Consider the following 288,358-nt stretch of genomic DNA (forward strand, 5'->3'; position numbering starts at 1 on the left):
GCACAATCCTTGGACTGCTGCATTGCTCCTACCATGTTGTTCCTGACATAAGCCTAGCACCACATGGACCCTCACCCTCTCAGGGAATCAACCTTACTGTGCTCCTTTGGAAACATTTGTAGAACAGAGCGTCCCACCAGGAAACACCGAACACAATATCTGAAGTCATTATGTATGTGGCAGCTGGTCAGCATTCCCCATCCCCATCAACAACCAATTATGTTGCTGTTAGCTGTTCAGGTGGACGGTGGATAACATACATCTGGAGGATGCAGCTCCCCAAACACTTTGCACAAACAACCCTTGAAGCCATCCCACATGGTTATCCTGCTAGGTGTCTTGATATGAGCTCCAGCCTTCACTATTGGTTAGTTAACATGCCACCTATTATTCTTCTGCTCCACATGATAGGCACACACATCTTCCCTGGTTGTGATGTCAAGCATCTCTGCCTCTGATTGAATTTGGACCACCTTAGGCATTCAGAGCTTTATCCCTCTATGCTGTTAGTGTGGGCTGACACCATTGTTTATTTTTTTTAGTTATCCTGTCGATGCATTGCCTGAGATCAAAAGAGATGTATCATCTGCAAATTGAGCCTCTGTGTTACTCAGAAGAGAAAATACTAGAGATTGAATGGAAATACTTAAAAGGTAAACAATGAAGGAGCTTTATAGTTCTCTAGACTTTACTGGTTATAAACAGATAAGGCAGCAAACAGTCTATTAATCAGGGACACTAATTTTTCATTTTCAAAGAAAAATATTGAGAATGACCAGCGTTTGAGTTGAATAAGGCAAAACTGAAACTGCATTTAATTTGGCATTTAGGTTAGATCACTTATTTACCATTACTCATTTTTCTTATGTTTATGACTTACATAGCTGTCAATTTGTTTTACTAAATATTCTGTAATTAGAATCTTCTTTAATTTTGCATATATGACTATGTATCTATGTATCTATCTATCTATATGAAGATGGATTAACAATTATAGTGGAGTTATAGTAATGACAGAAATTATACCTGGTCACTTATTTCTTAGAATGTTATCTCATTAAAATTATATTATATTCAAAATAAGACAAAAATCAGTGCCCTTGCTAATAGGAAACTACATCTTTCTTGAGTGGGTGCTAACCAACTAGCATGATAGAATTAACAAACATCTTGTAGTCCGCTTAATACCCCCAATAACTACTATAATTTTCTTAACACTATTAACTTAAGTTATCCCCAAAGTCAAGGAACTGTTATAAAATTCTAATCCATAATTAGAAAGTGGAGACTTCCCTTTAGATGGCGTTTCTTAACTGAGACACTTCTTTAAACAAACTAATATTCCTCTGCGGTTTAAATTTTGCACATTTTCCTTCCTGTGATGGACAAATATTCCATACTATGCAACACACATCAAAGGACCTTCTTTGTCTTGTCATAAACCAGCAAAAAATGTTTCATATTTAGGACAAAAGTGCTCTAAATGCAATTATCATATGTATTCTTTGGGTTCCTTTTACAAGAGCAAAGATTCCTTTAGGCGAATACGAAGATGTCAACCCATATTGTGCGAAGTAAGTAAACCGTGAAAGTTCAAAACTGCGAAGTTCGAAATGTCGATTTGTTTTGGTTGGCCCATCTGCGGTATAGCTCCATAAGGTAAGTGTGCAATAGACAGGAATTTAGTGTTAGGATTTGGGTTAAGGTAAGTGCATAGATAGGTAATGTATGTAAGAGTTAGTGTAGTGTTAGAAGTAAGTGTTTTTTAAATGTATGTATGTGTTTTATTTATTTTGTTTGGGTGTATGAGTGTAGGGGAAGTGTGCAGTAGTTACGGACCTTAGGGTTAGGGAGGGGTTAAGGATAGTGCATAGTTAGGTAGGTAGTATGTAGAGGGTGGTGGGGTTGGCCGACTATTACAGGTCGATATTTTTTTTCATGATTTATTGCATTCGGGATTTTCGCAGTTCGTGGTAAAGGGGTCAACGTTTAGGTATTCGTGTTTAGGGATTTTCGCTTTCATAATATAGACCCGCATTCTTTATGACATTTTCAACAAAGTTAGAAATAACTGCAAACACAAAGTAAAAGGAGCTAATAAAGACTACAACAGAGTGCAGGACATGAAGGTCCAAAAACTTAACTTCTCATGCACATTGGAAAATAGAAAGCATCTTGCATTCTAGTGTACACAACTGACTGTATAAATAGTAGCTATGTTGAATGTGATATTCATTTATGTGTTTTCCAACAGCACATCCACCTTTAGTCAGGTGCCATAGTTTACTATCTACTTTCCCACTTTAGGAAGTTGGATTGTTGATGCTACAGTACAGCATAAAGGGAGGTGCTTAACTCCTGAGTGTGTCTTCCTTTGGCTGAGATATTAAAATGAGGCCCCATCTGCTGCAGTTGGTGGTAGCTCAGGTGGATGTAAAAGATCCCTTGACACCTATTAAAAAGAGTTGGAGCTCTTTATTTTACCCAACATAAACACATAAGTTACATATTTACAAAATGCACATATTTACAGGCCCATGTATGCACATTTCTATGTTTGTACTGTTTATCATATTTCTTACATCTTCATTGTTACTCCTCCATAACTCACCCTCACTAGTTCTTCCACAACCATAATTTAATCTTTCACAATATATCTGCCAAAATCCATTTCCTAAATAAACAAAATTTCATTCACTCTTTCAAACTAAATAACCCATATTACATAAAATAAATTCTTGTCTACCATTTTTATATACATAATCATGCTCATATCTATATTGTTTATATCATTAATATTCTCAAAAAATTTCTTCATACATTTTTTTCCAAAGTTTCACTACTCTTTTACATTTCAGACCATGGTAGTGGTGCTGTGGTAGCATTGTCGCCTCATAGTTAGACGTTGTCCGTTCGATTCTCAGTTAGAGCGTCTTCTGTGTGGTGACATGCGTGAATGGGTGTTCCTTCGTTGAAGGTTGTGCGTTAGGCCTGGCAAGCCAGTACGTAAAAATCTACTGCCAATCATTAGCGGACTGGAGTTCTGCTGTGGTGACCCCTAACCAGGAAAAAGCCGAAAGACACAAACTACTCTTTTACATTTCAAAAAAGCATGCTTGGTTATCTCTTTCTTCCTGCAAAATAAACACATTCTTTCAGCTTTCATTTTATATGACATAATTTCCCTTTACTATTTATTACCAGTCTCTATAGGAAATTCTGTAACTCTACTATCTTGATATACCACTGTTTCATGATTTTAATGGTTTTAAGCACTTTTCCTCAGATTTACGAAGCCCTTTATAGTGTGCAGGATTAGTTTAAGAGCTATTTTCAGCAATATGGTCAACATGCAATCCAGGAACGAGCTCCCGGGACGTACACGTGAGCTCTTAGGTTAGTCCTGCATGGACCAAGCTCCTGTAAGCAAATCATCCTCATTTGCAGGTGAAAACCATACAAATGAGGGTAATATGCGATCCAGGAAGCTGGCAGCTGTCCGTGCAGGACGAGTGCAGTGTGCAGAAATGTACTCGGTTAGTAACCGAGTACAGTTCTGCAATCTACAAAATGGAGCTATGACAGCTCCAAATAAAGGCTGCATATCATTGAGGAACCATGTCAGTGACCAAGTAGAAGGCAATTGGCATTGCAAACTGTAAAAAAAATAAATAAATAACTTTTAATTATCTTTTCGCCGAGCTCGCCTGGTTAAGCATAGGGCAGTGACGCGCAAACGGGATCGGGGGGAAAATAATAAAATAAACCTCAAATAAGAATGCTAACTAAAATCACTATTCTGCCATGCAAGTTAATGGCAGGCAGAAGACAACCTGGGCAGTGAGTAATGGTTGCTATGGGGGGGGGGGCTCAGTGTGGGATATGTAACTATGCATTAGCAGGCAATCCTATGCAAATGAGGGAAAGGTTAGTGAATCCCAGATTTTCCCAGGTTGTGAGGCAGATCCCAAGAGTGTAAGAGTATAAATAGTTGGGTGCAAGACTAGGATATAGGTGACATCATGGGTGTGTGTGTCAAGCATATTGTAAGTGGATTGGAGACCTGTGGCTCTGGATTGCTCCTAGTTTAGCACAGCTAAGCTAGGGGTGCGTCTAAACCTGCCTAGCACTCTTTACAAAATGTAAGTGGGTGTGCGCTCCGTGCACCGGATTTTACAGGAAGAAAAAGTAAGTTAAACCAGGAAAAAGCAGCTCTGTGCACATCTGAGCACTCCGTTTGTGCGGCGCGCACACAGGCCTAAACAGGGAGGCAATGGGAAGAGAAAACAGCAGTAGGAAAGTAATCAAGGAGAACTTGCTGAGCTGCCAGGTGAAATGTATCAGAATCAGCTAATCACAGAGGAAGCAGACCAGCCTAGCCCAGAACACCACTATAAACCAAGCAAACACCTACCCCCCTGGTTTTTCCACACTCTACACCACCGGTGTATACAAGCGGGGAAATTTTAAAACCAAGCCTACAAAATGAGAAGGGCTGCAGCAGGCACCATAGAACAACATGTGCAAAAGGCTGAGGGTAGTGAGGATGTCAATGCTGCCGAACAACCCAAAGTGAGGAGACAGAGAAGAGTGTACAGACCCAGGGTAACCCACCAGGGGCTACATGAGCTGCAGATAGTGGAGCGCTATAGGGTGGACAGAGACATCCTACAGCAAATTGCTGAGCTGTGCAGGTCACACCTGACACACCACACTGGCCGAGGGGAACCTATCCCAGCGGATACCAAGGTATGTGTAGGCCTAGGTATACTAGCCACAGGTACCTCGCAAACTGCAACTGGGGATAACATGGGCATCTCACAGGCATCACCATCCAGAGTATTCAACCAGTTCCTGGATGCCATGTCAGCACATGCCAGTGAGAACATATATTTCCTCAATGCACATGAGGTGTTGACCCGCAATATACATCTCTTCCACCAAATAGCTAACTACCCTGGGGTAGTGGGTGCTATAGACTGCATGCACTTACACATCAAACCACCAGCCGGTGAGCAGGGTAGGGCCTACATCAACCGCAGGGGCATCCCCTCCATCAACTGCCAGGTTGTATGTGATGCCCAGGGCATTATACTGAATGTGTGCGCTGGCTGCCCTGGAAGCTATGACGATTCACACATATGGCAACTGACACAGCTGTACCACAGATTTGCCGATGTGGATGTCCCCTGCGGTCACCTAGTGGAGGATGCTGGGTAGCCACTGGAGCCGTAGCTGATGACACCCATTAGAAATGCGCACACACCTAAACAACAATGTCATAATGATGCACACGCACAGGCCAGACATATAATAGAGTGTGTATTTGGGATGCTCAGGTCAGGGTTCTGGTGTCTGGACACATCCGGTGGAGCCCTGCAGTATTCACCAGCTACATGTACCCAAATAGTAATGGTATATGCTATGCTACACAATATGATCCTACAGAAACAGCTGCAGCAGGAACAGCACGGGGCAGGGCCACACAACCCCCCCCCCCCCACCAATGCCAAGGCCTGTATAGGTACAGAGTGACTCAGAGAAGGAACAACCTGAGCCTGCCCCAGTAGGCAGAAGGGGGTGTTCCCAGTATGCCCTGTCCTTGGCAAAGAGGCAATGCATAGCATATGCATTGACACAGTAGGGCCCCAGGGAATGACACCTCTCTCTGACTCGCACAGACAGTAAAAGGGGTGAGAAACATGACACTACCTGTGCCAAACCATGCATAGGGAGTGTACTATGTGCATCTGACATAGACAGCCCTCCAGCACCATCCTCAAGTCCGGCACACCCTCAAGGTAAGTGAATCAACCTACCAATTGCCAAATGGAGTAGAATGTGTTTTTACCTGTAGCTATGGTATGGATGTGAACATGCAAGGGAATTGGGTGACCAGATGTCAAGGCAGCAGACAGTAGACACCCATAGTGGCAGCATGAGATCTGTATCACATACTGGATTCACCACAGTAGCCAGTACTACACAGAGTGACAAAACCCACTGCAGGAAATGGCCTGAGTGACAGAGGTGTCCATAAGAGCCACGCATACCAGTCAGGAAGGATCATATACCAAACAACAGTCTCAGCCAGCAGGACAGGTGAAGACAAACACAAACAAATGCTGTACTATGGCCTCCAAATGTGCTCTATGGTTAAGCCCTCCCCCAGGCCTACACAGACAGACTGCAGCAGACCAGGCAGTGGGATGTAAGTTGTGAAGGCTAGGAAGACAGAAACTAATATGTAGGTAAACAAAGCTAGGATCTGTACTACACTGGTAAGCCCTAGCCAGCAGGATATGTAAGACTACAGACTGAAATGGAGTACCTGACATACCAGTACAGTCCTAGCAAATGTGTACAAATGTCAGGTGTGCCCACCCCATCCAATGTACACATACAGTAACAGTCAGGTGTGCCCTCCCACTCCTGTGCAGAACAGTAGAAACAGTCAGGTGTCCCCCTGGCTATGCAGAAATGTAGCAGCAGTCAATGGCAAATGACCGATGGATACCCTGCAGACACAGCATGCTACCTGTCGGTGTACAACAAAAGGTCAGCACCGCAGTACAAACAACCTGGACATGATCCACACATGCAACACAGATGGCCATACTGGGCATGCTCACACACTTAGAGGAATGAAGGCAATGTCAGTCAACAACATACTGAGAGGTCATATTGGGCATGCTCACACACTTAAACAGATGAAGGCCATGTCTGCAAACACCAGTGGACCAGACATATCTGGAAGTTGCAGTTCTCAGTGTGGACACATGTCAGTATGCACCACTCCTGCCTTGCACACACAGTGGATAGGAATACAGACAGATATGTAAGCACAACACACTATAATAAGCCACAGGTACACGGGCATAGATGTGTGGAAGAGGGTGACCATGACAAGGAGCCATGCGGGCCTGTCTCAACTGGCACACAGTCAACAGTCAAAGGGCCCCCAACACATGAGGTGCGGATGTAACCCACTGCGGATACTAGTCACCAGTACCAGTCAGCATGACAGACTATGTGGTGTACGTGCCAGCTGTGCAACAAGACTGTACAAGGAAGCAGCCATCTAGCAGCTGTATACATGCACCTGTGACATATGACCCCATGTGTACCCGCATGTGGCATGTCAACCCCTACATGAATGGGGTATGGCCCATGCACACACTGCCCTCCCCATAGCAGTAGCATGACCAGCCTGCTGATGTCATCCAATGTGAAGTACACCTTTGGGAGAGCTATAGCTCAGTAATATGCATGGCACATCCCATAACTGCATACTGCTGTAGTGACAGAGTAGTTAGGTAGTAGTACTAACCCCAGACCTGTCAATTGTGTGAGTGTGTGTTTGTATGTGTGCATGTCTGCCTCTGACTGTGTAGAGTGAAATGCTTGTTAGGCTACACACACTCCGTGCAATACATATATTCAACTTTGCCAAGGCTGCTGATGTCACTCACATAGAAGTACACCTCTGGGAACATGATAGCCCAGTAATCACCGTAGTGCATCCTGTAACTGCGTACTGCTGTAGTGTGATAAACTAACTAGTTAGGTGTTCAAACCCCAGCCCTGGCAAGTCTGTGTGTGTGTCTGACTGGGTAGAGAGCAATGCCTTTTTAGATTACTCACACTCCATACAATACAAATAGTCTACTTTGCCAAGGCTGCTGATGTCACTCTCCTAGAAGTACACCTCTGGAAAATTGATAGCCCTGTAATTGCCGTAGCACATTCTGTAACTGCGTACTGCTGTAGTGTGATTTAGAATGGTGGTAGTGTTCCATCTCCATCCATGCCAGTTCCGGATGTGATGTGTGTGTGTCTCAGTGTCTGTGTATGGAGCAATGCATTATAGGCTACTCACTCGCAGTACATTACAAATGCCCTACTTTGGTAGTCGTGCTGATGTAATTAATTGTGAAATACACCTGTACTTCAGTAATGTCCGTGGTGAGTAATATAACTGTGTAGTGCTGTAGTGTCGTAAACTAGTTAGGTAGGGTTTCTACTCCCAGACATGACAGGTGTGTGTATGTGTGTGTGTGTGTGTGTGTGTGTGTGTGTGTGTGTGTGTGTGTGTGTGTGTGTGTATGTGTGTGTGTGTGTGTTTGTAACTTGTATCCTGTGTAGAGGTGGCTGTGAGTCTGTGACACCTGTGGGCAATGTGGAGGGGTTTTGTTAATTTCATTTATGGTGACCCTATGATATATCACAATGTCAACCATACAGGGATAACAGATGTAAATGGCTGAGAGGCTGGGGTGCAAAGCCATACCCATGCATGTGACATCAAGGCCTGCCAATCACAGTTAGCCACCCCACTGTGCCTTCACATGTGACTCACAATGGACATACCTTGTCTGACAACATGGCCTGTATGGACAGATGATACTGACATCAGGAAATGCTGTTAGCATGCTATCAATGTAGGTGTAGGGTAAATCTGCTGACGTACCCCTCCCTGCTACATGTGGGCAAGACTGGTACATCTGATGATAAGCTGTGTTCACAGCATGGGCCAGACACCCCAGGTACAGTTCCACATGTCACTGTACATGCATGTGGGAGGTGTGCACATTCTAGACACCATCCAAGTCATGGACTAGGGAACACATACATGGCAAGTGATGCGTAGCATTGGCCACACACAATATTCACCCAGGTGACTGGAAAATGGATGCAATACCCAAATGCAGAAGCTACAGTCCTGTGCCACAATGCAGACCATTGTCATATGGGCTGATGCCAAGGTATACCCATCGCCTACCCTTGTATAGCCTGCTGGCACTGTTGGCCACCACACACCCGTACAGACATGCACCCATGCATGTTCAAACTGGACCCTGTGTGTTTGTGTGTGTGTTGTATGGTGCGTATGTCCACATCCATATGCACTACTCCCCACAGGGCACAGTGAAGCAAGCTGCCTTATGTCTGACACCCCCTCATACTCACTGCCCATACAACCGCCATATCACCTGTGTGGTGCATGTGTTCCCTTCACTTTGATGTATTGTGGCAATTCCACTAGTGATGGGTTGCACTCCTGGCCCTGCCAAGTGTGGTAATGACGCTGGCACCTGTTCATGCAGACAGGCACGTGTACGTCACCTACTGTATATCTACTGTATCCCTGTTGCAGATGTCACTCACCATCACATACATGTTCTGAGTGCTCCCCACCAGATAACCCATGTGGCATATCCAGTAACAGCATCGAATGGTGATAGCACTACATAGCTGTCGGGTGTTTGTTAACCTGTGCTGGTAGGTGTGTGACACAAACATGCGTCAGTTTTACCCTGCCACCCTCCCTGACATATATTTGCCTCTGTCTGCCTCCCCCACTCCCTCTCTGGCAGATGTGGAGGGCTATACCTGCATTGCTTAGGCAGCAGCATGTGTATTTAACGTGATGCTCATGATCAGCTGATGGCCTCTGCATGAATTGCAGCCCTTCCCTAGTGGATTGCATGTGGAACAGGTGTATTAACATTCCCATAGCCAATTGCATGGAAACGCACTTCATGTGGAACAGGTGTGGTAACATTCTTATAGCCAATTGCATGGAAATGCACTCCAATACCTGGGAACATCCTGGTGGTGTTGGCCCTTGTCTGTCACTGTGAGCAGGAGCTAGAACTGTCGTTTGACAAACAGCATTTCAGATGGGTTTGGGGATTTACCTCTAACAACATACACAGTGGGAAGAGGGCAACAAACAGGAGGGGGATGTGCCTGACCTGACTATGAACTGTAAGTGCTGCTTTACTGCATATGGAGTAATTTTGGATTAACGATGTTTGTCTGGATATGCCTGTCTTACATGTCGCAATACCTGCCATGTCAGTTCCATGTATATCAGGAATCCCCATCTGCAGGCTTATCTGTAGACTGAGCAATGTTGTGCCTTTGGTATCATGTGTTAGCCATGATGCATCTCTCCGTGGAATGCAGAAGGTAGTGTGAGGATTGCAGTCTGTGGATGGTGAAGGCCATGACAATTACTGACTACATATCCCTCATTGGACATATGTTGCAACAAACACTGTTACAATGGTAGATTAATGAGGGTATCACAGCAACATGTCTATACTGGCCCTGTATATGTGCTGTCAGCCACACCTCTGTCAACTTTTGTATATATGTCATGCATGAAGTGGTGCATATGTGATGTACACCGTTAATAGTGTCACCATATCTGATAACATGCCAGTGATATATCAGAGTGCTACACGTCATGAAAAGTAGGGGTTACACTTAATGCCATACCCTGGAAATTCTGTGGATGGTTGTACAGTATTGAGGTCTGTGTAGTGATGGTGAATGTCGGCAGTATGTGTATTGTTAATATGTACTATGGCCTGTGTACAGACTGTGGTAGATGTCATTGTTCTAGCTCCCCTTCTATCTGTTGTTACATGCTGCCCCACTTGGTACCATTTTACCTTACATGTGTGTAGGACCATACACATACATGTCCCATACCACAGACAGCCATCAGACCAGACTTTGTAGCAGCCCAGTATATGTAGGGTCATTCTGTGAGTGGCACATATGAGGATGGTGTAGGACAGATAGTCCATATACTGTACTATTATGCTAGCGTACCATATGTGGCTGTGGCTGTGTTCACATTGGTTGTGGTTATGCACTGTCACACAGGTGTATCCTACCCTGTGCTGTGACATGGCTGTTGAGCCTGCTATAAATGCAGGTACTGTACCATGATAACCTTCGGATGTCTGTCAGTAGCCAATGGCACACATGTTATGAGCAGATGTCAACTTCCACACACATCGTGTCTGTGACAACAATCCCAATGACAGTAGCAAATGTCTATTAATATACCAGCTATACATATTTTATTTTATTTATTTTATTTTACATTTGTTGACCGGGTTAGTCCAACTGGATACATATCCGTTTTCAGTGGAGGCCCGGGGAGAAAAGCTCCTAAGAACAGAGGTACAAAAACACATGTGATAACAAAACAAAAGTAAGTTAAGAAGCTAACATGAGTAGACAAGTTAAAACAATAAGTAATAGAAAAATATAATCCAAAAGAGAATACAAGTTAGTAAGATGGATTGTCATGGCTACAGAGTGGACCCTTAAGGATTTGGGTTGTGTGGAGGCTTGGGTAGGCCATGTAGAGCCAGGGGTGTGCGCTATTAGTCGGGATTAGAGCATGGGCATAGCCACTGGGATTTTAGTAGAGCTCGGAGGTGAATTTTAAATTGGTGCAGAGTGGTCATTAGTCTTAGGTTGCTTGGGAGGGCATTCCAGGCTTTGCCAATGGAATTGGCATAAAGAGCTTCACCACCCGAGTTGTAAGATTTAATGGTCAATACTTGTATACATTTGGATGACCTAAGGGACGAAAGATTGGAGTAGGGGGTAAGTATGCTGTTAAGTGAGGGAGTTTTATCGGGATGTTTAATAATTTTGAATGCCTCAGTGAGTTGGTTGAGTTTAAGAATGTTGGGCAGTTCTAGCCATCCCAGTGTCCTTAAATTTAGGCAGTTATGGGTGCGGTAGGGCATTCCTGTAATGAATCTGGCTATGTGGTTATAGGTAGTGGATAGTTTATTAAGCTCTTTCTTGTGAAGGAAGGAGAGTATCGGGGAGGCATAGAGGAGAGTGGAGAGGAGGTGAGTACGGGCGATGGTTAGTTTGGTGTGCGGGGTTAAGAATTTCTTAATTCTATACATGGACCCAAGTTTCTTGTTGAGTGATTTAATGGACTGGTTGACATGTATATCAAATCTAAGTTTGTGGTCTATTGTCACCCCGAGTAGTTTGGTGTAGGTCACAGGGAAGATTTTGGTACCATTATTAGAGGACACAGCGAAGGTTGGGATGTGGGTGTGAGGGGATTCTAATCCGTGTGTAGTAGCTGGAGTGGGGAAGAATAGAAGCAATTTAGTTTTGGTTGGATTAAGTAGGAGTTTTAAATCTGAGAACCATTTTTCGACTAAAGAAAAGCAGTTTTGGGTAGTAGCTTGGAGTTTGGTGAGAGAGTCATCGGAGCAGATTAGGGTGGAGTCATCCGCATATTGAATGCAGGTGGCTTTGTATACCAGACATCCCCTTGCACTACTAAATTGGGACTATAATGGCTGGGGTAGGGCTACACTCTATGTCCAGGACATATGGTGGGACGATATGGACATGTACTTATTCAGATAGCCATATATATATCTGAGTACACGTGTAGCACTTCCAATTACCACTGTCATGGCAACCACCCACTATGAATCCCTACTTCATGTGGGCATATTCCTTGTACATTCCCTGTGTGATGGACATTCTTCCTGTGTCTGGACATCAATGTTACAGACAGCAGGTAACAATACCTCTTACAGGAGAAGCTGCACACTCAGGGCAGCCACATATATGTAGGAGGATCGGGACATACAGACAGACATTGAGTAGAGTGGTGTAATGCTTTGCATAGTACTGGTGTTACAGGGTGTGTGTGTTTGTGTGCATACTAGTTTACCTTGGACTGCTGCCTGCCTGCATAGTCCACTACTGTGGGCCTATCCTCTAGCTGGACAGATGTGTGCCTATCATGTGTTGTCTGTCCACCACACAGATCCTGTGTCGGATATTACACTGGCAGTGCATGTGTAGCGTGCTAGCAGTACATGGCTATATCCATTTGTGTACCTGATGTCATATTCCTGCATAAGGGTATGTTGCAACACATCCTGTAACACCAGCATGTTCCGGGGTGTGTAACTCCAATATTGCGAGTATGGCCCTGTTTTCCTGCCTTTGTCCTCCACATACATGGCAACCTTTGTCCTGCTGTGATATGGGTAGGGGTTGTTAGGTAATGACCTATCATTAACTACTTCTAGCATTCCTACTATCATCTCAGTCACAGCGTGGACAACCACAACATTTGTTGACCAGGGACCATACATGTGACAGATACATTGACATTACCACAAGTAATGCATAACCCCCTAGGGCTTGACTACAGGGTGTAATTGGAGGTTGCTGAACTACATCTGATATTGTTGACTGTTACATATTGTGCAGGCAAATCCATTGTCAACTGTTGTATGAATTGAAGGGCTAAGCCTGGACACCATAGTATGTTATATATCCACATTGTCTGCATCTACTGTTTTGTGTGGGCCTTGCATCCATCACTGGTTATATACATCAACATCCATGTGCTGTCAGTAATGGCATACATTATTGTATGGTACACAAATAAAGGTTGTCAGTGTATACATACCTGTGTGTCGCGTCATGTCCTTTGAATTGTGAGTGGGTATATGTGCAATGTAAGTATCCCCTTTGTGAGGCTGGTTGCCACACCACACATGTCATAGGTACCGGTTACAGGGCTTGTGGCTGGGAATATACATTGCAACCAGTACGTCCACACTACTGCTACACATGTATGACTACTAATACCCTTTGTCTGTGTAAATGTGTATGTATCCCATATATCTTATCTATCTATCTATATATATATATATATATATATATATATATATATATATATATATATATGTATAGATATGTATATACCTGCACATGATTGTCAATGTATGGATGTGTGTGCATATCTGTACCACTGTAATGTGTAGCCCTTTAACATAGTACATTCCCTGTGGTACAATGGCGTATCTGCATGATATGTTACAGATAATGGCCTGACATGTACAGGTGACATGGAAAACTGTTGGTGCATTGTAGTTGTGTTGTGGTGGGTCCTGCTGTCAAGTACCGCATGTGCTGGATATTGGATTGCACAGCATATCTGTTAGTGCTGGGGGGGGGTTACATAGCAGTAATTACCATGTGTCCCTCATTTGTGCCCCCATCCCCATTAACTGTGCTCATGGTCTGTTATGTAGTATGGAGTGGGCAAGGAGTCCATTCCCATGTGGAAATCATATACACATGTCTATCTGTATATATATATATATATATATATATATATATATATATATATTATGTATATCTGCATAAGTACATATATTACACCCCCATATATACAGGGATAGAACTGGACATTGATATAGCTTTAGCTATGTATATGTATTCATATATGTATATATATATATATATATATATATATATATATATATATATATATATATATATATATATATATATATATATATATATATATGTGTGTGTATATATATATATATATATATATATATATATATATATATATATATATATATATATATATATATATGGATATATACACTGAACAAATTAATCTATGTACGATTGCTGTTATATGGTTATTTGTGAGTCATGCATACACACACACACACACACACACACACACACACACACACACACACACACACACACACACACATATATATATATATATATATATATATATATATACCTATAGCTGTCTATCTCTCTACATTTACAGATGTATAGCTGTCCATATGTCCATGCATGTTCGGCCTATATGTGTGGCCTGTACCTCATTCTCTTGGCAATTGACATGGATGACGTTAGGACTGAGGTAAGTCATTCATGTCGACACGTACGTGTTTCAGACTTATTATCTCCAGCAATATATGTGTTCTACCACATATAACTGTGTAACTGGCAACGTTTGAAGTGTATTAGAGCAGGATATGACAGATATCCCTATATGTGCCCACATTATGGTGCACTATGTCCGGGATTCATGCATTAAGAGGTTGTGTGGTGTGTTATTACTACATTCCCTGTGCTGTTGACTGATTGTGCTGGATGATATGTATGTGGAATGAGTGGTTATGTACATCTGTCATGGTTTAATGGTAAATCACGTAGTGTATGATGTGCAGCATCCCAGGTGTGGGCCTTCCAGAGGCTGTATATTGTGCTTCAGGGCAGAACACCGGATGTCGGATGCAGAGTGAGTTAGGGACATTTGAGCGGTCGTATGTGGGTGTGCACTGGTTTGCACAGAGCTAAGCAATGGTAACCTTGCAGTGTGTTTCCTTATACTCAGCTAGCATCTAATCAGTTCAATCTATGTAGTAAATGCTTACCCCCACGTGAATACATGTACACACAATTACAACTGCTTATCCATGCGTACTACTCCTGTTATGTGCTTACACATGCTTAATAGTGCCTTAGTCATTATGACACTTCACATGCGCATTTAAGTCATTACTCCTGTGCAAATATAAATGTTACTCAGTAGGTTATACAGCACAATGAAGATAACATATGGATATCACATAGAAAATACGTTGTGCTGCAGTGGGACTCGATCCGGGAATGCGTGTGCCTTAGGCGGATGCTCTGGCCAATACACTATTGCTGTTTTGCTTTGTTTGCAGGTCTACCATAATGACATACCTATGTTCCCTTCCCCCTGCCCCAGAGCTCCACATACACAACATCCATCCATTCCCCAGTTGCTAGCCCTGTCATACCACACCTCCACACATTTCCTTCTCTGCACGTCTTGGTACACCTCCAGTATACTGTCCCAACCCAAGCGTCTGCAGGCTCTTCATCCATTTAGTTCACTTACATACCAGCCTTCCCTTGATCCTCCTCTGATACTGGTGGTGACATCAATGTGACCCACAACTGTTGGCTCATCCCGCCAGGGACAGACCTGTTGTTGTGTCAAGAGTAGACCTAGCTGGTCTACAGTGTTTCTCCCACTGGTAGCATCCTGCCAGGGTATTGTGTAGCAGCGGTTTGCTCACACACCTGCTCACCCTCATCTCCCGGTTCCATGGAACCAACACCCCAGGTGTGAAATACTATGCATGAAGCACGCTCACACCCCCCCACTGTGTGCACCATATATCATTATTCCCTTTAGTATTAATCAGGACTACTGTTCTCACAGTGTGATTGGACAGGCACTGTTCTGTGCTGCACATAGACTGCTTATAATACTGTGGCTGAGCAATGAACATGTGTTCTGGTATTAATCTACACACTTATAAACATTTTCTATACTGTTGGATGCCTGTGCTGGATGATGTGTTTGTGATCACAGTAGCTGAATGTGTATCCGCCATTGCTTAGTGGAACTCATGTGTACTATAGTGTGCAGGGTTGGGAGTTTGCAACCTGGCAGTGCAGATTATTTTGCTAATGGCCACAACAACAGCTGTTGGCTACAGAGTGACTACGGCACTGTAGAATATTTGTAGGCAGGTATGCACTTGTTTGCACGAACCACAGCATTACTGACCTCTGGTTGCAGTGTCTTGCACTCAGTTAGCCTCTACATTGCTTTGCCAGTGTGGTACTCGCATACTGGCAGCCAAATAGGCTTACACCCACTTGCTCCCGCATACACACATGCAATATCGTGCATTTTGTTCACATCGGTCAACCGGGACACTCGTACTGTATGCTTGTCCATTGTTAGTGGTGGCCCGGGGTGTAGAGCTCCACATTGTCCCCAGCTATGTATCCCAATTAATACTGGGGTGTTCACATTCATAGAGGGTAACAGACATAACATAGCTACATCAGCCATTAATCATGCTTAGTTTACGTTAAACTGTCGGTATTATCCATGCTTAGGTCAGGTTTACATGTCAGGTATGACTGTTGACAAAGGTCAGTTTAAGGTGAGGTTGGATTCCTGTTTCACAGGTCTGGATAGGTTGTATGCAGATATTCGGGGTAGGTGCAGTTATTCCATACCTGTGTGGTACAGTAGAGGTGAATAGCTAAGGAGTAGGTAGGTAGGTAGTGGGTGTGACATTGTAACTATATAGCAGCCCCTAGGTTTAATTGGATGGGGAGCAATAGGGAAGGTATGTCAGATGTTGGGATTTGTATGAGAGGCAGGACAAGATGTGTGAGTATCACTAGTTGATGTAGTGGTATAGAGTGTGAGGTGGGGGGGTGCACAAGGTGGTGAGCCTGTGCTGCTCCAGGTGTGCTTGGGGTGTTCCTTCATGTGTTAGTTACATGTGTCCTGTGGGACAGCTGTGATACTACATGTGGGTTGGGGTTCCAGATACTGGCAATATAGTGGGGGAAGAGGGTGTCACCTACATGTACCCATAGACATTAATAAAAATGGAACAGGGGCTGATAGGGACATGGTGTGCATGGGGCACAAAGGGGGGAATTAGTAGGGGGATTATCCAGGGATGTGCAGGATGGCTGCAGGGAAGGTCCACAGTTGGTCATGTTGTCTATGACAACAGCTGTGCATATGCACTGCATTTGGTGTTTGCGTTGGACACTCACACCCCTGGATGGGGGTGAGGACTACAATAATACCTTGTGATGCCTATTGCATCAGCTTACATGCCTACAGTGGGGTGTTGCAACCATGTGTTGTGTAGTGGGTTATGCAACAACACATATGGTTATACCGTACATAGCCATGTAAAATGGACTGTGCTGCAGTGGGACTCATATTGGGAATGGCTGCCCATTAGGTGAAGGCATGCCTGTCAACTGTACAGAATCTGTGACCTGTCCAGAGTTTGCTTCATAATATTGGTGTGTTCCTCTTACAATCTGCACCTGTCTGCAGATACCTGGAAATTGACGCCATTAAATACAGACAAGTAATTGGATTTAAGATTCCACATCCTTCAAATGAGTCATGCTAACGCATAACCTATTATTCTATCAGCTTTCTAAGGTTGTAAGTGGAATATGTGCTTTCTATCCCTATTTGTCCCCCCAACGGTTTAGGTTCTCTCCAGTGGTTTTGCTCTTAGAGGTTGAGAGGTATGGGCGTAAGCTCTGCCCAATTCGCAATATTACTTACATCCCCGGGGCGGTCCGAATAAAACTGTGCCAGCTAACACCTGCACGCCAAGGCCCATAATTGCATACCCATAGTTCCCCCACCTACCCCTCCTCTACAACACTCATCCTTACTGAGGGTGCAGGTGGGGTCTAACCACACCACTACACACTGCCCACTCGCCACATGTCGGGACCCATGTCGTACTTTGTCTCGACCCATGGGTCTTCAGGCTTGCACAACCTACTGGTCCATGTATGTATACAGCCTGGTTAGATAAGTCATTACAGGGATTGACTCTGATAATCATTAATATTTGGGGTGTCCCACAAGGGACATTGATGTCTTTGTTTCAAGAGTAGACGTGGCAGGTCTCTCCCACTGGTAGTATTCTGCCTGTGGTCTGGGAAGCAGTGGTGTGTTTACTTGTATCATGTGTTTGTCTGTTTCACCTGACTAGGTGGGGGGGTTGATGCTACGTGTTACACGTTTGTTGATTGGACCCCTCACACCCATTGGCACGGACTGTGAACATATCTATTCCTTAACTGGTGTAACATATCTATATACATATCTGTATATATATATATATATATATATATATATATATATATATATATATATATATATATATATCTGCTGTATACTACTATTTAATACATTGTTTTCTAGTCCTGTGGAGCTTTTCTCCCTGGGTCTCTGCTGTAAATAAGACAAAAGCTCTGCCAGACTTACCCGGTTAAAAGATGTAATCTAAATACATAATTCTATTAATATCCTAGCTATATATATATATATATATATATATATATATATATATATATATATATATATATATATATATATATATATATATATATATATATATATATATATTGATATATATCTGTATTTGTATATATATATATATATATATATATATATATATATATATATATATATATATATATATATATATATATATATATATATATATATATATATATATATATATATATATATATATATATTGCTGTATATACATGTCTAATGACATATGGATGTATGGGTGTCTACATATGTATATATCTATTTGTGGGAATTTAATATATATATATATATATATATATATATATATATATATATATATACATATTATATATATATATATATATATATATATATATATATATATATATATTGCTGTATATACATGTCTAATGACATATGGATGTATGGGTGTCTGCATATGTATATATCTATTTGTGGGTATTTAATTATATTCTGTCTCTGTATGTACACATTTGTACTACGGAGAGGGGGAGGTTTCACTCCATGTAGGCATGGGAATATATATACACACACCTCTACAGTCATACATCTACATCTGGTTATTCCGTTCTTTGCCATGTACAATAGACTGTGCTGCAGTGGAACTCATAGTGGGAGTGGCTGTCCGTTGGGCTCAGCTAGGCCCATAATTTCATATCTATAGTTCCCAAACCGCACATCTTCTTCGGCACTCTTACTTACTCTGGGTGCAGGTCGTGTCTGGCCACAACAGTACACTGTACCCACTCCCAACATCTCGGAACACATCACGTGTCTTGCCCCATGCATCATCAGGCTTCCCCTACCTTGTAGACTGGGAACATGCATGCCCTGCCATTCGACATCGGTGTAATGGCAGAAAACTCAAAAATGTTTTAATTTTTGAGTGTCCCACAAGGCACATACATGTCTTTGTTTCAAGATTAGATTTGACAGGTCTCTCCCACTGGTAGTATCCTGCCTGTAGTCCGGGAAGCAGTGGTGTGTTTACTTTTATTGTGTGTCTGTATGTTTCATCGGTCTAGCAGGGGAGAGGGTTGATGCTACATGTTACACGTTTGTTGATTGGACCCCTCACCCCCATTTGCACGGCCTGTGAACATATGTAATTCGTAACTGCTGTATCATAGCCTAGCTATATAGATGTGTATATTTGCTCATATATATATATATATATATATATATATATATATATATATATATATATATATATATATATATATCTACATTACTATATACAGATATATCTGTATATGTATGCATATATGTATATATTTATATATTGCTGTATATATATATCTAACGACATATGGGTATATGAGTGTCTGCATATGTATATATCTATATGTGGGTATTTATATGTACTCTGTCTCTGTATGTATACATTTGTACTATGGAGAAGGAGAGGGAGAGGTATATCTCCATGTAGCTATAGGTAGGTATACATACACATACCTCTACATATATACATCTACATCTGGTTATTCTGTTCTTTGCCATGTATATTAGAGTTTACTGCAGTGGGACTCGTAGCGGGTGTGGCTGCTTGTTAGGTGGATGCTCTAACCGCTCCACTACTGCTGTGCTGCTTCAACTGCATATATGTTCCTTGTTATCCTCTTCAGCCTTTTCAGCTGCTTTAACCATAGGTAAGCAATGGGCAAACCTGTGCACCTATGGTTAGTTGTACTCAGGGTTTTAAAAAAATAAATACAAGGGTTTCTTCATTTTATTTCAATGTACTGTTGCTGTTGAACACATGGGGACTGGTGGAGATATGTGGACACCTATGAGTGGTTTCGCTCATTTATTTACACTTTCTTCTGTTCTACTTTGCAGGGGTGTGTTTAATCTGAGAACTCTGCTCTCAGACACTCGTCCATGCTCAGTGTAGGATTTGGAGCTTCGGCGGCGTGCCTTCATCATTATGCATGGTGCGCTGCCATCCTCCTCTTCAACTGCTGCTTACGTGCAGGACTAGTTTAGTCCTGCACTGCAGATTAGTGAATCCTGGGGCTTGTCTGGTAAATTTTTCCAAGGATTTACAAATTAATATTGTTTCATCACTTCATTATACCACATCCTTCTTTCTTTCTCTATATCATCAATTTTTCTTTTCCATATTAGTAATTTTCTTAATAAATTTAAGTTTATTCATTTTCATAATGCTTTTCTCTTTTTCTTATTCTCATTTCCCAAAACTTTTTGTACTTGTATTTAAACATTCTCGCTATTAATTTCTCGTTCCCTTCCTTTACCCGTTTTAATAATCTATACAAGTTTAAAGAAGCAGAAAAATCAAATGGATTTAGTAATCTCAATCCCCCTTCATCTTCACTCATACGCAATGTATCTCTTTTCACCCAGTTTAATCTTGAACCCCCATGGGAAAGAAAATACCAACTGCACAATTCCCTTTACATATTTTGATGAAATCATATAAACATTTGACATATATGCAACTTTCCCATTAATACAGAATTCACCAGATAAACATTTTTCCTGAATGCTAATCTATATGCCCTCCATAGAAGACATATTTATTTCATTTCTTTTATCAAGCCCTTCTACTGCAATATAACTACATCATTTTCATAAATGTTATCCATTGCAAAGTGACTTAATTGAAAAATATTAGTGCCAGTTTTCACAACATCAACCAAACCATTACTTTTATCTTTATTCAAGGTCATTCCCATTTACTTTAAATATTCACTCAGACCAACCACCACTTCCCTCATCCATAGTTTGTTCTTAGCAACTATAACTGTATTGTCTGCCTATAACATAACTAATGGAATCGCAAATCTGGCATCTTTCATTTTATAAATAATTTCATGTACTGTCACATTCATTACTTGTGCAAACAATGTTCCACTTATGGGACATCTTTGTCTTATACCACACTTTAGGCATACTTCTTTATTCAGTCATTCATTTACTAACACTCTGATATCCTGACATACACTCTCTTAATTCTATTGCCTATTCCATACTTAACATCCGACAAAGCATCATGTCCTGCTGTATGAAATGCCTTGCTAAAATCACATACCATAAGTTTCACATCCTCCCTTTTAATTATAATATCATCCACAATTTCTTTCGCAACCAATAATAATTCTTGACATCCCTTCCCTTTTACACCAGATATACTTTTTTTCTATAGCACCACTCATCCTTCATTCCACTGTTCTCTGTATTATTCTTGTAAGGCATCTATGATCTGTGTTATTTAGTGTGATGGGTCTCCATTTTTTATTTCATTCTTGTAATCTTTTTTACATATAAATTTCAATACCCCACTGTATAACTCTTCATAAAAAAATTCTCCCTTCAGCCATTCATTCAATACATTTACAAAATACACTCTTTGCCAATCGACTAATCTCTTGTACAATCCATACACTATACCATCTGGGCCTAATACTTAATTATTTAATTTCCTAAGTACTTCATCCAATTCACTAATAGTAATTTATTTTTAATAAATTTCTCTAACTTGTACTGGATTTATTATTATTATTATTATTATTGTTATTATTATTATGCTTTCCATTCTCTATCTCTCATTTTCCATCTTTTTATTCTTATACATATTTTCCACATGTTGTACTACAATACGCTTAATTTGTTATTGAGTTTTTTTTACCTCCCATTTTAGAGTTTTTAATTTCCCTCATTATACTAATATCCTACTTTACTGATTTACCCAAATATGCAGATATCTCCTCCTTGTAAATAATATTTCTGCCTAAAGAGTAATGTTTTCATTTTTTTCTTAATTTCTTTTATATAGTTCTTTTTCCATGGCATAATAATGTCTTAAATTATTCTCTAACGTCTGTAATACATTTTTATACATTTTCCTATTTTTCACTTTCTCTTCCTTTCTTACATCAGAATGCTATTAGAAAACACTTCTATCCACCATTTAGACAGTTTTCATAGAAGTATTGTGTAGTTATATGATCCTCCTATAACTGTAATACTTCCCACTCTCCAGTTTCATTCCATAATCGCTCACTTATTCTTTTTATTTACTTTCCAGTTTTAATATATTTTCTTTCTTCTATTACCTCCATCCATATTGCTAAATGTTCTAAAACAAACCACACCCGTATCGCCATCTTCTACCACAAAACATTCTGATAATGCAAACTAATAAATTTCAGATCCCAGTGCTCCCTTCTATAAGTCCATTGACACAGTTAATATACTCCATTTTATCACTACCTGTATTTTTTTACATTGTTCCCTTTTTTTTACATTTACCCCTTAAATCACAATTAATGTCCCCTGCAATTATAATTTTCATCTTTACCTCCACGTAGTCTAATTTAAGCAAATTCTTTTCTTGCTGGTCATATACGTAGATAATGCTATAATTCTATAAACATGTTCTCTCTTCCTCATATCTACAACAGTTAACTACTACATCTTTACCAACATTACATCTAGTGTTTTCACTGTTTTTTACACCACACAGCTATTTTGACCCCTCAGTTATTCAGTTTGCAGTCTTTCTTCACTTGACAGGAATCTGATATCCTCTAACATAATAACATCAACATCAAATTTAGCTCACCATTCCAGGATATCTATCTATCTTACGGTGTTTAAATACTGTTCACATTTACTGAAAGTGCTCTAAAGTTGTTGCTTTTCCTTTTTTTTTAAGTTTAGGGGAAATATTTTTAAATTTTCATTTTATTTCTTATGTCATCCTCCTGGATCATCCTGCTCAATTATTTTTTAACAGAACATCATCAGCAAGCCCTCCTGACACCAGTTCTGTTATCTGCACCACTTCAATGGACTTGTTTACTTCCTTCAGTATGGAGACAACTAAACACTACTCATTTGTAAAATCTATGCCCTTTATAAACACACTATCAAATGCCAAAGGGCAAACCTTAGGTTTTGGGTACTTGAAAGGGTGAAACAACAAGAAAGGGGTGGGGACTGGGAGTCCAGGTTAGAATTTAGAGAATTAATTTAGCAATCGCGTTTAGTCGCATGAATCTTCCCTGGACTGAATGATCACATTTCATTAGCCCCAACCTTAAGGTTGAGAGCGAGTAGATTGTAAAAGTTTCCTATATATGTTATACAAAAATTAAACAGATTTACATATACACATACATATTACAAGGGTGGTATGTGTTTCTGTTTTATGACTTTGCATACAGTTGCTTTAGTTTATTCGCTTATTATATGTATATTTTTTACATACATATCTTATTACACTTTTGCACTTTTTATGTTTATATGATTACATTAATGTTTATAATGGATTAATTGGTTTGTTTTGGAATGTTGTGAGTAAATTGACCAATGAGATTTGGAAAGTGCCTATTTAAATGTGAATGAGAAAGAACATGTCAGATTCTGATGAAGTTTCCAGTCAAAGGAAATTAAAACACTTAATCTGGTGTATCTGTTATCTTGAAGGAATAAACAGAATTTTATTATTATTTTCAAGTGGTTTATTTTGTTCTGTCTTTAAGTGGTTCACTTATTCACTGTTCAGGGATCCTTAACTGGCAGCGGTGCAGTCAACGGAATGTTTTTTGGTTATTTTGTTATTTGCCTTTAGTTCATCCGTAGGTTTACAGGTTATTAATCTATAATTAACCATCTGTCCATTGGTTTAGATGCCAGTTTGGCAGAATTATCTAGCGCCAAATTAACCTTTATAACTCAATGATGACTGCACATCAATGGTGGCAAAACTTGAGTTAAAATAAAAGTAATTTCTTTAGGAACACAAACAATGTCTAGTAGTTTTTTACAATCTGAAGCAATTGTTGTTTCTAAGTATATGTTGTGAATAATTTCCTTACTAACATCATTGAATCAATATTATTCCAGTCTGTTTCTGGTAAATTTAAGTCCCTAGGTAATATTATTTTTCCCTCCTGTGTTTCATGTAAGAAATGTATGAATTCCTCTAGGTCATCTGCACTTGACTTTGGTGGTCTATACACTCTAACAATTGTTATATGCTCCAGGGTTGTCTTTATTTTCACAGTTACACTGTCTATAGTATTGGTGTTATCACTGAACATGTAATAGCAGAAGGTCTTATAATTATCTTTAATCCCTATCATAACACCTCCACCTGATTTTTTGTTAGAATGTCTGTTACAGTATCAACATTTATACCCTGACAGAACTGGTTTCCAGTCATTGTTCTTTAACCATGTTTCACAAACAATAACAGCATCAATCTTGTGTGAACGTAACAAATTTTCCAGTAAAAAAAACTTTATTATTAATGCTCCTAGCATTAACAACTATGAGAGAGTCATCAAATGTTGCTATCTGTGAACTGTTACATTTTCGACCTGGCAAAAATCCTGTCTAGTGTTTGTCAAATATTGCAAAATATGTGCTGCAAAAATTCTCTTCCTTGATTTTAACAACTGCATGCCATCCTCTCTGAACACGTGTGCTCAAAACTAGGCTTAGATGCTCTATACATTTCCAGTTTTTAAAACGGGACATTTTTCCATGTAGGTATTTACCCCAAAAATCTTTTCATTCACACAGTGACCTGACTATCCTTTCTATAGGTGATTTGTGGAAAATACGTCTTACAAACTATAATATCTAAGAGGGCTGTCAGTTCCCCACTGACAGTTAGAGAATCCTTGCGGGTGACATCATTTGTGCCAACATGAATAAAACAGATCCATACTTCCTTACAAGAAGACATTGCAAGGCTTGTCTCACATCTTCTATTTTGGCTCCTGGCAAGCATAACACTATTCGATGTTCATTATCTTCTCTGCAGATATAAGTATCAGTTCCTCTAATAACTGAATCTCCAATTACAAGAATATCTTTGCAGGCCAGCTCTGAAGAATCTTCAGCTTCTAATACAATAATATCTGCTCTATCAATTGTTGCAAAGGATAGATCTTCATCTCCATTAGTCTTATTAATCCCACTGTTTTCATTGTGTATTAAATTATTATCCAGTTGGTGTTGTAAATCCACAGCTTGAGTCATGCAGTCAGCATTTGTCTTTCTCTTCTTTTTTCTTACAGTAATGTTCTTCAATCCTTCCACATTCAATTCTGATTTCTTCCTTTTCACCTGCCCCTTGTCTCTTTTTCTACCTTATCTGTTGGAAAAATGATGCCTTTTTCTGTAGACTGAAGGCTTTCTGATAGAAAAATATCATCATTCCCTGCAACCTGTGTGTTACATAACAAAGCAGCGTCCTTTTTAGTACGTATTCTCTTTACTTTAGTCATTAATCAGTTTCTTTTTCTTCCTTGTTTTTTGTTGTGAACTTCTTCCTTTCTTTCTTTTTTGTTTCCTTCTAAACAAACTGCATCCACAGATTGCTGAATACTTGCATCTAGAATTCCAAAGTTGTCAGGGGCCTCATCTTGTTTCATAGGGGTTGAATGATCTTTGCAGAAGATAGATGCATCATTTCCTAAATGTGTTCCATTTGTTCTTTGCCTAACATTATTTCACCAGTTCAGTCATTAATATATGAAACCACAGTTCTCCAAGCCATGCCAATTGCACAAGTGCAGTCATCATCATTAAGTCCAGATTTACTTCTAACAACGGTAAGCAAATCATCCAATTTTTGACACAAGGAACACAGATCACCAGTGTTATCAGCTGTTACCTTTAAATATGCATAGCATTTTTTATACCGTACAAGATATTTATGCATTACCAAATCATTAATTGCATACTCATTTAAGGAATCCATACTCAGCTTCAAATGAATAAAATATTGTAACAGAAAAGAATAATCAAAAACAGTAACCACAGAATTAAAAGATAATTTAAATCAACTTCTATGACAAAAAAGTCACACCAGCAATATGCAACTAAATAAAAAATTAAGTACAGTAAAGTTGTTCTGACCATACAAGTTCTGCAAACCAGACAAAAGTTGCAATTCCTTTATGTCGCTCGCAGTCACACTTCTTTTTAACAGTAAAGATCAATAAATCAAAAACCAGTGTAAGATTGTTTACATATGCCCAGGATTTTCCTCGCTGCAGTCTGTGTGAATTTATAGCTGTCTAGGCCTCTTGGGGTGTCTGGAGCTCGCTTGTCTAAAACCTATCCCTTTCCTCACAAAATTAATGGTAAAACAACAAAATATGAATCAAAGTAAATGCTGTTAACAAGCTATCCCTCCCTACCTACAAACAGTTAAAACAGTGATAACAAATACAATATAAATTCAAATAAAACTTATCTCACCAGTCAACTCCACAGTAAATCACAAACTAAGGTAAGATTGTTTAGATATGCTCAGCTAAGGGATGTTATCTGGACAAATCCTTTATATTCTGTATCTTGTTAGTCCTGTACCATCTGGGTCACAGGTGGGATACCAGACTTGGCTCAAGCCTTCCGGATTACCTCTGTTTCCTTTTTTAACGAGAGAGACCTACAATAGATTAACAGAGCAGACGCAGATATTTATTTGTAAGTGGAGTATAAATCTTCTGCCTCTTGCTACTCTTTAGAAAAAACAACATTTTGAGGAGTTGCTATACAATAAAGAAAGATGATATTCTGTTACAATCTGTTGTGATAGGAAAGTACAGAAATACTGTTGGCAGTCATGGGGTAACTCACAGAACACCTCATTATGTTATGTATATCTTCACCAGAGGCCGAATCAATTACAGCCATATTTTAATACCATTAAGTAGTTAGCCTTGCCACAGAACACCGTCTGTGATCTTTGTTCTCCTGTCTTGAGGATACTGTGCACCACAGTAGATGCCCAAAGTGGCTGACCCATACAACTCTTCTCCCCAATAAGGCACCATGTAGTCTGTGCTGCTGTCAACAGCTCCATTAGGTTCATAGGTTGGTACTAGGCTATCAGCCCTTGGGCCTATGCAAGCCTAGCCATAACAATTCCCTGGATATTTCTTCCCACAATATTTACTTCCCTGGACCCCTGTCTAACAGGGTGACTGAAGTGAATAAGTTTCAGATGGCAACACTCAGCATGTTTTACAGGATGGGAGGAAACCCCACAGAGACACTGAGAAGACATGCAAACTCCACACAGGTATTGGCTGGAGGGCAGAATTGAACCTTGTACTGTGTGCATGGAATGCAAGACCATAACCATTATGCCAACTAATAAAAAAGGAGAGGCTTTTCTAGACTTCTGTCTGGAAAATTGCTTTGATAGTAGCCAACACATGGTTCTGAAAGGCAGAGAGTCAGAAAGTGACATTCAAGAGTGGCCAACATGCAACTGTGAAAAATTTCCTCCTAGTAATCAAAGGGCACTGGGATAGAATCAGTGATTGCAAATCCATCCCCAGTGAAACAGTCAGCCCACAGCATAAATCATAAGTTGCCACATTCAGCGGCATGCAGTGGACTGAAAAGACACTGAGGTCAGCAGAGACCAGGCTGAAGACCTGGAAGTTGACTGAAGACAAAGCACAACAGTTGAAGGAACTACCAGAACTGTAGCACCTCAAGAAGAAGAGGAAATAGGTGGAGTTGAAGAAGAAGGGCAACACTTCAAAACAGCATATGTGAGGACTACAGAACACATATGTGAGGACTACAGAACACATATGTGAGGACTACAGAACACATATGTGGCTGAGCCAAGTATGAAGCTAAGAAACATATGAAAAGCTGGTGGCAGAATGCAAATGTGTATGTCATTGGTTGCTGGCTAACTGTTTGATTTTTTTAGTTTATTAACCTAATTGCTAATAAGGCTTTTTAAACTGAGTATTTTTTTGTGGATTGTAAGTTCTGAAGAAGTCCCAGAGCATTATCAGGATGAAAGTGCTTAATTTGTTTGTCTTATACTGAATACTTTTGGTTCCTGGCACCTTGCAGTTTCTTGTGAATTTACTGGTTTGTTTCATCTGGGTTACAATGTCATGCAGAATGTAAATGTCCAAGAAGTCATCAAAAGAAAGAAGGAGTGCAGGAAAAAGTGGAAGATAGAAAAGACAGACCAGGCTAGGAAGGAGTACTGTCTGGCTAGTTATGAGGCTAAGAAAGAAGTTACAATAACAAAAAACAAGGTATCGTATGCATTCTACTAGGTTCTGAAAGGGACATAGTAGATGGCAAATAGAAACTATACTAGGTTGTAAGGCAAAGACATGCCAGTGACAACCTGCTCACCAGTTCACAGGACATCACTGACAGATGTAAGGAGTATTTCTAGCATCATCTGAATAAAGATAACCCCACAGAAGCTGTACAGCCCCAGACGCATCCAACAATGAGAAGAGGAGGAGCCCATCATAGAATAAGTGTGAACATGCTAAGGAACATGAAGTCAGTGAAAGCAGCAGGCTCAGATGATGTCACAGCAGATATGTTAAAGATGTTGGGTGAGACAGGAGAGAAATGGTTCCTGAGGGTACTCATAGCAGTATGGAGAGAGAAAGGCTTAACCTGGATGACTGCAGTTAAGCATACTCGTGCCAGTGTTCATAAACAAAGGGGACATTCACAACTGTGGACAGTACAGAAGTATCAAACTTCTGTTACATTGTATTAAAGTTCTGGAAAGGGTGTTGATAAACAAATCTGCAGAATAATAGAAAGTATGATAGGAGATGAGCAGTTCAGATTCAGATCAGGAAGCAGCACAGCTAACCCAATGTTTTCAGTGAGGCAGATGATGGAGAAGAAGCTAGAAATGAGGAAACAGTCCAACTGGGCTTTCCTAGACTTGATGAAAGCATATGAAAAGGTCCCAAGAAAGCTGATTTGAAGAGTCTTGGGATGATTTGAAGTCACAGAAACATTGGTAGAGTTAGAGAAAGCTTTGTAAAAGAACCCAATGAATGAAGTACAAACAGTGCTCAGTCTCAGATTAGGGTTCATACACATGATAGACTACATTAGCAAACAGGTAAGACAGGACAGATCAACAAAGTTACTGTATGCAGTTGATGTGGCATTATAGGCAGACTCTGAGCAAGAACTTCAGCAATGGACATGGGAATGGAATGCAAAAATGAAGACACATGAAATTAAACCGAGTATAGATTAGTCAATGTAACGGCAGCAAATAGGGAAATCAGAAGAAGTTGAGAATGGAGGTAGAAGGAAAAATTGTGGAATGGGTTAACAACTTCAAGTATCTGGAAGAGTTGGTTGAAGAGCAGGGAAATCTGAATGAGGAGGTCATAGCTAGAATCAGAGGGGCTGCAGCCAAATGGCACAGTGTAGTTCATGGCAGAGGAATGCCAAATAAGTGAAAATGAAGGTATACAAACCAGTGGTGTGACCAGTACTACTGTATGGTACAGAAACCTGGGAAGTAATGGCAGAGCAGTTGAAGAAGCTAGAGGTGATGGAAATGAAGTGCCTGAGAAAGGTGGTAGGATGCACACTGTGAGACAGACAAAGAAATAAGGACATAAGAGCAGAAGCAAAAGTAGCTCCAACTACAGAAAACATCAAAGAGAACAGATTACGGTGGTTTTAAGCATGCATGCAGGAAAGCAGAAGACATTCTGGTGAAGAGGATTTGGGGCAGACAAGAAGAAGGCCAGAGGAAACAAAGGTCCACAACAAAGAGGTAGATGGATTGTGTTAGAGAAGACTTGTGACAGTCAGGCATAAATGTTGAAGAAGGTAGGAGAGTGGTATTGAATAGAGAGAGATGGTGACAGTTGACATGACACCCCAAGCTCATGTCGAAAATGGAAAAAGGGGGTTTATTTTGATGATGATGATAATGAGACCTTCAACATGTTCAAAATCTCTCAGAAGATTAAAGATTTCTTAACAAATTAATGGATTTTGTGGTAAGAAAACTGATGCTGTTTAATTGCATGATATGATTTTTTAGGCATAATTTCTCTGTCAACATTTCTCTACAGAGTTTGAACCATTGAGAGGGGCCTTTAGCAATTTCACTTCTAAACTGAAACTAATGCTTATAGGTCGAGACATACTAAATCAAGCAAGGAATCCTAGAGGCACTGATCATGCAACTACCACACAATTAGTAGAATCAACAGAAATTATATTTTCATTGCTTTATATCTCCTACAATGAAAGGTAGTTGAACCTAACACTCCTCTTTGGTCATTAGTTATTTAATATAGTTTCTTCACTTCTACATTTTGCTCCACACTTTTCCTTGATATTTCTATCTTTGCTGATCACAAACACTGACTTTATGTCAATATTCCACAATATGGTAGAGAAATGTATCTGTAATAGTGAGCCATTCATATTAAAGATAATAATAGCCTGTGGGTACAAGAAAAACTGCGTGTATAGTCATCTAAAGATTAGCACACACTACCTTTGAGGGGGTGTGGATTAAGGAAGCAAATCATTAACAAGACATGTTGTATGCAATTATTAAAATGCATTTAGGTAAAAGGGACCCACTTTATATATATGGATATGATTTTAATTTTAGATTCCATATACAGAATCTGCACTGAAACAAAAACAGGGTACAGCAAACTGAATGGAAGAGCCTTTTATATAGTTTCACAGATACAAGTCCATTCACGCTGTTGATGTATTTTAATGTTGTGTCGAAGCAATGTACTTTATTGGGAATATACTACAAGTAATGAAGGATTCTATTTCAAAACTTGCCTACATCAACACTGTAATTAGAGTCGACAAATGTGTTTCTGGATTTTGAAAAAAACAACCAGCTTCATGACTGACTACTCAAGTTCTTGAGGATACTTTGCCAGATGTAGCTCCAAAAACAAAGAACCAATATGAGGAAGATAAAAACTTATATGTCAAACATAGTTTTATTTACTTATTTATTTATTATTTTATGTATTTGTTTTGTTTACCAGGAAAGTCCATCTGGGACCTGAAATGCCTATTTTCAGTGGAGATCCGGGGAAGAAAACTCCAAAACAAAGATAGAAATACATTTTTGGTAATTCAAAAGAAAAATGGGCAGCAAAGATTATTTACAGATTATTTCAAAGCAATCTGTCAACAAACATTATTTACAAAGCATATCAGATTAAGGAAATACACGTTTTTAAGATATTGTGAGTAGAATCAAAAATATTATATTAGTACACTTAGTGGACAGAGTTAGGATTTCAAAATTTAGACTGTAGGTGTGGTACATTTGCATAATGTATTCTTTGCCAGGTGATAATTTAGAGCAGATTTGAATTGTTGCAGATTATCTAAAAGCCTGATGTGGTTTGAAGTTTGTTCCATGCCTTGGAGATAGTGACAAGAGAATAGCGAGTCACCATAATAATTATTTGATTTATTAGCAAAATTTAGTTTAAATACTGAACATATTAGGACTCATTTTGATACATGTCACTAAATGATATTGACAATAGGGGTGTTTTACATGAATGGTGAAGTATTTTGTTTGCTGGGAGAATACAAAAGGATGAAGTGTTGAGGAAGTTCAATCCAGTTGAGGGTACTGAGAACCATGCAATGATGGGAATGGTTTGGGTGGCTGCAGGAGAATTTTCTAATTTTGTTGTAGGTGCTTTCTAGTTTGTGTTTGTGATTTGTGAATATCGTTGAGGCATGTAAGAGGAGTAGGAAGGAGAAGTGAGGTGGCGGCTATGTTTTACTATGAGCACTTAGCGGCTGCTTCTGTAAAAAGACCCTGGTTCGCAGTGCGCATTTTTGACTGCAGTGTCAATGTGCAGATCGAATTTTAGCTTTTCATCAATTATAACTCCTAATAATCTTTGTAGAGGTCATTTTGTATTGTTTGAGGAGATAATATCAAGATCAATGTTCTGTGATTTATGTTTTAAGAAGAAATTGAATTACTTTGGTTTTGATGGGGTTTAAAAGCAGTTGGGATTTATTTAACCAGTTTTCTATAGAGGTGAAAGCTCTGTATGTGATGGTTTCAAAGGAGGGAAGTTTTGAAAGTGACCAAGCTAAAGCTGCGTCATCAGCATATTGTAGTATGGTGGCACGTTTTGATTCCTTCTGCATGTCATTAATGAAGACATTGAAAAGTACTGGCTCAAGTATGGAGCCTTGGGGGACTCCTGTAGTGATTGGAAGGAATATGAAGTATGAATCAGTTACAGACTGGGTGCAAATGTTTAGGTAGCGGGTGAATCAACTAGCTGAAGGAGTTGTGAGGCCTATGAGATTTAGGCTCTGGAAGACTATTTGATGTGACACCAGGTTGAAAGCTTTTGATGAGTCCTAGAAAAGGGTGACAACAAAATTACCTGAGGTTTTACTTTGATTAATGGTATCTAGGAAATGTAGGAAAGAGAATTGTTAGGAAAACTCTAACTATTGCAGGCTGTGCACAGACAGGCAATGATATGATCTTCCATGATAGTCCATGGAAAATCTGAATATCTTGATGTACTCTTGCTCTAAATTATGCTGGAGAACTAGAGACAGTAAACAAACAGATGTTTAGGGTACAAAAGAAGTGAGAGTAAATATAACATTGTTATAGTCTTTCTAGTTTATATTTAAGAAAACATTTGGGTTTGTATAACCTATCAAATTTTGGATTTGTCTTATTAGCAACATTCTTCAAATGAAAATCTTAGTTGATTATCAAGAACAAAACCAAATGTTTAGTTGAGTTGCCTGCCTCGATATGTGAAGAATCTGATACAGTGATATTAAGCCTTTGATCTATTGGGGCAAGAAAGGCTTAATAAGGGAAGCATTAAGGATTGTGGCTTTGTCATCCATTGCAATTCTTGGGGAAAACGTCAGATTTAGTTTTGATTCCACTAAGAGGAAACCCAAAAATTTAACCTGTCACTTACTATGGAGAGAGAAAGCAAATTTGACTTTTGGTATAAATGAACTCAAGCAAATGGTCACCTGGGACATTTATGGAGCCACCAAAGTACTGTACATTTTTGGAACTACTATGATGATTATCCATTTCATTTACATATATTGTGCAAAAAGGGGTCACAGAACAGAATTCCCTGTGACCTCCAACATCCACAAGCAGGGTGAGAAAGATGAACCCCTTCTAATTTACAACTTGCTGTCTATTTTTGAAGTAATCAGTGAATCCCATGTTACTCTGAGGGTTAGGACAAACTGGCCAGTATCTTTATAAACCTAGACAAACAGTGCAATTACCTTTTGAGATATCAAGGAGAATGGCAGAAACAAATGTGTCAAGGTATAATTGATGCATCTATAATATCGGCAGCTAAAATTGTCGAACGGCCTATTCAACCAAGGGAAACATTTCCCTTGGCCGAATTAAAAAAAAATCTTTGCATCCGAAATCAAGTGGGGTGTTTCATCCCCCACAACCCCCTACTTAAATATACCAACTCTGAGATTGCTCCAAATTGGAGAAATGGGCATACTCCACAGAATGGCCAAAGGAAGTGTTTTCCTGAGTTAACTGAGCCATTTGACAATTTACGGTTTCGATATTACAAGTTTGAGCTTTACTTATTCAATTAAGTAAAGCTTTGATTATGTAATAGGGAACCTAATTGATCAAATATATGCCACAACATCTATAAAGGCAGCTTCAATAGCTTGGCAGGACTTGAAACCAAGCTTGTTATAAGGAAGTAAGTTGGAATTTATTACAAATGTCAGTAGCTGGTGTAACATCTATTTGTCAAGGATTTATTAAAATAGTGAAAGACGGACAAGTAATCAGTAGTTGTTTTGCAAGACTAAATGTCCTTCTTTATGTAATGGGACTATAAATTATTTTTAGATATGGAAGAGATGCCCCCTTTCTTGATAGACTTTTAAAAAACTTATCAAAATGGGATAAGAGATAATTGTGGATGAGATTTTTAGAAACACAGATGGTGGATTTTCCAAAGTTACCAACCTGTGTTTAATCTTGTTCTAAGAATTTATGCATCATGTAAACAAGGAATATAAGGGTAGTGAAGAATGAGCAACTAGGATGAGCTGTGTTTTGGGTGATAAAGTGTTGTGTATGGAGTCATGAAATTGATTTCAGGTGAGGATAATATCTGGCGTAGACAAGGGTGAAGCAGTTAGTCAACATATTTCCGGAATTTTTAGGACCATAGACACACAATTAACATTTTCAAGAAAATTTCTTCTTACTAGCCTGAATATCATTTTCCCTTGTTTCTTCTTAAAATTTGATGTGGTCAGTCTCATGTCCAGATTTATTGTAGACTGACCATACGTGATTGCGTTTAGATATCATTGTTTTGATTCTAGTACATTTCAAAGTACATTCAAATATTTTGACATGTCTCTTCATGAACTGATCATCTTATTTAAAGTGCTGAGGAAAAATTTTTTCAAAAAGAATACTGAATCCTCCATAGGGATAAAAGGCCAAATAGTCTTGATAAGCTCTGTCATATTTCTAGAAAAGCAGTAACTCTGAATCTTAATGAATTTGGTCTGATTCTGTATCATAAAAGTTGTTAAGTCATCTCTGACATTGTCAGCCATGAAACCAGCCAAATGCAATATGTTTTTGAGGATATAGCAATTTCATCAAATATAATCTCCTAACCTGAGATGTCAGTCCAAATTGTGGGTGAAATGTCTGGGTTGAAACCACACAGGTTGGAATATTAGATGATTTAATTTATCAATGGATTAGATCCCATCAACATTAAGATAATCCATGGCAATGAGTTTTAATTTAACATGAGTACAGAGACAGAAAGAGTACCATATCTGCCACAGCTTTATTTTTTAATGAAAGATGTAAAGACTTACCACTGATAACAGTTTGGTTTACACATTTCTTTACATTTATTAGTATTGATTCCATCTGTGATTACTGTGGAATATGTTTATTTCAAAATAAGCAGGCAATGTATCCTTACTGGGAACTGATGCTTCACCAACACCTTTGAGGCTTTTTCCACTCTAAGGATGCTTGTAACCATGCTGAAATATCGTTTTGCAGAGGAAATTTGTCATTTCAAGTTTTTCACACTGTCAGCATGTCTTGCTGTCTGGTTTATAAGTCTGAATCCACATTTGGATGATTTTTTCCCACACATATAAGGCATTAATGAGACATTTATCTTTGTTACAGTTATCCTTAATAGGCTTAGTTATGCTGCCAGGTAGTGGTCCTGACTTAGAATGAAGGCCAGAAAAGATTAAAACAGATACAGTACAGGGAAAGTAATTTGTGGAAACATGAAACTTAATTTTAGTTTTAATTTTAATGGCATAATATTTAAATTCCATTCTGTTTTATATTGAAAACAAGATCAGTGATAATGATAGGCTGCATATATACCTTTTGGAAGAATTATCTGAGAAAAGTACATATAAATGTATATTAGACAGCTCGGTATTGTGCCGGTAGAATAAAGGCACTGCCAACAGGGCAACTTCAGAAAGAACAAACTGAAAGGACTTTACTACAGTAACGACACAAAATGCGGGTAATCATGTAAAGGGTCATGAGAAGGTATTTTCTTACTGAACAACAAGGTCCTGTGTCAGATTGGAAGAAATCAGACTGGGAATGCATTAAATTGTTAGAAAAGGTCACCTAGGCTAGAAAAGGCAGGCCGGTAAAGTGCAATAGCTTCCAGCCTTTTGAATATCAGTTTTGTAGCCCTCTTCAAAATGTTTTTGTTCTCAGAAGGACCAGTGGACACATTTCTGTGCAAGACATCAGGCCAGTGGTAATCAGTATTCTATATGGTGGCTGATGTGTGACAAAGAAAGAGGTAAGGAAGGAGGTGCTCTATGAAATACAATAAGTCAGGAGTTTGCAGTGAACAATGCTGATTTGCAAGTAAGTACTGATAAAGTAATAAGTTATGGATCCTAGAAGATGAAGAGAGTATTGCTGCTGAAATCTATGCAAGAAACATACAGAAGAAAATTTGTATTTTTGCACTCAACTATGATCTCAATCTTGAAGTATTATGAATTTTTGATGGGGCTAGTCTCCAAACTCCTCTTTTAAGGTTCCTTATCAGAAGTTCATGACTCAACAGTAAGATTTCCAAAACTCAGAAAAAAATAAGCACCGTCCCGCAGATAAACCACTGAAGTACAAAATTTGCTGTTACAAGATGTCAGGGCTACTGATCGCAGGAGCATAACCGGGACTTTTTGGAATTGCACACCAGCTTCAAAAATGTCACCCCTTCACCTCAAAGTGTAGCAAACTCACTCTAGAAATTGCATGTTTCTGAACAGCATAGGCGTTGATACTGAAAATAAAGTTCTCAAATGCCACTTCTAAGCACAAATCATTTACCAAGCCTGAAATTCTGAAAAAAAAAACAAACCAAAAAAAAAAAAAAAACCACAATAAAATAGAATAAAAACATGGCAACCATGTCAGTTTTTTTTTTTATGTCTTACAATATTTCCTTTCCCAAAGTAAATACTTTTTTTGTATTTGCTTGTTTGTTTATTTGTTAAGCGGGATTAAGCTCTGATCCACATTGACCATTTTCTGGTTCACCCCGAGGTTACAAAAGTATAAAGAAACCACCAGCAACATGGTAATAACACACACACTGCAAATAGAAAATAATGATTACATAACAATGCAAAAACAGTTTGTTTACAGAAAATTAAAATAAAAAAACATTTACAGAGTTATATATGGCATTTATTGAAGAGGTAGCAAAATAAAAATAATGAAGTGAGTAAGGAAGAAGTGGATGACATAAATGAGTTATCAGAGAGATGGGAGATGAGTTCAGGTGGATGCATAGTAGTAATTAATAATAAAAAAGTGTGCGCTACACTATGGATAGGACATAGGAGAATGCATAGTAGTAATTAATAATAAAAAAGTGCACGCTATACTATAGTAATTAATAATAAAAAAGTGCATGCTACACTATGGATAGGATATAGGAGATTGCATAGTAGTAATAATAATAAAGTGCAGCTCCACACTATGGATAGGATATAGGAGAATGCATAGTAGTAATTAATAATAAAAAAGTGTGCGCTACACTATGGATAGGATATAGGAGGATGCATAGTAGTAATTAATAATAAAAAAGTGCACGCTATACTATAGTAATTAATAATAAAAAAGTGTGCGCTACACTATGGATAGGATATAGGAGGATGCATAGTAGTAATTAATAATAAAAAAGTGCACGCTATACTATAGTAATTAATAATAAAAAAGTGTGCGCTACACTATGGATAGGATATAGGAGAATGCATAGTAGTAATTAATAATAAAAAAGTGCACGCTATACTATAGTAATTAATAATAAAAAAGTTCATACTACACTATGGATAGGATATAGGAGAATGCATAGTAGTAATTAATAATAATAAAGTGCAGCTCCACACTATGGATAGGATAGAGGAGAATGCATAGTAGTAATTAATAATAAAAAAGTGTGCGCTACACTATGGATAGGATATAGGAGGATGCATAGTAGTAATTAATAATAAAAAAGTGCACGCTATACTATAGTAATTAATAATAAAAAAGTGCATACTACACTATGGATAGGATATAGGAGGATGCATAGTAGTAATTAATAATAAAAAAGTGCATGCTATACTATAGTAATTAATAATAAAAAAGTGCATACTACACTATGGATAGGATATAGGAGAATGCATAGTAGTAATTAATAATAAAAAAGTGCACGCTATACTATAGTAATTAATAATAAAAAAGTGTGTGCTACACTATGGATAGGATATAGGAGAATGCATAGTAGTAATTAATAATAAAAAAGTGCACGCTATACTATAGTAATTAATAATAAAAAAGTGTGCACTACACTATGGATAGGATATAGAAGGATGCATAGTAGTAATTAATAATAAAAAAGTGCAAGCTATACTATAGTAATTAATAATAAAAAAGTGCATACTACACTATGGATAGGATATAGGAGGATGCATAGTAGTAATTAATAATAAAAAAGTGCATACTACACTATGGATAGGATATAGGAGAATGCATAGTAGTAATTAATAATAAAAAAGTGCACGCTATACTATAGTAATTAATAATAAAAAAGTGTGTGCTACACTATGGATAGGATATAGGAGGATGCATAGTAGTAATTAATAATAAAAAAGTGCACGCTATACTATAGTAATTAATAATAAAAAAGTGCATACTACACTATGGATAGGATATAGGAGGATGCATAGTAGTAATTAATAATAAAAAAGTGCATGCTATACTATAGTAATTAATAATAAAAAAGTGCATACTACACTATGGATAGGATATAGGAGGATGCATAGTAGTAATTAATAATAAAAAAGTGCATACTACACTATGGATAGGATATAGGAGAATGCATAGTAGTAATTAATAATAATAAAGTGCAGCTCCACACTATGGATAGGATATAGGAGAATGCATAGTAGTAATTAATAATAAAAAAGTGTGCACTACACTATGGATAGGATGTAGGAGGATGCATAGTAGTAATTAATAATAAAAAAGTGCACGCTATACTATAGTAATTAATAATAAAAAAGTGCATACTACACTATGGATAGGATATAGGAGGATGCATAGTAGTAATTAATAATAAAAAAGTGCACGCTATACTATAATAATTAATAATAAAAAAGTGCATACTACACTATGGATAGGATATAGGAGGATGCATAGTAGTAATTAATAATAAAAAAGTGCATACTACACTATGGATAGGATATAGGAGAATGCATAGTAGTAATTAATAATAATAAAGTGCAGCTCCACACTATGGATAGGATATAGGAGAATGTATAGTAGTAATTAATAATAAAAAAGTACACGCTACACTATAAATAGGATATAGGAGGATGCATAGTAGTAATTAATAATAAAAAAGTGCACGTTACACTATGGATAGAATATAGGAGGATTCATAGTAGTAATTAATAATAAAAAAGTGCACGCTACACTATGGATAGAATATAGGAGGATTCATAGTAGTAATTAATAATAAAAAAGTGCACACTACGCTATGGATAGGATATAGGAGGATTCATAGTAGTAATTAATAATAAAAAAGTGCACGCTACACTATGGATAGGATATAGGAGGATGCATAGTAGTAATTAATCATAAAAAAGTGCACGCTGCACTATGGGTAGGATATCGGAGGATGCATAGTAGTAATTAATAATAAAAAAAGTGTGCGCTACACTATGGATAGGATATTCTTAGCTACCACAGGTTTATTGCAAACTTATTGGCATTTTATTGGTATTTTGCTTGGGATATTGAAGTGATGTGAAAGTCATCAGAGAAACAGATGAGAAGCAGCACTGTGAAGGGGAGACTGTGAAAAACTTGCACAATTTTATAATCAATAAAATGACTATCAACTAAGTGTAGGGTAAATATTTACATCTAGTAGAAGAGTTTATAGAGCAGACATGGCATACAAAGTTTTAGCAGGAGGAAACTCCACACAGAAATGAAGAGATAGGACTTAGAGTTCCCAGTTGCTAGCAGAATAAACTCAACACTCGGAACTCAGATCTGCAAAACATCCTGATATAAACTGATTTTTGTGCAGATCCTCTGAATGAACTTTATTAAAACCATAAAATGATTATTGAAATATGAAAAGTGCAATTAATACAGATGTGATGAGTAACTACTGACAGGGCATCCTTAAATGCATGTGCATTAAACATAGGAATATATATGCAACCCACTTTACTGCTTCTAGGAACAGAGAGAAACATTCTTCAGTTCAGATACTCAAACTTTATGACTACTTTGCTCAGGCAAGACAACAGCTAACAATGTTTTAAAAGAATCTGCCTCACTTTAGTTGTAAGAACCCAAAATAAAACAAGTAGGCTACTTACTTTTGAATTTTCCCCAGCTAGCAAGCTGGGTGATATTTCAAATTGACTTTGTTAATGGGGCTACCTCTTTCACTAATTTGGAATTGTTGTTATATTTCCATAGCATCTGAGACAATATGTAAAAATAGCAGAGTTATAGATTTATGGCCTGGCTTCACACTTTTAAAGAAATCAAATGAAATGATAAAAGCAAATTTCCTGATATTACAGTGGTAATTTCATGTATGAACATTTATTAACATTACTGACATATCACATGAAAAGGCATTTTTTATTTGAAACTGTATGCTGTTTTCATGTGGAAAAAATACATCAAAGGTTAATAGTTAGTGATATAGGGATGCATAACATAAATAGTACGCAAACAATTGCAATTCTGAAAGCGTTATACACCAGCTTCCTTCAGTGTAGTATTGTACTGTTCCATAAGGTCATTTTAGAAACATATATCAACAACTTATATACTTTGGAAAGGTTGAGGAGAGGGATTTGAGCTGACAGCAGTCTATCAACAGCACTTCTAAAAGCAGCAGTAATATGGAAAGGATAAACATTTTTTTAGGGACAGATGCATAAGCTAATGGGAACCTTCTGGTAATGTGAAAAAGCTCACATTTTGGTAATGTGAAAAAGCTCAGTCTAAAGCAAATGTAATAAAGCTGTATTTATAAATTTATTTATACCTTTCCATTTTGTAGAGGCAGAGAATGGTATTTTATGGTTTAACTTTTAGTAAGACATGATATCCTATCAATATCAGATTATGAAACCACACACGGTGCAGTTATTACATTTGAAAAGAACCCAGTCATAAATTGAATTTCCAATATGAAAATTGAGGACTATTTCTTCTTACTGCAATGACCTTAGTGCATAACCTTTTACACTGGTAGAATCATCCAAGTGTATCTGCAGATTCACCATTCTTGCCCACTGGCATGAACACCACTGCATACTCTTAGCTAAAGATACATGGCGCCCTATCCAGCAAAAGACAAGTCTGCTACCGGGTTGCCAGATTTTCAGACGTTCACATTTTTTTTCATATGGGTGACCATTATTAAAGATTATCTTGGATAAATCCCCACCATGATATTACATGTAAAGAGTATAACTTCTTTTATTGCTCAAGCTTTCATAATCCTCTCAGTTTTCTATAAAATTTAATGCATTCAACAGACTTTTATGAAATAACCTTCTAAATATCTATTTAATGCTGCTAGTCATAAACATGTTCACAACTATATCCTCCCCAAATTAATCCTCAACTCCATCTACCAACATACTCTGTTTGCTTTACTAATTACAGCATGAGACATACTCTGGTAGACTCTGCTATCAAAGAATTTTTATTTATTTATTTTGTCTCTTCATTGTTCAGATCATATATAATTGTACTGTTTATTATTATGCATTTTACTGCTTTATTGTATATAGTTTTACATCCAATATTTGTCTGCATTTGTTCAACATTGTATTTCCATTGTATATGTTTTGTACTATGCTACAGTACCAAAAGGAAACACCTGGAGTTGATTTTCATTTATAAGTAGATATAAGTTTTATTTGAGATCAGCCATGATGGTGGACCTTGAAATTAAAGGGCTGGAGGGTCAAAGCCTATTAAGATAGTTTGGTGTTACAATCTTTTTTCACTGTTAAGCTAGTGCAAATGGTCACCTTCAGTTGCTAATGCAAATGCTGCAGATAATATTTTAGAGCAATAAATAGCCATTTTATGGCAGTTCACTCTAGTTTTAGCACATAATAGTATTTCTCAGCATTATATACTATCGGCTGGAGTGCGGGGAGTGCCTTCTGTGTGGAGTCTGCATGTCCTCCCCGCGGTTGGATGGGCATTCGAAAGACATGCGTAAATGGGTGTGCCTTCGTTGAAGGTTGGACGTCGAGCTGGCACCTCGGCATTCGTTAAAATCTACTGCCAATCATTAGCGGACCAGAGTTCCACTGTGGCGACCCCTAACCGAGAAAAGCCAAAAGACAAACAACGACAAGTATTTCTCAGCATTGTTTAGTTTTCTGGTGATGTAATGAATGGGATGTCTGACCTCTTCAATAACCTTTAGACAAGACAGCAGCAATACCTTTTTTTGAGGCATTAGTGTGCACCAAGAACTGTTTGGAAAAACCTGAAGCTATTACTATTGTTGGTTCTGTACATAGTACAATGTTCAGATTCTTGAAGGCTTGCTCTGCTTCAGCTTGTCCACTTAAGTTTCGATGAAGCCTTATTCTTGGTCAGGTCAGTCAGGAGATAAACATTAATTAGAAGATTAATAATGCACTGATTACATGAACAAGTGAGTCCTAAGAGAAGCATTAACCTGTTTTTAGTGGGCGATATGGATCAGTTTTGTTCTGCTACATCTTTTTGTCAGTCTATGGCTTCATTATATCTCAGCCTTTTACACATTCTAAACAGCAGGCTTTTGCCATATTTAATTGATTACCCCCAATGGAGCTCTGGAAGGTTGCACTGTAACTTCCAATGGACAGAGCTTAAGCTTTTTTAATAGAATCAAACTATGTCCTTACATTTCAAACAAATATTTGTTTCTCTGGAAACATAAATGTGATTAAAGAAGTGTAAAAGGCACTCTTCAGCACAAACTGTTTTTATAGTGGTAGTATCCTTTAGGTTTTAGGTTTTAAACTGTTTTTTATAAGTCACAATAAACACAGTAACCGTTAAGTTTGAAATAATTTGTAAATGACTAACAATATTTCAGAAACCACTCAAGTTACACATGTACTGTTAGTGCATTTTATTCATCCAGCTGAGAGCTTTCATATGAAGCTAAGCAGTTCTGTCTGTGTTACTTGGTAGTTGAGATATTTAAAAAAGAATAACATTTATGACAAAGGTCAGATATCAGTACAGTTATGTTTGCCATTGTGTAAGTTTTAAGATAAAATCATTTAATACTTTGCATGTGGCACAGTTTTGAAATTATTAATGCAATTATGAACCAGCAATATTTGACACCTAGAGGCTTCAGTAGGATGTAACTGCAGAAACACCCACAGGCATCACCTGGCTGTAATGAGTTAACTTGCTTTTAGCAGAGTCATCTTGATGCAGGTAATTTAAAATTACTTGGAAATTTAGGGAGATGGCTTTAACAAACTTCAGAAAATATTGCTGCAGCAGCCCAGTAAACTGGCGCATAGCTGATATGAGGTTATGAGTTTTGACAATCAACCTCTGAAATGTTGCAGGAACTCAATTGTGATTAAAAAAAATTGAATTTATAATGAAGTAGTCTACCTGATGTTGAAAATGCCACTTTGTCCATACAGGACATGAAAGGTTGCTAAAACATAGATATGCTATTTCATTTTCTGAAATCATTACAAACCCTAATATACTAATCAGGCTTGTGGACTAATAGAATGGAACAGTCCCACTCACTTTATGATTCTCTCATGACTCATGTATGGCCCAATGTTTAGGTATGTTCTGTATCTCTTCCCTAACTGTTTGACACTGTCTCTGGTATTTGAAGTGGTTTACCTTCTTATTATGCATGGATTCTATTTTGTTCTAGACTGAAGAGTTTCTAAAGACAATTTTGAAAATATGGCTTTATTCCTAAGTATAAACTCTGATATTTTCAGTAGGATTAACCCAGAAGTTAGCAGATCAAGGATATGTTGGAATATTAATTTTTTGCCCCATCCATGACAGACATTGGTGCTAAACTGGAGTGAATTTGTGGTTTGCCATAAATTCATCCAAACTATATTTTAATAGAAGTAATTTGCTTTATATGGAGTGGAAGACAGCTCCATAAAAACACTTTCAGTAATAAATAAGTACCTATCCCTTAATCATATCTTATTTATATTACAAAAGAGACTAAGATCCCTTGAGTGGGTGCTCAAGCTGCCATTGGACATGTGAATGTGATAGGTCTGAGAAGACAGGGTCTTTTGAGGCTCTATGCATAAAGGAGAGGTCATTTCTTAGTATATATTATGGAACTAATAAGAGGGGAAGCTTTCGGGATAGTCAGCATTTTTTTTATGATTTAGACCCTTGATTTTTTTTAGTGAGAAAGAATTATGGTCATCCCAGTTGTGTCAAGTGTTATGAAAGGTACATACCAAGGGAAGCATTATATTCAATAATTAGCCTAATGCGAGCCAAGTGCAGTGAATTGATCACATCCCTGGACCTGGACACCCAACCTTTATGTATAAGCTTTGCAATGAAAAGGGACTTATTTTACAATAGCTGACACATGGTAATCAAAGGACAGTTCATTGCTGATATATGTTTGCAGATCCTTGACACCAAACATATTTGTCATAGGTGACTCCATAGTCAGACACACTGACGCCCCGCCACCAGACTGAGTAAGGAGAAGGTCACAGTAGCTGCCTGTCGGGCGCTAGAATCCGCCACATAACACAAGCACTCAGGTCTCTCAACAGCAGGTACAAGTACGACTCAGTCATTGTCCACGCTGGTGTCAACGACCTGAGATACCTCCTTGGACTACATGAAAAGAGACATTGAGGAGCTCTCTGATTATGTAGCCCAGGCAGGTATGACCCTGACCTTGAGCAGTATCCTACCTTCACCTAGAATGATGCCACAATACAGTGATAAGATGATCAGCTTTAATAATTGGCTTAAATTCTGGTGTCATTCAAAGGGGATCCAATGTCTGTCTGCCTGGGATGACATGCTGACAAGCCATGCTGCTTCAGTAAGGGACGGCTTGCACCTGTCACCCCTAGGCTTCCGGATATTGGCAAAGGCTCTTGCCACCCCCATAGTGCCTTTTTTAGGCAAGGCTCAAATTCTAAACCTACCACCCTAGAACACAAAAAAGTAAAAAACTAAGGGTAATGCTGCTCAATGCCAGAAGTCTCAATCTCAAGATGCACGCACTCGAGGCCCTTCTTAGTATGGAGAACATCGATGTCTGTGCTGTGACAGAAACCTGGTTCAAGGCTCCTGAGAGCACCCCAGCACTAGCAGGTTTCACCTCATATCATGCTCCGCTCCAAAATCCGGACAACACCAAGAAAGGAGGGGTGTCCATATTCATAAAGGACACCCACACCTCAAGGTTGGTGGCAACGCACGCATGCATCGGAGACCATCCAGGTGCAATTAACCATAGGCAAGACTGCTCTGCAATTTGTAGCATGTTACAGGCCACCCTCTCAAACTCAGGAACCTCACATGGCCTTCCTGAAAACAATGGAGGGGATAAATGTATCTCCAAACACCATCATACTAGGTGACTTCAACTACCCTAATATAGACTGGGAACACTACTCAAGCCCAAACACTCTAGCCCAAAGGTTCCTGGAGTTCATAAACTCAAATGCCATGGAACAACTAGTCACCATCCCCACAAGAGGAGAAAACATACTTGATCTCATCATCACGAACATGGGATCACAATGTTCAACACCGAAGTATACCCTCACTTGTGAGATCAGATCATAAACTAATCTCGCTGGAGGTCCTCATCCCGCCCCACCTGAAACAAAAGACCACAGTGAAAACTTCTCAAAAGCCGACTTCACACTTCTAAAAACTAGTGTGGTCTCCTTTAAGGCCCTGAGCCAGTGGTAAACATTACTCAAACTGCTGAATCACTTACAAATGCCTTCTACCAGCACCTACAGGACTGCATGGATCAGGCAATCCCAAACAAAACTAAGACTCTTTGTACCAAAGGCAAGCGCCCAGTGTGGTGGACCCCAGCCATAAACAAGCTCTACAACAAAAGGAGGAAGCTACTACAAGATAGAGCAAAATCCTTGAAAGGTAAGACACCTTTGATCATTATAAGTAAAAAACTAAGAGCTTCATAAAATCATCCAAGGCAAATTTTGAGAGAAAATCGCCAAGGATTCAAAAGACAATCATAAGGCCTTCTTTAGCTATGTTAGAAACCTAGGAGGAAACTCCCAGATATGCTCAGAATTAGTTCAAAATGATGTGAAGATTACTGAACCTACACACATTGCCAACATACTGGCTGACAGGTTCAGTGCAAACTCTCCCCCCAAAAGGAGAGATATCTATACCAGAGGATTGTAGCCCCCAAACATCTCCAACGCCCAGGTGAGAACTGCTCTCTCCAAAGCAAAAACACAGCATCCATGGGACCAGATGGTGTCCCCGGCTGTGTGCTCCATGAACTCAATGAGGAATTAAACCCGCAGTTAGGACAGCTGTTTAATCTTAGCCTCACCTCAGGATATGTACCCAAGGAGTGGCGACGCGACTGTGGTCCCACTTCAAAAGGGCTGTGCCTCCACCGACCCTGGAAATTACCGTCCCATTAGCTTGACAAGCCTTATCTGCAAAGCCATGGAGAGGATCATAATGGAACTCATAAATAAAGACATAGGGAACTTGCAGACTTTGGATCCAACCCAGTTTGGCTTTGTCAAAGTCAGATCATGCCTTTTAAACTTGGTTGACTTTTTCGAGACAGTCACCAAGGCCATTGATGAGGGAAAGGCAGTCCATACAGCCTACCTTGACCTGGCAAAGGCATTCGACACAATACCCCACTCAGGTATCATCAAAAAACTCATCAGCTTGAATGTAAACCCATACATCACAAGATGGGTTGCAAACTGGCTAAGTGACAGAACCCACAGGGTCAGAGTTGCTGAGCCATGTCAGACTCAAAGCCTGTCACAAGTAGTGTCCCACAGGGCTCAGTCCTGGGTCCACTTGTTCGGCATCTACTTTTCTGAAGTACAAGCAAACACAGGAGGGTTATGGCTGACAAAGTTTGCAGATGACTGCAAACTGGGCCATAGTCGAAAACACATCTGACACAGAAATCCTTCAGAAGGGCCTCACAGAAATGGATAACTGGTGCCAGAGCCATGGCCTAAAGTTAAATGCCAAGAAATGTATAGTCATAGTCTTTCGGCAAAACAAGACTACCCCTAGCTACCATATAGGTGGCAATCAACTGAGCACAGGAGAAGTCATCAGGATCTGGGGACCCAGGTTGACAGTAGCCTTCGCTTGACACTCACGTTGATAAAGTAGTTAGGAAAACTTTCTACATTGCCCACCTGATTATGAAGGGATTCACATCTAGATCAAGGGAGGTCATCCCCTGTACTCATCACTCATTAGACCTATGATTGAGTACAATGCCCCATTCGGAATGTATCTGACCAGACACCTGCAGCAGCTGGAAAGGCCCCAAAAGTTCCTCACCAAAAGGATAAAGGGTCTCAAAAATATGTCTTATGCTGCCCGACTGAAAGAACTCCAGCTCTATTCAGTCTCATACCGCTTGCTCAGAGGTGGCCTGTGCCTGACATATAAGGCCATGTCAAACCCTGATTTGATGAATATGCTTCACCTCAAAAAATCTAGATCCCCCAGAACCACAAGGGCGGGAGACTTAAACCTTGACACGGTTATTAATAGAACATGCTGGAGGGACAGATTCATCACCCAGAGACTCCCTATGCTGTGGAACAAAATCCTGGTACATGTGAGGCAGAGCACCTCGCTGGCCTTGTTCAAGAGGAATCTTGACCAATGGATGGGGGATCGCAGATATACCCCAGGGATTACTTCAGTGTCACTGCTTGACAGAGGCACAGCAAAATAATAGGCATAGTTTTATTCAAACTAAAGGGGTGGCGAAAGCCAAATAACTATGGGCTAGGCTTATAAATGCCCTTGGGCAGATAGCCTAGTATGAACCTATGAACCTATGAACCTATGAACCTATTTATGACAAAGGTCAGATATCAGTACAGTTATGTTTGCCATTTTGTAAGCTTTAAGATAAAATCATTTAATACTTTGCATGTGGCACTGTTTTGAAATTATTAATGCAATTATGAACCAGCAATGTTTGACACCTAGAGGCTTCAGTAGGATGTAACTGCAGAAACACCCACAAGCATCACCCGGCTGTAATGAGTTAACTTGCTTTTAGCAGAGTCATCTTGATGCAGGTAATTTAAAATTACTTGGGATGGCTTTAACAAACTTCAGAAAATATTGCTGCAGCAGCCCAGTAAACTGGTGCATAGCTGATATGAGGTTATGAGTTTTGACAATCAACCTCTGAAATGTTGAAGGAACTCAATTGTGATTTAAAAAAATTGAATTTATAATGAAGTAGTCTACCTGATGTTGAAAATGCCACTTTGTCCATACAGGACATGAAAGGTTGCTAAAACATAGATATGCTATTTCATTTTCTGAAGTCATTACAAACCCTAATAGACTAATCAGGCTTGTGGACTAATAGAATGGAACAGTCCCACTCACTTTATGATTCTCTCATGACTCATGTATGGCCCAATGTTTAGGTATGTTCTGTATCTCTTCCCTAACTGTTTGACACTGTCTCTGGTATTTGACGTGGTTTACCTTCTCACTATGCATGGATTCTATTTTGTTCTAGACTGAAGAGTTTCTAAAGACAATTTTGAAAATATGGATTTATTCCCAAGTATAAACTCTGATATTTTCAGTATGATTAACCCAGAAGTTAGCAGATCAAGAATATGTTGGAATATAAATTTTTTGCCCCATCCATAACAGACATTGGTGCTAAACTGGAGTGAATTTGTGGTTTGCCATAAATTCATCCAGACTATATTTTAATAGAAGTAATTTGCTTTATATGGAGTGGAAGACAGCTCCATAAAAACACTTTCAATAATAAATAAGTACCTATCCCTTAATCATATCTTATTTATATTACAAAAGAGAATAAGATCCCTTGAGTGGGTGCTCAAGCTGCCATTGGACATGTGAATGTGATAGGTCTGAGAAGACAGGGTCTTTTGAGGCTCTATGCATAAAGGAGAGGTCACTTCTTAGTATATATTATGGAACTAATAAGAGGGGAAGCTTTCGGGATAGTCAGCATTTTTTTTATGATTTAGACCCTTGATTTTTTTTTAGTGAGAAAGAATTATGGTCATCCCAGTTGTGTCAAGTGTTATGAAAGGTACATACCAAGGGAAGCATTATATTCAATAATTGGCCTAATGCGAGCCAAGTGCAGTGGATTGATCACATCCCTGGACCTGGACACCCAACCTTTATGTATAAGCTTTGCAATGAAAAGGGACTTATTTTACAATAGCTGACACATGGTAATCAAAGGACAGTTCATTGCTGATATATGTTTGCAGATCCTTGACTGTCAGCTCAACTTTCGGGGGGGGAGGTGTAATAGTTACATGGAAAGTCATGCTTGCTGAAGGATACCATTACACATTGTCATTTAGTTTTGGTCAGTGGTTTTGACAACAGTTATTTCTTTGAGAAATGAAGTTTGGAACAGATGAAGTTGTCACAGGACATCTTTATTGGTGGGGGTGGGATTGTGATTTAAGAAAAAAGAAGCAGGTAAGGTAGTAGCAGTATGTGAACTTGAAGGGAATAGGCAGGAAAGGTTTAAGCAGGCTGGAGGCTAAGGGAGGAAGTGAGGTAAGGTGGGGAGTGGGTTATGCAGGCTTTTGAGGTGGGATTTGGTTGTTGGAAGTCACATTTGGTGTGATCTTGTTAGAAGCAAGATCACACCCCAAACAACTTGAGGTGGGAGTAAAACAGGCCTTGGTTGGTTGCAAGATGATCAGGTGAGGACAATTTCTTTGTGGGCAGGAAGGCTTTTAGATACAGAAGTTTTTTTTTTTCATTTTCCTCTCTGGAGGGGAAAGCTTAGGGCTTCATAATATTGGGGGTGGGGTGGGGAGGTCAGTATGTATAAAATAATAACAAAAAAATGCAAAGAAAGATGTAGAAATAAAGAGAGGTCTGCCTCTCAGCTGTACAGGTTTGCCTCATATGTTGTTCAGTGCTTTGAAAGGGCCATTTGGCAAGTTAGTGGTAAATCACTTCAGTAATGGCTTTGTCCAGATTGCTTGCTCTCAGAATTTGAGTGGTGTGGTGGTTGGTTTATTGTAGTTTCATTGGTGGTTAGTGTTTATGTTGCATTTGGCTGCCCTTCCTTTTACTTTTCTGTGTGTTTTGGGGAGTTGGTAATCCCTTCATTTGTTAATCCGCTACTCGGTTTGGGTCTCTGCTTTTTGTTGGTGGTAGTGACATTTCACAGGCTTTCAGCAGGCCATTACTGGCTGCCTGTGCATGTGCAGTATTGCAGTGGTCATTTTATAAAAAAAAAAAAAAAAAAAAAAAAAAAAGATTTGTAGTTGTGGGGAGTTGAAAGTCAGTTAGATCATTTCTCTTGTGGTCCCTGGTGGCATTAGTGGTTTGTGGGCAGTAGGTAGGCAACATGGCATTTCGCTGGCTGCCTGATGGCTGCAATGGTTGCATGCATGTGCATTTAATGCTGGTGTTGTTTGTGTTCATAAAAAAAAAAAAAAAAAAAGAGAGAGAGAGAGAGAAGAAACAAGCTACAATAAAAGGTCTATTGGGGTTAGATTTTGAGGGTAGCGGGTGAGAGCTGGTGAGGTTGGGCAGCTGGTTGCCATGATCGTTGGTGTAGTGGGCTAAGAGGAGGCAGCGTGGCTTTCCAAGGGCATCCCTCTGCATTGTAACGATGGTCACCTATATGTGGTAATGCCGGAGGGGTTCACAATGGCAAGTTTCATTAACAAAAAAAATAAAAATAATAATAGCAATTTGTTAGTCATAACTGACTTGGGGGGCTGGGGGAGCCGAGTTATACATTTGGGATTGAAATGACACTCTGTTTAGGAGGCAAATTTCGTGAAGCATTTATTTAAACTAATTTAAGTGGTGTGTTGCTCTGACTCTAATGCACGGTGTCCTGGGTTTGAGACTTGGCTCTGATGTCTGGACAGAGATTTAGTCAGACTTCATACCCTTTAGGAAAGGCATGCTATATACGGTCAGGTTTTTTTTTTTCTTCCCTCTTCATGTACTTACAGTTGTCTGGTTGTTTTTCAGGTAGTGTATTGGAGATCATGGCAGAGGCACAAGCGTTGAGGCAGAAATGGGTTAGTATCATGGCACAAGCAGAGGACTTGTTTCGTGAGATACTGAATGAGGTTGTGATGACTACCACACAGGGTCCGAAGACTAGGAAGAGGTGTCAGATGGGGAACAGTACACGGGCATCCAGAGCCAAGAGATCAGGGCAGACAATGCCAGTGGAGGAGAGGACAATGGAGGTTGAAATACCGGTGGCACCACCTTCAGCCCTGACAGGTAATGATTTGTGATTTGTTAGACTCTGCTGAGGGAGAAGCTGAAGGACAGGTAGAGGAGAGTGATTCTTTGTGGCTGGGTGGGGGGATGCAAGGCAGGGTTAATGGAAGGCTCAGGGTCTTGCAGAGTTTAGGTGTAGGCACTGCATTTGGTGCAGGTGTGCAGGCATTAGCGGGTCGTGACTTGAGTTTTGATAGTACCCCCTCGCTGTTCCAGGAGGATATGGACCCATGTCTGGATGAGGTAGGGTCAGACTTTGAGACTCAGACAGGGGATTGGTTGATGACACAGGTGTTAGGGCAGGAGAGTGCATCAATCCTTTTTAACTCCTCATATTTCACTTGTGGTGAAGGAGAAGGTTTGGAAGGAGGAATTCATAGATATTTTTGAGTTAATTGATACGGATGGGGTACAGCATTTGATGGAAGCTGAGACGGCGAATGGGAAGGACCTTTTAGCAGCTTTGGTGGCATTAGGTCACAGGCGTGTGGGTAAGTTTCGGCAGATGACATGGGAAAATTGGGTCTTGGGCTTTATATAGTATATGGCAGTGTGGATGGAAAGGGATAATTCTTTGGCACTTCCATTCCTAGCCTATTTTTTGACTATACGAGAGGCACAAAGGTTACAGCCAGGTAATGCATGGCTTTGGTATGATCAGAAGTTCTGCAAAAGGAAGGCGGTTGACAAATCCATATGTTGGGAAGTTAGACACCCTGCTATCTGGTTGTCCAAAATGATGGACAGCTTTGGGTTGGGTAATATATTGGGTAAGCCAGGAGAAAAGGGCATCGGGGTATGTTGGGCATTTAATGAGGGGGGATGTTCTTGGACAGGTTGCAGATTCTCCCATGCTTGTTCAAAGTGTATGGGTGCACATTCAGTGATGCAATATGCTAGGGGTGAGAGTCAATTTGGGGGCCAGGCATCCTACTTTCTGGGTCACAGAGGATAGAGTGGGCCTCCCATGGGACTGCAAGGGGTACATGGCAGGGTCAATATTTATGGCCAAAGGGGGGGTTCTTTCAGAGAACTAGGGTGTGCCCAGGGGACCCATTCACCTATTAAGGTCCAGATCCTGGAGGAGTTTTCTGCACAGTATCCGCTCCCAGCAGTCACTTAGGAATTGGTTGAGGGTTTAGTGATGGGATTTTCGATTAAGTCTACTTTAGGGGTGATGGTAAAGTGGGAAAAAAACTGAAGTCAGTGCAGGGGAGGAGGATGTCCTGAGAGCTTTGATTGAGAAGGAGTGCCAGGCGGGTAGATTGTTGGGCCCATTTGATTGTCCACCATCTGGGTTTGGTTCCCAAGAAGAGGCCTGGTGAATTTTGCTTAATACATCATTTATCTTATCCTGAAGCAATTCTGTTAATGATCCCTGGGGAGGAAGTTAAAGTGACATATGCATTCTTAGACAACGCGGTCCGCATCATTAGAAGTTTTGAGGATCCCTGTCTGGTTAAGGTAGATATTGAGTCAGCCTTTCATCTGTTGCTGTTGGGGAGGAGGATTGGCCATTACTGGGCATGGTAGTGGGGGATAGCTTTTATTTTGACACAGCTATGCCAATGGGATGCACAGTGGCTTGTTCCACTTTTGAAAAGTTTAGTACGGCCTTGCACTGGATATGGCAACAGAGGGTGGAAGGGCCGAGAGCAGTACATTATCTAGATGCCTTTTTGCTAGTAGGTGAGGGGGAAGAGGGGCACAGGTGGCAATGTGTGAGTTTGTGGAGATGTGTGAGATTAAGGGAGTGCCATTGGCTAAAAATAACATGGAGGGCCCAGGGAAGATGCTGGATTTCCTGGGATTGAATGTGGATGTGGGTCAAGGCTTATTTTGTTTGCTGGGGGAAAAGGTGGTTCATCTACAGGAGAAATAATGTGGGTGAGGTCCAAGAGTAAGGTTCGTTATGGAGTTGTTGGGGATGATGAATTTTTCTTCCAGGGCAGTGCATCCTGGATGCACGTTTTGTAGGTCGGTGGCTTTTCTATTGAAAGGAGGTAAGAGTATGCACCACAGGGTAAGGATTAGTAAGTTAGCATGTGAGGACTTAGCTTTGTGGTCACAGTTTCTACATCAGTTTAACAAGATCACATTTTGGCAGACCGACTGAGTAGGTCAAGGGGATTTACAGTTGTTTACAGATGCATCTGGGGTCTGGGTATGGGAGCATTTTTTGTAAGGCAATGGTTTTCAGCACCATGGCCTCTTCATTGACCTGATGATTGGAAGCGAGATGTTGCCTTCTTGGAGCTTATGCCCATTTGAGCTGCATCAGTGGTATGGGAGGATCATTTGAGGGGGTAGGAGGGTAGTGTTTAATTCAGATAATATTGCAGTGGTGAGAGTGCTGCAGGTTAATTTGGCTAAATCTGCTCGATTGTTATTAGTTGTTCATACGCTAGTGTTGCAGATTTTGTTGATTAACTTTTCTTTTACAGGGGTGCATGTGCCGGGGGAGAAGAATGAGATAGCTGACAGCCTGTCTCATTTCCAATTTTACATGTTTCAGTGGATGGCTCTGACGGAAGCAAGGGACCCCGTGGTGGTATCAGATGAGATTTGGTAGATTGGGCAGCAGTGGTCAGCTGGTTGGTGCAGCAGTCTTGGGCGGTATCTACCAGGAAAGCATATGGTAGGGCATTGTATGATTTTCATAGTTTTTTGAGGCAATTGAAGAAGAGTGTGTGTGGTCCAAAAGTTCATTGCTGCATTATTTAGCCATGTTGTGGATACAGGGTAAGGCAATAAGATTGGTGAGGGTGGTGTTTGCAGCTATTGGTGTATTTGATCGGTCAACCAAATTACAGGATTGGACTAAGTCATGGACATTTGGGTGAGTTTTGAAAGGTAAGGCTAGAGGGGAAGGCCCTTCTAGGGATATGAGATTGCCGGTGACTGCATGGATTTTAAGAATGTTGTTAAAGGGTTTAAGCAGGGTATGTGGAAGTTCAGTAGAATATGTGATGTGGGGCATGGTTTGTGTATGGATGTACTGTGGAGCTTTCTGTGTGTCAGAGATACTGGGTTCATTGTTGTGGGATGATGTTCTGATATTGCCAAGGGCGGCGCACATTAGGTTGAGGCCATTGAAAACTGATCAAGAAGGGAAAGGGACATCTATAGTTTTGGGGAAGTTAGGTCAGTATGGATGTGTCTCGTGGTTTGGGGAAGGAGACTGTGTGCAGCTAGAGAGGGTAGGACACAAGGAATACTTTTTACATCAGTAAAGTAGAGAGTTAACAAGGGAGCAGTTGAATTTAGTCATGAGAAGAGCCCTTCTCAGCATGGGTTTAGAGGGGGACAAGTTTTCTACTCATTTTTTCAGGATAGGTAGGGCATCTGATCTAGCGAAAGGGGGCAGTTTGATTGAAGTTATTAACAGGGTGGGGTGGTGTTCTTCTAAGGCATTTTGACTTATATTAAATAAGGCTTGGTATATGTATTGTGTGGTTAATAATATTTTTTATCCCTTAAGGGACAGGATTGTCATTTAGGACATTCATTCATATACTGGGCATCTAGGTGGGGTGGAATTAGAAGTAATGGCATGGATTTGGGCTTGCAGCATTTCAGATTGAAGGTTACCTGGCATGGTATTGGAGGGTTGATGTGAAACCGGAGGACTTATATTAAATAAGGTTTGGTATATTTATTTTGTGGTTAATAATTTTTTTCTCTCTTAGGGGACAGGATTGTCATTTAGGCCATTCATTCATACATTGGGCATCTAGGTGGGCTGCAGTTAGAAGCAATGGCATGGATTTGGGCTTGTAGTGTTTTGGATTGAAGGTTACCTGGCATAGTATTAGAGGGTTGATGTGAAACCGGATACTTCAGGTATTTACGATGTTATAAAACCAGTGGGAGTTGCCACAAATTTTGTTGATTGATTTAGCGGGGAATGATGTGGACATGATTCTGAAGAAGCAGCTAGTTTATAATATTTATGAAGATTTTTTTAGATTTAAGAAAGCTTTATCCATCAGTTTGTCTGGTTTGGTCGGACATTATTCCCAGGTTAATTTGGAAGGAGGCAAAGATTTTTTCTGCAATTGAGAGGGCTCATAGGTATGTTAATTTTATGCTGGCAAAACAGTTGAAGGGAATGGGGGTGCATATTATTCTGCACACTGAGTTTGAGGATAGGGATCCCATGTGGTATAGGGCAGATGGGGTTCACCTTAGTGAATCTGGTCTTGATTTGTTTAATTTAAATTTGGGGTTATTTTTGGAGGGATTAGTTAATGGGGTCAAGATGTGAGAGGGGAACAGCCCTGTGGGGCTGGTGGGTGTTCAAGAGGAACAGGCTTGCCCCAATAAATGTTTAAACTTTTTGTTGGCCTGGTTTGTATTTTGCAATTGGTGAAGAGATGCTGAAGGTGAGCCGGGAATGCTGCCATGTTAGTGCAAGGATAAGTGAGCAAATGGGGGACGGTGCTTATCCAAGGGTGAGTGGTTACGCTGCCCTTATAGTTATTTATTTTAATTGTTGTTGTGTGTTATTTATTTTATGTTTTCTTTATATGCAATTGAAGTTGTATTGTGTTTAATAAAGTTTCATGCTTTATCATTTATTATGTTATACAATAAAGGTCGTCAAAGGTCTTTGGGTGTTTGAGTGGTTTATTAAAGTGGAAAATGACAAATGAAGTGTGGAACAAAGTTGTCAGTGGACATCTTTATTGGTGGGGGGTGGGATTGTGATTTAATATAGAAGAAGCAGGTAAGGTATTAGTATGTAAACTTGAAGGGAATAGGCAGGAAAGGTTTAAGCAGGCTGGAGACTAAGGGAGGAAGTGAGGTAAGGTAGGGGGTGGGTCCTGAAGGCTTTTGAGGTGGGATTTGGTTGCTGAAAGTCACATTTGGTGTGATCTTGTTGCCCTCCCAGCCCATCTCATTTAGGTTTTGCATTTTGGGCAGACAAGAGGGACAGGCTTGCCTCTCTTCTATTCCTTCTCTGGTGGATAATTGGTGGAAGGATTTGAGGTGATGAAAGTTTGATGATGGAGGTTTTGGACTTGATGGTTTGGATTAGTGAAGAGATGCTGAAGGTGAGTGGGGAATGCTGCCTTGTTAGTGCAAGGATAAGTGAGCAAATGGGGGACTCTGCTTATCCAAGGGTGAGTGGTTACGCTGCCCTTATGGTTATTTATTTTATGTTTTCTTTAATTGGAATGGAATTGAAGTTGTATTGTGTTTAAGAATGTTTTATGCTTTATCATTTATTATGTTATACAATATAGGTCATCAAAGGTCTTTGGGTGTTTGAATGGTTTATTAAAGTGGAACGTGACAAAGGCCTTTTTAATGGAAATTGGTGTCCTCTGTTGAGTTTATGCTTTCACCAAATTTACATCCATCTGCACACTTGGTTAGCCATAAATTGTTAACTTTTCCTTTGAACTCTTAGAAGTAACTGTCAAAGAGGTTTTAACCGTGTTGTACACTGCATGTGACAAATCTTTAAAGGAGGTACAGCTATCCACCATAATTTTTTGGAATCTATTTATGAGCCAGTTTGCTACCCAGTGAGTTACAAAGGGGAACAAATATATGCTTTCTTGTCAGGTATGAGATATTACAAAAAACAGCAGTTACTTTTTTGGAAATGTCTCCCTATAATTCTTCCTGTGTCAGAAACTAAATTGTAGAGATCCTGTAAAGTTTTTTTTCTATAGTCATTCATAAGTGTGTCTGTGCTTTCTACATAAATAGCAGACTAAAATGGAATGGTATTGACAAAGATTTCAGTTCCAAACGTAGACATTTTCGGCAGCTTCCACAAGTTTCTCCTTAAGTGTGCAGGATAATATCCTTCATCTTTACATAGCTTGAGATATATGTTCCAAAACCACTTGCTTTTAGAGACACCATTAAGATAGAGTTGTAACTATCCAAAGACTCCTTACTGCATTCGTGATCCAGGAATGTGAACTTAGCAGGAATAGTGGCCCTCATATAGTTCTGAAAGGCATCTCATTCCATATAATAGCATGGAAATAATTCATTTATCTGCTTCAGCCTTTCTAGCAATCACTATTCTATGTTCATTAGTATGTTTGTCTCCCTGGCTCAGCAGTGGTCACTATTACAATTATCTTGGATTCATCAACACATTCATGTCCTTGTCTAAAGAGTAGTCACTATGTTACAGTGTTATCTTTTTATTTATATAAATACTTTTCTTGTACTGAGTTTTTATAATTTTCTTTGCTGGGACTGAGTCTGAAATTGCTCCGTGCAGATTATTGCTCTGCCCCATCAGCAAATAAGTATGTAAACAAACAAACAAACAAACAAACAAATAAATAAAATAAATAAATCATGGCTGGAATATAACACAGTTGGCCTTAAAAGCTATGCATGAAAACTTTGATGCTTAAACTTGTGTCGATGATTATAAAGCACAATGAAAGAATATAAATTCAACCATAAACAAGAAAGAAAAGTAGAAAAAAATAAAAATATATAAACTATGTACAGCAATTTCTACATCAATCAACTTACAAATATTTTTCTTTCAGATAAGGATTTTTTATGTATAAATACACAGAATCATGTAAAACTTATATCAACTTTTTTCTAGTAAAGCAGTCAACTTTAACCAGTTATTATAATGAGAAATTGGTCTATCTGTTATCATTTTGATTGTAATTAACTCATTTTGACATACCATATTAACCATATTTATACATTTTTAAAAAAGGAAAACTTGTTTCCCATAGAAAACAATATCCTCTTCTCTGGAATTTGTTGACTATTGCTAGGAATGTTATTACAAGAAATTGGAAAAAAATGACATTACCCACTGTGTCTTGATTTGATTGTGCAAGCCTCTAGATAGCTCATAGGTGTGCATGTTTTGTGTGTGTGTGTGTGTGTGTGTGTGTGTGTGTGTGTGTGTGTGTGTGTGTATGTGTGTGTGTGCAACGGCTTCTTGTCCAAGAGTACATTTCTGCCTTATGCCTGTTAATCGCTAAGATCGTCTCCAGATCATCGCATATCACTGAATAACATAAACCAGGTATCAGAAACTGAATGAATGAATGCCCATAATTTAAATTAAAAAAAAAGTGAGAAACTTGTTCTTGGTAAAGGCCCAATATATAATAATTTGGGAAAAGTAAAACAGCATGCAGTTTCTTTCATAATCCCTCACAACGTATTACTGCTGTAACAAGTGAAGTACACCATATGCTGTCATAGATTTTCTCACATAGCACTATGTAACTACCTTTCCAGTATCAAAATATTCTAACATTTTGCCATTGTACTTGTCACATACACCTGATCTTGACATCAGAATTTGTGTCCAGACAATAAAAAATATGAAATACTGACAAACAAAAATGAAAGAAACATGATAATGTTTCTTTCGTGGGCAATCTCATCAAATAAATGTTTAAAAAAGTAGTTTTTGGAAAGTGAATATAATTTTGTTTGAAATTACATAACATTGAAAATGAAATATTCAGGCCAAAGATTAAATATATGTTTCAGTATCTCAGCAAATTCATTAGAATACTAGAAGCTAAACAGCTGAAATTCTGTTCCTTTGACTGGACCTGCTCCTGTCATGTTTGTAATACGTCGTGAGGCTCTAAGACACAGCTTGTCAGGGTCAGCTAAATGAAGAGATGAGTGATTCATCCCTTATGCCACTTTGCACATTTTTGTTCACAATTTAATGTTTGTCTTTCTATATATATATATATATATATATATATATATATATATATATATATATATGTATATATATATATTTTTTTTCTTTCACTACTGTTAGGCATTGTTTTTTGATGAAATGAAAAAAGTATGTGGATTTTAACATGACAATAATTCTCAAGGCTTAGCAATTGCAATACTAAGGCTGTTGAGTTGTAATACTTAACTGGTCACAGTACACATAAACACAAGCTATAATGAAGCAAAATACACAACTCAGCACAATTAGTCAAACAAACATGGTTTCCCTTAATGTCACAATCATTAAACAACATTTCTAACAAGACACTTGTTAGTAAATATGCTGAAAATTTGCAGTAACTCTTTCCAGCTTTAGATACGTAGTGAAGATGAATAAAATAAATATTATGCATACTTTGTTTTGCTGTGCTGAAACTCATTTTAAGAAGTGATTTTTACATAATTTATTTTCAGGAGTAACTGAGAAGTGTTGATAGGAACAAAGTCTTGCAGAAGAACATTCAGTATACAGATGAACTCACAGAATTGAAGTCCATGTATCCAAACTTAAATTAATTTATTAACCCATTGTCTTACATACACTGAAGTGTAACATCAACAATCATCTAATAAACATATATCTATTTATGGGAAACAGAAAATTTACCAGGACTGCCTACTCTACTGCTAATGGACAGAGGCAGCTCTTAAATTCTTTATCTCATGCATGGGTCCCCTCAAATTATCTATGGTCTGATCCCACTTATTCTCATTAGGGGTAATATATAATTATTGACCATGGGATCGGTAAGGCCAGTCTATAACTAAATAGGATAGGTTATTTAGAGAACAAAAATAACCTGGCTAGGCTTAAAATGCCCCACTACTGCAGCTTGCCTAGTACTTAACTATGAACCTATAAACCTAAGTTAATGTTTATTCCTGGACATCAGTACTTTATGCATTTTTATATCTCTGGTACCAAGACTCATCAGACTATACTTTTATGATGTGACACTCTTAACCTCTTAACAGGTATACAAATGCTACACCAATACTAGTTTGGCAATAGCTTTTATATAAGGAGATGGTCAGCAAGTTCTACAGTGGAAAGCAAGGGATGTGTAGAGAAAGAGAGGCAAAGAGATGAGAAACAGCTACAGTTTTAGCAATTTCTCATTATAGTTTTGCCCTCCTATTTACCCTATGCATGTGTTTTCAACCTAAATCTAACCCTAAAAGTATCCCTGTCCATAATCCTACACCTTATGTTACTAAAAACACTTTCCCTAATAGCACTATTACCAAGACAACACTTGATTTTAGTTTTGTGCTTGTGGTATATGATACAGAGTATTTTTAGTTGGATAGAGGTATCCAATATTTTGTGATTCAAAATTTTAAGTTTTCAGTGTTTTGTTCTTTAAGTGTTTTTCTTTTTCTTCTGTAGATATTTTGAGGTTTGATGCTTTCAGTTTCAATCTATCTATCTATCTATCTATCTATCTATCTATCTATCTATCTATCTATCTATCTATATATCAACTGCATTTGGTTGATCTATGCATATAGTTGATAAATGTGTGAGATTGACAATCCCTAGGTAGGGGAAGATTCTCTTTTCCCTAGGGATTGTGCAATATAAGAGTTAGTATATATAATTAACAGGGGAGTCTGCTACTAGTTACTATTTAAAGTATCGTATGTGCCAGGTTAATATGTTGCAAAGGTAGTGGTAAATTCATTATCATACTAATCAGTGTTGGTACTGCAATATATCATTGTGGGAACATGCTCTTTATAATTGATCATCTATAATTTCTTAAACAAGAATTTCTTGAGAACAATTAACTCACTGCAGATCACTCGAGTCAAGGAATATTTGTGCTTTGCAAAGAGTTTAAAAAAATATGCTTTTTGCATGGAGTTATGCCTCCTGCACCCCTAATGTGGGAAGTAGTCCCCATTCTCAAAATTATAAATATACTGCCTTTGAATTCATGCAAACTTGTAGAAAGTATATTTACAGACAGTCATGTGTTCGAGTTCTAATATTAGAATATACAGATGAGTGTTCAGCTGCAAGAAAATGAACCTTTAGACGCTGATCCTGGACTAAATGAAAGAGAACCCTTTAAAATGAATTATCTTATTTATACAGGCATGGAGATAAGTGTAAGGTAGAGGGTCACTGACTCTTCATATAAGCATAATAGTGTTTTCTGCTAATTTCTTGACTTTATTTGCTAATATTTCCAGCAGTGCTACAGTCAGATGCAGTCTTCTACCATCCCAGTCACATCCTCTTTGCAATTTGTTTGGGTGAAAGGATATAGATAACATAGATGATTATGATATGATGTTTGCTAATAACCAGTTTGTTATGTGTCCAAGACATGGTTGCTTTACCTCATGAATGACGCTCAGAAAGTGTCTTGACATTCATGCTGAGAACACATAACAATCTCATAATTCTTTGTAGTGCAGGGAGCTTTACCTGATCCCATGTACTATAAAAGTTGCAGAAAAAAAGTGTTAAAGTTCTAGGTATTTTACATTTTTGTTAGTGTAGCTAACTATTGCCATACAGAGAATGGCCATTACAGAAGAGATTCATATCCCAAAGGCTACCTTGTCTATGGAATAAACTTCCCAGCTCTGTAAAACAAAGCCCACCCCCACACTCTTCAAAAAGAATATGGATAAATGGATGGGGATACAAACATTCACTCCTGGGGTACTGCTCGTGTCCCTTATGGACAGAAGCAGTCTGTAAAATGACTCAGGGCTCCAACACCCAAAGACTCACTACCCTGATACTGCCCCATTTCATATCTGGGGAATTAAGATATACTATTGTCATATCCTGGGTATTATTGGCTAGGCTTATAAAGGTTCTTGTGCCTTTAGCTAGTAATCACCTACGAACTTATGAAGAGCAATAGAAAGCAAAAACAGCTTTAAAATCTGTTAGCACATTGCTGAATGAAGTAGACCTTCCAGTGACCCTTCTGTGGTGGCCACTGGCCTCTGTTAATGTGCTAGCATGTGGCTAGAACATAGCAGTGATGAGGGGTGGTTAAGCCTGTTGAGTTTTTCTTCTTTTTTTTTATGTCACAGAAGGCCTTAACAAACTATTTTTTTCACAATTTCAGAGCAAAATGTTGGCACGCCATGCACTGCAATGCAATCTTGGTACCTACCATTGCAAATGACCAACGATTCCTACTGCTTACCTTGCAAAATAAAGGGACATGAATGAGAAATGACATCACTGTGCTCTGTCTTAGGTACCCTATATGACTTTTCTGCTAAGTACATCTGACAAGCCCTGTAGACAGTGTCAGGCATATATTCTCTAACCCTGCCTTCCACCAGAAGATAGACACATTATGCGCAGAACTTTCTTCATCACCGTCAGAAAAAGAAATCTTATCTATGGACCCCTTGGGAACTATCTGAATTGTTGATATTCATAACAGCAGGTCCTAGATAATGGAGTCTGAATGATCTAATATTTGACCTACATATACTAAATTCGGGATTCCATTTTACAGATTATTCCCTTTTCTCACAGATTAAAAGGTACCAAGGTTAAACCCAGCAGATATCATTTTAATTCTTAGGTGTAGGAGAATAGATTCATAGATTCATAAATTCATACATTCATAGAGTCATAAACTGTTACCAGGCTAATGACCCGGGGTGGGGGTGGGGGGGGGGCTTTCTAAACCTCGCCAAGTTTTCCTGAAAGAACAATGATGTCCTGTAACTAAGTGGGACATTGAGGTCCAGGCATTTATAAGCTACCTCTCAACTGTACAGATTTCTGCAGAATGTCCTGATTTTTCCTCATATTTGTGTTTTTCTGTTTTTCATAAAATTGTGGTTTTCTGGCAAATAAGTGGCAAACCGTTAAAGATTGAAGTTAGAAAATAATGACAGACAGAGTTTGAGATTTCATACCATTCAGAAAATTCATGCTAATGCAAAAAACTGTTATTCTATAAACTTTTTAAGTTTGTAAGAGCAATATTTAAAAACTGTCCCTATTTTTGGTCCTATGTGCCACTTTTCTTTATGGCTTTTTCCAGATTTCTTGCTCTAAGAGGGTGAGAGGTATGTTTATAAGCTACCTCTTTCCATAAGGGGACATGAGTGCCAGGCCAGGTGTAAATTTCCTATTCGGCATCCACTGATCTAGGTTGCACTTAAACTGGGTAATAGCCAAACTCGATTTCACATGGAAGGGAAGCCAGTTCCATAGGTGGAGCAGTCTCTGGGACACATCTCTTTCTCTCATTCATGTTCTGTTTAAGTCAGAGACAAAATGTAGGTCATTAGACCTTGCATTTTTGGTACTGTTTAACTTATGGATATGCAGGAGTTTCATAATTATGGGGTCTCCAAATGCCTTGTAAGGCAGGCATAGATCACCTGTCAACAATTTGTAGGAGACTGAGTATAGGAAAAGTCCTTTAAGGTGCTCTACAAAAGACAGGATTGCTATGTCTTGTACTGATTTTGTAAGGAACCTCTGAGGTCACTCTAGTTGTTGGACATGCCTAGTCAGGTACATACCATAGGAAACATTGCACTCTATAACTGGTCTGATAAGAGCAGAGTACAGTGGGATAATGACCTCTTTGGACCTAGATACCATGGCCTTACTTATAAGCTGTGCAACATATAAGGATTTTGTCACTACTGTGGCTATATGGTGGTCGAAGATAAGGCCACTGTCTACATACATACCCAGATCTCTGACCACTGGGTTAACTCTTAGGGGCATATTATCAACATGGTAATTCGCCAGGATGTTTGACTTCCCAAAGGGTACAATTATGCATATCTTAGGATTGAGTTTAACAAGATGGCTTTGGCACCATTTATTAGTCAGAGATAGACCTTCTTGAAGAATGCTAGTGTCTGCAGGGGAGTCTATGATAACCCCCAGCTTACAAATATCGGCAAACTTAGTCAGCCAGAAACTTTCAGCATTTGCTTACATTTCAGAGAAATAGATCCAAAAGGAGTGGACCCAGTACCAAGTCCTGGAGGATTCCGTTAGTGACTGGCCTCTTGGTGGAGGTGATCTGACCTATTTTGACCTCCTGGGTCCTACAAGTGAGCCAGTTGGCTATCCAGTGGATGATTAAAGGGTTTATACCTAAATTAGTGAGCTTGTCTATAATGCTTGAGTGGGGTATTATATCAAAAGCCTTGGAAAGATTAAAGTAAGCTATGTGCACATCCTTATCTACATCAAATGCTTTAGTGGCCCTCTTAAAAAAGTCTATCAGATTCAATAGGCATGACCTTCCTTTAACAAAGCCAAACTGTGATGGTTTTGACATTTGCAGGTTACCTATCTCCTCATTTATCATGTACATGATGATTCTTTCCATGGCTTTACATATGAGCTGGTCACTCTTATGTGCCTGTATTCAGCCAGATCAGTGGTTGGACCTCATTTATGAATGGAAATGATTATATCCATCTTCCATTCCTTGGGCACAAAACCTGACTATAGGCTACAGTTGAAAACTGATTCAAGTGGACCAGAGAGATCATGTTTCATGCTATTTATTAAGCATCCTGAGATGTTATCAAGGCCCATTGATTTATTATATTTATTTTATTATTTTACATTTGTTGACCGGGATAGTCCGGCTGGATATATGTCCATTTTCAGTGACGGCCCGGGGTGAAAAGCTCCAAACTTACAAGCAGATAAAGACAAGCAAGTACACAGGCCCCATACTTGTTCCCAGTGTAAGTGCAACATTATTTATTTTATTTTTTTATTATTATTTGATGCAGTGTTTTTGGCCTTGGAAAGTGCATTGATGACCTGTTCCCTAGTAATGGTTAGGGGGTTTGTGGTATCCCATATTTTCTTTGGACTATCAAGGGGAGTGGGGGGAGAAATTTGAGCTGAACCTGTCAGCCAAAAGGTTAGCAGTGGCCTCTGGCTCAGTGTGGATGATGCAATTTCCATGTTCTGCCCAATGTTGTGCATTTCCACTGAGGTTACAGATATAGCTGTAGAAAAATGTTTGGTTGTCCTTTGCCTGAGAAGCTATTTTTTCCTTCAAATTTAATCTAAAATGTCTCTAAATATTAAATAATTGTCATATAACTTGTATTGCTTATTAACAAATGTTTTTATATTATGTCTAATTTGTTATAATTATTTAAAGTGCAGATGGTTTTGTTTATTTTTGTTTATTTTTGAATATTGTAAAATTATTGTTCTTAAATGTTTTAGAATAATTTGGAGCTTTTCTCCTCAGCCTCTGCTAAGAATGGGCTTCTATCTAACCGGACTTTCCTGGTAATCAAATGTCAATTACTAACTAACTAACTAACTAACTAACTAACTAACTAACTAACTAACTAACTAACTAACTAACTAACTAACTAACTAACCCTCTTAGCTTGGTCAGGGGGCTTTTAGTATGTATAGCATTGTTCCTCCTACACTTGACCAAATTTTTTTCTTTCATTGTTTATCAGATTGACATGGGGGGTCAATAAAGCCTACATGGACTTATTTGCCATGTATTCATAGTGGCACGGTGCTTACATGAAAGTAGGCAGATGTGCGATCCAGTAAATGGAGCTGAGGGGCATGCACGAGCCTGCAAACATGGAAGTGTCCGTGGCATGCAGATCACCTCATAAGCAGGTGAAATGCATGCAAATGAGGCAGGTAGAGTGATCCAGCAAGCAGATAGGCAGTCATGCAGACCACGTGTTGATGTCTATAATGTACACAGAAAAATTACATGTATAGAATGTAAAAATTACACCAGGGGCTGTAAAAGTGTACTGACAGTGGCAGAAATAGCAGAGAAAACACAGATATGTGCAAAACTTACCACAGTGTGTCCAAAACCGTATGGAAAATAATGTAAAATAACTTTTTTTTTTTAATACTGTGGGTATGTTTGCAAGGCACTTCATGGTGCACAAACATGCCTTTATGGAAACAATATATAACAATATTGTAAAAAACAGAATTTGTGAGTATATAACAATAATGCATTATAGGTTCATAGGTTCATAGGTTCATACTAGGCTATCTGCCCTTTAGTATGGGGAACTATAACCCTTATTTTGCTGTGCCCCTGTTGAGCAGAGACACTGAGGTAATCCATCCATTGGTCAAGATTTCTCTTGAACAAGGCCAGCGAGGTGCTCTGCCTCACATATACCGGGATTTTATTCCACAGCATAGGGAGTCTTTGGGTGATGAATCTATCCTTTAAGTCTCGGATCTAGATTTTTGAGGTGAAGCATATTCATCAAATCTGGGTTTGACATGGCCTTGTATGTTAGGCAAAGGTCACCTCTGAGCATGTGTGTTTACTGAATAGAGCTGGAGTTCTTTCAGTCGGGCAGCATAGGACAGATGTTTGAGACCCTTTATCCTTTTGGTGAGGAACTTTTGTGGCCTCTCCAGCTGCTGCAAGTGTCGGGTCAGATACATTCGAATGGGGCATTGTACTCAATCATTGGTCTGATGAGTGATGAGTATAGGGAGACTATGACCTCCCTTGATCTAGATGAGAATCCCTTCATGATAAGGTGGGCAATGTAGAAGGTCTTCCTAACTACTTTAGCTACATGGGTGTCGAATGACAGACTACTATCAACCTGGGTCCCCAGGTCCCTGATAACTTCTTCTATGCTCAGTGGATTGCCACCTATTTGGTAGCTAGGGTAACCTTGTTTTTCCCGAAGGGTATGACTATGCATTTTTGGCATTTAACTTTAGGCCCTGGCTCTGGCACCAGTTATCCGTTTCTGTGAGACCCTTCTGAAGGATATCTGTGTCAGATGTGTTTCTACTACGGCGCCCGGTTTGCAGTCATCTGCAAACTTTGTCTGCCATAACACTCCTGTGTTTGCTTGTACTTGGAAAAGTAGATGCCAAACAAGAGTGGGCCAGGACTGAGCCCTGTGGTACACCACTTGTGACAGGCTTTGAGTCTGACATGGCGCCAGCAACTCTGACCCTGTGTGTTCTGTCACTCAGGCAGTTTGCAACCCATCTTGTGATGTATCGGTTCACATTTAAGCTGATGAGTTTTTCAATGATACCGAGTGGGTATTGTATCGAAGGCCTTTGCCAGATCGAGGTAGGCTGTATGGACTGCCTTTCCTCATCAATGGCTTTGGTGACTGTTTCAAAAAGTCAACCAAGTTTAGAAGGCATGATCTGCCTTTGACAAAGCCAAACTGGGATGGATCCAAAGTCTGCAAATTCCCTATGTCTTTATTTATGAGGTCCATTATGATCCTCTCCATGGCTTTGCAGATAAGGCTTGTCAAGCTAATGGACCACAGTTGCAGTGCCACTCCCTGGGTACGTATCCAGAGGTAAGACTATGATTAAACAGCTGTCCTAGCTGTGGGTTTAATTCCTCATTGAGTTCGTGGAGCACACAGCCGGGGACACCATCAGGTCCCATGGATGCTGTGTTTTTGCTTTGGAGAGAGCAGTTCTCATGGAGATGTTTGGGGGCTGCAATCGCTTGGTATAGATATCTGAGGGCAGGGGAGAAGTTTGCACTGAACCTGTCAGCCAGTATGTTGGCAATGTCTGTAGGATCAGTAATCTTCACATCATTTTGAACTAGTTCTGAGCATATCTGGGAGGTTCCTCCCAGGTTTCTAACATAGCTAAAGAAGGCCTTATGATTGTCTTTTGAGTCTTTAGCTATTTTTCTCTCAAAATTTGCTTTGGATGATTTTATGAGAGCTCTTAGTTTTTACTTATAGTGATCAAGGGTGTCTTACCTTTTAAGGATTTTGCTCTATCTTGTAGTAGCTTCCTCCTTTGTTGTAGAGTTTGTTTATGGCTGGGGTCCACCAGACTGGACGCTTGCCTTTGGTACAAAGAGTCTTTGTTTTGCTTGGGATTGCCTTATCCATGCAGTCCTGCAGGTGCTGGTAGAAGGCATTTGTAAGTGATTCAGCGGCTTGAGTACTGTTTCCTTAAAGGAGACCACACTAGTCTTTAGAAGTGTGGTTCTTTACTGTGGTCTTTTTATTTCAGGTGGGGTGGGATGAGGACCTCCAGCGAGATTAGTTGTGATCTGATCTCACCAGTGAGGGGTATACTTCGGTGTTGAACATTGTGCTCCCATGTTCGTGATGATGAGATCAAGTATGTTTTCTCCTCTTGTGGGGATGGTGACTAGTTGTTCCATGGCATTTGAGTTTATGAATTCCAGGAACTTTTGGGCTAGGGTGTTTGGGCTTGAGTAGTGTTCCCAGTCTATATTAGGGTAATTGAAGTCACCTAGTATGATGGTGTTTGGTGATACATTTATCCTCTAGTGTTTTCAGGAAGGCCATGTGAGGTTCCTGAGTTTGTGAGGGTGGCCTGTAACATGCTACAATTTGCAGAGCAGTCTTGCCTATGGTTAATTGCACCTGGATGGTCTCCGATGCATTGCCACCAGTCTTGAGGTGTGGGTGTCTTTGATGAATATGGATACCCCCTCCTTTCTTGGTATTGTCCGGATTTTGGGGCCGGAACGCATGATAAGAGGTAAAACCTGATAGTGCTGGGGTGCTCTCAGGAGCCTTGAACCAGGTTTCTGTCACTGCACAGACATCGATGTTCTCCATACTGAGAAGGGCCTGCATTTTGAGATTTAGACTTCTGGCATTGAGCAGCATTACCCTTAGTTTTTTCCTTTTTGTGTTCTAGGGTGGTAGGTTTAGAATTTGAGCCTTGCCTAAAAAGGCACTATGGGGTGGCAAGAGCCTTTGCCAATATCCGTGACAGGTGCAAGCCGTTTTTTGAGAAACAGCGTGGCTTGTCCAGCATGTCATCCCAGGCAGACAGACATTGGATCCCCTTTGAATGACACCAGAGTTTAAGCCAATTGTTAAAGCTGATCATCTTATCTCTGTATTGTGGCATCATTCTTGGTGAAGGTAGGATACTGCTCAAGATCGGGTCGCCTGGGCTACATAATCAGAGAGCTCCTCAATGTCTCTTTTCATGTAGTCTTACACCAGCGTGGACAATGACTGAGTCGTATTTGTACCTGCTGTTGAGAGACCTGAGTGCTTTTCTAGCACCGACAGGCAGCTTACTGTGACCTTCTCCTTACTCAGTCTGGTGCAGTGTGTCTGACTATGGAGTCACCAATGACTAGTGTGTCTGGCATTGTGTTTGGCCTTAAGGGCTGTGACTGTTTGACACTCTGACTGTGAGGTCTATGTGTTGCAGGTGTTGTGTTCTGAGGTGGTGGTTGTTTGGGTGTCTGCTTTGGTGGCCTCTGCTGTTTTGGTAGATTTTTGATCAGAGCCGAGTATGTCTTTGTGTGTTTATGTGTATGATTTGAGGTTGTGATGGTACTATGTGAGACTGGGTCTATAGTGTGTCTTGCCAGTCCTATGTTGAGAGAGCTCAGCCTCCAGTTTGGCCGTATAGTTGCATCTGATGTATTTGTGTTTTGTGGGAGCATGAGAGGGTTGTCTGAGTACATGAGGCAATTGTAACATTGCCTCAATATTCCCAGGTTCACCAGCTGAGCAGGAGAGGACACTAGCAACTGATCCCTCGACATGCTAGAAGGACTAGACAAAAAAACTTTAAAAGAGATTCGGAGATGTGGGTGACCGAGAAATGGGGTTTTGCCTTTGGGGTGCTATCTATAAGAGTGCCGTATCAAGGTAATAAGTACTGTAGGAGCAAGTGTTAGGTTTAACAGATAGAGAAAAGTCTACTTGGAGTCAAGTAGAGATGATCTTTTAGGTATTAGAGAAAGTGCTAGTAACAGGGATGCTTAAAGGTAAGATTGAAAAGAATGCACTCTGCAGTGTGCACTAGAGAAGTTAGATATGAAAGTAGGTAACTTGAGTTTTACCTGTTTAAAAGTTAAGGTTTAGTGGAGAGTTACTATTTTAAAACAGCAAGATGGACTGAAAGGGTGGTTACTTTGTATTTTGGTACTATGAAATACTGTAGGATGGCCAATAAATTTAAATAACTGAAGGGTGGGATTTCAAAAGTGATGGTTTTGTGATTACTCACATAAGCCAGTGAAAGTAGAGAGAAATGAGATATATGGTCAGATTAACATAAGAGGCAACTAGAAAGACAGTGGTATTTAACAAGACAACTTAAATGGGTGGGAGGGAGGGAAAAATTCTGCTTGACTCAGAACAGAGAGAGCTGTGGTCTCTTTTGAAGTTTTAATATGCTGTTTAAAACAGAATGCAAGCAAAACACAAGATAAAGAAAACAAACTACAGTATTCAAAATATAGAAAGGCAATACAGAAATACAAAAAATAACAGCAAACTAACCTTTCCTTCACAGCAAAGTGTAGCAGAGTCTGGATGAGCCTTTCTGGTAAAGCCATATAGGACCCTGTGAGGAGTATGTACAATGTGAGACTGCTGTTGTTGCTATCGAGGTAGGGCTTGAAACTGTGTAATTTCTAGGTACTGTGCACAGATCTGTATGCAAATGGGCTGGGGTTACTGAATAGTGCAAATGGGTATCTGTGTCCGCACATCCCATCTGTGTCAGCACAGAACCATGTTGCGTCCACAGAAGAGGTAGCTGACATCAAAAGAGGGTGTGTCCACAAACTTTTAAGCTCATTGGAGCCCAGCGGCACCTGTTTGCATGCTGCACCTCTGAGCTGAGCGGGGGGAGTGTACACTGACTGCTAAACTGTGTTTACCTCTGAGGCACATGTTTTATCATGTTTACGGTGTTTGCCTGGTGAGCCCCCATGCTGAGATGACCTTCCATCCATGGGGGTGTGTCTACTGACTGCTAAACTTTATTTATCTTTGTGGCATGCCACAGTGCTCAGCAAGGAAGGCTGCCAAAAAAAAAAAAAAAAGGCTGAGAAAGCCAATAGTATATTAATTACTGATGAGCCCTGTTTCACTTAAACTAGGGCCATTAAATCCCTTAATGATGTACTTGGCAGGTGGAATGCATCATGGGTAGCCAACCACACAAGCCACACCTACTGCAGAGCACTATAAAGGTTGTATACAACCTACAATCTGATTTTCCTCCATATTCTGCACCATTGGAGTACATATTTGGGAATTTTACTGAGAGAATGCTAGGGGCTGCTGCAGGTCTGCTACATATGTATGTGCTAGATTCTGAGGTCAATGCAGCTGTTGCTGATGCTGACCATAGGCCTAGACTGGGAAGAAGAAGAGTGGTCAGGCCCAGGTAACCTACCAGGAGCTACATGGGCTGGAGATTGTAGAGCACCACAGGGTGGGGAGGGACACACTACAACAACTCAGTCAGCTCTGCCTCCCTCAACTCAGACCCAGAGCCAACAGAGGGGAACCCATCCCATTGAAAACAATGGCATGTGTAGCCCTTAGGATACTAGGTACAGGTACTTTCCAGAGACCGACTGGGGACATGATGGGGGGGTCACACACATCTGCTTCTAGAGTACTCCACCAGTTCCTGGATGCCATGCGACCACGTGCCAGTGAGCACATTTATTTTCCCCACACCCCTGAGGAGAGGGCCAGCAGTATACAACTCTTCTACTGTGTAGAACATTACCCTGAGGTACTGAGTGCCATAGATTGCACTCATACACATCAAGGCACCAACAGGTGAAGAGGGTAGAATCTACATCAACCGCATGGGGTACCACTCCCTCAGCTGTCAGGTCCTGTGCAAAGCCCAGGGCATTATCATGAATGTGTGTGCTGGTAGCCCTGGCAGTTATCACAACTCCCATATCTGGCATGTATCACAGCTGTACCAGATGTTTGGTAGGGGGGGGTTTCCTACACAGCCATTTACTTGGGGATGCTGGCTATGCACTGGAACCATGAATGATGATACCCATCAGAAATGCATGAATGCCCACTGAAGAACACCATAATGAGGCACATGCACAAGATAGAAACATCATAAATCACGTGTTTGTGCTGTTGAAGTCATGGTTCCGGTGCCTCAATATATCTTGTGGAGCCCTGCAGTACTCTCCAGCCACATGTGCACAGATGTTCACAGTATGTGCAATGTTATATAATATGATCCTGTGGAAACAGCTGCAGCAGGATCAGCAAAGGGAAGGGATGCACAGTCCCCCACCAGTGCCTAAGTCACCACAGCCACACTCACAGGGGGACTCGGAGGAGGAACCCCATGAGGCTGTTCCTGTAGGCAGATGTAAGCATGCCCAATATGCCCAGGCCTTGGTCAGGAGACAATGCATAGCACATGCACTGACAACCTCGGGCCCTAAGGACTGACACCTTACTCTGACTCACATGCATATTAGTAAAAATTATGCCAGCCAGACCACACAACCTGTACCTCACTATGTATTGGCTGTGGACTGCATGCATCAGACAGAGTTAGCCCTGGACTACATGTCTGTCAACTGCTGCATTTGCAAGGTAAGCCACTCTGCTATACACCACTTGTAAGTGGTACTACAATATGGACCTGCTACATGTATGTAAGGGAATATAGTGGGCTACATATAGTGTACTACTGGGTTACTTGCAGAGATCAATAGTGAGCTACTGGGCTACTTGCACAGATCTAACAGCCCCTTGGGACAACAGGTGCACTGTTCACTATTATGTCCCCCATAATATCCACTAGGCCACATGGCTGAAAACTCCATGGTATTATTCCATGGAGAGGCCAAACAGTGGGGTCACAGGGCAGTTGCACCACAGTCTATGCCAGCAGACCATAGGTTGGTCATCCCCCACCCCAAACACATCAGTGTCCCCATACAACTGCTGTAACAGTAAGTCTGCAATGATATACTAGCAGGCCAGACAAGTCCTGTATGTTGTTGATATTGTAAGGAATAAAGCCCCTCTGTCTGTTGGCTGGTGTGGCTTACTGGGCCATGGATAGTAGCATGGGCAATGGTGCTGATGGTTGAATCTGGCAGCATCCAGCATCTTTTGCATGTCAGGTACTCATATGGTGGTATTCCCACAGACTGCCATAACCCCAAAATCTGTTACTATAAGAAAGCTGGACAAAGCCAGAGTAAATGGGGGCACAAAGGGCTATACCTACAAACAGAAATTATACATGCTTTGAGTAACCAAGCAGGTGGCTAGTATAACAGCAGGCTGCAACAGGTCAGATTAGCTGCAGGTTGTAAAGGCCATCATTTAACTGCATCAGTAGTTACAAGTCAGTGACCGCTGTTTGCAGTATAGTACAGAAAAAACACAAATGCATGAGGAACACAGCAGACATATGGGGTGAAATGCTGGACATTCTACAAAAAACATGTACAGTGAGAGGTATGCAGACCATCACCCTGTGTGTGGTGTTTTATCATGTACCCCAGTCACATTTATTTATTTAACATTAACATTTATTTTTAACATTTATTTATTTGAATTTTAACATGTCCGACTAGGATAAAGCCTATTTTCAGTGGAGGCCTGGGAAGAAATGCTCCAGACGCATGTCTTTGCATTATGTGTGGAAACCCATGCGAATGCAGGCAGAACATGCAAACTCAATCCACAGAAGGCACCCCAGCTGAGAATTGAACCAGAGAACCTCTTGCTGTAAGGTGACAATGTTAACTGATACACCACTGTGCCGCCCAACTTCATACTTCTCAACCTCTTAGAGCAGGAAATCTGGCCAAAGCCTTAATAAAAGTGGGACCAAGGCCCACAAATAGGGACAGGTTTTAAATAGTTGCTCCTACAAACATAGAATGTCGATAGAATAACAAGTCTTGCATTAGCATGAACCTCTTGATGTGTATGGAGTCTGAAATTCAAATATCTGTCATTAATTCTTGACTTCAGTCTTCACTGATCTGCCACTAATTTGCCAGAAAACCACAATGTTATGTGAAACAGACCAAAAATATGAGGCACACTTCTGGACAGTCTGTGAAGCTCTGTACAGTTGTGAGGTATGAGTCACATATTAAGGTCAGCAAGCAGCTGGGGAATGCCTTGGACAGTATCAGGAAACTGCAGTACTGTGGTAATAGGTGCAGCAGCCAATGGCCTGCAACACATATAATCCCGGACTGGAGTGCAGGTAGCTTTAACCTGGAGTCACCTTGTCAGTACTGACAATCACACTGGGCATGCTCCTACACTTAGCTAACTTTTGCGCAAGTCTGTGACCTATACCGCCCAAAGACCTGCTATGTGGAAATAGGTCTGTACATACATAGAGCTACATATAAATATCTGTCTCTCCCTATCCTTAGCTAACTTGAGCCCTCTGTGGCCTCTACTGCCCAAAGACCTGCTATGTGGAAATATGTCTGTGCATACATAGAGCTACATATACATATTTGTCTCTCCCTATCCCCCTCAAGCTTGATTATTGTCTCTATCAGTATGTGGCACATATATACATGATACCAAGAGGTACATATAGCTATATAAAGTACAATGATACATAGACTCCCAACATATATCTACATAACTCATTTACACAGCATACACACAACAAAAACATTTAAGGAGACAGACCTGTTAAACACATTTAGATAGATATGATGGGTGGGTATGTACAAATGTCCCCACATACCCCAGAATGCTGGGGTTATCTGCACTTACACATCACCACACTTGTCTGATGGAACCAGACCAAGGGTGCAACAGTACATAATCCACTCACCCACAGACCCTTTTGCCTGCAGGCTGTCACCTGTAGACAGACACAGATACGCAGATGGTGTAATGTACAATGGGTGCAATGCATGCTGTGGAAAGGCCATAGTGTCCCTGGCCACATGTCCGCTTATCAAACTGCAAACAGACACATATGGCCATACAGGTAAGTGTACACACATAGCAGGATATTACCAGGCATCCCACCCCTAGGACACTAGCTACAATAACAGTACCAAGCAGTATCACTCTGCAGGCCACACATGCTGTCTAACAGAAGGCCACTTTGTGTACTCCACAAGAACTGTGCCTGCAGCAACATGTACAACAGACATAACCTGTGGCACATGCAATAACTACTAGGAGATGTGTGTAATACTAGGTATTTAGGAGTACTAATCTCACATCATCCAACTCTCTATGTGTGTATCAATATATCCCCACACAGCAAAATGGACATGCCCATGTGAGCTATCTCCATGCAATTGTATACATTTTATGGCCCTGTGATTGGCTGCTGGCCTCTAAAGTCCCTCCTACACAAGACCTGCTGATGTCATCCACCTGAAGAGCACTGGCTGAGAATCTAATAACAGCGAACAGCAATGGTGCATGCAATAGGTACTGGAAAGTATAGTGTGTACTACTAGACAGGTGGGGGTTCTAATCTCATATCATCTAACTTGTGTGTGAGTAAATATATTCCCATGCAACACTTCAGACAGGTCCATATGAGCTATCTCTGTGCAATGGTTATGCATTTTATACACTGTGACTAGCTGCTGGCCTCAACATTGGCCTCCTTTACAAGGTCTGCTGATATCATCCACCTTAAGAGTGCTGGCTGGCACTCTAATAACAGATAAACACCTTGGTGCATGCAATAAATACTGCAAGCTGTAGTGTGTAACAGTAGATAGGTAGGGGTTCTATTCTCACATCAGCCAGTGTGTGTGTGTGTGTGTGTGTGTGTGTGTGTGTGTGTGTGTGTGTGTGTGTGTGTGTGTGTGTGTGTGTGCATGTGTACAGTATGTACATATAAACCCTTGGAGCATTGCAGACATTACCATCTGGCTTATCTCTGTGCAATGGTTATGCATTTTAAGGCCCTGCGACTAGTTGCTGGCCTCAACATTGGCCTCCTTTACAAGGCCTGCTGATGTCATCCACCTTAAGAGTGCTGGCTGACACTCTGATATCAGAGAAACTTTGTGGCACATGTGATACATACTGCAAGTTATAGTGTGTATCACTAGATAGGTAGGGATTATAATCTCGCAGCATCCAACTTGTGTGTGCATAAACATATCCCCTTGTAGCACTGGACACATGGCCATGTGGCCTATCTCTGTGCATTGGTTATGCATTTTATGACCTTGTGGGTAGCCACTGGCCCTACATTGCCCTCATCTACATAAGCATAATTGATGTCTGCCACCATCTAGATTTCTACGTGCAGCATGCCCAGGTGACACATATCAAGGGTAGCAGACCTTGTCACAGGGTATGATAGCATGATGACACTGACTGTCCCCATTGTCCCTGACAAACTACTCTACACATATGCACCTAGGGAGCCATGCACACATACTGGCATACCTTGCTGAAGCCATATGTCTGCTGTGCTGCCTTGCCATCCTGTACCACTACATTGCTGCCATATGTCCATAGTTGAACCGCTCAGTCTCCTGGGACACAAACAGATACAGGTCCATGACACACCTGTCATTCTGTAACACTACCACCAGTGTACCAACAGGTGACAAAGATACACAAAGTTTGATGTGTAGTCAAGACACATGCCAGCATACAGTATCTCTCATGGCCTACAACTGCCATGATATAATACTACTATACTACACAAACACATGTAAAGTAATATAGAAACTCTGTGCATCAGACAAATTTGCAGGTCACTGCATCGATGGCATGGATGACAGGGATGTGGCATAGGTATCATCACATGTATAGGGTGTGGAGCGAGGGTGCCAGAGGCCTAGGCTGTGCCAAATTAGACAGCTGAGTTTGATTTGAGTTTGAGTTGAGCTGTGGTTGGCTGTGTTTAGGCCTTTGTCCACCCATTAATTATGGCTTTGTCCTGATTTCATGCTGTAGGAGGTTGAGAGATATGTTAGGCATAGCTCTCAACCAGACAGAGATGAAAATCCATGAAACAGGGACATAGCCACAGTACATCAGGGACATTCAGCGACACTTTTACAATGTTAGACTTATGTATGTGTGACACTGACAGACTGAGAGGAGGTGAATTACAGTACATCGTTTGATGTTACAGAAGTATACACTCTCACTTAGTGTCACTATGTATTATGTGTAATCCACTATCTTTACTACAACAGGTGACCATTGTAGGAGGGATTGACAGGGACAAACAGAGATGTGATTCAAAGCATGGACAGTTGAGAGCCATGCCTGTAGGTGTTGGACAGCAGAGTATCACGGACATGTCAATATCATAGATCTAATTATAGTCTCTTATTGTATTCCCTATTCCCCATGCCTCCATTCTCCCATCTGCATCCTTTTTTTGGGGAAATGTAGTACATACCTGGTAGAGTGATGTATTAATTTTGTTTAAGCATTCCTCTGCAAATGCTTTGCACATATGCAGTCTGTGTGAGCAAAACCACATACATACCTGTTCCCCATAAGCAGTTGCTTGTCTTTTTTAGGTAATGCTCATTAACAGGTACTTGCATCGGCACCAATCTGTGGCTTAGAATTCCTACTTGCATCCAAAACAGCTGCATTACATTATCATTAATCAATGACATGGCACCACAGTGCAATATATGAGGTCTTCATGTAGACCTTGGTCCCTTTCTTAGTTGTTGAGATGGACATTACTGAGGTGAGGAGACTCCAGCATCACAGAGGGTAAGCAATAATACTGACCATTGTTGAGATGTATGAAGTATGTCCACAGTTTTGCCTCATATGTTTGGTCAGTGTCCCTTGACAGGGTAGTCATCTGGCAGTTCACCGGCCAGCATTGTGTGTTGAGATCAGTAAGGGGCAAGAGAAATGTGAGTGCCACACTTTATATCCATCAGAATATGCATGCTAATGTGGTAGCTGCTATTCTATCAACTTATTATTTTTGTAAGGGCAAACTGTGACACATGCCCCTATCTCTGGGCCTTTGCCCCCCACTTTATGTATGGTTGTGTTCAGATCACCTGTTATAGGGGGTTGGTAGGTATGGTCGGTCTGTAGAAGCTACCATAACATACAGCTGTGTATGCTCTAGGGTGCAGCTTCTGCTGCAGCCTAGAATACATAGAGGTGAGTTTGAACACTTTGAAGGCCATCAAGCTGTATGTGTAACTGTGCCAGCAGTGGCAGCCCTATCAGTACAGCAGAGATAGGGTGAGGGCACCCTTTACAGTTCAATCAAGGCATGTGCTTAAGGTGCATCTGTTATGCAACAGTGCCAATAGCACAGCAGTAGGTGACATATAGTTAGGCTATACATATATGTGCAGTGTGTCCCTACTTGCAGGCCTTTGGCTTGCAAAAGTGGGTGGCAGACTATTCAGTAGCAGTAACCTATAGGGATTAAAACTGCATGACTCAGTCATTACTTGCTGCCTTCACAACAATGTAATTGAAGGGCAACACACTGGATTCAAGCCCAGGATTGTGTGTGGCAAAATGTACTGTATGCAAGGCATTTAACAGACTGAGCTACTGAGTCAGTGCTACAGCAGATGTATTTGTCAGATATATGTGTAGACATACAGTCTGTGACATATTGTTTGCAGCCATCAGTATATGCATGCCTTTCAAATGCAGTTGTTCTACAGCAGGGTCCCTGTTGAACATATGTACTGTGTCACTGATGCCTTAGCAGGTGTGTTTAAAGATGTTGCAGATAAAAGGGAACATTTACCTGCTATCCAGGCCTCATGTACTGCTATTATTATTTATTTGGCTGTCTACCGGTGTATGTTTGCATCACAGTCCCAGGTGCACTCCCATTTTTCCCATCAGGTTTAATTTCAGGCTGTCAGTGGCAATAAGTATGTTTTGCTTGAAACAGCTGCTTTAAGTAAGACCTGTGTGGTGTAGTAGGCTAGTGCAGTAGGTTGTAGTTGACAAGGGCCCAGGCCCAAACCATGGCAGAGCTGACTATTTTATACATGTGCCTAACACTGTGAGAAACACATAACATCATTAAGACACATTAAAGCTCATTTAAGCAGATTTGCACAGTACAGCACAATGTGCTGGATCATGGCTCTTTGCATACCTCCACACAAATCATCACTAAAAAATTAAAAAGAAAACAAAAAGGGGGTGATAGGGTAGTGGTAAAATGGGGGAAAGCAGGGATAAAACACACTAAAAGGCAGGTAAGGATGTGCAGGAAGGGTGTAGGAAAGAACCATATCTTTCCATTTCTTGCACAGCAACAGCTGTGCATTTTTACAGATTTTATAGAGGAATTTGGACTCTCAAATCCCAGAGAGAGAGTGGAGAGGACAACATAACTGTGTTGTCAAGCCAATTGGACCAAATTAGTTGCGTCCTTTGGGCATGTGTGCAAGATGGAGAGCTATGTATAGGACAATATTTTTTGTGGGACAGGTGACCATTTCTTTCTTTTTTTTTATAAGGAGAAAGTGCATTGTTGGGGAAGGGATATAGGTACATGTGGGGAGGTGAGTTGGGTAGGAGAGGATGCAACTGCAGACAGACAACACAGACAAGATAGCAGACAAGACTGGTGTGTGACTCATTTGGGGGTAAACACCTTGTATGGGGAGAGTATTGTGGAATCCAAGATGCATGTGCCAGATGGCAGCAATGTGACTGAGGTTCCCACCCATGGCCAGTTGACACTGCTCTTTCACTGCCCTGAAGGTGGGTGCTCTGGAGGCTGGGCACCAGGGCCAGATGGCTCTGCCAGGTTGTCCAGTCTGCCCTCAATCTGGTGTAGGTGATATTCATAGCTTCTATGAACAATCCTGCACACCATGGCCAGTAGTTGATCTTGGGTGACTATCACCCCTCTGCCACCACTCCTGGGGGGGGCTATGCCATGTCCCTTGAGGCAGTTTTACCCAAAGATGGTGCAGGGCCAGTGGAGGGGGTACCACCAGCCTGGGTCCCAGATGTGCTAATTGAGATAGGGTAGGCGGATCACCTGGATTACCCTGACATGCTTTGGTGATGTAGGTATAACAATAAGTATAGGTTAGTTATGGACAAAATCATTGTTAGCAATAACAGCATGCAGAACATTGGAAATAACCCCATTATATTTCAGTGCATATGATGTGAAACACAACAATAAATAACAGAACAGTCAGTATATTAACAGCATGCCAGTAAGCCTTAAGGCCAACAGAATAGGCAATTCAACAAGATATGTTAATATGCAACCATTTTAATACATATGGTAATAAAACACATGCCCCAAATACAGTGTAATGTAAGAACATATGTTAATAGTAAACCATAACCAATAAATAACAATAATAAATATGTGAAGATAAGGGGTGGGGAGAGAAAGAAATACAGTCCATTAATACCATTATAGGCTATATAGTTGACAACAGTACTGTTATCTACTCTACAGGTCTGTCCTTCCTTTATGTGTAAATGTGCCCTATAGCTGCTGTAGCACATACGTACCTGTCAAGCTATCTACATGGGACAATATGGGCCAAGCAGTAACAACTGCAGACACACATCTACGCAGAGCACTTGCACATCAGGTGGACAGGGATTATGCACTAGTAATTGCATTATGTGACAGCATGACACTTGAGAGACATGTATGTGTACAGTACAGAAAGTAAACTATCATGCCTTGCTTGGCAGGGATGGAGATAGAACCCAATAACAGTGACTGCAGAGGACATCTGCATCAAATGTATTAGCTGACCACAGCATCCTTTAACAGACACTCCAGTCATACAGCCATACTAATGATTACACATTTTATTTCATGTATTTTATTTTATTATTATTAGACTTATTTCCTTTATTTTGTGCTGCATTTTCACATTCCTGCTAATGATTGTAACAGTCTGTGACATCTAAACACACAATTATTTACTCATAATGTGGGCTACCTCACAAATTTACCTATAGTTCCTGTGGAGAAAATATCTGTTAACTTTACTTGATGATACTATAATATTTAGTGCTACATAGCACTGGATTCCAACCATGGTCTGTGTGTGGCAAAATGCACTCCATACAAAGCATTTAGCAAACGGTGCTACTGAATCACTGCTAATTCCTGACTGACTGATATTTTCCTAGAACTCACCTGGCATCACAATATGACCTGGTAATAGTAGTATAGTTTTATACCAGACTGCAGTGACAGTTGAACACACATGCATGAAATTCAAGCATGACAGAGATGATATGTAACCTATACATTACTGCATAACATGCAGGTGTACACATTATATTGCTAATGTGTTGAAATATCTGTGAAATCAACAAACAATATCTGATTATGAGTTATTTTTGCAGTTTACAACTATTAAACTGTTATACCTGACTGCAGCACTGTACCTCTCAGCCTGAATGCATATAGCTGACATGCAATGGTGAAAACTAGACAATCCAGATGAACAACATTTACCTTGGTGTTATTGCTCTAGGTTCATGTGTAGTTGCAGAACAGATGTCATAATTCAGGTCTTACAAAACAGCTATGAATCTGCACTTACTGCACAGCAGACTTTATTAGATATACCTTCATGCAGGTACTAATATTATGTCTTTTTTTTTTTTTGCATAACAATTGTAATAATTGATTTCTTGCAAAACAGCCCCAGTGCCATACTTATTGCACAACAGAAATTGTTAGAGATACCTTCATGCAGTTCCTAGAATAGCTTTGAGTATTTTATTGCACAACTGTTGTCATTATGCAGGTGTTGCAATACAGCTGTAAGTCCACAGTTATTGCACTACAAACTTAATTGCATATACTTTATTACAGTTAATTCTTTACTCTTCCCTCCTTATGGTGCTACATTTAGCAGTATGCACTTATTGCAAACTATATCTGTACTCACCACACTCACGGTGCAACCTGGCCAAGTGCTTGGCATGCACCTCAATGTTGCAAGCCCTCTCCTCTGCAGCTGTTGGGAGAGAAAAACACCATTATGCATACCAGTTTAGCAGACATTCAAATTAGATATTAGTGGTACACAGGTAAAGTACTTACATACATGTGGGGCATCCCCTGCCTGAAATTCTTGGACCCAGGTGGCCAAGTGATCTCCTAACATCTCTTCAGGGCATCGTAGTGATGATGATACTGCTCACCTGTGCGGAGGATACCAGTTGCACTTGTAAGGTCCCTTGCCAGTCAGTCCCAGGCCTCCACCTTGCACTCTGAGCCCTGGTAAAGTCCCTGCAGAAGCCCGCCTTCATGTATTTTATAAGGAGTCCCACCATGATCCTTGACTCCAGGATACCCAAATGCTCTGCCCAAAAGCACAAACCCTCACCAATGCCTGCCATAGTGTACCCTTCAGAGAAAGAACCCCAACAGATTATGCTGTATTCCTGCCTATTAGGCTGCTTAATATAGCATGTTTTCCCACCCTTACATGCCATTGGACAATATTTAAAAATGCAGTGCATTGCTTAGCAGTGCACAAACCAGCACAGCTGAGCTAAGCAGTGCAAAAAGCCGAAGACCCATATGGTTAGTGGTGTGCAAACCAGCCAAGCATTGCCAAGTAGTGCATAACCATTATCAGCCATTATTTTGTTGATGCAGTGCTTAGCATGTCTTACCAAGTCTTAGCAGAGCTTAGCTGAGTGGTGCAGGCCAGGATTTAAAAATAATTTGCATTTCAAAAATAAATGCTTATTTGCCCTTCCATATATTCAAAGTCTGCACACCATAACTCTACCCATTTAGATACTTGGATATGTGGAATTTTGCTATACATTTACATATACCTCTGAGCTACCTTTAAGCAGTGCTGAGCACTATGCCACACTGCACAAACCTGCTCAGCTACACTTAAACTTTACCTTTAAATACATAGTTAAATACATCTGGTTTCTATTTTTAGATGTCTGGCAGGTATCCTAGAACCACTTAGCACTGCTGCACTCTGTGTCACACCATGCAAACATGCTTTTTAAATAAATAAAAAAAGTTACATTACATTACATTGCTACAATACACTTGGACAGTGAACTCCCTACACTGATTCAATAACTGTGTTCCATGGCTCCCTCTCAGCAATGCAACATGATTAATATGCATGGCATGCTGCTGAGGGGGAACCGTGTATATGAAGGCTCTACACTATGCCTACACATATTTTATTAAATCTAGGGGATTATGATTCCAATCCTCTCCCAGCAGGAGGAATAAGATACATTTGAGAAGTTTTATAAAGTTTTTAAAAAGTTTATTCAAGCCAGTTAAGTGAGTTGATGAACAAGCATTCTTGCTCTGATGTTATACCAGTTACAGTTCTGCTCTTTAAAGGCATTCTGAGACCACAGAGGGAGGGTCCAATTGTGCAGAGTGGTGTAAACAGAAAATATAAGGAAATAAATAGAACAATCCTAGGGCTTTGATTTGAGTACCTTATTTGAAAAATCCAAACAGACCAAGGGGGGCGTCTCAACTCAGCATATAGTAAATCTTCCCATTAACAGGTGTTTATTTAGGTAACCATTTGAAATGTCAATACCTATTAGAACAAGTCTTGAAACATGGAACCAGATTATGCAGGCAGTTGTAAAATAAATAAGCAATACTGCAAAAATACACCTTGTCAGTACAGCCGTCCCTCACCATTTCAGCACATCCTGTCAACCAGCAAACAGTCAGCACACACTACAGCTCCTGTTTGCCTTTCGGAAAACTCATTCTTGAAATATTCATTAATATTCACTAAACCTGAAAAGTGAATTCATAAAACTCCTTAACATACAGCAATTATAACCAGAAGTTAATATAATATACAGAAGCATTTTTGTCCTTGCATTATTCATGGTTAAGTTTGAAAATCTTGTTCAGAAGACTCAGAGTGTGACTTAACATGGCATTTCTTTCTACTGCACATGTGTGCACACTTCTCATGTCTCTGCAGTACCTGCGAAAAACTCTTTAAACTGAAGAGTGAAAATGGTATCTCATAGCACCCCAGCATGGCCCCCCTTCCATTCTAGTGATCTAGTTGAATGACGAAAGGAGAGTTGTCATGTAATCCATTCTAAGGGACACTAGCTCTAAGGATAGTGGAGTGCATCTGGCTATCTTAAGCAGGATAACAGTGTCCCATACAATGCATTGGAATTATGCTTTACAGTTACAGATAGAGTAACATATACCTTTAAAAATGTATCCTTTAGTTAAAGCAGCTACAAATATTACTCATGGAGTAAATCTAGTCTTTATAAGTAGGGCCACTGGGTTTTAACACTTCATTCTAATGCTGTACAAACCATAGAATAATTCTTGTTGAGCCAAACTTGACCTTCTGGATGACTAAACCACCATGATCATATATCACCCAAATCTATCTTTACTATTTCAGCAGCTTTACATTTTTCTGCTTAAAATTTATAAGAAACCTGCCCGTGTTTAATTTCTGAAATCATCCATCTCTGTTAGAAACATTTTCTTTGGCTGAAGGTATTCTTCTAATCATTAAAAAACAAATGAATAGCAATCCTATAGATGACTAACAAGTAAAGGGTAGTGTTTGAAACTCCATATCAATGTTAGATAAGCTGAACGCTTACTATCAGCTTACACATCAGAGCAATGAGGGTCTGCATTTATGGATTTTCTTTTATACCCAATGTGGGTCTGCATTTATGGATTTTCTTTTATACCAAAAACCAAGGAAGATGAGGTCCAGCCGACAGAAGTTTATTCACAACGTACCATACACCATAAAATTGACCTAGGTTTTGTCCGAATGCTCAGACTTCTTCAGAATGCCATAATGCTGTTACAAACCAGTTAAATAGACAATGCAATCAATCAATAAATTAATTAACAATTCAATTAAATTTCAATGAAACACTTAAAGTTAAACTGTACTATCAAACATTAAACTACCTTACATTGTATATAATTATTAACATTATACAATAAAAATAAAAAATGAATTACATTATTAAAATAAAAATTCCATCTATGAATTGAGTAATTTGATAATTTAAAATAACAAAATATATATATGTATTAATATGTTATACATAAAAAATTATTTTTATCAAAATTGTGTTTATTAAAATTGTGTGTATATATGGAAGTGTATATAAATATCTTAAATATTAAAACATAAATGTTATTGAAAGTGCTTAACTTCACATAAAATTTAAATCTATGGAAATATTATTATTTGATACCTGTAATGTTCCTTAACTTGAGTATAGGCTTGTCAGTACTGTACTCATTTAATCCAGGATAATTGTGTGCGTTTAATCTAAGTTGCCATTTTAATTCACAAATGTCCAAATGTGTGTCCGTAATCCTACCTTGTTGATCCACCTTTATCTGTTTCAATATACAGAATTTAAAACTATGATCGGAATGGTCAACCAAATGCCTAGCAAGAGCATTGGTGGTTTTAAGATGTCTAACATCCAACAAGTGTTCCCTTATCCTTTCCCTAAAATGCCTACTTGTTTTGCCTACATAAAAGGCATTACATTCTTGACATAAAGCAAGATAAACCACATTTTTGGTGTAACAATCAAAATGACCCAAAATAGAAATAAAACAATGATTTATCACGAGGCTATTACCAGTAGGAAATATATAGGGACACGTGGAACACCTTCCACATTTAAAATTGCCTGTTGGTCTATTACATGTAAGGCCCCTTCCCCATACATTCATTTCAAAAATGTCTTTAAATGATGAATCTTTCTTATATACATAGCTCAATTTACTATTACATTGTGGGGCCAAATCCTTATCCAACTTCAAAACACCCCAATTCCTGTTGACTATTTTCCTAATCTCATCAGAATCTCCATTGTATGTTGAAATAAACAATAAGGATGACTTTGCTAGAAATGTTGACCTTACCAAAACATTATCTAGGGGATTATTGGAATTGTTATCAAATTTTAGAATAGCTTGGAACACACCTATTTCCCTTTTATGTGTTATTTCCTGAAACAAATCCAAACATAATGTTTCAGGATACCCTCTATTCAGAAATAGTGAAATCATAAAATTCAACTCATCAACGAACTCCCCATCGTCACTAACCATCCTGGCAGCCCTAACCATTTGGCCCTTCACAATGGCTTTTTCTAATGGCTGGGGTGCCAACTGTTGTAATGAAGATAGGAATTTGAAAAAGTTGGTTTTCTGTATATATTGGATTTGATTAAACCACTTACCCTATCGTAAGTTAACCTAACGTCCAAATAAGTGGTGGTCTCAAAATTTATCTCATGTGTGAATCTCAAAAACCATACTGTGCTATTAATGTGTTTGATAAAGGCTTCTAATATATTCACATCACCTTCCCATATGATAAAAATATCATCCAAAAAGTGTGAATACATTTTGATGTACTTATAAAACTCACTGGTGAAGATATAATGTTCCTCCCAATATGCCATAATGTAATTGGCATAAATAGGGGCGCAAGCAGCCCCCATTGCCACCCCAGTTTGTTGTTTAAAATAGTGTCCTTCAAAAAATAAATAATTATTTTTCAAAACAACTTCCGTTAATTTGACAGGAACATTAATTCTATCCTGCTCGTACAAACCAGTTTCCAACAATTGTTCCTCCAACCACATTAAACCTGTCTTGTGCGGTATGATAGTATATAAATTGCATACATCTATGGTTAGGAAACAATAATCATCTTTAAACTCAAATGCCTTCAATCTTTCCATAAAATTCCAGGAGTCCTTAGTAATATGGGGAAAACTACTTATACCCATTTTTAAGTGGTGATCCAAGAATTGACTTATGAAACATGCTTTGCTTCTTTTACCATCAACAATAGGTCTGAACTGCACATTATTCAATCCTTTGTGTATTTTAGGTATACCAAAAATACCACTAACCACAGGATAAGCATTTACCATATGATTGTACTCAATTTCAGATACCTCCCCCTGATATAACATATCCTCCAAACAGAGATCAATATTTCTATATGCTATATTAATGTCATTTAAACTTACTTCAATGTAAGTATCCTCCAAAAGCATTGACATCATAAGACTAATATAATCACATTTATCTACGATCACCACACCATTACCCTTATCGGGCTTCATAATATGAATATTCCCCATTTGACTCAAATTTTCCATTAATAAATACTCATCCTCTGTCATATTACTGTATGTTTTTTGCTTTTGCCTTTTAAAATACTGCCTTATATCAAATTCACACAATTTTTCAAACATGGCCACCATACAATTCAAAGGCGGATTGAAAACGCTAGGTTTAACCAACTTCTGATTGTTACCCATATCATTACAGTTATCAGTGTGCTCAAATAAAACCTTGAGATTCACTTTTCTCGTGAATAATTTCAAATCAATAAGTGAATCAACAAGGTTTCCCCTCCTACAAGGAACAAAATTAAATCCCTTGGAAAAGAAATTAATGTATTCAGCACCTAAAACAACACTAGAATAATTGTATAATTTAAAATCCCCCATACTGTTAACTGTTACAGTGGGGCTGCTCAAAACCACATGGTTAAAAGAACCTTCCATATCATAATTTAAGACACCGTAACCAAAACTATTGCTACCACTGGTGTGTTGCGTACCATCCACATTCGCTTCCTCATCAGTATGTATGTCAAAAACAGCAATTGGCACGCCATTAGTTTCCTGTTTGTTAAAGTTGCGTCCTAATGTTTTACTTAACACCCCACTACCGGTTCCATTTACAATATCATCCCCATCTATAAAACAACAAGGTGGTGAATGCATCGTCATAGAAGCACCGATATAAGTATTTGGTGCCATACCAACTTCTTCCTCTACAATATTATAAATACTTAAATTAAGCAATGCATTGTCATTCAACACTTCATTTGTATAGGTTGAAACATAAACATTTTCTTCACAGTTGTGTTCAGTGTTGACAGAAACATCCAGGTTAAAATGGTCCTCACCATCGCAAACGCAATCTTCCCCAGTACTATTGTCAAATTGCTCAAATACCACCTCAGGTTTACTCATTTCATTGTTAATAAAAGAAGAATTGGAGACAAAAAAATTGTCAATGTGCGTCAAGTCTTTACAACTAAAATGCGATGATGTGCTACACAATAATATGTCAGATAAAGTATCTGTTCCAGTTTTGATCCGGTCTAAAGTATATTCTGCGCTCTCAGTTAATTTTGAACAATTAACGGTTGAAAAAGTTAAATCATCACTTACTAAATAGTCCCGTGAAGAACCGCTGCCTATTTTTGCGGTCTCCACCCACCTCTCTGACCACTGCTGGTGCCATGAAATCCCTTTGGGCGTGCCCCCATCTGGGCATTTTCGTCTCCCTCGTATAGATGGTCTCTGTTCCGGATCCTCTCCGAACGCCTCACACCCTCCTCTAAAGGGCTCCTGTTACCATAGTTAAAATTATTATAGCTTTCGTGCTCCATGGGCGAAATGACATCATCCGTTCCAGCATTGTTGTGTAAACGTGCATCCTTATTGGTGTTACCATGCCGACTAGGTAATGTCTTGGATTTCGAATATACGCTCCCAATTTCATATATCTTAGTATCCCTTTGTATTTTCTTTAGTTTCTTATTGTAGATAATATCACAACTGTGTTCCACATCCTTCACAATATTAATATAATTTGTGTAATATTGGCCAAATAAAAGATCCTTGCTGATGTTCTCATTGATAGACTCAAGTTCATCTAGCAACGCTTCAATTTTAACTTTATTGTATTTAATCATAATCTCCAATATGTTCAAACCAGTTTTGTTAAACAGTTCATGCAGCTCTTTAATCATATTATCATTACCATCACACCCATTCGGGTATCTCCATACACGTAAACCTTTCGGCACCATACCAAGCTCTATATTTTTGTTCAGGTAACTATTTTCGAGTTGTGTTCTTTTGAGCTTAAATAATCTGGTTTCAAGCAATTTTAATGATTCATTCATAGATTTACCTTGTTTGTTTTTCATCAAGTTCCCAACATTGCAGTCACCATCAAAGGTAAAAAAATTAGCTTTCCAGTGCTCACTATTGAAGGCATTGGGCTGATTGTCCACAGCATTAGAGCGCGTATTAAGTGGTTGCCCTTTAAGTGTACCAGCTGTGTTGCTGGAATCAAGTCCAACTACAATCGATGGTCTAGGAGTAGCTTGGGTAAGTGGCAGCCCCAAACTCCCCAAAAACGGAGTAACATTTGTTGTAGGTTCACGATCCATTAATGTTTTAATTAGAGCCAAATGCTCTTGTAATTGTTCATTGATCCGCTGCAATAAACAACCAATGTCAGCCGGGTAACCCTCACTCTCCATGAAGACAAACAATAACCAAAAGTAGTGCGTACACGACCAATAATACCAAAAAACAAGGAAGATGAGGTCCAGCCGACAGAAGTTTATTCACAATGTACCATACACCATAAAATTGACCTAGGTTTCATCCGAATGCTCAGACTTCTTCAGAATGCCATGATGCTGTTACAAACCACTTAAATAGACAATGCAATCAATCAATAAATTAATTAACAATTCAATTAAATTTCAATGAAACACTTAAAGTTAAACTGTACTATCAAACATTAAACTACCTTACATTGTATATAATTATTAACATTATACAATAAAAATAAAAAATGAATTACATTATTAAAATAAAAATTCCATCTATGAATTGAGTAATTTGATAATTTAAAATAAAAAAATATATATATGTATTAATATGTTATACATAAAAAATTCTTTTTATCAAAATTGTGTTTATTAAAATTGTGTGTATATATGGAAGTGTATATAAATATCTTAAATATTAAAACATAAATGTTATTGAAAGTGCTTAACTTCACATAAAATTTAAATCTATGGAAATATTATTATTTGATACCTGTAATGTTCCTTAACTTGAGTATAGGCTTGACAGTACTTTACTCATTTAATCCAGGATAATTGTGTGCGTTTAATCTAAGTTGCCATTTTAATTCACAAATGTCCAAATGTGTGTCCGTAATCCTACCTTGTTGATCCACCTTTATCTGTTTCAATATACAGAATTTAAAACTATGATCAGAATGGTCAACCAAATGCCTAGCAAGAGCATTGGTGGTTTTAAGATGTCTAACATCCAACAAGTGTTCCCTTATCCTTTCCCTAAAATGCCTACTTGTTTTGCCTACATAAAAGGCATTACATTCTTGACATAAAGCAAGATAAACCACATTTTTGGTGTAACAATCAAAATGACCCAAAATAGAAATAAAACAATGATTTATCATAAGGCTATTACCAGTAGGAAATATATAGGGACACGTGGAACACCTTCCACATTTAAAATTGCCTGTTGGTCTATTACATTTAAGGCCCCTTCCCCATACATTCATTTCAAAAATGTCTTTAAATGATGAATCTTTCCTATACATAGCTCAATTTACTATTACATTGTGGGGCCAAATCGTTATCCAACTTCAAAACACCCCAATTCCTGTTGACTATTTTCCTAATCTCATCAGAATCTCCATTGTATGTTGAAATAAACAATAAGGATGACTTTGCTAGAAATGTTGACCTTACCAAAACATTACCTAGGGGATTATTGGAATTGTTATCAAATTTTAGAATAGCTTGGAACACACCTATTTCCCTTTTATGTGTTATTTCCTGAAACAAATCCAAACATAATTTTTCAGGATACCCTCTATTCAGAAATAGTGAAATCATAAAATTCAACTCATCAACGAACTCCCCATCGTCACTAACCATCCTGGCAGCCCTAACCATTTGGCCCTTCACAATGGCCTTTTTCTGATGGCTAGGGTGCCAACTGTTGTAATGAAGATAGGAATTCGAAAAAGTTGGTTTTCTGTATATATTGGATTTGATTAAACCACTTACCCTATCGTAAGTTAACCTAACGTCCAAATAAGTGGTGGACTCAAAATTTATCTCATGTGTGAATCTCAAAAACCATACTGTTGGGAGAGAAGAACACCATTATGCATACCAGTTTAGCAGACATTCAAATTAGATATTAGTGATACACAGGTAAAGTACTTACATACATGTGGGACATCCCCTGCCTGAAATTCTTGGACCCAGGTGGCCAAGTGATCTCCTTACATCTCTTCAGGGCATCATAGTGATGATGATACTGCTCCCTGTGCGGAGGATACCAGTTGCACTGGTAAGGTCCCTTGCCAGTCATTCCCAGGCCTCCGCCTTGCACTCTGAGCCCTGGTAACCTCCCTGCAGAAGCCAGCCTTCATGTATTTTTATAAGAAGTCCCACCATGATCCTTGACGCCAGGATGCCCAAATGCTCTGACCAAAAGCACAAACCCTCACCAATGCCTGCCATAGTGTACCCTTCAGAGAAAGAACTCCAACAGATTATGCTGTATTCCTGCCTATTAGGCTGCTTAATATAGCATGTTTTCCCACACTTACATGCCATTGGACAATATTTAAAAATGCAGCGCATTGCTTAGCAGTGCACAAACCAGCACAGCTGAGCTGAGCAGTGCAAAAAGCCAAAGACCCATATGGTTAGTGGTGTGCAAACCAGCCAAGCATTGCCAAGTAGTGCATAAACATTATCAGCCGTTATTTTGTTGATGCAGTGCTTGGCATGTCTTAGCAAGTCTTAGCAGAGCTTAGCTGAGTGGTGCAGGCCAGGATTTAAAAATAATTTGCAATTCGAAAATAAATGCTTACTTGCCCTTCCATATATTCAAAGTCTGCACACCGTAACTCTACCCATTTAGATACTTGGATATGTGGAATTTTGCTATACATTTACATATACCTCTGAGCTACCTTTAAGCAGTGCTGAGCACTGTGCCACACTGCACAAACCTGCTCAGCTACACTTAAACTTTACCTTTAAATACATAATTAAATACATCTGGTTTCTATTTTTAGATGTCTGGCAGGTATCCTGGAACCACTTAGCACTGCTGCACTCTGCACCACACCACGCAAACATGCTTTTTAAATAAATAAAAAAAGTTACATTACATTACATTGCTACAATACACTTGGACAGTGAACTCCCTACACTGATTCAATAACTGTGTTCCATGGCTTCCTCTCAGCAATGCAACATGATTAATATGCATGGCATGCTGCTGAGGGGGAACCATGTATATGTAGGCTCTACACTATGCCTACACATATTTTATTAAATCTAGGGGATTGTGATTCCAATCCTCTCCCAGCAGGAGGACTAAGATACATTTGAGAAGTTTTATAAAGTTTTTAAAAAGTTTATTCAAGCCAGTTAAGTGAGTTGATGAATGAGCATTCTTGCTCTGATGTTATAACAGTTACAGTTCTGCTCTTTAAAGGCATTCTGAGACCACAGAGGGAGGGTCCAATTGTGCAGAGTGGTGTAAACAGAAAATATAAGGAAATAAATAGAACAATCCTAGGGCTTTGATTTGAGTACCTTATTTGAAAAATCCAAACAGACCAAGGGGGGGCGTCTCAACTCAGCATATAGTAAATCTTCCCATTAACAGGTGTTTATTTAGGTAACCATTTGAAATGTCAATACCTATTAGAACAAGTCTTGAAACATGGAACCAGATTATGCAGGCAGTTGTAAAATAAATAAGCAATACTGCAAAAATACACCTTGTCAGTACAGCCGTCCCTCACCATTTCAGCACATCCTGTCAACCAGCAAACAGTCAGCACACACCACAGCTTCTGTTTGCCTTTCGGAAAACTCATTCTTGAAATATTCATTAATATTCACTAAACCTGAAAAGTGAATTTATAAAACTCCTTAACATACAGCAATTATAACCAGAAGTTAATATAATATACAGAAGCATTTTTGTCCTTGCATTATTCATGGTTAAGTTTGAAAATCTTGTTCAGAAGACTCAGTGTGACTTAACATGGCATTTCTTTCTACTGTACATGTGTGCACACTTCTCATGTCTCTGCAGCACCTGCGAAAGACTCTTTAAACTGAAGAGTGAAAATGGTATCTCATAGCACCCAGCATGGCCCCCCTTCCATTCTAGGGATCCAGGTGAATGATGAAAGGAGAGTTGTCATGTAATCCATTCTAAGGGACACTAGCTCTAAGGATAGTGGAGTGCCTCTGGCTATCTTAAGCAGGATAACTGTCGCATACAATGCACTGGAATTATGCTTTACAGTTACAGATAGAGTAACATATACCTTTAAAAAATGTATCCTTTAGTTAGAGCAGCTACAAATATTACTCATGGAGTAAATCTAGTCTTTATAAGTAGGGTCATTGGGTTTTAACATTTCATTCTAATGCTGTACAAACCATAGAATAATTCTTGTTGAGCCAAACCTGACCTTCTGGATGACTAAACCACCATGATCATATATCACCCAAATCTATCTTTACTATTTCAGCAGCTTTACATTTTTCTGCTTAAAATTTGTAAGAAACCTGCCCGTGTTTAATTTCTGAAATCATCCATCTCTGTTAGAAACATTTTCTTTGGCTGAAGGTATTCTTCTAATCATTAAAAAACAAATGCATAGCAATCCTATAGATGACTAGCAAGTAAAGGGTAGTGTTTGAAACTCCATATCAATGTTAGATAAGCTGAACACTTACTATCAGCTTACACATCAGAGCAATGAGGGTCTACATTTATGGATTTTCTTTTATACCCAATGAGGGTTGGCATTTATGGATTTTCTTTTATACCCATTGAGGGTCTGCATTTATGGATTTTCTTTTATACCCAATGAGGGTTGGCATTTATGGATTTTCTTTTATACCTTTAGTTTGTTAAAAAAGAATACAGCAATAAACTTGCATAATAACAATTTATTTTACAAAAGCATATATAATTTGTCTGTCTCTGATTATTCCATCATAATAATATTAGGAAAGCAAAATTATAGTATGCATGTTATTATAGAATATAGACTAGTCATCATAGTTGCAGGGGTTACATTTTAGTTACATGAATAAACTGTGATAAAGAGGTCCTTCATCCTCTCTTGTCTGCCTGAATATTGCCAAAGCTCCTAGAAATTTCTGCCTTCATTCCTGAATCCTTTCCATTTGCTGTCAATGCCTGATGCTCCCTCAGCCTTTTAATTTGGTTAACATTTCACAGTCATTGGTAAAATTAGTTCTGTGATCACACTTCAGTGCAGTAATGTTAATTTTCCTGGTTTCATTCCTGAACCTACCTCCCTCAGCTGGGAAAGCTTAGTCTTCCCATCTTTTTTGTCATCTCTCCACACTACAGTAAACACAAGTTTAAAGTCATATGTCAAGTCACAATCCTTTTTTACTTTTGGAGGAAATGACAGTTGGCCATCCTCAGTCATTTTCTTAGACATCCTATGAAACTCTTCCTTTAGCTTTTTTCTTTAATGCTGTATGGTTTACATTAATGCATGTAGTTTTAGTACAGGGACTACAACAGGGGTGTGACTACCACAGGTGTGTGAATGGTGAGAGGAAATAAATAAATAGCATCAACACTAATATGCCTTGTTGGGAACAAAAGACATCTTTGCAGGAATCCTGAATTTTCACTGCTCACTGCAAAAGGTGTGAATGTTAAAACTGTACTTCCATTCAGATTTTAAGGTATATTGCCAAGTATTCATTGATTCTACAGTGCTTTCAAATATTTTGCTCACTTGTCACAATGTGTGCCTGGGCGAGGGCTTATTTTCACCTTTTGTATCACCTAAAGCTTAAGTAAAACTCATGTATTATAAAATGCATAATTCATACTAGGATTATAAATAAAATACAATGTGTGATTTAAAATACTCACAAGACATTAAGTTGTTCAATAGTATTAAATGTTTTCACTATTGCAGGCGATTTGATAAAAATTATTCAGGCTTACTTATTATATTCCTGGAATTAAGAAACCTGCAATTATGGAATCTCAAATGGCTGTTTAGCTGGATGCTTGATCCATACGTACATTACTCCTGTGTAATGTAGATTCCCACATGATTGTTTGCCTGGATGCCTGATCTATAAGAAAAAAAAAATCTTTAGGCATAAGAGCTTTAACAAAATTAACTCTCTCTGTTATGGCTTAACATGCAATACTTCTCATATTACAGTTGAGTGTCGATTATCCAAACATCAATTACCTAAACACAGCGTTCCAAAGGTTTTATGTAGGAAAAATCATAAAGTCTGAATATGTAGACGTTATATGTATTCACTTGTGAGTGTTTTTTGAGCATGTACTAAAATAATATACTACACCGTTTTGTACTTACAGTATATTTGTTTTATTTTTCTTGTTTAATGTTAATCAAAAGCATTTTTACAAGTTTTTTTATCTGGTTTAATTATATGTTTGATTATCTGAACAGTTTGATTATCTGAACTACCCTAGGTCCCAATTAGTTTGGATAATCGACTTTCTACTGTAAGAATATCAGAAAGCAAACATAAAAAACTGCATTTAACCAATTTAAAACAGCCAGAAGGAAACTGTGTGCAGATCAGATCCTGATACTCTTCACAAATACTCAAGCTTTATTGCATGTGGTAGTAACTGCTCATTTTTTGTTGCATGCTGCATAAATTAGTGATTCACCTCTGATCTGATTAGAGCTGATACCTTTTCAGATGCCCAAAGTGAGATATTAATATTAAAACACATGATTTTGCAGGCTAAAGAATACATCTCCCTTTATTACCAAAATAAACTCTCATATAATGTGAGGCATTTCTATTGCTCCATATCACAATAAGGTGCCTGAAATATAATACAATTGTTTTGTGCAAAACTAATAGGAAAGTTTGAACATATCTTCCTCTATAATATCACAACATATGGTCCTTTTCATATTGTCATTAGAAAACAACTTACAGATCAGATCTTTCTAGCTAAATGAAAAGGTGGTAAATATAGCTCAGATATATAGCATATAAGAAACAGATAAACAGCGTTTCACCATCTGTTGCGGTATTCTCTTCTTCTGAGGTACAGCAACTTTGAAAGGAAAATAAAAAGCTAACGATATGTTTGTGGATGGTGATGGAATGAAACTGTGCAGACGGGCAGAGGAACCTTAAAAAGCATCTTTTGTGCTTTGTTGCCTGTTGGATTTACTTGAACAGTCTGCTGTCATACATGCTCTGAGGATTTACATATTCAATATACAAGTTAATTATTGCCAAGAAATTACTTCAAGCCATGAATTCTCAATGAATCAAAGCAGATACTATGTGTTCTGGATCTTCTTATATATATATATATATATATATATATATATATATATATATATATAAAAAAAAACATATTGGGGAAAGGTGGTTTCATTGGGTTATTCTGCTATAAAGACATTACTGATCTACTTTCCAGATAGGACTGTAGATTCTGTCTTTATTTTTGAAGATGGTAGTATAAAGAGCCCAGCCTATAAATGAAAAAAACAGACCTCCGAACTGACAAAATGCATGAACAATATCTGATACAGCTCTATTTATTTTTTAATTTCTGCAGATCTTTTGGGTTTCTAATATCATAATGGGAATGGACTCCATTCCTAAGTCAAACTACAATTAAAGTTCATGAAATTAGTATAGTTTCACTCTTTGATGTCAGCCAAAAGTGCTCTTTGCAGCACCCGCAATGTGCCCAGTAATGACTCCTTCAGCAATTCGTATGGAGTTACATGTATTGGTAGCATATATACATTTAATTGTAGACTCTTTTTTACAAGACCTGTTGCTCCTACTACTAGTATTGGAATTATCTGGGTATCTTTCTTCCACATTGGTCTCGTTTCTGCTTGCAAATCCTGATTTTTTTTAACTTTGTGTCTCTCTATATGTAGGACACTGTAGTCACCAGGTGTGGTGATTTCAATGATCAATACTACTTTTCTCTTCTTTTCTTGGACCACTATATGCAGTTTTCTAGCATCTATCTTTTGAACTGTCAGTAATGAATGATCGCATGTGATACAAACTTCATCATTTTTTTTATGCTTTGTGGCTCATGCTTCCAGTGTTTTCCAGCCACTTCAATACCATAATGTTTGCACAATCCCCAGTGCAACAGTCTTACCCCATTATTATGCCTTGCAGTATACAGTCCTTCTCTCATTAGTATGTTGAAACCATCAACGAGGTGTGCAACTGTTTCCAGTTCTGCTTTGCAAAACTTACATTTGTCTGTTTCTCCCAGATATTCAAAATGTACATAGCCTACTATCTTGTGCCACCAATATTAACCTTTCATTTCTTGGGTTGAATTCGCTTCTCCTTAACCATTCTTGCATTCGTTCCTGATCAACACGAGGTTCTTCCAGAATTTTTCTATACTTGCAACTATATTCATGCATTTTTCACATTTCTTGCCTTCTCATCTGGTCCTTTATCTTATATTCTTTCTTTTATTTTTGGCACATTCAGTTGCTGCCTGATTTTCGTCTACTTCTGGTTAGATTTCCATTCCTGCTTGATGCCGATATGCTTCTGCTAGATTAAGCAGAGAAGTCATCTTATATTTATTTTCCTTATGTTTCAAAACTTTCACTACATCTGGGTCTTGTGAGGTCAGCAGATATGTGTGGAGTCCCACAATTGCAGATCTATACATATAATCATTTTCAAGGAGGCCCATCCCTCCTTCAGAACGGGGAATATATAATCTTGGTATGCACTGATTTTTATAAATCATTTGGTGAGCATGAAGCATCCTTCTTGTTTTCCTATCTAATCTATCCATCACATTTTGAGATCAGTCAGTCACTCCAAAACTGTAAGTTAGGACAAGAAGAGCAAATTGGTTTATAGCTTGGATTTTATTCCTAGATGTCAATGATGTTTTCAGGATTAATTTAAGTCTTCTGAAATATTCCTTACTAAAGTTTATTTGCATTTGTTTGTGTTTTATTGTTGATCCTTCATCAGTTCTCAAATATTTATGCACCCCCTCTTGCTCAAGTTCTTTTATATCACATTACTGTCTCAAACTGATGTTTTCTTAGTGCTGCAGTTTTCCTGCTTTAAAGGTTGCTTTTGCACATTTATCAAGACCAAATGACATTCTTATATCATCTGAAAAAATTTGACAACTTGCAGTTGTGCTTTCAGTTCCTCATCTGATGAGCTATACAGTTTTAAATCATCAACAAAGAAGAGGTGAGAAGTCTTTACACTTTATTGTTTTCTAGGAGCCAAATTATAGCCGTGGCCTAAACTGTTAAGTAGACAGCTTAATGGGTTAAGGACAAGGCAGAACAGCAGCGGTGACAGACAGTCACCCTGGAATATCCCTCTTTGAATTTTTATCCCTGGGATAATAATTTGTCCTTTATCATGGCTTAATTGCCAAGTGGTCTGCCACTGTTTCATGGTCACTGTAATATAGTCAATCAGTGTAGGGTATATCTTATACATTTTCAAGCACTCTTTTATCTATGAATGTGGAATACTATCAAATGCTTTTTTGTAGTCTACCCATGCCATTCCTAGATTCTTCCCCTTTTACAGTTTTCCACTATGACTTCATTTAACAACAAATGATCCTTTGTTCCATATGACTTTCTTTTATTGCCCTTTTGTTCTACTGCCATAATTGAGTTTTCTTCTAAATGACTATAAACCCTGTCAGCATCAATTCCAGTGTATAGTTTATATGTCATCAGAAGGCAAGTTATTGGTCTATAATTTTTAGGGTAGCTTGTAGGTTCACTGTTAAGTAGGAGCATTGTTTTTCCTGTTGTTAGCCAGGTTGCCGACTGTCCGGGGTGCACATATAAATAGTTCTACTCACGGCTAAATAATCATTCAAAGATGTTAATACTTTTAACCAAAAGTTAGGTCCTGCATCTAGGCCTGGGGTTTTCCAATTAAAGGCTTTCTTAACTTTGTTTCACTCTCTCTGTCTGTTACTTCATCCCATTTCATATCCTGCACCTTTAACCTTCTTATTCTTTCTTTAACTTTATTTATTTTATTTATTTATTTTATTTTACATTTGTTGACTGGGCTAGACTAACTGGATATATGTCCATTTTCAGCAGAGGTCCGGGGAGAAAAGCTCCACATAAAACGGATAAACACAAAGAGCATTAAAAATTCAGTTACAGAACATTAAACTTCAGATACAGATAGTTTGTCAGACTAAAACAAGTGTTTAAGGTAATTTAGCATACTTGATGAAACAGAAAAATAGAACAAAATATAAGATAAGATAATCCTTTGTGGTTTTTTTTATTATTTTTATTTATTTATTTTTTTTTGTGAACACTGTGGGAAGAAAGTATTCAGAAGGATATGAAAGATTCTTCTATCCATTTAGCATCTTTGTTATGTTCCATAAGATCTTCATAGATATTTCTCCAAAATGTATCTATTTCTTCTTTTTTTGGCAGTCTTTCAATTCTTTTTGCCTTGTTTCCCAATTCTGTATAAAACTTTTTTGGGTCATTTATAAATTGCTTTTTTTGTACTTTTATATTTATCTTCGTATCTTCTAAGTTTTTCCACTGTGCTGAAATGTGTAGTCTATTTACTCTGCGAGATTTGAAAGATGCTTTAATTCAAATCAAATTAAATAAATTCTTCACAACCAACTTTTACAGCTTGCAGGTGCTAAATCATAACAAAATACCTTAAAACATAGAATTAAGAGAAATGAATACTAAACCATTCCATGCACTGACTTTCAGGTATCTACTTCAAATTCACTTCAGATTATCATCTTCTACCACACAAGGATCATATTTCCAACATAAACTGTTCAATTTATAGATAAGATACAGGCTAAATAATGTAATTATTGGATGCATTACCAATTATGTTTAACTAACTATCTTTATGAATTAACCAAAGAAATCTTATTAAAAGTAACAAGAATGACTACGTCTTAGAATTATGTTATTGACAGTAAAAAATTATTTTGCCCCCCCAATTGCAGAACTTTTTTTTATACAATGACCTATTATCACTGCAAATACAGCATATCAAATCAGAGCAATAGAATACTGTAGAAAATTTACAGAACTGCAAACTTGAAATCTAGAAAGAAAAAATCCAGTAAGGAGGTGCAGATCTTTTTTCATCTCCAACCTACAGTTCCTGCATTACACTTTTTAGCCTATTCCATCTCCAAATAATGCCTGATAATTCTTTTAAATGATATGGCAATAAACTATGGTGCGGATTCCATAAACTTCACAGAATCCAGTGTATTTCACTGATATCAGTGCAAAACTTGCAGATAACATTGTAATATGTAAATGTAAATGTACTACAAGAAATTCAAAATAGCTCAGGGCCATACCTCTCAACTGTATAGAATTTTGCAGTGCTTCATATTCTTGGTCTGTTTTTCATAAAAATGTGGTTTAATGGCAAATTAGTGGCAAATCATTAAAGATTGACATTAGAAAATAATGACAGAAATTTGGGTTTCAGACTTCATACCCTCCCGAAAATTTGTGTTAATGCAAAACCTGTTATTCTATCAACTTTCTAAGAGCAATATTTAAAAATTGTCCCTAATTTTTGGGCATTTGTCCCCACTTTTATTTATGGTTTTGTCCAGATTTCTTGCTCTAAGCGGTTGAATAATATGTGAGTAGTGAGAAATGGTTTTCCAATCACACTGTACATTAAAGACGTTCTGGAATGATGATCACGATTCAAGCATCCTGATAGACATATATCTAACAGAGTCTTTACATTAAGGTTAAGGACAACTACAGACTATAACTGACTGTCTTATGATACCAAAAATACCTACTATTCCAATGTAAGCTGCTTGGCATTCATAACACATATTTACTGACATATACCCAGAAATGTTATAGCCAACTGCAGATATTTCTGTAATTCATTCACAGACATGAAATAAATGCTTCAAAGTTACAGTGTCGTTTGTAATACATATTGACAGTAATATTTCTGGTAAGCTCAAAGACAACTATGGATATCTCTGTAACGCATGTATTAATAAAATATGGCAGCTTGGAATCACAGATTTCAGTGGCATCCATAAATTTTCTAATAAAAAGGGCAAGCACAGCCACATTGCCACAGCTAACATTTGCTAACAATGGTTTTGGGCTTGTGTGGGAACAGAAGTAATGTACATACATAATGAAACGTGGAGATAGAAAAGAAAATATGGTGTAGGGGTGAAGAAGAGTGACACAAAAGAGGGATGTTGGAATAGGAAAATCTGAGGGAAAGTCAAAGGGGCGTGGGCAATTTATTTATTTATTTATTTATGTTGTGGAAATAGGCCCTATTTTTTCTTAAGAATTGAGGTAAAGGTAAAGATATGGAAAGAATAGGAGAAAGCCATCACAGCAGGTATATCCACAGAACAAATATCACAGCACAAGACAGATAAAAGTTGGAAAAAATCAGTAAGGACAGGTAAGTTACACAGACAGCACAGTGACCAACAGGGGTAATGAAAAGTTGAAAAACATGGTGGGGATGCATGTCAGGCATAGTGAAATGCAGGAAACTGTATCTACCTATACACCATCAAGTTACAACATGTTGCAAACTGTGCAGCAGTCATTCCAAGATATGTATGACTGATGTTTTATCAAATGAGTCCATCAGCAGTACAGATGCAAGACAAGCAACATCACAAATGAACAAATGCAGGTCCAACAATGCTAAATAACTCCAGCAGAGGACAGAACCAAACTTATGTCAATAAGTAATGGATGTAGAAATTTTACATATACCAAACATGCATAATATACTGTTAAAGAATGTATTATCTGTAACACTTTGTATAGATTAATGCTACAAAACTGCTGTTTGATGCAGTCAGAAAAGGAGGATTGCACAGAGACAGGATATACCTTTATATGATCCCACATGGCATCAGTATTGCCATCCCATGATACACAACACCACATCATGACAGTGGGACATCATGACAACTGTCATCTAAAACAGATGTGGAATGACATGTCTGTCTGCTGCACATACCTGATATGGCAAAACAGAAATCCAAGGCATACTATAGTGTTAGTAATGGAGTATGGGAAACATATGTTGTCTGCCATTTGCCCTAGTAAAACACAAGTTTACAGACTACCACTTACACCAGGAGCTGCAGGTTAACTGCCACAACTCAAGGAGAGTTGAATGTGGGAGGAAAGTATAATATGTAATGTGTGTCATGCCCACATTGCAACAGAAGTAAATATCATACAACGATAACACATAAGCATGACAGATAGATGGTATGCATGCACAAGAGTGCATTTACAGGCCAATCAATTAAATGGCAATCACTACGTTGGCAGCATAACACAATTGGAGCACACAGGCAATACTTACAGGCCAGCGGCACCAGGCTGATGGGCTTGAGACTACCAAATGACCTCATGAGCTATATACCTGAATGAACCACATGTAGCCCATGCCATATCCTGAAATTAGAACCCCATCATATCCATCATCTCTGTTCAGAACACATCAGCTATGACCTCACAGATCTCCTCCTGATAACTCTGGTTGTGTCATCATCTCCTATGAGGCTCAGGCATGATGACACGGGAAGGGGAGGGTCCAGGTTACTCGTCATCATCATCATCATCATCATCATCATCATCATCACTGTCATCCTCAGAAGACTCTGGCAGTGGCCTGACTCATTGCTGTCATCTTATAGGAGAACATCCACAGTTCCCAAGCTCTGTCAAGATTAATTGCAAAACACAGCAGAAAAGAAAAGCAAATGTCTGTCATGCAGAACAGTCCCATGAATATCATAGTAAAACATAATGTGAATATGTTGGCAATTTGCACAGGGACTGACACACATCCATTATGAACAGAGTTATCTCTTAAATGCCTGGCCCTTAATGTCCTATTCGCAAACAATATGTCAGTTATTCTTTTGTGAACAATCATATAACCTCAGAGACACATACCTGGGTCAGAATTAGGTTAGAATGTATGAGCGCTCAAACTGAGAGATTGTACTGTCTGCATCTAATGATTTAAATGAACAGCCACCAAGTGTCATTGGTAAAATGAGTAGAAGAGATATGACAATATTGTGGACAAAAGGCAAGCATTATGACAAATATTTGAGACAGGCAGCATAATTTGCTGAACACACATCAATATAATGAATACAACAGTAACAGATATTTTATATGTTCAATCACCACTGCTTGAGACATATGAGAATCTAATATATCTGATGGTAACAGTATTGTATGTGTACAACTGTATGTATTATCTATCAAAAATTATTACTAATCAGTAGCCTGCATAATGCAAACATATTCAAGATGCTTGCTGATTATGAACTGCTGCAAACAAATGCCTAGCTATACCATAGGTTCATAGGTTCATAGGTTCATACTAGGCTATCTGCCCTAGGGCATTTATAAGCCTAGCCAGAGTGTGTTTGGCTTTCGCCACCCATTTTAAATTAATTTTGCTATGCCCTTTTTCGAGGTTAGTATACTGTGCCTCTGTCTAACAGTGACACAGAAGTGATACCCGAGGTAAACCTACGATCTCCCATCCACTCATCAAGATTTCTCTTGAAGAGAGTCAATGAGGGACTCTGCCTAACCTGGACTGGGATTTTGTTCCAGAGTGAAGGGAGCCTCTGGGTTATGAATCTGTCCCTCCAGCATGTCCTGTTTATTTCAGTACTGAGGTTCAAGTCTCTCGAGCGCATAGCTCGATGAGATTTGGATTTTCTGAGGTGCAGCATGTCCATTAATTCCGGGTTGGACATGGCTTTATACGTCAGGCACAGATCGCCTCTGAGCAGGCGGTATGCCACTGAGTAGAGCTGGAGTTTCTTTAACCGGGCAGCATATGGCATCTGTTTGAGCCCTTTGATCCTCTTGGTGAGGTACTTTTGGAGTCTTTCCAGTTGCTGCAGGTGTCTGGTAAGGTACATCCCAAAAGGGGCATTGCACTCAATTATGGGCCTGATGAGGGATGAGCAAAGAGGCACGATGACCTCCCCTGATCTAGATGTGAATCCCTTCATGATTAGGTGGGTTATATAAAATGTTTTTCTAACCACTTTGGCCATGTGGTTGTCAAATGAGAGATTGCTATCAACTTGTGTCCCCAGGTCCCTAATTACTTCTTCTGTACTTAATGGATTACCACCTATGTGGTAATTTGCGGGCACTGTTTTTGCCAAAGGGGATAACTATACACTTTTTGGCTTTTAGCTTGAGGCCATGGCTCTGGCACCAGTTGTCTGTTTCTATGAGGCCCTTTTGGAGGATGCTTGTGTCGGCTGGAGAGTCGATTATGGCACCCAGTTTGCAGTCATCTGCGAACTTGGTCAGCCACAGTCCTTCCATGTTGGCCTGTACCTCCGAGAAATATATACCGAACAAGAGAGGTCCCAGGACTGAGCCTTGTGGGATGCCACATGTAACTGGTTTGGAGTCTGACATGGCTCCAGCAATTCTAACCATGTGGGTTCTGTCCTTGAGCCAGTTTGCAACCCATCTAGTGACATAGGGGTTTATATTTAAGCTGGTGAGCTTATCTATAATGCCCGAGCTGGGTATTGTATCGAAGGCTTTTGTGAGGTCCAGCTAGGCTGTGTGGACCACCTTCCCCTCGTCAGTGGCCTTGGTGACTGTTTCAAAGAAATCAACCAGGTTTAAGAGGCAGGATCTGCCCTTAACAAAGCCGAACTGGGTAGGATCCAGTGTCTGTAGGTCCCCAATATCTTTATTTATGAGGTTAATGATGATCCTTTCCATAGCTTTGCAGACCAAGCTAGTCAGGCTTATGGGGCGATAGTTTCCAGGATCCGTTGAGGCACCACCCAGTAGTTTTATGTTTGGGTTTAGGTCTTCTTGGAGTTCATGTAGGACGCAGCCCGGGACACCGTCTGGTCCCATTGATGCTGTGTTTTTTGCTTTGGAATGGGCAGCTCTTACCTGAGCATCTGAGATGTCAGGGGGGGCAGCACTCTGCTGGGATAGATATTTGCCCTTTTGGTGGTGGGGGGGAGTTTGCACTGAACCTGTCAGCTAGGATGTTGGCAATGTCTGTGGGTTCAGTGTATTTTTTGTCATTTTGGACTAATTCTGAGCATATCTGGGAATTCTCACCCAGGTTCCTAACATAACTAAAGAAAGCCTTGTGAAACAAAGTGGTGCTGACGAGACGTGGACAACCAATTTAAATCTAGGTAAACGCACTTTATTTTAACAAACGTTTTTGCCTCTGCTAAAACAGAAGCTTCATCAGACAAGGCAAAGAGCAAAGGAAGCGCCAAAGGCTCACAAATTTAAAAGCCTGGACATCACGTTGCCTGGAACAGGCATGATCCATGCATTCCTGAAGGTGTTCATAGAATGTGTTTATAAAGGATTCTGCGGTCTGGGCCATATTTTCCACAGGCCCGGGGGCTTTGATGGATTCCACCTCGGTTTTGAGGAGTGTGAAATTTGCTTTAGAGAAGTTTTTCACTGTGGTTTTCAGGGCAGGGGATGGAGTCAGGATGTGAATATCCAGTGCGATTAGTTTATGGTCTGATCTTACCAGTGAGGGATACACTTCTGGTCTGGAGCACAGAGTCCCCATGTTGGTGATGATCAGGATCAGTATGTTTTCCCCTCTTGTGGGAGTGGTAACAAGTTGTTCCATAGCATTTGAGTTTATAAATTCTAGGAACCTTTGGGCTAGGGTGTTGGAGCTAGAGTAATGCTCCCAGTCTATGTATGGGTAGTTGAAGTCTCCCAATATAATGGTGTTTGGAGAGACCTTCATATTTTCCAGTGTTCTCTTGAAGGCCAAGTGAGGTTCCTGGGTTTGGGAGGGTGGTCTGTAGCAGGCTATAAACTGGAAGGCAGTTTAACCCACTGTTAGTTGCACATGGATAGTCTCTGATGCTTTGTGCTGTGCCACCAACCTGGAGGTGTGGGTATATTTGATGAATATTGATACTCCCCCTCCTTTTGTGGTTCAGTCCAAGTTTTGGGGCCGAAAAGCATGGTATGAGGTATAACCTGGTAGTGCTGGGGTGCTCTCGGGAGCCTTGAACCAGGTTTCTGTTACTACACAGATATGGATGTTCTCCATGCTAAGGAGAGTTTTGAGTGTGTGCATCTTGAGGTTTAGACTTCTGGCGTTGAGTAGCATTACTCTTAGTTTCTTATCCCTTGTGATACCTATGGCAGTGGGTTTGTCTCTTGAGCCTTGCCTAAAAAAGGCACTATGGGGGTAGCAAGAGCCTTTGCCAATATCCGAATGCCCAGGGATGACAGGTGCAAGCCGTCCCTAGTGAAGCATCGTGGCTTGTCAAGCATGTCATCCCAGGCTGACAGGCATTGGATCCCCTTTGAATAACACCAATACTTAAGCCAATTGTTGAAATTGATCATCTTGTCTTCATATTGTCAGTAAACCTAGGCTATAACTGTGTTTTAACAAAAATGCCCAAGGTGTTGTAAGGACATGCAATACCAATGAGGAACTGAAGGCGGTACTGATTATGAAGTGCTGCAAACAAATCTCTGTCAACATAAGCATCAGTATACTTAGGCTACAACTGCATTTAACAAAAACACCCAAGGTGTTGTCAGCAGATGCAATAATTATAAACTGCTGCAAACAAATATTGATACGCTTAAGCAGTTGTTGTAGGCATGTACAATACCCATGGTGAACTAAAGGGTATGCCACACAGTCTGCAAATAGCAGTGCAAATACTGACACAGCAGATGCCTATTCAATCCATAAATAGGCAGACTATGTGCAACAGATCAGTCATTGGAAAATACAGCCAAAACATCAATATACCAAACCATGCACGACGAACAGCAATCAAGGCACTAAGACTTGCATGCAAAACATCTACCTCAAAACATGTGCGACGGATACACAAACACAGCTGTTATTTATGTTGTGGAGTACAGTTTAAAACCTGTGTACTGAAAGAATGGCTCAATGCTATAAGATAATTCAATTAGATTTCAATTACAGTTTTAAGCACAGTTATAGTGTGATGTTTTCACTTACCTTACTGATGTATAATTGGGTATTCCTACATTCTGAACAATATACATGCTATTTTGAAAAAAAAAGTAGGCTTGCAAATAGGAGCAGATGCATCTCATTTCATAAAACAGAAAGTAATCAGCATGTATCTCTCTCTTCACTGCTTCTCAAGCCTGTGCATCCTCTCGATGCACATAGCTGAGCTTATGGTCCAGTCCTCCTTACCTGCAAACAGAAAAGAGGAAGTATGAATGAGGTATTCCTCAAATAATAGTGACTGGCATTACTCAGAACAGTTTTTAACCAGTTTATTCCTGAGAATGTTAGTTAATTCCCATATGCATTTTCATACAGGTTTTAACTTCTTTGAACAGAGACTGGTGGACATGAGATTCAGTGTGTAACTATAATGTACTTTCAAACTCTAACCGTAAGAGGCATTTACCTAGCTAATGAATCTTGACTGAAAGTATTTGAATACAGTGATAAGACTTATTTTTTGACATCACCTGGACGGGGAGTTGTCTACTAATATGGATCCTGGATTAGGATTTAAAAGTCTGAACATTTGCTGGTCATGTAGCTAAAGAGTTTTAAAAGCTTCAGTCATGTCAGTACAGTGTTCAAAAACATTGGCAGTAATGGAAATCATTAATTCCTCAGACATTGGGACAATGACATTTATCATGGAGCTTCTGTGAACAGCACCAAGTACACAGCAAGGTATGCATGAGGACCATGAAATTCCTGGGCAAAGTGCACATCACTACCAAAATAGGTACATCTTCCCTTTTCTGCACTTCAGCTGTTAGTCCGCCCATCTTCCTCCCTCAAAACTTGAGGATCATGTTCTTCTTGAATTGAATGCAATATTTAATGATAAAACAAAACCCGATAGCACTTTTACAAAGTATACAATACAGTTTTAAGCACAAAGCACTGGTCATATATGTCTGTAGCCAACTTTACTGACCCTGCGGTTAAACAGCTGATGTTAACAGAATGTTACAGAATACATATATAGTATGTTCATACTATTTTGACAAATAACTGAGTTATTCACAACCATGCTAAAAATATATATATATATATATATATATATATATATATATATATATATATATATATATATATATATCTATAGATAGATATTAATAACAATAAGAGGAATATGATTCTCCAAATAAATGCTATGGGTGGATTAAACCAAGGTAACAGTTTCAGATATGTGTCCCATATGTGGATTTGAACCCACAGCTTGCCAAAATGGAGACATGCAGCCCTGTTGCTTCACAATCAAAGCTAACAGCCAGCACTTGTTTTTTTAAACAAAAAGGTACTGCTCGACAAAACCTGTTGTTAGAATGCTTATGTTATCAGGGTGTTAGAGATTATGGCATATTCGCAGGAATTCTATGACTAACTCTGTTATTCGTAAGCATGCACAATATAAACATTAATATCACTTATTGAAATATGCTTTTCCAAAGAAATACTATGGGTGAAGTAAACCAACATAAAAATTACAGATATGTTTCCCCTATGTTGATTGGAACCCACAGCATGCCAATATTTAGACATGCCAGACAGTTGCCCTACAGGCAGCAGGGTTTTCATTTTAGAAGATAGGTAAGTACAGGTGTTGATTAGAATTCCTGCAGAGAACAGATGAATACAGAAACTGCAGACATCTACTGGAAATTTTATTATAAAGATCTAATAACTATCACCACATAACTGAAAAGATATGTGTAAGCAGTCAGACAGGTATTTCTTTTTGGCTTAAATAAATGTGTTTGTGTACTTTATTAGGAATAATGAATTAAGGAAGTTATGTATGGGTTTTTATTGCAAAGTATAATGGTGCAGTATGCAATACTGTGGTACTATAATGGAAAACTATGAAGTGCACAGTCATCTGTGGCTTAGTTGCTATAGGTGTCAGTGATACATGAGGACAGTGGCCATGTGAAATGATGTTGCTAGATATTGTAAAACATATGAACCTCTACAAATGTCATAATTATGGGTATTATAAACATTATTGATTAAATTATCCACAGCCATAAGGACAGCAGTTACCAAGTCCACTTAATTATCCCTATGAGCTAATTGTCAGAGAAGCTACTAAACCATTATAAAAAATATGTCTGATATATATATATATATATATATGTCAAAGCTAGATCTGTAAAATCCACAGAAAGGTCAGGTATGCATAGAATATTGACACTTGCTGTAGGGATCCACAGGATGTCTACACCTCAACACCCCTGTGTCATACGTCACTCCTTTGTGTCACTCTGAAGCAGGTCTTCATAGCAGTGGTGAACCTGCACTCCAGTGTGGTCGACCCTTTTCTTTCTTCACTGTTCCCTTGCAATCTCGCTGGTCCAGTTGGGTGCATAGACATGTCTGAGCCTCCTTGAAACAGCCATCATGATCCACAAGTTAAAGATCTCTGAAAAACACAAACACAGAGCAATGCTCACTGCGGCATGACTCAGTTTGCATTTAGCAATGGTCTGATATGCAAATGTATCAAAATCAATATTTGAAAGTGACGCCGATGTCATGTTATCAGATCATTGGAAGATAACGGGTATGTGTCACACATGGATCTGTTTATTGATACCTATTGGGTGTTTATGCAGTACACTTTGGTGTTATGGCACATGAAACTAGTATACTCGGAATTGCACAAATGGTATTCCAAAAACTTAAATTTTAATGAATGTCATTAATTATGTATGCTGAAAATGGTACTTGAATGTGAGTGTACATTAGGTGCATTTTGCTTTTGTGATTCAGACTGAAAGGTACAGTGGCAATTGGTAGTACTTACAGGTTTATAGGTTCATAGGTTTTTACTAGGCTAACGGCCACAAGAGCCTTTTTAAGGCTAGTCTTGCATCCCAAATCTCCAAGTTCTGATACCCTTGATAAGTGTAAGCATTGGCCTGGGAGATAAACCATTTACAGGTTACCTGTTAGCTTTAGAGACATAGGTGGCAAACCAGTGATGGATTTCCGGTTTCCCATCCAATTATCCAAATTGCACTTGAATTGGGTTAGGAAGGAACTCTGCTTCACATGGATGGGGAAGCATGGGGAAGGATGGGGAAACTTCTGTTTTGGTGATTATTAAACCTCTTCAAGTGATTCATTTCCAATGGTACCTGGTTAAATTAATTTTTATTCAAAATGTAATTTTGAACAGAAGTTGTTAAAAGTTACCAGAGTGAGGCTGGTGTGAAATTTATGCATGGAGGTATTGTTATTTTAAATAATTGATTTTGGTCCCAGTTGTATAGACAGATTTATATTGCAAATGTTATCAGTATATGAAGGCTGATTTATGGATCATCTGCAGTTCTTACTGGTACATCCTTACACTCTGTGATGTAACTAGAGACACCTATGGATTGCGACTCTATCCGTATATACTATGTTATGACGATATTACAGATATTTCTTAATTCATGTTTCCTAACAAAACTATAAAAACGTGCTGTTGCTGTAATGGATATTTCTTCAATGATGCTTCTTTGCAGAGGTGTTATAAATACTGGAGCAATAAACTAAGGGTTGATATTGTCTGTTGTCTGCCTGCAGATTCTGAGGCTTTCTGACGCTTTCAGTAAGTTGTTAAATTGTTACTTGCTGTAGTATTTTAATGTTAAATGCACGCAGACTCTTGTGGCATGATGCTGTTGTTTTTGGCTCTCCATTCAACACATACAATTCAACTGTCCAGATTTTCGCAGAATGTTCCGGTGTTTGACTCGTATTTTTGGTCTGTTCCTCATAAAATTTGTGGTTTTCTGGATTTGTGTGGCAAATCAGTAAGGAATGAATTTACTATCTAATGACTTGCATTTGAGTTTCTGACTTCATATCCTTCCGAAAAATACGTGGCTACACAAGATCTTTTATTTTAGTAACTTGCTAAGTTTATAAGAGCAATATCTAAAATTTGCCCCTATTTTTTGGGGGCTTTGTCTCCTCATTATTTTTGGCTGTGTTTAGATTTTTGGTGCTGCAAAGTTGAGAGCTATCATTCAACATATATGCAGTATGAGAGATTCTAATCCCACTCATGAACTCCAAAGATATTACAAGTTATATTGATTTTACAAATGTTATGCATGAAGGCATCATTGCTACTTTTTATATGTCACATTAGTATTTGTCACAGACAGTGTGGTGTAGACCTTTGCAGTGCGGAGGAGTGCATGATGACATATGCTGTTCATAGGCTCAAATGCATAAATGGGCTCACATAGGATTATTATCTTGTGCATATCAGTGTCTTTCATGGTGATCCATCCTAGGGATGACAACTTCTCCTCACAGGAAAATGGCATCATAATTGATGCTCTTCAGTAACATGGATGGAGACTCCTAGGCCATTCTGGTAATACAATTTGGAGACATGAAATCTGGATTGATCTCACCAACATGATAAATGCAGTTGAAGGTACAACTAATCCCATGATGCCTGTAGATGACACTGCTCAGACATGATCCTTTGTGCAGCCAACAGATTGAGACGTTAAATGAGATTGAGGGATGCTAGTAGTGGTGGACCACCATTGACCTCCCTGATGACATCACAATGTTTCTGGCCTCACTGCATACAGCAAGAGAGGAACAGCACATTCCCAGGGGTGAGATTGAAACTGGAGCTCCATGCCGAACATGTATATCTTTCTTTCCATTACATGGCTGTGTACTGAGACAATCATTGGATATTACACTAGCATGTATATTCATGTATTGCTGGTTTTTATTTACAGCAGCAGAGTTGAGCCATGGACACACATCTGCAGAGGGGGAAGATGATGAACATAAGTGTAATGATATGTATTCATACAACTGAAGTACAGAAAGAGCAGTCCAAGCAACACGTGTAATGCTGTTTGTATTAATATTCAAAGGTACATCTGTTTCAGGACTAAACCAGGGATCGGCAGGTGAGTGTCTCCATAATGTTACTGTGACCACTACCTTGTTATTGCCTTAGCCTCATTTCATGGCACTGCAGTTTACTGTCATATTGCTATTTACCTACAATTGTACACTACAGGTGCATCCAGTGGGGGCCCAAGCCATGCAAGTGCACGTACAGACAGACCTAGTATGTTACAGCAGAATTGCCATAGCTTGCATCAATGTGTAGCGTATTTGTGATACATAACATTTACATCAATATTTGTCAACACAGACACATCTGGTCTACAGTTGCAATGCCCATCATGTGAATATTTGCAGTCCATGTTACTGGGTTGTATATGTGTTTTGGTCGGTATTGCTTTTGCTAAATACATGACTGTGCTCTTTCTCTTTACTTTCTCACTGCAGGATCCACAGTACAACCCACAACCTCTCCACAGCAGGAGTCTGTCATTGGCATGCTATTAACTATGTTTCATACCTGGCATTGCTCTTAATCCTGTTGTTGTCCCCTATTAATACTGGGTCCTTCTTCACATTCATAGGCCAGTCTTCACTGACGTTATCAAGTGCACATAAGAACGGTATGTGTATGTCAAACCTTCTGTTTGTTGTAACTGTGTTCACCTGGCTAATGGTGGCAATGACGTGATCAGTAATGCAGTTTTTCCCCCTACAACAGTTGAATTTTATCCCTCTTCTACGGCACCATCTTCCCTGGAAGTGTTGTCAGGTGTGTGTTTTTTTGTATTCCTCATATATGTCATGTATGTCGATCTTGTAACCTAATTAAACACCGCATGTATGTGAGTCTGTGAAACATACATACAGTAGACCTCATGTAAGTTCATTATTATTTGTAACATTGCAATGAGATATATGTGTCATATGTCTTTGATGCTATCCATCATGATGTTAAGTACATTGTCCTGATCTGTGTCTTTGCATCTTGCATACATCTGCCCATACAACAATCGTGTTGTGGTTTCAGATGTGCCTCAGCATGGTTTTATGGCTCCTAGCACATACAACCTGATGTTGACAGTGATGTTGCTGCAGTTGTAGCCTCAGATGTAGAGGTCAACTTGTCTATCCAGTTGAAGGATGTTGGCACACTCTATGTTGAACAGGGTGAGGCCATTCACCAACAAACCTCATTTGAGACTGCTGCTGATGTCAGTTCCCCACACCAATCTGAAACAGTGTCACAGTATATACAGGTGAGCACATGGCCGGGTGTCAGGAGGTGTCTGTCTCTGGCTGCAGGAAAATGAACTGTCACAGCAATGGCATCGATCAGATGTCTGTACACTTGCACATGCCACAGATGATGTTGCACATCATCTAAGTGTGATGTATGAAGAACAAAAGCACAGACATGGTGAGTGCCACAGATGATGTTGCACATCATCTAAGTGTGATGTATGAAGAACAAAAGCACAGACATGGTGAGTGCTACAGATGATGTTGCACATCATCTAAGTGTGATGTATGAAGAACAAAAGCACAGACATGGTGAGTGCCACAGATGATGTTGCACATCATCTAAGTGTCATGTATGAAGAACAAAAGCACAGACATGGCAAGATTATGGCTACACTGGCTTCTCAGAATGAGAGTCTGCTCACTGTGGCATGGTCTGTGGAAAGCGTTGCCTCTGCAGTACTGCTGCAGTGTCATACTACCAGCAGTATTCTGTGTTCCCTGACTGTGCTCAGCAGTTTCCAACATGGGAGAAGCAGGCCACCTGTCTTCAGAACCACCAATGGCCATCGAATGTCAGTGTCCATAGTTCAACTGCCGGTCCATCTGCTATGGTCCCACCAGTCACAAGGCATTCAGGTCGCAGTCATGCTCCTTCACCTCAACATGGTGTTGTCACCCCATCACTCTCCTCTGTGGAGAAACCAGGGCAACATGTGTCTGTACATGGTCAGGACAGAACGAACCATGGTGTGAGATGTCAGTGAGGTTGCCCTAGACTTAAAATGTGTATGCATACCTGTGTCATTTGTGCCCAGAGTTGATAACCCCTGTTGTGATAGATTTCTACAAGTTCATACTGTTATATGTTATGTTGATATTATGTCTGATGCTGAGTGTGTACATGGACTTGGCATTTACCATTAGATACAATTTGTGCTGCAGTGGTGGGGCAACACCTGGTCCTCAATGTTTAATCTGTGTACTTATGTACATGTGTCTTGTCATGTACATATGTCTTGTCATGACTCAAAGTTGTGTGCCTGATGCTGCCATGTTGCCTGGGCCTGGACTTGTTGTCACACCCTGCATTAGCTATGCCTTTGTCTTTTTCCAGATATGACCTCCTGCTCCTCCTTTGATACCTGTAGGATGTAATCTTCAGATGTCTGTGATTCTTAGGGAAGTTCACTCACACCTGCAACTGGAAGACTGCCTTGTGCTCTGGTTAGCATGCTGTGTAAGATGGCAAACACAGTTATCATCTGTTCTGCCTTTCCATGTGTGTATTTCAGCGCACCCCCCAGATGCATCTAGACATCTGAACCTAGCTTTCAATGTACTAAATACACACTGTATGCTGTTTCTGGTTGTTGTGTGTGCTGCATTGCAGGCCTCCTGTGCAAGGCTGGATGGTTCAAGGTAGGTGTCATTAGCCAAGGCTCAAATGGATAGCCACAGTCACCTGTTGTGGGGAATGAAAAGACAGTTGGTCAGAATGGATATTGTTGTGAGGGGTATCCTTAGTTTACATCCTAGCTTTGCTCCTGCACTTACCTAGTAGTAGTGCCTCAGGTATTTCACCTTGTTGGAATGCAGCCCTCAGTCCTCTTTCACTTCATATGGCAGCATCATGGAAACTATCAGAGTGTGTTGCTGTGATGTTTGTTATGCTGCCATCTGTTGCATACACAACTTGGGATTCAATACATGGCCAGCCCTTTCTGTTTATGTATTGGACTGCATCAGTATGTACTGGTGTCTTGACAGGTATGTGTGTGCATTCTGTAGCACTGAGTACATGGGGAAAGTTTCCAGTGTTCTAAAATGGGTGCATTACAGTTCTCCGCTCCATGAGGATCGATGGGAAGTGTATGTAGGCATCCACCTTGCTGTACATTGCTTCAAGGAATTTTGACAGTGTACTGCCCACAACTGTCTGTGATACCCCCACAGCATCACTTATTTATCTCTGGAATGTACCAAATGCAATTACATCCAGGCTGAGACACACTTTGGTTTCAAGGGGGGTGGGGTTTCCTCAAAGGGTCTGCACAGGGGTCTACCTGAAAATGCAGAAATCGCAGATCGCCGACAACGAGAACACTGACACTGGAAGATTGACAATGGAGAAGACCGACAGTTGAGAATTCCAATGCTTAGAACACCGACATGTTAAGGTAAGTGTGCGATAGGGACGGACATTAGGGTCAGGGTGTGGGTAAGGTAAGTGTGTGATAGTGACAGACGTTAGGGTAGGGTACCGTTCAGATAAGTGTGCGATAGTGACGGAGATTAGGTTTAGGGGCGGGTTAAGTGAGTTAGGGTTAGGGTGCAGGTAAGGTAAGTGTGCGATAGTGATGGACTTGAGGGTTAGGGGCGGAGGAAGTGAGTTAGGGTTAGGGTGCGGATAAGGTAAGTGTGCGATAATGGCGGACCTTAGGGTTAGGGTTTGGGTTAAGGTTAGTGCATAGATAGTTGTGTATGTAAGGTTTAGTGTAGGTTTGTAAGGTTTTTGGTGTGCTTGTGTTGTGTGTGTATTTTTCGAGAAAGGTATTTGTTTTGTTGATTGCCGGGATTTTGGTTTGTCGGGCATGTGAAGTTTCGTGTTTTTGAACTTTTTTTTTCCGTTTTTTTGTGTCGGTTATTTCTTTGTTGGTGTTTTGGCATGTCGGTGTTATCAGGTAGACCCCAGCACAGACATGTGCGGGCCACACATGTTGCAAACAGACTGCACCAGTTGTCTGTCTAACTGGCATCTATCAAATATTTGCCGGTCTGACAAATGGTTTAGTTCCCGCCTTGCTCTTACTCTACTTGGCTGCCTTTTAGGTTGCACAGCCACAGCCTGATTTATGGCTTGTATCACTGCAGTCTGTTGCAGTTCATTAATAGCAGGTTGCATTTTTATATACTCTTTGATCTTTTGCTATGGATTTCACTGAAAATTCCTTGGTCCATAAAGCATGCACCAAGAATTTTAGAAACAAAGTCGGCATGACAGTTTTTTTGCATTTAAGTTTTGTTGTGTTTGCCACTGACTAAATACTTTCTGAGCTTTGATTAACAATGTTGTTTTAGTTTCATCTAGGATTTGTCTCTGTTTTAAACCTCAAAAATTTTTCAGTGTTTTCCTTTTCATCTTTTCAAGGTATTCAGGTTTACAAGTCAAATAGCCATTAATCCTGCCACTACAATAATTATAGCCTGCCCTATTTTCATTATGATTTCACAAGTAATAAAAATGTTTAGCAACATATGCTTTAAATACACAGGACACTTTGTTAAAACAAAATAGTTCACATTTATATTTAGTCGGAAGATATTTCTATGGAAATATCTGTTTTAGTGACATCATCTATAACATTAGTACAATTACTAAACTGAGTATTTGCTTTTTGGGATGTTTTTATAACATCTATTTCTTAATTGTTGTGTTAATTTTACTTAACTGAACTTCACTGTTTCCACATGTATCATTATTTACGTACAAAAAAAAAAATCAATGAAAATTACTATGGTACCCACTGTGGCTAATTTCACCTTCAGTGGGACTTTTTCATAGGTTATAACAACGCATATGCCTGTTATGCCATGGAAGAAGACTGTGACTTAACATGGGCAACCAATCTCTCTTTCAGGCATGCACTGAAAAAACTTCTGCTATTTGTGAATGTGCTGTGTGCTGCACAGGAAATACCTGATGTTCTTCGTGTTTCACTGTTGCAGTCATCACCTGTGGGTTATCTCTGCTGTGGTAGCCCTCAGCCGGCCCCAATACCAGAGTCAGTGTTTTTCTGTGTCAGCTGCTGTCGCTTGTGGACTGATGTCAGGTCATCAGTGCTATAAAGCAAGGCAGCTGATGCCATTACATCAGTCTTTTTTGCCGTGGAGCCTGTAGCGGATCTCACATGAGACTTCCATTCATACTACGTCACTTGTTTAGGCCCAGACCACAACGTCCCCAGTTGCCGGTTCTGTGCCCTCTTTACATGAGAACCATTCGTCATAGAGCTCTTATTGTAGACAGGTATTATTGTCCTCCGTCTTCACAAATGGCGCCCATCAGCCAACACTCCATAGACATTCTGAAAAAGCATAGGGATAAAGACAGAGACAGACCACACAAGGCTAAGCCTTCCAACGATTCTACTGCTAAGCAGGACTCCAGTTCTCTGGAATTCAGTGAGGCGCTTTTGCAGCCCCTGATGCCCGATACAATATCTATGCAGGCCTCTAACAAGACCCTTTCGGAGTCCGGTATGCCACAGGAATCTTCTTTATCTTCAGAGCCTTTGGTTGTCTCTGCCTCGGTTGGGTCTGGAGCTGCGATGCAGGTACTGGCTTCTAAGGAGGCCTTTCACACTACCGATTCTAGACAAAAAACAATGTTTTCTCATCCAACTACCATTTCTGTCAGACCAATGGATACTCTTAGGCCTAGAAGCCAGGCCACTCCTAGAAAATCTGCCTCTAGCCACCATCTTACTCCTGCTCCACCATCCCAAGCCCAAATGCTTAAGATGGTGGTGCATCTTATCTCCCTTATCTGGGGCAGTCAGGCCACAAATTCTATAAGGAAAAGACACCCTTCTCCTGAACTAATGACAGAGCAGAATTCTGAGGAATTGGATTATTCAGATTTTGAAGAGGAACAATGTCTGACTGCTTATGAGGATTCAGATGCAGAGGAATCCATTCCTTCTGCCTCCCTACCAGAAGACCCTTCCTTTGGGGAAACCCTTCACACCTTCAGGGAACATTTCCACTGGGAATCTCAGGACATCCCTCATTCTAAGAAAAGGCTAAGAGAGTTTCTAGACCTGCCCCAGCACAGACCCCTAGCCATTTCCCCCATCTTAGAAGTGGTGCATAGTGTTTTCCATGAATCCAGCTTAGCCCCTGACGCCCTCCCACATGCTCACAGTAAACCTGACAGGTATTACAGAGTACTGGATTCTCACAAATACCTGTACAGAAATCCTGTTGCAGACCTGGACGTCATTAAACAGGGACCTAAAGGATCTAGGGCTAGTTCTGCAAGGAATCCTACTCCTTCTGACAAGGATGCCAGAGCTGACAGATGGGGTAAAAAGTTTACACTTCTGTAACCTTAGCTATCAGAGCACTCAGCTGTCAGTTCCACATGTTAAAATATCAACAACACTCTTTGGAACTATTAATGTAAAGATTTCTACCTTTCCTGACTGTGCGAATTCTAAAGAGTTAGCAGATTTACTTCACTCTACTTGTCAAGTGGCCGAACACTCATTACACTGTAGATATGATGCCCTAAAAGCCTCATTCAGGGCAGCAGTATCTGGGGCTGTAATTAGGAGACATGCGTGGTTGAAAGAACAACCTCTCTCTGATCATGTCAATTCTAAATTAATTGATGTACCCTTGGATAAGGACCGCTTGTTTGGAGAAAAAGCAGAAGAGGTGCTAAAATAGATGGAAGACAAAGCAAAATCAATGCAAACAGTAAAAGATTTCTTTCAGGTTTGGCCTCCTAGATTCAGCAGGAATTTTCCCTCTAAGCACTGGCCCTTTCCTGCACCTAGCAGACAGAGGCAAGGTCAGCCCCACAGGGACAGACCTCACAGGCCTCTATCCCAGGGACAGCAGAGAGCCAAACAGTGGACCACTTCTGCCCCAAAGGCAGGGAGTTCTAAGCCATCCCTCTATGGCAAAAACTCTCAATGACTCCCACTCCTCTTTCTGCCCTCCTTTCACCCACCAAAAGCTAGGAGGAAGGCTCCCCCTCTGCAAAGAAAACTGTCTGTCTGTAACAAAAGACCAATGGTCTTAAAGATAATTTTTCAGGGATACAAATTCATTTTCATTGAACTCCCAGTTCCTAGAGGGTACCTAGACTTACCTCCAAATCAGTGGGCAGAGGCATTAAAACAAGTCCAAACTCTCATTTCCCAGGGGCAATAGAACCTGTTCCCACAGATCAAACAGGCAAATGCTTTTATTCCAGGCTATTCCTTGTTCCCAGAAAGGAGGGCACTTGGTGCCCCATCCTGGATCTATCCATTCTGAACACCCCCCTGGTGGTCCTCAAATTCAAAATGCTAACTTTGCAGCAGCTGCTGCCTATGCTGACAAAAAATACCTGGTTAGTGACCCTAGACCTAAAAGATGCCTACCTTCACATCCCCATAAGGGAATATTGCAGGAAATTCCTGCGCTTTAGAGCAGGCTTACAAAACTTTCCATTCTCTGCACTTCCCTTTGGCTTATCTACTGCTCTCAGGGTATTCACAAAATGCTTAGCCCTGGCCATAGCATTTTGCAGACACAGAAATATACAGATTTACTCTTATCTGGATGAATGCCTCATTCAGGCAGAGTGCAAAGAAAACCTTCTCCAGGACCTCCTCTTTGTCAAAACCATCCTAACTTCCTTAGAGTTCATCATCAATGAGAAGAAATCAAAGCAAACACCCACCAGGAGGATCATTTTCTTGGGAGCACTGCTGGACACAGCATCCCAAATGGCCTTCCTATCCCCAGAAAAGCAGAGCTTCCTGCCTCTCTACTTTACCCAGCTGGCATCCAAAAGTCACCTCAGGGTGAGGAAGTTCCTGCAAGCCTTGGGGTACATGGCATCTTGCATCCTTCTAATTCCTCTGGCCAGGCTTCACATGAGAAAGCTTCAGTGGTATCTAAAGAACCTTTGGTGTCAACACTCACAGCCTCTAGAGACCTCTCTTCCTCTGATCCTCTGTATAAGGGCTGAGTTTCTCTGGTGGGCAGGGTCCTGGCCAAGAACAAAGGTCTTCCCTTCATCCTCCGCCCTACTGGGTAGACCATCACCACCAACGCCTCAGATATTGCTTGGGCCATACACCTAGCAGGCAGGTGCACCCAAGGTCTTTGGGATGCCCAACACCTTCCCTTACATATCAACCAAAAGGAAATGATGGCATTACAAAGGGCTCTGGCATCCTTCCAACCCCATCTCAGGCCAGGGGTCCTCCTTAAAAAAACAGACAACACCCCAGTAATGTGGTATATCAACAAACAGGGCAGGACCCAATCTTACCCTCTGTGCAGGCTACTCATAAACCTCTGGCTGACAGCCTCCTTCATGGGATTATACCTAATAGCCCAATACCTACCAGGGATCAACAACACCCTGGCAAACCACTTAATCAGAAACTTACTGGACCCCCATGAATGCCAGCTCCTCAGAAAGATCTTTTTGCAAGTCACTCAGGAGTGGAGAAATCTGGAGGTGGATATATTTGCTTCACATCTCAACCACCAGCTAAAAATAAATCTGTACTAGGGAGTATCACCACTTAGCATGGAAGGTGGATCCATTGACCTTCCCCTGAAATTCCATGTTTGCATCTGCATTCCCTCCTCTGCCTCTTATCCCCAAGGTACTGATCAAGATAAGGGAGGAGAGACCAAAGGCCATCCTCATTGCACCAGATTGGCCCAGACAGCATTGGTACGCCTTGCTGCACTGTCTGACATCACAGCCTCCCAGGCAGCTTCCCCTGATTTCAGACCTCTGGATTCAAGTAGGGGCGGATACTGCACCCAGACTTGCAGACTCTCAAACTGTCAGCATGGTTAATACTCTAAGGGCAAGCAAGGGGCACCTGTTAAGCAAACAGATCCTAGACATTATCACAGAGGCCAGAAGGTCTTAGCCCCAGAAAATCTTACGCACAGAAATGGAAAAGATTCTGCTCCTGGAGCCAGTCCAGAGTGGCCAGTTCCTCACAACCTTCTGTCCCTCTTATCCTGGTCTATCTAGTGGAGTTACTCAATACTGGCCTCTCCTCTTCTATTAAAATCCACGCCTCAGCCATTTTAGCTAATTTCAAAACAAACAGCCCCTGTTCTCACATCCTTTGATTAAACAATTCCTCAGAGGGGCTTCTAATATCAGACCTCCCAGAAGGCCAACCATGCTAGCCTGGGACCTGAATTATGTTTTTGAAAAACTAACCTTACCATCCTTTGAATCTGCTGCTTTAGCAGAACTGAAATGCCTCTCATGGAAGACTGCTTCCCTGCTAGCTATCACCTCATCCAGAAGGGTTTCAGATCTTCAGGCACTGATGGCCATTGAGCCCTTCATCATTTTCCATGCAGGGTCTCCATGAGGACTAACTCCTCATTTATGCCCAAGGTGGTATCTAATGTGACACTCAACCAGGCCATTCATCTAGCTATCTTCTTCCTTAACCCTCAAAACAAGGGGGAAAGAATTCTGCACTCACTAGATGTGCACAGACAGCTCAGATACAATCTGGACTATACTAAACCTTTCAGGAAAATGGACCAACTTCTTGTCAGCTTTGCCCCAGGGGCAGAGAGGAAGCCCATTTCCAAGCAAACTATTTCCAGATGGATATCACGCTGTATCCATTTCGGCTACAGATTACATGGGAAACGACCCCCTAAGTCTATTCATACACATTCCACTAAGGTAGCCTCCATTTCCACAGCATTCCCCAGAGGAGTTCCGACCAGGGACATCTTGAAAGCTGCCACCTGGACCTAGGGCCATACCTTTACAAAGCATTACCACCTTCCTCTTGTCTCTAAGGCTAGGGCAGGGTTTGCCTCTGCAATTCTGCAGGGCTTGCTTGCCCATGCCTAGGTCTCTAACTAATCCTTCCATCCCTCTCCTCAGCTTTGCGAATCCTCCTACAGGCGATGACTGCAACAGTGAAACACAAAGAACATAGTACAATTGTGTACACTGACCATAAATGTAGATGTTTGCATGTATTCACTGTAGCAGTCCTGGTTTCCCTCCCTCCTTCTCCCTTATATCCTCTTTCTTTAGGGAGACATAAGCTTCTTAGGGTGGTTTTTAACCACCAGGACCACTTTGCCATATTTCCTTGGGCTTCTGACTGGTTAGGGCAAAAAAAATGATGTAATGGCATCAGCTGCCTTCCTTTATAGCACTGACGACCTGATGTCAGTCCACAAACTACATCATCTGATGCAGAAAAACATTGACTCTGGTATTTGGGCCGGCCAAGGGCTACCACAGCAGGGATAAACCACAGGTGATGACTGCAACAGTGAATTCACTTGAACGTCTATTTTTATGGTAAGTGTACACAACTGTACATTTCTATTACCACATCCACAGCAAAATCATGTGCAACTAAATGTATATTGCTGTCTTTTCACACATGGCATCAGAACATCTTAAGATGATCTTTCCACATCTCCCAAACACGGTGTTCCACTTTCCTTCTCCCACCTCTGCAGTCAATAGCCAGAATGTGCCCCCCCCTTATAGATTCCTGAATCTGCCTCTATTTCTAATCTCTTTTAAAAAAATCAATTAATTCCAAATGCCTCTAGCCCTGTTGTTTATTTATTTATTTATGTATCTGTATTTGTTTACCAGAAAGGTCCACTGGGTCATAGCGAGAACATTTTTAGTGGATGCCCAGGGAGAAAAGCTCCACAGTAAAATGAACAATACACAATATACAATATAAGTGTAACACAGTACATAATCTTCACAATACATAATACATAACATACAATACAGTAAAGTAGATTAATATGAACTGTTCAGTACTTATTTATTTATTTTATTTTACATTTGTTTACTGGGAAAGTCTGACTGGAACAAGGTCCATTTACAGTGGAGGCCCGGGGAGAAAAGCTCCATAACATAACAGTACAAATACAACAAATGACAAAAAAATTTCTGCACAGAGGCATATATACTATCAGAGCTCCATGTCTTTATATGGCAACACATAATCCACGAATGACAGAACATTTCTATACAGTGGCAGATATACAATCAAGGAGACTTTCGTATCTTAGTTTGATTTGAGCAAATACAATAGGAGGGTTGCAGATGACCATTAGTGTCAGGGTACAGTATTACCACACAGTATTAAGGATACAGTGGTTTACACAATTAGAATATAAGTATCATAATTATTGGTAAGTTAAGTGATTAACACTTATGAAGTTATAAGCTTGAATATAGGTGATAAATGTAGCATGTTAACAACCATAAAAGAATATTACTAATAATGATATATGACCTTTATGTACAAGTAAAGCTTGAAAAAAACAGTATAACTTTTGCACAAAAATTAACATCTAGATAAGTGAAACACAGTCTAAAATTCTAAAAACAGTCACCATTTTTGCATGAACTTAGCCAGCGCAACTGCATATATTGCAGCACTGCTTGCTGAACAGTAAAGGTAGATGAATCTCTAAATATTTAAAACTCCCAAGGTACCAAAAAAAAGTGGTGGCATATCTACAGAGGCCCAGAGGGGAAAAAACTGCACCGATGCCTGCATTTTTCATGCAAAATTTAGTAACTGAACAACTGGCCAAAATCCTCAAGCAACACCTATATAGCCCCCCTCACAAGTATTTCTCTGGGCTCCATAAATGAATCAACAAGTTATCTGCATATAGAGGCACCTTAAACTCCTGATGTACAACTATCACCCCTCTCAGGGCTAGCTCACCTTTTGTTTCAGACAGGAGCTCCAAATAAAGAGCAAATGGGATGAGGAGCGTAAATAGTTCTGTCTTTTCCTTCGGTGCAATTCAAGCTCTTTAGATAAATCTGTGTGGACTTTAATTCTTGCTACAGATCCTCCATACAGTTCTGATAAGAGTCAGAAAAGCTGTCAGAAAATTCAAACTGCTCCAAAACCTTAAACAAATTATACAAGTTCAGTCACTCAAATGCTTTCCCTACATCTAAACTAAGTACCATAAAATGAGATCTATGTCTGACCACATTATCCAAAATAACAATGTTTTCAAAATACTACACACATTTTTATTTATAGTAATAAACCCATAATGGTCTAGATAAACTGTCTGTATACGTCTAGGTAACTTTTTTCCTGAATTCAATAAAACATTTTATAATTTTCATTTAAAAGTGAAATGGGTGTATAGGCCTCAAGGATCCTAATGTCTCATCTTGTTGATTGTAGAAATCACAGATTCATTCCATGAGTCAGGAATATGACCCACTGGCCATTTCTACTGCCTCATTTATGACTCTATACAATACCCTGAGCGTCTGCTCTCCCCCATGTGGTACAACTCTAGTGGTATCCTATTAGCTCATGGGGACTTTCTCTTCAGTAAACTTGCCTTAGGTACTGTCAGACCCTCAGTTTGTTACTGCTACCACTAAATTCTCTGCCTCTTAGTGTTGCAACATCTGCAATACTATGCACCTTGTACACATTTCTGTCTTTTTACTGTGACCTAATCTCAATTCCACCACTGAGTGCAGTGCTAATATACTGTCTGGACTTTGCTGACACCTATCAGAGTCATATGAATCCTGGGATCTCTGAACCCATGCAGAAACATTAGCATTTCTATACTAAGGGGACCTGCTTCCAAAATATTTTTTTGCCACTATTTACTTGTTTGTTTATTTATGCATTAATTAATTAATTTATTTATTTATTTCAAGTTGTTACATGGGATAGTCCATCTGAACATTGAGTCCCTTATCATCAGAAGCCAGGGGAGAATAGCTCTAACAAAAAAGATACATATAGGAAAACGAATAACATTACACAAGAGCATATGTAAATATGTACACATATTACTAGTACTAAAATGGATTATGCATTCACGAAAAGAGAACTAAAACACATTATTTACTATTCCTATAAACTAGTAACTAATACCATTATAGCATTCACAAATAGTAATGACTAAAGAAGAGCAATGCATTATAACGTACCTGTCCATTGCTGAGATATAAAATTGCATCATTTAGAATAAAATGCTGACCAAGACCTAGGCTTTATCTTTGCCAGCTTTTGCTTACCTTGTTCAGTCTCCTGTAGAACTGAATAATCAGCTCAAGATTAAAGCTCTTGCATCTTCTGCAGCTGCTGCCACTGTTGCCATACCTACCTATAATTTCCTCATAATATAATGCTGCAAGGCCAGTTAAATGGGCTTTTAAATATTTACTTCCAGTTTAGTGGCACAAGAGTGACTTGTGATAAGAAACTGGCTGTTTTACTACTGATCAAACCATTGCTAAAAATATTTCTCCTCACGAAAAGAAATACTGAACTTTCAATGCCAGTGAGGAATTGTCTTCTTATTTTAGAATCAATTCAATGTGATCATGTACTGAGATGGAGATACAGATTTTGAAAATATACAAGATAAAGTGTTCCTGGGTTAAAAAAACTCATTTAAGTCTTGAGTATATTGTATAGTATGAGGTGTAGCAAGCAAATCAACTGTCTCTATCTTTTCCTAAATATACTGCATCATCTAATCCTATAATTGCACAATATTGTGCAAAATTCCTCCCCACCCTGTTATTTTAAAAGACCCTTCCCACAACCCAACATCATGTATACCTGTCATCGTGTTCCAGGCTCCCGTCAGTAAAATAACTCCCTCCTGAAAATTCATAAAACATGCCAGAAGTGTATTTACTTCTTGCTATGAAGAATCAGAAGAAACATATATAGATACTAGTGTGACAACTCTACATTGCCAAATGCCCATCATCGTTTATGTTATTCTAGAGTATTTTGTAGTCAATATTGTACTGCAAGTCAACCTCACTACACAGCAGTATGATAACACGTGTCTTCCTTACTCCCTTAGTTACCAACATCCCCTAATGCACAGATTCCCTCCCTTACTTTTAATCTATCGTACTCTGAGCTTGTGTGAAGTACCTCCTCACAATTACCATTCCAGGATATTATTCATAACATAACACAGGGGCTTGCTAATGATTTTCCCATCTCCCTTTTCACATTATCCTCTTTCAAGGTTTCCTTCACCAGCAAACCCTGCTTCTTCCAGGACATCAACTACAACCTATGTGTCAATGACAGTTCAACTTTTATCAGGTATTTTTTTGGGAAACTAGTGACTTTCAATATCGTCCTACTCCAAACGTTCAGTCCACGTTGCCATTCTAAATCATCTGAAAATCATGCAGCAGGATTAATGAAGAAAGTAAATGTAAATGGTTTCTAGGTAGCAACACAACTTATTACATTTTACTTAAATGGTTTCTAGGTAGCAACACAACTTATTACATTTTACTTAAATGGTTTCTAGGTAGCAACACAACTTATTACATTTTACTTAAATGGTTTCTAGGTAGCAAAACAACTTATTGCATTTTACTTAAATGGATTCTAGGTAGCAACACAACTTATTACATTTTACTTAAATGGTTTCTAGGTAGCAACACAACTTATTACATTTTACTTAAATGGTTTCTAGGTAGCAACACAACTTATTACATTTTACTTAAATGGTTTCTAGGTAGCAACACAACTTATTACATTTTACTTAAATGGTTTCTAGGTAGCAACACAACTTATTACATTTTACTTAAATGGTTTCTAGGTAGCAACACAACTTATTACATTTTACTTAAATGGTTTCTAGGTAGCAACACAACTTATTGCATTTTACTTAAATGGTTTCTAGGTAGCAACACAACTTATTACATGTTACTTAAATGGTTTCTAGGTAGCGACACAACTTATTACATTTTACTTAAATGGTTTCTAGGTAGCGACACAACTTATTACATGTTACTTAAATGGTTTCTAGGTAGCAACACAACTTATTACATTTTACTTAAATGGTTTCTAGGTAGCAACACAACTTATTACATTTTACTTAAATGGTTTCTAGGTAGCAACACAACTTATTACATTTTACTTAAATGGTTTCTAGGTAGCAACACAACTTATTACATTTTACTTAAATGGTTTCTAGGTAGCAACACAACTTATTACATTTTACTTAAATGGTTTCTAGGTAGCAACACAACTTATTACATTTTACTTAAATGGTTTCTAGGTAGCAACACAACTTATTGCATTTTACTTAAATGGTTTCTAGGTAGCAACACAAATTATTACATTTTACTTAAATGGTTTCTAGGTAGCAACACAACTTATTACATTTTACTTAAATGGTTTCTAGGTAGCAACACAACTTATTACATTTTACTTAAATGGTTTCTAGGTAGCAACACAACTTATTGCATTTTACTTAAATGGTTTCTAGGTAGCAACACAACTTATTACATTTTACTTAAATGGTTTCTAGGCAGCAACACAACTTATTACATTTTACTTAAATGGTTTCTAGGTAGCAACACAACTTATTACATTTTACTTAAATGGTTTCTAGGTAGCAACACAACTTATTGCATTTTACTTAAATGGTTTCTAGGTAGCAATACAACTTATTACATTTTACTTAAATGGTTCCTAGGTAGCAACACAACTTATTACATTTTACTTAAATGGCTTCTAGGTAGCAACACAACTTATTGCATTTTACTTAAATGGTTTCTAGGTAGCAACACAACTTATTACATTTTACTTAAATGGTTTCTAGGTAGCAACACAACTTATTGCATTTTACTTAAATGGTTTCTAGGTAGCAACACAACTTATTACATTTTACTATTTCCCATATATATCTTCACACCTTAAAATTGTAACATTTCATACTTCATTTTATACTGAAAAAGATAATAATCTGTACTTTTAATATTTATTTTTATATGACACATTAAACAATATAATTTGAAATGTCTAGAATTCGCCTTTTTTAACATCAACCCTTACAATATTTTCTAGAATAATTATACACATTTCTTCAGAAAAAAGAAAAAAAAATCCACTCAAGTCCAAGCAAAGCTTCTCCTTTAATTTGCTTTGTTTCCAAAAGCTGACTGAATCATTCCCTTCTGCTTGTTTCAGTAGATCAAAAGTTGTTTCTTTGTGCACAGAAGTTAACCAGCCGTGATTCAGGCAGTTTTCAGATTTATTTAATTATCATTAATATATGTTCTGGTCTGCTTCACATCTTTGTCCAACTCGGTTACTGCACCTAAGTGCTCCATCTATGTCAGTTTTATTTCTTGTAGTCTCTTGGCAAAACATTTACATAATCACTTAACTTACTTTTAATCTTTGACAATTAGTCCAGAAGCTGATCTGCTGACAGTTTCTTCAGAAGTCGCTCTACTGACAATTTCTACAGAAGTTGATCTACTGACAATTTCTACAGAAGTTGATCGGCTGACAATTTCTACAGAAGTTGATCTGCTGACAATTTCTCCAGAAGCTGATCTGCAGCAATAAAATCTGCACTGACACTGAGGCTTGCTGTAAAGTATCATGAGTCACCATGCCGTTACTTTGTCTGATCGATTTATACTTCTGGTTAATGGAGAAATTCTGTGTGGTTTCTTATGCTTTCTTCAGCAAACCATGGCTGACTTATTCATGCAGATGCAGTGCTCTTCACAATAATTATTGGGACAAAAAGCAATAAAGCAACTGACAGTCACCTCTCTCATTTATGTTAATCACTGCTACTAATGTGAGTGGGTTCAACTTTTAGTCGCCTATTCCCAGAAGTCCACCTTCAAAATGTAACATCCAAGACAAAAGTATATAAAGCTAGTAAACTTCCAGAAATATCGATATTAAATCTGTAATGTGTAAATGATGTCCTATTGTAAAGATTCACTAACAGAACTGAAACAAAATATGACTGTTCATTCCATAACTTATCAAAAACATTAAATTTAAGATGACAGTCCCTAACATCCTCTGCTCCAACTGCTACCATAAAAAACTTGGAATATTCGTCTACCATGAATATGCAGACATTTTTAAATAAATATTCTCTAAATATTTAAGATATTATTTAGGGATGGCATACCGAGTGCTTAGATATTGCAAGTATGTCCTGCATTAATGCCCAGTTTACTATATATTAATACTGCAGTACACAACTTACACATCAGGCATATTTTTAGCTATTAACTGGCCTCCGGTATAGTATACTTCTAAGAAAGCAATCTTTGTATTTTAATAATTTGCTTGAGTTTTGTGAGTGTTGGCATAATAATCATACAATCATCTTGAGCATTTTAGCCTGTACTACCTTTTATAAAATATAAGTTATCTTTTTTTCGGTTTCCATTTTTCCAACTATCTACCCATGCCTTTAAATCAATATCTACAGTACCTGCCTGGTAATGCAAATGTTACAAATTAATGAGATTGATGCCTCACAATTTCTAGCTCTGTGGCTGTTTATTTTAAAAATGAAAACATACTGTATTCTTATTTTATGTCACTTGTGATACAGACATACCCAGGAACTGATAAACTCCATTTAGGCTTCAAGCACATCCTACACAGAGTTTACTTGTTAGTGAGACAAGCAGCGCTGCTAACTGCATATTCATGCTGCTTATCGCGACTACTCATATACAAGTGTGGTTTCATGGCCAGCAACAGTGCTGCTGCTAGAAAACCATGCTGAGCAGCACAAGCACAGAAACAAAAAGAAAACCTACTCAGCAAGATCGCATGGACAGCCGCAATGATGACTAGGGGTGAAAATACTGCAATAACAACAATATTAATATAACAAAGTAAAGTGTAATGTCAGTGTGCATAACAACAATTATTAGCAGAATGAAATATTGGAGGGGAACAGCAAGGGCAAATACAATGAAACATACACCAGACAGGGAAAGTGTGCTGAGGAAAATGGGCACAGACATGAAAGACAGGAATGAAGAAAGAGTAAGAGGGCATGGTAACTATGGCAATGTACCCAATGTACCCATTATAGGATACATCAATGTATGTACACTTCAAAGACAAGTCAGTAGCATAGCATTACACACATATGTAGATAGCACAGTACATATTGCTGTTTCACCTCCTGTGCTAGTATATTACATCATCAGACATGATAGTATATGTGTGACCGTCACACAAGGTCACATGTTAATGGAGACGAATGGTTGTCATGTTAACATCACTGATATACTCACTGGAGAGGACATTTAGCAAGGACAGCATAAACAATAGGGGGTATGTGCATTGTGTGAAGATCTGCAAAATGACTTGTTTGAATATTACAGACATGTAAATATACCTTTCAACCAGTCATGGACACATTGCAGCAGACTCATAGACAGTACACAGAAACAGGCACAATCAGGAACACTTTTAAAATGTTATGGCCATTAATCTGCAGCATTGACAGAATATTTGAGTACAGATATAATGATTGTTAGTATGCTAGAAGGGAAATTCACCACTCATTGCCCAAAAATGATCCCATTTTAGAGGGGATTAAAAGGAACAGTGTTAAACCTGAAGTTCAAATCATGGGCAGTCTTGGCCAGTTGAGATGTTTGCATGACATATAAGTCACAATCTACACCTGCAAAAATTAAACCCATACCATCAATGTTGTCACTGAGCTGTGTATTTACTGAGTGCAACACAGAAAGAAGTATCACACAAACATCTGGTAGAACACCTGGAAGGGAAGTCTGCACTGTCAAATCCTAATGGATATGCATCCCAAAGAATAGCTCTGTATGGATGACAAGATCTGTGGAACCTCACTGTGACAAATGTGATACACTTGACTAAAGTATCCCTGGCTGAAATCAGCCATACAGATAAAAACACATACAAACAACACACCAGATAAAAACACATACAAACAACACACTATTATGAGTCCATTCCCTACACACAGCTTGGTATTGTATTCATCTGACATATAATAGCAATGGATATTGTCTGAAGCATCTGCGATTGATGAACTACTCAAGACATGATCCATTATAATGAATGGTACAGCAGTAGGTGAGACTGATGACAATTCGTCAACTATAGCCATGTGCATAGAAAGTACAGCCATGCAAAGTCTTGTGTCAATGACTGAGGAAGCTGTCACTGTGATATTGTACACATACCAAACAATACACGGAGCACACTCTATAAATACACGTCAAACCTCAACTCGTGCCACATGATTATAGGCCCCTGACATTGCCAGTGAAAATGTTATACTGCCATGAAATCCTGACATCCATCCATATGTGTTCGTGCAAACTATCAAGTGGTAATACTGATGTGATGCAGTGGTTCATTTGTGAAGCAGTACAGTCATACTACAGCCGTACCTGTGCTACAGTTGGACTTCAGACTGTACATCATTTCCAAATAAAATGTGTAGTCTAATTCACATGTGACACACCGGAACTGTTAACACAGTCGTAACCTCTACCTACTTCATGTCATTACATTAGTTGTACATTTTATGCCTTTATGTTTATCAGTGGAAGTGTGTGGGTGAGGGCTCTGGCACCATATGTGGATTCATGACAACTGAGGAGGATTCATCTCTTGCAGAACAGTTAATGGCACAAATGCTGACAGTCACACAATGCTGTTAGGGAACAACTGTATAATCCTCATGAATAGCAACATAATAGTGCATACAATGAATTTTCCAAGGTTGCAAGTGAATCCAATCATGTCATTTTTTTGTCTATATAACAGCATTGCAATGTGGATGAACTCAGGTCTATGTGCCCATGTAATCAGTATGACGTAAAACTGCTGTTTTTCAGATAACATTTCCAGATGCTAGGTATACATATGCACATCTGTAACCTACTGCATCTGTCACTGTGATGGTTGCATGACAACTTTGCAGAATGTTGATATACTACAGTACAAGAACATATGCCATAGTAAAGCAACAATATACATAGTATCATCAGATGTCAGCAGTCCTCAGGAGGCATATTACTACAGCTGTTATAGAAGGAGCATGTAACCAAATGGAAGCAGTGGCCATCAATACGACAGCTCAAATCACAGATTGGAATACACTGTTGTAGGGATATAGTACATCCACACATTGACATAGCACATGTGGATGACAACAACATTGACATGAGCAGTGTTTAGATGGTCATAAAAGAGAGTACATAAAATCCTAACCATTATTATACAATTTAATCCCAAATCACTATAGCTATGTGACAGATGATAGTAGGGGTTCATGTGTGTCTGTGTTTGATTTAATGCAACCTGCTTTTGTCCATATGTGACATGTGTACGATCTCATGACAGAATTAGCAATCATATATCCTGTGGTCTGGAGATGGCTTGTAGAGGGTCTTGGAGGGGCTGTGCTTCATAATGTGTGCATGCATCTTTGAGATGATGACATCCTCAGTGTTCCACTGAATGGATGTTATGTGAACAGAGGAAAAAAGGGGATATTGGCTTCAGGGGGCAATGCAAAATGTTCTCCTGAGTGGGAGTCAAATGAAAAGGGATTCAACACATCATAAAATGACTGTGATTCACCACCAGCAAGACACACACACACACACACACACACACACACACACACACACACACACACACACACACACACACACACACACACACACACACCAGTTGATGGAGGTCTGATTTGAACACACCACCTATGTAGATATGGAAGCTGTATTCCACATAATCTAAGACTATAGCCCATTGTTAGCATACACTTTATAGAGGATGACATCATCAGCATATAGAGAGAAGAAGATGTTGGCAAGTGTGTCTGACATAACTGTGGACTCACATCTTGGTGTACGATTGTTTCCTGACTGATAGTTGAATAAACAAAGAGAAGTTGACTACTGTGAGATTAGAACCCTTACTCATCTAATTACACAAGCAAAAAAACACACTATTTAATGCTTACACCACTGCAGAAGCCTGATTGCAACACTGTCAGAGTGCACTTTATAGACGATGACATTATTAGCATATAGAGAGAAGAAAATATTGGCAAGTGTGCCTGACATAACTGTGGACTCACATCTTGGTGTAAGATTATCTCCTGACTGATAGTTGAATAAGCACACAGAAGTTGGCTACTGTGAGATTATAACTCCTACTCATCTAATTACACAAGCAAGAGAACACTGCACTTAATGCTTACACCACTGCAGAAGCCTGACTGCAATTGTCAGAGTGCACTTTATAGTGGATGACATCATCAGTGTATGCTAAGAAGAGAATGTTGAGAGGGCTGTGGAGTCATGTAGCAGTGTAAAAGCATCTTCTGAATATTACTTGAGTGAGGGCAGCATGATCTGGATTCACGATCTTCTAACTAGATATTCAAGTTGACTGCTGTGTGATCATAATCCCCACCTACCTAACTATACAAGCTAAAGAATGAAGTAATTAATACTTGTGTTAATGGAGAAGTCTGGTTTTGACACTACTAGAGTAGACTTTATAGAAGATGACTTCATCAGTGTATGCTGAGAAGATGATGTCGGGAGGGTTGAACAAAATTGCTGTGGAGTCATATGTAGCAGTATAAAAGCATCTGTGGAACCATACTTGAGTGAAAGCAGCAGGACCTGGACTCTCTGGACTCATGCTTTTTATTTACAATCACACACATAATTTGACAGCTGTGAGATTAGAACCCCAACCTATATAGTTAGGCAAGCTAGATAACCCAGAACTTAATGCCCATATCACTACAGAAGTCTATTTGAGTACTGTCAGAGTGCACTTTATTGAGGATGGCATCATTATAGTGTCACAGGTAACATACTAATATGAGACTTGTTTGCAAAGCAAGAATTTGATATGATTGTGTGAGCACAACTGGCAAACGTAAATATAAATACATCCTGGCAACCTAGCATTAATGCATAGGCAGAGGAGAGGCAGCCTTGTACCTGTTTCCCAGGATGTTCTGCAGGTGACACACATGCACAAGCACATACAATTTGGAAACAACAGTAGTACCACAATGGAGTTACGTGTCTTTATATTCAAATGAAGGTATGTCCACATTAATACAAGTCACTGATAATATCAATGGGATATGATCATGGATGACCCGTGTTCAGTGTCACTATAAACCCAAGCCAAATCTAACAATGCAGTTATGCTGTGTAATGCTGGACAATGCTGGACAATGGCCCAAGTCCTGATATATCATTTGGAAGAGCATTGCTGCAGGGCACACATGAAGATCAGAAAGTTATGTATTCAGTGAAGCACACATGTTATTGCAGCAAAATAACCATAGATGGACATGCTAAACACCTGTTCATATAGCACACTGCAGAGAAACTAATTTGCATGGATGATGGCAATATATTAGCATTTGCATGGTTCTGTTTTCAGGAATTCTACTTGGACTATCTGGACCTCGCCAAGGCCTTTGACACCATCCCCCACTCTGGAATCATAGATAAACTTACTAAGCTGGGCATTAATCCCTATGTCACTCTATGGGTTGCCAACTGGCTTACTGACAGAACCCACACTGTAAAAGTAGCTGACTCCAAATCCAGCTCCAGACAAGTGACAAGTGGAGTACCTCAGGGTTCACTTCTAGGACCTCTCTTGTTTGGCATCTACTTCTCTGAAGTACAGGCCAACACTAAGGGACTCTGGCTAACAAAGTTCGCAGATGACTGCAAACTGGGAGCCATTAGAGAACCCCCAAATGATGTGAAAACTCAACAAAAGGACCTTACAGAAACAGATACTTGGTGCCAGAGGCATAGGCTCAAGCTCAATGCCAAGAAATGTATAGTTATCCCCTTTGGGAAAAAACATGAATTATCACATAGGTGGCAGTACACTAAACACCGAAAGTGTGATAAGAGACTTAGGGACACAGGTGGACAGTGGTCTCACCTTCAATAACCACATTGCCACAACAGTCAGGAAATCCTTCTATATGGTACACCTCATCACTAAGGGCTTTTCATCCAGAAAAAAGGAGGTCATTGTTCCACTGTACTCATCCCTCATTAGGCCCATTATAGAATACAACACCCCATTTGGTATGTACCTCTCAAGACATCTGCAACAACTGGAAAGGCAGCAGAAAACCTCACTAAAAGAATCACAGGCCTAAAGCAGATGCCCTATGCTAACCACCTTAAAAAACTCCAGCTATACTCTGTCACATATCATCTACTCCAAGGTGAGCTCTGCTTAACATACAAGGCCATGTCAAACCCAGAGCTGTTGGGCATGCTACACTTAAAGAAATCCCAATCCCTCAGAGCCACATGCTCCAGGGATCTAAATCTTGTCATCACAATAAACAAAACATGCTGGAGGGATAGGTTCCTGACCCAGAGACTCCCCAGACTCTGGAATAGACTGCCCATACATGTCAAGCAGAGCACCTCTTTGGCCCTCTTCAAAAGGAACCTTGATGATTGGATGGAAGAAAGGAAATTCACCCCAGGGATCACATCAGTCGCCCTGCTAGACAGGGGTCAAGGGAAGTAAATAGTGTGGGAAGAACTAGCCAGGGAATTGTTATGGCTAGGCTTGTATAGGCCCTAGGGCTGATAGCCTAGTACCAACCTATGAACCTATGAACTTGTGAAGTTGCAGTGTCCACTGGTGCTCATTGCCAAACTGTGCACACATAGGGACATGCAGTAACTGACCTGATTGAGGTTAACTGCAAAATATATCTCTTTGTTGATAATGTTTCATGTGTCAGGCTTGCAAGACGTATTATCAGAGAAATTGTTGGCAGATAAGTATTATGATGTGCATGCTGTAGTCTGTCTTTGAAATACTGGGGCTGAAGTTTTATTGCATAAGTAACTGCTGGAAATGCCTTCTCCATTTGTATGATGTTAAGTGCTGAGCAAACGCGTATCTCTGCTTAACTTTTATTTGGTTAGCCTTCCTTTCTGAAAACAGGCTAAGAGGTGATGCACGGCCATCAGCACTCTGGACAGTACTGAGTGTGAAAAATACAGCTGCTGCTGAGCTTTTGTTGTGGAACTGGGTGCAAGACCTGTCAGTTCTTAGATGAAGCACCCTATGAAGCAGGGTTCAAATCCTGCTGATTCTCTTTTTTAACAAATGGTGTCAGTATGTCATTAGATAAGTAAATGTGATCAGGGCTGCAGATGTGACAAGCAATGGCCACACCAAAGTGTGTGTGTCTTCCCCAAATTGTATCAGGAATGCCTACCACAATACAGTTGTACAACTAGCAGCTGTTTTGCAAGCCTCACTGTAAATTACAAATTAATTGTGTGTACGGCTTTCTACAAATGACAAGGGGAGGTACGTCCTTTGAAATGTTTATTATGGCTGAGCAAATATGCTATTTGTGTAGGGCTTGATATCCCAAAAAGTGTGTGCAGTATGCTCCTTCACAGTAAGGACAGTTTCCAGATCATATTAGATGAACATTTCATCCATCATCAATTGATCATGACACAAATGGAATCCTACAGCAGATTCTGAAACCTTGCACACTACAGAAGACCTGGTCACCTATTGAATTAAGGTAACATGTTCATATTATCCATCAGCAGAGTCATGTCAGTATGCAGAAACCATGAGATGACCTATACATCAATCAGCTTAATAGATGCACATCCATAAATAGGGCTGGGAGTGAAGGGTGAATGCAAGGAGAGATTGGCATACACAAAACAATGCTTGGTGTAAAATTATATTCATGGACATGTTTTTGGTCTGTTCTGGTTATTAGGCTGCCATGGTCTGCAACATGAAGTGACTGACACAGAGGTAATGAAGGGTTATTACAGGGGCAACAGGCTTATGACAAGAAGAACAAGGTTGGGTAATTATGTTGTAGTTGTGGGGATGGATGTCAGTTTTGGCCAGTATCCAATATATTCTCATGAGATCTAATAACTGCGGCAAATGCTAAGATGCAGGTGATTAAACATATTGTAAACATTTAAAATCACAGTAAGAAATGAAGTGAAAGGTATCTGGAATTGAATCCTTGATGCTACGGGCAAAACAAATCTTCAGTCAAGTGATTTATGTCAAAATTCCACATAGGAAGTTACACTTTGTTACATCCATCAGTGTACAGAACTGACAGACTGTTTCAAAATAATGGAGTTACTCTGCTTTAACTTTGTGTTCCTATAGTGTAGCATGTTAAAACACCATTGCATGAGGATAACTGGAATAGTTTGACTGATGGCAAAATCTGACCAGGTTTTGTCATAGGACATGAAGAGCCATTTACGGCTGCTCTGCATTGGTGTGCAATGCCAAACTCCATGCAAATGATAAGGACAAAAAGTGAAGGCTTTATTATAGGCCATTTATGACCATGTGTGGTATGTGGTTCTGTGTTTGACAAGATTAATGGTGTGAAAATGAGGATGATAGGAAAATGGTGACACATGGGGGGACAAGCAGAGGGAAGAGCAACAGGGAAGTAATAAAGGAATTTGCAGGAGGGAATTAAGAAAGAACCAATAGACATCTCTTTCTTCAACACAATAATGTGCACATGTAGAGAAGATTTGATGAATTTGGACTGTTGCCAGAATGCAAATAGGTGACAACAATGCAATGATGTTGTATAGCAAATTGGTCCAAGTCAAGTGTGTAGAGAAGACACGTATACATAATGGAGAGCTATGCATAGGATATATATATTTTTTGTGGGACAGGTGCCCATTTTTTCTTCTGGATTTTAAAAGTCAGGAATGTTGGGGAAGGGACATAAAAATGTGTGGGTCAGGTAAGTATGGTAGATGAGGAAGCAGGTACAAGCAAACAGGACAGACAAGACATACAGAGGGAAAGTGACGGACACAAAAGTTTGGGGGAAACCATGATCAGGGATAGGTAAGGGACATCAGAGGCACATACTCATCAAGTGTGGGAACAATGAGAATCTAGTCCTCACCCTCATAACTGTCATCACTGTCCTCTACCTCAGTTCGCTGAGACATTGCTTGATGTGGGATTCTCTTTTCTATTTTAATGACCAACTTCTCAAGGCAGCTAATGTGAGCACTAAGTCCAGTCTCTATTAGATCAGACACCATCCCTGGCAGCTCCTGGTGGGTGAAATAACCATTACCTCCGTCAATGCTATTGGAGTGCACCATTGCACAAGGCACTGATGCGGATGGACCAGGTAGTACAGGTGTTGTGGAAGCAGAACTGCCAGGTTGCATCACAGAGCTGTCGGATGTTAGTGCAGTAGCCAGTCAAGGGTTGGCATGCCATGCCATAGCAGTTAGCCTACCTCCCTGTGCTAAAAAGCATTCGGTTTGTTGTCAGAAAGGTATGACATCAGAATGGTGTGATTCCAGGTAACCCACAAAAAAAAAAAAAAAAAATCAAAAGAAAAATTAAGGGGTGGGGTGAGACAAAAAAAAGATGATTATAACCATGATATGTCATATCCATGCTTTATTACAATAAATATCCTTTTACTATTATACAAGCTGTAGAGCTTTCACAATCCAAAAAATGTGACTTGTCATTAGTAATCCTTGGAATATGCATGAATTCAGTATATGCTTTTAAAGATACTACATATTAACTTAACAACATGGCATTAAATCCAATATTGTTTCATTTCAAATTTAAAAATAATACTTGGTGAGTGTGAATCTATAGGTTGCTTGGAAGAATTGAACCCCACATAACCTGAATAGACTACTATACTTGCCTTATCCAGTTACCAGGATCTATAGAAGAACATGCACATGCTTGCTATTACAGTTAAGATATGCATGATGAACTTGATACATATCTATGGAATTAAAATATATTTATTACAGTTAGGGTCAGTTGTGCAGTAGACATACCTCTTGCCTCTCTGAGTCACTCCAACCTCTCAGCATGTGTCTCTGTTTGCCAAGATTTCCTCTGCAGCTGTAAAATAAAAAATGAAAGAAAAGACATGAAAGCATTATGCATACCAGTCTTGGATATCTACAGCATTTCATATAATTTGAGGTTGCTTGATCTGTATACTTACACAACTGGGGGGCAACAGCATTTCTAAACTCATCCAACCACTGGTCAAGTTGCACCTGCTTGCGCCTCTTTATGTCACTGTAGTGGTGCGTATACTGCTCTCCATTGTATTGCTGCCCTTGACTAGGCAGTTCCAAACCTCAGCCTTGTAATTTGAACCAGTATAATCCCCCTGCAGCAGCCTATGACTGTAGCACTTCATGAGGAGTGCAACAAATATTTTTGACTCCTCCACACCCCTGTGGTTTGAATTTAGCACCATATGTTCCCTCTCCTGCCAAGTCTGCAAATGTCCTCCAAAAATTGCAATGATTTTCCATCAATTTGTTATATCACATTTTACGATCAGTGGGTAAACACCCACAACCATGCCAACTGCATTTGCATGATGGTAAGCAAAAAGAAACACTGTCAAACAAACAGGCAGGGAGTTTATGTAACAGCAATGATAATGTGACATTTGACATAGAGTTATGTGTGCTGCTATACCTGGTTGCATTTTGTCCACTGGTCAACACTGAAATGCTAAATGACTTGGCTTTTAAGGTGTAACTTTGGACGGATCAATGGGATGACTTGACACATATTTTATGAAGATTTACACACTGTAAAAATAATTTGTACAATATGGGATTCAAACCTATGTAAAAGAGAATCCATGCAGTTACACTCAGGTGATTATTCTTCATTGCCACAGAAGACATATCTTTCTACCATGGTCATTACAAATATACAGCTTAAATGGTGACTGGTGCTATACTTCAATTTGTCCCGTATGTGTGTGCCATTAAAAGGTCCTGGCTTATGCATTCTCAGCCGTGATGCAGGAGTAATATGTGACAATATACTGGAAATATACAGATTTGCAGGACTTTAGTGATAGAGTTTGGAGCTCTGATACATACCTTACAATACATTCTGTTTTACAGTTATAATTAGTTGTGGGAGGGGTGAAGATTATTGCCAATAAGACAGTGTGGCCATCAGAGATATGTAACTGCATTTTTATTACATAAACATCAATGTCATGCTAAACCAGTTGAACACATAATACATATGATACCTACAAACGTATGAGTATGCAAGCATTAATGATAATTTTTGTCAATCAGCATGCTTTATATAGCTATTGGTATATAGTATGACTTTTATAATAAAAGTTTAGTTATAAATTACAGTGGGACACCCATTTTAAAAAAAACAGAGTGCATTAGATTTGAGCCATGAATCACCTGTGTTCTGACTTGATTTCACTGCACTTACACCTGGTGCCACAGGGAAAGCTAGGCAGCAAATGTACTTTCCACACTCTGATGGCCGCAAATCACTACTAAGGCTGTTTGCATAAAGAAAGATGAACTAAATTACATTTTTTACTTTTTTCCTTAAGTATTGAACCATATTTGTACACAGGTACGCAACACGCAAGTGTACAAAGCAATAGTGAACATATATTACTTGTGTAAATACTCATTATGACACCTCCTCAGCAAAAAATATCTACTGTGGGACTTCAACCCTGTGTGCTCTCTTCTTTTTGCTCAACATATTCACATCTTGTGCCACAGAAAGAGTTGGGCAGCAGGTAGAATTTCTGCAGTCATTACCATCCATGCTGCTGACAGCCACACAATGCTACTTAGTATGTTTGCACTTTGTAAGGTGACTGAAATTGCATTTTTCAATTTTTCCTTAACCAGGTAACCATGTTTGTGTTGTGTCATGCACTGCACACATGGTAAAGGCAAAAAGTAAAAGATAAAAACAGGATTAAAAAAGGAAGCAAAGGTTACACGATTATAAAGTTCTGGATTTTAACCATCAGAGCACTGCAGTTATACAACACAGTTGCAGTGGGTTATCTCTCTCTTTGCCACAGACACAGCAGCTTTGCAATAACAATCAAATAATGTGCATATAACCAATTAACATTTCATATACAGCAATAATGCATACAGTTGGATATTCTCAGTTGATTGTAAATGTGTACATAACGCATTTAGTGGAATGAGTGATCACATATTATGTTTGTAAAACTGCTGCTCTGCCTTCTCTTTGTATTTTGAAAATTATTCCCTTATCTCTGTTTTACTATTATACATGCAATCTATAGTGCATATTATGTCATATTTTTTAAGGTGTATTGCAAATACATGACAGTCAACAACAGTTTTCAGTAAATGCAGGAAAATGTGTTATTATGCCAAGGAAATGGACACGTGGGGTGTTTGGTTTTGTTTAAAAGCTCACTGCAGTTAGTTCTACACTTTGTAAGTGTATTCTCACTGACACACCCACTTCAGTGCATTACTGTGTTTTGTTTCAGTCAGAGTAATCATTCATAGTTGCAGGCTATTAGCACCCAACAGTGGTGTAGTGACTACACTATGTTTACATGTGATGCACAAAGTCAAAAGTTTGATATTCAGCAATTCTAATGAGTTTACATGTCATTTGCATCTTCAGAGGCTCAGAAGGCTGAATTGACATTGAAAGGTAACTATGTAGCTAAGGAATTTAAAGGACAGGAGACTGTTTTCAGTCATGCTTATTACTCCACTTGTGGGAGTGCAGGGATAAGGATTGCTATTTCAGTTGCATGAGCCAGGTTATTTGGTACATTGCATAAGTATATATTACAGATGTCAGTCATGTCAGATATTAATGGCATTGCTGAACAACTTACAACAATTCTATTTAGATACATTTATAAGTACCAATTAGGCAGGTATCTGCCTTTCATTCATGTTCTTACACATTTATTTTTATATTACAGTTTCAACACTTACCTTGATAGTCCTGCAGTTACAACTGTTGGCATTTGGGGTGGGCTTTGTCTGATGCTAGCAGTATACAGCCATTACATTGGGAAATAAAGGTTATGATCATTGCCTGGCATTAGTTTTACTGTATGTATATGCATAGGATGAAAAGTGTACTCTTTAGTTGATCAGCATTTGTGTTAACCATTGCAACTTGAACAGAATGAGGGCATACTGTGCATGCTTATGTCTCACTACACCCACAGTGGCTGGGAGCTCCACCTCTGACACCTCACCTTTGTGGGGATATGGTGAACCTTTCCAGGTGGAATGTTTGATTTTCTTCATGTTTCACTGTTGCATTCATCACCTCTGGGTTATTCCTGCTGTGGTAGCCCTCGGCCGGCCCGAATACCAGAGTCAATGTTTTTGTGCAGGCGACAGCAGCTGGCACACAAAAACATTGACTCTGGTATTCGGGCCAGCCAAGGGCTACCACAGCAGGGATAACCCACAGGTGATGACTGCAACATTGAATACACTCGAACATCTACATTTATGGTAAGTGTACACAACTGTACTTTCCTAGCCCTTGGTGTTCATGCTGCACCTGTTTTCACATGATGAGACATTATGTAGGACAGCACAGACTGTGATACTTTTAGCATAAGTACTAGGATCATACTGCAGACCCCACTGATGTATCTAGGCAATGAAGCCATGACTTCAACAGCCCAAACAAATGCTCTATGATATTTCTTGTTTGAGCATGTACCTCATTATAGCATTCCTCTTTGGGTCTGTGTGCATTTTTGATGGGCATCGTCAGCCATGGATTGAGTGCATCCCCTGCATTCTGCAGTAAATGGCATTGTGGCACAACACCCCTAGAAAACTCTAATAGAGCTATGAGGTATGCCAGATATAGGAGTTGTGGTAATTGCTGGAGTTGCCAGCACACACATTCAGGATGATTCCTGTAGTATTACACACAACCTGGCAGTTAATGGAGTGGAACTCTTTTCTGTTGATGTAGACCCTTCCCTCCCTTTTCCCCAAGTGGTGCTTTGATCTCAATGTGCATGCAGTCTATGGTACCTAGGACTTCAGGTAAGTGTGCTGTGGATTAGAACTCCTGCATAGTTATAGCTCTGTCCTCAAGGGTGGGGGGAATATATATATATATATATATATATATATATATATATATATATATATATATATATATATATTATAGGGAGAGAGAGAGAGATATTAGTCACTGTCATGCTGTAGCATAGCATCCAGGAATTGCTGTAGGATCCTGGATGCTGATGCCTGAAACACCTCCATCAAGTCCACTGCGGGTCATTGAAAAGGTTAGTGTGGCTAATATTCTAAGTGCTACACATACCTTGGTCTCCACAAGTATTGGTTCTCTCCAGTTTGCCTTTGCTCTTGGGTGAGGAAGACAGAGGTTGCAGAGTTCCTGGAGGGTGTCTCTATCCACACTGTAGCATTCTACTGTTTTCACCTCATGCAGACCATGAAAAGTTAAACAGGGTCTAAGTATCCTTCTTCTCCTTGCCTGAGGTCTATCATCATCAGCAGCAGCATTGACTTGAGCCTGTTGCACATACACATGTATTAGAGGAGCAGCAGCCGTCCCTAACATTCTTTTACTCCAGTGCAATTTTTGTGGTTGCATTCCAGTATGTTTTGGAATAAAAGGCAGAAGGCTACACTATTGCTTTATAACTTGTTGAATAGCTACATCACCTTGAACTTGTTGATTAGCATAGAACTGAGCTACTTATGCAGTAATTTGCATGCCACAATGTTTACCATGTAGTCTCACTTACTGAATACAAATCAATGCGCTATCATGTGCACATCAAGCTGTTTCAGTGAGCCATGTAGGGTTTATTCAGTCTTGCTCATATTGTATAGTTCCTTTGAACTTTAAAAATGTAATATTTTTCTAAGCTTCATTCTACAGTGAATGTACTTTGCATATTAGTATTCAGTCAAATGACTCCTCATTTTTTTTTAATTTGTTTCTTGGCCAATTTCTAGCATATCCTTCAGGTGTCAAAGAGACTTCAAAGAATTTTGATGTGATAAGCAGATGACACTTCTGTAATACATTTAAAGATTAAAGAGAAAGCAAAATCCTAACCTGAGCAGCATCCATGATAGGTTGTGCTGCAGCCAGCATGGGTGTCTCTTTATTCTCTCTACTACTTAATGCTGTTAGACATCATCCTATTTTATATTTCATTTTTATCAGATTTACAACTGCAGAAATTTTAGTGCTTCCAGCCTTCAACAATGATTAAAGGCACGACCATGTAAACAATGAAACAGAATGCATTCAGATAAGTTGTGTCCAATACAGACAGACATCTTATTTCTTCTCCAGAGCACCAGTGTTTAACTTGAATCTGTTGCATAATTATTGTGTGACATTCTGTCTGACATCTACACAAATGATGTGACATATCTCTGCTGCATTCAGTTGGACATAATTAAATGATATTATAGTAGATACAATTTATTTTATTTTATTTTTTTTTATCATTTGTTAACCGGGAAAGTCTGACTTGGAATGAAGCCAATTTTCAGCGGAGGCCCGGGGAGAAATGCTCCAGATGTGTCTGGTTCTGTCTGGACTGGATCTGTCTGGATCAGATAATGTGATGCCTAGTCAAAAAAGTACAATCAGTTTGGTAAACCTTAACTTTCTTTTTCAACAGATATTAGCCACAGATATTCCCTCCATTTTTTATTTTGCATTTATACAAAATTTTAACTAATGCTGATTCTGATTTAATATGTATTTAATTGCATATCAGTAAACACCTGATTTATAATTTTCTTCATGCAACACAATTGTGCTATATGCATTATGTTTTATTTTATCTGCATGAATGGAAGGTTTGGCTATGCTTATGTTGCTTGTTTGGAGTTGTGTGATGGGCAAAAGAGAGACCTTAAGATTGACTAGTACATAACAGAATGTCATATAGCTCTTCCAGTGGCAGCATTGATAAAGTATGACAGATAGTACTGAGTCTGCGGAATACAGCTGCTACTTAACTGACTCTGTGGCAGCAGGTGTTAATCAGTGATATGTTCCTTTTTGGGGCCAGATGTTACTGTGTTTGAATACAGCTATATCTAACACTTTTAACTACTTTTGCTTTGCCATTGGTACACATTGGTGTGTAATGCACACCATTGTGGAACAATGCATTAAATAAAAGAAATGGGGAAGATAGGACAGTGGTGAAATGAGGAACAAGCAGGGGAAAGAACAAACGGAAAGCAATGCAGGAATGTGCAAGAGGGAAGTAGGAAAGAACCATAGCTATCCATTTCTTCAACAGTAAAAACTGATAATATATGCAGAATATTAGCTGAATTTGGACTGTCATCTCCAGAGAGAGGGGTGACCACAACACAATCATGTTATATAGCCAGCTGTACCAAATCAAGTGCGTCAAGAAGACAAGTGTGTGAAATGGAGAGCTATGTAGGTAACATTTTTTGTGGGACAGGTGTCCATTTTTATTTTTTTGGAGAGAGAGAGAGAGAGGAATGTTGGGGAAGCAATTGAAGAAAGTCAATACAGGCAGTACACATGGATGGTGATAGACAAAAGAGGTCAGTGGACACTATGGATGGGGTGAGGATGGGGGCATCCAGGACCCATGGATGTCAAGCTGGTTGACAGTGAGAATCGAGATCTCACCCACAGGACTGTCATCAATATCCCCTTATTCTGCCATTGTCTGGAGTACTTGACTTCTCCTTCTCCTCCTACAGGTCCTACATAAAAAGAGGAAGAACACCCCTTCCGTCCAGCATAGGCATGCACCAACCCTATGCACCATCCCTTTTAGTTCAGCAAAAATAATAAACTCACCACCCCTGCCACTTCTCCTGAAGGAATCACTGGCCTATCCTCTGGGGAAGAACAACCTGAGGAGGAAGGTAGTGCAGGGGTAGCAGAGGTGGTGCTACCAGGTCCGCTCCCAGACATGCTTGTCAATGGTGCTGGGGCTGGTGGCCTGGAGGCAGATGGATCCTGTGGGATAGGCCTACCCCACTGTATTGTGAAGCATTTCCTGATGTTTTACACATGGATGGCATGGACACATTTTGATGGTACATAATAAAATAAAGACCCAGCAAACAGAAAGAAAATGGAACAAACTGATGGCTCCAGAATTGGCACAATATAAAATATTTATTTAACAAATGTGAGCACTTTCACAGTTGAACCAGCTGCTTCATCATACATTAAAAAACATAAGACAGAGGTACATTTAAATATGTAAGTATTGCATAACTTCCCTTAATTATCCCTTAAGGATAATTAAGGATCCCCACCAGCTTGTGGTTCCCCCTCTAAGGATAATTAAGGATCCCCACCAGCTTGTGGTTCCCCCTCTCACTCCTCATCTGCCTGTTACTGTGGTAACCTTGTCGTTGATGGTAGGATGTGTGCCCCTTCCCCTTGCTGATCCAGCTGCAGCTGTTTCCTCAGGATTATGTTATGTAGCATGGCACATATTGTGAAGATTTATTTACATGTCTGTGGATTGTATGGTAGGGCCCCCCAGATGTATCTAGTCACTGTTAATGTGACTTTACATCCCAAACACATGCTCTGTGATATTTCAGGTTTGAGCATGCGAGTCATTATTTCATTCTTCTGTGGGTGTGTGTACATTTCTGATGGGTGTCATCAGCCACAGTTTCAGTGCATAGCCTGCATACCCCAGTAAATGACCCTGTGGGATATCCCTCCCAGCAAACATATTTTACAATTGGGAGGTGTACCAGATATGTGAGTTGGGTAACTGCCAGGGTTGCCAGCACACATGTTCAAGATGATTCAATTGGTGCAACACATGACTAGGCAGTTGATAAAGTGGTACCTGTTTATGTTAATGTAGACCCTACCCTATTCCCCAGGTGGTGCCTTAATTGCTACATAAGTGCTTTCTGTAGCACACAGTACTTCAGGGTAGTGCTCTACCTGATAGAACTGTTGCATATTTATGTCCCTCTCCTCAGAGCTATGGGGAAAATATTAAGTGCTCACTGGCATGTTGGAGCATAGCATCCAGGAATTGGTGGCAGATACTGGGTGCTGATACTTGTGACACCCCCAATATGTCCCCTGTTGGGCTCTGAAAGGTACCTGCAGCTAAGATTCGAAGGGCTACACATACCTTAGTTTCTACAGGGATGGGATCCCCTCAGTTGGATCTGGCTCTGAGTTGAGGGCAGCAGAGATCGCAGAGTTCCTGTAGTGTGTCCCTGTCCATCCTGTAGCACTCTGCAATTTCCATGCCATGTACATCGCAATAAGTTAAACATGGCCTGAAAACTCTTCTCCGCCTAAGCCTGTTGGCAGAAGCAACAACATTGGCTTCAGCCTCTAGCACATACAAATGGATTAAAGCAGCAGCAGCCCCTAACATTCTGTCTGTGTAGACTTTCCATGTCTGTACTCCAAAAGTTTTGACATCTGCAGGAGAAACCAGCATGGAGTCTACATGGATGCTTTTTAGCTTGTCGAATAACTCCACCATGATGAATTGGTTGATCAGCATGCAATTCAATTGCTTATGCCATAATTAGCATTTAAGAAATACAAAGACACATGCAATTCATTAATAATCTACACCGTTATAAAAAGGCAAATGTGTAGTTATCCAAATTGAGGAGAGTTGTATATGTTTGGAAGACTACAAAAATGCTTTTTCTTCAGGATATTTCTGTACAGAGGAGTACTGAACTTCAGCAGGTATGATCCCTTTTGTTACCTTCATACTGCATATGTTGGAATGTATTTAAGAAGAGTATGAAGCAAAGGTTTTTACACTTTTATCTGTATGCATTAGTTAGAAGTGTACTGATGGCAGGGGCATATTTGTCAAGCCATTTCAGAGGTGCACATGATCAACAATACATGAAAATGGAATGCTCTGTGATAAATATGTACACAGGTTTCGGGGACAGGTCATTTGATAGCACTTTTAGCATTTTAAAGATGTTTGGTTAGCAAAATAGGTCATTTGTTTGTTCTTTTGTGGGGGAGGGGAGAGCAAAAATAAGTTACTATTATGAGACAAACAAGGAGATGTTGCTTTTGTTACTCTCCTTGTTTTGCATCCTACCTATTGTTAGTATTTCACACTTTATTCAGCTGCTTCTACAGTATTTGTGTTTCCTCTTCCTACTCTATTACTTCATCTTACTTTTTCTGCTACTTGTTCTCTAAAGTGTTCAATTGCATATTTTATGCTGCATTTATTACTGCTTGTTTTTAGCCTGTTTAAATTGTGTTATTCTAAGCCTCTTATTTTTGGTTTAAGCGCTTGGACTTTAGTCCTACCCCTTAGCTCTCCCTGGCCTCTCTCCCTCAGATTCTGACAAACATGGCTGGACAATTTCCTATGGTTTCTCCTGCCAGCCTGGTTGATATGGGGATACTGAGACAGTGTAGCAACTGCCTCATATACATGGACAAACATCTACTACTGCCTCCTAGGGACACAATTTCTCAGAGATGCAATTACATTAAGAACCTAAAGTCTATGCTGTCTCCCTCACAAGCCAGTATATCTGGCACTGAGAAGGTTATCAACACAATCACTACACCTCAAACATTACCCATAACTATACAACACACACCCACATATGTGGAGGTTCTCAACAAAAACAAACCCACAAATAGGAGATCTCAGCAGCAAAAACACTTGTGAACTACACAACCCTCCACACAACATACCATGCATAGTCTACACACCTGTGTCTCGCAACCATTAAGGCATAACCACAAATCCAAAATATTAGTCATAGGGCACTCCATTGTGAGACACACAGATGTGCCTCTCACCAAGCTGGATAAGGAGAAAGTCATGGTTAGTTGTTTGTCAGGTGCCATAATCCACCATATCACACATGCGCTCAAGTCTCTCAACAACAGGTACCGTTATGACTCTTTCATAGTCCATGTTGGTGTGAATGACTTAAGAAGTACCTCCCTGGACTATATGAACAGAGACATGATTGAGCTCCCTCAATATGTGTCCAAGGCAGGTATGTACCTAGCCTTAAGCAGCATTCTACTGTCACCCAGAATGATGCCTCAATACAAACAGAAAATTATTGACTTTAACAATTGCTTTAGTTTCTGGTGTCATTCCAGGGGGATCCAGTAACTGATAGCCTGAGAAGATATGATCAACAGACCCCAATGCTTTGCTAGAGATGGCCTGCATCTGTCTCACTTGGGCTTCAGGCTCTGGCAAAGGCCCTTGCCTCCACATAGTGCCTTTTTTAGGAAAAGTCATGAGGTCAATACTACCAACATAAAAATGTCAACAAAATGCACATTAAAGGTCATGCTGTTAAACGTTAGGAGTCTAAACATGAAACTGCACTAATTGCAAGCATTCTTAACTCTGGAAGATGCTGACATTGGTGCAGTCACAGAAACCTGGTTCAAAGCTGCGGAGAGCACCCCAGCCTTACCTGGTTACTCATCCTATCATACATTTAGACCCCAAACTGCAGGCAGCAGAGCCACAGGAGGTGGAGTTTCAATATATATTAAAGATACACACACCTCCAGGCTGGTCAAAAAGTATGACACACAGAAGACACTCCAGGTGTAGTTTACCATTGACAAGACCCCTATTCAAATCATAGCTAGCTACAGGCCCCAATATTTGACTCAAGATACCCCCTCCACCTATGTGGACCTCTTTGAATCTATCAAGATTCAAACTTGTACTCTGATCATGGGCAACTTTAACTACTCAACCATAGATTGGAAAAACTACTCATGCCAGGACACAAATGCCAAGAGATTCCTCAGTTTTGTCAATGAAAATGCCTTGGAACAGCTAGTCGATACCCTCACAAAAGGTGATATTATCTTGGACTTGGTATTAACCCACAAGAGTAACCACTGTAGCACCCCTACAGTATCATTCTCTCTGGTAAGATCTGACCATAAAGCGGTCACTTTTGAAGACAACATCTCCCCAGACGCCCTCTTTCTAGGGTCTAGCAAAAAAACTTCTCCAAAGCTGATTACAAATTCCTGAGGGATGGTATAAACAGCTTCACAGCCTTTTTCCTCCTCTGTAAGAACTGGCACCAATGTCCTCATCTACACCAAAGTACAATATGAACATTTATATAGATGTATGGAAACAGGAATATCCAATAGGACAAAAATCATCCTCCGCAAGGAATAGTAAACCTGTCTGGTGGACATCTGCAATAAATAAACTATATAACAAAAGGAAAAAATTGCTGTCCAGCATCAAGAAGGAGCAGATGCCCAATTGGAAGCAATCTCTCCTTAATCTGAACAAGCAAATAAGAGCACTAGTGCAATCTTTTAAAGCCATCTTCGAGTCCAAATTGGCCACATCTACTAGAGACAGTCATAAGACCTTCACATATGTCTGCAACCTCAAAGGAAGCACCCAGATCTTTTCAGAACTGGTGGTCAAGGACACCACATACACAAATGCTGTAGATATAGCCAGCCTACTGGCTGACAGATTCAGTGAAATCCTCACCCCTCTGTGCCCCCATCAGTAAATCAGGACATCCCCAGTACCTGTCCTCTCCCCTTATCTCTACAAAGCTGGTTATCACTGCCCTCTCAAAGGCAAAAAATACAGCCTCTGTGGGACCTGATAACATCCCAGGCTGCATCCTACGTGAACTCACACATGAACTTCCAGCACCATTAGGCACCCTATTCAATCAAAGCCTGAGTACTGGCTTTGTTCCAGCCTAGTGGAGGACAGCTACTGTCATCCCTTTATACAAACATGGAGCGTCCACTGATCCGAACAATTATAGACCCATCAGCCTAACTAGCCTGATCTGCAAGGCCATGGAATGGATTATCATGGACCTCATTAACAGGGATATTGGCAACCTCCAAACACTCAATTCCACACAGTTTGGCTTTGTCAAGGGGAAGTTATGTCTGTTAAATCTGGTCAACTTCTTTGAAACAGTCACCAAAGCCATGGACGAGGGGAAGACTGTGCACCCACCTACCTTGACCTGGCCAAAGCTTTTGTCACTATTCCCCACTCAGGCCGCAACTAGGCATCAATCCATATGTTACCAGATGGGTAGCAAACTGGCTCTCTGATAGAACCTACTTAATCAAAAGAGGAGTAGCCACCTCAAGCGGTAGAATCATAATGAGCGGCATACCCCAGGGATCGGTCTTGGGGTCTCTGTTATTTGGGATATACTTCTCTGAGGTGCAGGCCAAAACCAGTGAGCTATGGCTGACCAGGTTTGTAGATGACTGCAAGGTGGACACGGTCATCAGTTCCCCAAGTGATGCGGACATCCTCTGAGAGGGTCTCAGCCAAACAAATGACTGGTGCCAGAAACATGGCCTCAAGCTGAATACCAAAAAATGCATCATCATCCCCTTTGTGGGGAGTGACATACCTACATATTATCACATTAATAACAACGTCCTAAGCATGCAATCAGTCATGAGGGATTTGGGCACCCAGGTTGAGAGCAACCTGACTTTTGACCACCATGTTGCTTCCATTGTACCGAAAGCTTTCTACATGGCCCACCTCATAAGTTAGAGTATCTCATCCAGGGACAAGGAGGTCATAACATCCCTGCATTCTTTAAGGCAAATTATTGAGTACAATGCCCCCTTTGGGATATACCTCACAAAGCACATGCAGCAGCTGGAGAGACCACAGAGGTTCCTCACCAGGAGAATCCAGGGTCTCAATCATATACCCTACACAGATAGGCTAAAAGCCCTGTCCCTCTACTCAATTTCATACAGCCTCCTCAGAGGTGACCTTTATCTGGCATACAAAGCAATCTCTGACACCGCCTTGATGGGACTGCTGCATATCCACAAGTCAAGCTCCACTTGAGTAACCCACACTCATGACCTCAACCTTGTCTGTGACATCATTGGGAGATGTTGACAGGACAGATTTGTGTCCCAGAGACTCCCTCATCTGTGGAACAGACTCCCTCTCCACATCAAGCAGAGTACCTCATCATCCCTTTTTAAGCACAACCTGGAGAACTGGTTGGGAAACAGAAAATTCACCCCGGGATTTCACTTGTGTCCCTGCTTTGGGTGCTGACTTGTCTAATCATGGGCTAAACTCTTAGCTAGGCTTATAAGGGCCTCAGGGCCAATAGCCTAGTAACTTCCTATGATCCTATGTAGACTGTTTTATGTTTCTCCAGTGGGTAATACTGACTGGCTACCTTTATTGTTTTATCTGGAAACAGTTATTTTATAGTTATGTGATACTTATGTGTATTATAGTTCTGCTGTCTTTTAGGACACCTACAAGTATTCCACTCAGGTTTGTCAATCCATTTGTCACTGGGCTTTGTTAACATGGTGCATTTCTCTTAGAAAGGGGATGGAGAGATATGGCACGCTGAATGCAAATATAGCAGCAAATTGTCCAAAATGTGAATGCCGTTGGCAGTCATGGCACAACATATGAACAGGTGTGCCACAGGGCCACTGAAATGATCACTACTGCACACAGGTGAGCAGATGCAGTGGGCTGTGACCAAATGTCTACTGAGGAGGGCCTGCTAGGGAACCCCCACTAACCTGCAATGAACAGTTCCTGGCTAGTATGAAACATCCAGGCATTTCCCAGATGAGGGCATGACAGCATGTTACTGGATGTGGGCACAGCACCTTCTGAGACAACAAGCACATTCCAGGAGGATCTTCCTGGTAGGCTTTGTTATCTGAACAGCTGAATACTGTTGTATAGTAAAACAATTGAAATTAATAAGTTAATTGTTTGTCAAATGTCTTTTTTTGGCAGGGGGATTGAAGATTGCTACAATTATAACCTTAGGTTGGAGTTGTCAGCGACATTCTTGTTGACATTAAAATTAATGCACATATAAAGGGGTAAATGTATTTTCCCCTGTGTTACTGTTAATTGCAATGATGTTGCCCTTACCTCTTGATTAACTTCTTCCAGGACTGTCTGGACTACAGAAGAGCATCTCATCTGCAGATGGTAAGGCAGACATTTTTATGTCAATACTGCTGGAAAATTTAAAGAACTATTGCAGTGTGTGATGTTGACTTCAGGCCTGTAATGTGTATTGCTGTACTGTCTATAATACTGGCAGCACTGTTAGTTTGTTAACATATATTTCAATATAGTACTGCAGATATTAATTTATTCCTGTGTTTATTTGCTTTTTATCACAGGTGATCATGACAGTGGGAGTGTGGGCCCTCTGCCACCTGATGTCAGTGTATCAGCAGACTCTAATGATGATAGAGTTCAAAGTGAGGGACAGTCGAAGGGTGCAGAGGTTGAATTTGACACTGAGGTTGACATACAGCCATCCCCTGCATTTCCATTGAACACAGCTAGTAGACCTACACTTACCCAGTCCAGTTAGCCCACAGATATTGGGCAGGTGAAGGGCAAGGATCAGAGAATTCTGGCTGCTGAGGCTACAGTGTCTGTAGATTCTGACTGTAGCCAAAGTGTGGGCAAAGTGTAACACAGGAGGATTGGTAGGGGTGCTTGGACGAAGCCTGCTTTCCTTCCTTCACCTGGTGCAGTTGTCATTTCCCATGCCACTCACTGTATGTTTAGGGCCATCATTGAGGCACAGGCATGTTTCCATAGGTGCACCAGACAAATGGTCAGAGTTGTGGATGTGGCACAGTCTGACATGTGTGACTGCCTCCACCATGTTGAAGATTCATTGGATCAGATGAATGACACATTGGAATGAGGGGTGGCTGTGATGAACTGAAGGCTGTCTGTCATGGAACGAGCAGTGTCTGTAATGGAACATCTGGTGGGAATGGAACGGTATCCTCATAGCTTTAGATCATCCACATAATCTACTCTCAGCCAATATGGCCATGCCTGATCATGCTCCCATAGTGGAAGTATTTCCACTGCTCCGTTAGTGAGTGCGCTGTCCACACACAGATGTGGCAGACCATGGGATCGTGGTCCTAGGTATCCACATGAAGGGAACTCATCCAGCAGACATCTGTCACATTCAGGTAGCAGCAGTACATCTGACCTTGGGCGTAGAGATGCCAGTGCAATTCCTGGCAGAGCCAGTTTTCATGGTCAGGGATGACAACGATAAACTGCCATCTCTACCATACATGACTCACACCTGTCTGACAGACCAAGATGTAAAGCTAGCATAGACCTTGCATGTGTTCATGCAGACAGTCACACACTAATTTCACCTGGAGGACCCCCACAGAAACACACACACAGAACAGTTACTCATTTTGTCTCACTAGCCCTTTGTTGTTTTATCCCAATGTCTGCCTTCTTCTTCTTTCAGTCACACATACTCATTCACCTTTTGTGTCAGCCTAGGCTTCCTGCCACGCCACACAACACCCTGTGCAAGTGATGATAACTGTAACATATCCCTGTTTTTTATCTTTTGGATTCAGGGATACAAAAGCTGTGTCTGATGCTCATGGTGCATAGCTAACTTAGTGATTAGTATATCTGCATTTCTGCTGTTGAACTTCTCATTATACCTTTGACTTATATTGGCCTTGGAAAGTTAGACATGTAATAGCATCAAAATTTCACAACTTATAGTGAATGCTCTTGTAAGGGTTGTGAAGTCAGAAACTGTAATGTGTATCATTATTTTCTAACTTCTCTCTTTAATGATTTTCCAGGACAAATGTATGGTGCACATCATAAATCACACCATCATATACAGATCTTAGGATTGTATGACAGCACTGTAGTCAAACCTCATCAGGACAGTAATACAGTATAATGCTCTTTTGCATGTACCTCAACAAACACATGCAGCAGCTGGAGAGACCACGGGGCTTTCTCAGCAAGATATTGCAGGGACTACAATCCATGTCATGATGTATGAGCATAGATTAAAAGCCATGTCACTGTACTCTGTCTTATATAGGATGAGGTGATGTCTGCCTGGCCTCACGGCTAGTGTCTGACCATGCCCTGGTGGGATGACTGCATATCCAAACATCTGAAATACTGATGACATCAGCAGTGTCTGTTGAGAATTTGGTATTAACAGTGTCCCACATGCTGCAGTAAAAGGATCTCAGCAATGTCAAGCAAGAGCACACAGACACACACACACACACACACACACACACACACACACACACACACTTGACTGCAGTGAGAATAGAACCCCTATCTAAGTACACAGACTACAGAACACAGTACTTAACACAAGCACCATGGCACAAGTCTGACTTTTGCAAGACTGCAGCTGAACTTATAGTACATGACATCAGCAGGACATCTGTGGGACAAGATGTTGGCAGGCCTGCATAGGTTCATAGCTTCATAGGTTCATATGAATCTGCTGCCATAATGACCCTAGGTCATAGGTTCATAGGAGGCTACTAGGCTTATGGCCCTAGGATCTTTGAAAGGCTAACAAATTTGCACCATTGTTCCCTTATAGACCAAGATATGTAGTCCATATTTGTGAATCCATGATCAGCACTAGTTGCCCCCATCTAAGAGTGACATAGGTGAAACCCCAGGGTAAGTTTACAATTTCTCATCCAAATGTCCAAGTTATGCTTAAATAGGGTTATTGATAAGCTCAGTTTCATGTGAATTGGGAGTTTGTTCCATAACAGTGGCAATCTTTGGGAGATATATCCATCTCTCCAGCATGTTCTGTTGATGTTGCAGGCTAGGTAAAGGTCCCTACAGTGAGTAAGTCTTGTCCCATTTAATTTTTGGAGGTGCAACATTTCCATTAAGGTAGGGTTTGAGGGTGCTATGTAGGCCAGGTACAAGTCGCATCTCAGCAGTCTATGCGATAATGAGTACAGTGACAAAACCTTCAGTCTGTCCATGTAGGTCATGTGTAGAAGTCCCTGGATTTTCTTGGTGAGAAACCTCTTAGGTTTCTCCAGCTGCTGCAGGTGTCTGGTGAGGTACCTGCAAAAGGCAGCATTGTACTATGTTATTAGTCTGATGAGGGATGAGTACAGTGGATTGATAACATCCATAGTCTTAGATGCTATGTCCTTACTTATGAGGTGTGCAGCGTAAAAGCCCTTCCTTACCACAGTGGACACATGATGATCAAAGTTGATAATGCTGTCAACCTGCATACCCAAATCTCTCACCATTATGTTAGAACTTGGGGGGTATTATTAATAGTTATTTTGCAGGTATCTCTCCTTTGCCAAAAGGGATAATAGTGCATGCTTTTGGGGATAAGTTTAAGTCTGAGTCTTTGGCAACAATAATTTATGTATGTAAGCCCATTTTGTAGTATGTTGACATTGTTTGAGAATTCAGTGATTGCACACTATGTGTAATCATCAGTGAACCTGGTGAACCACAGGCCATCTGTTATCACCTGAATTTCTGAGAAATAGATTCCAAACAGAAGAAGGCCCAGCACAGACACTTTTGGAACACCACTGGTAACAGGTCTGCTGGTAGAAGTGGAATCCCCAAGTATGACTGCATGCATTCTGTTGATGAGCCAATGCCTGGGAGGGTGTATCAAAGCCCTTGGCCAAGTCATGATAGGCAGTATGTACTGATTTGCCTTCATCCAAGGCCTTGGTGACACTCTTGAAGAATTCCACTAGGTTTAACAGGCATAATATGCCCTTAATGAAGCCAAATTGGGTTGCGTCAAGAGTTTGAAGATCACCAATGTCCTTGCTGATAAGGTCCAAGATGATTCTCTCCATGGCCTTACAGACAAGGCTGATCAGGCTTATGGGTCTATAGTTCCCAGGGTCAGTTGAATGATCCCCTCTGTGCAAGTGGAGTATGGTTGCTGTTTTTCACTCTGCCGAGACAAAGCCAGTAGTTAGATTGTGGTTGAAGAGAGTACCCAGTGGTTCTGCTAACTCTTGCTTTACACCATTTAGTAAGCAGACTAGGATGTTAGCCAGTCCCATTAGAGGCTGTGTTTTTGGCCTTAGCAAGTGTGGTTGTGACCTGTTTTTTGGAGATAATAGGTAGAGAACTGGTGACAGGTATGCTTTGGGGTGGGATTGCTGGAGACAGGGGTGTGAAATTTTTGCCAAACCTGTCTACTAACAGGTTGGTGATGTCCTCAGGTTCAGTATGACTTGTGCCACCCACTTTGAATTTGGTGCAAAGCTGGATATTCCATTTTACAATACAGACATAGGTAAAGAATGCCTTGCCATCATCTTTAGCTGTAGATGCTAATTTGGTTTTATAATTATCTTTAGAGGACTTTACAAGATGTCTTATTTGCTTGTTCAAGCTGTGGAGGATGTTCTTCTGCTGAAACTGTTTTCTTTAATTCCTGAATATCAGTTTCTTTTTCATGTTGTGTAATCTATTTATGCTGTTTTCCCACCAGAACGGCTTGCTTTATTGTGAGCAAATTTTGATCCATTCTGGTATGGCTAAGTTTATACACTTGTAAAGCTATTTATACAGGACATTTGTGTACACATCTGTACAGGAGTCTTTACTGTTAGTGGTGGCAGGAGGTTTGACACTTATGTATGCCATCACTTAGGATTCTATAGTTTGCTTTGGAATACCTTTTCAAACTTTTGGATACTGAGGAGAGTCAGGTACAATTGTTACATTGAACGTGACTGATTTATGGTCAGACCTTATGAAGGAGGGGCTCGCACATGGGGTGGTGCACCGATCTTCCATGGTGGTGAGTACTAGGTCAAGGACATTCCATCCCCTTATGGGGTTGCAGACTAACTGTTCTAGAGCTTTTGTATTTACAAAGTGCAGGAACCTTAGGGTGAGTGTGGTTGAACTCATATATGTATCCCAGTCAATGGAAGGATATTTAAAGTCACCCATGTCTAGGGTGTTTGGCTGTATCATGAGTGACTCAAGTAGGTCCAGGAAGGCACTGTGTGGTTTTCATGGTTCATGTTGGTGAACCTGTAGCTAACAATGGCATTGGGGGGGGGTCTTTCCTACAGTTAGTTGGACTTGGAGTAGCTCTATGGAATCATATGCTTAACCAATACTGAGGTGTATTTGTCTTTCTTGAAGATGGATACACTTCCTCCTTTATTTCTAGCACATTAATTTTCTGGCCCAAACATGTGGGATGCATTATAGCATTTCATGGCCAGAGTACTCTCTGCAGCCCTAAACCATGTCTCTCTGACTGCAAAAACATCACTATCTTCACAAAAAAGTAGTGTCACCATTCAGTGTAGTTTCTGATTTACCCTCCTAGCATTAAGCAGCATAACCTTGAGTTTGTCTTTTTGAGGATATTTTTATGTCAGGAATTTTGTTCTTATGACAGTGACTAAAAAAAAACACTATGGGAGAAGCAAGTACCATGGCCAGTAACCAAAACACAAGAGGTGACAGATGAAGACCATCAGAGGCAAAGCAGCATGGTGTTTTGACTATATCATCCCAGGCAGACAAATACTGGATCCCCTGGATTGACACCAGTAGCTAAGCCAATTGTTGAAGTCGATAATTATTTTGTTTGTATTGAGGCATCATCCTGGCTGAAAGTAGAATGCTGCTTAGGGCTACAGACATATCTGTCTGGGATAGATAACCTGAGAGCTCAGTTATATCTCTCTTCATATAGTCCAGTGAGGTATGTTTCAAGTCATTAACTTCAACATGGAATATGACAGAGGTGTAACTGTGTTTGCTGTTGACAGACTTGAGTACATACATAATTTTGTGGATCCTGGCACCTGACAGGCAGCTGACCGTGACTATATCCTCGTACATCTTGGTGAGGGGGACATCTGTGTGTCTCACTATGGATTCACCTATGACCAAGACATTGCTTTTCAGGTGTTTTGCCTTAAAGTCTTAATGGCTAATGCACTGATACATTTATTTTTATGTGTACTAGGTTCCATTTGGACTGTAATGTGTGCAGAAGGTTTGCATTTGCGAGGTCTCTGCTCTTTGCGTAAGCTTCTAATGACTACCTCTGTATATCTGGGGTTATGCATTCTGCAATTGGTCTGTTGAGGAGGTCAAGTCTGTGTGTTTGCAACCTGTTTGATATCTGGTTTGTTGTTACCTGAGAGAGAGAGAGTGAGAGAGAGAGAGAGAGAGAGACCATTTATTCTAGATTCATTGTATAGTTGCATCTGTCACATAATGTATTTGTAATTTTTATAAGTAAATGGTTGTTATACATGAGGCAATAGAAGCTTGGCTTTCTAAAAATACAAGTATCCTTATTAAGCATGTTTAAATGGTCATTGTTAGCAGACCAATTTTGTGAGCAGCAGCAAATGGGCCTGTCTCTGAGGGACATAGGTGCCAGGCCAGAGGTGACTTTACAATTACCCAACCAGTAGTGAAGGTTGCGTTTGAACAGGGTCATTGAGGAGCACCGTTTCACACACAGCTGGAGACTATAGCAGAGGACTGAGTCACAGGATATATCTGTCTCCCCTGCATGTTCTGTTTATGTCAGAAGCTAGGTTGAGAACCCTGGCCCAAGTTATTCCTGTCCCATATGATATGCAGATGTCCAACATTTCCAGAAGGGCAGGGTCTGAGACTTCTCTGTAGGTCAGGCATAGGTCACCTCTCAGCAGCTTGCAGAAAACTGAGTACAGTGACAGGTCTTGTAGTCTTTCCATGTAGGTAATGTTTGGAAGATCTGCATTCTCCCAGTCACAGACCTCTATTATTTTCTCCATTTGCTGCACTTCTCTGGTGAGGTACAGACAAAAGGGAGCCTTGTACTCAGTGGTCTGATAAGGGTGGAGTACAACAGAGCTATGACCTCCCTGGTCTTGGATGTGATATCCATGTGTATGAAATGCACAATGCAAAATTGCAAGCACTACAGGCACATAGTGATGTAAGTGTAGATTGCTATGAACATATGTTCACAGGTGCTATGTATATCATAATTACCAAGGGTGTTTCATTGCCAAAAGAGATAACGAGGCATTGTTTACTGTAAGGTTCAGTCTGAGAGCTTGGCACCAGTTGTTTGTCCCTGTCAGCCCTTTCTGTAATACATTACTGCGAGGATATTAGAAATTGTTATCTGTGCTAGCATGACTGACTGAAGTTTTGTAAATAATTGTAAATTCCACTGTGTTACATATGCCAGCATGACAAGGTATAATTTTAATAAGTGTATGTCTTTTGATTATCACTCTGATTTATGCAAGTTGTTTGAATGTCAAACAGTGTTCTTCTGGCTGACCAAATGTACAATTTTAAAGAGAATTCTGAATGTATGTTATGCCAGAGTCAGCTGACCTAGATGTGATGTCATTGTGTGCCACAGCTGGGGAACATAATCTTCACTACAGCTGTTTGTTTACTTTTCAAAGTCTGATATGAGAGAGTAGAATTCTCATAGCAGCTTCCTGTTACTTTTAAAAATCTGCTATAAAAGCAGGTTCTGTGTCAGTTAAAGTTCAGTAATTGAGTAATTATGTAGTAGTTCAGTTATCATTCATTTGTTTTCCAGAGCTGTTCAGCAATAGTAATTCAGTTGTATCCAGCGTAGTTGTTCCAGTCGCTGAGGACAGACAACAGCCTGGAGTGCATGCATAATTCCTCAGCTTGCCTTGCAGAAGTAGGAGTATAATTTTGCCTTGGTGAGTTATTTAGATTTGATAGGGACAGTTAATCTTCAGATAGTCAGGGAATGACTGCGAGTTAGTTAGAGTCTAACCTACAGTATTATTTTCATATTTCCTGTGTGTGAAACTCTGTTGTTTATTGGAATCAGTTATACAGTATTTACATGTTTTAAATCCTTTTATTTATTATTAAATGTTTTATTACCTCTCATTGTGGCTGGTTATTTAGTGAACATTTTTAATAACTTGAGAGTGTTTATGCTTATTGTGATAACACCAGGACCACTCCAAAAAGGCTTACTGCTTGGGATGCATGCTACCATTTGTTTCAATATCTGTTTTGCCCATTATATTTGAACACCCCCTTTTGAAGGGTATTGTGGTTTCTGATTGGTGGCAGTCATTACCTTACAATTTTGCAAAGAAACACAACAGGTAAATCTGTGTCAGTCTTTCCCAAGACTGTGTGTATGTGTATGTGTGAATATCAGACATTTAATAGTGAGTGTGTCAGATACCTAGAACTGGAACACAGTGCTCTGCAGTGGTATAGCGTGGAGACTCATTTGGGGACCTGGAGTAAAGCATATAGTTCAGTCCCAGGTTTGGAACCTGTTACCAGTGTATTCTTAGGGGAAATTGTCTATTTATATCCCTGCTTTTAGTGACACTCCCTTACCACAGACAGTGATAAGGATTGAGACTCCTTAGTTACTGCCCCAGGGATAAAGAGGGCTTGTCACAGTTACCATCATTGGGGTAATCTATATAAATGTATCCAGTTAACAGTCATCTGCGAATGCTGTAAACCACAGGCCACCTACTGTTGGCTGCGCTTCAGAGAAGCAGTTTCCACACAGTTGATAGCCCAGCACAGATCCTTGTGGTATTCGACTGGTGAGTGGGCTAGTGGTGGAGGTGCAGCCCCAACTTTCAGAGTGTGTGCTCTGTTGGTGAGCCAGTTTCCTATCCAGCTACCACTGTATTGTGTAACTCTCAAATGGCTGAAACACAAAAACCAAGTCAGCAGCACCAAGACCCACCACAGGAAGTATCAGAAATCCAAAAAAGGTGAAATAAAACAATTTATTGAAGCGCTTTTCGTTGCTTGTAATGTGGCAACTTCTTCAGAAAAGATACACAGTTTCAAACAGTAGTTTATAATTATATCATGTCATGTGATAACCACACCTCCAGTAAGTCAAGTTCTTAAAGAAACATTTGCTAAAAAACCACATATGTTCATAAAACCTAAATACAAAAGCTGCAAGTTTGTTAGATTAAAAGTGTCATCAAAGCTGTTATAAATAGTTATACAGAAGGCATTAAACTGTTAGACTCAAACAATAAACAAAGTTAGACTAAACTTCAAAATTACGGAATAATCAACCAGGTATATCTCTCTAAAATATTGTAGAGCTAAAATGAATGGGATTATATTCAAGCACAATACCAGTTACCGTCTCAAACTTCTTAGTTTCAGAAGACAGGCAATATTACAAGCATCATTTAAACCTGGTACAACAAATGCATTCAAACGGATTTGCCATTTAAGCTCATGTTCCTCTAAAATAAAATTCAGTGGGCCACCTCTCAAATTAGCTTGAACTTGATCTATAGCTTTAAAGGTAAATTTGTGGCCCACATTATTTGCTATATGTCTTGCTAGTGGGTTGTCAATTTTATTGACTAAAATAGCATAGGTGTGTTCATAAACCCTGTCCCGCAGTCTACGTTCAGTCTTCCCCACATAGAATGCGGGACAACAGACACATCTTGCTATGTAGACTACTAGTCTAGAATTACAGTTGAGTTTAAATTTAATCTCATACTTGTCACCTATGATACTGCGGTGGTGGTGCTGCGGTAGCGTTGTCGCCTCACAGTTAAACGTTGCCCGTTCGATTCTCAGTTAGAGCATCTTCTGTGTGGCGACATGCATGAACGGGCGTTCCTTTGTTGAAGGTTGTGCATTAGGCCCGGCAAACCAGCACGTAAAGCTCTACTGCCAATCATTAGCAGACCGGAGTTCCGCTGTGGCGACCCCTAACCGGGAAAAGCCGAAAGACACAAACAAGCACAAACAAACTTGTTGTCACCTATACAAAATGTATTGCCCACATCCATGAATCTACACATCCTACAAGATTCACACAAATTCATTCCAGCATACCTATGTGTTTTAAGTTGTTGCCCCCCACATTCAAGTAAGTTTTTAAGGTTGTGGCCTCTATGAAATACAATATTTGGAACTGGACCTAGTTTACTGAATAGTAAAATATCACTCAAGATAAACTGCCAGTTTTTACATAAAATACGTTTGACTTGGCCACTATCATTACTGAAGGTAGTGATAAATCTACCTTTGAAGTTAGGGGCTAAAGTTTGTAAGGGAATTTGTGTTGGGACAAATACACTGTTTTGACAATCTACCGTGTGAGGAACAAGACTGTCCTGTTCTAAACTATTTAGCCGAACGATGGGAGAGACGATTCCAAGTCTTCTTTTGTCAGAAACTTTACTGACTAAAGTTCCAATAAGGACGCTAGGATACCCACGCTTTTCAAACATCATCCTAAGTAAATCACACTCTTGATGGAAATCGAGCTCAAGTGTGGTCATTCTAGCTGCCCTTATCAATTGGCCTTTTATAATGGACCGCTTCTGGTTGAACGGATGGCAGCTAGAAAAGTGTAGGAATGAGTTACAGTGTGTGGGTTTTCTAAAAATCTGTGATACATACCCCCTATTGACTTTATCTTTTGAAAGTTTCACATCTAAATAGTCAATCGTGGCTGTATGAAATGATAATGTAAATACAAGGACATCAGTTGTAGAATTCAAAAATGAAATAAAAAGCTCAGCCTGAATGCCATCTCCATTAAATAACACAACAGTGTAAGAAACTTCTCTGTGTGGAAGATTTTCAGTCAATATATTTCTAGTTAATCACTGTATATTAATCAGATTGGACAATAGTAGTAGAAGTAGCGAACGTAAACTCGTCACTTCAAAAAGTAATAATAGAAAATATATATAATTCTACAGCATTACTAAGTATTCAAAAGTAATCCAAGCAAGGCAGGCAGTCTTGTTTCCAGTCGAAAATCCTTTATTAAGTACACAGACAAGCGATCCAAGTAAAACAAAAATAGAGTAATAATTTCCTCACAAGCTTTCTAAATATATATATGTTTTTTATCAGGCATGGGAGTGGTTTATTGTGCTGTAAAACAAAGTGTTATTGGTATACATGTTAAATTCACATCCCTTCCCCCATCAATGTGACATTCGAGCTGGTCCTGCCCTACCTAGTAGCTGTCATAATAATATATAGCCCTAATGTACTTTAATGGTACATCTTATTTAACCAAATTATTAAGTCTGTGATTATATACAAGGCAATATACTACATGGCTGGAAATATATCAACCTTAGTTCATTCTGCAATCAAAAATTATATATAAATATATACATATACATTTTGCATGTAAAAATCAGTTTCTATTTTCATAACCTATTGTTAACAAAGATCGCTTTCGTCTTCTAGACTTCTTCAGGTCTGTGCACAAGAACCCTAAAAACCTATATAATTGTATAATTAGTTAGTATTGTTATTACCATCATTTTGAATAAAGTAGAAAAAAAAGAGAACCAGAAAAAAGTAAAAAAATATATGTATGATGATGGAAACAAAATATACACTTAAATTTCAAATGATTTAAAATGAGAAACAGGAACTCATGTGGCAATTAAAGCTGAACTCTTTTAGAAAGCCTGGACTAAACTATTACTGTTCAATTAAAAGTGCACTGGAACTTAGAAAATTGCCACATTGTTTACATGACTAAGTGTATTTTAGTTTAGTTAATTTTTTTCTACAAACTGGTTTTAAATACCATTTTAAATCATTTGAAATTTAAGTGTATATTTTGTTTCCATCATCATACATATATTTTTTTACTTTTTTCTGGTTCTCTTTTTTCCACTTTATTCAAAATGATGGTAATAACAATACTAACTAATTATACAATTATATAGGTTTTTAGGGTTCTTGTACACAGACCTGAAGAAGTCTAGAAGGACGAAAGCGATCTTTGTTAACAATAGGTTATGAAAATAGAAACTGATTTTTACATGCAAAATGTATATGTATATATTTATATATAATTTTTGATCGCAAAATGAACTAAGGTTGATATATTTCCAGCCATGTAGTATATTGCCTTGTATAAAATCACAGACTTAATAATTTGGTTAAATAAGATGTACCATTAAAGTACATTAGGGCTATATATTATTATGACAACTACTAGGTAGGGCAGGACCAGCTCGAATGTCACACTGATGGGGGAAGGGATGTGAATTTAACATGTGTACCAATAACACTTTGTTTTACAGCACAATAAACCACTCCCATGCCTGATAAAAAACATATTTATATTTAGAAAGCTTGTGAGGAAATTATTACTCTATTTTTGTTTTACTTGGATCGCTTGTCTGTGTACTTAATAAAGGATTTTCGACTGGAAACAAGACTGCCTGCCTTGCTTGGATTACTTTCAAATACTTAGTAATGCTGTAGAATTATATATATTTTCTATTATTACTTTTTGACTTGACAAGTTTACGTTCGCTACTTCTACTACTATTGTCTGATCTGATTAATATACAGTGATTAACTAGAAATATATGGACTGAAAATCTTCCACACAGAGAAGTTTCTTTTAACTGTTTTGTTTTTAGACCCACTACACTCTAGTGGGTTGTTTTGAGACTTCGGGGATACCACGGAGATTACTTGTTTTTTAATTAAATAACACGAAGATGTCATCCAAGAAACGGGTGTAGTAAACGAGGTTCACCCTGAAGTGCTCAGCTTTGAAAACAAAAGTTCTTTCCCAATACACCATCACCAAGTTGGCAAAGCTGGCACCACAGGGCGACCCCATAGCAACCCCTCATTTCTGTAAATAAAAATCCTTGTCGAATAAAAAGTAATTATTAGTAAGATTGATGTCTAATAAAGACTCCACTAAAGTAATTTCGTGTGAAGCAGCTTTCTTAGATTTAAGCAAAAGACTCACCCATTCTATGCCCTCTAAATGTGGAACAGATGTATACAAGTCCTTAACATCGATAGTTAAGAAATTGTGATTGGGGTTAAATTCCAAGTTGTTAATATTCTCTAGGAAGGTCCATAAGTCTTTGCATATTTGGAGTTCTGACACCAAGTATTTTTTCAAAATGTTGTCCACTACCTTTGCACAAGGGTAAGTTAATGAACCCCTCCCATCTATTAATGGTCTCATGGGGGGGTTTCCACATCCTTGTGGATTTTTGGTATCCCAAACATAATTGGGATTTTTGTCCAAGGAAGGGAGATTAAATTAAACGCACCAATATCAATGATGGAATCAATGAAGAAGTCATTGAAATAGCCTCTTATCCATTTATATGCAGTGTTGACCTCACTCAACGATGCTTTAGAGTAAGCCTCTGTGTCTAACAGGTGCCTCATTCTCACTGTGTAGTCATGTTGATCAAAGACTACTAATCCCCCACCTTTATCTGGTTTAACCACTCTGACATTAGCATTCCTCATGGATTGCAGTAATACACTTTCCTTTTGACTCACATTACTTAGTCTTTTTGATGGACAAGAATGAGGATTCGAAAGGAATCAAAAATCCAGTTCGCATACTTGTTCAAACATCTTCAGGGTAGGATGTAGTGGGGTATTGCAAGTACTAGCCACCCTTAACTCATGGTCACCAGAGTTACTATCACCAAATAATAAATTAAAGTTTAACTTTCTCACATATAGTTTAAGATCTGTGACAGTTTTGACTAAATTAAATGGTTTGTCAGGTACAAATGTACTACCTTTAGCTAATAAATTCACCAATGGCAAGTCGATAGAAAATGATGAAAAAATATAAATGTTAAAGTCCCCGTCACTGTTAGTAACAATGTTCAAACGAGGATAGTTATTAGTTATTACTTCCTGCGTTTGAAATTGCGTCAATTGTTCTTCTGGTTCTGTTGGAATGATTTGTTCTTCGGAATTGTTCCTGTAGGGTTGTCATTCCAAAAATTTACACAATTGTTAACAGGGACGTTGGTATTGTCAGTCACTTGTTGTTGGTTATAATCACAGTTGTTGCTGTTATTGTTACGGATCCGTTCATTACGTCTGATGACAATCTGGTTATTGTCATCAGATTGCACAACATTGTTGGATTGCTGTACAGCAATAAAGGGTTTCATTGCATTAGAAATTTGAGCGAAGATAGTTTTGGATAGGCCGACCCATTGTCATAAGCAAGCCTGTCCCTTTTCATTTTTTTGACTTTATTGCTCTTTAGTCTTTCCAGCAACTGATTAATACTAGAGAAAGAACGGTCGTAGTCATACCTGTATCTGAAAAATTCACAGTCCGATACTATGTCATTGTTCAACACTGAAACCTCACAGGACAAGGCATCTATCTATAACTGGTAGTGTTTGATCATAAGTTGCATGAGGTCAAAGCCTTGTTGGTCGAACAAGGAATTTAATTCTAAGTGAAACAATGAATCCGGGATTAAACCAGTTGGGTACCGATGAACACGAAGCCCTTTCAGAACTATGTTTTGCTCCAAGCTCTCCTTAAGATACATCACTTCAAGTTGTAATTTTTTAAGTTTTAATAACTTTACATCAAGGATTTTAAGCTTCTCATTCAAGCCAATAGCACCAACCTGTTGTCCGTTGTTAGTCTCGGCCGGTTGCTCCTGGTCAGACCGTGTCTTGAAACAAAGTGTGGAAGTGTCTTTAATCCACTCATTAAAATCAGGAGCTCCAATAAGCCTTCCATTGTTGTCACTAGATGTATTAAGTACAGGTTCATCCATATTCCCCGTTTGGCGGGCTTCGGTTGGGACCCGTTGGCTTGATGTGATATCCCCACAAGTTGTGCCAATACTGACTTCAACTCTGTTGGGTGGAGTAGGTCTCAAGTTACTAACAAGAGTGCCACTCACCGGTATTTGTGGAACCACATTCTGAAAAGAACTTTGTTGTTGAGATAAAACAGTGTCCACCTTCTCTAAACGAGCAGAAAGGCCGTCCATACATTGGCCCATCGCATTAATTAACTGAATAAGATTCCTCAATTCGGTCTGCAGCTGTGAACCAAAAAGTGTGGGACTACTTGGGTTGCTGCTGGTTCCAGACGCCATACTACAGGTAAACCAGGGAAAGGAAGCCAACAAACTACTAACAATAAACAAAGTTAGTCTAAACTTCAAAATTAAGGAATAATCAAACGGGTATATCTCTCTAACTTTGTTTATTGTTTGAGTCTAACAGTTTAATGCCTTCTGTATAACTATTTATAACAGTTTTGATGACACTTTTAATCTAACAAACTTGCAGCTTTTGTATTTAGGTTTTATGAACATATGTGGTTTTTTAGCAAATGTTTCTTTAAGAACTTGACTTACTGGAGGTGTGGTTATCACATGACATGTCTCAATTACTTATAAACTACTGTTTGAAACTGTGTATCTTTTCTGAAGAAGTTGCCACATTACAAGCAATGAAAAGCTCTTCAATAAATTGTTTTATTTCACATTTTTTGGATTCCTGATACTTCCTGTGGTGAGTCTTAGTGCTGCTGACTTGTTTTTTGTGTTTCAGTAGTTTGTTGGCTTCCTTTCCCTGTTTTACCTGTAGTATGGCATCTGGAACCAGCAGCAACCCAAGTAGTCCCACACTTTTCGGTTCACAGCTGCAGACCGAATTGGGGAATCTTCCTCAGTTAATTAATGCGATGGGCCAATGTATGGACGGCCTTTCTGCTCATTTAGAGAAGGTGGACACTGTTTTATCTCAACAACAATGCTCTTTTCAGAACGTGCTTCCACAAATACCGGTGAGTGGCACTCTTGTTAGTAACTTGAGACCTACTCCACCCAACAGAGTTGAAGTCAGTATTGGCGCAACTTGTGGGGATATCACATCAAGCCAATGGGTCCCAACCAAAGCCCGCCAAACGGAGAATATGGATGATCCTGTACTTAATACATCTAGTGACAACAATGGAAGGCTTATTGGAGCTCCTGATTTTAATGAGTGGATTAAAGACACTTCCACACTTTGTTTCAAGACACGGTCTGACCAGGAGCAACCGGCCGAGACTAACAATGGACAACAGGTTGGTGCTATTGGCTTGAATGAGAAGCTTAAAATCCTTGATGTAAAGTTATTAAAACTTAAAAATTACAACTTGAAGTGATGTATTTTAAGGAGTGCTTGGAGCAACACATAGTTCCGAAAGGGCTTCGTGTTCATCGGTACCCAACTGGTTTAATCCCGGATTCATTGTTTCACTTAGAATTAAATTCCTTGTTCGAACAACAAGGCTTTGACCTCATGCAACTTATGATCAAATACTACCAGTTACAGATAGATGCCTTGTCCTCTGAGGTTTCAGTGTTGAACAATGACATAGTATCGGACTGTGAATTTTTCAGATACAGGTATGACTACGACCGTTCTTTCTCTAGTATTAATCAGTTGCTGGACAGACTAAAGAGCAGTAAAGTCAAAAAAATGTAAAGGGACAGGCTTGCTTATGACAATGGGTCGGCCTATCCAAAACCATCTTCAGCTCAAATTTCTAATGCAATGAAACCCTTTATTGCTGTACAGCAATCCAACAATGTTGTGCAATCTGATGACAATAACCAGATTGTCATTAGACGTAGTGAACGGATCCGTAACAATAACAGCAACAACTGTGATTATAACCAACAAGTGACTGACAACGCCAACGTCCCTGTTAACAATTGTGTAAATTTTCAGAAAGACAACCCTACAGGAATAATTCCAAAGAACAAATCATTCCAACAGAACCTGAAGAACAATCGACACAATTTCAAACGCAGGAAGTAATAACTAATAACTATCCTCATTTGAACATTGTTACTAACAGTGACGGGGACTTTAACATTTATAATTTTTCATCATTTTCTATCGACTTGCCATTGGCGAATTTATTAGCTAAAGGTAGTACATTTGTACCTGACAAACCATTTAATTTAGTCAAAACTGTCACAGATCTTAAACTATATGTGAGAAAGTTAAACTTTAATTTATTATTTGGTGACAGTAACTCTGATGACCATGAGTTAAGGGTGGCTAGCACTTACAATTCCCCACTACATCCTACCCTGAAGATGTCTGAACAAGTATGCAAACTGGATTTCCGATTCCTTTCGAATCCTCATTCTTGTCCATCAAAAAGACTAAGTAATGTGAGTCAAAAGGAAAATGTACTACTGCAATCCATGAGGAACGCTAATGTCAGGGTGGTTAAACCAGATAAAGGTGGGGGATTAGTAGTCTTTGATCAACATGACTACACAGTGAGAATGAGGCACCTGTTAGACACAGAGGCTTACTCTAAAGCATCCTTGAGTGAGGTCAACACTGCATATAAATGGATAAGAGGCTATTTCAGTGACTTCTTCATTGATGCCATCATTGATATTGGTACGTTTAATTTCATCTCCCTTCCTTGGCCAAAAATCCCAATTATGTTTGGGATACCAAAAATCCACAAGGATGTGGAAAACCCCCCATGAGACCATTAATAGATGGGAGGGGTTCATTAACTTACCCTTGTGCAAAGGTAGTGGACAACATTTTGAAAAAATACTTTGTGTCAGAACCCCAAGTATGCAAAGACTCATGGACTTTCCTAGAGAATATTAACAACTTGGAATTTAACCCCAATCACAATTTCTTAACTATCGATGTTAAGGACTTGTATACATCTATTCCACATTTAGAGGGCATAGAATGGGTGAGTCTTTTGCTTAAATCTAAGAAAGCTCCTTCACACGAAATTACTTTAGTGGAGTCTTTATTAGACATCATTCTTACTAATAATTACTTTTTATTCCACAAGGATTTTTATTTACAGAAATGAGGAGTCACTATGGAGTCACCCTGTGGTGCCAGCTTTGCCAACTTGGTGATGGCGTATTGGGAAAGAACTTTTGTTTTCAAAGCTGAGCACTTCAGGGCGAACCTCATTTACTACACCCATTTCTTGGATGACTTCTTCGTGTTGTTTAATGGAGATGGCATTCAGGCTGAGCTTTTTATTTCATTTTTGAATTCTACAACTGATTTCCTTGTATTTACATCATCATTTCATACAGCCACGATTGACTATTTAGATGTGAAACTTTCAAAAGATAAAGTCAATAGGGGGTATGTATCACAGATTTTTAGAAAACCCACTTACTGTAACTCATTCCTACACTTTTCTGGCTGCCATCCGTTCCATCAGAAGCAGTCCATTATAAAAGGCCAATTGATAAGGGCAGCTAGAATGACCACACTTGAGCTCGATTTCCATCAAGAGTGTGATTTACTTAGGATGATGTTTGAAAAGCGTGGGTATCCTAGCGTCCTTATTGGAACTTTAGTCAGTGAAGTTTCTGACAAAAGAAGACTTGGAATCGTCTCTCCCATCCTTGGGCTAAATAGTTTAGATCAGGACAGTCTTGTTCCTCACACGGTAGATTGTCAAAACAGTGTATCTGTCCCAACTCAAATTCCATTACAAACTTCAGCCCCTAACTTCAAAGGCAGATTTATCACTACCTTCAGTAATGATAGTGGCCAAGTCAAACGTATTTTATGTAAAAACTGGCAGTTTATCTTGAGTGATATTTCACTATTCAGTAAACTAGGTCCAGTACCAAATATTGTATTTCATAGAGACCACAACCTTAAAACTTACTTGAATGTGGGGGGCAACAACTTAAAACACATAGGTATGCTGGAATGAACTTGTGTGAATCTTGTAGGATGTGTAGATTCATGGAAGTGGGCAATACATTTTGTATAGGTGACAACAAGTTTGAGATTAAATTTAAACTCAACTGCAATTCTAGACTAGTAGTCTACATAGCAAGATGTGTCTGCTGTCCCGCATTCTGCATGGGGAAGACTGAGCATAGACTGCAGGACAGGGTTTATGAACACACCTATGCTATTTCAGTCAATAAAATTGACAACCCACTAGCAAGAAATATAGCAAATAATGTGGGCCACAAATTTACCTTTAAAGCTATAGATCAAGTTCAAGCTAATTTGAGAGGTGGCCCACTGAACTTACTTTTAGAGGAACATGAGCTGGAATAGCAAATCCGTTTGAATGCATTTGCTGTACCAGGTTTAAATGATGCTTGTAACATTGCCTATCATCTGAAACTAAGAAGATTGAGACGGTAACTGGTATTGTGCTTGAATATAATCCCATTCATTTTAGCTCTACAATATTTTAGAGAGATATACCCGGTTGTTTATTCCATAATTTTGAAGTTTAGTCTAACTTTGTTTATTGTTTGAGTCTAACAGTTTAATGCCTTCTGTATAACTATTTATAACAGTTTTGATGACACTTTTAATCTAACAAACTTGCAGCTTTTGTATTTAGGTTTTATGAACATATGTGTTTTTTTAGCAAATGTTTCTTTAAGAACTTGACTTACTGGAGGTGTGGTTATCACATGACATGTATCAATTACTTATAAACTACTGTTTGAAACTGTGTATCTTTTCTGAAGAAGTTGCCACATTACAAGCAACGAAAAGCGCTTCAATAAATTGTTTTATTTCACATTTTTTGGATTCCTGATACTTCCTGTGGTGGGTCTTGGTGCTGCTGACTTGGTTTTTGTGTTTCAGTAGTTTGTTGGCTTCCTTTCCCTAATTCTCAGATGGGACATTTTCATGAGACATGAATTGGGGATATTGTCAAAGGCCTTGGATAACTGAACATATGCGGTATGGCATGTTTTCTGTCATCCAGATCTTCGGGGTCAGTATCAAAGAAGTCCACAAGGTTCAATAGGCAAGATATATCCTTAACAAATACAACATGGGTCGACTCAAGTGTGTTGAAGGCCAACTAAGTCTCTGTGGATAAGGTCCATGCTGATCCTTTCCCTAGCCTTGCAGATAAGGCTTGTTTGGCTTATGGGTCTGTAGTTGTAGCTCTGTATGTTACCAGACTGATGTGCATTCCATGTGACATAACATTTGATATTACTTTCTGTAGTATAGGTGATATATGTGTGGAGAAAGTTCTGAGACACCAGAGTTGCAATGCTTGGGGGGGGGGGGGGCACATAGCTGTATTGTAAATATGGGACATACTGTGAGCTAGGGCCTTCATTTTTTAATTTTTCCACATGTAATGTCATGTCATACACAAGAAATGGACAATAAACAGCAGTAATACTTAATTATATGTAGTTTTCCATTGCACAGCAATTAGCAAAGTGTATACACATGCAAGATACACGTATTTGTGCATTGCTTAGCAGTATGTAAACGTGAGCCTCATTGCTAAAGTCTGACAGTTACTATTGAGTCTGTGAAACACACCTGCTACTTAACTGACTCTGTGGCAGCATGTGTTAATGTGTTAATACTTTACATTTTTGGCCAGATGATACTGGGTTTAAAACCTCCTCTCTCTCTTTTTTTCTTATTTTTTTCTTTTCCAATGTTTGCATGCTATGCTGCTCAGCACAAATATGGGAAATGGAGAAAAATGAATGTCGGGTTTGGCTGTGTATATATGGTGTGTGCAAAGCACAGTGGTTTACAAAGTGAGGCACAGGAGCAGACAGTACCCAGACAGCAAAACTGGATGCATTCAATGAATATTACTGGGCATCACGCACACCCACCAAGTAATGCTGCGAGATGGTTAACAGCGAGAACTCAAGAATGAATAGTAAAATGGGCAATATCATGTAAGTAATCCTATGGCAGCAGGTATAAGTATAGGGACAGAGTACAGATGCTCCTGGGTTTTAATACAGGCTGTGCAACCTTTGTTTTCCTGTTGTGACATTGAAGTTTGTAGCAATGAACTGCAACATAAACAAGTGTTTTCTTACCTTTGCTATGGTAACAGGTGTAAGTTGTGGACTACCATCCACATGGTCCTGGGTTCAAATACAAAATATTCTATACACATACTGTTTTTTCACTTCCCATTATAGTCACTCTCAGTTGTAACACCTGACATAGTGTAGCTGATATTAATTATAGGTATGAGGGCTGAGACACAAATATTGTGTCAGTTATGTCTTTATTTATTTATGTATTATTACATTTATTATTAAATGTCTGACTGTGGGTATACTGTGTACTATGTTCCTGTAAGGATATTTCTGATCTCTGTACTGCCATGACCTTCACATTTGTCACACACACTTACATAAGTGCCTGTACGTCAAATAACCCTGAAATTGCATTGCTTGTCACTGTTGTGCACCACTTTCGATCATGCAACCTGGAACACCATGTTTGTGTGATGGTTAGCAGTGCGAAACATTTTCAAGCAGTGTGCACACTCCCAGTACATGTGATAACTGGAACTGGCAAGAGCCCATCAGTCTCCATTCCTCTTGATTCACTAGGAATTCAAGATTTTTTTGGACTCCTAGTGAAACATCACAGTGCCAGGTTGTTGCAGAGGGACTTTTCTAGGTCCCCGAATAAGCCAGAGGCTTGGGATAGTTTGACCCAGACTAGGACCAGTGCCACTGGTATCCCCTGCACTGGTGAACAATGTAGGCACCACTTTAGTGAACTACATTGGAGAAAGATGGGTACCCTGGATGCTTGGATTGAGGAATTTAGGACAGAGAACATTCCACACGTGTAAGTATCAACTACAGAGTGTAGTTGTAAGGCTTAAAAGCTGAATATAAGCAAGACTGGTATTCGTAATGACATTCTGTTCTGTTTTTTCCACAGCTAGCATGGAGAGGGACTGCAATGTCAGGACCCATGCCACTACATTGGAGAAGGTGAGGGAGACATGTGGTATGTATTCAGCAGAAGAGTAGTGTTATTGTAGCATTAAAAGCTGAAGATAGCTTTTTGGTATTTTATACAGTTGTATCAACTTTAGTATGCATATCTCAACCGTAAAAGCAAGTATTCATACATTAGTCTGTAGCACAAACAAAGATAGCTTGTTAGGTATTTCATACAGTTGTATTAAAATGAACATGCATATTCCAACTGTGAAAGCAAGTATGCATGCATTAGTCTGCACAAACCAAGAGTATAATATTAGATTTTATTCAGAGGTGATGGGTTCAAATACCACATTTCCCAAATATACAGTAACTGTTAATTCTTCAGTTATACCTAACTTAAAGGTGTAAAGTATAAGCTCTATACCAGTGGCACACATGTACTACTGTAATTGTAATCTGTATAATTGGAACATGCATATGTGCAATATATGCCCATGTAAAGGAGTACTTCTGCAATCTGTAGTATAGTTTGCATCTGTTAGGAGCTGTTAGTCTTAAGCTATCTGTTAGAGGGTGGTATTTTTAAGAGTAAAGGTTAAAATAATAGAGTCAAATAATTATATTAATGCATTGTATGTTACATATGAAAGTACTAATGTTATCTCTTTTTTGTCACCCTAACCCTTATCTCTTATTTTTGTTGTTTTATTTTATTATGTGTCATCAAAATGTATCCATGTCATCCATATGTCCCACATTAAGAAATGCTTAACCCACAGGATCCACATGCCTCCACTCCGCCGGCCTTGCCACCATTACTCAGTACATCTTCTGGGAGCCGATCTGGCAGCACCACCTCTGCTGCCCCTGAACTATCTGTCCCCTCTGGTAGTTCTGCTCTGGAGTATAGGCCAGTGGTTCCCTCCAGGAGCAATGGCAGGAGTGGTAGGTTTATCAACCATGCTGAACTGCCAGGAATTTCATTTAGGGTTCTGCATCACACTGTTGGTGCATGCCTATGCTGGATGGAGAGGCTGCTCTGCCTCATTTTACATAGGACCAGTAGGAGGAGAATGAGATGTTGAGCACTCCTGCCAGTGGAGGAATGAGGTAACAGTGATGACAGTCCTGTGGGTCAGGACTCCATTCTCACTGTCAACCAGCTGATGTCTGTGGATCCTGGATGTCCCCACCCTCACCCCATCCATGGAGTCCACAGACATCTTGTGTCCATCACTGTCCCTGTGTCTTGTATTCTTTGTCTGTGTCTGTATTTGCTTCCTCACCTATCCAACTTACCAGATCCAGACATATCTACATTCCTCTGTGTCTCCCAAAAAACACCTGCCCCCCAAAAAAAATGTCCCATACAAAGCTCTCCATTTTGCACATGTATCTTCTTGACACACTTGATTTGGTCCATTTGGCTTTACAACATGATTATGTTGTGCTCACACCTCTCTCTGAAGGTGACAGTCCACATCCAGCTAATATTCTGCACATATTATCAGTTTTTTTGTTAAAGTAATGGATAGCTATGGTTCTTTCCAACCTCCCTTCTGCACATTCCTGTGTTGCTGTCCATTTGTTCTTCTCTCTGTTTTCTCCCCATTTCACCACTGACCTATATTTTCCATTTCTTTTCTTTAATGCATTATTTCATGATGGTGCTCATCACACACCAAAATGCAACTATGGTAATTCAAAAGTACTTCAAAGTATTCGATTCAGTTGTATTCGACCCACTACCATCTGGCCCCAAAGAAAGGAATGTTTTACTGCATTAGCATGTGCCACCACAGAGTCGGTTAAGTAGGAGGTGTATGCCAGAGACTCAATAGTAACTGTCTGACTTTAGCATCCCCACTTCACCAATGTCCTGTCTTCCCCATTTCTTTTCATTAATGCATTATAACATGGTGGGTGGCACAGTGGTGCAGCAATTAGCATTGTCACCTCACACAAGTGTGTGTGTGTGTGTGTGTGTGTGTGTGTGTGTGTGTGTGTGTGTGTGTGTGTGTGTGTGTGTGTGTGTGTGTGTGTGTGTGTGTGTGTGTGTGTGTGTGTGTGTGTGTGCTTGTGTGTGCGTGTGTGTGTGTGTGTGTGTGTGTGTGAGTTGTTGCTTAACATTAAAGAAAGCATTTTACATCAGCATGTGGGACACTGTCATCTTTTACATAACAGACACTGTTGATGTCATCAGCTATAAAGTATTGTCTAACGCACTCCAGGTCAGACTTGAGCTGTGGTGCTTATGTAAAGTACTGTTTTCTATAGTCTGTGTACTTAGATAGGTAGAGGTTCTATTCTCAATGCAGCGAACTGTTTATGTGTATGTGCATGTGCAGGCTATTGCTTGACATTACAGAGAGCATTTTACACCAGTGTGTGGGATACTGTCTTCTTCTACTCAACAGATACTGCTGATGTCATCAGCTATATTACATTTTTGTATATGCAGTACTCCCACCAGGAAGGGTAAGGCAGAAGTCACTTTATCCTATACAATAACGTTTACAGTGGCATGGCTTTCAAACTATCCACATACATCATGGCATGGTGTGTAGGCTCTGTGTTATCTTACTGAGAAAGCCTTGTGGTCTCTCCAGCTGCTACACATTTCTGGTGAGGTACATGTAAAAAAGACCATTGTATTCCATTAGTGCTGTAATGAGGTTTGACTTCAGTGCTGTCATGCAGTCCTAAGATATCAATATGATGGTGTGACTTAGGATGTGCACAACATAAACTTTCAATAGCAGAGTGGACAGTTGAAGGTCAAAGTTCAGATTTTTATCTACATCTGCTCCCAGTGCTTGCATTACTGAGTTTCTGCATAGCAGGGCTATTGTCAATGCTGTGATTAACATGGAATTCCATTTTTCAGATGGACAACTTTACAAACGCACATTTCTCCCTTTTTTGTAGATTGTGTGCCTTTGTCACCATTCAGTTGTTTGTGTTACCTCCTCCTGTACTATATTATTACTATTTGTGGACTCAATGATTGTACACAATATACAAGAATCAGTAAAGTTGGTAAGGCAAAGGCCATATACTTTAGCCTGAACTGTCAAGAAATACAATTCAAACAGTGAAGGGCCAAGCACAGATCCCTGGGGTTTGCCAGTGATGACAGCTCTACTGGTACAGGTTGATTCATCAAATTTCACATGATGTGTTCTGTCAACAAGCCACTTGTTTACCCAGCAACTGAAGTAAGGTTTAATCCCCAGTTTTTTTTTTCTCAATGATACCTGCACATGTGATTGTCTCCAAAACCTCAGCCAGATAACAATAGGCAGTATGCACTGTCTTACCTTCATCTAGGCCTATCACATGGAATCAATGTGCTGTGACAATGGTTGAATACACAGTTCAACACACCCTCCACAAAGCCTATGTTCCCATACAAGGCTGTACATTAACATGCATCCACATGAGCTAGGAAGGAGGGGCAGGACCTGACACATGTTTGTATAGAGACATCCTGACTCTTCTCGAGTGTGAGGTAGATCAACATGTCATCATGGACTGGACCTCCTCTATATGTACACTAGTAATATTCCAGATGTGTGCAATAGACCTGTGTGAGTGGTTACTGCTACATCAAGTCTGTTACATCTGATAGATGTCCTCAAAGAGGCCAATGAGGGCATGCATGATGACAGCAATATCACTGTGTGGAACTTGAACAGGTCAAGGCACTTGACAAAAATCCACACTGAGGTATTCAATCAACACTGTCATATGTGGCCATAAACAGCTATATTACCAAATGAGTAGCATGTATGACTTGCATGGCATCTCACTATGTTGAAATGTGTGACGTGACATATATCTTAGATCCAGTGAAAAGGTCAGTACATCAACGGTGTCTGCTAGGCCCTTTCCTGGCTATTAGTTTAGTGATGGACATCACAGTTGACATACATATGGTGTGTCCAAACAACTACCTGAAGGAATACAGTTTGTGTGTAATCATTGACTCCAGGTATGATATCAGTATAATACAGACAGTATCAACACATACCAGAGACTGCTGCCACAGCCGTGACAACACCTGCATTGATGAGACACATGGAGGGATTTGTTGAATCAGGAAACAGACACACCATCCAAGTATACTGTGGACATCACACTCTATAATCAGACCTGTAGGTATGGGACCTGTGTCCTGGGTTAGAAGGTAAGTGGTACATCCACCAGCATATGGTCATAGTGCTGATTACTCCCTTGAATGTAAACAAGTACTGGGTATGTGAAGGACATGCACATCAAAGGCCATAATAATTTCATGGATCCCAGCCTTCATCACACCAATTGCTGAGTACAATGCACCTTTATTCATGTACCTTCCTACACATATTCCAGTGATGTGTAACTGAAGTGTACCACCTTTGTCACAGTGCGCTGTCACATAGCTTATTGGCAATACCTAGGTATTCTTTCTAGGAATATATATGACTGTCTGATGGTGCAGAACAACAATAGGCTAACAACCAGAAAGCACTTTTTAAGCCTAGGCATGCACCCCAAATCTCTAACAAGTTCTGATACCCTTGATAAGTGTAAGCACAGGCTTGGGAGATGAAACATATACAAGCAGAGACCTGAGAGATAAACTGTTTACAGGCTGCCTGTGTCCATTAGAGACACAGCTACCAAACCAGGGATAACTTTCCTGTTCCCCATCCAATTTTCCAAGTTGCACTTCAGTTGGGTTAAGTAGGAACTCTGCTTCACTTGGATGGGGAGCCTGTTCCACAGATGGGGCAGTCTCTGGGATACATACCTGTCTCTCCAGCAGGTCTTATTTATATCACAGGTAATGTTTTTTTTCTTTAGAACAAGTAGTTTGGGTGCTGCTTGTTTTGTGGATATGCAGGAAATCCATCATAGTGGGGTCTGACAATGCCCTATATGTCAGACATAGATCTACCCTCAAAAGCTTGTAGGAGACAGAATACAGGGATAGGGCGTTAAGGCAGTCTGCATAGAACATTTTACATATACACTGTATTCTTTCAGTGAGAAACGTCTGTGGACATTCCAGTTGTTGGATATGCCTGGTTAGGTTCATACTAACGGGGGCACTGTACTCAGTGCTATGTCTGATGAATGCAGAATACAGTGGAACAATGAGTTCCTTGGATCTAGATGCCATATCTTTGTTTTGTAAGTTGCACAGCATAGAATGATTTCCTTACTACTGTAGACATGTGATGGTGAAAGGCTAGACTACTGTCTATGTGTGTCCATAACTACTGAGTCATCTCTAAGGGGTGTATTGTTAATATGGTAATTACCAGGGCTGGATGATTTCCTGATGGATATTATTTGGCATTTCTTGTCATTTAGTTTTAGTCCATGGCTCTGATTCCATTTATTTGTCTGTGGCAGCCCTTCCTGGAGAACATTTGTGTCAGTGTGGGATTCAATGACCGCATCTAATTTGCAATCATCTGCAAATGTAGTCAGCCAGAGACCATTGACATTGGCCTTGACTTCAGAGAAGTAAGTGCCAAAAAGGAGTGGTCCAAGGACAGATCTCTGATAAACTTCATTTGTGGCTGACCTCTTTGTAGAGGTGGACTCCCCAATTCTAACTTAATGGGTCCTGTCTGTGAGTCAATTGGCTATCCACTGGGAGATATATGGGTTTGTATCTAATCTCATGAGTTTGTCAACAATGCATGAGTGAGGTATTGTGTCAAATGCCTTGGCCAGGTGAAGATAGGCAGTGTGAAATATTTTGTGAACTATTTTCCCTTATCCATTGTTTTGGTGATCTTCTCAAAGAAGTCCACCAGGCTGAGTAGGCATGTCCTGAATCCTGGGGTATTGCCCGGGCCCATTGATGCAGTGTTCTTGGCCTTAGACAGTTGTTACACCAGATGCATGTGTGCTACTTGTTCAGCTTATGCACACACTGCATACATACATGCTTGACAACATTAATGGCAGGTATTTCATTCATGACAGTTTAGATTGTGCCAGATATATGTCATGCACACAAGGCAAGTAGCTTGTATTGACCATACTGTCACATACAGGTAAAGCAGTATCCCTCCTAACACCTCCTGCAGACATTATAGTACCAGGACAGTATGTGTGGTTACCCTCATAAAGTGTGGATATAGCATAATAGTTGTCAAGAGTATATGTGCAGGCTCATCTGTTATCACTCCACATCACCTGTGTTATGTCAGAGGCATGGGATGGGATTAGTTGTGGTATTATTCTGATATTGTCCATGACTGTGTTTGCCATAATCCTTTACTTGTGGCCACCTTGCTGGAGATCTCTGCTGGGAGTGCACTCATATTCAGATATATCATTTTGCATAGCTTCTTAATATGCACCCTACTCCAATTGTATTTCAGACCCTGATAGATGTCCTCTGCATTATTCATGTAAGGATGCTTATCTCACACAATCATCCACCCCATTGTGTCACCTTGTGTGACAGTCACAGACAACACATTTTCACTGCACAGTCTGTACTGTACCATATAGATATGTGCTTGGTGTTGCTGCTACAACCATCTTTCAATGACATGCCTTCCTCTGCTGTACATGCAAGAGTTTCACCTGTATTCTTTCCCTGTGTTCATTCCTGCAATTCATCTGTGTGTCCCTATTCAATACAAACACTTCCCCTGGGTGATCGTTTTACATGGCAGTCCCATGTCCTGTAACAGGTCATTAACGCAGCTTCAGTACAGAATGCCAGGAATGGGATATCACAGCACTCTGCACTGTAAATATACTGTCTTGTACTGTGTTTGGAAAATATACTTCATATCTCTCAACTGTTCAGATATTCCCTGGATGTCCAGATGTTTTCCTTAACAAATATTTATCTTTCTGCCATATCACTGGAATGATCTCTGGACTGATGCGACTTAGTATTACATACATTTGAGTGGATACCTCTCAACTCTCCTGATCTGTGCAAAATGTCCAGTTTTTGTCTCATAGTTATGATCTTTTCCTCATAACATTCTTTTCATGATAAATCTTTGGCATGTTATTGCAGAGTGCAGTCAGAAACTGATGACTGACATTTGAGTTTCAAACTTCATGCTCTTCAGAAAGTTCATGCTAATGTACAGCCTATATATTCTATCAACTTCCTAAGATTATCAGTGCAATATTAAAAATATGTCCCTATTTCTGGCACTTTATCCCCCCAATATTATGGCTTTGTTCACATTTGTCACTCTAATAGGTTGTGAGTGTTACATTCTAACAAATTTCTAGGTGACATCCATGCCAGATATGTCCCTACTACTGGTTATTTTTCCTTTCATTAAGTTGGCCTCTGTGCAGATGTGTTGCACTAACACAATGACAGCTATATGTAAAATCCCTGGTGATCATTGTGGCATTGTCTGCAAATCCACATCGTAGGTGCTCTTCCTTACACAGAATTGCTCCCCACATTTGCTGACAGGGTTTTGCTATGTATAAAGCCCTGGTGAACATTGTGGCATTCTGTCCAAATCTGCACACCATACATGTTTTCCTTTGTATGGAATTCCTTTTGTGTTAGCTTATGAGGGTTTGTGTCCAGCAACATTATTGAGAGCCAATAAATGTAGCTTAGGCATGCCATTTGTGATTAATATGCATTGCGCACTACCACGCACCATGCACCAAAGCACAAACTCCATATAGGGTCTGCGCAAAGTCTACACAGAGTTTATTGAATATAATTATATAATATTATATTATATTAATAAAACTATTATATGATAATATAATTATATAATATAATATTACATTATTATATAAGTACAAATATGCATGTTCTGCAGTTTTACAGAACAGAGTACTTTTAGAAGCATGGAATTTTGAACGGAAATTATAAAACTGACACTTGCTCTAATGCAGAAAGAAGGTGTAAGGGATATTGTGTTCATACCATTCCATACAAATCCATTTTGTTTGGAGGAGAGCAGGTGGTACTGCTGGATATAGATGCTGAGATGTTTGCCCAGAACTGGGAAGATGGATAGTCAAGACAAAGTGAGAGGTATCTTTTGGGTTAGTTTGCATTGGGAGGGGGTTTATCAAAGCAGCTCTCCAAATCTGTGGCATGCCCTGTACAATTACTTGCAAAATTGTATAAACCTGGCTGTACCAGATAGAATCAAAGCCAGAAACCTGAGTAAATTCCAGTTGCCATGCTGGACTTTCAACATCAACAAACTCTACGAAAAATGCAAAAAGTTCCTGTCCCAGAAAACAAAGACAAGGACCAAATAATGGAAAAGCCCCCCTCCTCAGCCTTCGGGCCCAGAACTTGGACCGAAGCTCCAAAGGCAGTGGTGTTTCCATATTCATAAAAGATGGACACACCTCCAGACTGGTAGCCCAACATAACGCATCAGAGATACTTCAGATGCAGCTAACATTGGTAAGACAGCGATTCAGGTCATAGCCTGCAATAGGTCCCCAACCATGTCCCAATACTCACACACCACGTTCCTAAGCACCGTGGAGAGTATTAGGGTCCAACCTAACACTCTCATACTGTGCGTGTTCAATTACCCTCCATTAACTGGGAAAACTACTCATGTACCAATACACTTGCCCAACGTTTCCCAGAATTCATTAATTCCAATGCCCTGGACCAGCTCGTTCTTACCCTCACTAGAGGTAGCAACATCCTTGACCTGGTGATTACACACATGGGCGACCATTGCTCTACACCAAAAGTGAACTCCTTCCTGGTTAGATCTGACCACAAACTAATCACCTTGGAAGTCCACATCCAACCCCCCCCCCCCAAAGGTAACCACCATGAAAAACTTCTCCAAAGCTAACTTTGGGCTCCTAAAATAGAGGTGGCTAACTTCATGGCACCAATGCAAATGGAGAATAGTTGCATGACTGCCATATCATACACAAGTGCACTATACATACACGTACACAAATGCTTGGATCTCACCATGCCCAATAGAACCAAGATGCTCTTCTCCAAAAAAAGGAAGCCAATCTGGTGGTCCCCTGCCATAAACAAACTCTACAACAGAAGGAGAAAACTGATGCAGAATAAGGTAAAGTCCCAAGACTGGAAAAACTCTCTTATCAGCCTCAACAAAAAGTTGAGATTCCTTATCAAATACTCTGAAGATAGCTATGAAAAAGAATTTCAGCAGATAGTAAAGACAACCACAAGGCCTTCTACAGTTATGTAAAGAATCTCCATGGCAATACCCGGATTAGCTCTGAGCTACTGCATAATGGTACCTCCAAAACCGAGCTAAAATATATTGCCAATATACTGGCCAACAGATTCAATACCAACTTTACTCCTCCCCACAAAGGACCAATCAAAATACCAGTAGATTGCCAGGCAACCAGTATTACTGCTGCACAGGTTAAAACAGCACTGTCCAAGGCCAAGAATACAGCTTCTATGGGACCTGACAATATACCTGGCTGTGTTCTACATGACTACAGAGAGAACTGGCACCTCACCTGTATGCCCTGTTCAATCACAGCCTCACCTCAGGCTTTGTCCCTACCGAATGGTGCACTGCTACAATCATCCCTATCCACAAATGAGGAGTGACTACAGACACTGGAAACTATAGCTCCATTAGCCTGATGAGTCTGATATGCAAAGCTATGGAATGCATCATCATGGACCTAATAAACAAGGATGTAAGGAATATCCAAATTCTGAATCCCACACAGTTTGGGTTTGTGAAGGGTAGATCATGCCTGCTCAACTTGGTCGACTTCTTTGACTCAGTCATCATTGCTGTGGATGAAGGCAAGGTAGTTCATACAGTCTACCTTGATCTGGTCTAGGCCTTTGATACCATTCCCCACTCAGGAATCATAGAAAAACCTCACTAAGCTAGGCGTCAACCCCTATATCACTAGGTGGGTTGCAAACTAGCTCACAGCTAGAACCCACAGTGTGAAAGTAGCTGACTCCACGTCAGACTGCCAAGCCGTCACGAGTGGAGACTCACAGGGTTTGGTCCTAGGTCCTTTCCTGTTTGGTATCTACTTCTCTGAAGTCCAGGCCAGCATGAAGGGACTCTGGCTGAAAAAGTTCATAGACATTTGCAAGTTGGGAACTATTATTTGACATCCTACAGAAAGGCCTCACTGAGAGCAACAACTGGTGTCAGAACCATGGCCTTAAGCTCAATTCCAAAATATGTATTGTCACCCCCTTTGGGAAAAACCCAGTTCCCATGAATTACTAGATAGACGGTAGTCCACTGAACACAGAAGGTGGTATAAGAGATCTGGGAACACAAGTTGACAGCAACCTCTCTTTTGGCTACCACATTGCCACTGTGGTCAGAAAGTCATTCTATGTGGCACATGTCATTACTAAGGGTTCTGCATCCAGGAAGAAAGAGGTCATCGTCTCCCCCTACTCTTCTCTCATTAGGCCAATCATTGAAAACAATGCCCCATTTGGTATGTACCTCAGTAGACACTTGCTACAATTGGAGTGGCCACAAACGTACCTCACAAAGAGGATCCAAGCCTTAAACACTTCTATATGGACAGACTAAAAAAACTCCAAATATTCTCTGTCTCATATCGCCTACTTAGAGGCGATCACTGCTTGACTTGCAAAGCCATGTCTGACCCAGCTCTGTTAGAAATGCTACATCTAAAGAAATACCAATCCCTCCGCACCACAAGCTCCAGAGTCCTCAAGCTCATTACCACAATCAACAGAACATGCTGCAGGGACAGGTTCATAATCCAGGGACTGCCCATGCTATGGAGTAGACTTTCCATACATGTCAAACAGAGCACCTCACTGGATCTCTTCAAGAGAAAGCTTGATGAGTGGATGGAAAATAGAAAATTCACCCCGGGGATTACTCCAGTGGCTCTACTCAACAGAGGCACTGTGAACTAAGGTTGGGTGGCACAATGCCAGGGTAATCCTATGGGCTAGGCTTGTAAAGGCTCAAGGGCCATTAGCCTAGTACACACCTATGAACAGGCAAATAAGACAACTTGTCAAATCCTCCAAGGGCTCATTTGAGAGAAACCTAACAATTACTGCCAAGGATAACCATAAGGCCTTTTACAGCTATGTGCATAACCTAAAGGGTAGGACCCAAGCATGTGCAGAACTGGTCAATGGTACTATGCACACTGACAAAAAGTTCACTTCCTTATCTCCTCCTAACTTACAACAAACCCTCTCCCAAATTCCACCCCCACGTTATATATCTGAAGAACAGGTCCTCAAAGCCTGTCCAAGGCAAAGAACTTGACCTCTGTGGGACCAGATGACATCCCAGGCTGTCTTCTAAACAGTCTAAAACATGAACTAGCATCACCTCTAAGTACTCTTTTCAATCATAGCCTAAACACAGGCTTTGTTCCCATGGAATGGAGAACAGTTACAGTTATTCCTCCCCCCAACAAAGGTGGCCTAGCAACAGATTCAGGGAATTATAGACCCATAAGCCTGACCAGCCTCATCTGTAAGGCCATGGAACGTATTATTATGAACCTCCTAAATAAAGACATACAGTAGGTGACCTCAAAACCCTGGATCTTACCCAATTTGGCTTCATGAAGGGCAGATCCTGACTGTTAAATCTGTTGGATTTTTTGAAAGTGTGATCAGGGCCATTGATGAGGGCAAATCTGTGCACATAGCTTACCTTGACTTGTGAAAACTTTTGACACAATCCCACATTTAGACATTACCAATAAACTTATCAAACAGAATGCAAACCTTTTCAATGTAAGATGGGTTGCCAACTGGCTCACAAACCAGACACACACTATCAAGGTGGGTGAGTGCACATCAACTAGCAGACCTGTTACCAGAGGGGTAGCACAGGGGTCAGTGATGGTCTCCCTACTGTTTGGTATGTACTTTTCAGAAGTTCAGGTAAAAACTAAAGAGCTGTGGCTGACCAAGTTTGCAGATGACTGCAAAGTAAGTGCAATCATTGAATCCTTAAATGATGTCAGTATACTCCTGGAGGGTCACACACAGACCAATAACTGGTGTACTAGTCACGGTCTCAAACTAAATGCAAAGAAATGCATCATCATTCCCTTTGGCACAAACACTGTCCTGTCACACTATCAAATCAACAACAGTACCCTAAGTACACGTGAAGTGGTAAGGGACCTGGGATTACAGGTTGACCGCAACCTTAATTTCAACCATCATGATTCTACTGTTCAAGGAATGCCTTCCATGTAGCTCACTTGATTAGTAAAGACATTGCCTCAAGAGCAAAAGAAGTTATAACCCCTTATGCTCGGCACTTATCTTGCCCATAATTGGGTATAATGCTCCATTCTATATGTACCGTACTAAGCACTTGCAGCAATTAGAGGGACCTCAGAGTTTTCTAACACAGATGATCAAGGGCCTCCAGCATGTGCCTTACATGGACCGACTAAAGTCCCTGTCACTATACTCCATATTGTATAGACTTGTTATGCCTGGCCTACAGAGCAACCCAAGACCTAAACATAATGAACTTACTGTGTACACGTAAATCAAATGGATCTAGGGTTACCTGTCCCAGGGACTTAAATATGGCCTGTGACTTAAATGGGACATGCTGGAGGGGCAGATTTATCTTCTAGTGGCTGCCATGTCTTTGGGACAGGCTACCAATTCATGTGAAATCGAGCACCTGTATGACACTGTTCAAGAGGAACCTGGACAAATGAATAAGGCACCATACATTTTTGCAGGGAATAGTGCCCACAGCCCTACTGGACATAGGCAGTCATCACTAAATGCAATCTTTGGTATGGACTAAAACTTCTACAGTATTACATTGGGTTGAAACAACTAGATTTAAAATGACCTCCAGGTCAATAGCCTAGTAATCTCCTATGATCCTATGATGTTTTATATGAGGCACAGATTTCCAGGAATTCATTAATTCCAATGCCCTGGACAAGCTCATTCTTACTCCCACTAGAGGTAGGTAGCAAAATCCTTGACCTGGTCGTTACTAACATGGGTGTTCTGTGCCAATAGTTAACGCCTCCCTGGTTAGATCCAACCACAAACGAATCACCTTGGAAATCCACATCCCTCCCACCCCCACCCCATGCAAAGGTAATCACCATGAAAAACTTCTCCAAAGCTAACTTCAGGATGGCTAACTTCATGGCACCCATGCAATTGGAGAACAGCTGCATGACTGCTGAATAATACACTAATGCCCTGTGCAGAAATGTACACAAATGCATGAATCTCGCCATACCCAATAGAACCAAGATGCTCTCCTTCAACAAAAGGAAGCCAATCTGGTGGTCCCCTGCCATAAACAAACTCTACAACAGAAGGAGGGAACTGATGAGAAATAAGGGGAAGTCCCATGACTGGAAAAACTCCCTTATCAGCCTCAACAAAAAGTTGAGATCCCTCATCAAATCCTCTAAAGCTAGCTATGAAAACAGAATTGCAGCAAATAGTAAAGACAACCACAAGGCCTTATATAGTTATGTAAAGAATCTCCACGGCAATACCCAGATTTGCTCGGAGCTGTTGCACAATGGTACCTCCTATACCGAGCCAACAGATATTGCCAATATACTGGATGACAGATTCAGTGCCAACTTTACCCCTCTCTCCCACACCACAGAAGGGCAGAGTCATTCTAAAGGGATCCAGTATCTGTCTGCCTGGGATGACATGGTTGACTGACCACGATGCTGTGCCAGAGATGGCCAGCACCTGTCACCCATTGGATTCCAGTTAATGGCTAAGGTTCTTGCCGCCCCTATAGTGCCTTTTTAGGCAAGGTTCAAATGACAAATTCACCACCATAAGAGGAACAGGCAGGCAAAAACTGAGGGTAATGCTACTCAATTCTAGAAGTCTAATTCTCAAAATGCACTCACTTGAGGCACTCCTTAAAATGGAGAACATCGATATCTGTGCAGTGATTGAGACATGGTTCAAGGCTCCAGACAGCACCGCTACACTACCAGGCTATAACTCATACCACACTTTTCAGCCATGTAACCTGGACCGGAACACCAAAGGTGGAGGTGTGTCCATTTTCATTAAGGATATCCACACCTCCAGGCTAGTTGCTCAGCATAATGCAGCCGAGGTTATCCAAGTGCAACTAACTCTGGGCAAAACCGCAATCCAAATTGTAGCTTGCTACAGATCCCCCACCATGCCCCAGGATTCCCACTCCTGTTTTCTTGATGCACTGGAAAATATTAGGGTTCAACCAAACACCCTAATAATGGGCGATTTCAACTACCCCACCATTAACTGGGAAAACTACTCATGTATCAACTCCTTTGCTCAACGCTTTCTAGAATTCATAAACTCCAATTCCCTTAATCAACTTATCCACACCCCCACCAGTGGCAACAACATCCTAGATCTAGTCATTACCAACATGAGTGACTGGTGCTCCACACCTGAAGTCAACGCCTCATTGGTCTGATCCGACCATAAGCAAATTACCCTAGATATCCACATCCTGCCTCCACTGTCCATGAAGGAAACCAATTTCTCCAAAGCCAACTTCATGCTTCTTTAGAGAGAAGTGGTGAACTTCATGACACCCATGAGGATGGACAATACAGTTACGACTAATGAATCCTACACAATTGCACTTTATAAGCACTTACACGAGTGCATGGATCATGCTATCCCAAACAGAAACATGACGCAATCCTCCAAAAAAAGGAAGCCAATCTGGTGGTCCCCTGCCATAAACAAACTGTACAACAGAAGGAAGAAACTGTTGCAAAAGAGAGTAAAACCCCATGAGTGGAGGAGCTCCCTGGTCAGCCTCAGTAAGAAGCTGCAATCCCTGATAAAATCCTCCAATGCTAGTTGTGAAAACAAAATCGCCACTGATTCTCAAGACAACCACAAAGCATTCTATAGCTATGTCAAGAATCGCAATGGTAACACTCAGATCTGCTCTGAGTTACAGCACAATGGCACTAAATATACAGACCCAACTGATATTGCCAACATCCTGTCAGATAGGTTCAGTGTTAACCTTACCCCCCTCTTACCCCGTAAAGAGCACATCTCTATATCGGAAGAATGCAAAGTTCCTGAAATCACGGCTGCACAGGTAAAAAACACACTCTCCAAAGCCAAGAACACAGCAACCATGGGACCAGACAACATACCAAGCTGTGTTCTACATGAACTACAGAACGAACTGGCACTCCACCTAAGTACCTAAGTACCATGTTCAATCATAGCCTCACCTCAGGCTATGTGCCCGCTGAATGGCACACAGTGACGGTTATCCCACTCCACAAGGGGGGAGCCACCACGGACCCCGGTAACTAAATCCCCATTAGCCTGATGAGCCTGGTCTGCAAGGCCATGAAACGTATCGTCATGGAACTTATAAAGAAAGACATTGGTAATCTCCAAACTCTGGACCCCACCCAGTTTGGGTTTGTAAAAGGCAGATCATGTCTGCTAAACCTGATAGACTTTTTTGAAGCAGTCACCAAAGCCATAGACGAGGGTAAGGTGGTTCACAGAGCCCATCTAGATCTTGCCAAGGCTTTCGACACCATCCCCCACTCTGGAATTATAGATAAACTCACTAAACTAGGTATAAGTCCCTATGTCACAAGATGGGCTGCCAACTGGCTCACTGACAGAATCCACACTGTGAAAGTAGCAGACTCCAAATCTGACTTCAGACCAGTGACAAGTGGAGTACCACAGGGTTCAGTCCTGGGTCCTCTCCTGTTTGGTATCTACTTCTCTGAAGTACAGGCTAACACAGAAGGTCTTTGGCTAATGAAGTTCGCAAAACTAGAAGCCATAATCAAAACCCCTAATGCTGTGGGTATCCTACAAAAGTGCCTCACAGAGACAGATGTCTGGTGTCAAAGCCATAGCCTCAAGCTCAATGCCAAAAAGTGCATTGTCGTCCCCTTTGGTAAAAACTCTGTACCCATGAACTACAACATAGGCGGTAGTATACTTAACACTGAAAGTGTGATAAGAGTCCTTGGGACACAGGTGGACAGTAGTCTCTCCTTTGATAATCACATCGCCACAGTAGTCAGGAAATCCTTCTACGTGGCACACCTCATCACAAAAGGTTTCTCATCCAGAAAAAAAAGGTCATTGTTCCCCTCTACTCATCACTCATTAGACCCATTATAGAGTAAAATGCCCCTTTTGGTATGTACTTCACAAGACATCTACAACAACTGGAAAAGCCACAGAAATACCCCTCAAAGAGGATTACCAGCCTCAAACAGATGCCGTACGCAGACCATCTCAAAAAACTCCAGCTTTACTCCATCACATATCGCCTACTCAGAGGTTATCTCTGTGTAACATACAAAGCTATGCTGTTGGGCAAGCTCCACTTAAAGAAGTCCCAGTCCCTCCAAGCTACATACTCTAGGGACATAATCCTTGTCACCACAATAAACAGAACATGGCGGAGGGATAGATTCCTGTCCCAGAGACTTCCCATATTCTGGAATAAACTACCTATCTATATCAAACAAAGCTCCTCATTAGTACTCTTAAAGACAAATCTTTATGATTGGATGGGAAATAGGAAATTCACCCCGGGGATCACTTCTGTGGTTCTGCTCGACAGTGGCACAGGAAAATAATTTTCTTGGGTGGCAAAAGCCAGGGTACCTTTTTGGCTGGGCTTATATAGGCCATAGGGCCGATAGCCTAGTACCTACCTATGAACCTATGAACCAAAGGACCAATCATAATACCAGTAGATTGCTAGAAACCCAGTACTACTGCTGCACAGGTCAAAACAGCACTGTCCAAGGCCATGAATATAGCTTCTATGGGACCTGACAATATCCCTGGCTGTGTTCTACATGAACTACAGAGTGAGCTGGCACGTCATCTGTGTGCCCTGTTCAATCACAGCCTCACCTCAGGCTTTGTCCCTACTGAATGGTGCACTGGTACAGCTATCCCGCTCCACAAAGGAGGAGTGACTACAGACTCTGATAACTATCGCCCCATTAGCCTGACAAGTTTGATATGCAAAGCTATGGAATGCATCATCATGGAACTAATAAACAAAGAAATAGGGAACTTCCAAGCTCTGGATCCCACACAGTTTGGTTTTGTGAAGGGTAGATCATGCCTGCTCAACCTGGTTGACTTCTTTGAGTTAGTCACCAGAGCTGTGGATGAAGGCAAGGTGGTTCATACAAGCCTACCTTGATCTGGCCAAGGCCTTTGATAATATTACCCACTCAGGAATCATAGAAAAACTCACTAAGCTTGGCATCAACCCCTATATCACTAGGTGGGTTGCAAACTGGCTCACAACTAGAACCCACAGTGTGAAAGTAGCTGACTCCACGTCAGACTGTCGGTCAATTACGAGTGGAGTCCCACAGGGCTTGGTCCTGGGTCCTCTCCTGTTTGCTATCTACTTCTCTGAAGTTAGGCCCAACACGAAGGGACTGTGGCTGACAAAGTTCACAGACCATTGCAAGTTGGGAGCCATAATTAATTCTCCAAGTGATGTTGACATCCTACAGAAAGGCCTCACTGAGACCAATGACTGGTGTCACAACCATGGCCTTAAACTCAATGCCAAAAAATGTGTCGTTATCCCCTTTGGGAAAATCCAAGTTCCCATGAATCAACTCATCGATGGTAGTCCACTGAACACAGATGGCATCATAAGAGATCTGGGAATACAGGTTGACAACAACCTCTCTTTTGACCTTCACATTGCCACTATGGTCAGAAAGTCCTTCTATGTGGCACATCTCATTAGTGTGGGTTTTGCATCCAGGAAGATAGAGGTCATTGTTTCCCCCTACTCTTTTCTCATTAGGCCAGTCATCGAATACAATGCCCCATTTGGTATGTACCTCACTAAACAACAACTGGAGAGGCCGCAAAAGTACCTATTAAAGAGGATTCTAGGCCTTAAACATTTGTCCTATATGGACAGACTAAAAAAATTCAACTATTCTCTGTCTCATATCGCCTACTTAGAGATGATCTCTGCTTGACTTACAAAGCCATGTCTGACGCATCTCTGTTAGAAATGATACATCTAACAAAATTCCAATCCCTCCATACTACACGCTCCAGAGACCTCAACCTCATTACCACAAAAAACAGAACAAGCTGGAGGGACAGGTTCATAACCCAGAGACTGCCCATGCTGTGGAATAGAATTCTCATACATGTCAAGCAGAGTGCCTCACTGGCCTTCTTCAAGAGAAATCTTGAGTGGATGGAAAATAGAAAATTCACCCTGGGGATCACTCCAGTGGCTCTACTTGACAAAAGCACTAGGAACTAAGGTCGGGTGGCATGATGCTAGGGTAATCATATGGGCTAGGTTTGTAAAGGCTCCAGAGCCATTAGCCTAATACACACCTATGAACCTATATGTCGGTGAGAGGATGACATAGATGCTCTCTGTAGTGATGTATGAACCAGGGGTTTATGTTTCATATCCAGGAGGGGTGTCATTGTAAATATTTTCAAGTAGAATAGAGACTTCTTTGGGATGTATCCATTTGTAGTGAAAGAGGGGAATGAATGACAGCATGGTATATAATTTAGGATCTTTGGGAGGTGTGACGTTCATTGATGGGAGATTGCTAAAGTCTTTAAAAAATCTTCTGGAGAAAGTTTTGCTGTACCACATTGAGTGTTTATTGTAGACAGGTTATCATGAGAAAGTTTTCTTCCTTAAAATAGGTTAACCTCTTTCAAATGTTTTAGGAGGAATGTAAGAAGCTAGTTTGTTTATTTGTTTGCGGATTTTTTATGCCTTCTGATGGACTTCTTGGCTAGGTTGCACATGACTATAATGGAGGTGCAATTATCAGTTGTGGAGGTCTGTTTTCATTTTTGCCAACCTTTATCCCTTAGAATTAAGATGTTGGAGTTCAGTGAATAGCCTTTCAGTTTTGGTGGTTTATAAAGCCTGTGGATAAGTGGGAAGAATTAGCCTTAGAGCTAGAGTGGAAAGTTGGTTAGGATTACAGCTGCTGTATTAGGGTCACTTAAGGAGAACATATGGTTCCATTTGTGGACTGTCAAAAAGGTTCTAAGTTTGTGTTTATGCTACCCTGGTTTATGAAGGCTTTTAACATTGGTTACAGTTTCATAAAATGGTTGACAGCTGTAAAGTTGATTGGGCAGTGGCCGCTTGGTAATGGTAGCAGAATGTTTATGTTGCCTATTGAGCTTGGTATGTTTGCAATAATCATGTTGAGTATGGAGTGTGTGGAGAACCTGAGGTTAGGTCTTGTTGGTTCTTTTATGAGTTGAGGGAGATCTAGGTCTGCTAGGAAAGTACCCTTGTCAGAAGAAAGAGGGCCGAGGTAATTAAGGTTGCAGTCATGTAGAATGAATATGCTGTTATTTTGGGGACATTTTGTTAGTGACGATTGATTTGAATTTATCTAAGGAAGCAGGGGGTGGAACATAGGCTGTAGTGATCAATAGTGGTTTGCTTTTGTGAGTGGGAAATTTTGGGAGAATCCAGTTAGGACTGTAGTCTGTGGAGGAGTTTCCTTGGGAAATTTATTCTGGGTTTAGGTTAGTTCTGCATATAATTAGACAACCTCCATCTAAATGTATGTGTGGTCTGGTCTGGCATCATTGACATACTTGTAGGAGGTTAGAAAGTGTTGAAAGTTGAGGAGGGATCTTTTTTGACCCATGATTCTGTGATTGCTAGAATTTCTGGGTTGTGCTGGGAAATAAAAGCACTTATGTGGTCTAGCTTGTTTCTTATGCACTGAGCAAAGTATAGACCAGTGTAGGAAGGGAAAAGTTCTGCAAAATTTAAAGATAAACATTCACTATAGGTGCATGCACACACGACACACACACACACGCACACACGACACACACACACACACACACACACACACACACACACACACACACACACACACACACACACACACACACACACACACACACACACAGATGATTGTAGTACATAAGCAGCCAACTAAAAAAAGAAATTGAAACAGAAATTCAATTAACCAAACCAAAGTACAAAGTTAAAAACAAAGCTGAAATACCTTTAATAAAACTCAGTTTTGCAGAGGGGGGACTTCCCTGCACCCACCACATGTGGGATGCTACACCCTCTACACTCCCTGCTACTTAAATATTCCATCTCTAAGATCACACAATGCTGGGGAAAGGGCATAGTTTCCATTCACATTATTCTAGTGATTTTGCATGACCAACACAGATCTTTATTTCTGGCAGGCAAATGAAGTCAGGATATCTACATGCTTGTGTATATACATGCAAACACATATACCACACACACACACACACACACACACACACACACACACACACACACACACATATGCATATATATGCATATTAATTTCAGAAGAGCAAGAGATGCACACAGATAATGGGTCGCACATTCAAGCCTTAGCTTCAGACTATTTCACTTTCATTTATACTGTCTCACTGCTGGCCCCAATCTCCTTCTTACCTGATTCATGCTGTCAGATGTGGAAAAAAGTAAATTTCATAGTTTAGCACTAAGCTAACTGCCCTTGCAAGTCATTTTAAGCCTGGCCAATTATCCCTTGAGAGACTCAAACCCTGCATCTTGTGTTTGTAAGGCAAACACCTTAACCATTAGGCCACCCTTCCAAGACAAGGATGCAGTTTTTTCATAGGTTCATACTAGACTAACTGTCCCTGTGGCCCATTTTTAAGTTTAGCCAATTACCCCAAGTGGGGCTCAAACGCTGCACCTTGTGTAGGTAAGGTAAACACATTAACCATTAAGCCAACCTCCCAAAACACATTTGATTGCAAAATTTAATGTATATACTGTCAGCAAATAACTGGAACTGTAATACAGCAGCAACACCCAATAGAAAAATTCAGTAAAATGTTATATAATGGTTAATCTCTTACTAAAGTACATATTATTTTATTTATTAAACATTTGTTTACTGGGAACATCTGACTGGGACAGAACCCATTTTCAGTGCAGGCCTGGAGAGAAGCACTCCAGACACATGTCTCTGGAATGTGAGAGAAAACCCATGTGAATGCAGGGAGGACATGCAGACTCCACACAGAAGGCACCACAGCCAAGAATCAAACCAAAGAACCTCTTGCTGTCAGGCAACAGCACTAATCGCTGTACCATTGCATAGCCAACTACATTTATTGTTAGCTGCTCTGGGTGTGGCTTTTGTTGTAACAAGTCTAACTGTATTTTAAAAGAAAAGCACTGATGTGTGATGACCACTTTTGCCATAATGCATTAATTGTCAAAATCACAAATTGGTCAGTGAAGGTCTGTGTTGGTATATGGAAGAGCCTGTATTCCATCAAAGTGCAAAATGGAATATATTATACGAAGTAGGGTGATGTATGAAGACAGTCACCAACATAGGAGTGTGGGAAATGCTTTGCCATGAAAGAAACTTGATTTTAAAAGAGATTAGAAGTAATTTCAAAGATTTGTTTTATCTGAAATAACATATGATCTGATTTGGTGGACTTGCTGAGCTAGACCCTTTTATTTTCATGTTTTCCTTAACTCATTCTTAAAGCAGAATGGGGTGTAGACAATATGAAGATCGCCAGTCTAGTTCTCTTACTCCAACTTCAGCCTGGTAAAAAATTTACAATATTTTATCTGCAGTCTTCATCAGTTGCTTTGATAAGCAGAGTGAATCACACAATTGTATATATTATTATCAGTAGTAGTATCATTTACAAATAACTTACTTTCTTGAACTACTTTTATCAACTTCTGTTGCCTTACTATAATGTCACTGTTGTACTTTTAGATGAAAGAAACAAACATATGTGAAACCAGTTAGTGTAATACTATTGTGAAATGCATTTCTTTGTATTGTGTGATCAGAGTTTGTCGTCAGAGGCTGTAATTACTGAAAAGAGTTCCATGCTGTGTTTTCAGTACATCAGTGTTTTGAAAAGAAATCCACTGCAGTTAGGATGAGAGTGTGCACTACTTTTCTGAACAACCCACTCTCACAGCTTGCATCTTCTGCGTAGAGTTTAATCAGAATGTTTTATTTATTACAAAGCTAATGCTGGCTACAGATCACAGTCAGAGACATGCATCCTTTTGCTTAGCAGTTTCCGTGGCAGTCTGTTAGGAAACGACTCAGGGAAACGAAAGCTCAGTAGAGAGAATTGATGGTGCTAGTGTCTGCATCAGAATCATTTATGTGGGATGCTGACTACAGCTGGTTGTATCCTTTACATCTCACTAAAATCTTTCACACTAAGAACTAGGCTATTGAACAAAAAATAGAGACATTTTTTCATGAGCTTTCACAGGCAGACATGAAGCCAAACTGAAACTTTTCATTAATTCCTTGAGACCTAGTGTGCAAGTCCTGACATATTTCAAAAAATAATCTGATTCAAATGAGAAAAAATAAAACAGTGAACTCCAAAACTTGTTCTTACACTTTTCAAGGAATACTGTATGAGAGGCTTTGCCCAACCCAAATTTCCTGATGTGGGGGTGTGTATATTATATCCTTTCTACTTATAGTATGGTAGCTTCAACGAAGGTAACATTTACCAGAACTACTTTAGCAATAGTGAAATATTCCATTTCATCTTTCTCTATTGTTTTGTGACATTGGAGTTGGTATATTTATGTTTGGGAAGTATGCCTCCCACATCAGGACTTTCAAGGGGGCTTGCCTCCCACATCAGGACTTACAAGGGGCTTGCCTTCCTCACAAAAAAGACTGTTTTTGATGTTCACTCAAAGTAGTTTTGCCAAATTTATTTTTGTGATTTTACCATTGGGGAAATATGTGTTGATCTAGTGACATGAACCCCTCTGAGAATAGAGGAAATTCTCTGAGAAATCACTACTTGATTATATTCCCCTAAATTGCACTTCTTGTCACTCAGTTTCAAAAGTCACCCTTGCAATCCACAAATGTTCAGACACCCTGGGTAATCTCTTTCTTTCATTCTTTCTTTCTTTTTTTCTTCACATTTAGATTGTCCCCGGGATTCAGCAAAATTCTGTGCAAGAATAGCTTATTCTTGCATTGAAGGGACCGTTCCTGTGCAGCACGACAGCGCACCATGCATATTCATGAAGATGTGCTGCCTTGCTCTAATACTGACATGGTTCTGTGTACGAGCACAAAGGGTACATCTGGGAGCTGTGCTCTCACAATACACACACACCCTGCACTCCATAATTGCCATACAGCAATGTAAAGTTAGCAAGAGTGTCTGTGGACACCATTACCTCTCAGTCTCAGAAGAAATATGGACAAAGCCATAAAAAATAAGGGACAAATATGAAATAATGCTCTCACAAACTTATAAAGTTGATAGAATGACAGGCTTTGCACTAGCATGAATTTTCCAAAGGGTATGAAGTGTAAAACTCAAATGTCCATCATTATTTTTTTAACTGCAGTCTTTAATGCTTTGGCACTAATCTCCCAAAATGCTTCAATTGCATGAAAAATGGACCAAAAATAAACGGCAAAAATCTGGACATTCTGTGAAAATCTGTACATTTGAGAGGTATGGCGGACACTGTTAGTGTCCATGGAGCATACCTCTCAAATGCAAAGCCTATCATATCATCGCAGTTTGAAAAGAACAACCCCCCCAAAGATAATGTAGCAGAAAGCAATGTGCATACCCCTACATTAAAAAAATAAAACACAACTCTTTAATTTCTTTTTTTTTCAGTCCGCAATAAAATTGAAGCATAGCTGAGTGGCTGTGCATTTCCTGCACCTGTACTTAGCATAGCTTAAATATCTGAAGGAGTTAAATAGGAAAATATCAGCTAAATAAGTAATTTAAAATAGTATAGCAGTTAAAACTGCAGCTTTGTAGGCAGGTATTCACGGTTCGAACCCCAATGAAGTCTTTTCACTTTCATATGTGAAAGAAGTTGTAAAAGTCATATGTTGTAATATATGAGGTAGTACATTATATTTATCACCCAGGGTAGTGTAGCAGAACCAAAAATAAGGTGTCAGTCCAGAAAAGATGTGAAACCCCCATATAAACACATGTGCCCCATACAGTATAGTAATGCAAGAATAAATGCAATGAAAGTACACAGGGGGGATGTCAGGGAAGGTAAACAAAATGACAATATGTCTGGAATGATGAATCAATCCCATACAGCTGATAGTCTTTAAAATAAAACTTAAGCAATGCTAAGCATTGCACAGCTATGCTTACCGGGTGTAAGCATTGCATAAATATGAATGCTAAGCAATAAGTAGCCTAGCTAAGTGGAACTGCCCATTGGTAAACAGTGTTGAACCTGCCCCTTTAAGCACTGCCAACCTCAGCTAAGCAGGTTTGCCCATAGCTTAGCTTAGCTCAACATATTCAAAATCTTCCAATCATGGCAAAGTGTGGGAAATCGGCCATATCTAAACCTCACAGGTGAGAATACAGCTCATAACCAGTTGTAGTTCCCTACTGTAGGCAAGATGGCTGGTGTTGGAGAGGGTATGCACTTTCGGGTACAGCGCTGGTGCATACAGGACTCCAAGGTCATGGTAGGACTCCTTGTTAAAAACTATGACGTGAAATTTCTGCAGGACCAGTACCAGGGCTCCCAATACAAATTGGAGGTCTGGGAAAGTTTCACCCATAATCTCACCAGTGCCACTGGCATCCCTTGGATTGGTGAGCAGGTCCAACACCACTATACCGACTTGAAGTGGAGGAAGAGGGAGCCCGTGAGCCAGTGGGTCCAAGAAGCACAGCAAAGGGGTGATGTCCCAGGCATGTGGGGTGATGTCCCAGGCATGTGTAAGTATTCATATCAATAACTGTTTACCAATGTTCAGCCTGTGTATGTGATGGATAGGTATGCATAAATGTTTTTCTATCTTCTTTACAGCTCTAACTGAGCGGGCTGTGTACCAGGAATCCCATGCAAGCAGGTTGCAAAGGCTGTGTTGCAAGGCTGGTGGGTTACAATCTAGCTTGTTGTATTCATACCAAATAAATATAAAGGAGTAGAATGTCACATGGCAGTATTAAAATAGGTATGGTTTGTACTGAATAAACCAGACATTATTACAGTAATAGTCTCATATAGATTATATATAAGTAAAACTGTAACTGCCTGTCAATAAAATTCAAAACGTTGGACTGGTTGTGTTTACTCTGGTATTGTATGAATTGAAATGTGTACAGGTTATGCATGGCAAATATAGTTCTGAAAACTTTAAACAATCAAGTCTCACCTGACAAAGTTAGTGTCTCTGTAAGACATAAGATTAACTGATATGAAATGTTTCATGCACCAAGATCTGATATCTGAATAGTAATGCTGTGTTAACCACTGTTTTCCACACTGTGCTATGCCAAAAGGTATGTGTGGGAATGGATGTATAAGAATATTGTAATTACTAGGTCAGATTGTACAACCAAGAGAGAATGAGACAGAAAACATTCAAGAAAAAAAAACAGCAGTTTCTCAGTAACTCATTCTGATGAAGCACAAACTTGTATTGTTAGCATAAACAGCCATGGTTCGAATCCCGGGTGTGGTAGTAAGCTGTATGCATAATTTCAACTAGGATTTTGTGAATATGTGTAGAAACAGTCAGGTAGGGTTAACATAAGTTTCCTCCACAGGTCTTCCAGGTAAGTGAAGGTATAACTTACCTTTAAGATGTCTGTAGTTATACTGGGTCCAACCCCAAGGCTGCAAATAACAGCAAGGTAAGTGCATACACCAAGTGGTCTCCCCCAAGAAATGTTCAAAAGTGTCATGCTGTCACAACTACTGGTTCTTGCTGCCAACAACCCGGGTAACCAATAAAATCAAGGCAGAGTATGGCAGTAGCATACACACACACACACACACACACACACACACACACACACACACACACACACACACACACACGTAGTGTTAATAAAAATTCCCTCCACAGGTCTTCCAGGTAAGAGAAGGTATAAAGTAGCTATAAGAAGGCTGTAATTATACACTGTGTGCAAACATACCACTGCCCAACCCAAGGCCATAGGTTGTTGTAATAATAACTGTAGAATAATGATTAGAGCAATGATCATTAAAGCTGAGACCACTGCAAGAATCTACATTTGTTAATTGACATCTCTCTCTCTCTCCCTCAACTTATCTTCACCAATAATTTAAATACATAAATGAATGGGTATGTTTTCCACCAAACCTACTGTTGGGACAACAAATGTTGAAATGTATTCCAATTAATATTCCCTGTTCAAATATTAGCATTGGTGGCCTGTTGCTATCAATGTAACCTGTATGCCAGTGCAATGCCCACTGTGGTTCCATCTATGCATGTGTTCTGTTTGCTATGCAAATGTTCCAAATCTGTTGTTTTGGGTTAATGGGAATACTCATGCATGCTGTTATAACTAATCCTGGAATGTGTTTACCATTACTAACCAACATATCTTCTAAAACTGCAACACCATAGCACATCTGGGAAGGCTGATCCCAGTGGATCTGCCTCTCCCACCTCATCTGGCAATGGCACCAGGTCCCAGCATATCTGGGACCCACCCTGGGACCTCCTCATCTGATGGTCCTGTACCACCTTTAGGTGGAACTGCTTCAGCAGATGGGGCTCATCTCCCCCCTGGGCACAGGCGTGGACAGGATCCTGTCACCCAAAGCCAGGTCTGGGTCTGGTGTATAGCAAGCTCCGCAAAGAATTGGGAGATCTGCTATGCCAGCTTGAGGGCTACATGGCACATTTAGAGGGTCAGCCTGACCCTCCTGCTCAGCCCCCAGCACAGCCACCTTCGGGGCCATGAAAGTGGAGTGGTGATTGCCCATAGGTGTGGATCTCAGTCCTACTGTATCCATTTGGGGGTTTGTGGGATTCCAATTACCAAACGCCCCTCCCCTTCCAAGGTGTTTACACCCCACATGTGTCATATACCACCACTGTATGCTGTCTTGCTTGTCTTGCCTGTCTTCCTACCCAACCTACTTCACCAAATAAACCTACTATCCTTCCCCAACATCCAACTCTCACCTTCAAAAAAAAAAGTGCAATCTGTTCCAAAAAAAAAAAATGTCGCCCCATACATAGCTGTCCATTTTGTACACTTTTCCACTGGAAACATGTAATCTGGTCTAATTGGCTTCACAACACATTATTGTTGCCCTCACCCCTCTCTCATGGGTTTCACTGTCAAAATATACCTCCAAATTCAGTATATATGCACAGCTGTTGCTGTAGAAGAAACTGACAGCTGTGGACCTTCCCTACACCCATCCTGCACATCCCTAGCTATCTTTTATATTGTTTTTTCCTCTTTGTGCCCTCTTTTTTACCACTTTCCTATCATAATTTTTTTCTTTTCTTTTAAAGAAATTAGGACGGGGTAAGTGGGAGTAAGCAGTAGTAAGCAGAAGTAAGCCAGTTTGCACAGTGCTAAGCGATGCCTACACAGGTTAAGTACTTTTAAGGCTGTCTGTCAACATAGCTAACTGGAGGTTAGCATTGCTTACTGCCACGCAAACCCACTTACAACTGCTAAACAGTGCCTTAATCACTCTATATCCAACAGCCCTTGTTCTTCCCAGCAACAACATAATCAGCCCTTGCAAGTTTTGATCACATCACCCTGCACACCATAGTCAGAGCAATTCATCACTAATCCATCTGAGCTGTAGGTATGTCTGATGATTTTTCAAACAATATATAATTCAGCACAGTTATTCAACAGTAAGGAAATGTTTGTTAACATTAGTCAAGTGTTATATATATATATATATATATATATATATATATATATATATATATATATATATATATATATATATATATAAATGTATAAGTGTATGGTGATGCATATATATATATATATATATATATATATATATATATGTGTGTGTGTGTGTGTGTGTGTGTGTGTGTGTGTGTGTGTGTGTGTGTAAACAATAATACGTAATATATGTAGAGACCAGATGGCTTAATGGTTAAGGTCTTCACCTCCCATACACAAGGTACAAGGTTCAGTCCTGACCTCCGACCAATGCCTGTTTGGAGTTTGCATGTTCTCGCATGGGGTTTCTCCCATGTTTGAAAAAACATGCTGAGTGTTTCCAACTCAAACTTACCAGTGAATGGAGCTGTGGGCAGCAGCACATACTCTACATGGTGCTCTATATGGGGAAGAATTGTACACATCAACTGCTTTGAGCATCTACTGTGGTGCACAGTATCCTCAAGATAGAGGCTAGCCACTCAATGGTGTAAAATATGGCTATTGGTGATTCGTTCATGTTGACTAATGTCACCAAAAAATAAGCATGCATAGTTACCGGGTTGAGGACGCGGCCTACTCTCACCCATGCCAGGGACCCTTGCTAATGGTGGGAGGAGCATATGCCCCACAGATGGTGAGGAAAGGAATGCATTCAGACAGCAGTTGCAGGACCTACTAGATAAAGCAGGACAACATGAATTGGTGTTGATAATGGGTGACTTGAATGCACATATTGAGACAGACAGAACTGGATTTGAGTACTGCCTGGGTAACAGGAATATAGAAAGAGAAGCCATTCTAGACTTCTGTCTGGCAAATGGCTTGATAGTAGTCAACACATGGTTCAGAAAGAGAGACAGTCGCAAGATCACATACAAGAGTAGCCAACATGCAACTCAGGTAGACTTCCTCCTAGTAAGGAAAAGTCACTGGGGCAGAATCCATGATTGCAAAGTCATCCCCAGTGAAACAGTTGGCTCACAGCATAAACCATTAGTTGACACTATCAGCTGTAAGCAGTGGTCAGAAAAGGCTCTAAGGTCAACAGAGACCAGGTTGAAGACCTGGAAGTTGACTGGAAAGAAAGTACAGCAGTTCAAGGAATTACTCAGGGCTCTAGCACCCCAAGAAAAGGAAAACAATAGATGGAGTTGAAGAAGAGTGGCAGTGCCTAAAACAGCATGTGTTAGGACTACAGAAAAGATACGTGGCCAAGCCAGGTATGGAAAAAAGGTACGTAAAGAAAGCTGGTGGTGGAATGCAAAAGTCCAGGCAGTCATCAAAAAAAGAAGGAGTGCAGAAGGAAATGGGAGATAGAAAAGACTGACTAGGCTAGGAAGGACTACTGGTTGGCTAATAAAGAAGCTAAGAAAGAAGTTGCAATAGCAAAGAATAGGGCATCAGAGGCACTCTACCAACTTCTGGAAAGTGACTCAGTAAGGGGCACAAAGAAACTATGTCAGGTTGCAAGGCAGAAAGATAAAGAAGATAGTCAGATACCCTTCATAAGGGATTCCAGCAACAACCTGCTCAACAGCATATCAAAGGCAGATGGAAGGAGTATTCCCAGCACCTTCTGAATGAAGAATACCCCACAGAAGCTGTACTGCCCCAGAAACAGCCTACAATGAGAGAAAATGAGGAGCCCAGCACTAAGGAAGATGAAGTCAGGGAAAGCAGCAGGCTCAGAAGAGGTCACAGCAGATATGATAAAGATGCCTGGTGAGGCAGGGGAGAAATGGCTCCTACGGGTACTAATAGCAGTGTGGAGAGAAAGGCATACCCCAGATGACAGGAGAATAAGCATACTGGTGCCAGTGTACAAGAACAAAGGGGACATCCACAACTGTGGGCAGTACAGATGGATCAAACTCCTACCAGACTGGATGAAAGTTCTGGCGAGGGAGATTGATAAATGGATATGCAGAGTAGTAGAATGTAAGACAGGAGATGAACAGTTTGGATTCAGATCAGGATGCAACACAATTGACCAGATGCTTGCATTGAGACAGATAATTGAGAAGAAGCTAGAGATGAGGAGAGAGTCCAACTGGGCATTCCTAGACTTGGAGAAAGCATATGAAAATGTCCCAAGAAAGCTAATATGGGGAGTACTGAGGTGGTTTGAAGTCTCAGAAACATTGGTAGAATTAGTGCAGGCTATGTACAAGGACCCAGTGACTCAAGTAGGAACAGTGTTCAGCCTCACAGAGGGGTTCCCAGTGGGAATGAGTGTACATCAGGGTTCAGCTTTGAGCCCACTACTGTTCATACTGGTGATGGATTACATTAGCAAACAAGTTGGAGGGGATAGATCAACAGATGATTTGGCAGTACAGGCAGACTGAGCTACAACTTCAGCAAAGGACAGAATAATGGAATGAAAATCTGAAGACACATGGGATGAAACTAAGCACAGATAAGACGGTGGTAATGGCAGCAAACTGGGGAAATCAGAAGAAGTTGAGAATAGAGATAGAAGGGAAGATAGTGGAACAGGTAAACAGCTTCAAGTATCTGGGAGGGGTGGTTGAGGAGAAGGGTAGTCTGAATGAAGAGGTCAAAGCTAGAATCAGAGGGGCTGCAGCCAACTGGCATAGAGTATCAGGTGTAGTCTATGACAGAAGAATGCCAAAGAAGCTGAAAAGTAAGGTGTACAAGACAGTGGTGTGACCAGTACTACTGTATGGTACAGAAATCTAGGCAGTAAAGGCAGAACAGTTGAAGAAGCTAGAAATGATGGAAATTAAGTGCCTGAGAAAGGTGGTAGTATGTATACTGTGGGACTAAGAAATGAGGACATAAGAGCAGAAGACAAAGTAGCTCAAATTTGGACATGTGTAGAAAAGCAGAATACAATCTGGTGAGGAAGGTTTGGGACAGACAGGAAAAAGGTAAGAGGAGCGAGGACATCCAGCAAACTGGTGGATGGATTGTGTGAAAGAAGATCTGCAACTGTCGGCATGAGTATTGAAGAAGGCTGGAGTGTGGCACTGATTTGAGAGAGATGGCGACAGTTAATACGATACCCCGACCCCATGTAGAAAAAATGGGGAAAAGGGGCTAATGATGATGATGATGATATGTAGAGATATAAATATAAAATATACACATATATGATATATATATATATATATATATATAGTAAATAAATACATTCATTTATATATAAATAACTCTGTGTTCCTAAAAGAAATTGTATCTATATATATATATAAATATATACATATATCTGAATATGTATGTATGTGTGTGTGTGTGTATATATATATATATATATATATATTGGACATCAGATCCACACTCTGAACCTCTTACTGCAACAAACCTGTCCAAAGGCTGTCAAAATGGGGGTCAAGGGGCCCAACCTTATTATTGCCCTTATCCCTTCCTTCCCAGCAGCAACTGTTCTGCCTTGCAACAAAATAACAAATCTTACCAAGTGCCTTGTAAACTACAATCAAAGCAATGTACCATTACGCCATCTGAACTCTATAAAGCAGTGATGCTTTTCCAAACATATCACTTAGTACAGTCATTCAATAGTAGGGAAAGAAGTCTGTAGAATCAGTCAGGTTCTCTCTCTCTCTCTCTCTCTCTCTCTCTATATATATATATATATATATATATATATATATTTATTTATTTATTTATTTAACATTTGTTGACCGGGAAAGTCCGACTAGGTTCCACAGATCCTGTTTTCAGCGGAGGCCCAGGGAGAAATGCTCCAGAAGCATGTCTTTAGAATATATATATATATATATATATATATATATATATATATATATATATATATATATATATATAGAGAGAGAGAGAGATGCATTTATGTGGATAAATCGGTTTATCTATACAAAAGTGAAACACACTCATGAGATTGCTCATATGAGCTAATCGTAACTTCGAAAAACAAAACAGCGACAGTTTCCAATGTTCTAAAATTAGCAAATCGAAATGCAGATTTGCTGATTTTTTGAACATAAATGTCGAAAAAAAATGTAATGAAGTGTAAAGCAGAACACCCCATGTGGGGGGCTGTGCCCTCCACCCCCCTACTTTAATATTCTAACTCTGAGATCGCACTACAGTGGGGAAAGAGAACACTTCCTGATCCCCACTATAGTGTAATCTGCCCCAACATGCCAAATCTGTAATGAGCAAATGTCACTGTGCATGTGCTCATTGCACATTCAAACCTTTTTGTGTTTGAAGTTTGCAAACTTTGCAAATGTCCTTTTGAACATTTGCTGTTCGCCTCTGTGCAAAACGCACACATGAAGGTAAACCGGATAAATCTATACATAATATATATATATATATATATATATATATATATATATATATATATATATATATATATATATATATATATATATATAGAGAGAGAGAGAGAGAGAAAGAGATATACATCTAAATTTATATCTACATATATGCAGAAGCATATCCCCTGCCTGCCTTCATCTTGCTTACTAATTGTTCTCTCTTTTCTCTCATCTCCAGATCCTACATTTTCTATCTCCTCCTGTATGTTGTCCTCAATGAATTCTATTTTTCTATTTCCTGCATTTCTCATAATTGTTAAATTGATTTGTATGTATTATTTTGTTCTCCCTGTTTATGTACCTTTTACAAAATTGTATTTTCACTATGTAAATTAATTTCTGTTTTAACCATTGTGGAGCTTTTCTCCCCGGGCCTCTGCTGAAAACAGATTTACATCCAGTTGGACTAGCCCGGTAAACAAATGTAAAATAAAATAAATAAATAAATAAATAAAATATAGAAAGGTGAATAAATACATGCATGTATATCTATATATATATATATATATATATATATATATATATATATATATATATATATATATATATATATATATATATATATATATATATATATATATATATATATATATATATATATATATATATATATATATATATATATATATGTATATATATATATATATATATATATATATATATATATATATATGTATATATATATATATATATATATATATATATATATATATACAGAAATACACAGAAATATTTGACAGCTACAGACACATGCAATCTGAGGTTCATGCTGCTGCACCCTAGAAGTCTATATCCGAAAATGCACTCACTGGAAGTATTACTTAAAATGGGGAACAATGACATCTGTGCTGTAACAGAGACCTGGTTAAAGGCAGCAGGCACTACAAGCCTATAACTCATTCCACACCATTTGGCTGCATAACTTGGACTGAAGCTATAAAGGTGGTGGTATTTCCATATTCATAAAGGATGCACACACCTCCAGAGTGGTAGACCAATGTTATGCATGACAGATCCTGCAGGTATAGCTAACATTGGGTAAGACAGTGTTTCAGGATGTAGCCTGCTATAAGTCCCCAAACATGTCCCATGACTCACAATCCATATCCCTAAACACCCTGGAGAATATTAGTGTCCAACCTAACACTCTCATACTGGTTGACTTCAACTACCCCACCATTAACTGAGAAAGGTACTCATATACAGATGGACTTGTTCATCACATTCACCTGGTCCTTACTAAAACAGGCAACTGTTTCTGTATACCAATAGTCAACTCCTATCTTGTTATAGCCCACATCCTCCCCCCCTGTACAGCTAGCCACCATGAAAAGCCTTTCCAAAGTTAATTTTATGGCCTCCTAAAACCGGAGGTGGGTAACCTCACTTCAGCCATGCAAATGGAGACTAGTTGCATGACTGCTGTATCAAACAGCAATGCACTATGAACACATACACAAATGCATGGATACCGCCATACCCAATAGAACCACGACCCTCACCTCCAAAAAAGGAAGCCAATCTGGTGGTCCCCACCAATAAAGTAACTGTACAACAGATGGAGGGAATTGATATGGAATAAGATGAAGATCCAAGACTGGAAAAATACCCTTACCAGCCTCAATTAAAGTTGAGATCCCTCACCAAATACTACAAAGGTAGCTGTGAAAACAGAAATTGAGCACATAATAAAGTCAACCACAAGGCTTCATACAGTTATGTAAATAATCTCCATGGCAATACCAAGATTTGCTCTTAGCTGTTAGACAATGGTACCTCCTTGACTGAGGCAACAGATATTGCCAATCACAATACACTGCCAGGTACCCAGTATTACTGCTGCACAGATTAAAACATCACTGAGCAAGGAAAAGAATACAGCTTCTATGGGACCTGGCAATATCTCTGACTGCATTTTACATGAACTACAGAGTGACATGGCACCTCACCTGTGTGCCCTGTTCAACCACAGCCTCACCTCAGGCTTTGTCCCTAATGAATTGCGCACTGCTACAGTCACCCCTCTCTACAAACAAGGTGCAACTATACACCCTGGGAACTAACACCCCAACTTCCTGACCAGTCTGTTATGCAAAGCTATGGAATGCATCACCATGCACCTAATAAACAGGGATATAGGAATCTGCAGACACAGGATCTCACACAGTTTCCTTTTGTGAAGGGTAGATCATACCTGCTCAATCAACCTGGTCATCTCCTTGGAGTCAGTCACCTGAGCTGTGGATTAAGGCAAGGTGGCACATGCAGCCTACATTGATCTGGCCAAAACCTTTGATAACATTCCCCACTCAGGCATCATGCATAATCTCACTAAGCTAAGCATCAAGCCCTATATCAATAGGTGTGTTGCAAAATGGGTCACAGATAAGACTAACAGTGTGGAAATAGCTGACTCCAAGTCAGACTGCCGAGCAGTCATAAATGGAGTCCCGCAAGGTTCTGTCATGGGTCCTCTCATGTTTGGTATCAACTTCTCAGAAGTCCATGCCAACATAAAGGGACTCTGGCTGACAATGATTGCAGACAGTCAAGTTGGGAGCTATTATCAACTACCCAAGTGATGTTAGCATACTACTGAAAGGCCTCACTGAGACCAGTGACTGGTGTCAGAGCCATGGCCTTAAGCTCAATGTCAGAAAATGTGTCGTCATCCCCTTTGGGGAAAACCTTGCTCCCATGAATTACCACATCGATGGTAGTCCCCTGAACAAAGAAGGCATTATAAGAGAGCTCGGCACATAGGTTGACAGCAATGTCTGTTTTGATCACCACATTGCCACTGTGATCAGAGAGTCCTTCTGTGTGGTACATCTCAGTACTAACGCATTAACATCCATGAAGGAAGAGGTCATTGTCCCCCTGTACTCTTCTTGACAGAGTGACACAGTTTGTTTCAGCATACATATTCTGATGGATGTGAGGCAGGTAAATGCAACGTATGTCCTCATTTTCTGACAACAATCATAACATCACAGTGATTTACCAGAGAAATGAGAATAACCTGTAAAACAGACCAGAAATATGAATGATAAACCTGGACATCCTGAAACAATCCAGCCAGTTGATAGGTATGCTCAGAACCCCTTACTGCAGTGAATCTGGACCAAGGCCACAAAGTGGTGTGTGGAAGCCATGAAAATGGAGATGTATCTGATGTACTGGGATAGATAAGCCAACACAGCTACTGTAGTAACACCCACCTGTGTGCTCTAACATATATTTAGTAAAATATCACAAGTAACTGAATTAGGGAATTTGCTATGTTTAATTACACATGTATTTGGAAATACATCAGGCACTACAGGGATGTAACAGCACTGACAAACAGACACCAGTGTGAAAGTGCATACCCACAACCAATATCACCACAGTCACAGTCACATACCGGTAAGTCACATGAACAGTAGAGTATACAGAGTGTGTGAACAAATACATCATTGTTTAGCACTCACACACTAGCCCTACATATACAGTCCCAATTCTCAGTGTAGTCTGAATCCTGACCTTAGTACAGGACATGTGTCAGTTTGCCCCTACAAACACATACAGCCAATAGATCAGCAGAAACTGGAGCACCATGCACAGTCAGATAAAGAAGGAACCATAACACTTACATCCACCCCCTCCATATACAGCCCACTAACATGTACACGTGACATGTGTACACAGTCCTGACAGTCTGTTAACAATGGCCAGACATACAAAGGCCTCTCACATGTACAGTTCACCTCAGAATGTACAGGCTCTGGACTGATATCTATGACCTCTTCCCTGACTTGCCTGTGGGTCTACTACATTACTGGGATGGTAGCAGGAATGAAGGCAAGAAATAATGATAATAAATACGTCTGAGCCTCATTGACATCTGGGTAAAGCCTGACATCATTTTGGAACAGAGGCACAAACACAGGGGTAGAGTGGACATATTGCTGTCATACGTTGAGACAGTTGCAGATGTTACTAGGTTTGTTGCAACATATCCTTTATGAGGAATATGGCATGAGAAATACCAACAGATATGAGTATTTGCTGACTGCATTCCACAGAGTCCATGACTGATTTACCAAGGACACAAACTCTCTGGGGAACAGACAAAACATAACAAGCAAACATGTGGCCAGTCTGTGGACAGCATGTCACTGGAGAGGTATGTCAGAGACATATCACTGTCAGTCATGAAGTCACTCACTAAATGCATGTCTACACAAACCCTGTCAATCTATCAATCCACCATGTGTATAACAGCACTGATGACATAGAATCTGTTTACAAATCTGGGGATATGCCCCCATGTTGTTTGGCTGTCTGCACATGTCCTTTGACATATTGCCACCTACTGTGAATCTGTAGCCCATGACCTCGGTAATGTCCCTCACACAAGCAAGGAAAAGGGGAAAAGCCCACACTAAGGAATGTCCCATATGTCGGAACTAGCAGCAGTGTCCAGGCCCACAGCACAATACTGTGTGGGCACCTACATAGTGGTATGGCCTTAGCAATACCTGAATCTGCACATCTGTATAGAGGACAGGCAGAAAGTAGATAACCAACAGGTAAAGCATTAGGATGAATGTTTTGAAAGATAGAAGTCTGAAACTGAAAGGTATGACATTACTACATGATAGGGTATGACATTACTACATGACAGGAGTCCTCAATGGCATGTCAAAAAAACATAGTAGTTAACAGTTAACATCATAATAGCAGATCAATATCCAATAAGATAAACATAAACTATACAGCTGAAACATCAAGAACAAGGTAGTTAGTACTCATCAGCTTTGCATGCAGGGGTGTATGGTTCTAGTACTACAACCTGCAACCTATCTTTACTTGGAAAAGCACTGTTAAAAGTACTAACATAATGATACAATATGTGTTAAACTATTTTTGTCAGCCAGTGCACTGTAGCTAGTGTAACACGCAAGTGTGACTGCATATAACTTTGGGTACTACCCATGTATAAAACAAATACAAAGAAAAAAGACTGTGGTACTACCCATGTATGTCTAGGTGTCCCATCCAGTATAGTCACACCTCTTACTACTGTAATGACAGCACATATAAGCATGTTATGTACAGGAAATTAAATACACTTATTAAAGATGTCATTACCCTGCTATTTTATCAGACTGTAATGTGACCAATGGTTACCAGGGCACCAGGGCTGAGCTATGCTTAGCAGGTTTAAGCATTGCCTAAATTTAAATGCTAAGCAGATTTGTGCACTGGTAAGCAAAGCCTACCTATTCATTTAACCATACGTTATCACTGCTTACCGTTGAGCAAACCTGTGCAAACAGACTTAAAGCTGCTCAAAACTGCCTTAATCACTCTGTATACAACAGTCCTAGTAACAAAATAAACAGCCCTTGCAAGGTATTGAACCTATGACCTGGCACCCCATAGCCAAAACAATTTACCAGTTAGCCTGTGTGGCCACGGTGGTGCAGTGGTTACCATTGCCACCTCACAGCAACAGGTTCTCTGGTTCAATCCTCGGCTGGGGTGCCTTCTGTGCAGAGTCTACATGTTCTCCCTGTGGTTGCGTGGGTTTCCTCCAGGTGCTCCGGTTTCCTCCCACATCCCAAAGACATGCTGTAGGTGGATTGGACACTCTAAATTGGCCCTAGGTGTGAGTGTGTGTGTGTGTGTGTGTGTGTGTGTGTGTGTGTGTGTGTGTGTGTGTGTGTGTGTGTGTGTGTGTGTGTGTGTGTGTGTGTGCCTTCTGTGGAAGGTTGGGCACCGGGCTGGCAACTTGACACTGTAAAACTCCACTGCCAATCATGAGTGGACAGGTGATCTGCTGTGGCAACCCCTACCGAAAGAAGAGGAAGCCACCTCAGATGCATGGGTTTAGGATGTTTTCTCAAGCATATCCTTCTTTACAGCCAGTTTACAATAGGGAAGAGACATTGTGCAAGTAGGAAGAATTGATATCTACAAATATATATATATATATATATATATATCTGAAAAGAAACATATACATTGAGGGAGAGATATATATGTATGGAGATGCATATATCTGTATAACAATATATAGATATACTACCAATAAATACTGAGGTGTGTGTGTGTGTGTGTGTATATATATATATATATATATATATATATATATATATATATATATATATATATATATATATATATATATATATATATATATATATATATATATGTGTGTATATATACATATATATATATATATGTGTATATATATATATATATATATATATATATAGATATAGATACATATACATATATATGTGTATATATATATATATATGTGTGTGTGTGTGTGTGTGCATGTAAACAAATATATACATATATATAGATGTATATATGTATATGTATATGTATATATATATATATATATATATATATATATATATATATTGATAGATATAGATATATATAGATATATATGCACAGATGTCTCAAAATGCCCATACAAACATATGCTGCTGATAATCCACCCATAACTGGGGCAGCATGCACAGCTGGATACAAAAGGAGCCATGACACTCACATCTGTCCCCCCCCCCCCCCACTGTCCAAATAAATAAGTGAACAGTACACTGCTACGGAATCATGATAGGCCATACACAATGGCCAGACATACAACAACCTCTTAGCAAAACAACTAAAATGACTGAGCATAGTAAAGTGAAAGACAACCAGACAGTAATTCACACATGTCTATTACACTCTGATGTCTTGGCGAAAGCCTTCAAGGAGTAAAAGATTACAGGAAATACTTGCCTTAATCACAAGAAGCAATTAACACTTAATTACATAATTAAATACATAGTCTCCAATTACACTCCTCATTTAATCCCCTAAGGGATAAAGTATCACATTTAATATTAGTACATTAATTCTGTACATAACAATTGCCCTTATATGAATGTTTTTTCAAACTGAGGAACAGACTTATTTCAAAACAGTAGCTTGGAACCCACTACTGTCCTCATGGTGAGATTGATTCAAATGTACATCTATAGAACTGTCTTCTTTCTTATCAGTAATATGTCTCATATGTTCTAACAGCCTAGTTTTAAAACACATTTTACTCTCCCCCACATAACATATGTTACAAGGGCATCTAAGAGCATTCTCCATACATCATCTCCTGAATTTGCAGACTCAAACATGTTTTCCCCTCAGCAGGAATGACAGCACTAAATAATGATAAACCATTATACCTATCAACCTCCTACTGTATGACATCTGGACAAAGTCTGAGATAATTGGTGGACAGAGGCCCAAATACATGGCCATACTTGAAATATTGCTGTTATACACTGAGAAAGTTGCTGGTGTTACAGGGTTTGTTGTAATATATCTTTTCTGAGGGATATAAAGTCAGAAAAAACAAATGGATGTTAGCATTTACTGATTGCAATCACCAGAATATGCTACTGATTTGCCAAGGACAACACCTGTCTGAGGAACAGACCAAACATAACAATCTACCCTGAGGCCATTATGTGGATAGGCCTACAGTTGACAGCTATGCAGAGACAGAACTTTATCAGACTGAAACCCATGCACATGTACCATGTTCAGATAAACCCTGTTAGCAGTATTCCAAACATATAACAGCAATACTCACATTCTGCCCCTAAGTCTTGAACCATCTCCACCATTCATTTGGTTTGTCTCCACAAGTCCTGTTGTAAGAGGTGTTAGCTCACACACCTCCAGGATGTCTTCCTCACAAGTAAGGGAAAGGGCCAATGCCCACATGAAGTACTCAGTTATATGAGTGTGTTGCCAAGACATTGGCTATTTGAAGAACTAGACAGTTGCTCTGCATGCAGTTAGCAAGTGGGGAACACCATCTGGTGCACAGACCATCACCTGGTTATGAGCATCACCTATAAAAGCCATGCTGCCATCTATGCAAAGCAGCTCTATCTCTGTAGTACACAGACACAGAAAGAGAAAGAAAAAAAAGAAATAAGAAAGAAAGAAAGAAAGAAAAAAACAAAAAGCAAACAAAATAAATAAAAACAAATACCAGAAAAGAGAAGAAAAAAAAGAACAGTTAAGTGGAACATGTAAGCATGTAACTGAATCTAGTACTTGCTCTGTAATAATGGGAAATATGATTTGGAAGAATATATGTCCCAACAAGCCTTGCTGTTCTAATGTCCTGCTGAACAGCTGCTATGGCCATAGCATCTGGTAATCTCTGCAGTGGGAAAGATCACAGCCATTCCTCTCAACTGTACAGATCTTCACAGAATGTCTAGATCTTCATATCATTGTTTTTTGTCTGTTCCTCCTGAAATATGTACACATCTGACAAATATTTGAGGATTAAAGTCATCAAGTAATGACAAACACATGAGTTTATGACTCCACAGCCTTAAGAATATTCACGGTAATGCAGAATGTATTATTCTACAAGCTTCCTAAGTTTGTAACAGGGATATTTAAAGTCTGGCCCTATTTATCCCTTCCATAATTTTAGCCTTTGTCCAGATGTGATGCTCTAAGAGGTTGTGAGGTAGGATCACAGCTCAGGAGCCCGACTCACCCTGGAAAAGGACAACTCACATATGACAACTGCTGGGGTGTCTGTCAAACAGTTGTGACTGTGCCACTGCTAGGCCAGTTAATAGGATGCTGTCCATATCCATATGTTACCTGTGACTATGAGTATGACACATGTTTGTCTTGTAAATCTAAGAGACCTATATAGGGCGGGTCTATATTATTTGAATGACGTTTTATAACTTCAAATACCATATGGGTAAGACTAAACCCTAAACTAAGAGTTGTAGGCAGGGGGGCAAGCCCCCCTGCACCCCCCCATGTTAAGGGGCTGCACCCTCCCACACCCCCCACTCTTTAAATATAACAACTCCCAGACCGCACTATAATGCCATAAAGGAAAGACTTCCCTTTACTGCACTGTAGTGTAATCTCGGAATTGGTATATTTAAAGAGCGGGGGTGTGGGGGTGCAGTGGGGCTCGCCCCTCTGCTTTAACATGTTAGGTGATTTTTTTTTCACAATTCAAAGTTTTATAACTTTGAGCATATGGTGTCGCCCATATGGTATTCAAAGTTATAAAACTTTGTTCAAATAATATAGACCCTATAGTGCATGTGCATAGTAAAGTACTGTTGCAGACATGTGTGTTGAACTGCATGTGATAGATTGAATTAATAACATTCAACTGTACAGTGTTCTGCTGGACAGTAAGCACATTTGTGATTGATATGTGTAGTCACATACACATATACCTGTGTTATGTCAGCCAAACCATTGGCAAGTCTGTGAGCAATGACAATGTAACATAATATCCTACTTATCACTGTTGGACATCTTCCAGGTTATCACAGTGATGTCAAAGCCTACTGTGCAATCAACTTACTAATGTATTGTGCAGCTATATTAATATAGTATTGTCTAGACATCCTGCTATAACAGGTTGAGAAGTATGATTGAGCAGCAAGATTGTTAATATGGTGTGCCATACTAACATAGAACAGAAATGTATACCAGGTATCCCCTGAGCACATGTATGTATGCATATATTCAGCTGGAAGGCACTAAACTAATAACATGGGTGTCAAGCAGTCAGGTACACAGGTAGCGCATGTTGCACATGTGTGTAATATCAGTGTCAGTGCATATAACAGACATAAATGTGAACAGCTACTGGTTGTTGCATTGCCCTGGCACTGATATGGGTACTAGAGTAGGCATGATTATCAGGTAGTAATCAGAGAAGTCTCCAACTGTGTTATGACCCACTGTTCATGCCTACCACTAACAGCAATATCAACACCTATATACAGTGGATATCACAAGTGTACACACCCCTGGTGAAATGCCAGGTTTGTGTGCTGCATGACAATCAGACCACAGAAAATCATGTCATAATGTCTCTCATCTTGAATGTGACCCCTAATCTGTACAACTCCACTGTAAAACAAACAAAGGTGTTTCTAGGAAGGTGAGCAACTATTGCCAAGTGAAGATGTGCTATGATGCTAGAGTTCAAACAAAGACCAATGAAGGCTGTAACCAAGAGGTGCATATACAACATATCAGTTTAAGGGTGTACACACTCATTCAACTGGCTTATTGTACTGATTATTTCCATATGTTTTCACAGACCAGATTGTTATGTTTTCAATTGAATTGCATAAGCTATAGGTCACATTAAAGGTGGGAATTGTTTTGAAATGAGTTATTGTGGTATCATGTTTCAACTGCACACATACCAGACATTGTAACAGGGGTATGTACACTTTATATCCACTGTAGCTATATGGACTCACCAGTACCTGACCTGTATAACCAGCCTCCACCAAAGTAGAGTAATCCTCCTTTGGTGGACAGCAGCAATACACAAACCACATAATAGGTTGCTATATTGGCTGTACAGGGACACATAGGTGCAGGCAACAACTTGGAAGCAAGTCCACCTCTATCTGAGTAAGCATCTAAGTTCACAGGTGACTTTCTGTAAGGCTGACTATGAATACAAATCAGACATATCCACATCACCATGGACAATTGCAACAGTGTCTCCACATATGTTGTCAGTCTCAGAGGCAACAACATAATTCACCCTGTACTGGGGGTAAAGCACACCTCCTACACATGCCATGGATATAGGCAACCTGCATCAAACAGATTAGGTGGGGACATTGCCACCCTGCCTAGCCTAGTTGTATAGGGGGATATGCACATCAACCACAATCCTCCCCTTAGCATTGGTGAGCATGTACACATTGCCTACTTATGGCAACAACAGCAAATCTCCATGGGGCATAATAACATAATGGTCTGCCTCCTACATGAACTCGGGCATGTGCTCACAGCTCCATCACACACCACAGTCAAACACAGACCTGCCACCATCCACACGTCATCCACATGGAAGATGGCTACTGTCATCCCTCTACACAGAAATGAATGGAAAATAGAGAATTATGCAATTAAGTGTCCAAAATTGTGGGGAATAAGATAGCTCAGAGCCAGGAGTGTAATGCAAGCTGCTATAGCCATGATAGACTGGAGGGTTATGGTGTAGTTTGGATTATCTGTGAGTAATATCCACTGTTGATGCACAATTTGACAATCGTATAAGGTCCTGTGACCTTTTTTCCTGTTTATGTCTTCCAGGTAACATGCAGAGGGCTTTCCTACCAGCATTCTCTGTTGGGGAAACTGACATCATCACCAAATATGTGATAGAATATTATGCTATGTTATTTGGAATGAGAGCACATGATGAGTGGGAGAGGACCATCCTGTGGAATGATCTGGTCCACAGGGTAAATGATGCCGGCTTGCACAGCAGAACTTATGAGCAGGTGCAGCATCGGGCCACTGACCTCATCCACCATGCCTGTCAATGGGCTGCTGCTGTAGTGAGGGAATAGCTAGCCACAGGTGGGGGCCCAGCCATCCAGTTCCCACTGACACCCACCAAGGAGCTCCTCACCAATCTTGGGTCACCCGGCCAATGCACAAGCCATGAAGCTGAGGAAAGCATTGTGGAGGTGGGTTGCAACCACACACTGGCTGAGGAGCATGCAGGTGAGTGCCTAGTGGGGATTACTACATGAATGTATCAGACATATATGTATCTGTAGTGTATCTACATCCATGTGTCAGGTCCGATTGCAGGTGTGGATGGGGATTTCTGATGCACAGAGGTGCACATATATGGTGAGGACAGAACATTGTGTATTATTGGGGTTAGTACTGTAAATGGGTAGACATGCTACATCCATCCTGTACCAAGGCCAGATGTGAGTCTGCTGACAGGACCTCCATCTCACAACTACCTAAAATCTTCTGGTCTGCATATGGGATAGCAGCCTGAAGCTGGTGAGTATGAGATTGTTCTGTTGTTGCCTGGCAATACCACAGACATGTGAAGTGAATGCAATTTACCATGAACACAACTATCAGTAATAGCTATATTGCTTTTTGTGCATGTTCAGTTGTGGTGGGGTTAACTGCATTGCATCACGGTGGTCACCACTAGGGCCTATCTGACATGAATTCAACATTCCTGCAGCATACCTCACATCTTGTCAGTGCCAAGACATCTGAACAGAGGTCAGTGAAATGGCTGCACAAATGGCCTAAGGTAGGGACATGTGTGACACATTAGTGGTATACAGTGTATATAAATTGTGTACACACCCCTGTTAAGATGCAAGGTGTTCTTGTTACATACAAATTAGGACCACAGTATGTCAGTCCACACCTCTTACAGCCTTTAATGTGACCCATGGCATCAAAAGTTCACTTGTAAAACCAAGCATCTGGACTTGTGTATTGCACCTACAAGGATGGTCACATGTGAGAGTGGCAAAAGTCATATCAGCATGATGTTTCAATCAGTTATGATACCTGATGCTGCCATATGTGTCAGTACACTCAATGTGGCCTATTTGGCACAATACCACATACATGGGCATTGTTAAGGCACACAGAGCACTTCTGACCACGTATAGGTTGCAAACATCTGAATATTCCAGACACATCTGTAGATAGGGCTGTACAAGAGTTTAACTTGCTGCGTGTGAGGCAGATTCTGTTAACGCACTATATAAAGTAATGGCAGTGGGAGGTGGTCACCAGCAGTGTATGGTACACACATCAAAATGGTATAATCCACACCAGATATGATCCTCACACACAAACAGTTGCCAGTACTGAGTTTAGAACTCCTGCCTATGCAGGTATTATTACTATAGTGCTACACAGTTATCAGACATGCCACAGAGCGTACACATTTCCACGTAGTCCAAAGGTACTTCTCTGGTGGATGACATCAACAGGACTACTAAATTGGAGTCAGGGGAAGTGTAAAGGGTAGTACACAGGTCAAAAATGGTGTAACCCACACACTATATGATTTTCACACAAACACATCCAAACAGTTGCCATTAGGGAGATTAGAACTCTTGCCTATCTAGTTATTGCTACTATAGTGCTACACAGTTATCAGATGCGCCACAGAGCTTACACTTGTTCACCTTTTCCAAAGGTACTTCTAAGGTGGATAACATCAACAGGACTACTAGATTGGGGCGAGGGGAAGTGTGCAGGGTAGTACACAAGTCAAAAATGGTATAATCCAGACAGTACATGATTCACACACACACACACACACACACACACACACACACACACACACACACACACACACACACACACACACACACACACACTTGCCAGTATTTGGATTAGAACTCCTACCTATTTCGTTATGTCTACTGCACTGTGTTACACAGTTAACATGTGCTACAGAGCTTATTGAACTTTCACATGGCCAAGGCTGCTGATAACTGCACAGCTGACGTAAAGTAGTACAGCTGGCAGAAAGTCTGCCCTCAGTTCCACACTTACATCATGCTAGTTCTTTCTGTCTTGCACCTCAAATAGCATTACGGCTTGGCACTTCACCGGGTTATTGTATCAATAAGTGTGGCACACCTGGGAGTCGTCAGCAGTACTTGTTCATCACAGAAGTAGCCCCAGTACTTACTAGGTATGTCCTCTCCTCCTGGCATGATTGAAGGGCAGTTTTCTGTGCTTTCACCCATTAATCAGGTGCACTTGTCCATTCAGAGGCACTGTTGCAACTGCCTCATGTACACAGACAACCTTCCCCTCTAAACTCCAAACACTCAGACCTGTGAGAGTTACCCATATATCATCCAATGTGGACATATGCACTCTCCAGCAAAGACTGGACTAGCAGGTCAAGAGGATAAGATTAGCACCTGCACCACACCATGTGGAACACATAGCTCACCATGACACCCACTTTGATAGCCATGACATACAGTGAACAGCCACACACCCACCTTCACAGACGCACTCAATGGACATTTACCCAAACAGCATAGACCAGCAAGACAGAAACCTACTCAGACACAATGCCATGGCACATGCCAATGGATGTATATTTAACCTACACAGTGTGCTGCTCAACCTAAACTCCTAAGGCTAACCAACTTGCATAATACAGTGATCATGGGTAACTCAATACTGAGGCACACACATATCCCACTCACTAAGTTAAATATGGAGCAGGTAACGGCCAAATATCTATCACATGCCAGCATTCAACACATGACACAGCCAGTCATGGCACTCCACAGCAACTATGAGTATCACTTTGTATCCATGTGGGTGTGAATGACTTGGGACACACCTCCTTAGACTACATGACAAGAGACAGGATTGAACTCTCTCATTATGTGGTCCAGGTAAGTGTGACATTAACCCTGAGCAGTGTACCGCTGTCATCCAGAATGATGTTGTGGTACTATCAACAGATAATTGACTGCAACATTGGCTTACATGTTTTGTGTAATTCTCAGGGGATCCAGTATCTCTCTGCTTGGGATGACATGATTGACAGAACAAAATGACTTGCCACAGATGTCCTACATCTGTCAGCGCTGGGTTTCCAGGTACTGGCTGAGTGTCTCGCCACCCCTATGATGCCTTATTAGGCAGTGTTCCTAATGTAATTACCACCATAACACCTAGACATGCATGCAATCTGAGGGTCATGCTACTCAACAGTAGACATCTAACTATCAGGATGCAGTCACTAAAAGCATTCATTGGAGTGGAGGACATTAACATGTCTGCTGCAATGGAGAGAGGGTTCACAGCAGCAGACAGCAGCCCTGCACTATCAGGCTATAACACATTCCACAGTTGTCAGCCCTCAAACATGGACCACACCACACCTCCACAGGTGGTGTTGTCTCCATATTAATTATGGATAGGAACACCTCCAGACTAGTATCCCAGCATAATGAATTGGAGATACCTCCAGTACAACTGCCTTGGGGTAATAGTGCAACCGGGTCCACATCTATGTCCCTAGACTATCAATGCACATTCCTCAACACCCTGCCATCTATGATGGTCCAAAGCAACACTGACATTGTATGAGACTTCAACTACCACTCCATCACTCCATCACCTGGGGAAAGTAGCCATTCACCAGTACAGTGGCCCAACACTTCCTGGGATTCATCATGTCCAATGCCCTGGACCAGCTCATACTGACCCCCAGTAGAGGATGCAACAACCTTGACCTGTGTTGACCACTTAAACATGGGACTGTTGCTCATCCTCAGTTGTCAATTCCTGCATTGTGAGATCCACACAGTCCGTAATCAACATGGAACTCAACATGTCAGCAACACCCCCCCCCCCCACAAAGGTAATCACCTTGTAAAACCTATCCAAAACTGACTTTGTAGCCATAAAAACAGGGGTGAATGACTTCAGTGCACCCATGGCAATGGGAAATAGCTGCATGACTGTGGAATCATACACATATGCACTGTACAAACAGGCACATGAATGCATGGTACTAACCAGAGCAAACAGAACCCAAACACTGTCTTCCAAACACCTGTAGACAATGTGATGGTACCCTGCCATTACTAAAGTGTACAACAGACAGAGGACATTGTTTCAGAGAAAGGTGGTATCCCATGATTGTTGAACTCCCTTATTAGCCTCAAGCACAACTTGGGATCCCTCATGGAATCCCCTACAGGCATCTAGGAAGGCAGACATGCAGCAGACACTGACAACAACCACAACAGCCTTTGGTAGTTACATTAACAACCTCCACAGCATTAAACACAAGTGCTGAGAGTTATTGCACAATGCTAATACCTATCCTGACACAACAGATATTATCCACAGTCTAGGCAACACATTCAGTGCCAGCTTTACCCCTCTCTCCCCCACAAGTGAAGTGCTGAGTGAATGAGTTGTCGCATGCTATATCCTGTTTCTGTTCTAGGGATCTGTGTGTCACCGGGATGTAGCCCTGCAGCAAGATCAAGGGGTATGGCAATGTGGAAACACATCCACCATGTCTTAGGGTACAGCTGTATCTGCATGGATTTCCCAGGTCTGTAACACAGTGATTGCATATGCCTCACAGATTATATGGCTGACAGTTGTACATAGGTATATGTTGATCTACAACATCTTTTGTAGAGTGTAGAAAGGTATGTGTTGTGGTTTGGACACACCTCCGATTGCTAATAATCACAGCCACAGGGGATATTCATCAACCAAACACAATGAGATTACTATTCACACACACACACACACACACACACACACACACACACACACACACACACACACACACACACACACACACACACACCACACATTTGCCAGTACTGAGACCCATAGGTTCATTGCTTCATAGGTGTGTGGTAGGTGAATGGGCCTGAAGGCTCTACAAGGCTAACTGAAGGGAATACCCTGGTATCTGGCCACATGACAGTAGTCCTCAGTTTGGCTCAGGAGTATAGCCACTGGAGTGGTCCCCAGGAGTGGGTATTGTATTCCCCATCCACCCATCCAGATTTCTATTGAGGGTGGCCAGTGATGTGCACTGCTTTACATGTATGTGATTTATATTCCATAACATGGACAGCATCTGGGTTTTGCACCTGTCACACTAGCATGTCATTTGAAGTGTGGAAGTGTGCTTGAGGTCTCTGGGGCATGTTGTGTGGACAGATTGGTATCTTCAGATGTAGCATTCCTGACCTAGTTTGGTGAGACATGACTGTGTAATTGAGGTAGTGATTGCACCTACATAGACAGTATGATACGGTGATTCATTGGAGTTATTGGAGTCTGTCTATACAGGTACATGTGTATATAAGGCATTTTATTCCATTTGTATGTTACGTTTGCAGACTATACAGTTGTTGCAGGTGTCCAGTGGGGAACATGGCAAAAGGGCCACTGTACACATTGATTGGGCTACTGAGGGGATGGTACAGGGTGACCATGTCCTTTTACTTGCTGGATAACACACACTTAAACAGGAGATGAAACACATCAAAGTACTTTCTGATGTCAGTGGCACTGTTGTGGTCAACAGGTAGTTGACTGTCAACCTGTGTTCCCCATTCTTTTATAACAACATCAGTGTTCAGTGGACTCCCACCAGTGTATTACTTCATGTAAGTCATGGTATTCCCAAAGGTAATTGGAGCACATCTTTTGGAATCGAGGTAATTCCAGGGTTCTGACAACAGTCATAAGTGTCAGAGTGGCCTTTGTACATGATGTCAACATCACACGGCTTGGGAATGCTGCCATCCACCTTACTGCTGTATGCAAACATTTTCAGCCAGGGTGACTTTGTATTCTCCTGCACCTCAGAAGGGTAGATTCCAAGCATGAGAGGACATGGGTCTGTACCTTGTCTGACCAGTCATGTCTGGTCATCGGTTTGACATGGAGTCTACTGCAATCACACCGTGGGTACTATCTATGAGGCAGTTTGCAAGAGAACTACTGATATAGTGGTTGATGTCTAGCCAATTGAGTTTGTGTATGATTCCTGGGTGGAGAGTAGTCTCTGAGTATTAGAAGGGTTACCTATATTGTTAACTACTCCATACTGTCACATAGTCATTGCATATGGCACTACACATTTAGGGCTGTGGATTGTCTACACCAACCTCTACAGTATTTGACAACTGTTGGCCTTGTTATCACAAGCACTTCTGAGACTATAGGGCTGAGGGCTAACAAAAGGAATTTCTGCAGTAAATAACACTAGCAAATCACGTGATATAGGGCAATAGGATGTGTACTGGATGGGAAAGGCCTCATAATGGGATTCTCTCTGTCGCTGTCTGTCTCTCTTCCCCATGTTTCTGTGTGTGTATGCTTGACATATTATATTATGTTGGCCTTAGATATGTGTGACTATTCCTATCCAGTGGTGTGTGTGTGTGTGTGTGTGTGTGTGTGTGTGTGTGTGTGTGTGTGTGTGAAGTATAAACGGTGTACAAATTGGTGTGTATGTGCACAGACATCTACGAATAACAGATATCTATAGTCCACTGTGTTGTCAGACATGGGCTTCATTTCTCTATGTATAGCAGCATGCCCAGTATGACCCTCTATATTGAGTGTATGCATCCATTCCAGGGAGAGTTGGACTCAAGTTCAGGGTTTTGTGTGCACTACAGGTACACCTAGCAACCCGTTTCTGTAGGATATCTGTAGATAGGTTGTCAATATGGATACACAATGGGGGTAACATACAGGGGATACTGCAACTATTGCTGTCTGTGCTGCTTGTGTAACATGGTTGGTTGTAGCATAGACTGTCTAACATATGTACTGTTTTACACTGTGATGTATCATGTCACCAACTACTGACAGTTATCATTCTTTGCTCACAGTTATTTACCAGGGAAATACAAGATGAATGAAGCTGAGACCAATATTCTGAGGCATAGTCTACACATTCTGGCACACTCCTGCCATTGTGGAGGGGTAGCTACAGACAGACTGCTGGTTCTGTGTAAATGATCCAGCACCTTGGTAGTATGTTGGCTGGGGATTCCCTGCTTGTGCATTTCTCAATTTAATGGAATAGCTATATCCTGCTGGGGCCATACCTCTCAGCTGTACAGATACACCCAGGTTATCCAGAGGCAGGACTCATATATCTGGTCAGTTTACCTTCACATTGTGGTTTACAAGCAGTTTTGTGGCTCTTCATTCATGGGTTTGCAGTGAGGGGATAGTATGGGCAGACATTAGAGTTTCAGACTTCATACTCTCCATGACATCCATGCTTCTACACCCCCTACCCTGTTATTCTCTCCTCTTCCTAACATTATGAAAGCAATATCTCAGAGGTATCCCTATAGCTGGGCCTTTATCCCTGTAGTATTTATGGCCTGGTCGACAGTTCTTGCAGTAGGACATGGGGAGGCATGCTACTGGCATTTGTCAGCATGGCCTTGCTTTTGTTTTCTGTTTACTGTGTTAGGTTGTTAGCTAGGACCCCCATGACATTCCGTACATTGGCACTATGGGTGAGGCATGGGCCTTTGTCAGAGGACTGTTGGCCATTTGAGAGTGCTGCAGGCCATCTGCAGCAGGCCAGTGCATTCTGTCACTCATATTTTCTGAGGCTGTAAGCCAGTGGATTACCCTGGGGTGACAGTGGTAAGTGGTTGAGGTGTTCCTGTCAATCCTTCCTGTTCATACTGATCCACGAGTCTGGGTGTGGTCATGTTGCTGCTTACACCTAGGGACACACCTGCATGGGACACTTATTCAGCATGCAGCATCATGTATGTATTCCAATACAGAGATGGGGTCATGCTGTATTCATTCCCTACAGCACAGATATGACCTGTGATAAAACTGTGGCTGATGGTGGGGTGAGCTGGGTACATGCTTGATATGGAAGCTACTTGCATCTGACTCACATATATACCTGGGACATTCCCCTTTTGCTGCCTTGTGTGTAGACATGGGCAGCCTGTCATTACTTTATAACTGTGCCTTTTGTGGTCTGCCAGTGATTGGCCAGACTACCAGTATTCCACACTAGAGGGACAACTAATGTGATGCTAACCTCTATGTATAATTCCAAAGCTGTGTGCAGTTGGCAGTTGTTTTATATGCACTTTGTGTAGGGTACTTCCACATGTGTACTGTTTCTATTTATGGGCCCCCATTCATGGCATGTCCAGCTTTCCGACAGTGACAGACATTGACATGTGGACAGTAAGTATGTACAACTGTTGACATGGGTGTAGCTGAGAAGCAGTGGGGTTGGCACTGCAGTTGTTAGAGCGTGGCCCTGTTGACCACAGTACTGTACCTAGGCCACTGAGACACGGCCATCCAGGCCTACATGCTGACCACAGTACTGTACCTAGGCCATTGAGACACAACCATCCAGGTCTACATGCTGACCACTTCAAGACAATATTAAACACACAACAAACTTATGACACTGACCCCTGCATATCGTACACATGCAACAATGTAGATTGAGACAGATCTGGCAGTCTGTGCTCCAGTGATATTACTCCCCAAACTTTCATGTTACTGCATTTCTTCATGGGATTGTGTGTGTGGGGGCTTGCACACCTGAAGACTTTAAACATTTACAATGAATGTACTGGTATTTTGGTTACTCTGTTGGCTTCCATTTCATATTGTATTGTGAACTATTATGCAAAAAGGAGGCATATCAGCAGCATACACATTAGATTTTAATGGCATAAATTTCAGTTTTAGACTTCTTACCCTTCAGAAACAAAATGAAACTGCCAGACTTGTTGTAGTATGTCTATGTAGGTCTGGAGGGGGGCTGTTCACCATTGCCATCATTTGGGGGCTTTAGCCCAGTCTTTCTTTATTGCCATCTACACCTGACCTGCTGGGTGAGACAGGTGGTGGGTATGTGACCCTCAGTAACATCCGTGTGTGTGACCTATTGACACCCACAGTTATTTGGGCCACCACATGTACTGCGGTGGGAGTTGTCATCTTGTGTACCACTGCCTAGTATGTTGACACCAGTATTTGTTATGGATTTCCTGCTGTCCCATAAAGCATGCTTGCATCCATACCATACGTGCAACTATCAGATCATACTACTTAATTCAGTAATTGATAGGAAGGATGACTTACCTTGTTGCTGGGCCAGTATTGAGGATGGTGCTGGAGGGCTGACTATGTCGGATGCATGTAGTACACTCCCTATACATGGTAAAGCACAGGTAATGTCATGTTTGGCATCCATTTTACTGTATGTGCCAGTCAGAGAGAGGTATCAGTCCTTGGGTCCCTACAGTGTCAGTGTGTGTGCTATGCATTGCCTCTTTGCCAAGGATAGGGCATACTGGGCACTCCTCCATCTGCCTACAGGGGCAGGCTCAGGAAGTTCCTCCTCTGAGTCCCTCTGTGCCTGTGGTGGCCTTGGCAATTGTGGGGGTCTGTGTGGCCCCTCCCCATGCTGTTCCTGTTGCAACAGTTTCCGCAGAATCATATTGTTTAGCATGGCACATACTATGAACATTTGTCCACATGTAGCTGGGGAGTACTACAAGGCTCCACCAGATATGTCAAGGCAGTGAAACCGTGACTTGAGCATACCAAACGCATGCTCTACAGTGATACTTGTTTGTGCGTGTGCCTCATTATTGCATTCTTGTTCTGGTGAGTATGTATTTCTGATGGGTGTCATCAGCCACAACTCCAGTGCATATCCAGCATCCCCCACTAGATGGACATATGGGATGTCCCCCTGTCAAACTCCTGATACAGCTGTGAGGAATGCCAGATGTGGGAGCGGTGATAGCTTCCAGGGCTGTCAGCACACACGGATATGATAACGCACTGGGCATCACACATGACCTGGCAGTTGATGGAGGGGAAGCCCTTGCAGTTTATGTAGACCCTACCCCACTCTCCGGGTGGTGCTTTGATGTGGATGTGCATGCAATCTATAGCACCAACTACTCAGGGTATTCTGCTGTACGGTGGAAGAGACACATACTTCTGATCAACACCTCACGGGTGTTTGGAAAATATATGTGCTCATTGGCATGTGGTGTAATAGCATCCAGGAACTGGTGGAGTACCCTGGATGCTGATGCCTGTGAGACCCCCATGATATCCCCAGTTGGTCTTTGGAAGGTACATGTGGCTAATATTCTTAAGCCTACACATACCTTGGTATCCACTGGGATGGGTTCCCTTCTGTTGGTTGTGTGTGTGAGGCGGGGATGGCCCAGCTGGGCGAGTTGCTGCAGAATGTCCCTTCCCACCCTATAGCGCTCCACTATCTCCAGCTCATGTAGGCCCTGGTAGGTAACCCTGGGTCTGTACACTCTTCTCCTCCTCCTCACTGTGGGTAGGTTTTCAGCATTCTTCTCCTCACCACCCTCAGTCTCTAGCACATAATGATGAAGTAAATCAGCAGCAGCCTCTAACATTTTTAATTAGTTTTGCCAGTTAAAAATCCCCCATCTGTGTAGACCGGTAGTATAGAGTTAGTGGGAAAAAACAGTCTGAAAGATGTTTGTATAGTTTATAGTAGTGTGCTAGGCTGCTGCATGTGTAATTGGCTGATTCTGATACATTCCACCTGCCAGCTATGCTAGTTCTCCTTGATTGCTGTCCTACTGCTGTTTCCCCTTCCCACTTACTCCCTATTTAAGCCCCAAGGCACTCTGCACATACCCAGTGCTGAAACGTAAACGGTGTTGCCATTTCCTCTTTTTTTCTGTTTATGTTTAAAACCTGGTGCGCACCACGCACACCAGTTTAGGCTATGTACACAGTGCTCAGACACATCTGGCACACCTTTTTCCTTAGCTGTGCTTAGATAAGGGCAACTACAGGCCACAAAGCTCCAGTGAGCTTACAGTAAGCATGACTCATCCCCTTATGAAGTCATCCAGCTCTTAGACTTGCATTGTTGTATCGCTTCACCTACACTGTTAGGTACAATTGAAGAAATATGTGATTCAGTATAACTCCCCTCATTTGCATACCCCTGTGTGTAGGTCATTAGTTACTGCACTAAAACAGACCCTTTCCCCTTGAGAACCTGTACTCCCTGGTATTGTTTAGATTCTGCATGCCCTAGACTATAATGGCAAAATTCAGATTTAACTTAAAATGGAGTTTTCCCATTTTTTTTTTATTTTCAGCACGATCCCATTTGCACGTCACTGCCCTATGCTTAAAAGTCCAAGATCGGCAAAAAAAAAAAGTTTAATTTTCATAATAATTAATCAATTTTTAATGCCAATGGCCTTATATTTGGCCATTGGCATGTCTAATGTACATAATACATGTTTTTTCATGAGCTATCATGCCTTAGTTTTGTCAGTTGCAGAAATGTACTCAGTTATTTTCTAAATACATTTCTGCATTGACACTGTTTTAGCACTGAGACCTGGCAGCTTGTTGAATCACAAAAGCACCTCATTTGCATGTTTTTCACCAGCAAATGAGGTGATTTGCATATTTGCCAGTTTTCCATGGTGGAACAGTGTAGGACTGCTCGTGCACGAGAAAACAGCACTATCCTGAATCGCTCAGTGGCCATTTTCCATGCAGGTGCTCCTACACTGTTCCTACAAGGACTTTTCAGCTTTCTGAATCCCAGGGTGTGTCTGGCACATGAAAAAGCCTGTACTGTTTTATATTTCAAATAGGATCTTACAGGATCATGTCATGTCATGTGGAATGATTAGTTTTAGACATTTTATTCTTGAATTTTGCAGCACATTGACTGGTAAAGATTTAATGTGTATCCTGGCCAGGGATAATGTAAGTGGATATTGCCCTAAAGGTATTCCTGCCTAAAATGGTAATAGAACATAGGAGCACACTGTCCATTTCAGAACTTTAAACTTACCAGATGACATAGATTTCATTTTATATTTCGCATATTTTTTTTCTCTGGAATTCTACAGGTAACCTACTTCAAAGGGATGAAGCCTTTATGTTTAACATTTTGTTTTTTGAGTATAACGAGCCAGTGCTGGTCCAAAAGGACAGCATAAATATTTAGTGTGATAAATAATTCCATCATACAATGGGTACTTGTCAAATCTTTGAACGCTCAAAATTTCGAACGTTACATGGTCGAGACCAAACGTTCTAAATTTTGAGTGCTCAAAGATAGATTTTCAACGGCACCGTACAGTGCAGATAGGGAGAATTTCCCTTTTCTGCACTGAAGTGCAGTTTCGGAGTTGGTATATTTAAGTAGGGGGGTCACAGCCCCCTGCCTGCGCTGTTAAAGCATTTTTTTCTGTGTTTTCTTTTTTTTAATGTTCGAACATCCAAATGTTGAACATTTGGCCTTGACCATGTAATGTTCAATATTTTGGATGTTTGAACATTTAATATAGATCCCATACAACAATACTGTTATTTTACAACATGTGGCTTCCTAATTCAGTTTTCAGCTGTGGTGCATTCTGTGCAAAGTGTGGATGTTCTCTCTGAGTCTGCATGGGATTTCTGTGTGTGTGTGTGTGTGTGTGTGTGTGTGTGTGTGTGTGTGTGTGGGGGGGGATAGTACAGTGGCAGATTCCACTATTTTACAGCATTTTTATTTATCTAGCAGTCATTTTGTATTTTTATTTGTCTTTTGTTGACCAGGGTAGTCCCACTAGTCTAGAAGCCTCTTTTCAGGGAAGACCCGAGGTGATATTTATACTTTTAGGAGAAATTTGACCAGGGCATCGGGAAACTTCTCCTGCTGTTTTCACATATGGAAACACTGTATGCAGTTACACTTCCTGCTTCTGGTCATGGCATGAAGGCACTCAGAGAAGCAGGAAGGAAATGGAATGTGCAGGGGTCAGAAAAAGCTGTGGTGGAGAAAATGTCACTTCCTCAAAAAATGAGGATGATATAGCAGTTTGTATGTCGGAAGTAAGATTTGATAAGGTGCAGGTAATGAGCTTGCAAATGAGGACACTAAAGAAGAGGAGAAAGTGGTCAAGCTTTCTCAAAAGGTTGATGATGGAGTGGAGTTGCTGATGGATTTGGAGGAGATATTTCAAAAAATCTCTTCAGAGATGAGGTTTCAGTGCAGGACTGTGTTGTTACAACCCTCCAGTCAGGAGGGTTGCAGGATGATTTACTTGTGGATTTAGTGAATATGAATGAGTTGGAAAGTGGGAAAGATGTGTCATGGGGAGAATTAGTGGAGGAAATTCAACAGGAGGAAGAGATGGTCATGAGAGATAGATCACAGGCAGAGATGGTGAAGTCAGGAGCAGAGAAAAAGAAGGAAGAAGCAACAGGGGATTAAAAAAGAGACTGCTGTATGTATCGAAAAAATTACTACATCAAACTGGACACATATAATGTATGGGATTAAGTCATTTCACCATTAGGAATCAAAGCAAGTGAGGTAAGAGCTTTTATACATAGTAGAAAAGAAACATTTTGTGACATGATATTTGAGAGTGGTCAAATAATGGAAAAAGTCTATGAAGAATATGAGAACAAGAAACATAATGAGCCATGGAATTTGTATGTATTTAAAACTTCCTGTAGGGAGATGAAAAAAAATAATGTACAATTTAGGACTGAAGTGGATAAAGAGACTTTAAAAGGACATTTATTGAAGTTATGTAAAAATGTAAAAGATATGTCAAAAGTGCATGATAACAGAGGTTTATGGACTGGGGTGTGAGATTGTGACATGATTTTGAAAACTGAAAACTAAAGTATTGTGCATTTACCAAGTATTATAATTGTTTAAGGGAATATAGGTATGGTAAAATCCTGGGATTAGCCAAAAATGTGCTTTTTGTGTGGTGAAAATGATCGTTTAATCAGTAATTATGATAAAACAAGATGCTTTTCATATGGAAAAATAGGACATGATGCAAGGGATTGTGAAGTACGATGTTACAAATGTAATAAAAAAAGGTAATTTTGCAGGGAATGCAAAGAAAAAGAGGAAAAGATGCAGGCTAATGTTGTAGAAGTATTAAAAGGGCAGGATCAAAAGGGTGAGGATGGGAAAAAGATGTAGAAACAGTGGAAACACAGAATGTATGAATAAAGAAAACATACAAAAAAGTTAGCACACAAGAAGAATTCAATATGGAAAGAATGGAAGAAGAAGAATCAGGTTTGAGTGATAGTGATGATGTTAAATGAAATATAGTAAAACAAAAAAAGAAATGTGATTGGCAAAATATTGTGAGAGAGGAAAAGGAAGATTACTGAGGGATTTAAAAAAGAAAAAGAAAGGGAAAAGCTGAATATTAAGGTATAATTATGTGTAAAGTCTTAGCAATAATTGTGAATAGTTTTAAGAAACTTCAAAAGTATGGGCACAGTGCACTTTTAGCCATAGTACATTATAAAAATGTTGCTTTAATATTGAAATGTTGATAAAAACAATAAAAGATAAGCACTTTCATCTTCTTAATGAAAACTTCTTCAGATAAAACCATGTTTGAAAAAAATTGAGTCCATATTTATTTATTTATTTTATTTTACATTTGTTGACCAGGAAATTCCAACTGGACACGTCCATTTTCAGCATTGGCCCAGGGAGAAAAACTCTATTTACATATGAGAACAAAAGGTGCATTAATATATATGACCAAGGTGATAAGGATGGTGGTATACACATACAAAAACAGAATTACAAACATAGGTATATATGGCCAGTTAGCACAGGCTCATAGTAAGATAGTCATTAGAGGTATCATAGTCATCTCATCATACAGTATATTACATTCTATACACATTCAACACATGCAGTATATGGCAGACATATACAGATAGAATATATACAGTACTTAGGAGATTTGTAGATAGTTTTATAATGTTGTCTTAGCTTATAAAAGCAGACAATTAAATGTGAGAAACTAGACTTGAGATTATCCATGAGTATAGATATTTCTTGCTTATAAAAGCTGAGTTACATGTGAGAAAGTAGACTTGACATTACCAATGAATGTAGATATTTCTCGTAATTCAGTCTTTACCTGGGGTGAGACAAGAGCATAGCCAGTTGTTTTTGAGGTGGACTTTTAGAAGTTTTTTGAATTGTGTTGTGGAGGAATTTGATGCTAGGTGGGTACATAGGGAATTCCAGAGTTTGGGAATGTAGCAGCTAAAAAGAGATTTTCCTGCCTCATTTTTATGTTTGGTAACTTCAAGGAGATTAAGGGTGCTTGATCTCAAGGTTCTTGCTGTGGTGTGAGGATGTATTTGATTATGGAGGGCTGGAATCTTATCTTAGTGATGGTATAACTTATGTGCTAATGACAATTGATTGAGTTGAAGTAGTTGAGGGAACTCCAACCAGTTCAGTTTTTGAGAGATACGTAGTGGTGTTTTCTATATGCTGATTCAGGTGCAAATTTAGCTGTCTTATTATAACAGGTTTCTAGTTTGTGTAGTTCTGTTTTACAGAGGTTGGTAAATACTGGGGATGCATAGAGGAGGGCGGATAGTAGATGTGTCCTGGCTATTGTGGTTTTGGATAGCTTGGAGAGAAATTGCTTGTTACGATAAAGTAGCTCTAGTTTTTAGTGAACCTGTTTTATGGTTTGGGCAATATGCAAGTCGAATCTTAGGTGATTGTCTATTTCCATACCTAAAAGTTTGGTGTGAGTAGTTGGGGTTATAATAGTTTTTGTTATTAGAGGTGATAGTGAAGTCTGATTGGGGGAAGGCTCTATAAGAGGTGAAGAGGCGTACTTTGGTTTTAGTTGGGTTAAGAATAGGCTGGTAGTGCCTAAGCCAGGTTTCAGCTAGTGAAAAGCATTCTTGTGTTTGGGAGTGGAGGTGTTCGAGTGTTGGGGTGGCACATATGATTGTGGTGTCATCTGCATATTGAATTATTGTTGCTTTTGGCATGGAGGATGATAATTGATTGGTGAATAGAGTGAAGAGTAATGGACCTAATATGGAGCCTTGTGGGACTCCTAGGGATACTGGTAGTGGAGAGGATATTTGGGTCTGTCATTTTACAGCCTGTTGGTGACCTGATAGATAGCTCTTAAACCATGTGAAGGAGGAGAAGCTGTGTTTTAGGGTAGATAGGGTATGGAGATGTTTGTTATGATCAACCATATCGAATGCTTTAGATAAGTCTAAGAATATAGCAGAGACTAGTTGTCCATTGTTTCTCTGCTGATTAATGCTATTAGTGAATGCTATTAATACAGTGGTGGTACTATGAAAGGGTCTAAAGCCATGTTGGTTTTTGGATAGCAAATTATTTTTCTGAAGGTAATCCATGAGTTGTGTGTGTATGACCCATTCTAAGATTTTTAGATAAGGGTGATAAAATATCAATAGGATGATAGTTGTTGAATTCAAAGGATTTACCTCCTTTGTGTAATGGTATAATATGGGAGGTTTTCCATATGTGGGGTACTTTGCATTCTGAGATAGAGCTATTGATGTGGATTGCAACAGGGTAGGCTATAGCTGGTACAGCTATTTGGAGGTATTCTGAGGGTAGGTTATCGGTAGCCAGAGTGGTGGGTTTGTGTTTTTGGAGAAGTTTTTGAATAGTTTTGACTGCTACTGGCTCAAAGGTAAAGTGGGAATTATTAGTTTGTTGTTCTAGTGGTTCTTTTGTAGTTGGCGTGTTTGCTAAGGTGGGGGGTCTGGTGTTCAGTTGGTTCTTTGCTAAGGCTTGGATTGTCTCAGTAAAATATTTATTAAACTTGGGTGGTGACGTTATCATGGTTATTCCCAGTTGTAGGTGAGGGGGTTGTAGATTTTCCAGGTTGCAATGCCGAGTTGATTGCACTCCAGGAATTCTGAGGGTTTTGCATGTTTTTCTTGTAGATTTTGGTAATAGCTGATTCTGTCTATTTTGATGCATTTCTTGGCTTTATTCCATAATTCTAAGCATTTTTGTTTGTCTAGTTGGGTTTTGTTTTTGTGAAATAGGATCCATGCTTTGTCCCTTTCTAAGAGAATAGATTTGGTGGGTTTAGTAAGCCAGGGTGCATATTTATCTTTTATTCTTGTGGTTCTAGAGGGGGCACGATGGTTAAGAATTTTTATGAAGGTTATATTAAAGTACATTACTGCATCTTCTAGGGTTAATTGTTTTAGAGGGGTCCAATTGCAACATCTTAGGTCATTGATGAAGTCATTAGGGTTAAAGTTATCTTTATTTCTGACTTCTCTTTGAGTTTCCTGGCTTATTTGGGGAGTTTGTCTCTTAGTAGATATGTTGGTTGGTGGCACTGAGAATGTCAGGTAGACATCCAGTTAGGGATGCAAGGGATGGGTGGGATAAGAGTATCCACTCCAGTATGGATTGGCGTTTGGTTCAATATACACCAATCTAAGGAAATGAAATAGATCACATGAATGCCAAGTCCCCAGTGATGTCATGTTTCCTTTGGGAGGATTTAAAGAGGATTTTTAGAAGATTTAATGGTCATGCAGGTAGAAAACTAACACAAATTACAAAAATGTTAAAGTTAGTTTATACATGCGCTTCTGATTTTTTACATACTAATAATGTACTGACACTATATCACCTTTCTAAAGATTTCAGTTTTAAAATACAGGTGATGGATATTTGGTCTTTCAAACCAAGCCAGTTCATGGCATTAAGTTTCAACTGCCAGCGAAGTTCAAGTTTTTCCAGTCTGAGTGTCCACAGGCCCCCCCCTCTATCTGACAGGATAAATTGTTCTAAAATGAAAAATTTAAAGGTGTGATCAGGGTAATCATAGTATGTTTGGAAAGAGCATGGTTATCCTTTTTAGTTCTAATATCATAAATGTGCTTATAAATTCTGTCAAATAGATGCCTTTTTGTCTTACCAACATAAAACCCTTCACAGTGGCACTGAGTACAGTAAATGACTTTAGTAGAATTACAATTAGAATATTTTTAGGTCTAAACTGGACACCATTAATGACAAATGAATTGCCAGTTAAAATATACTTGCGATAATGGCAGCAGTCATATTTCACCATCCAAAAGTGCTTTAATTGTTGTACTGATTTCTTCTCAGGTTTTGCTCCTTCATATGTGCTGTCTGTGTAGTCCAATTCATCTGTGCTGGCTGAATGATCACAGATGAGGAAATGTTTTGGGAAGAATGCAACATGTTAAGGGACCAAAACGTGAATATCCATTTACTTTTATTAATAAATTAGAGATCAAGGCCATAAATAAACATAGGTTCATAGATTAGTACTAGGATAACTGCCCTTGTGGGCCATTTTAAGCCTAGCCAATTATGCCACGTGAGAATCATTATCACTATCGCGCACTCACCTAACCCTAACTCACCTACCCTGTGCCCTAACCCTCACGTCCACACAATTGCACACTTACCTGATCCCAACCCATAACTTTCCACCACAGTGCTGAACATAGTGGAGCCACAGGAATGGCCAACCAAATTCCTTCCCTAGGAAGAAATTCAGTGTTCTGCAGCTTCGCTATTTTCAGCATTCGCTGAATAGGGGTTGATATTAGAACATTCGAAGTTGTGAAACATATATATAGACCCATTAGAAACATACTTACTAAAATCAGGAATATTATGACAAATGACAAACACATTAGAGAACATGTAGGTTTTGCTCCAAGCATTTTTTTAAAAGAAGGGGCAAAACCTCAAAGCTTTATTTGTGAAGAAATCAGTATAACAATCAAAGCACTTTGGGATGGTGAAATGTGGCTGCTGTCTGTATTACAAGTATATTTTAACTGGTTATTCATTTGTCATTAATGATATCCAATTTAGACCTAAAAATATTCTATTTATAATTCTACTAAAGTCATTTATTGTGCTGATTGCCAACACTGTGAAGGGTTTTATGCTGGTAAGACAGAAAGTCATCTATGTGACAGAATTTATGAGAGTAGTTATGATATTAGAACTAAAAAGGATACCAATGCTCTTTCCAAGCATACTATGGAATACCCTGACCTCACCTTTAAATTTTTCATTTTCGAACAATTTGTCCTGTCAGATAGAAGAGGCCCATGGACACTCAGTCTGGAAAAACTCAAACTTTGCTGGCAATTGAAACTTAATGCCAAGAGCTGGCCTGGTTTGAAGGATGAAAAGTCCATCACCTGTGTTTTAAAACTGAAATTTTTAGAAAGATGAAAGCTGCAATATGTTGTCAGTACATTATGAGTATATAAAAAATAAGAAGTACATGTATAAACTAACTTTAATTTTTGCTGTAATTCATGTCATTTTTCTACCTGCATGACCTTTTAAATCTTCTAAAAATCCTCTTTAAATCCTCCCAAAGAAAGCATGACATCACTGGTTGTAATCTATTTCCCTTCGTTAGACTGGTATATATATATATATATATATATATATATATATATATATATATATATATATGGACTCAATTTTTCAAACATGGTTTTATCTGTAGTTTTCATTAAGAAGGTGAAAGTACTTATCTTTTACTTGTTTTTATCAACATTTCAATATTAAAGCAACCTTTTTATCATGAATTGTGGCTCCAGGTGCACTGTGTCCATACTTTTGAACTATCTTGGTTTGTAGTTTGTTCTTTGTGGTTTAATAGTTTTAAGAAATTAGAGATGAGAATTTAGATTTTGAAGTAGTGTAAACAGTTAATGATGTTATTATATTAGAAGACATTAGATTTTTGTCTTAAATAGAAAGATATCAAACTGAAATGTTGTGGGAAAAATGTTATATAGAATTTCATGAGGGAGACCTGTTCAGGAATACTTATATAAAGATACAATTAAAGTGTTAGATGTTATTTTTATTATAACAGGTAGAATTAATGTTATTGATGTAAGATGGTTGGAGCATGTTATTAGAATTATTGCAATATATGCATACACAACAAAAAAGGAGAAGGAAGAGATGTTCAGAAAAATAATTCAGTATGTAGCAGTTAATATGCAGATTATCATATCATGGGATTTTAATTGTAACTTAAGACACCAGAAAAAGAAGGCATATGATGTTAAATTAGTATGGGACATAATAAAATATGGACAATTGCAAATTTTTAATTTAGAGGCATGGACATATAGAAAGGAGATAAAATAACAGAAATAGATTATTTTTATTGTCAGAAAGTTAAGCAATAGTTAAATAAGAAGTGTAACAGGATTTTCAGACCATAAGGCTGACTATATAAAAATAGGGAATGGTTTAAAAAGAGTAAATGAGATGAAATGGGATGTTAAAGGAAGAGAAGATGTTATGAGAATATGGCAAGATCATGTAGAGATGACAGAGTTATATAAAGAAATACAAAAAGTGCTATGTGACATGGGAGAAAATATGTATGGGAAAATAAATTTATACAAATTTAAGTAATAACACAATGGATTGTTTAGAGAAGAATGATAACAATTTCTTTATTAAGGAACAGGAATTCTATGAGTTGAATAAGAAAAAAATATAACATTTATTGTATAAACAGAGATATTTTCTGCAAGGGAAAAAGAAGAAAATGCATCATATTTAAGTAAAATAATCAAAGAGAATAATAGTGTAATGAGAGAAACAAAAGATTCATCAGTTAAAATGCATAATGCACAGGAGGAGATTATGAATATAGTAAAAGAACATATTAGGACGTTATTTAAACAGCAGAGGACAATGGCATGAAAGAAATGGAAGGTACTTGCATTTTCTGACAAGGACAACAAGGTTTTAGGAAAAAGAAACAAAAATAGAAGAATTAGAACAGGTATTAAAAATAATGAATTTAGATTTGACAGTGGTACCAGATGGAATAAAATATCGGATGTATAAAAATTTGTCTGAAGCAAAAGAATGGTCTGTAAAGGTATTAAATGTATGGCTAAATAAAGGTTTTATTTATAAAGAGTTATGTAGGGGTGTTATTAGATTCGTATGGAAAAAAAGAGAGAAGAGATAAGTTCAGAATTGGAGACCAATGTATTAAACAACACTGATTATAAGCTTTTTATGAAAGTTCTACAAAAAAGGATGGAACAGAAAGTGGGCAAGGTAGTAAATGAACACGTTTAGTATAAAAAGTAAAAAGGACCAAGATTTATTATTAATAATTAGGGAATTAGTAGAGGATATAGTATTCAGAAATGTTCAGGTGAAAGTAACGGTAGGAGATTTAAGTAACGCTTTTGATTTGATTCATTAATAGGTTGGTACTAGGCTTTCAGCCCTAGGACCCATACAAGCCTAGCCATAACAATTCCCTGACTATTTCTTCATGCAATATTTACTTCCCTGGACCCCTGTCTAGTAGACCGACTGACATGATCCCCGGGGTAAATTTCCTATCTCCCATCAAGTCGTCAAGGTTCCTTTTGAAGAGGGCCAAGGAGGCGCTCTGCTTGACATGTATGGGCAGTCTATTCCAGAATATGGGGAGTCTCTGGGTCAAGAACCTTTCCCTCCAGCATGTTTTGTTCATTGTGATGACAAGGATTAGGTCCCTGGAGCATGTGGCTCTGATGGATTGGGATTTCTTTAAGTGTAGCATGTCCAACAGCTCTGGGTTTGACATGGCCTTGTATGTTAAGCAGAGATGGCCTCTGAGTAGACGATATGTGACAGAGTATAGCTGGAATTTTTTTAGTCGGTCAGCATACGGCATCTGCTTTAGGCCTGTGATTCTTTTAGTGAGGTGTTTCTGTGGCCTTTCCAGTTGTTGCAGATGTCTAGTGAGGTATATACTAAATGGGGCATTGTACTCTATGATGGGTCTAATGAGGGATGAAATAGTGGGACAATAACCTCATTTTTTCTGGACGAAAAGCCCTTAGTGATGAGGTCTGCCACATAGAAGGATTTCCTGACTGTTTTGGCGATGTGGTTATCGAAAGTGAGACCACTGTTCATCTGTGTTCCTAAGACTCTTATCACACTTTCGGTGTTTAGTGTACTGCCTGCCACCTATGTGGTAATTTATGTGTACATGTTTTTTCCCAAAGGGGATAACTACACACTTTCTTGGCATTGAGCTTCAGCCCATGGCTCTGGCACCAAGCATCTGTTTCTATAAGGCCCTTTTGTAGAATAGCCACATCATTTAGGGATTCAATAATGGCTACCAGTTTGCAGTCATCTGCGAACTTTGTTAGCCAGAGTCCCATAGTGTTGGCCTGTACTTCAGAGAAGTAGATGCCAAACAAGAGCAGTCCCAGGACTGAGCCATGAGGTACACCACTTGTCACTTGTCTGGAGATGGATTTGAAGTCAGCTACTTTTACAGTGTGGGTTCTGTAAGTAAGCCAGTTGGCAACCTATTGAGTGACATAGGGATTTATGCCCAGCTTAGTAAGTTTATCTATGATTTCAGAGTGAGAGATGTTGTTGAAGGCCTTGGTGACATCTAGATAGGCTGTGTGGACAACCTTACCCTTGTTGACATCTCTGGAGACTGATTCAAAGAAGTCAATCAGGATCAGGAGACATGATCGGTCCTTCACGAACCCAAACTTGGTGGGGTCCGGTGTTTGAAGGTTGCCAATATCTTTGTTTATAAGTTCCATGATAATATGTTCCATGGTTTTGCAGATCAGGCTTGTCAGACTGATGGGATGGTACTTCCCAGGATCCAAGTTGGATCCCCCCTTGTGGAGTGGGATAACTGTAGCTGTGCGCTACTCAGTGGGCACAAAGCCTGAGGTGAGGCTATGATTAAACATGACACTTAGGTGTGGTGCCAGTTTATTTTGTAGTTCATGTAGTACACAGACCGGGATGTCATCTGGTCCCATAGATGCTGTATTCTTAGCTTTGGAGAGTGCGGTTTTTACCTGTGTGGCCGTGATTACCAGAATTTGACAATCTTTTGGTATTGAGATGTGCCCTTTAGGGGGTGAGAGGGGGTGAAGTTTGCACTGAATCGATCTGCCAGAATATTGGCAATGTCCTTGGGATCAGTATATTTAATGCCATTCAGTTGTAGCTCAGAGCAGATCTGAGCACTGCCATTTAGATTCTTGACATAGCTATGGAATGCCTTGTGGTTCTCTTTGGAATCTTTGGCAATTTTATTTTCGTAACTAGTTTTAGAGGATTTTATGATGGATCTAAGCTTCTTACTGAGGCTGGTTAGGGAGTTTTTTGCATCCTGGGATTTTCCCTATTTTCTGCAACAGTTTCTTCCTTCTGTTGTATAGTTTGTGTATGGCAGGGGACCACCAGTTTGGCTTCCTTTTTTTGGAGGCGAGTGTCTTGGTTCTATTTGGGATGGCAAGATTCATGCACAAGTGGATGTGCTCATACAGTGCTTTAGTATAGGATTTGGCAGTCAAACTTTTAGTTTCCGTTTGCATGGATGTCATAAAGTTTGTCGCTTCTGACTTCAGTAGCATGAAATTGGCCTTGGAGAAGTTTTTACAGATGTTTCCTTACTGAGGGGGGTTGGGGGTGGGATGTGGATGTCAAAGGTGATTAGCTTATGGTCAGTCCTAACGAATGAGGGGGGTGACCACTGGTGTGGAGCATCAATTTCCCATGTTGGTAATGACCAAGTCCAGAATATTGGAGCCCCTGGTGGGACAATGGATTAGCTGATCCAGGGCATTGGAATTTATGAATTCCAAGAATCGTTGGGCAAAAGAGTTGATACATGATTAGTTTTCCAAGTTAATGGCAGGGTAGTTGAAATCACCCAGTATTAGGATGTCTGGTTGCATCTTAATATTTTCTAGTATGTTTAGAAAGGTGTAGTGAGAATCTTGGGGCATGGTGGGGGATCTGTAGCAAGCTACAATTTGGATTGCAGTCTTACCAAGTGTTAGTTGCACCTGGAGAATTTCAGATGCATTGTGCTGAGGAACTAGCCTGGAGGTGTGAATATCATTGGTGAATATGGACACTCCTCCACCTTTAGTGTTTTGGTCCAGGTTTGGTGGCCAAAAAGTGTGGTAAGAGTTGTAGCCTGGTATTGCAGGGGTGATCTCTGGAGCCTTGAACCAGGTCTCAGTTGCTGCACAAATATTAATGTTCTCCATTTTTAGGAGTGCCTCAAGAGAGTGCATTTTGAGGTTTAGACTTCTAGCACTGAGTAGTATTACCTTCAGATTTTGCAAACTTGTACCTGTTATGGTGGCGGTTTTGTCCTTTGAGCCTTGCCTAAAAAAAGGCACTATAGGGGTGGTAAGAGCCTTAGCCAGTAACCTGAATCCCAGGGGCAACAGGTGCAGACCATCTCTGGCAAAGCATCATGGTTTTTCAATCATGTCATCCCAGGAAGACAGATACTGGACCCCCTTTGAATGACACCAGAAGCTTAGCCAAGTGTTGAAGTAAATCATTTTGTCCTTATACTGTGGTATCGTTCTGGGTGAAGGCAAGATGCTATTCAGGGCTAGGGTCATACCTGCCTGGGTCACATGATCCGAGAGCTCTTCCATGTCTTTTTTCATTTAGTCCAGGGAGGTACATCTCAAGTCATTCACACCAACATGGACAGTGATAGAGTCATATTTGTACTTGTTGTGGAGTGACTTGAGTGCATGGCTTATGTGGTTGATCCTGGCACCTGACAGGCAGCTGACTGTAATTTTCTCCTTGTTCAGCCTGGTGAGTGGGACATCAGTGTGCCTGACTATAGAGTCACCTATGACTAAATTGTTGGGTACGTTGTCTTGCCTTAGGGGTTGTTGGGTCTTGGGTGGCACGCTGGTGTTGTAAGCTATGTGATACTTTGGTTGTGATTGGTGTTTGTGTTTCAGCTTCAAAGGTCCTTGTTGCTTGGGCAGGTTACTGTTAAGGGCCTCTGCATATGTGTGTTTAATTTTGCTATGTGTGGGTGTTGGTGGTGAGGGTTTTGAAGGGCTATGTGTTGCTTGAGGTGTAGTGCAGGTGTTAACCTTCTCCTCTTGATTGTCTAGCACAATCTTGGCTGGAGAGAGCTTTGCTTCCAGTTTGGCTATGTAAGTGCATCTCTCACAGGTTGTAGTGTTGGGTGGTAGAAGGAGAGGGTTGTCTGAGTACATGAGGCAATTGCTGCATTACCCCTGTATGCCCAGATTCACCAGGTGGACAGGAGAAATCACCGGAAGCTGACCCTTGGACATGCCTGGTTAGGTGTTTTTTTCCCTTACCTTGGCAAGGTACTTTGCAATTATAGGCTGTTTCATGCCTACGATTAATTTCTCCTTATTAACAAGGAGAGTTGAGTGCTTGTATCAGTTTAAGGCTTACTAGTGCTTTCCAGCAGGCTTTAGAGAAAGTGCTAGTCACAGGGACTCCAACCAGAAATAGTCAGGAATCAATGCACTTTGCTCCTATTCTCACCAGGATTAGAATATAAGCACAGATTCCAAGCTGTCACCTATAAAGCACTTATTAAGCTTTATGGTGATCAGCAGGCTCCAGGAAATAATGTAACTGCACTCCTTTTCTCACCAGGAGAAAACAGAAGCACTAATCCCAAGATGACTACTGAGAGGCAGAACGTGGGCTCTCCAATAACTGGTGTTTTTGCAATAGATGCTTATAGGTAAGATGAAAAAAATGGTTTATCCTAAACACTGCAGTGTGCACTAGAGAAATTAGATGTCAAAGTAGGCAACTTAGGTTTTACCTGTCTAAAAAGTTAAGTTTTAGTGGAGAGTCACTATCTTTAAAACAGCAAATAGATTGAAAGGGGGTGGTCAATTTGTGTATTCTGGAACTATGTAATACAGTAGGATGGCCAATAAATTTAAGTAGTTGAAGGGGAGTGATTTCACAAAATGATAATTTTGTGCTTACTCACACAAGACAGTAAAAGCAGAGAGGAAATGAGATATATGGTCAAATTAACGTAAGGGGCAGGCAACTAGAAAGACAGTGGTGTTTAAGAACACAACAGTAACTGGCCGGGAGGGTGGGAAAATTATTTCTGCCTGACTCACAAGAGACAGAGCTGTGGTCTCTTTTCAAGTTTTAACATGCAGTTAAAATCAGAATACAAGTAAAATACATGGTAAAGAAAACAAATCACAGTATTCAAAATAGAAAAGGGCATTAAAGTAATACAAAACACAACAAATAAAAAGCAAACTAACCTTTCCTTCACATCAAAATGTAGCAGAGTCTGGGTGAACCTTTCTAATAAAGCTCTGAAATGTTTTATTTTACTCCATTAAATAGAATGTTTAGTTCCTAGCTCCATCCCCTCGGTTCACAGATGATTAACCTTAACTGACCTATTCTATCTTATGTGTGAGTCTTTAATTGACCTGTTCTAATTTCTGCCTGACTCACAAGAGACAGAGCTGTGGTCTCTTTTCAAGTTTTAATATGCAGTTAAAAGAAGAATACAAGTAAAACACAAGGTAAAGAAAACAAATCACAGTATTCAAAATAGAAAATTCAATAAAGTAATACAAAATAAAACAAATAAAAAGCAAACTAACCTTTCCCTCACAGCAAAGTGTAGCAGAGTTTGGGGGAGCCTTTCTAGTAGTATGGGATATAAAATCTATAATATAAGCAAAAAGGTTAAAATATTTGTTCTTCAGCATATAAGTATAATACAGCGAAGATTATGATAAATGGCTGGTTAAGTGAAGATATACAGTTACAGAAGGGTATTAGGCAGGGTTGCCCATTGAGTGGTACATTGTTTTTAGTAATAATTAATGTAATATCTACATATATGAATAGAGAGATGGATGCAATGAATTATATTTCCAGTGAAGGGATACAACACCTATTTTGTCAAATTATACAGATGATATTATTACAACAAAAGATGGTGCAGGCATGAATGCAGTGATAAAACAAATGTAAAAGATTAGTCAGGCAATAGGTTTTGTATTCAAGAAAGAAAAAGTCATGGTCTAGGATTTGAGGGGAGGATTGGTGGAATTAAATTTAACATGACTGAAATTAAAAATTTTGGAATTAAATTTGGAAAACAAGAAATTATAGAAACAAAATGGAAAAAGAAAATAGAAGAAATGAACATATATGCGTGTTTTGGAAGTCTTTTAGACTTTGTTTCAATAAAAAAGATAATTTAATTAATTCCATACTGTTGTCTAAAATTACTTATTTTGCAGGTGTTTTCAGTATTCCTTTGAAGTTAGAGAAATAAATATATAATATATTTTCTTTTATTTGGGGATCAAGATTGAACCCAGTTAAATGAGGGGTCTTATATGTGAAAAAGGAGGATCGGGATTAATAAATCCTATCGTGTTTACAGCTTCTTTAAATCTATATAGAGTAATGAACTATTTAAAGAACAGTGAGGTTTCTTTATTAATGAAAATGTTAAGTTTGAAGGATAAAAAGAAAGGTTATTTTTTCAGTTCAAAAAGGAGAATGTGTTGTATTAAAGAAATGGAGAATTATCAAGATAAGATTATTTTGTGGAAAATAAATGTGAAAGAAATTGAAAAAAAAAGTAAAATAATAGTATAATACAATTAAGGAAAAGTATTATAGGATATATCCATGAAAGAATTCAAATATAGAAAAAAAGGAAGAATTGTAAGATATAAGGGAATTATAGAGTATCACAATTTTCTATGGAGGCTAACTATTCAAAAATCACCAGTAAAGGTAAATATGCCTTACAAGAATAGAAAATATAGTCTGTTTTTCACTGTGTTGATTTTGAAAGCAGTGAACATCTTTTTTTCTAGAATGTAAAAGAGTTAAAATGTTATGGAAAAAGATTCTATGTATGAATTATGTGGAAGAATTTAAAGATGTGAATAATTTAAATATGGATATGCTTGAATTTGGGTATTATAGAAATAAAAGCGAAAAAGAGTTGAAAAAAACTTATAAAAGAGTTTTGTATATGATGGTTGTATATGATGGTTAATTTGGAAACAGAAATTGAAGGAAATCATGTTTAATGAAAAATGAGATTTGGCTACGATATTAAAAAAAGATAAGGTTTCAGTTGTAGAAAACGGAGTGGTGAGTCAGCAAAGTAATAATAAAATGTATGTTTATGATGAAAGCAATATAAAAGGAAAATGTGATATATGGTTTGTAAATATTGTATATAGTATAAATAATTAAAAATATGTATGTATAATGTAAATAAGCAGGAATGTAAATAATTATAATTGTTTTAATAAACAACTGCTGCTGTTTTTGATAAATGCCATGGGATCTTTTACATCCACCTGAGCTACCACCAACTAAAGCAAATGAGGCCTCAGTTTACCATCTCATCTAAAGGGCAACACACTCGGGAATGCAGCACTCTCCCATGTTGCACTGTAGTGTCAATAGTCGATCAACCTGGTATAGGAATCGAACCCACAGCCTTCTCTGCCAAAGGTGAGTGTGATACCTGTTGCATCAGTATCACTAACAGCTATTGGTTATTAATTTCAAAAAAATTCTTGAAGGATGCACATGCACCTTTAATAGAAAAACAGTATAAAGGTTAACCATGATACATCCATCAATGTTGACTAAGCGTTTTTCCTGCATGTTAAGTTTATTCTAACAGGCAATCAGAAGAATTCTCACTATTTAACTCATATTTTAAATTAATCCTGCTGGAGACAGGTATTATTCCTTAATTTTAATTATCTTTCCAAAGTGAGCCTAAAATCACTTCCCTTATCAGTATAATTACTTTTAGCTCTTTTGAGTTATGTCAAAGGCACATCCCTGATAATCAAATATAGTTATGGATAATGCAATATAACTCTGAAGCTGTTATTCATTTCAGTATGCCATTTTTTGTTTTTGGTATATGTGTCTTAATCTTGTATGGGGTAAATGAGACTGGAACATTCTCAGGATGACCACAGGCTATATTATGATGTGACTTTTTTTTATAATGAAACTTTGCTATTGCATTGCCCATCAACATAACAAACTATCATAACATTTCAAGGGTAAAACACAGCCAAGGAGATCATATGTTTTGGTGTACTCTGATGGACCATCATTTGTTAGGTAATTCCATTATGTTTTCCAGATGGTGCAGGAGATATTTTGCATATGATGTGATATCCAATATTATACCATGACCCCCCCAAAACGTGCACGCTGATTGGCCAGCGTGCACATTGTAAATCGAGTTATACTAATGGAAAAAGGTCCGGTCGCCCGGACTTTTTTCCATTAGTATAACTCCACTTTTAAAACCTGTCTCGCTATGTTAAATGGGTTTAACATAGCGAGACAGCTTTAAAATAAGCAACGGAGATCTCCGTTGCTTATTTTAAAGCTGTCTCGCTATGCTAAACCCATTTAACATAGCGAGACAGGTTTTAAAAGCAACGGAGAAAGCAAGATCTCCGTTGCTTTTTGTTCGCTATGTTAAATGGGTTTAACATAGCGAGAGTTTAAAATAAGCAACGGACATCTCCGTTGCTTATTTTAAACTGTCTCGCTATGTTAAACCCATTTAACATAGCAAAAAAAAAGCAACGGAGATCTTGCTTTCTCCGTTGCTTTTGCCCACAGCTCTAATGTACTGCGCAGGCACGCAGTACATGAGAACTGCCGCGGATGCCAGACATCTGCGGAAGGGCAGTAAACAGGCATTATACTATGCCATTATTTAAGAAAAGTAATAGTTTCTTTTCTTAAATAATGTCATGGTATAATAGCAATAACCCACTTCTGGGTGTGGGTAATGCTGTATTTACCCACGGTTGGCTTTGTTTGGTCCCGAGGGCGACCACGACAACCGTGGGTAAATCCAGCATTACCCACACCCAGGCGTGGGTTATTGCTATATAACTGCCTGCAAGAAATGGAAATCTGATCTTATTTATTTTATTTCTTTATTGTTTTAACCAGGGTAACAAACTGATTGGTGCAGCCATATTTTAGCCATTCACAAAGAATCTAACTATGCAGCAATCAGAAATCAAAGTCTGATAAAATATATAATATACACAATGGTAGAAATTACTCTGAAATAGCAAAGCCAGTAGTCTGTTAGCACACATTATCAGACAGACTGAGTTCAGGTTATCACTTTACCATTACAATCTTTAATTCTTAAATGACAACTGGATTTGGTGACATATTCCTTAAGAGCAGATGTAAATATAAAGTGGATTCATTTCATGCTAGGTAAGTGAAAGAAATTGTAATGAACATCTTGAGATGAACATGCCTCTTGTTTCCTCTCTCAATTTTAGGCCTTCCTGAACTATTTCAGTAGAAGGCTAGTACTTGATACCTGAAAAAAAAAGTTGACCATATAACACCAGTGATGGACAGGTGATTACCAGATATATACTAACTGTGTTTCAGAAGTTGAAAAGAAGAGGAAAAGGAATAGTCAAATCAAAGAATAATCAAGTCAAAGAATAATCAAGTCAAAGAATAATCAAATCAAAGAATAATCAAGTCAAAGAATCATGAAATCAAAGAATAATCAAATCAAAGAATAATCAAGTCAAAGTGATTTAAAACATACTGTGAGGCAGAGAAACATATACCATTTGTACATTACTTAATCTTTAAAAGGCATTAAGGGTATCAGGAAACTACAGAATCATGTGAATGAGTGAAATAACTAAGTAAGAAATTTACTTTGGTAACTTACATGTTTCACTGGTAAGAAAAGGCACTGTCTACTGCAACAAAAATTAAAAAAAAATCAAGAGGTAGGCTGTTGGGAGACTCAGATCTTAAATTAGATAAAGCACTGTAAGCCGTAGTGGTACAGCGGTAGCGTTGTTACCTCACAGCAAGAGGTTCTTCTGTTCAATTCGCAGCTGGAGTGCATTCTGTGTGGAGTCTGCATGTCCTCCCCGCAGTCGAGTGGCCTTCGAAAGACATGCGTGAATGGGTGTGCCTTCACTGATGGTTGGGCCTCGGGCTGGCAACACGGCACCATAAAAATCGGCTGCCAATCATTAGCGGACCGGTGTTCACCCATAACCGGGAAAAGTCGAAAAGACAAACAACAACAACTGTATGTGTGCAGAACAAGCAGCTTCATCTAAGTGGTTCACTGTTACTTACATGGGACTCTGTAATATATATATATATATATATATATATATATATATATATATATATATATATATATATACACACACACACACACACACACATATATTTATATAGGATCCAGTAATTAAGATGTCATTAAAGCTGACATCTGTTTTGTCTGTTTAGTCGACACAGTTTGGTCAATGAAATAGATGCCTGACAGTTGTGCAAGATAACTGCATTACCAAGGTTGGAGATTATACCCTTTCCCTAGTATTGTGTGATCTTGGAGTTAGAATATAAAATTAGCAGGGAGTGTCAGGGGTGCAGAGGGGCTTGCCCCATGAAAAAGTAGTTTTATGTTTGTATTTACTGTTTTTTTTCCTCATGCATGTTTATAATGTGTCAATGTTTTTTATTAAGCTTTTTTATTGTTTACATTAGTGACTTTGATATTTGAGTATTTTACTAAAATTCAATATATATATATATATATATATATATATATATATATATACTCTGCAAAATGTCAGCAATGCCAACATTGACATACCATGCTCCAAGAAAAAATCTTAGCACATGCAACATTTAAGGACAAAAAAAAACCCCAACAAAAAGCATCATTTTTGTCAGAGGCAAGTACCTCCTGTACACTGTATGTGTGGAGCTGCATCCACCCCCCGACAATTACATATATACATACTCCAAAATCTCACAATATTGCGGAAATGGCATATTCCCCAACCCTGAGAATATTCAGATTTCTCACACCTGTCAACCATCATTTTAGAAATATTTAGACTAAGTGCAGGCCACCTACATATATATATATATATACATATATATATATATATATATATATATATATATATATCCAATACAAAGAAGAAGAGTGGAAATAATCTATGGTGCCAGATTTCAAGTAAAAGCCAAGTAGAAACCTTTATTACAATCCACTTTTTTGTAGGGCAAGCTACCCTGCATCCCCACGACCCCTACAAAGTATATGTACTAACTCCAAGATTGCACTTCAGTGGAGAAAAGGGTACATTCCCTAATCCTCACTGTACTACAATCTCATTCAAAATTGTCAGTAAACTGCGCTGTTGTTCATATGGTCTTGAACATGTTGGTTTTGACAATGTTGTTCCTCAAGTAAGTTATATAAACCTTATTTTTCATTGTAAATCACTGCTTGGATAATGTATAAGTTTGCACTGACAGGGAATCTGTGGTTTTGAGAGCTTTTTTTCCATCTTAGAATTGGTGTGACCATAGAGTTGGTATATATCATTTTTGGGGGTGTAGGGGCCTGGCTCCCACATTGGGGGGGGGGCAAAAGCAGCCTTGCCCCCTACCAAAAACATTTGAAGTCAACTCTTTTTCAGGCATATTGTACTTAGAGCAAATATTTCAGTGATTTACCTGCATATACCTATAGAGAGATAGACAGAGAGATAGTGAATTAAATAGATAGATAGATAGATAGATAGATAGATAGATAGATAGATAGATAGATAGATAAATAGATAGATAGATAGATAAGTATTGCTATAGCTTTTTAGTTACCACAACACCCATTTGCAAGCACCGTTGGTTCACTGTTGTGTCTGGACTCCTAGGTCATGTGACTGCCATCAGTACTTCTCCTTCCCCTCCATTTTGCAGCACATGTTACATGGACTGACTAACGACCAGAGCACTTGAGAAGCATTCATACTGTCGGTGTCCTTGTGAGCTTTGAACACATTTCAGAGGGCTTCCATGCCAAGTTTTGGTGGACCAGATGTTTTAGCTCCAGCAGCTCTAACTCCCTTATATAACAACAGCACTACTCCTTCAACATCTACAACCAGTTAACAACAAACATTAATGACCAATAAAATAAAATAAAATCAGTTACGGCTATTTCTATCTTTGTTAACCATGTAGTTGTTCTCAAACATCCATTGGGCATCATTCTCAACAGATTTTACAACACTTAGCATGTTGAAAGCCAGGCGCACTTTTTAGACAAGAAAGTAATAACATTTATTTTGCAATACTGAATATGATCCTTACAATGAATCTGTGCAATCAAAATGTCTAAATTTCATCAGCCACAGAGAATACTGTAGAAGGAGAATTATATCTAACCAGTGATAAATGGTCATACTGCCTGCAACATTTTCATACTTACATCTGGTAATGCACAACTAAATTCTGGTTCAGAGACTACAAACATTTTGTCTAACCCAACTTACAACATGTGGGCCTAGCAACAAGGTCTGAAATGCTAGAAATGTACAGAAGAAAAGTCTTCTCATGCACAGAGACAAATTTTTAATTAAATCAAACTTTGTTTCACTATCTGAAGCATAGCTAAAAGCTGAGGGCCAGAAGAAATCCTTTGTTCCAGCTTGTCACTCAATGTTCCCTGATAAAGGCAAGAGTAAAATGTCAAGAAGTGGAGTTCCTGTAGACGTGTCCAATTCCAAGACCTGGGGGAGAATTTTGAGCTGCTCTATAGGTGACTCTGAAAGGTGCATGCAGACTTACACTAATCAGCAACCCCCTGAACAATAGGCATATCACTATCAATGCAGGCAAATTAGGCTGTTAATGGTGAATTGATATACCTGCATTCCTGAAGGTGTCACCAAGACAGTGAGCTAGCCCCCTCCCCCCATGACTAGTCAGCTAGCATCAGCTTGTTGTACCTGGTTAGTCTTGGGTACTTTGAAGGCTATAAGCCTTTGCAGCATAGAAACAGGTAACACAATATATACTGGGTAACATTACAGTCAGGTGCTAAACTATTTTATCTTGCTTACATATATATATCTAATACCTTTCCTTGTAAGGATGTATTTATTGCCAAGGAAACCATTCATGGAGTCCATATAAACCACACTTCTGAAATCATAATTATGAGGGGGTTTCAAATTAGATTAGAATCCTTTCAAGAGTGCCATCATTCACTTTGCTTCCTAATTTTACGAGTTTGTGCAATTCATATCTACTATGACTTCTAGCAAGAAAAAAATGGATCAAGAAAACATTTTTGTTTGGGTACTGTTTAGTCACCTGAAAAACTTTCATTTCAGAAACAGTATGGCTGATGCAATTAAGAATCATATTTAAACATTCCTTACTTGCAATCAAGAAATAGAAAAAAATGCAGTCTGTTTTTTACAAGAAATATGAGTAACTTTCTGGAGAAAAAAAAATAATTATATATATATATATATATATATATATATATATATATATATATATATATATATCAATCCTCTGCTAGCCAACCAAGGTCTCCTTTTGAATATCCTACTGAACCATTTATCCCCCATTCATAAGAGTCATGTTTACATGGGGTCAGGTTATTGTGTCAAGTGCCACCATTTCCTTTAACTCAGGGAAACTATCTTACTTTAATAGTTACTTCCTCTCACTGGCCTTCTTACATGTAATCTATCCATCCCTGGCTGGACATCCACGTCTTCTCTTGCCTTTTCCATTTGTCTTAAATCTGCTTTATCAAATTATCTTCTTCTTTTTTCTTTCCTGAACATGTGACCTATCACCATGATCAGTCTTCCTTGACCTTCTCTGCAATTGGAGCTATTTTTACTTCAGATCTGATGTCATAATTTCTTCATCAACCTTAAAGTCTGCATCCTACTATCCATCATCTCAGCCTTCCTTAAGTGTTCTTTCAAGGCCTGTGTTTCTATGCCATACAGAAGTACTGATCACACCACTCTTTTTGTCCAACTTACTTTTCACCTTTGTTGGCATTCTTGTCTCATACGCTATCCATGGTGATTTCCGTCAGTTGGCTGAAGCAGCTCTAATTTTAAGATTGACCTTGTTATTCTCACTTCCATTCTTCTCAACCACATCTCATAGACACTTGAAGCAGTTTAGGTTATTGCACAAGTTAACCTTCTATCTAAATCTGCAAGTTCTTCTGATTACTCACATTCTTGCTTAAACATTGAATGCACACAGCATCATTGTTAGTCTGTCTCCTCTGACCAATTTGCTGTTGATGTTCATTGCCAATATAAACAGGAATGAACTCTGCACTGAGCCATGGTGCATACCTGTTGGGAACCCATCAGTGAGTCTGACCACTGTTTGTTCTTGTGTTATCAAATTCTTGCACATAGTCTGCACTGATATAACCAGTGTTTCTGGGACTTTTTACCATCAAAGGACTACCCAAGTCTTATTTCTTGGGACCATGTTATAATCGTTATCTATGTCTTGCATTACCCAGTTTACATCTTTCCTTATCTGCAGCTTCTTTTCCACTATCGGTCTCACTTCCAATGTCAGGGTCATTGTACCACATTCTGAGCTGAATCCAGACTTCTTACCACCTATCTTCCTTTTTACTACTTCGTATTTATTTATGAATGACTGTCTCCAGCAGTTTCATGCAGTGTGTTAGGAGTTTGTTACTTGTGTACTGTCCATTACTCTTTTCTGTTGGCACAAGAATTCTTATTTTTTATTAATCTGGATAGACCTCTCTTTCCTTATCACAGTATTTATGTTCAGGGGCAATTTTTCCTCCAACACACCACATATCATGCTTATATCAACCATGACTTTATCTGAGCCTACTACTTTCTCTGACTTCGTTTTCCTTAGTGTACCTCATACTTTTCCTAGGGTGGATCCCCTTCCTGTTTCACTGTAGGCCTTGCATGCAGCACTGTAATGTTTCCAGTGTTTTCTTCATTTGGGATCTTTTTGTAGAGTACTCCTTCCATCTGCCCTTGATGCTCACTGGACTAGTGAGTAGATCGTCATTGGTACCCCTTATGAATAGTGTCTGCTGACTATCTTCTTTATCTTTCTATTGTTCCTTTGCAGCTTGCCACGCCTTCTTTATGCCATCTGCCAAGTCACTTTTAGAAGCTGGTAGAGCTTTAATGATGCCTTGTCCTTTACCTTTGTGACTGTTCTCTTATCTTCTTTATTAGCCAACCATCATTCCTTCTTTGCTCAATCCAGCTATTCCTGCACTTTTTCTTTTTCTGGCTTCTGGATTCAGCATTCCATGACCAGTTTTCCTTATTTTCCTTATTTTCATACCTGATTGGACCTCATATCTGTTCTATCATTTTCACATTCGCTCTTCTTGAGTTACTGATATTGAAGTTCTTCATCTAAATATTCACAATAATTTCTGGAAATCGTAATGGCAATCAGATTGTACGAGTGATTGGTCAGCACTTCTATGATTAATTTCTTAAATTTCCACCCAATAATTACAAGGAATGCATGCTGCAATACTTGTAGTTTGTAAGATAGCATATCCTCCATTCATATGGTAAAAATCAGTCAACTATCCAAGTACTTCAAAAAGGAATTACAATGCACAATATCCACACTCATAGGTTCGTAGGTTCATAGATTAGTACTAGGCTAACTGCCCTTGCGAGCCATTTTAAGCCTAGCCAATTATCCCCTGTGAGATTCAAACCCTGTACCTTGTGTTTGTAAGGCAAACACTTTAACCATTGGGTCACCCTCCCACCCCTCTTTCATTACTATAATACAGATGAAATGTAAGTATAACAGATCCTAGATCACTGTACCAGCTGTACTATAATTACTAACACACAACATGGTTCCAGACTGCATCATGATACTGATACTGCCTCAATTGCCAGATTCATTGAGGTGATGGGTTGTCTGAAGTTTACAATGTGTGCAACTAGATGATTCAAGGACAATTTGGCCAGTCACCATCAGATGCATGACCAATTTCTCCTTTTCTCATGGCAAGTTTTAAAGTACTGCAGCAGGGATTAGTGGTACAACCTTTGATATTCTCAATTTTCATGAATGACAAAACAAATCATTATGGATAGTCCATTCTAATAGATTACTGAGATGACTTCACAGCTGGTCTAACAGATTACATGCTAGAGTCAACAAGCACAAAACTTCAGTTCTTCTTTCACATGCTTTACAACTATGTCTGCTGCATGGATCTTTTTCTAAATGTTACAAACAGTAAGTTAATGTTGTTGTTTCCAAAGCCTCTAAAAATCTCAGTCACCAATCGAACTCCAACTTTCTACTACTTTATAGATGACCTTTAAATACAACACTCATTTAGTGACTACTGAAAAGGTAACCTACACCAAACTAGAAAGGTATACAATTGATTAACAATTATAGTCTAACATCCAGGTGAAAATATGTTGGTATGAAAAGCAATATTAAATTAATAATACTGTACAGAGTCAAATGATTCCTTATTAACATGGCAAGAGCTAGTATTGCAAATTCCTTCCTTCTAAATTCTCTCATATTCTTCACCCACCTTACATGTGGAATTTGATGTCCCTTACTGTACAAGATAAAAATCGATTACAAAGATATCTCTCTCATCCCTTTTTACATTCTTCCAGACAACAACAACTCAGTTGTAGATAACCTTCTATGCGTAACCCAAACACCAAGCAAGAAACCATCATCTTAAGTGATGTAAATAATGATCAGTAAACTATTTCTGCTCCTAACCCTTCCTCGGTCATAAGTCTGTAGAACTTCCCAAAATTCATTGCCTATACAACCAGATACAGCAAACACTTGAATAAATTTTACATTCCAGACTGGGCCCTCACATCTAACCCAAGTTAAATTATCTCTTGAAGTACTGTCCCAAACTTTAGGAATGACTGCATCTCAGTCTTTTTTAAATGATTCCTAACTTGCTCTCAGAAGGACCACCGCTGTAACACAGTCTGCAACTTACACCAATTTAAAAACAATACTTTCATAGAAATATTGAAAGCATGCAAATGGCATCTACATAAAATGTTTCCCTCTGGATGAAGCAGTTACATATTTTAATGACAGCTTTCTCATCATATTACACCAGTTAACACCGGCCAAACACAGGATAGTCCGATTCAACCCTGAGCCTTGGTTCACAAAACTACTAAACAGATTATGAGAGCCTGAGGAAAAAGCCTGGAATTTTTGGTTTTATAATAAAACAGATACCAATCTCCAAACTTCAGAGAGGTATGCAACTGCACCAAAAAATTAATCAGATCTGATAAAAACTCACTACACCTCAATTTAAGGTACACACATTAAGAACCCCAAACAGTTCTGCACCTCCATTAACAATTTGTTAAATCTAGGCCAGCCAGCCCAAATGAACCCTACTACCACAAACCATACTGAACCTATTTCTAACCACCTCAACTCACACTTCATACATTCAGTCACCTCCCTTATAAACAACCATCCATCTACCACTTCTCCATCCCAAAATAACTCTCCTCTGAAATCCCTGTCTTCCACATCCAGCCATTTCTCATCTTATAAACTAAAACCCACTTCACTTGCTGCAGATAATCTTTCCTAAGAATGCATCATCATGGCTGCTGACTTTTTAGCATACTGTGCCTCTCTCCTCATAAACAAAGAAAGGAAACTATGCACCTATTAGATGGGAAAAATCAGTAATTATTCCCTTATACTAAATGGAAGATTACTGCGGTAGCGTTGTCGCCTCACAGTTAGACATTGCCCGTTCAATTCTCTGTTAGAGCGTCTTCTGTGTGGCGATATGCATGAACAGGTGTTCCTTTGTTGAAGGTTGTGCATTAGGCCTGGCAAGCCAGCATGTAAAACTCTACTGCCAATCATTAGCGGACCGGAGTTCCGCTGTGATGACCCCTAACCGGGAAAAGCCGAAAGACACAAACAAACAAACTTTGAATTATGTAAATATTTCCTTACAGTCATTCTTTCTGCATTATCAAAAATCCTTGAAAATTATGCACAGTCTTAACTTTATAAAGACTTAATGGATAACATCCTCTGCCCAGCACAGCTTCAGGTCAGATCACAACACCACCACAGCTATCCGTAATTTCACCCATCATATCTGCCTTCATAGGAATATGGAAATGCTGTTTCCTATCTATTCCTTGACTTATATAAGGTATTTGACACTGCACCCCATCAGATTCTTCTCCATACACTATTCTCACTAGACCGTGACACCCCTTCCCTCTCCTGGTTCCATAGCTATATTTCTAACAGGCTACATGCAGTAAAATGGCAGAAAGAACAATTATCTTTCTTGTTCATATCAGTTGGAGTGGCACAAGGCTCAAACCTGGACCTCACATTCTTTAACATTTTTATAAATTACTTCCACACTGTTACTTATTGCACAACTATCATTCAGTACACTTATGATGTACACTAATAACAGCAGCTAAGACCCCTTAAAAATTTGAAAAGTTCATAGCTAATTACTAGGCTGGCATTTTAATGGACCATTCTAAGCCTCACCAATTTCCTTTCCAAAGATGAAAAATCAAACATTGTACCTTGCCTCTGTGAGTCAAATATTTTACCATCATTCCAACTCCCAGTCATTTAAATTCATAGTTAATTACTAGGTTAGCTTTCTTAATAGGCCAGTCTAAGCCTAACCAATTTCCTTCCTAAAAGTAAGAATAAAACTCTGTATCTTGTGTCTTGAGTCAAACACCTTGACCATTTTGACAATCCCCAGTCTTTAAAAGAATGGCCCCTTCCCACTGAGAGTCCAACCAGGCTGCCTTCATGAAAACCAGGAATCCTAATAGCCAGACCATATGGGGCATCCCTGCAAATGGGGAAGAAAGTTTTGAACTCCCCAAGCAGGAGCCTTATACCCGTATACTAACTGTGTTTTATACTAACTGAGAAAAATGCTTTTTCCTCTATAGAAACCTGGCTTGGTAATTCTCATCTCTTGCTGAATAAAAAAAAAAATGTTTGCTTTTCATGTCAAAACGTACATCCTATACAAAAATTAACTTCTCCATCATCTTATCAAAAACAATGGTACTATGAAATATGTGCCCTACACAAAGCTAGTCTATGTCATTATAGATAAACACCTGAAGGTTGATATTTAAATACAACAAGCTAACAAGAAAATTGGACTTCTATATCAAAGCAAACACTTTTTAGCTAGCAATGCAAAAAAAAAAAAAAAAAAGGAAACTAAAAACAGAAAAAAAATCTGCATATCTTCTATCTTCATTACCTCCATCTACACCTACCTTCAACAATTTCTACTAACAAAAATTAAACAATACTATACAAAGACAGCAAAATTTTCCACTAACCAGTCTGCCAAATCCCACAACTCCCTAGCTTTAAAACAGTTAGGTTGTCTAAAATTTCTACATTATTTCACTTTCACACAGTTAGCTTTTTTGGTCCTTTCTAAATAAACAGTCACACCCCGGCCATACTACTATACCCTGTCTTTCCACTTCAGACAGCAAAGAGTCCATTGCCAATCAGTTTAGTACTCATTGTATCCAGTCATTTCTATTACTAATCAATGACCATTTAATTTCACCCATACAACTTCCATCTGTTCTCTAAAGCAACACACTTCTACTTTTCAGCCCATCCCAACATCAACCATAAAAAATTACTAGCAAAGTTAAAAGCAACAACCTCAGCTGTCTATAACTTTCAACTAATTTCCTCAAAACAGTTGCAGAAGCATTAGCCTTCCCTGTCTCCATTTTAATCAACCAGTCAAAAACTGAAAACTATGCCCCATCCATCTGGAAAAAGAATTCCATTATTATATCCCTTTACAAAGTAGGTACTTCAACAGAGTTAACAAACTATAGACCTATTGCTATCTTGTCACCCCTCTCTAAAATCCTTGAGAAATGTATTCACTCTCAGCTTATGAAACATATAAGCAAACACAACCTCCTCTGCAATGCCCAGTACAGTTTTAGGCCCAGCCACTGTACTTACTGCCATCCTCAGCTTCAGTGACATAGTAAGCCAATACTTGACCTTTCTAAAGCATTTGACACAGTGTCCACCTGAAAGCTCCACTCTGAACTTGCAATACTAGGTCTCACTTACTCCTCCTTCTCCTGGTTTCACAGTCATTTATGCAGTCGTCAGCAGGCAATTAAATGGCAAGAAATCTTTTCTGCATTTCAACCAGTCTCTCTTGGTGTTCTCCAAGAGCCAATGCTCAGCCTCCTTCTATTTAATATTTTTATAAATAAACTTCATACCACTACACCACTTGCCAGTCTCATACAATATGCCGACAATTCAACCCTTATCTGTTCTGCCCCATCCATAACATAATTATAAGAATTTACTCAAAAATCATTCACTGACACTGAAATATGTGTAAAAAATCTAACTTGCTGCTTAAAGCCAAAAATCAAACAACCTTATGCTATTTACTCCAAAACAACACCTTAATCAGACACATTTTATATTACTTTAAGTAATAACACAAAAATAAAAAAATAAGCCAATCTTAACTACCCGGAGTCATAACAGATGATAGATTCAAATCTGATCACCACATACCTCACGCTATCAGGAAAGCTCACCAAAGACCTGGATTCCTTTATAGGGCTAAACATTACTTGACAGATCAAGCAAGTATTACCTTAGCAGCAACATACCGCCTTCCTTCCTTCTCTGTTATATGCTTCCCCTATTTCTACAAATATACTTATATAAAACTAAACTAGCCTCCTGCTACTGCAAAATAGCTAAATTTGTAACCAACCAACTTTATAAAACACATCACTGTCTTGCATTAAAACAAAAAAACTGACTTGAAACTTTCAAACCAGTTTCTCAGCTGTACAGATTTTTCCAGAATGTCCAGATTTTTGTCTAATATTTGTGGTCTGTTCCTCATAAAATTTGTGTTTTTTTCTGGCAAATCATTGAATATTGAAGTCACTAAGTAATACTAAATAATGACAGACATTTGAATTTCAGACTTTATATCCTACAGAAAATAAATAATAATTCAAAACCTGTTATTATAAGAAATTTCTAAGTTTATAGGAGCGACCTTTAAATCCTGTCCCTATTTTTGGGCATTTGTCCCTCATTCTTTCTGGTTTTGTCCAGATTTCTTACACTGAGAGGTTAAGAGATATACTCACAACTAATCATTGCCCACAACTTACTGTAGTCTCCAGACAAATGCCCAGCATTACAAAATACCCTTCTGGTCTATTCAATCACTAGAGACCTTTGCACTAGCAATAAACATTAACTATGTAACAATATGACATTTAACACTGCTGAAGACTCTCTCTACTCTCATTATGTGTCAAAATTCTCAGATAAAATAAAAACTTTGCTTAAACAGCACCTATGCGACAATGGCTCTGTTCTTCCTGCTCAGCAGGCTCACTTTACTCAGATTATTTTTCTTTAACTGTCATGGCCACTTTGCTTCCAACCTTTTTGTACCTTATCGCTCCTCCTCATACAGCACTTATTTCCTAAACTCTTACTCTTCCTCCATCTCAAACACCCCAACACTAAGTACAATTCCTCCTCTGTCCATTTATCTTCCTGATCATTTCCATAACTTCCCCTTTGATATCTCTCTCATCACTTTGTTACATTCTAAGTGTTTGTCTGTAAATTATTACTAAACTCAAAACACCCCTGTTTGATCTTTTCCCTATAGCCATCATGCTATAAATGCTTTAATTGTTATTGTATGTTATTTCTCTGTTAAATAATTAACCAGTTAAATTCCCACTTGTTTTTTGTGTTAAAATGTTATGTTCATGTAATTAATATTTATAAATATTAAAAACCCAGTATGGATGTTTTTACCCTGCAATTATAAATGTACATCATGAGTAACTTCAGTGTGGAGCTTTTCTCCCCAGGCCTTCGCTGGAAATGGGTTTTGTCTACTCCAATTTTTCTTGCTCAACAAAGACAAACAAACAAACAAACAAACAAATAAATAAATAAATAAAAATGCACACAAGAAAAGCAAACCGATACAAAGCAGAAGTCTTCAAATAAAAATCCAAATTTAATATAATCATAAATGGTTTAATAGTTAATACAAAACTGCTACCTCATATTATCTGAGGAAGTCTTTTTTGTATTAAATGTGAAAGCGCTTACAATTATATTAAATTTATATTTTTATTTGAAGACTTCTGCGTTGTATCGGTTTGCTTTTCTTGTGTGAATTTGGAGTTCAATTTTTTTGTTTATGTCAAGTGGCCTGTGTCAGTGCTGAAAAAAGTCCTTTGACCCCCCCCCCACCCTGTCTCATCTTACACATGTTTTGCTAATCCTTTAATGAGCGGTTTATCCTTTTTGCTACACTTTGTGTGGTATTAAATAAATAAATAAATAAATTTATGTCTCTAAAATCTAGAATTCCATCCCTACCATCATCAGACAACAAACCAAGCTATGCAGATTGAAAAACATGCTAAAATTTTAAATCACTTGGCTCTGTTCTTGCACTTCCTCAAACTATATTACCCTGGTCCTTACACACCTACATTACCCCTATGTACTTCAACAAAGCAAATGTTGAATGCAAATGTCCTACTGTCTTCTATTTCTTTATCTTTATTCGCACTTCTACTGTTTTTACATACCCTGATAATTTTTTTCCTCCAACGAAATCACCATTCATACTCACTGCCTTCTGCATTTTCCCATCTTTACTACAACTTTCTTTTTTCTTTATCAACTAAGAAATATACACACTACTCACCTTTCCTCACCTCCTCTCTGCTTTCAACTAATATCAGAACAATCCAAAAAGACACTTTAGCTTTTATACATTTAATTGATTAATTGATTCTAATTAGTTTTTTTTTTTATTCTAAGGAATTAATATAAATAGGGGAGGTTTAGTGAAGGGTTTTATCTGAAAAAGTCCTTGGATAAGGACAAAAATGTGGTGAATCACTTAAGCATTTTATCTGTGAGTGTTTTTGTTTAGTGTGCAAGAGTGGATTTAATAAACTAATTTTGCCAATTTCTGGACTGTCCGCTGTTACTTACCTGCATCTCTGCAGTGTCTTTTTGAATTGTTTTGATTTGGTGTAGGTTGGTCTATGCTGCTTGGCATTGGTTTCTGCTGTGTTGTTCTGCTAATATTACCCACACATCCTCTCTTATTTTTCCTATCCATAAAGGTAAAATTATAATTTTACATTTTAAACCTCACTGTATATTTCAATTTGTCTTGTATTAATATGTAATGACATCATATTTTACTGAATGCAGATATTTTTTTTTCTTGTGTAACTGCCCTACAGTTTATTCTTATTATTGTATATCCATCCTGTAATTTTAAGCTTTAGATTTTTCTCTGTTATATAAAACTGCCTATCTTCTAACTGGGGCTTTTCTTCTGGGCCTCTGATGGGAAGTGGCTACCACAGCCCAGAAGGACTACACCAGGCAACAAAAGCAATAAATAAAATAATTAAGATAGAGAAAGCCTACAACAGATTTACAAGACTTGCTGTCAATCACAGGGTTAAGTACTCATCACTGCACTTCATGTAAACATCTTCACTAGAGTTCAAATGCCACTTATCTGCTAGTCAGCTACCCTTGTGACATAGACTATTCTACTTTGCCAGCTTTGTTTCACTAAGCAATATTGTCCCACTGAAGAATTTTTTCTGAACTACACAAAAACCTCCACTGCCTTGAAGCTCTCATTACCCTAGAGAATGCTGGCATACATGCGGTCACTGAGATATAGTTTAAAGCCGCAGAAAGCACACCGACAGTGCAAGGTTATAATGCTTTCCACACATTTAGATCAGCTACTTCACAGGCAGGGACAAACCTGGAGGTGTCTCTATTTACATGAAAAATAAATATACTTCAAAGCTGGCCAAATGAAACAATGTACTTGACCTGCTCCATGTTCAAATCACCATAGGCAAAATCCAATAAAACTTCATTGCAAGTTATAGGTCCCCCTCTATGACCCAGGAAACTCATACCATGTATTTAAACTTATTAGAAACACTAACCATCCAACCTAATACCATATTCATGTGTGACTATAATTACCCCAGTATTAGCTGGGAATCTTATATGATACCAAATGTACATGCACAGAGATTCCTGGATTTTGTAAACACAAACTCCCTGGACCGGATAAAGCATACACCAACCAGGGGTGCAGTCATACAAGATCTTAACACTGAAAGTGTGATAAGAAACCTTGGGCCACAGGTGGACAGTAGTCTCTCCTTTGATAATCACATTGCTACAGTAGTCAGGAGATCCTTCTACGTGGCACACCTCATCATAAAAGGTTTCTCATCCAGGAAAAAATAGGTCATTGTTCCCCTCTACTCATCACTCATTAGACCCATTATAGAGTACAACGCCCCTTTTGGTATGTACCTCACAAGACATCTACAACAACTGGAATGGCCGCATAAATACCTCACAAAGAGGATTATCGGCCTCAAACAGATGCCCTATGCAGACCATCTCAAAAAACTCCAGCTTTACTCCTTCGCATATCCTACTCAGAGGCGATCTCTGCCTAACATAGAAAGCTATGTCAAACCCAGAGCTGTTGGACATGCTCCACTTAAAGAAATCCCAATCCCTCCGAGCTACCCGGTCTAGGGACCTAAACTTTATCACCGCAATAAACAGAACATGCTGGAGGAATAGATTCCTGTCCCAGAGACTTCCCATACTCTGGAACAAACAACCTATCTGTATCAAACAAAGCTCCTCATTAACACTCTTCAAGAAAAATCTTGATGATTGGATGGGAAATAGGAAATTCACCCCGGGGATCACCTCTGGGGCTCTGCTCAACAGGGGCACAGGAAAATAATTTTTTTGGGTGGTAAAAAACAGGGTACCTTTATGGCTAATCTTATATAGGCCCTATGGACAATAGCCTAGTACCTACCTATGAACCTATGAATCTGGTCCTCACTAATATGGGAGAGTGCTGTACCCCTACTGTAATGCCTTCTCTGGTAAGGTCAGACCACAAAATGATCTCCTTTGAAGTAAAAATAAAACCTGGACCCCTAGCCAAACCTGGAATATTCATGAAATTTTCTAAGTCTAACCTCCTGCTATTAAGTGAAAACCTGGCAAAATTTCAAGCCCCCAAAAACCCTGAGAACACTGCTGCCTGTGCAGAACTATTCACAGAAACCCTGTATAAGCATGTTAATAGCTGTATAGAGGCAGCTGTACCCACCAGGAAGAAGTACAGAACTAACTCAAAAAACAAGCCACCCTGGTGGAATCACAAAATCAATCAGATGTATAACAGAAGAAAGAAAATCATGCCAAAAATTAAGAGGTGCAACAAACAGCAGAATAAAAGGGGTCTATATCAGTTCAGAGAAAATCCATTTCAGCGAATACCAAAAGAGCGACATGTATTAATTGAACCACGAATAGACTGAATGCACTAAACCGCAAAATTTAAAACATCGAACGGTCATAGTCGGCCAACCCCACCACCTGTTACATACTACCTACCCAAACAAAAAAAATAAACCACATACATACACTAACCAAGCCCTACTCCTAACCCTAAAGTAAAGCACCAAAACCCAACTTCTAACCCTACAATAAACCCCACATACATAATTATCTATGCACTATCCTTAACCCCTCCCTAACCCTAAGGTCCGTAACTACCGCACACTTCCCCTACGGAGATATACCCTAACAAAATAAATAATACACGTAAATACATTTAACAAAACCCTACTTCTAACACAACACTAAATCTTACATACATTACCTATCTATACACTTACCTTAACCCGCACCCTACCCTAAGGTCCATACCTATCGCACACTTACCTTACGGAGCTATACCTCAGATGGGCCAACCAAAACACTTTAACATTTTGGATTTCACTGTTTTGGATGTTAGGCATTTACGTAGTTCGCGCAATACATGTCGATCATTTTGTATTCGCGGAAATGGCGTTTCAATCGTCTGATAGGGAGCCGGATAAAAGCACTTTCATTAAACTAAACAAACAAATTAGAAGACAAATAAAGTCTATGAAAGCCAAATTTGAGGTAAGTTTGGCCTCCCAGGCCAAGGACAACCACAAAGCATTCTTTAGCTATGTCCACAACCTCAAAGGCAATACGCAATTGTGTGCAGAGCTCTTTGTAAATGAAAACCTCCTGGCTGATAAATTCAGCTCCAACTTTACCCCTCTCTCCCCCTCAACCTTCCCTCAGGAAATATCATCTAATACAACTCCCCCCCATGTTACTTAATGCTCTCTCTAAGGTCAAGAACACTGTATTAATGGGCCCACACAATGTCCCAGGATGCCTTCTAAATAGTGTGAAACATGATCTATCAGGGCCTTTAGAATAACTGTTTAATTGTAGTTTCCAAACAGGCTTCATGCCTCATGAATGGAGAAAGCCAGCAGTCATTCCTCTGCACAAAGGTGTGCCATCTACAGACCTTGGAAACTACAGACCCATAAGTCTCACCAGTCTTATATGTAAAGCTATGGAAAGAATTATCATGGAGATGATCAATAGAGATATAGTAAACCTCCAGACACTGGACCCAACCCAGTTTGGTTTTGTCAAGGGCAGATAGATAATGCCTACTCAACCTGGTGGACTTATTTGAGAAGGTCACCAAAGCAATGGATGAGGGTAAAATTGTTCACACTACCTACCTTGACCTGGCCAAGACATTTGACACAATACTCCACTTGGGCATTGTTGACAAACTCAAGAGGATAGGTACAAACCTGTATGTCACCCAGTGGATAGCCAGCTGACTCACAGACAGGACCCAGGAAGTTAGAACTGGGGAGTCCACCTCTACAAAGCGGCAAGTCACAAGTGGTGGCCCTCAGGAATCAGTCCTTGGACTGCTCCTTTTTGGCATTTACTTCTCAGAAATAAAGACTAATGTGAGTGGTCTCTGGCTGACTAAATTTGCAGATGATTGCAAGTTAGGAGCAGTGATTGAATCTCACACTGACGCAAATGTTTTCCAGGAGGGGTTGACACAGACAAACAACTGGTGTCAGAGCCATGGACTAAAACTAAATGTCAAGAAATGCATAATGGTATCCTTTGGGAAATTATCCATACCTGGTAACTATCATATTGACAACACATCCCTTAGAGTTGACCCAGTAGTCAGGGACTTAGGGACACACATAGATAGCAATCTAGCTTTTGACCATCATGTGTCTACAGTGGCGAGGAAATCATTCTATGTTGCACAACTTATAAAAAAAGGTGTGGCAACTAAATCCAAGGAAGTCATTGTTCCACTGTATTCGGCATTCATCAGACTTATCCTTGAGTACAATGCCCCCTTTGGTATGCACCTAACCAGGCACATCCAACAATTGGAACATCCACTGAGATTCCTCACTAAAAGAATACAGGGTATAAGCAATATGCCCTGTGCAGACCACCTCAAGGCCCTATCCCTGTATTCTGTCTCCTACAGTCTTTTGAGGGGAGATCTATGTCTGGCATACAAGACATTGTCAGACCCCACTATAATGGATCTCCTACATATCCACAAAACAAACAGTACCAGAATTACCCATTCTAAAGGCTTAAACATTGCCTGTGATATAAATAGGACCTGCTGGAGAGATCGGTATGTATCACAGAGACTATCCCTATCTTTGTGAAGTAGAGTTAATCCCTAACCAAATTCAAGTGCAACTTGGACAATTGGATGGGAAACCAGAACTTCATCCCTGGTTTGGCACCTATGTCTCTAATGGATACTGGTAACATGTAAATGGTTAATCTCCCAGGCTCGTGCTTACACTTATCAAGGGTATTAGAACTTGTCAAAGATTTGGGATGCATGACTAGGCTTAAAAAGGCTCTTGTGGTCATTAGCCTAGTAAACACCTATGAACCTACAGTCATCTACTAGTCAGCTAATGGATATACATATATTAAAAAGCAAAGACTGCTCCATCTCTACTGGCAATCTCTGAAAATACACTTCCCACCAAAACATGGGTACTTCAAAAAGACATTTCAAGCAATTGTTAAAATATCATCATAAATAAAATAAAAGGAAATGTGTAATTATTGAGTAGTTTAATATCTAACTCATCCTCTATTGCAGTTATGTACTAAGTGGCATGTGTATAAATAACATCAGATTGAAATTTACATATTATACTCTGATAAAAATAGAAAATAAGATTGTAATCACTGTTATTCTACAGGTATAAACATTTTTTGTTTACCATTGTCTGATTGAAACAAATGCATTTAGACAGTGCCTAATATTTCCTGCACATACAGTTGAATTATGTCATGTTATGACCATTTTCCTTTCAATGTCAAGCAGTACCTTTTATAGTCATGCATATATTACAAATATAAATGCACAAAAAACATAATGGTAAATATGTAAGTGATGCACTGTGTACATTTTTGCATTGTTTCATATTGTTTTCAGTCTGACTTCTGCTATTATAATCTTTTGATTCTTAGTATTGTGCCTTGTTAATTGTTGTACATTTACTTTACCAAAAGTATCATAGCTGCTTGACAGTAAAGGAAAACAGAGGCAACCCAGAAGACTCTAGTCAAACTGGTATCCCACTTCTGACCCAGAATGTGACAGGACTAACAATAAACGAAGTACAAAGGCTTAGTCCAGATAAAAATCACTTTAGCCAGCAGATCTAGGAAACTTACTCTCGGATATCCTCCCTGTGGGAGGAATAAAGATGCCTTATTGAAGTTTTTTTTGTTCTGAGCAAGAGCACTCATCCACCTACCTACTTAACTGAATAAACTACTTGGAACTTCAATGAGAAGTTTTTAGTCCTCCCACACAGAGGATGTCAGAGAGAAAGTTTCCTAGATCTGCTAGCTAAAGTGATTTTTATCTGAACTAATCATTTGTGCTCTGCTGCTCACCATTAATAGGGAGTCTGACAGCTCTGTGAAGGTTTTTTCAGTTGTGCCATGTGTGCAAATTAAAACTGTTGAAACTGCTTTCAGTGCTAATAGGCTACTGTTGTGCAGCCATTGAGTTGGTACAATGTTGACACACAATAAGGAAAAAAAAAAAAAAATATATATATATATATATATATATATATATATATATATATCCACATTCAACCGTGCGTGAATTACAAAACAATGTTTATTTGCCCTCTCTGATTTCGTCTACTACTGTATATTCCAAGTCTTGTATCACACAGTATGGGGGAAGGTCCTATTCTCCAATCATGGTATTGTAATGATCTTGCTCAACTGTCAAGTCAGTTGTTTTTTTGACCAAATTGTGTTAACAAAACAGCTGTCAACTATCCCAACAATCAACGTAAGTGATGCTACCTGTATATACACAGCTATAGTATGGTTAGGTTGTCATTAAGGAGGCAATCATTTTTTTTTTCTTTTGTCCTGTAATTTCCTATCATGTGTTCAGATAACATACAAGGTGTAGTAGGTAGTGGGAGGGTGGCCACTCATATCCAGACTTGTAAGTAGACAGAACCATCTAGGCATCAGTCTACATACAGGACTATGATTGAATTTATGCCCCTCAAAGTACGTTTCCTCATCCCTTACCCCCAAGCAAGTGGTGAGCAGGCAGAACTTTATCATTCCTCTGTCTCCCTACACAGTTCATCCAGCTCCTGAGGTCTCTAATTAAACATTGGTTGTTTGGGTCATAGATCTTCATCCCTCATTGCCATGCTTCCAGTACAGTTCAATCTCCATCCTTCTATGCCATGATCCAGGACAGTCCAATCTCCATCCTTCTATACCATGGTTCCAGGACAGTCCAATATCTATCCTTTAATGTTATGGTTCCATAATAGTCGAAGCTCATCCAGAAAAGTCCCATCCTTCTATACCATGGTTCCAGAACAGCCCAATCTCCATCCTTCCATGCCATGGTTCCAGATCAATACAATCTCCAGACTTCTGTGCCAAGTAATTTTGTTTTGATAGGTAAAAAGAATATGTTTCCTAGACTGTGGGTTAAAGTTCAGAATAGTAGATTTTTGGTGGCTAAAGAGTACTTAATCTTAGAAAAATGTTAGATAGGCTTGCTCAAGAAATCATAACACTGTTTAACATAACATGAAAAATGCCATAATTTGCAGGATTCATAGAGTCAAACAGAGCAACCTTGCTCTTAAAGAGATTTTTCTAAAATTAAAATGAGTGAAGAAGGGTTTTATATATAGAGTAAGGACTGTCCTAGTCTATAAATAAGTAATGGTAATATTTCATTGGATAACATGTTTTTTCAGGGAGTGCAACATTTAAAGTTATGTTTACTTACTTCACCTTCTACCAGGAATCCCTTTAAGTCTGACAATGATTTGGACTGCTTTTTTTGAGAAGTGATAGCTTTCATTGTCTTAATAGTGTTTTTAGCTTTGTTTCTCAGAGTGATGAAGCTAGAGTTACCCTCTACTAAATAATTTCTGTCCAGGAGGGCTGTATTCCATCATTTAACTGTAGATGATGATGAAAGTTTAACTTTAGACCATCGTGAAAGTTGCTCAACAGCCAAGATCCTTTCAAGTAATAAATTTCCACTATAATAGATGTGAAATTTTCACTGAAAAGAAACTAGTTTGGGATTCACAAACCCGTTTTCATTTACAAAACCTAGCAGCTGGATGAAAAGTGTGCAATACCAGGTCATAACTGAAAATAATATTTTACTTTTGTACAAGAGAGTTGTTTAGCCTTACCGGATAATTATTTCTGGAATTATTTTACTATGGCCTGTCTAATGTTTTACTGAAATAATTTATTATGTCCATTCTTTTATGCCTGGGCAAGGTGAGATCCTAATTAGCATCAACACAGTGTGCCAAGAAACTATTTCGAAATACAAACCTTTAGTTACTTCAGCAGGAAAAAGAACATCCTAGAATATATAAATTAGCTGAAATATAGGCAAACCACTGTGAATGGGTTTTGAAAGGGAATATTTGAAACTGTATGCCTGCTTCCAGAATATTATTTTCCTTACATATGTTTCCCCACCACAACCCCACAATCTGCAGGCTTAAGCAAACAACCAATTTAGCCAATTAGGCATTCTTAAAAAAAATATCAAAATTATATAATCATAAAACACAATAAATGTTTCATGTATTAAATTTAAATTCTGGAACATGTTATTGCATAAAATAAATATTTTTATAAAGCGTATGCCATGGCTTATTAAATGTTTGTCTGGCTAATCCCATGGGGATATATATTATTTATGTGTATGAATCGCTGCATACATTAAGCATTGAGTTTATCACACACAGTTTGTACATAGTGCTGCACAGATTAGCATAGGAAGAAGCAACATGCATGGAGGATGAAACTCAGAGACACAAGTAGAATGGCTGAGCTACGTAACAATAACATAATGTGCAGTGTCTGCAAATAACTACATAGTGATATGCAAATAAGGTTTGGAATGCAAATGAAGAACATAGTATGCAAATGATGGCCTCAAGTACAGCAGGGCAATGCAGAGATGCAAAAAAACAATGGACTGCACTTCAGCGTTTATCTGTTCTAAATGCCAAGAACTCCCAGTTTGCAGAATCTTACAATATTTGTAATTGCAGCAACTGTAGCATAGCAATACATGTCAGTGGCTACTTGCAAAACTAACAGCCATGATGTTTCCTTTTTGCTAATGCAGATGGTACCATGAGCAACTATCCTACTGGCACTTGACTAGACAGCAGACTGCTGACTGTTCTGTTGTGTACAGAGAGACCATACAGGACCTTATCGAATTGTGAGGCATTCATATAGAGCCAAGGGGAATGCATGGACTGCAATTCTAATTTGACACTAACGTTTATGTGACTTTAACAACTTTAACTATCCTAGCTGCAAATAATTTTTAACTTAAGAGAAGACATGCTAGGGATACCACAGGCAAAAGTCTTGTGAATCCTTCATCAGTTCCTTGGCATTATGCTGGTACCCAAGGAGTGCAGAGGAGAGATCCACCAATGCACAGATATTTGACACCACTGCCTACTTCTCTGAAAATTTTAAACCATTAATTGCAAAGACATTACCATCAGTCCCCAGACAGCCCACATGGTAGAAGATATATTACACATGTCTCCTATGATGTGAAGCACATGTCAAAGGCAGGAAGGACTTCCAGTCCCTCAACTACCAGGTGGTATGCATTGCCCATGATAGTCGGCTCACACATGGGACACATCTAACCTATTCCAAGCCATCAGTAGGGAAGAAGACTTCCCACAGTATCATCTAGTTCATTTATTCACACATACACAGGTACAGGGGTCAGTATATGCATTTACTATTTAAGCAGGGAGCAGGCCACATACGGTGGAGATGGTGTCACTGTTGTGTGTGCAGGCAATTCTGGATATGCATTGAAACTGTGGCTTAAGACCATCACCCCTAACAGCATCACCCAACTGTGGCAGAGATGGAATATTATACTGTCTATGATGAAACACAACATTGTGGAACATGATTTTGGCCACTCTGAAGAGATGCTTTTGTTACTTTCATGAGACCACTGATGTACTGCAGCAATCAACAAAGACCTGCAGCCAAGGATTCATTGTATGCACTGTACTGCATAACATGGCTATACAGAAACAGCTACATCAGCAGGGAAACAGATTAGCAGGGTCCACCATACCCATATATGGAGCTATCGATGATGAGCGAGGACCATCAGATGATGAACAGCAGCAACTGTACCCTGAGTGAAGCAGCGGGAGGCACAATACATCATGGCATGAGTCAGTGTCTTGTTCCCAACTAAAGGCCACAATACAGGCAGCATAGAATAAAATGATGCTTGCTTTACAAACTCAGGCCATGCAAGGCAATGCATGGACTGGCCATAATGTACATCAGACATTACCTTATTCACTGAGGTGAGGGTCCGGACAGGACACAGTCATCAGTTGCAGAGGTGGCAGAAAAGAGTTATAGGCAACAACAATGCTACTGTATAAGCAAGCCACTGTCATGAGCTATGGAAGAAATAGCTGTTTCATGTGTGAGCAAGTTGTGGGGTGTGAAATATCACATTTGCATTGTCCATTCATGTTAGCAGTACAAACACTGCAAACACAATTACAGTGACCTACAGTAGCACTACCCTGACCTGCTGAAATAGTGGAAAACAGAAGTTAGTGACAGAGATCCAGAGTTTTATTGTAAGCATTTATTTTTTCTTTGCTTTTAATAGGCTAGCCTGTGTCCAGAGTTCTTCATGTATTCTTTCACAACAATTGAGGAACAGCAAGCCAACATGAAAGGGTATCAAAGGAGGAAAGAGCACCTCTTCTGGCAATGAGTGCTGATCCCAACCTTATATGTACCATATGTGCATACTAATTTTTTATTTAATGTTCTCTCTGCATGTCCAGCTGTATTTATGACAGATGAGCAATGACAATCCATGCAGTCAGTGCCGGCCACTGCCTCTGCTGCTTAATAACCAGTGATCAAAGAACAATCTCTCTACAGGGGAAGAGGAGTCACCCTACTAAATGTGACCATGATTGGACCCTGTTGACCTACACAGCCACTTCTCAGGGAGGGCAGTGCTATTGCTTTGACAGTGGCCCAAAGGAGTCCCCTGTAGTCTCCTGATAGCTGATGAAGAGGCTGGTATCATCTGAGGGAAGGCAACACCTGTATGCCCACCTCATCACTGTGGAGTGCCTCAAGGCATATCTGGAAAAGTTGTGAAAATGGTAGGTCATGGCAACTAGCCAGCAAAGGTTTAAGGTGCCCATGACTTCAGTGATGGAGGTGACTGGACTCGTGTTTGAGTGTCCTAGACTACAGGCCAAGCTGACACCTGGTATGCTCCATGTGCTATCCCCTGTCCCTTTCAGGTGTTTCCCTGACTTATGTGTAATCTGACACCTAGCATACACCATGCCCTATCCCCTGTCCCCATTCAGGTGTTTCCTTCCTTATGTGTCATTCTTCACACCTTGTTTGTTACCCTGTCCTTCTCATCTCAGGTCTGATCCCTTCATATCTCTACTGCGTCTGTCTACTCTTTTCATCAGCTTTTGTCATTTTGTGTCAATGCTACCCATCTGTGTATGAATTATGTGTCTGTCTGTCCCTATAACCTTTCCTTCTCAGACTACTGGGCAGCTGTGGCCATGTCCCTGTATGACGTGATTACTATTTAACTTTGTTCATATGTGAACAACATATCTATGATTTCTTAGCTTTTACCCTTCACTCATACTTACATCACTACCAAAAGCACCATCATGAATCTTTTCACCAGTTTTTTTTTTTTTATTTCTTGTTTGCCACAATTAGATCCTACAACAGCTCACCGTTAACCTTTTGTTTAATGACTATTAATTAAATAAATAAAGAGCATTCCTATCCTTCATTTCTCATAACTCTGACATTGTTTTAAACACTGAATAATACACACTTATCTTAATAAGATGCATGGGTGACAATAATATTGATAGGTAGCACAACTTGTAAATTATAGTGTTAACACACACACACACACACACACACACACACACACACACACACACACACACACACACACACACACACACACACACACACACACACACACACACACACACACACACACACACGCACACACACACACACACACACACACACACACACACACACACACACACACACACACACACAATCACACACACACACGCACACACGCACACACGCACACACACACACACACACACACACACACACACACACACACACACACACACACACACACACACACACACACACACACACACACACACACACACACACAGTGAGATCACATAGATGGTGCAAATTTCAAGAGGTCGTTTTATTTCTTGAAAGACTGTGAAAAGAAGTAAAGTAATTATGTTTTTACCACAGATCAGATTTATGTAACACTCATTTCTTTTTTTTTTTAATCTGAAAATCAGCAATAAAGCCCTTAAGGGATGCAAACGAAACAAGCAACTGCCATCTCAGCTCTGATTTACTCAAAGACAACATACTTCCAATTCATCATATTTTCTAATCATAAATTAAATACAATCAAAATGAAACTGGAACAGGAAACCATGTCAAGCTATATGACTCATGATACCTTTTTTAAATCTGATTTATTACATTTGCCTCAGTTTTACTTAGATGAAAATTAGACCTTCTGTCTGATTCTATCTATCTTACTCCCTGTCTCTCCCTCAGGACATGAGCAGACTCAGTACATTACTGAAAGGCAGGGACCTGGGGCAGCTTTCTATTTTGAGTACCAGCATTAACTGATTAATTTCATTTTTAAAGTATTTAGGACATGTAATAATATGGCTACTGAAACGTGGTGACAGCATGAAACTTAACTCTGCAAAGTCTGTACTAAAATCTGTCTTTAATAAAAGTATGAAGGCAAGTTAGGATGTAGAAACTCTGGCTTTATATTGATATATATTCATATTCTGTAAATTTCCTCAGTATACTGCATTTAAAAAATAAAAACTAAAATGACGGTATTACTAATAATATAATAATGACATTGTAAATGTTAGATTGTGTAGCACAGAAGTACATTATCTATTATTGTTAAATCATACTAACAGGTTATCTGATACGGTTCTTGGCCGGGGTGGCTTCTGATCGAAATCTGCATGCCTCATAAGGGGTTTTCTGGGTACATCTGTTTCTTCTTATATCCCCAAAACACACAATAAAAGTATTGGCAACTTTAAATTCTTTGGAGGTGTGTGTGTGTGTGTGTGTGTGTGTGTGTGTGTGTGTGTGTGTGTGTGTGTGTCTGTGTCTGCCTGTGGGGGGGGGGGGTACATTTGTGTGGGTGTGTGTATGTGAGAAAGTCCTGGCAATCTACTTTTATTCTTTACTTGCCAAGTAAATAATTTCAGTTGTGAAGACTGCTCAGGAGGTTGCTATAGGAGTCAGTCAGTTCAACAGCATTGTATAGATGGAAATGATAGAGTGCTCCACACCACTGTCATACTATTTTTGCCATGAACACATTTAAAATATATTCAAAAATAAAACCTAAAGCAACACGTCTAGTATCATGTTCTGAGGGAAGCACTTAGTGCTTTCATCTAAAGAGCTACATGACTGGATCATCAGGCGTTAACACCTCCCCTTCTGCCAAATATAAAACACAAGGTGTGAGTTTTTATCACATTTCATTGAATCTTTTGAACAGACACAGTCTAGTTCACTTATAGGAGGGTGATACTGTTCAGGAACCTTGTCCTTCTTCAAACAAATTGAATCTTCTGTGAGGAAAGTGCATGTATACACCCCAGGCAATGCTAAAATAAATAAAAGTTTAACATCTCACTTAATGGTCATTAAGAGAAAAGCTTATGTGGCAGTTAGCTTTCCTATGTTTTATAAAATGGAAAGAAAACAAATAAAAATACACCACTGACAGAAAAGTGTGTATAAAATATGTATATTGCCCTATAAAAGGAGAGCAGGCAGAAGGTGACATAGCCAAAAATATAATTTGTCATCAGAAATTCCAAATGCAGATATTCAACATGTATTTTCATTGCTGAACCAACAGCCTCAGGCTAATAATATTATATAAATAAGTAATATGTAAATCAACTGTCAAACAGAAATCTTCATGCTGTTAATGCACCTGAACTCACCAACTCCACTGGTTTCATACGGACTGTTTAACCAGCATGCAGTGCAGTGATATTTAATACACACAATCTGACTGCTCTCCTGCATTCAAACAGCAAATATATTTTAGCAGAAATAACAAAAAGCCAGTCTTTTTTTAAGATAGGAGAGAGGTATTTTTATATCAGTGCCTATATGATGGAGTTTTTTTTTAATTATTGACCTTCAAAACTTCAAACACAAAATATTGAATGTTCAGAAGGTGACAAATGCCTGTAGCTAGTGTCTGAGATTTCATTACAGTGGGAAGTGGGATTTTGCCTTGTTCTACTGTGGTATGACATTGGAGTTGGTATATATATTTAGGAGGGGATGTGAAAATGCACAGCTCCCCTGCAAAAGGAAATGTCTTTTAGAATTTCTTTACTGGTTTTCAAGATAATGGATATTAAATAATGCCTGATCTACGTTTTGATTGTTGACTACTTGTGTTGTCAACACTCTGACATAGAACCATTTTTAAACAATGCCAAGGTAACCCTAACCCTCATGGCAACTATATCCTCATAAAAGTCTGCTTGACAAACCTTAACTAAAATAATTAGACATATATGTAAAAGTAGTAATTAAAAAGAAAATAAAATATTAACTACTATAGTTTACCATCTGATCAACATTTTATAAATATGTAGGGGTGGTTGATCTCACAGCATTACTGTATCTGTAAAATGTTTTTCTGAAATTAGACAATAGATCTCTTAACGATTACTTTTAATCCTGGAATAAGAAAGACTTCAAGTATTGTTTCACTTAATTCCATTGTGTCTTTTTTTCTACTGGTCATATAACCACCACTCTTTGCATATAAATGCAATTTGGGCTGTCTAGAGATCTTGGTCAATGCATAATAGAGACTCCCTTGATTCACCAGAGATGCCTTCTGTATGAGAGAAATGTGAATCTTTTTTCTGTCATTTTCTCAGAAATAGCTAACCAGCTACTATATCATTTTCAAGTTTTTAATATTTTGAGTCTAACTATATAGGCTGCAGTCAATGACAGTGTCCATGCTATGATATCAGCTCTTGAAACCCCCCCCCACACACACACACACACCTTTTGCTACAGTGAAGTTTTGAGCTGGGCTAATAAAATTGGAATTTTGAATGTCTGGTCTCAAGATTAATTTGCACATCAAATAAAATCTCATGCACTGTTTGTTTAGACTCACAGTCAGTACTAGGATTGTGCAATAAAACTGTCGTGGCACTTCAATTAGAAGAACCCCCAGTTTCTGGAATGAAATTATTGAAAAAAAACTGCCACGAACAAACATTACAGATGTACATTCAAGAGTGCAAATTCACATTCAAAATACTTGCTACATATGTTTTTGTTTTTTTTTTTTTTTTTTGCAACAAGCTTAACGACATCCTTTGTTAGGTGAGGAAGTGTCTGTGACTTATTGGTATTATTATGACTCACAGCAAGGAAACACAATGAGGAGGATGACCTAAGTGGATATAGGTCTATAGGTCATTCGCAGACATGCAGGCCAGAAAACCACTGAGGATCTGAGCCCAGTTTTTTAATTACTGCAGATCACCACCGCCCAGTTAAGTAATTTGCTCAGCGTCACACAGAAGGCAAATAGAGACTGAATGAATCAAACACTAAACTACAGGAAACAGCTCACAAAAAAGATCATAGTCACAATCTTCTGTGCTGACCATCAGATATTCTGCAAATGGTCAAAAATTCAGTAGGTAACATGTAAACTAACACCACTGTGTCAAAAGACTCAGCTGTCTTTTGTTATAGCCAGGATGATTGGTCTCACTCGACCCCTGCCAAAAAACTAAAGAACAAAACAATCTTCCATTCCCTATTTGCCAAGTAAATTTTGTAGATGGTGGTGGCAAAATTACATCCCCTCCATATCTCTCAACTTTGTAGAGCAAGAAATCTGGACAAAGCCATAAATAATGGGGGGATAAAGGCATAAAAATAGGGACAATTGTTAAATATTGCTCTTACAAAGTTTGAAAGTTGATTGAATAACAGGTTTTACATTACTATGAATTTTCTGAAAGGTAAAAAGTCTGTATCTCAAATGTCTGTCATTATTTTCTGACTTAACTCCTCAAAAATATCCTAATGATTTGCCAGAAAAACACAATTTTATGAGAAACATATCAAAAATAAAAGGCAGAAATCAGGACATTCTGTGAAACTCTGTACGGTTGAAAGGTATGATCCCCTCTTCTATGTGCATGATGGTCAGAATCTGGAAAGGTGCCAACTACCTTACAACTATGGCACAGGCACACAATTATATGATGATTTCAGAATACCTCAGCTTTAACAAATGCCTTGTAAGTAAGTCACGATCAAACATTAGTGCAAGATTGCAGCCAGCCTCACAAGTGAACAGCCATGTGTTGTACGACAGTGTGTAGCAGTGCTTTGACATTAAATTAACAACAAGGACAACACAGACACTGACCCCCCCCCCCCCAAACAGACTACCTAGTGTGTCCTAGTATCAGTACAAGAAAATAGTCCTTATTCAGAACACTAATCTGAATGATTAAAAAAAAAATAATAATAAAATTACAGTCTGGAAAAAAAAGCATTATCAATGCAAAATACTATGTCATTTAGGGTATTTCTGTATAACCACTACTTCCCACTGCCACAGATCTTCAGGGAGGTAGCACATAGGTTGTAGTACTGATGCCTTTAGAGGAGTCTGATTTTAAGGAATGTGAGTGGCCTTAGTGTGAACTTCAGCCAAGTCAGTCAAGGCACCCACTTTATGAAATGGAGTCACTCTTTGAAACTGTTGTGTAGGAGAAAGCGCACAGTTTTCTTCTCCTTAGGAGGGCAGGCAGACAAGATCATGTAAAACAAGGTAGTGGCCTGGAATTCATGTTAGAATCATGATTTGGGAATCTTGAGAAACACAATCTAGAGCTGCCTCAAAGGGTAGCAACCATACATGTGCACACAGTATGCACAAGTGCTCAATCTAGTGATGTGTTAGGTCTCCTGCATGCTGCACTGAATATTGTGACTCAAAGATATATTCGAAACCTAGCCTCATTTCAATGTATTCTGTATAAACGGCTGTGTAGTTGTAGCTTAAGGATAAGTCTCTCCATTTTGAATGCCAAACTGCCCACACTGATAAAAAAAGGCAGCAGAAACACCAACACAGCAGTTAAAAGCATGTTTCGGCAAAAGATTAGCAAAGTTTAAAGATGACAAAACACTGAAGAAGTACTTTGGTGCTCTACATTACTGACCTCTTCTCCTTGTAAGCCTTTGACTTCAAACAGTGTATAGGTACATACAATAATCTATACTATAGTTACCTGCAATTTGTGAAATGAAAACTCACAAAGGAAAAAAAAAACACAAAATATAAACTATAACATCCACTGTAATATAAACTTCATCAGATAACCTAACTCTCTTAGTCTTCCTTTTTTATATTAAAAGCCAAACAAGTGACATGATTCAAACAACCGATACAATGACATCTAATCACAAATAAATAATAATACTAAGTACCTCTGTTAGCAAAATACAAAAAGTTATAAAAGTATAAAATAAACAAACCAAGCTTCCAATATGGATGATACTAAGCTAAAGGTCTTAATTTTAAAATAATTAAAATGTTAATACTCCTTTCAGGTCAGGAAATATGTCCATCTGCAATTTTAATAGCCATAGTAATTCTTTTTTTTTTCATGTATCCTACCCTAATGGGAACCAGTTCTATGTTCTAGTTACTAGTTCTAGAACTATGGATAGTTTTCAACTTCACAGCTATCTAGCGAAAAGATAACAGGCTATCAGCAAATACTCTCTCCCCTAAAAGAAAATAAGTAAGGGTGCCTTAGGACTTAATATTAGGCCCGCTATTATTCAATGTCTTAATTAATAAACTCTATACAATGACAAATCATGCAGAACTAATCCAGTACGCAGGCAGCTCTACAGTAATCTGCACAGCTCCCTCCTTCTCTCATTCCCTCCAATGTAGCTGTGGAAGTTTGCATTTTAACTTCCAGTGGGTAGGGCCTGAGGTTATTGATAGAATCAAATTATATCCTCACATTTCAGACAAATATTCATATCTCTGTAACCACTGCGGTTACTATAGAAGTGCAAATGTCAAGTTCTTCAGCACAAACTATTTTTATAGTGGTAATAGTCTTTAGTTCTAGGTCTTAAACTGGATTGATTTCATAAATCAGAGTAAACACAATACTATTACATTTTAATATTTCATGAAAAACTTACAAAATCTTAGCAACCACTCAGGTGACACACATAATGTCAGCAGCATTTTATTCATCCAGCTGAGAACTTTCATACGAATCTCAGCAGTACTGTCTGTGCTACTTGAATGTAACGATATTTAGAAAAAACATGAAATTTATGAGAATATAAATAAATATTGTGTGAACAATTAATATGTCTCTACCTGCACTAGACAAAGATTGAATATCACTACAGTTGTGTTTGCTATTGTGTAAGCTTTAAAATAACATAATTACAAATACAAATAAGAACGAGCAAGATTTGATACCTAGAGGCATCAGTAGGATGCGACTGCAGATACATCTGAAGGGGTCAGTAGGGTGCAATGAATAAAATTAATTATAACTAGACTTGTCACCTATCTAGTATTTTTGGACTATCCGGAAATCAGAATGATTCTCTAGTAGTAGGGAAAGCACTCTAGAAACTTTAGTATTCTCCTTAGAAGCATGGACAGAATTCTGGAGTTTGTTAAAAAGCAACCTCTGTCTTTTTTTTTTTTTTTTTTTGCAAAAAGCATTACTAAAGTGATATAGTGGAGTCTCAGATACTTTACAACAAAGAAAATAAGAGTGAGTGTAGAATAGGCACATAAAAATGTACTAAAAGGGATGTTCTGCTCTAATGACATGTATTTACATCATAAAATGGGCATGGATGTGGGTGGAGTTGGGTTGGGCCTGGGCAGAGTCATGGGTAGAGCAGAGGGCATTGCTTTGTTCTAGTTTTCAGCATTGTGAGAGGTGGCAACTCTAATTACAACAAATCACCTAAGATGCCTTCTCGGCAGTTGAATTATGGCTAAAAAAAATCCAGCCTACTTCTAAGCCATAATAAAACAAACTCATGCTGGTTACCTCCAAAGAATACCTAAAACAAAACTACTCATTTAACATAACCTTCTTAAACAACACAAAAATTAAAACAGTAACTCAAGCAAATTTACTAGGAGTCACAATTGACAATAAACTTAATTTCAGCCAACATATCCTTCCAGTAACTAAGAAAACCTACCAAAGCCTAGTCTCCCTTTATAGAATCAAGCAAAACCTTACAGACTCCAGTAGAAAAACATTTTCTACAACATACCTTCTTCCATCACTAGTATATGCATCTCCAGTACTAAGCAACATAAAGACCACATATTTATCTATCCTCTTGCTACAACAAAATAGCAAATTTGCAACTGGCCAAATAGAACCCATCACTGTCAGACTCTAAGTGTAGTAAACTGGTTAAAACTACCCAATTACCTGAGTAACACACAAATTATAACCACTCACAACCTTATTTACTCACCAGATACATGCCCAGTACTAATAGGTACTCTCCAGCTTCACTGCCCAAATCAGAACCTCCACTCTGGAGACAAAGGCCTACTATCTACAAATAAATCCAACAACTCGGCAGGTGATTATCTTTGCTCTTATTATGTCACTAAGAACGGGAATACAATTCCAAAAGAGTTAAAATCAAGAATAAACTACTCCAAATGTAAACCATTAATTAAACAACAGCTTTCCCTGTCATGGCTATGTCCATGTCTTGCTCCTGTCTTCTCCACTAAAATACCTTCTCCTCCACTATATTATACATTATCTCCTGCAATATATCATACCCTACCTCTTAAAGAATATTATTAGGCTGCTAGCAATGTCATTACACTGATTAACTAAACAATGCTCTACAGAGCCTTCCTCAGGGCAGCCGCGGTGGTGCAGCTGTTAGCGTTGCCACCTCACAGCAAGAGGTTCTCCGGTTCAATCCTCGACTGGACTGCTTTCTGTGCTGAGTCTGCATGTCCTCCCTGTGGTCGTGTGGGTTTCCTCTGGGTGCTCCGGTTTCCTCCCACATCCCAAAGACATGCTGTAGGTGGATTGGACACTCTAAATTGGCCCAAGGTGTGAGTGTGTGCATGTGTGCACCTTCTGTGGAAGGTTGGGCACTGGGCTGGCAACTCGACACTGTAAAATTCCACTGCCAATCATGAGCAGACAGGTGATCTGCTGTAGCGACCCCTAACTGAGAAAAGCCAAAAAAAGAAGAAGAAGTAGAGCCTTCCTCACTTCCAAAACCAAATATAAGCACCTTAAACATGTCCATATCAATGAATCTGTAACAATCACTATATCCTTCAATTGAATGTCATAATCATAACCTTGTAACAAATTTTCAAAACTGTCATATGTTTAAATCCATGTAAGAACAGTAAAAATTGTATTTGCTATGTATAAATTCTATAAGCAACTGTAAGGAAATATAGTCAAGCTTTTCTCCCTAGGACTCCTCTGAAAACAGACACTTGTCCAGTCTGACTGTCCCGGTAAACAAAGACAAATAAATAATCAAACAATCAACAAATGAGTAAAGCATTGCGATCACCACATGTACTGTCCAGCATCACTTGATCCAAAATGTCGAAACAAAACTTCCTGAAATCTTGACAAACTGTTCTGTTTGTATAAAGCACTGTTTTATATTTTTTTGGTGAGAAAAGAGATTGTTTTATACCTGCCACATAAACATGTGGACTGTTGTAGCCTGACTATTGCAGGAATCGGTGCCATTTTTCTTCAAAATAATGTATCCATTTATGACAGGACTCCCAGTCTCAAGGATGACTTTTTATACTTATACCCATTTTATTTATGAAAATACGACAATGACCTATCCGTCCATTCATCCATCCACAGCACATTTTTCTCATTTTTACACACGGGGTTGGGGTGTCACTTCAGCAGTGACAATCATCTAGATACAATGTTCACAATACTGAGTGGCTAAACTTCAGAATGACCTATGAAATTGTCATAACTATCCAAGGAAAGGCATGATACCCAAGGTACAAATATAATTCAGTCCACTTGCTGCATTTACTAATGAACTGCAAATTGGGGGGGGGGGGTTAAAAGATCATTGCATTTGCTAGAAATTTCAGAAATAAATTAATCAATCAAATCTTATAACCCTGTTGCAAAAACATTTTTGTCAACATCTCAATGTTACAAAACATCAGTATCATCAGATGTAAGACATGATGCTCTAATGAACTGTTTCTTTAAAACCTTTTTTATAAAAGCTGGTTGGCAACTAGAAGTATGTAACATTTTGTTGACGTATGTTGATTTTCTAAACATTCTGGGCATATAACTCAAAGACTTTGCATTAACAATATTTCTACATTCAGATATTGCACTGAAGTACTTTTAATTCTTCTATTTTTTTATATTCTTTTAAGAATTTCTTTAGCTTAACATGTTATGCTAAATTTATTGCTGTATAAAATTGCTTTTATTGTATTATTATTGCTGTATAAAACTGTCTTGATGTTACTCTCTATTAAATTGTATGTTTTTTCCTTGGAGCTTTTCTCCCCGGGCCTCTACTGAAAATGGACATATATCCAGTTAGACTAGCCCGGTCAACAAATGTAAAATAAAATAAAAATAAATAAATAAGTATTTAATACCCATTGTAAAAAAAAAAAACACAGCTAGAATTAAGTTCATTTTTCAAAATTTCAGTTTGTTCATTTGGACCATTCCATATAACAAATTAGCCATCAATAAAACATTCATATAATGTCAAGTTTGCATACTTCTAACTTTTAAAAATATTATTTTTCCAATAAACTATGAAAATGCTGACAAATGAAGAAATCACACTTGCTCCAATGGCTAGTCTTTTATAATATTTGTTGCATTTGTCTTTAAAAACAAATAATTGTTTTATAAAATTAATTCCAACAAGAAGCATAAGGTATATATGTCATGGTTCGGTAGCTTAGTATATTTGGCACAATATAATCTAAAACCACTCATTCCCTATGCAACTATATATTTTAATCTCTATCTTAGTTAATTGGAGTCCAGCTTCAAATGAATTACAATCTGAAAGTAACTTCAAAGAAATGCTAGGAATCCTGTATAAAAGAATCAATGCCCTCCACAATATCTTTTATCTTTTATCTACAAGCTAAGCAAATTATTCTGTATTAGAGCCTCTAGCTGATACAACTTGTCTGGGCGGTGGAAGTGCAAACAGAGCAGGCTCAGTATAGAGCCCTGGAGTAGTACGCTAGTAACCAGTCTCTTGATGGAACTGATCTTACTGACCCTAACTCATTGGGTCCTGTCTGTGTGCCAGCCAGGAATCCATTGAGTTATATAGGGATTTATGCCTAGGTCAGGAAGCTTGTCAACAATGCCTGAGTGGGGTATAATACTGAATGCTTTGGCCAGGTCATGATATGGATTATGAACTACTTTTCCCTCATCCATTGCCTTGGAGACTATTGCAAAGATGTCTCCCAGTTTAAGTAGGCACAATCTTCCCTTAACAAATTAGGAAGGATCAAATATCTGTAGGTTGTGAATGTCCTTGTTTATCATTTCCATAAAAATTCATTCTTTTAGTTTGTATTGTAGGCTTGTTAGACTGGTGGGTCTGTAGTTCCCTGGGTCAGTGGATCATCTACCTTTGTGGAGATAAAGGGCTATTGCAGACCTCCATTCACTTAGAATGTAGCCTATTTGGAGGCTGCGGTTGAAGACTTCTTCAAGTAGTCCTGTTAGGTCATGTTTTAGATTGTTCAGGAGGCAGCCAGAGATGTTGTCTGCATCCATAGAAGAGGTGTTCTTGGCTTTAGTGATTGCCACCAGCACTTTGTCCCTGCTAATTGTTTGAGGAAGTATGTTGTACAGGTTTTCACCCAAAGAAGCTTAGGGACAGTGTGGGTGAAGTTTGAGCCGACTGTATCATAGAGTAGATTGGCTATGCCATCTTGATCTAATCTGCTTAGATTTACATAAGGCAGTTGGTCCAAGAAAACTTTTGGACCCTAGATACTACAATTCCCTCTACTTGCTACAAGGGCATGTTTGGACAGCCATAGGGAGAATTTATGCATCCCCATCAACTCACTGAAGCTGGCTTTAAAAAGAGTCTAGAAACTACAGCGTTTGCCACAAAATAAGAGCTTATTCCACAGGGAGGTGATCTCTTCGACCAGCATCATTTCCACAAAGAATTTCTGTTAACATTTTAATATGGGTTTAGGTCCTTTGAAAGGTTTTTGGTGGAAATGCTATTTTGTTCTGAATATATAAAATAGGATTGTGGCTTTTCCTGCAATATAGACCAAATGAAGATAGTCACTCAAACATCTATAGAAGACAAGAGTAGAGTGATAAAGCTTATAGATGCCCTGTGTAGCTTATGAAGTTCATACCTGAATTTTTTTTTTAATCAAAAAGCTTTGCGGTGTTTCACGTAATATGTTTGGACACATGCATACTGAAGGGCACATTAATATTCTATTATAGAAACACGTAGGGGGGATTATAGTGGGATAAAAAATTATTTGGACTGGGAGGGTATGCATTTGCTAACTAATTGGGATACTTGGGAAGAACTGACTAACAATAATTCCTATGTAGTGGTCAAAAAAGAGTCCATTGTCCACTAATGGGGAAATGTTTCTAATGATGGTGTCAACTTTGATGGAGGTATTCTGTATGAAGCAGGTGCTGATCTGTTCATGCTTCATCATGGACAAAGAAATGAGGATATCAGAGCAGAAGCCAAAGAAGCTCCAATTGCAGAAAAGATGGAAGAGAGCAGATTATGGTGGTTCGGGAACATGTGCAGAACAGCAAAAGAAAATCTGGTGAAGAAGATTTGGTACGGACAGGAAGAAGACAAGAGAAAACAAGAGTGTCCAGCAAAGAGGTAGATGGCTTGTGTGAGAGACATCCTGCGACAGTCAGGCATGAGTGTTGAAGAAGGTAGAAAAGTGACACTGAATACAGAAAGGGAGAGATGACGTTGAATCAGTGGCATAGGTGGCTGTTTTTTTCTTCTGGATCCCTGGGGGGGGTTGACATTTGCATTTTTTTATATTGTCCAACAGCACTAGAAGGCATGTCTTGAAGTAATCCCTGAATATAGTGCAGACAATTATAGCTTTAGCTTGGGTTTTTTGGAAAACTGTGAAGGTGTGGGGTTTAGTTTTAGTCATGGAGGTGAAGACTTTAGGTGTGGAGCAGATTAATGCTATGCAAATGAGAACCAGAGATCAGCTGTCTTAGGCTAGTAGGAAAGAGTATTGACTGGTCACTGGAGTTGGTGTTTCTAAAGTTAAGCAACCATTGTGCATGTCAGTTGTTTGTGGAATACAGTCAGCAGTCTATGAAAGAGTAGTTGAAATCTTCTCCAATGATAGTGTTGGGTTCAATAGTTAGGGACTCTACTTTGTTGAGGATAGGACATGAGAGTTACAGAAGGGGTAGTATAGTTTGCAGTTATATGATAACTGGTCTTGTTTTATTATCACTGGAATGTGTAGGAGGTAAAGGTCATTATCTTGCTGAATTTGCCACAAACGTATGGGACTGGAGAGAAATACAGATATACTCCATCTGGATACACCCCCTCCCTCTCTGGATGTAAAAGTAATCAACATGGTAAAAGGGAGCTAAGGATTGGTGCACTGAGTATTGGTTGACTGACAGGATGCAGACTGGAAGTGAATAACATGACTATATGGAGGTTAGACACCAGGGACATCTAGGAGAAAAGGTAGTAGGGTAGTACAGCTGAGTCACTTGGCCTGGGATCCCGAGTCTACTACTCAGGAGGATGACAGGTAAGAAATGGTGTGAGAACTGCAGTTAGAAAGTGTGAGAGAGAGAGAGAGTCTTCTTAAGACAGTGATAGATGTCATCAGAATTAGTAATAGACTTATGGCAATTAGAACCTAATGTAAAGTGATGGCAGTATTGATAATATCAGCCTATGCCCCCACAGCAAGGTTAGAGTGTAGAGGAAAGAGTGCACTCAGACAGCATTTTTACTTGATGATCGGTGTGGGAGGTGTGGCAGGGAGTGTGCAAGGAATATTAGGAACCCTCCAGGATGGATGAAAGAGAACTGAGCTACCAGGATGCCTTAAGATCTATAACCAGCCTTAGCGATACCAAAGTAAGTGCAGTGGTGGGAGATAAGCTGGTAGACCTGAAGTGGACACACATGGGGCAGTGTCGGCTGGTTCAGTTAAATGATTTTCAAAGGGGGACAAAAAATATTTTAAGAAAATGAGGTTGTACTGATAATGGGAGATCTGAATGGTTATAATAGTATGGATAGAGATAATGGGGGCTACATGGCCGATAGTGACCAACACATGGTTCAAAAAGAGAAACAGCCACAAGGTAACATAAGAGAGTGTTCAACATTTTTGCAGTAATGAAGCAGCTGTTCTGTTGTACCTACTTGTAAGATCTCCTAGGATGATCATAAGAAGAGGTTCCATTTGAAATCATATGTCATGCCTGCCTTTACCATTCCTTTAAGTTATTTTCTTCTTTGATCATTTCTCAGTCAAGCTATGCCTGCTCCTAACCTGCAGTTGAGACAGAGAATGTGAGATGTCACAGTTCTTCTTCTTCCTTCTATGTATTCATGTCTCCTACCTATCTTAATTCCCATTCGTACCTTGTCTCATCAGGCTGACCTACACGCTCAGTCCTAATCTGTTGAATCTACATCAATGATGAACAGAAGAGTATAAAAGGCAGTACCTAACAATCAACTATAGTTAATTGTGTCTTATTGATTTTCATTAAAATATATTTTATTTTCCTTTACTTTTATCATTATGTCGTTTTTCATATAGTCAGCTATATTTAAAGCGCATTCTTTTTCTTTTTGTAACATGAAGTTTTATACATTTAAAACTGATAGCTGCTGATATATATTTAAATGATCATGTTTCCATTATTGCTGTATTTTGCAATTTTGGTGTCATATTCTAGATTTTCAAAATACTTAGATCACTACATAAAGAGCGTACATCAACATAATGTCACAACATTGACATGCGCAGGTATACTAAAATCGTATTCATTTTTATTCTTTAAAATGTAACTGTAAATGTTACTCACATGAAACGACTTTTTTTGAAAGTTTAAGTCAAAAACATTTCCACCACAGTATCACTTGATAAATCCAAACTTTGTCACATTTTACATTTAGGTTCATAGGTTCATAGGTTCATACTAGGCTATCTGCCCTAGGGCATTTATAAGCCTAGCCAGAGTGTGTTTGGCTTTCGCCACCCATTTTAAATTAATTTTGCTATGCCCTTTTTTGAGGTTAGTATACTGTGCCTCTGTCTAACAGTGACACAGAAGTGATACCCGGGGTAAACCTATGATCTCCCATCCACTCATCAAGATTCCTCTTGAAGAGTCAATGAGGGACTCTGCCTAACCTGGACTGGGATTTTATTCCAGAGTGAAGGGAGCCTCTGGGTTATGAATCTGTCCCTCCAGCATGTCCTATTTAATTCAGTGCTGAGGTTCAAATCTCTCGAGTGCATGGCTCGATGGGAAATGAATTTTCTGAGGTGCAGCATGTCCATTAATTCCGGGTTGGACATTGCTTTATACGTCAGGCACAGATCACCTCTGAGCAGGCGGTATGCCACTGAGTAGAGCTGGAGTTTCTTTAACCGGGTAGCATATGGCATCTGTTTGAACCCTTTGATCCTCTTGGTGAGGTACTTTTGGGGTCTTTCCAGTTGCTGCAGGTGTCTGGTAAGGTACATCCCAAAAGGGGCATTGTACTCAATTATGGGCCTGATGAGGGATGAGTAAAGAGGCACAATGACCTCACCTGATCTAGATGTGAATCCCTTCATGATTAGGTGGGCTATATAAAATGTTTTTCTAACCACTTTGGCCACGTGGTTGCCAAATGAGAGATTGCTATCAACTTGGGTCCCCAGGTCCCTAATTACTTCTTCTGTACTTAATGGATTACCACCTATGTGGTAATTTGTGGGCACTTTGTTTTTGCCAAAGGGGATGACTACACACTTTTTGGCGTTTAGCTTGAGGCCTTGGCACTGGCACCAGTTGTCTGTTTCTATGAGGCCCTTTTGGAGGATGCTTGTGTCGGCTGGAGAGTCGATTATGGCACCCAGTTTGCAGTCATCTGCGAACTTGGTCAGCCACAGTCCTTCCATGTTGGCCTGTACCTCCGAGAAATATATACCGAACAAGAG

The sequence above is a fragment of the Protopterus annectens genome, chromosome 12.part0, assembly GCF_019279795.1.
Source record: "Protopterus annectens isolate FY-2018-M chromosome 12.part0, PAN1.0, whole genome shotgun sequence".
Lineage (NCBI taxonomy): Eukaryota > Metazoa > Chordata > Ceratodontiformes > Protopteridae > Protopterus > Protopterus annectens.